General features: G+C 43.0%; 8 protein-coding genes and 1 long non-coding RNA gene across 12 annotated transcripts; 5 read left to right on the top strand and 4 right to left on the bottom strand.

Annotated features, from left to right (window-relative positions):
- Positions 1-9872: 9872 nt before the first annotated feature.
- On the top strand, positions 9873-18667 carry LOC311003408 (uncharacterized protein). The gene is made up of 17 exons (XM_083995164.1): positions 9873-10029; positions 11088-11194; positions 11349-11488; positions 11747-11895; positions 12057-12215; positions 12326-12779; positions 14035-14136; positions 14854-14944; positions 15274-15497; positions 15598-15840; positions 15938-16036; positions 16252-16445; positions 16552-16726; positions 16834-16990; positions 17393-17546; positions 18227-18338; positions 18459-18667. The coding sequence occupies exons 1-17, from the start codon at positions 10009-10011 to the stop codon at positions 18632-18634; spliced, it is 2757 nt and encodes a 918-aa protein (XP_083851290.1). The 5' UTR covers positions 9873-10008; the 3' UTR covers positions 18635-18667.
- A 1785-nt stretch (positions 18668-20452) lies between these two features.
- Positions 20453-26304, bottom strand: abcf2b (ATP-binding cassette, sub-family F (GCN20), member 2b). The gene is made up of 15 exons (XM_083995166.1): positions 26207-26304; positions 25245-25398; positions 24906-25118; positions 24451-24633; positions 24150-24321; positions 23821-23916; positions 23616-23718; positions 23315-23410; positions 22001-22120; positions 21792-21881; positions 21587-21697; positions 21432-21494; positions 21139-21267; positions 20844-21047; positions 20453-20733 (listed from the first exon to the last, which is right to left on the bottom strand). Exons 2-15 carry the CDS (start codon positions 25384-25386, stop codon positions 20614-20616), a joined length of 1842 nt encoding a protein of 613 aa, XP_083851292.1. The 5' UTR covers positions 25387-25398; positions 26207-26304; the 3' UTR covers positions 20453-20613.
- Positions 26305-28013: 1709 nt separating this feature from the next.
- chpf2 (chondroitin polymerizing factor 2) lies at positions 28014-33110 on the top strand. The gene is made up of 4 exons (XM_083995589.1): positions 28014-29350; positions 29930-30494; positions 30624-30806; positions 31249-33110. The coding sequence occupies exons 1-4, from the start codon at positions 29079-29081 to the stop codon at positions 32521-32523; spliced, it is 2295 nt and encodes a 764-aa protein (XP_083851715.1). The 5' UTR covers positions 28014-29078; the 3' UTR covers positions 32524-33110.
- Positions 33111-38039: 4929 nt separating this feature from the next.
- smarcd3b (SWI/SNF related BAF chromatin remodeling complex subunit D3b) lies at positions 38040-64927 on the bottom strand. Of its 4 annotated transcripts, none has more exons than XM_083995753.1 (14): positions 64609-64927; positions 56787-57004; positions 50749-50838; positions 48032-48074; positions 46037-46159; positions 45628-45750; positions 44773-44868; positions 42370-42471; positions 41901-42062; positions 41513-41610; positions 40257-40392; positions 38965-39087; positions 38307-38408; positions 38040-38209 (listed from the first exon to the last, which is right to left on the bottom strand). In XM_083995753.1, exons 1-14 carry the CDS (start codon positions 64684-64686, stop codon positions 38156-38158), a joined length of 1548 nt encoding a protein of 515 aa, XP_083851879.1. In that variant the 5' UTR covers positions 64687-64927; the 3' UTR covers positions 38040-38155. The 4 variants fall into 4 exon arrangements, with proteins under 4 accessions (XP_083851879.1, XP_083851878.1, XP_083851880.1 ...); XM_083995752.1 differs by having other exon boundaries at positions 38041-38209; positions 45628-45753; XM_083995754.1 differs by lacking the exon at positions 50749-50838 and having other exon boundaries at positions 38041-38209; positions 45628-45753.
- LOC311003858 lies at positions 53635-77840 on the top strand. Its single transcript, XR_014596285.1, has 2 exons — positions 53635-53903; positions 76558-77840. It is a non-coding gene; the product is annotated as an uncharacterized lncRNA (long non-coding RNA).
- Positions 77841-78470: 630 nt separating this feature from the next.
- Positions 78471-92452, bottom strand: nfx1 (nuclear transcription factor, X-box binding 1). Its single transcript, XM_083995055.1, has 23 exons — positions 92212-92452; positions 90102-91040; positions 88771-88932; positions 88414-88491; positions 88116-88221; positions 87868-87939; positions 87613-87752; positions 87188-87287; positions 86869-87086; positions 86215-86312; positions 85318-85348; positions 85152-85234; positions 84458-84566; positions 84107-84226; positions 83955-84034; positions 83358-83588; positions 82741-82814; positions 82547-82648; positions 82116-82253; positions 81900-81966; positions 79836-79981; positions 79629-79733; positions 78471-78827 (listed from the first exon to the last, which is right to left on the bottom strand). Exons 1-23 carry the CDS (start codon positions 92228-92230, stop codon positions 78752-78754), a joined length of 3294 nt encoding a protein of 1097 aa, XP_083851181.1. The 5' UTR covers positions 92231-92452; the 3' UTR covers positions 78471-78751.
- Positions 92453-98233: 5781 nt separating this feature from the next.
- On the top strand, positions 98234-158632 carry asap1b (ArfGAP with SH3 domain, ankyrin repeat and PH domain 1b). Its single transcript, XM_083995923.1, has 28 exons — positions 98234-98442; positions 117359-117431; positions 119476-119621; positions 123233-123307; positions 123791-123840; positions 124080-124209; positions 129635-129720; positions 131559-131634; positions 132486-132572; positions 134464-134564; positions 135229-135298; positions 138046-138133; positions 138378-138426; positions 140948-141114; positions 144273-144406; positions 144670-144761; positions 144851-145037; positions 147166-147251; positions 148150-148265; positions 148361-148428; positions 149091-149198; positions 150455-150683; positions 153580-153741; positions 155380-155458; positions 155595-155659; positions 155744-156294; positions 157026-157148; positions 157303-158632. The coding sequence occupies exons 1-28, from the start codon at positions 98317-98319 to the stop codon at positions 157375-157377; spliced, it is 3399 nt and encodes a 1132-aa protein (XP_083852049.1). The 5' UTR covers positions 98234-98316; the 3' UTR covers positions 157378-158632.
- A 739-nt stretch (positions 158633-159371) lies between these two features.
- eef1a1l3 (eukaryotic translation elongation factor 1 alpha 1, like 3) lies at positions 159372-161268 on the bottom strand (the record flags this gene model as incomplete). Its single annotated transcript, XM_083995007.1, has 7 exons — positions 159372-159481; positions 159575-159809; positions 159893-160149; positions 160255-160405; positions 160482-160778; positions 160867-161046; positions 161125-161268. 7 exons carry the CDS (start codon positions 161266-161268, stop codon positions 159372-159374), a joined length of 1374 nt encoding a protein of 457 aa, XP_083851133.1.
- Positions 161269-162632: 1364 nt separating this feature from the next.
- On the top strand, positions 162633-205167 carry fam49bb (family with sequence similarity 49 member Bb). Its single transcript, XM_083995090.1, has 12 exons — positions 162633-162743; positions 175246-175337; positions 188888-188970; positions 190106-190227; positions 191356-191461; positions 194997-195136; positions 197705-197782; positions 202692-202808; positions 202904-202983; positions 203072-203198; positions 203278-203348; positions 204636-205167. Exons 3-12 carry the CDS (start codon positions 188898-188900, stop codon positions 204697-204699), a joined length of 978 nt encoding a protein of 325 aa, XP_083851216.1. The 5' UTR covers positions 162633-162743; positions 175246-175337; positions 188888-188897; the 3' UTR covers positions 204700-205167.
- Positions 205168-247027: the final 41860 nt, after the last annotated feature.

The following is a 247027-nucleotide window of genomic DNA, read 5'->3' as shown; positions in this document are numbered from 1 at the left end:
TGATCAGTACCCATTAAAGACATTTAACCTGTCTGAAACTAGTGGTGGAGGTTTTTAACGTCTGCCATTCCTCATCACTGGTCAACAATTTCTATCAGCTGTCACCAGTGAGTTTTTCCACTTCATTAGCATGATTATCCACAAATATGCACACAAAAAAACCACAGAAAAAAATGTGAAGAAATATTTTTTCTGCTTTCCTCCTCAGTTAATCATAACCACTTGGATTTATCAGGTAACCCACCAGTGACGTAGTTAGACTATTTGTCAAGACAGTCTAGTAGGTGTGTGGCATGACTAATAGGCTGATACTCGGCAGGAATGTTTACCATGTTCACCATCCTGGTTTAATGTGTTACCATGACAACGTCCGCCGGTAATCAGCACAAAACACAAAGAACAATTGAGACGGATGGGAATGTTATTAGGTCTACATCGGTCATAGACCAAAGTAAAGTTGGTAGATTTGGATTTTGACCTGATGATGGCACTAGAGGGAAAATATAAACTAACAAAATGATTGAAATTCATCCAGGGCAGTCCATCAAATAGTTAGTGAGACTTTCCATATAAAAGCATAAATCTGAGCCTCGGGGCGATCTCCATGAGTCATCATAGGCACCATGAATGTCTGTACAACATTTTGAGGAATCAATCTGGTAGGGTGTTAAGGTATTGCAGCTTCACACAAAGTCATATGCATCTTTAAAGTGAGGTGTTTTGTTAAGTGGCTGACAGTAATGATGACCTAAAACATGTTGTATGGTTCACATGAAGATTACTCACTCCATTTCCCATGTGGAAACGCTGCATCTATTCTGAGAAGGTCTACTCTATTACAACCTACAACAGTGACTTTAATTCCTGTTGTGACACAGACCATGGGTGGCCACCTGTTTAAGAGAAGGATTTTAACATTTCTTAAAAAAAAAAAGGGCGACATGAAAGGGAGTGTTGCAAAAGACTGGTTTACCACCACATGCGAGCAGATGAATGACATGTCTCATTTTAAATAATACTGCAGGACAGGGGAGTGAGTCATTATGTACTTGCTGTTTTTAGACCACTGGGCATGTTGACTTCTCATGAAGGGCATTGAAACTCTGGCCGGGAGCTTCCGAGCATCTTGAGTACAGAGAGACTAATCAATATTCTAAAGATAAGCAATGCCAGTGGATACGAGGACCACGTACATCTCAGAGCACAATGACATTTGGATCTGCATGCTTTTAGACGTGTTTATACATCTGCACAGGATGTTTATTCATTTGTTAATACGTCTGCTCTGTTGAAGAAATCAGCAGGAAAGAAAAAGCATGTTGCCTAATATGTATTCAATTATTAACTTGTAATGACTTTTGATTTATTTGTGGATGCTGAAACGCCCACACAGCTTACCTAACTATTTCAGTCAGGTTGTTTAAATATGTTTGTTGCACTTCACCTGAATTATCTGCTCGCTCTGGTAAAATATCAGTTCTGGGGTAAATTTAGGATGAAATACACACGGGCATGCCACAGGTTCTTAGTGTATTTGGCAATGGAAAAAAAAAAAAAAACAACCTGTCATGTCATGGAGGAATCAACACTATTACACAATAAATCCCACCTAAAGTCATAAAAGCCGCCAGATTAATTGTGTTTTGCAGCGAACAAAGAACAGTCCTGTGATCTAAACAAGTTGCTTACCCGTTCGCCAAATAATCGAGCGCTGCATTCCACATCAGCTTACATGAGCCTTAGGCCTAAAGAAACACCCAGCCCCCGGAGGAGCCTGAATTGTGTGTGCATGTGTGTGAGATATAATTGTTTGTCCCCAGGGACGTGGGCTCACTGTGGAGTCACATGCGTGTCTTGCGGGGGGAAAAGAAACGCAGTCAAAAGCCACAAGCAGCTAAAATTGAAGTCCATGACTTCAAAGTCCTGGGGCTTTCCTCAATCCCAACAGTGCGCTGATAATAGCATTATCCTGTGGTCGGCTACAGAGGTGTGACTTCATGTGTGCAACTTTTCCTTAGCCATGACAAACAGATGATGTGCTTATTTCACAATCCTTCACCTGCACAGAACAGACACATTGTCCTCGTTCTTGCTGCTTTGTGATGTTCTGAACTAGTTGGAAGGTTTTGGCTCAATTTGTTTGGCTGACTGTGGTGAAATAAAACAATCTGTGCTTCATCCAAACCATCTTGTATACGTTTCAAAAACACGTCTCTCTCTGCAGAAAGAAATAGAAATAAAAATAACGTTTAACAAGATTCTTGCACAACAACAACCCGCCTTCACTTTTTCTAGCTTTTACCTAAAGTGTTACAACTTGGAAATAGTCCCTCCGGCTTCCTGTTATTCTTCTCTCCCTTCAAGTCTAAAACTAGGCCATATTCCTCGACATAAAGTAAAACTCACTCAAGTGCTGCAGCCCCGCACTGGCTGTCCCTCAAATAGAGGAAAATATCACGTGAACAGGTGACCATGAGGCGTCAAACCTGTGCAGCACAACTTCAACAACTTAAACTGAGAGGAAGGAACTCACCCAGCCAAGCCTCTTGTGCAGCCTGCCAATGCAAAGACTGATCTCAATGTAGCTGTAGCTGTATACCTCTGACAGCTGTCCTGTTTGTGGATCTCTATGGGGATTTGGCGGTGGTGTATGTTGATAGCTATGCCTCTGTTGCCTCTGAGTGTTTTAGCCTGAAATAGCTCAGCAGTTTAAAAGTCACCCTGCCACGTCCTGAGTCCTTTCAACATGCAGACATCTCTACCTCGCCTGCTCTGCTCTTCACAGCTCAGTGGCCACACCGACTTCACTCAGCCCAGCACTTCAGCATGACTGTGTTAAGTTATGTGCACACAGTCACTGGAACGGGTCCAGTCTCACACAGCCGACAGCTGCACTTGGTCAATGTATGGCCATCTTTATCTCACTCGTTGTTCTGTCACTGGGCTCGGGCAGCGGCAGCGGCAGCAGCAACAGCAACAGCGTGCTGCCCCGGGCTAAAGACAGCAGCACCTCCCAACTAAAAGACAGCACCTGTCTCTGGGGTGAAGAGGGATTGAAGAGGCAGCTAAATCCTGGATCTTACATAACGCCTGTGTGCATTTGTCCTGTCCTCCAGAAAAAGAAAAAGCACTCACCAGTCAAGCATTTTTATACCTTGCAAAGAGATGTGTTATGTAGAGTGGCAGGCCAGTAAAGAAGAGTTTATGGTAAACAGTGTGTACGAAGGACTGAGTATTAGTTTTGTTTTAATAAGTTTCATTCAGGGGGTGTGCAGGGATCAAATTCGTGACAAGAAGATGTGGGAGACAAAAAGGCAGGGCATCTTTTGGTGCAGCCTATTCATTATTCATCTATGAAATATCAAACTTCAGTACATCCCTGTGTCTTTTGAAGCCAAACTGATGTGGTTTCTACCAACATGTTTACTAATAAAGGAATATCTGTCAATATATCACATTTCCGTGTACTGTTTTTTTTTTTTTTTTTTAAATATACTTCCATTTAATAAAAAGAAAACCAAGATTTACCACTGAATCTGTGCTTTGTGATACTTCTATTCCTGCAATTCTAATAAATAGTAACATCTGCTGAGGGATTACAAGACCATGATGCATCACCCAAAGGAATTATATCATCTGTCCAAAAGAAACTGAGGCAGCTGTAATAAAAACACAATAATAAATAGCTGAATAATGGCTCTTGGCCTTTTGTATAATGTTAAACACAACAGTACACAGTGGACAGAGCAGGACATTTAGTGACTTATAATATCAGCTGATTGGACCCCCCCCCCTTTCAGGAGTGTTGTGGTGTGACACCTCTGGTCATAACTGCGTGAAGGACTGCTCAGGTTGCAGCGGCTGCACAAAAGATAAAACAGCACTCTCACAGAAAATGTGGTAATTGTGTGGCTCAGAGGCGGAGCACTTTCAATAACTGTATTTACTCTCGTGAGACTCAGACTGGGACAGGAATAAAATATCCCCTGGGCTCCCACAACCCAAACAAAGGACTCACAATCTCATACTACAGTCAAATACAAATCTGCCATTTATCCATTTCCTGGGAAAACTACATAATGTGATTACGTTTGTGTGGCGGACAACACAACCTCTGCTACAGTACAGGCATGAGAATTTAACCTTACTCTGCCATGGGAATGCATAACGGCACTGAAGGTGGGTGCCGGGGGAATAGAAAAGATGCCCGACTATAACTCATATAGATGGAGGTATAATTAGATGCTCCAAAGAGACTACAAACTGCAGACAGCTCAATGAGATTTAATGTGAGGGGAGTGCAGCCCAAACTATGCATGGTCCAAGGTGTACTGCCAAAGCGCTTAATGGTAATTAAATGCAACTTAGTAGGCTCGGGCAGAACAACAGCCAAGCAAGGAGTCTGAAATGTAGACAATGATGTGACTCCACAATCTCTAACTAATAATAAACAAGCCTAAAATGAGAGTGTTTAGGTTAAGATGGATTTTGGGGGGCTAATGTGTTTACTGACAAAATAATGAGTCTGTTTATCTGCAAAAGGGGAAGGTAAAACAAACACGACCAACCTTGAGGCCATGATTTAAAACAAACAACAATTTTTTTTTCTATCTACCTCTTTTCCTTCCTTCTCTTCTGCATGACCAAGCGATTCACGGCAGGAATGTGAGGACGCTCTGCTCGACTGTTTGTGCTTCGACACTTTTTTTTTCCCCCTCTCTCTGCAGCAAAACGCACCACAAATCAGTTAACAATAAGTCTGTTTGACAAATTCCACTGAGGCGAAGGAAAACAAATAAAAGCTAAGACTGTGATCACACAGATAAGACTGATCTATCTGATGTGTTCAAGTACCGCGCCGGATTGTGCGACAAAAGGACGCTGAAGAGCTCTGGAATTTCAAAGCCTGTTTCTTTTTCAAAGATTTAAAGAAGGTCAGATTCACTGGGACAAACATTACAGATTCTTCTTGAATGATTGGGCTGCTCAGGTTGGCTGAGATAAGCAGTTTGTTTTGCTTAGATTTAATATATTTCTTGGGAAAGATGATTCCTTTATCCTGTGTCGCAGCCTTACTCGGCAAAATATCTCCTCAGATAACCTGGAGTGCACACATGGAGATGATGTGAGTGGTGAGTCAGCAGAGGGGACACATCCTTCCTCTATCCTGCCTGAGGGCATGTCCTGACGTCTAGGCCTATTAGCCACATAAACAATTCTGAGCGACCATGGTTCCTAAACTGTGGGACTGCAGGGATCCCAGAGGAGGGTGGGACGGTTCAAATAGGCCCAAACGATCATCAGGTCAACTTTACAGTACAGGGATCCATTCATTCACAATAACACAGATGGTAACTAATGGTTCATCATGACATGTGAGTCAAAGTATAAAAGTGGTGTAAGACACAGTTTGAGGACTATTTCTGTCACACCACCCTTTTAAAGCTGAAAAGTAAATCCTACCATCAATCTACAAAGTGACACCGTTTGTATCAACAGGAAACAACATTTCACAACCAACTATCTCTCCATCAGCTATCATACTTTCCCCCTTTGTTCCTGTTGTGTAAATGAAATATGCAAGCTAGCCCAAGTTTTATCACAAGACAAGCTTCTTCAGAATTGGATCTAACTGACCCGAGTATCGCTGTGTTTTGGTAACGTCAAGTCTGCTGTCAGTCTTATACTTCACACATCTGCTGATTTGATGTTTGAATAATAACTCTTACTTGTGTAGTTTGACTTGTCAGAGCAGGAAACGCTCAGCTGAACCTAATAACATTAACGACGTCTACATAGTGTCATCAGTTGCACCTGTGTCAAAAGGTCTGCTGTGAAAAAGCTCCATCCAACTTAGTCACAACAATTTTCATCCCTGGTCATATGCGCGCCATGATGAATTAGATTATATCGTCATTAAATCGAGTTATCATTGGTGTCTCCTCTAACCCAATCTACAGTACAATAGTCCTACACAAATATTCCAAATGGTGTGATTGCTTAATATTGTCATTACTGGTTATTCTACTGATTGTCTTGTTATCAAGCCATAAAACAGAAAAAAAAAAACCCATCAAATTCCCAGTGGCCAAGGTGACACCTTCAAATGCAAAAAACATTACAGCTACTAAGGCATAGGCCTAATCATTTTTCTATCCAACAGCTGAAAGACAAATGAGACTGCATGAGTTTTTAACACAGCTTTCAGTTTCTGCTGAGTCTTTTACAGTTGTACAGATGAACCGGCCTCATTGTCACTGTCCCCCACTTCACAGATATGAATAATATTCTCTTTCGTATTCATATTCGTCAGTGGCAGCTCTTTACACTCATGTCAACCTATGACCCGAGCAACAAAAGGACACACAACAAGGCTGCTCATTCAGTGCGGTGAGCAATGAATGAATGATAAATGAACGAGTTAAGCTGCTGACCACACCCCCAGTCTCCACATTGCCTTGTTGAACGCCTCGTTTAGTTTCCGAGGAGAACATAAGATTAAAAACATGAAAACAAACACTGAGGTTAGTTTGTTTTTACACTGACTTAAATGAAACTCATCCGTGAGCATCACATGTTTGCGCCGCGGCTGCTGTCAGGAGGAGAGACCGTTAGCTTCAGGAGAAACTCCTCCAGCAGTAATTAGAGGATTAAAGGAGGCTGGGACTGGGCTGCACTTTACCCCAACAGCACCACCACGTTCCGGCTGCTCCCCTTCCTCTTTCTCTACATGAAACTATACAACATTACCTGGTCAACAAGCTGAGAAACAAAGCGAAGTCCACCCAGCAGCAGCAGCAGCAGCGGACACATTCATGCATGTGTGGCAGCAACAGCAGCGCTCACTGCCGCCGCTCCTCACAGGAGGATAAGTCGACAGCCCAGACCAGTTCACGACCTTCACAAAATCGCCGGTTCAAAGCGAAAACACGTTTTCATAAAGCGAAATCCTTATGTGGTTTACAACGACACATATCGTGGCTTATTTTTTACTCACCGGTGCCTGGTACTCACGTCAAACTCTCTCTGAATGACTTGGCTGACCGGTGTCAGTGCGCCGAGTTAAAGATGTTTTCACATCCGGTAGAACGATTTCACATTAAAATTCTCCATAGCAACCACGACTCACGGGGAGTGATGACACAGTAGGCTACCTATCTAAATTTTATTATCATTTCATCTGGGATGATTAATAGTCATTTGTGATGCATACATTTCTGCTTTTTTGCACTTTTCTCTGGCGCTTGCTATTGTTGAGAAATATTAGATTACAGGATTTCTGTAAAAGAACTGCAAACAATCAGTGTAAAAATGGCTGGCATCCACAGATTTTATTTTTATCACTGTGCGATAAATTACAAGGACATTATGTTTTAATCTGACATATTTTAAAACCTAAATATATATTAGGATGTTATGAAAATATCATAAATAGACACAGCTGTCAGATAGCCTAAATAGCCTAGTGGAGTAATGTATAAAATAAAACATAATGCAAACATTCAAGTGCAGTAGGCCTACTGGAGTAAATGTAAAAGTGGTGGCTGTGTGTATTGCCTGTAAAATGAAGAATATTGCATTCAAGGGTGATCCTATCATAAACAGAAATGCAAAGTAGCCTATCATGTTAATACAAAAAAAGAGGTTTCGGTGATTGTGGATGTTGTGCCTTTATTTTGAAGTAACAACAATCAAATTCCGGTGTGACTCTGATCATTTCTCTCACTTGTCGCCGTGTCTTGCTCCCCTGGTTGCTCCAGACAAATTGCTGCGCCTGCGTATATGATGATTCATATTTCTGATGAAGGGCTGGGGGATGGTGTTGTTTCCTAATGATGACCGTGACCTCATCACACCTCAAAAGGATGAATTTGATTATCAGTGCTGCTGACGCAACATTAGTCCATGAAACTTGATGATAAGTCAGTCAATCAGAAAAAAATGTAAAACTGTCCCTTGCTTTCTGCTTTGTTTAAAATTCTCATTACAGCTTGTTTTTGAAGATCACTCCAAGTATGCCAAGTAGCCTATTATAATTTTTATGTTAGCCAACAGCCTAAAACCACTGTGATATGACCATCTCTCCACTTTGACCCTTAACCAGCCCACTCTGCCTCAGGCCATGGGACCAATAGCCTACAGACTTATCAACAGGTTTTTCTGAGCAATATCAAACTTAGGCCTCAAGGCCTCCTGCTTTATAAAAGTATTTTGAAAATGTTAGGAAACCAATGTGGGAATAGTTTATGCTGCATATTCATAAATCAATAGCTCTATGTCATCATCACCCTGTCATAGATATTCACATGTACAGCATCCATGCTGTCTCTCAACCTGTCATTCCCTTCTTGACCAGCAGTCGTCCCAGAGCCTTCCACCTGCATGCACACCTGCACCTCATCTCCCATAATTAGTCACTTAGTATATAAAGCAGTCCATTAGCCACCACAGACTTGCTATTGTGCTTTATACCCTGATTGATTGATTTTTAACCTAACTGCTTCCTTAGTGAACTCCTTTGCCCTCTCTGACTGCCTGTGTGTTGCCAAGCTGGTATTTGAACAGACCTAACCCTTTTTTTGTTAACTCTGCATAATGCTCTACTTTTAGGCCCATACTACACCAATATTATACCATACCAATACACACACAAAGAGAGCACTTGGCTGTTGTAATGTAATGAGATGCAGTATTAATGTTACTAATTACACCTTTGCTTTTCCTGTTCTTAATGTCTTCTGGGAAAAATCTATTGTATATAACGCAAATTGTAGTTGGACGTACAAATAAAAAGAAATAAAACTTTTTCAACACCTACAGCAAATACCGGTAGTAATTGAGTCCTGATTAACAATGGTTTATTGGAGTAGGATGTTAGTCAAATATGTTGTGTGCTTAGTTGCTCAGTAACTTGTCCCCTTCTTTTGTAAACGTACGTGTGTCGCACATTGTTCAGTAGAAGGTTTATGTAGCCTTATCTCACTTAATGACTTCTTTTATTTCTCATGTTGTCACCTATTATGCTTGCGATTTCTATTTTTTTGCACAGCAGTGTTGTAAAACAATTTACTTTATGATTTAACAGGGGATTTCAGTGACTATTTAAAGTTACTTTAGTTGGATTTTCACACTCCCTTCCATGGAGTCAGTATGGGGTCACATGAAAGACATAAGACAATGAGACAGCCTAAAGCACATGACATCAAATATTGACATGTTTATACATCTATTTTTTGCATTTTGTATGATATTTAATGAATAAATAAAAAATATACCTATTTTAGTTATTTTGAAACCACTCTCCCTTGCCAACAACCTTTGCATGACATTGCAGAAGTTGTATATTTTACTAATGTAAATGGTCACAAGTATGCACCTGTCCTGCACAGAGTTAGAGGGACCCCTAGTGGTAGTGGTGATATACTGCTACTGCTACTGAAATCACCTGTTTTTTTGTTTGTTTGTTTTTTTACAGTCTATGGAAATCACAAGTTATTAAATTAGCTATTAAATATTATGATAATTACCACTCTTTCTTTCTTTCTAAAATATAAATTACAATCACACATTTTATCTGCCTGATGTGTAGGTCAGGTTGGCTTTCACTTCCCCCCCCTCCTCGGTTGGGACTGCACTGATAAACCATATCATGTCTATGTGATAAACTGCCACCGAACAGTTTCCACAGATTACATGGATATGTGCGGTCATAGCTGATTAATGCAGTGTGCGGCCGGTGGTTGGAGAGTGGACATGTCAGTCACGGAGCAGCAGCCTGGATTTGCGGGCGGCTGCCTCCGTGTGGAGAGGCCGGTCTCTCTCCGTGTTGATAGGCTGGTTTGTTGTTGATGTGCTGTCAATCTCCCAAGTCAGAGGGGGGAGAGGTCAGTGCGGCTAGCATAGCAGGATACAGCTGCACAACCACCCAGGAAGTCTACAAAGTTGCTTATTAGCATTAATTTCATTTTGTTTTGGTTTATTTTTCTACAGTAAAGTTGAAACAGCGGTATGAGTTCTGCTGTCCCTCCGGTAAGATGCATGTTACCAGCCTGACTTTGACAGCACAGCACACTATGCAGTTACATTAGCCTGCTAGCTGCTTTAGCTTTAGCCTGTCTCTGCTAACACCTAGCCCGTCCTGCTAACGCTGTTTGTTGACAACCCTCACTGTACCAAACATATGACAACATCACCGGGGTTAGCTGTAGGCTAGCTCGCTATCTCTTCTTTGGTTTAATAAATCCGCTGAGTTCACAGTGAATAAATGACGTTTACGCTGACACAAGCTAACCAACTACTGAAAACTTCATGAGTCGACATTAACGTGGAATAAGAGAGTTTAAAGCGAAACTGCAGGTCAGCTCCAGGCATAGTTACTGAGGGGCAGACAAAGAGAAATAAATGTGTCAGGCGCTATATCTGTATTAAAACACGGGCAAATATATCCTGATATTAATTTAATAATCAAGCCAATCCCGGATTAAAAACAATAATTAAATAATACATAAAATGCACTAGATAGCTAGAAAATGTCTATTACAGTCAATGTTGATTGGTAAATTGCCACACTGCAAAACCCCTAATAATATACACGCCTTAAAATTAAAAAAATGAGTGACTATGATATGAGAGGTGTTATTTCTTAAATGCATTACATTACAGGTGCATGCATACCAGTAGATAATATTATACGTTGTTAGTAGTGCAGGAATACTGCACACTGTCCTCAGATACTGATGTAGTTAAGTAATTGATTATTTAATTTGATGCTGGCATTGCATTCCTACAAACCTAAAATATAAATAAAACAGGTGCTAAATGAGACCACAGACCTTTAGCAAGGTTAAAAAGGCTTAAATGTAATATAGACTACTGTACAGTTATGATAATAGCCAGATTCCCTGAATGTTACTGAAGTTGTGAAGACACAGTCAACCATACAAACTGCACAGCAGCAGTTTATTTCTGTAGTCACTGATAAGGGGTAAACAAACCAGCACAAAGGTGGCTGGACAACCATTGTTTACAATGCGGTTTGGATTTGTCAGACAGCTGCCAAGTGATCTGTGTTTGATTTTGTTTTGCAGACTATTGGGGAATTATTCCTCATCCTCAGCGAGATGGGTTTCACAGAGGAACAGATCCAGGCGGCTATGCAGGCAGGGCATTTTTCTGTGCCAGAGGCAGCTGAATGGTGAGTTGACCCAGCGTTTTTTTTTTACTCGCGTCCATGTTGTTGTTACCATCCACTGATGTTATTTCTCTTCTTTCTATTTCTTTTTCTTTTTCTTTAAGAAAAAAAGGAAAAACATTTCAATAAACATCATACCTCTTTCATATGTTAATAGGCTCCTACAGGGTCAGTATCCACGGCACAAGTTGGTCAAGCAGTCATCGCAGCCAGCTGAAACAGCATTTTCTGCTTTCAACCCACCCAAAGAGGCAGCAAGCACCTCAGGGTCACGCACATCTCCCACTGACAGTAACGGTATGGCACCAAGCCATTTTGGCTCTACAGCATCAAAGTTGTTAGATTACTGTACTACAAATAGACCAGATGATTAAGCATTGCTTTGTTGTTATCTAGCTTTGTAAAGACTTCCCTTTAAGTGTAATTTCATATGTAAATGTATTCTATATTTATAATATCCTCTTAATAAGACATTGTTTTCATATCAGTTACCTTGAAAATGGTGTGAAGGAATGGACAGAATGATCTCATTAGACTGTCTCTGACTTTTAACAGCATCTCCTTCATTGGTGCTGAGACCATCACAGTCCCCAGAACCACTACCACTTGAGTCACGGATCAAACAAGACAAGAGTGACTTTGAAGAACAAGAGAGACAACGCGTGGCTCAGGAAGCCAGAGCAGAAAGAAGACAAAAGAAACAGGTCAGCAGTAGTGAAACAGAAGGACTCCTGGTACCAAAACAGTCTGAACTCAGTCGGACTGGCAGTTTGTTATCACACGGAGCACAAAATCTTTTAGGCCAAGGGTCTAATTTTTCAATCTGAGAAAGAACATCCTGTCTTGTGTGTTTTTGTGCTGCCAGGAGCGTGAACTGGTGTTAAAGCGGATCGCCGAGGATCGGAAGAGCTTGCAGGAAAAGATCCAGACCAGCGCTGGTGCAGACACGCCTTCTCCCAGTAGTCAAGCGCAGAAGCTTGGAGGAAAGATCCAGACTAATATTGATAACAACTGCATCCTAATGGTGTGGCTATAAAGAGCTTTTTATGTTTTACAGATGATGTGCGTTACAAATATAAGCAGTAAAATGACAGTATCGCAGTCTAAACTTCATGTACTTGTGTTTTGCCACAGATTCGGCTGCCCTCCGGTGAGTCAATGCGAGAACGCTTCCCAGCCGATGCCCCTCTGCGCAGCGTGGTGGAGCACATCACCGGACGGCACCCCTCCCTACCCTCCTTCTCTCTCCTCCAGGGTTACCCTCGGAAACGTTTCGGGGAGGCGGAGCTTGCTTGCTCGCTGCGCTCTCTTGGCCTCACGCCCAACGCCGCACTGTGTATTCAGACCACTCCTCCGGAAACACCTCAGGAACCCCCGAGTCCTGCAGAGTCGCCCTTAGCAGAGCTGAATAAGCCATCTCCGTGTGTTGTGCCTCCTCAGCCTCATATCCCTGTCCTGGAGGGGGCAGGAGAGCAGAACCCCCCTGATCTGCCCCCTCCGTTACCCAACCAGCTGTGGGAAGAGGCCGTGAATTATGCAGGGATCCCAGGAGCTGCTCATTCACTGGCTGAACCATCTCACTTTTGGGGTAAGAATTACATATCTATGCATTTTTAAAAAGTTGTCATGGTTGTATGTCTCCACCAACCAGTTAAAGGGATACTTCACCCAAAATTGATAATTCACCATCATGCCAAGGAAGGGTTTGGAGAACTTTCAGAGTTATCAAAACGCTTCTGGAGTTCCAGGGGGGTCTGGCTTGCAACGGATATCCATATAATGGCGGCGGATAGTGCTCACTTTTGAATCATCCAAAACACACACTATGAAACATCCAAATACCTCCATACTGCTCGTCCGTACTGACCCAAGTGTCCTGAAGCTGCAAGATGAAAAAGTTATTCGGAAAAAATTTATTTGATCTCTGTTTTTAGCCTTGTTGTAGTAGCTCCCAGTGGCTGCGCGAGATGCACGAGATTTGCTGCGAGATGTTCTTCCATGTTTACATCATACATCCAATGGTTTACAACGATGAACCAACATCTTGTTGTTAACTCCCAAAGTTCTCCAAACCCTTCCTGATGAGTAGCAAATTGGTAAATTATCGATTTTGGGTGAAGTATTCCTTTAAGGAGCAGGTCACAATCACTGTTTGAATATAAAAATGTCATCATTTCATCAATTTCACAGATATTTATGCTGTATTTTGTCATAATTAGTGCACATATGTAAAAACACATGATTTTAACGAAGGAGCAGATTTTTCCCTCCATCGTAGAGTTGTGAAGTGGAGGGAGCTGCTGGGTCTTGAAGGATTTCTCATGTGGTGTAAAATGTTTTGTTTGGCAAATTGTCTCAAATTAAACGCTTCAGTACCCATAAGCCTCTGCTCACCAGCTCTAGTGAGGTGATTTAATTAAAGCTGCAGACTGTGAGTTCAGTTTTCTCACAAGTATAAACCTTCTTCCTCTGCCTCTGCCTCTGCCTCTGCTCACCGTTAGTGACACACGTCACCAAGTGTGAAGCTTAGTGAACTGGTGGTTGTTGTCATGTTTATACAGACAAGCCTGTACCTTTTTATTTTCCTCGTCTGATGTACTGATGACTCAACAGGGGAATTTCTTAACCCTTCCGGCCATAGAAAGGCTCCAACTGTGAGTCACCTAACGTTAAGGACACAGTGACTTGCTGTTTTTCCTTCAGGAACATTACAGTTCCAGTCCGTCAAGATATCAGATACTGCATATGCTCAAATAGTTCAACAAACCAGAACACTGCATATTGTTTACACTTCATCCAAATAGCTGTTTAGTCTTTGGGTGACATGTGTTGATGCTCAACAGGACGAGGCCAGAGGATGGTTGTTGGTGATGTGGAGGACGCTGCTGGCATAGAGGTTGATGAGGAACAAGAAGCAGAGGAAGAACCACCTCACATGCTCAACGGTACTGCTCTCTTTGTCCTACAGACTCTTCATCACTCCCTTGACCTACATTTTGCTTTCTTTTCCCCATACCCCTCCCCTCCTCCCACTTTTTTTCTTCCATGAAGAACTTTTTGTTCTCTCCAGTCAGAAACAGAGTGCCGCGCACTGTCGCTCTCGTTGGACTGACTGTCACTCCCTTTCATACTGTACATTGCTTACGTGTACAGAACCTTCCACCCACTGACCTAGTCACTCATATGTAACAAAGATTAGGATTAGGAAATGCAGGTGAATGCCCCTTTCTGTCAAACATACAGTGCAGAGGGTCAGAGCTGCTGAGTCCCACCAGTGAGAAAGTATGAGTTCCCTAAGTGCTTATAACCGATCAGCAAATCAAGATCGGCCTTTCAGTCCACATGGTTGTGATATAGTTTTCTGAACGTGAGCCAGGCCACAAGAGTGAAAGCAGATCATTCACAGTTGAAGCCAGTCATAGGAGAATCAAAGATCTAGAGCAGAAGATGCTTATTGTCAGAGGTGTGGGCTTTAAAAGGACTTGTTGCTTCTTCTTTTTTCTCGCATAGACAGTGACAGTAAAAATGATTAGAAAAATGTATACCAATAGGCCTATGACCTTTTTTTTTATACTGAAGCAGTTGTTTTTTATGTCATTTTGACTTTCAGCTTGGTGATGTCCCTCATGGATTACAGTTTTCACTTGTGTGTGATTCCACAGGAATGCCAAGGCTGCCTTTCTTTCCAGAGAACAGGTTTAGAGGAGGATTTGAGCCCAGGCATCACTGGCCAGAGCAAGGCAACCGACTCAGGTATGTGTCTAGACGGATATATTGTTAAGTGCCTTGCAGCTGCTTGTGAGGACTCCTTGTGAAAGTGCTTCTGGATCAGGCTGATCTACGATAAAGTGATGTAATGTTATCCTGAAGAATCCTATGACGACACTTATGAGCTACAACCATGCTACTGGCTCTGTGAGGCTGCATCTCGGCTCAGTGGCGCTTTGAGCTGCTAATTAGCTGATGCTCAGGAAGTCTGTATCTTGTGCACCATCTTTCTCCATGGTGTTAAATAGTCGACCACGATGTCTAATAAAATGCAGTATGCATGTGAAAGACGGTTGTGTGTGTGTGTTTTTCAGGGAGGCTCCGGCAGAGGACCCTGCCGAGCATGAAGATGCAGAGGGTCGGGTGGCGCCCATGGCTGCAGGTCAGGCAGCGGTGGAGCGTCTTCAGAGAGCCGCGCAGCAAGAAGACCCCCGTGCCTCCCAGGGACAACCCTCCCCACCTAAAAGACCCTTCAGGACACCGAGCGTGCCATCCCTATGTGCCTTGGCTACCCGCGCAACTGTGCACCTCATGACTGGTGAGAAACCACATCAGTGAGAAGTCGCCTAAATTGATTTCACAAAAATATGACTCATTCATGTCTCTCTCTCTCTCTCTGTGTGTGCATCCTGCCTCAGCTCCCAGCATGCAGTACAGCAGCAGTCTGGCGTGCCTGACCCCGGAGCTCGCCGAGCTTCTTCTCAACCACATGTCCCGCGAAAGGCTCCTGCGCCCACGCACCCTGGAGCTCTTCTTCGGCTGCCCATTGCAGAAATTTGTACTCAACTGCTACCCTTACTCCACCAACGAGCTCCTGCGCCAGTTGAGGGCCTTTACGGCACTGAAGCACCTGAGTCTCGTCAACTCGCCTCTCATTACTGGTATGAAATGAATTTGGGTTCTTTTTTGCAACAAGTTTGGTTCAGTGTCTTGTCTGTGCTTCTTCTCATCAACCTCCTGAACATGTGTTCTGTCCAGACTCGGGTCTGTCAATCCTGTCCAGCCTGGTCAAACTCCAGCACCTCAACCTCGCCTCCTGCAGCAAACTGACTGACTCCTGTCTGCAGCACATCAGAGGTTGGCCCTTCCTCACTCTTACAAACAAGGCTCAGACTGTTGTTATTGTAGGAGGATAACACATTATGCAACACCACTTTTACCAGCATTTACAGTTACGTGCAAGAATGTCAGATCCCAACATAAGCTGCTCTAACCTAAGTACTAGTATTTAGCGTCAAATGGGGTTTTGCCTTTATGATTTTGTCACATATTTCTCCGTCTCCGTCCTTAAGGTTTGAAGAGTCTCTGTTTCCTGTCCCTGGACCAGACTAAAGTGAGCGACGCGGGGATGGTGCTTTACCTGCAGTCGGCTCCGTCCTGTCTCTCTCAGCTTAGCCTGAACCAGACGGCGGTGACGGAAGCCACGTTGGTAGTCCTCCCCAGCTGTGTGCCGCAGCTGCGACTTCTCAGCATCAAGCAGACTAAGGTGCGTCAGCTCTTCTAGCACGGTCCATGACACTGTTTTGTCTCAGTTAAGCAGCGTAGTTTCTCTCATGACATTTCCTCATCTCGCTGTGTCTTTATTTCCTCAGGTTGAGGACGTCTCAGCCCTGGCACAGCTGCTCAGCCTGCAGACTCTCAACCTGGACGGCACAGGCGTGACAGAGGCGTCGCTCAAATACCTCGCCACCCTGCCTGCCCTGTCGTCCCTCAGTCTGGCAGGAATTCCTGTCGCTGACGGCAATCACGCCCTGCAGATCATCTCAGGTCTGTAAAAAGGAAGAGACACTCAAACACTAGAGGACAAAATGGAATAAAATGGTACAAGTCTGTGTTGAATCGAAGTCTTAGTGACGTTTCTACTTCCCCTCCAGGTCTAAAGTTGACTCACCTCACCCTCCCTGGACGACACTCTGTGAATGACGGCGGGTTGTCGTTCCTGTCTGGTCTGTCTCTGCTCTCAGAGCTGGATTTGACAGACTACACACAAGTCACAGACCAAGGAGTCCAACAGCTCTCCAACATGACAAGGTCACTCACATAACTAAGTGTACAGGTGCATCTCAATAAATTGTAATATCATGGGAAAAGTCAATTTCCAGTAGTTTAAGTCAAACAGCCCCTCTTTTGTAATATTCACATTTTTTGAGATACTACATTTTAGGTCTACTTTAATTGTAAGCCATAAAAGAAATTAAATAAATGAAGACATTAAATGTTTCATAATGTGTGTAATGGATCTATGTAATGTATTAGTTGTGTTTTTTGAATTGAATTACTGACATAGATAAACTTTTCCATGATACAGTATTCTAATTTATCGAGAAGCACCTGTGCTGGACTGCACAATGCTGCTCTACCTTACGCACTAAACAGCTGTTTGAGTCTGATAACAACAGCCATGTTGACAGGAATATTGTTTCTCCTCTGCAGGTTGAAGAAGCTGTCACTTAGCAACACTCAGGTGACAGATGCAGGACTCCCCTCTCTGCGCCGTCTGCAGGAGCTGCAGGAGCTGTGTTTGGACCGGACAGCAGTCACCAGCCGAGGAGTGGCTGAGCTCATCGTGTGTCTGCCGCACCTGCAGGTGACGTCATTGCTGCTATCTGAGCTGAGCACGGGCGTCATTTTAACCCTTAAAGCGACACTATGTAGTTTTCGAACATGGAGAGCCTAAGTTGCAGCTGGCGCGACCCTGCGCAGACTGCACGATTCATCCTATTAACCGTTTTTCTACCACTTGAATGTGTTTAGAAACATTATTTTAAGGCTGAGAAACTACACAGTGTTGCTTTAAAGGGATAGTCCAACATTTTGGCAGATTGGCCCATTGCCATAATCTCTATAGTCATAGCAGTAGGTTCGTTGCTTTTATTTGTCAGTGCAATTGCAGAGACTGCTTGCAGAAAAACTGCCCCTGACAGGAACGCGCATCAGCGGTTTTACATGAATTTACCTCGAAAACAACTCTGTGTCTCATAACGTTATGTTATTATCTCATAGCGTGGTGAAAGTGCAATTAAAGGTAACAAACCTACTCCTAAAATTATAGGGATTATGGCATTATTATTATTATTGCCAAAATATTGAACTATCCCTTTAAGTGATGATATTTATGGGTTAAATGAAAAGATACGACATTCATCCCAGAGTTACTGTTATGTTGAAGGATTTTAATGGATCCAGGGGTCTGTTCATTTGATCATAACTGTGATCACAGATCTATATTGCATATGTATTGATGTCGTAATGGTCTGTGTTGTTTAGGTGTTGGGGCTTGCCAGCACTCAGATCGGAGACACGGTAGTGAGGAGGGGTCTGATCCGTTGCAATCAGCTTGTGAAGCTTAATCTCAGCCGCACACGGATCACAGACCACGGTAAGTTGGCACACTCGAACCCACTGGCCTTTTCTTTATCTGACTCCAGCTCAACATACACACGAAGTCTTTCGCCTGCTTGAACAAATGTCAACGTGTTTTTGTTTTTTTTCCCCTCAGGTCTGAAGTTTCTCAAACACATGCATCTGGGTCAGGTGAACCTGGACGGCACCGGTGTCAGCCTGATGGGCATCGCCAGCCTCCTCTCCCTCACCAACATCAGCAGCATTCGCGCCAGCAACACTCGCGTCGTACCCCCCGACGAGGTGTCGGACGAGGAGTGGGAAGCCCAGTGAGCATCGATCCCCTCAGGTGGTCCACGCGTTACCTGCACCTGAGCGCGCCTCCGACTGCTGCTGCCCTCTTCTGGCCCCTGGAACGTGCTGCCACTGGGATCCCCTGGGTACAGCATGACCGAAAACACTCCTTCAACTTGCACTGTTTTCAACTGCAGCTAGTGCCACTAATCCGTCAATCACGCACGCTAAGTTGAGACCTTAAACGAGAGCCTTGTGTTTAACAGTTTGGCCATTTAACGTTTACATATTTAGAGTCAATCAGTATTTACTCGCATACACTGCAGCCCTTTGTCCACCTGACAAACTCTGTAGCTTTAAAGCTTTATGTGCAGCCTTATAGGTTGGAGATAACTGTGTTTCTCCTGGTTGGCACTTTTTGAGTTGACTGGCAGAAATAAAACTTTATGTTGAAAATGTAACATTTAACACAGCATGTATTTTCAGTCTGTAAGAACTAATAGACTGATTTCTCTAGAGATGAAATGACAGCATAATTAACAAATTTGTCAGTTCAACCAAATATGGTTGCTGAAGTTTTGGGGGGATGTGTAGGCAGATAATGTCTTCCACTCATCATTTTGCCCATTAGTATTGGAACTAACTTTGAATTTTCAGCAGTAATAAGTTCATATTGGATTTAATAGAATTAATTGCCAGCTGGAAAAACCACTGGATGTTACTTTTGTTTTTCTTTGTTTGAATATTTGATCATGTTTGTACATGCAACCAACACTCTTGCAGGCATGATTGATTTTGAAACCTATACAGATGTTTGAGAGTTGCAAATCTTTAATGTTGGTATTGGGTGAAAATCATGTCTCTGTCAGCCGTGTGATAATAAAAATCTCAATATTCATACAAACACCATGACATAACCTCTGATGGAGAAAAGCAAAAGCTGTCAGCTCATGTTTGAGCTGCTTTACATTTACCCCAAAAGTTCTAGATGTGTTAGCCATTGAATGCATTAATGCCCAGTACATCTCTGTTCCAGTTTCACCTGAATGCAGCTTTTTTTTTTGAAGGACCTTTAAGGAGACTGGCAGATTTATGAGAATTGTTTTTTTGTTTGTTTTTTAAGTTTGGGAATCACACCTGTATGGATACTAGTTTTCAGAAAGCCACAAGTCACCTAAGAATTTAGTGTCTGTTAATTGCATCCTGGAGATGCATTGGCCTCAGTTAATATTTTGTAAATGGCTTTTGGATTACTTTGTTAGTTTGCCAAGAAATGCCAATATTTTTTTAGGACAGCCATTTTCAGTTACCTGGACAACTGGGAGAGGAGTGTAGAGTGACTGTAATGAGGTAGGAGCTATGCAGCCATGGGGCTCAAATCAGAATCCAAAGCAATTTATCACTTCAAGTTCTGTCCTCTTGTTTACAGAGATGTAAAATAGTTTATTTTCCCTAAAAGCTTTTGATTTGTGGATAAAAACACTGTATTCATTGAGTTTAAAATGAATAAAGTCTTCTCAGTCTAAATATGCTGTTTTTATGTTCTGTTTATTCATTGATACCTTTATTGCATTACATTGTTAAATAAGGCAGAACTGCTTTTACACAGACAAAAAAAGTCAACTTTTAAATATCATAAAATATGACCTAAAAGCTGCTGCATACATGTTGGGATAAAACAGAACATTTGGAAAAATAAAACTTTTCTATGAAGACAGCACAATGGAATGCTTTCCAAAATGCACTGAGATGCTTCAGGTGTATCAGCCAATCAGAGTGCAGCCTGAGGTGAAGGGAGAGGAGGGGGTTGGGTCGGGTTCAGCATGGTGCAGAACTGTCAAACCGAGATGGAAATACAGTACAACATGTACAAGAGACGTGTCCAATAAGATGCATAAGAGATCGTTTCAGTTCTTGTTGGGGACATTTCCTGCAACGCAAACCCTGCTCGTCCCTTCAGGTGCTTGCAGGACAAAATACATGATGCAAGTAAAGGAGTGGCTCAGAGTGATATTGGTTTAGATGTCATGCGCTTGTTGCTTTTCAATCCTTGTTTTCAAGTGCTCCTTGTATGCCAGGATGTCCCTATTCCACTTGGTGATGGTTTGATTCTCACACACCCAGATCTCCTGAGCCACCTGGAGGAGAGAAGAGTAGCATGGTGTTGTTAGCAACAGAGTTCACTGCAAACCTTTGGTTCACAGCTGGTTTTCCAATTAAAAAAATCAATCCTTCAAATGATGCCTACCTGCTGAATGAGCCTGAAGTCGTGGCTAACCAGCATCACACCGCCATCGAACTCGTTGATGGCTTCTGCTAATGCGTCAATGGTCTCGATATCCAAGTGATTGGTGGGCTCGTCAAGGAACAACATGTGAGGGTTCTGCGAGGCCAGCCAGGCAAAACACACCCGGCACTTCTGGCCATCCGACAGGTTCCTGATTGGACTGACCTGGAGGACATTAGGTGTCGGGTAAGAGACTGGTGCAGACAAAGACAAAAAAAGGAAAGACACGGCATCATCCGGAATTTCTTAATCCCACCTGCTGTTTTCCTGTCAGACCGTAGCGACCAATGATCTTTCTCATCTCCTCCTTTTCTTTGATCTCGGGGAAACACTTCATCATGTACTCCAGAGGAGACAGGTCCAGCTCCAGCTGCTCTGTCAGATGCTGTAACATAACACATACAGAGGAGACATTTCATTTTTCCATACAAAACTACTTCAGAAAAACAGTCTGACCAAGGTCTACTGTGCTTATGTTCATGTAATGTGTTTTAAAGATAAATGTTTGGCATGAAGGGTTGGGGAAAAAAATTAGAGACAGCATTTTACCTGATGATATCTGCCAATCTTGACGTGAGAATTTTTGCGGATCATGCCATCGGTGGGCAGGAGCTACAAAGAGAAAGAGTATTAAACTTTAATATTCTGGAGAGAGAAAAAAAAGCTGGTTCCTGCAGAACACCTGGAAGCTGCACTACACTCACCTCTCCCATCAGCAGCTTCAGCAGCGTGGACTTCCCTGCTCCATTGGGCCCCACCAGGGCAACTCGTGTATCCAAGTCAATACCAAACTCCAGGTCTGTATATATGTGTGGCTACAGGAAACATGAACACATCAGTGAGACTGAGAAATAAATCCATACATCAGTGTGTAGAGTCTGTCCATCCTGCATTATTAACTAGACTCACTGTGTTGTCGCTGTACTTGAAGCTCACGTTCTGAACCATGATAACCGGAGGAGGGATCTTCCCACAGGAAGGAAAATAAAATGACAGAGTCTGTGGGAGACAGATGGAAGAATTAGCATAATTACAGTAAATGCATGTGTACCCCGCCCAGTGGGTCAGTTTTGAAACCACTTTTAGAAGCCCATCAATAACCGACTGTGTTACAGTACCTTGTCATTCACAACTCGTTCAGTCAGGCCTGACGCCACCATCTTCTGCAGTGTCTTCTCTTTGCTCTGTGCCTGTCGTGCCAGTTTGGCAGAGCCATGACCAAATCTGGCAATGTAATTCTGGAGGAGAGCAACACGACAATGAGACTTGATTCTATGAATAGAATAAACGCATAAAGACTGTAGAAAAATTCAGTCCATGTTCATCTTAGAATGCAAAAGGAACCAGAGGGTTTTACCCTTTGTTAATTGGTTTTGTGGTAGTTTAGACCAAACATTAGCCACATTAAGAGAATGGCCTTTGCTGCATCTCTACTCTTTCTCTCTTGAATACATTTTTATTAAATTAATTTTCATTTTCATAATTCATTTACCGTATTGACCCGAATATAAGACGACCCTGAATATAAGACGACCCCCCTTTTTCAAGACCTGTCTTTGGAAAAATTCATTTTTCAGACAAAATCAAAGAAAAAATTAATCTTTTTAAAATCATGTTTTCAGTATCTGTGAAATAACGTTCTGGTAGATTGTAGCGCCCACTGATCTCTCTGAATGTGTGTAGGTGTGTGTCCATCTCTCTTGCGCTCTGTTTACACAAAAAGGCACACGCATCAATTGCGGTGTTTTATTTAGAAAATTATTTTGATTTTGAAAGTTGAGCGGATTCTCTCGTGTTTCTTTGTTTGACCTGCCCGGCTTGACGCAATCGCTCGCAGCTCGCGCACAAAATAGACCAGACACCGAAACGGTCACTGCAGGACGTCTGGTGTGAATGACACAATCGTTTTAACATGAGCCCCGAAAGGAAACTGGCTCAGCTTCTCGGCGCGTCGCAGCTATTCGGCGCCTCCGCGTCCGGTGTGTCCCTGTCCCCGGGGACAACGCGGCCATAGCCGCTGTGATATGACGACCCCGCCCCTGGAGGAACTGTGAAGGAGTCAGCTGTGATTAAAATGACCTAAACCGAGTCGAGTTGAGCTGTAACTGTGTGGCAGCGCTCTGCTGTGTGGCGAAGGGGCAACACACACTTGGCGCACACGCGCGATCATCCTCTCAGATGCAGCTGCATCTCTGCAGGTCACTGGTGTGTGTGAGTGTGAGAGGAAGAAAAGCCCTGACTTGCTTGGACAGACGTTGTTTGATGTCACCCGCTGATTTGCATATATAAATATCTAGACCCCGAATATAAGACGACCCGTCTTTTTCAGACTTTTGACGGAAAAAATATCGTCTTATATTCGGGTCAATACGGTATTTAGCTTCCCATTACTTGCAGTGAAAGTTTCCCACCACATGGTGTCCCCCATTTACCTTCATGTGTGCTATCTGGTCCTGTTCCCAGTTGAAGCGCTTCATCTGGTTCTCTTCCAGCTCCTCTCTGGTCTTCACATACTGGTCATAGTTACCCTTAAAATAAAAATAGAGTTGCACAGTCATCCAACAGGCAGCTCTGACACAATTAGTAACAGCCAACCCCCGACTTCCTTCTTTAGCGTGATGAGATCACAGGGGGGGCGGACAGAGTCCATTCATGATACTTTTTAAGACATCCCAGGGATGCTAAGGCAGTTTTCCTCTCTGGCTCTAAGGCTGTTTAATTAAGTGTTCTTACCGTGTAGTATTTCAGTTTTCTCTGATGTAGGTGGGTGATGTTGGTGCACACACCGTTCAGGAAGTCTTGGGAGTGTGAGATGAGCACAAGGATTCGCTTGAACCTGACAAAAGACCCATCAGGTTGATTAATACTCCTCTCCATCCATGCATACATAATACATGGACATGTTTGGACCATTTAAGACAAGAAAGTGTGAACTTACGACTTGAGCTCCTCTTCCAACCACACACAAGCATCCAGGTCTAAGTGGTTAGTGGGTTCATCCAGCAACAGCATGAAGGGCTTGATGAACAGAGCTCTGCAAAAAATAATCGTAATTAATTACAGATGAATTTACTGAAATCTTTTCAAAACATTCCCTGCGATTCCGTAAGCAAACATCTTAATTTGACAGAAAAACGTGAACACTGTGGCCTACATTAAGTTGGTGCAAGACAAAGCTCTGCTGTAAGCACATTTAGCTGCACTTGGCACAAAGAAGCTTATACACAATGTCACTGAATGGTGCAATACTAAGTCCTTTGTCTGTACCTGGCCAGAGCAACACGCATCCTCCATCCTCCACTGAAGTCCTTCATTTTCTTCGCCTGCATAGCAGCGGTGAAACCCAAACCGTGGAGGATTCGTGAGGCTCGCACCTCTGCCTTGTCTGCATCCAGCTCCTCCAGACGCTCATACAGCTCCATCAGCTTCTCACACTCAGCTATGCAGGGAAAGAGACAATGTTTACCAATAGTGTCAATAGTTATAGTGACATCATTTTTCTTTGTTGCATGTCTGTTTGCTTTGAGTTTTGCGTTTATTATTGCATGGTCTATCACATATAACTCACAGTCCTCATGGGCAAGTCTCTCTGCCTCCTTTTCCAGCATAATCCTCTGTTCATCAACCTCCATAACACACTGCAGAGCCGACTTCTCGCTGGGGGGCATTTCCCGGGTCAAGTGGTAAATATCTATGTGCTCTGGAATTGGAATCTCACGATGCCCAATGGCTGACAACAGCATGGATTTTCCTGGAGAAAGGTAAAAAATAATATTAATAACAATAATAATATTTGTTGTGTCTTTGCATACAAGAAATCTCACTCCCGCTTTGGGGATCTGATAAAATTAGCAAATCATAATATCATCAAGTGACAGTGAGGAATTAACAGTAAAGATAAGTGCTGTTTGTCATATTAAAAGTGCAAGGAAAGACTGAACCACCTTGTTAACATGTATAATGCAACTCTGAATTGTAGATATTACCGACTTTGAATGCCGTGTGCCAGGAGGAACCACTTACCTGTGCCATTAAGTCCAATGAGACCATAGCGTCTGCCTGAGTTGAGCTCCAGGCTGGTGTCTGCTAGCAGCTCCTGCCCATGGAAGGTGAGAGACAGACTGCTGATGTGGACATCAGTGCTGTTAGGGTGTGAAGCGAGGACACCTGTCACGGCCCGTGCCTCTGTCTTAGCAAGCTCAAACTCATCCAGCTCCTTGGTCAAACTGACAATATCTGTCAAACCAAAAACACATTTTTGTATATTTGTGAATTCAGATAGAGGTTAATTCAGTTCTTACAGTTCACCACAACCAAACCTAAAAGGGTAATATTTATTCAAAAGATCAGTACTCCTCTCACCATTGCTCTCTGCTCCATTACGCTGGGTCTCTGTCTGTGGTTGTTCATCGTCCCCATTTTCATCGGTTTTCTTGGTGCGCTGACGGGCTTTGGCAGCCTCCTTCTTCTTAGCTGCCTTCTTCTTGGCTAAATCGGATGGCATGGTTGTACAAAGCTACTCGAGTTGGAAAATAAAACGGGGAGAGAAGGCAAATATAGATCAGCTGTTATACTCTCTACGAATATACTAAATAACGTTTAGATTCTCAGTTACTAAGGCATTTCGCAATTCTGTAATCACTCATATTTCATCATTATTAAAAGAACGATTACATGACCAATGGCTTACATAAGGTAGCGTAACAGTTACGGGAAAACTAGCGGCGTCAAAATTGCCGGTGTAATCGATACACAGTTGTTTTTTTTCAAAGGATTAATGTTATTAGAAAAAGGCCTAACACGATCAACGGCACAGCCTGAAGGGATGTGATGATGATGGTGGTGGCAGTGCTAACCGAGACCGCATTTTAGTTCCTTTCAATCCCACCTGCTCTCACGTTGGGCTCTTCACATGATGGAGCCGGGTAGTAAAAACTGTTAGCAGCTAACGCTAACTAATGCCGCTGCCGGTAACGGTAAAATGTCACTTTTCAGAGATTGATCGATGACAATACTCAGATAATAAGGTCCGTGGATCGAGTGAGACTGTCACGTGTGAAAGGCCCAACCATACCATTTTTCTTTTTACAAAGTGCCCGTTGTCTGCGTTAGCCTCGTGGCTAAGCTAACAGCTAAGTACAATTAACAGGCCTGTGCCGCTAAAGCTAACGTGACGCAAGGCCCAACTCGCTACGCCAAGCTCAAAAGACGGCTAATTCGGAGGGTAATAAATATTTTCCGGCTCAATTTTTCTCCCCCACAGTGACCTGTCATTATTATCCATTTGAGTGGTAGTTGTCAGGCGACGTTAATGTCCCTCTTACCTGGTTTTAATGTGACTGGTCTCCGGAGCACACTGACGTCTCGTGTCCACTTTTCGCCGGGTGGATGTAGCCGTTCGACCGTTCGACAAACCGCCAGACGAACCATATATGGGCAAAGAGGGCGGCGAGAATTCCAGAGCCCTCCCCTTCTCGTGGGACTGCAGTAAAACACCGGCTTACTCCCATATTAGTAAAAGACTTAATTTATCAATGGTAAATCGGTGTAATTATGCATTATTGCTAGTTATCACGCCTGGCAATGAAATGAAAGATGGTTTTATAAGAAAGATGGACTGTTAAAACTCTGTGACAAGTTTACATGCACTTTTTTCCCCCACATAATCATAAACAGGATGGATGGGGCTTACTACAAATTTAGCTTTACAATTTTTTTTTAAATCAATCTCAAATGTATTTTCACATACAAACCCGAACACACAATCCATCTTCTGGAGTATTACTAATGGAAGATAAACATTTAAATAATGAGAGAAAACAAAATGTGCAGAGATAACCCAATTAAATAAAACAAATGAAATAGTGCTGCACTAGTTATCCATTAGGATTGCATAAGGACCTGTATTGTTCAATAAAACCCTAAAGTGGAAAATAATTGTATAAACATCTGAATGTCAAACAGATGCATAAGTTAAATAAATTAAATATGTTGCTCTTTTATGGCCAAAAATTAGATTGTTAAAGTTTTAGATCTTAATTGCTTTCATTTGTACTCATTTGCTATGAAGTGATAAACAAAATGCTTGTATTTTTTAATTTTTTACAGATAACAATTAGATTTTCGGATAGATAGATAGATAGATAGATAGATAGATAGATAGATAGATAGATAGATAGATAGATAGAGGGTTCCTTCGCCAGGTGTGCATATAAATTGTTGTAATTTCCTGCCTTGTATTTTAAACCTGATGAAGGAACCTAGTATAGCTTGTTCTAAAAATATTCTTTCTTTGATTATTCAAAAAATGATTCTATTTACCTTTGAGGACAATGAAAAAATTAGCAGTTTTAATTGTCGAAATGAGTCACTGGCTCATACCTCAGGCAGGCCAGGGTTGCCAGATAGTGCGAAAAATATCCCCCACTATCTTACATTTTTCCTTCTATGATTAGAAATTACCCACCGGGAGCTGACCCCCACACTCCCGTCCTAACCCCGGTTGAGAACAACTGTTCTAAAATAACAGGACAAAAAATGTTTATTTTATTTTTTACCAGTGCACAGAACACAAATATAAAAAAACACAAATATATAAAAAATATATATATATATATATATATATATATATATATATATATATATATTTTTTTTTTTTTTTTTTTTTTTTTTAAATATATATATATATATATATATATATATATATATATATATATATATATATATATATATATATATATATATATATTTTTTTTTTTTTTTTTTTTTTTTTTTTTTTAAAGCTCATAATGATAAACCAAATCTCCAGTTTTGGGGCGTTAGGGTAATAACGAAATATGTATATTGGGGCGTCAGGGGCCCAACAAAAACAATTTGCCTAAGGACCTTGTCTGAAGTTAATCCGGCCCTGGTCATAAAGATCCATATACGGTATTGATACCGGTTGATACAGGCCGCCTACACAGACATTATTATGATTATACATATACATTTAAAATGTAATTTTGCAGCTGTAGTCTTGGTTGTTGTGTATTTTGTGTGTTTTTTATATATAGCACTGACAGGTCCCGTAGTCAGTCAGAGGTGGTGATGCTGCTGCAGCTGCACACAGGCTCAGTCAGTGAAGATGATGAGGCTGCAAACGACGTGAGAGAGAGAGGGACGTTATTTCTACTCTGTGCATGTGGCACTCAATTTTTTTTTTTTGAGGAAGTAAAAGAAGCCGAAGAACATGGACGACGTTCATATGCCTCCGCTTGATGGCTTTTTTTCCTGCACCACGGAGGAAAAGGGGGATCTACGGCTTCAAGTCAGTGTTGGAGGAGATGAACCGAGAAGCGACAGATCTGCACTAAAACAACGGAGGCGATGCTAACGTGCTAACACGCTAGCTGCTTTGATGTCTGTTTCTCCGACACATACTGATGTACTGTTAGGGATATAATTGCTCATTAATCGACATGAAGCTTTAGACTCCTCTCGCTTTTGACTTTGTTCCCTTATTACTGGATAACTACACATTTACAACTCAAATGTTCAACCTTACCAGGTGACATTTCGTGTCTAGCTACATTAGTTAGCTCACTTTAGTGGAAGTAACTTAGCTATTAGCGTTTACGCTAACAGTTAGTCAAAATTAGTCCAGCTAATTAACTTAGCCTTCGCTCAAAAAGATAATGTATGCCCGGAGTATCTGTACACGGTTTACATAACAATGACGGGCACAGCCAGCTTGGCATGTTAAACACCAGCAAAGTCACATTAGACAACAATGGTGTGCGCTTATTTGCAATTAATTCATCTTTAAAACAGAAAAAACTAGCTCATAACGTTAACTTAGCATCAGGTCTCCCATTAGCTGTATCCAGAGATGAAGCTAAAGATAAAACTGTTGGTGTTTTAATCAAGTTATCTTGGTGGTAACGTTTATAGCCTACTCTTTTACTTGTTAAAAACGTAGTAACGACTGTCTCACCGGATGAGACTGAGGAAAGAAACACTATGTGATGTTAAAATAAGTTTTTGTTGTCAGTGACTACAAGTTAGTTTCTTCCAAACACAAGAGCATTGTTGACTAAAATGTGCTAAAAACATAGGGGCAGAAAAGTTCACACGTCTTCAAATGCTCTGTACAGTGTAGGTGGTGAATTTGTTTTCCAGCCCAGCTTCATAAAGTGGAGCTCATTAGTGCCAGACATGCGTCTTTCCTCGTTTTTGGCCCTGTTCAGGCCTGCTTTACCCCTTATCCTCGGGCTGTCTCTGGGATGCAGTCTGAGTCTTTTAATGGTGTCCTGGACGCAAGGGGACACCGACGACTCCTGCAGGGACGAGCTGGGCAATGGGGGGCTCTTCCTGGGCAGAGGAGATGCCCAGAGAGGATCAAGGGATGGAGCTGGAGATGAAGACTTCCAGCCACGTATAGTGCCCTATCACAAAGACCCCAACAAGCCTCACAAGAAAGTCCTCAGGTGAGTGTAGCAGTCATGTCTTTATCACATTTTCCAAACACCACCACCACTCTCCATAATCAAAATAGACCGAGGGGAAATTAAGAACACTGTTTTGTCAGACTAGTGGGACTAGTTAGACCGATATGTTGTGATATGTTGTGAACTGATGAAAAGTCTTCCCTAGACAAATACAAGTCCAGTTGCCTTCGATTCAGTTTGTTGCCCAGAGATAACGATGACCTGGATGAATAAGAATATCCATAGACAAAACTAGAGATGATTTAATTTTAAGAGATTTATATTTGATTATCAATCCTCTTTTTCAATAAAGTTAAACTGCCCTCTAAATTATAAGTTGTATTGGTGAAATTTGCTTTTGCAAATGTGGAGCAGCTCAGATGTGAAAGTGATTCACAAATTCACATTCATTCACAAATTCATAATTCAGTTTTCCACAGCTGTTTATTAACTGGAAAAGCTTATCTTTGAATATTTTTAGAAGCTCATGTTTGAGTCTGTTGCAATCTGTGTTTGTTGTGATAGAAACATCCTGTTGAAATTATTCTGTTTGTGCTTTTTTTCCCCCAACCTCTCCAGAACTCGATATATCCACACTGAACTGGGCATCAGAGAGCGACTCCTGGTGGGTGTACTGACCTCTCGGGCCACCCTGAACACGCTGGCCGTGGCAGTGAACCGCACAGTCGCACACCACTTCCACCGCACCTTTTTCTTCACAGGCCTGCGCTCCCCCAAGGTGCCCCACGGCATGACCGTGATCGCCCACGGCGACGACCGGCCGGTGTGGCTGATGTATGAGACGGTGCGTCACCTCCACCAGCACTACGGTTCAGACTACGACTGGTTCTTCTTAGCCCAGGACGACACTTACATGCAGGCGGATCGTCTGTCTGAGCTGGTGGGCCACCTGAGCGCGGGTCAGGACCTGTATATGGGCCGTGCGGAGGAGTTCATCGGCGGGGAGGAGAAGGCGCGATACTGCCACGGGGGTTACGGCTATCTGCTGTCTCGCAGCCTGCTGGCCCGTCTGCAGCCGCATCTTGACACCTGCCGTAATGACATCCTCAGCGTGAGGCCAGATGAGTGGCTGGGTCGCTGCATTATTGACTACCTGGGTCTCAGCTGTGTGGAGGTGCACCAGGTAAAAAAGAGACACAGACTAGTACATGAGTATCAATAGAAATATGCATGGAAATTATAAAAATTAAATTTTACGGTTTCATTGATAGAGCATCCTTTTTAACACTTAGTTTCCTTATCTATCTCACAGGAGATGACCTATCGCTACTTTGAACTGGGCAAAAACGCAGATCCAGAGCGTGAAGATAGCATGCAGTTCAAAAATGCCTTCACAGTCCATCCCATATCAGAACCAAATCTCATGTACCGCCTTCACAAACGCTTCAGCCAGATCGAACTGGAGTGGACTTATCAACAGATCCAACAGCTCCAGGTTTGTTACGCTCTGCAGCATTTTTTCACATCGAGTAACAGCTTATCTGATGGGATGACAACCAGTGAGCTGCCAAAGTGATTCATTTTGTGTACACTGTTTGTTCTCCTCTCCACCACACCCACATTTTGAACCAAAACCGAAATTCCTGACGGATACAATATTTAAACATGGGTGAAAGCCAATGAGAGTGGTTGGGTGTCTTGCTGAGACATGAAATGTTTCATTCCAGTGTCATCTTATCATGACTATGTTGTGCAGGAGAATCCTCATTATGTAGGTAAGGGAGCTGGTAATGATAGTTCATTAGAAAGTGCTGACATGCCTTAAAACATAGTTACACCACCAAGCACTCAAATGTGCCACATGTTTAGACCTTTCATTTCACTGGGTCTTTTTCAGCTTTTATAGCACATACGATAAATTCTTGTCCTCTCATCAGATGCAGATCAGTAACCTGAGCGACCGGACACCAGAGGGTAAGGCTGGAGTCACGTGGCCAATAGGAATCAACGCCCCCTTCAAACCCAAAACCCGTTTCGAGGTCATAAACTGGGAGTACTTCACAGAAGAGCACATTTACTCGTGCGTCGACAGCTCGCCGAAGTGTGAGATCAAAGGGGCGGACCGCGCCGACGTCAGCGCAGTCCTGGAGATCGCAGTGGAGCGCCTGAACGAACGTTACCAGCCCCAGCTCCGCTTTCGCAAACGCCGTCTACTCAACGGGTACCGGCGCTTTGACCCCACGCGGGGCATGGAGTACATGCTGGACCTCGCCCTCGAGGCCTACACCCAGAAAGGCCACAGTCAAGTCATTGTAAAACGGGTCAACCTGTTGCGGCCCCTCAGCGCGGTCGAGATCATCCCCATGCCGTACGTGACGGAGGCGACGCGGGTGCAGGTCATCCTCCCCGTCACCGCCCAGGACCAGGACTATGTCAGTAACTTCCTGGACATGTACGTGATGAACACTCTGGACACCCACGACAACGTCTTACTCACGTTCTTGTTCATATACGACCCGTTCGACGCGCAGCGAGTCAGCCAGACCGACGTGTTCGCCGGCATCAAGGCCATGATCGGCGAGGTGGAGAAACGCTACGGGGACGTGAAGATCCCCTGGATCAGCGTGAAGACGGAAGTGCCCTCGCAGGTCAAGCTGATGGACATCATCTCGAAGAAGCATCCGGTGGACACGCTCTTCTTCCTGTCCAGCGTGTGGACAGAAATCAACGCGGACTTCCTGAACCGCTGCAGAATGAACGCCATCAGCAACTGGCAGGTCTTCTTCCCCATCCACTTCCAGGAGTACAGCCCCGCCGTCATGTACCGCGACCAGCAGCCCTCCGCCGCCTCCTCCTCCTTCGCCTCGGAGTCGCTGCGTGACGGCCACTTCGACCGCCACGTCTTCGACGAGGCCTGCTTCTACAACGCCGACTACATGACGGCGCGGACCAAGATGGCCGCCGACATCCTGGACAACGAGGAGCTGCTGGAGAGCATGGACGTGTATGACATATTCGTCCGATACTCCGGCTTGCACGTGTTCAGAGCCGTGGAGCCGGCGCTGATCCAGAAGTACGTGCGGCGGGCGTGCAACCCGCGGTTCAGCGAGGACATCTACCACCGCTGCGTCCTCAGCAACCTGGAGGGCCTGGGCTCCCGCTCGCATCTAGCAATGGCTCTGTTTGAGCAGGAGCAGGCCAACAGCACCTAGAGGTCGTCGGGATCCAACCGGGATCTCACACACACACTGCCGGGACAAACGGATACTGACGCAGAATAATGTGAATTATAATATGGTACATTTACGATCCATACACTGAAATTCTTACACTCCTATTTGGCAGAACGATGACAATTGCTGACACATCAACAAGAGCCGGTGAAGCTCGGAAGTCGTACACCCCAGCTGAAAATCTCCTGTGACTCACGAGTCTGTGTCTTTGAATCTGTCATGTCTAGACCAATTATGAGTCATGAAAGTGTCGTCTCACTTAGCTCCCTGAACGTGGACTACAGACATTCACAGAATATAGATGAGCTGTTGTACTCCTGAGGGTGACGTATACTCACAGGAGCCCAGGAACAATATTTATACTCCCATTAAATATATGATCTTCCATCTTGAAATAATAAATGAACAAAAGCCTTCATTGTAAAGAAATGATTTAAGAAAAAGAAACTTGAGCCATAAGTCTTCTTTGTGAAGATGTTTAAAATGATACTGGAACAAGCTGGAGCCAGTGGCTGCCTTTCCTGTAAGATACATTCTGTTGTTGTTGTTGTTTTTTTAAAGATGTATTAAAGAGCGATATTTCTGCCGTGAGTCGTTCATTCGTTCATCCTGCCGAGTCTGAGTGTCATTAGACAGAAAGACAACTGTTTATAAGATCTGTGTGTGTGTGTGTGTGTGCAGCATGCTTGGACAGTTATTCCTGGAGGTATATGTTATCTGCTTGGCAGAGCTGAAAAAAGGCAATATGGCAGAAAAATCCAGCAGCCACTACTGATGGTGTGCTCATACTGAGAATAATGCGTCTTGTAAGTCTTTCCCAGTTTGCCTCAGAGCTGGACTGCAGAGCCCCGGAGGCAGTGAACAGTTTGTTCCGAAGCGGCCTGGCCCCGCCTCGTCTCCTCACATTAAAGTCAGTGATTCTCCACCCCTGCCTGGGCCTCCCTGGGCTTTTGGCGAGTATTCTGTACACACATGTCTTTGGGGAGAGAAGTGAACCCAGTGCCCAGTGGGAGGGGTCGCGTCTCTACCTTCGCCCAAGGTCCGCCGGTGGTGTGGGTGGTTAACCTTCACAGCGAGATGGTTGAACATGCTGAATGGCTCACTTCACACAGCCTCCTCCTCCTCCTCCTCCTCCTCCTCTAAAGGGGTGAGACAAGCCCCCTCCCCCCCACCTCCCAACAAAACTTCCCCATGTGAACAGTGGAGCAGCAGAGTGAAAGAGGCTCTTTCTGAGGTGGGAGCGGGACTGCAGGCAGGCAAGCACCACAGAAAGGCCTACACCTGCTTCCTTGTGGTGAGGTCAGTGAACAATAAAAAGCCTGTCTGCCACCTCTGACAAACGCTTCACTCAAGCACAAGGATTTAACCCACCAATGGGCCTGAGTGCAAAATCAGCACTGCTAATGCATGAGAGTGCTCTCTTGAAGGAGGCTAATGTGGCAGAGTGCACAATTATTAGCATAATTAGATGCAATTTTAAAAAGCGGCATTGCAACATCAGCTCATAAAGGAGCATCATTTGTGTTTTGTTTTATTTATTTATTTTTATCTCAGTTCAGGTCAAAGATGTGTTTCAACAGCAGAGGGGGAAACACATGAACTACATGACCTCAACCTCTGTCAAAGTTCAGACAGTCTGGCCTAAACACACTACAGACATTAGTTATAACAGTAGTAACAATACTATGACTAAATAAAATAAAACTTGACTTCATCCATGTGAGGCCAAAATCATGACAAGATAAAAACATGTGTACGTAATGTAACAGGGAAACACATCTGCATTACTTTATGGTTTTTTAAAATGTTTATCCATGAGTCATTTCCCTTCACAAGCAAAAGATAAAGAAGGGCTGTTTTGGAGTTGTGGTTTTAACATTTATGCAACTACACGTGATAAAGGGGAGTAACACATTTTGAAGGCCAAAAGTTAAACTAATAAAATTCAGATTAATCCTGAGGGACTTTATTTGGAAAATTACTCATCAGAGTGTTTACTGCAGCAGTACACACACACACACACACACACACACACACACACAGCATTATTTATAAAGTCACATTAGTTATGCAGTAAAAAACACACCTCCCCCCTTTGAGGTTTGTGACTTCATATATTGATGAATGCAGCTGGTTCCACTTTGAGATGACCTTTCCTTACACACCGTGACCTTTAAAAGTGGAGATAAAGGGCAATCAAACCGCCCTAATGCCTCACCTTAATCCCTGTGACATTTACTGTCTATGTATTTCCACAGAATCTTCACTTGAAAATAAAAAATTACAGCTGTCACCATCTCTCTGACTGTGGCAGATTTTTTTTTTTTTTTTACATCAGTGACAGTGACATTGAAGGACTCTTTTTCCTCCTCTGGACTATTTTAGAATGGAAACATTTATCACATATTCACATCTTATCTTTTAGTTCAGCTGCTAAATGAGAAGCATCCTGCTCTATGTAGCTGTAGAAGGTCAGTCCAATATGGTTACGTTAATATGCAAATTTTTGCAGCAAAAGCACAAGAATGTCTCATCGTGTTCCCCACAGAGGGAGTGAAGTTGGTAAAATGTGTTGCTGTGTGTGTGCACAGGAGGTGTCCAAACATAGTGAGTCATAGAAGTGAGAAAAAGACACGTTAGATATCATGGCATTTACAAACTTTGGCAAGCGCTTCTTTATTTACATCCAGGCTGTCTCGCAATGTCACAGCTGTTTTCCCTTTTTTTTTTTTTTTTAATTCCTCTTCTTGTAGAATTTAATCACCCAAACAAGTTTTTGCTCATTACAGATATACAGTATCATGTATATACTATAATCTTCTTGTCGGTGACCCTCTCACAACAGTGTAAACAGAGAGAAAGAGCGGTTCCTCGCTCTTCAGAAACACATGCAGGGAGTCAGGAGAAACATGTCGACTGTATGTCAAGGTTTTAGTAACAGCAGATCTGTCTGTCTGTCAGACATTTATGTCAGATCAGACATTCCTGGTACTGAGCTGCTTCTCGCAACTTCTCGTTTCCCCCACAAGAGGGCGATAGTGACTCAGTGACAACAATGTGAATGCCCTGGGCGATACAAAGAAAGAAATCACTCTGGGTCAAACACAGAACTAAGATAACTACCAATGACTAGTTTCTCCTCTAATGAGTGCAGTTAATATAACTTAGTCAGAGTAACAAAAAACACAGTTCAGAAAAAAACCACACCTACAGTTAGTTGCTGGTAGGGCATATCATTTTTGGCAAAAAGAGTTTCCAGAAGGCATTTCAACAAAGGTGATGAGTCCTCTGCTCTTCACACAGACTGCTATGCTAGCTTTTGTATATGTACAACACACACCGTCTCATCAGATGGATTAATTCATGTCCATGGAGCATGCATAGGTCATCGTGAAATCATCCAATCACTTCTTGTGTATGCTGGGATAACAAAGAGGGTCTCACCCAAAGACAAAAAGAGAGTCCCGACAAAAAGTTACAGCACAGTGCAAAGAAACCCCCCCACCCCTCAAAAAAAAAAAAAAAAAAAGCCTCCAGCTAGAAACTGACTGCTGGGAAACAACAAAAAAACAAAAACAAATCCTCCATCTGAGATTACAAGATATACATACAAGTCGAGTGTCGTTTAAAAAAAAAAAAGAGTGTAAAATGAGATTGGTGCAGATTATATCATGTGTTAACAGCTACTGAGATTGGAAGTGAGGGAGGTCGTTCTTTGTTGCAGCTTCTAGCTCCCACGATAGATACGAGATGGACCGAAAATAAACCAACCCCAACCCAAGATAGTACACAGAGGAACACTAACATTCCTGCTCTACTAATTCAAAACTCATGGAGCTCCCATACTGCACCATGTAACTCGCCCACCCTCATACCCATAATCCCCCTCACCCCCTCCCCAAAACAAACACACACAAATAGTCTGTTGTATACTGTACAGTTGGCCCTCTTAAGGGGAGAGAAAAAAAAACATATTTATTTACATTCACATCTCTAGAAAAGAGAGAAAAAAAAACTTTTTTCTTCATGTAACATAAAAAGTGTAGAAATGGACAAAGATCTCCAAACCTGGGCTCAAGTGTCTATTGCAAAAAAAAAAGGTTTTAGAGTTTGTTTTGGGAGAATTTGAGGCCCGGGTTACCGCCATAGGAAAACATTGGGAGTAAACTCTCCCTCAAACTACTTAAATAGTTTGGATGCGTTGAGCCCAAACTGCCAAAAATGACTTCTTTTTTTGCAATTTCATTCGAACCCAGATCAGGATTTTCTTTTGCCCCATTTCTGTTTCAGTGATCATGTTCTCTTCTTCTTGTTGCAACCTTTGGTAACACCTTCAAAACATTAACTGGCAAAAGATACTACACAAGGAAGAGGCAGTGAGCGACTCTGACGGAACAAATCGGTCAACAAGTCTCAACATTTATAGGCATATTTGCATTTTGCTATGATTAAGGGAAGAAAAGCTATCGTTACGACGCTCAACACTTGTTTTTGTCCTTCATTAAAACACTATACTCTTGCTAGAAACAGACAAGGAGCTGTTAATACGATAATACTTTAGTTCAGATAGTAACTTAGCTAATACTGTTGTAGGAATTTAAATCACTTCACTGGAGAATCAGACTAAAGTGAGACACATTGGTAGTCGTCCAATCAATCCACTCAAACCTGAAAATGAAGGAAGTCCACACCTCAGGTTTATAGATAGCATCGATTCCCTGCATGCACCCGATGTGTCGCACTCTAATCTCAATTTTGCTGGTGTAATTAATCAGTCTTTTAAAAAAAAAATCGAATTGTAACAAATGAAAACACATACACAGTCAATCACACCTCAAAAAAAACCAAAAAAACCCAAACATCTGTTTTAAAAAGAGCTGGGACAACATAAAGGATGAGGACTTGTCCAGAGAGCTGTGAGGATCGACTGTGGGTTAACGCCGTGTCCGTGTTTGTGGGAAACAGCAGCAGACTCTCTGAGATGAGGATCTAGAAACACAGCTGAGAGGAGAGGACGGGGGGTGGGATGCGGGATGGGGGGGTCGCTAGTGACGATATTTACAAAGCAGAGGGCGCTGATGAAGTGAGTCCGAGGATGGATGTGATCCAAGGGCCTCTGAGGGGTCGACCACGCATCTGAATGTATGCGATAAGCGATTGATGGGGGGATGGGGGGGGTCCTCACAGTCCTGCACAAAACGGAACGAATACGCAGTGGATGCATTTGTGCATTGAGATCTGGCTCCGTACGTGCACATCGCTGCTGTCTTGTGAAAACCTCCTCACTCCAATTTCTAATTTCCCTTACGAAACATTGGACAAACCTTCAGAATTTAATGTATTCGCCATCACAAAGACTGTTTCTTTTTTTTCTTTTTTTTAAGTTACCAACATTTTCAGAGGTATTTTGTTTCAGCAGACTACAGCGAAGGCCTCACACACACACACACACACACACACACACACACATCCAAACACACACACACACACACACACACACACACACACACACACACACACACACACACACACACACACACACACACACACACACACACACACACACACACACACACACGGCTCTGATGCAGAGATTCAGGAGAGCCTTGGTTTAGGTGTTGCGGACAGCTAAGGCCTGTTCCAGCTCCTGTCTCCTCTGCTGAATCTGTTGTATTGGGAGGAGAAAAACATGAATACATCAGCCGAGAGTCGAGACGCAGAACAACAGGATGTTTTTAGTCACTCAGGTGCCGTTTCCTCACCTTGCAGTAGAAATAGCGGCTCACGGCCTCCTGGGACCATGGCTCGTGGTAAAACGCCGCCCTCCTCTCTTCTTCAGGGTTTCCAACCACATCTGTCATTAACTACAGACAAAGGAGAGAAGGCACAAGCATTAAGACCCCAATCACAGCCATCAATAATGTTATAGCTGATTAAACTCACCATAATCTGGAGGTGTAAGTAAAAAACGTCATCACTCATCAAACAAACTTTCTATCAGTTGTATTTTGCATTTTATTTTGCACCCAAACATCTAGAAGATATTCTAAAATAACAGCAGCTTTAAAGGTACATTGTGTAGGAATTACTCCCATCTAGCGTTGCGGTTGTATGTTGCAAGCAACTCAATCGTATTTTTCATGCTGCATTCACGTGAAATTGGGCAGACGGCAGACGGACGACAGCCGCTGCACATAACGGCATAAACAAGCCTCTATGTAAACAAGTGTTCAGTCAGCACGAGGCAAAACAATACACGGAACACTTCAGTTTGTTGATGGGGGAGATTACTGATTAATGAAAAACGTACTTTTGAACGAAATAATCAATTTTCGTGAATAGATAACAGGAGAAGTTACACAATGTCCCTTTAAGGAGTCTAACACTGTGTGTGTGTAAATAGAAGCCGTAGCGTCCAACCTTAAGGTCTCGGCTCTGGGATTTGAGCCAGTCCTGAATGTAGCCCTTGGGATCTCTGGAGAAACTGAGCATGAAGTCCCTCTGGATCTTCAGCTGGTTGATGGACTCGATGGTCTCATGGATCTGAGAGAGGAAGAGCAACACGCTGTACATCAAGAAAAAAAAATACAACTCACATTGCTTCCTATATTCACATAGCTGCAACATCTAAACAACTAAAGCTATTCATGTTCATGTGCCATCTATATATGCTCAGGGCCGTTGCTAGGAATTCCGGGGCCCCTGAAAGAATACTGAAGTGGGCCCCTGCCCCCTGACTTTTCCCCTTCTTTCTTAGACTACGTATGTATTATCATTTTTTATTTACTTTGTTTTGATGCTAATGCAGCATTAATATGAGTATTAATCAGGGTCATATGCAGAATAATTCAGTCATACAAAGATTAGACTACTGGGTTTTTTTGTGGGCCCTACTGGGCTCTGGACCCCTAGAATTATCATCACCTTTCTCCCCTATACAACGGCCCTATGCTGAAGAAATAGAAACCTTACAAACACCAAATACACAACTCCTCAGGAAATGATGCTACAGAAGAAACAAACTGATAAACATATATATTTTTAACCTTTTAATACAGTTATTTCTTAAAATGTAATTCGCCAATAACTGGGGATATACAGTATTTTTTCGCAGGAGGGCATCAATCATTCATATATTCTGTCAATGCCTGAATCAATTTTCACCGAATTTCACAGTCAAATGACATTTACTATGCTGACCTCGTGACCTACAGCTTGGTTTTATCGAACACCAGCTTTTCTCCACATGTGACTTTTTTTTATCATGCACCTTCCTCTGTACTGTATGTTGCACCTCAGCACCGTGATGTTTCGGTGAAAAAGTGCAGGTAAATCCAATGAAAAAGTGTGTCACACAAACAGGTAAAATTAGCAAATGGGGTTGAATGTATTTCTGAACCACTTATTTGCCCCTCCCTTCCTTCCTGCTCACCCACAGCAACCTGCCGTCGACAGAAATGTCAGCTGCAGAGTTTAAAATGTGTCTGGGTCAAACATTAATACACTTAAAAACAGCAGGGTGCGAGATCCGCCGTCAGTAAAACAAACGCTTCCCGTGAAGTAATATATGCAATCAAAATGGCTGCTCCCACGAGGCAGCCTGCTTATCACCTCGGCGTGACATGCGGCATCAAAGTAAGAGAGAATCAATTCGCGAGTGTGTGTGTGAGGAGCGCGCGCGTGTGTGTGTTTTGCGACGCCGGTGATCTCACCTTGTTGTCGAGCGAGGCGATTTCCTGCTGGTTGGCGGTGGAGAGGAGGAAGCTGCTCATCTGGCCCTTCAGGGGGTCTTCCACCTCCACGTCGATGTCGTAGCAGGCCGTCTTCTTCTGGTCATTGGGGTCCACACTAGATGGGGAGGAAAAAAAGATGAAAGAGAGTGTAAAGAAAAGAAGAAAATGAGTAATGACTCCAAAGTGTAGGGATGGAATGTAAAAGACAAAAACCTTTTATGTATAAGTGGCAGTTGGGAAAATAATTACAGAACCTGAGAAGAAACTTTTTAATAAACACAATTACCCCCATGACATCCTTTCACCTTTTGTTCCCTGTAACCACATGGTGCATAACAACAGTTTTGTGTATTTCTGTAACAAAACTTGCAAAAACTTTAATTAGTTTTTGACAGTTCAGTCCTCTGCAGCCACAAACTGTTTACGGTGTCAGCTGGACCGTTGTGGTTTGTTTAACTTTATTTTAGTCTTTCGAGGTTCAATTATATCTTAAGTAATGAACATAATTAAAAAACATGAAAAGAAAAATATGATATTTTTGGTCTATTAAAAAGGCTTGAAGAGATATTTTCACAGAGCTGAGGTCGTTGTGAGAAAACAAACCTCTGCGGTTTGACATTTATAGCTCTGTAAATTAAAGTGCTCCTTTCTACAATGCAAGGATAAAAGGTCTCCTCAAAGACACAATATTCAACACCAGGGGGACGTGTTCAAAACATACAATTAAAAGAAACGCTTTATAAATGTTTCTTCATACTTCTGTCATCTGTCTGCGTCGTTTGTCTTAGCAAGGACTTTGCTGAAAAGGAGTTTTCCCTGCTTAGATGAGGTCCATGCACAGTCAGGGCCGTTGTATAGGGGAGAAAGGTGATGATAATTCTAGGGGCCCAGCGCCCAGTAGGGCCAGCAAAAAACCCCAGAAGTCTAATCTTTGCATGACTGAATTATTCAGCATAAGACCCTGACTAATACTCATAGTAATGCATTAGCATCAAAAAGTGGCTCATCAAAGTGGCTAAATAAAAAATGATAATAGTCTAAGAAAAAAAGTGGAAAAGTCAGGGGCCCACTTTTGTATTCTTTCAGGGGGCCCAGAATTCCTAGCAACGGCCACGGCAACACAAGAGTCTACCTTAATCTGTTTCCTTAACCCCCCCCTCCCCGCAAACCCCCACTCATGCTCATGTAAAGCGCCTTGAGTATTTTGCTTAAGTTAGTATTATTATTATTATTACCTGATAACATGGTTGATGACGATGGGGTCTGGGGGCAGGAGGAGGTTGGTGAGACGCTGAGGGATCTCAGAGAACTTCAGCCGTGGGCAATCAAATATCTATAGAGAAATTGGAGGGAAAAAAAACTGAGTTAAAATGCAAAAAAAAAAAAACGTACTTATCTGATTTATTAGATTTGATCAAAACCCTTATTGTATGTTTTCTCCCTGGTATTTGCTTTTTCACATGTCACTGGAAAGGCAGTGCTTGTGTCACATGTCATCTGTGAGCTCCCGTGGTTCAGACATTTTCCATATTGCTCATGTAAGTAAAATATTTCCAGCAACAGTGACATGAATATTTATGCATCTGCGGCGGCGTGATTCGTAGCACACCCTGAGCCCCGTACCTGTTGGAAGTACTTGTCACAGTTGATGTACTCCTTGTCATGGGAGTCCTGCAGCTTGTTGGTCTTGACATACTGCCAGAGGGCCTGGATGATGCAGGAGCGAGTCTGAGTGTGAATACCAAGCAGGCGTGCCAGGCGAGGGTCCAGCTTAAACTGGGGAGGCTGCGGAGAAGATATAATTGCATTTCAACACTTTTTACTACCGCCTACCTCCCAGCGTTTACATCAACTCCATCACATCTGACACCCTTATCATGTCCCCCCCCCCCGGCTTAGAAACGGTTGTCAGGCTTGGAAATGGAGTCTTAAATGCACTATAGTGTTTCTGCAGAGTTATCAGCGACACGAGGCCTGCAGGTTGTCACTACAACAGCTGATTTCATTGCACGGATTAGTCACACAGTCGTAACGGAGGAAGAGAGTCTATTTCTGGGCAGCGGCGTCTGTGGGACCGCCGTGGCGCCCTCACCTGGTAGTCCAGCATCAGCAGCAGAGTGCAGCGCACGCTCACGTCGCCCGGCCTCTTCACCTGGAAGCCGTCCGTCTCCTGGGTGGTGGGCGTGCGATGCCACTGGAAACACAAAAGCACACGACGCTGTTTTTAGTGACGAAGCAGCTCTAACCGAGCCGATCCGAGACTTGAATGGTCTGCATTTCATTTGTTTCACACTTCATTATCAGTTTGTTTCACACATTGCTCATCAGAGTTGTTTACTAATTCCTGCTTTAAAGGGCCTGTCTCACTACAAATGTTGGAGTCTGAAAGTAACACCCTTTTCTGACAAAAGTTGAGCAGTTTTGTGTATTTCATACGTGAGGTTTTTTTTTGTATTTGTGTTTTTGTCATGGCTTTTTAAAGATGAGTAGGTCTTAGTCAGTAAATGTCGTATAACAACAGTTTAGCCGAACCAAAAGGTGTAGACTGGATGCCACTAAGCGTAAGAACTTATTTTGTGAATTTTCTGCCTTTTTTCCAATTTCTGGCATTTTGTTTTGCAAATTTTGAAAATGCAAATAAGAATAGGTGGATGGAAACCCCAGTGACTAACAACAGATTAACATGTTAGCATGTTAACGTCAGTGGAAAAAAGGAAATGATAGAAATAGAAGCAAAACCAAAGGGTTGCTCTCCGCAGATTAAACAGTAAGTAATGCTAACGTTAGCTCCTTTAACCATTAGATGGTTTGCCAAGAAATTAACCACATTCATAGTCCAATACTTCCAAGACCCAAGGATGTTTTTCATTTTTTACGTTCATTTTGATTATTTCTTAATATTTAATATACTAGACGAATTCTGAGGCTGAATTGGGCTGGAGAACTGGTAATGTGCAAAAGAAAGTGGACATGAATGCACCTGTGCCTGCTTTGCCTTGATCTCGGCCTGCAGAGTAGAGTACGTGGTTTGGTGAGAGGCAGATTTCTGAAACTTGCTGTGCACATTGTACCGAGAAAACCCACGATAGCAAAAGGTTTACCATGTGGCCGTGAAGCTGAATGTTATCGCGCCCAAGATCACACAATCAGCGAGGACGTGAAATTACAGATAAAGCAAAATACCAGCCGAGCGAAACACAACTATTGCCATAAGATTCACAGTTTCAGCCTTTGTGTTTATATACAGGACCACAGGACCTCCTATGTATCTTGACCACACATCTAATTTATGTGTCCATTTTTCTGCTTAGGATCTGAAAAGAAAAGCACTTTAAACACTAACTTGGCATGCAATACAGTGTAATGCTTTCCTTCAACTCTTCAGCTGACTCAGAGCAGATTAAGTACTGATTGTACCTCTGCAGAGAAAAAAATGCTTTTGATGGAAAATCATTCAGAGCAAAGCACCTGAGTGCCTTGCTCAAATATGCTTTTAAAAGAAGGAACCTTGAGAAGTCATAATTTTCACTCTGAAACTGCTAAAGTGTTTTTTTAAGTCAATACATTTTGTGAAGATACAAAGTCAAGGGCAGAGTATGGTTGTTTTTAATAAGGAAGCACTTGTTTGCTCCAGCTCTCACACCTGCATGTTTAAACAACCTTGCAATGCTGAAAATAAAGAGAAATAGAAAAAAATCTCCTTTCTGTTGTTACAAAAAAAATAAAAAATCTATCTATTTTATTATTTTATTTAATCGAATGGGGACAAAAGAACAGGTTAGTTGGGGTGAGTGTTTCAACCAGACATGAGGTAAAAAAAAAAAAAATGTTAAGTGAAAGTCGCTCCTGTGCATGATGAGGAGGTCGTCACTGACCCTGACTGCATGGCTGAACAGGCTGATTCACCGATTTGCGCAGCATACAAACTCTTTATTACTAATGGATGCGATCTCAAATGAAAAGCGCTGACCTGCAACGTGACCAATGGGCAAGTTGTGAATGTTTTCTAAAAGGTACAAAGAGATAAAACTAACACTAAGGATTTAGTGTATCGATTTATCACAGCACGGTGAAATAATGCAAGCAGCAAATAGGCATTAAGACCAGGTTTCAGCTACTTGCTCTTACCTTATTGCAGTTTGCAGCTACTTTATATCATAGCTATAAAAATAGTACTTTTTCCTCTTCTACTTTTATTTGACAGATGTTACATTTCAGATTAACATTTTCAAAAATGTGCCAAATGGTGAATGTCAGCATTTAGTGTATAGTGTGTTTGTATTGATTACATTTACATGGAGTGTTAATCCATGTTCGATACAAAAACACTGGTTTTAATGACAGAAGCTGAGATGTCTGCAGTGCACTCATGTGGTACGAGCAGGTCAGAGGTTGAGTAGATGGTGTGTTTGTGTGTGTGTGTGTGTGTGTGTGTGGTTCTTAAACAGAGCCCCTTCCTGTGTGTGCAGGGGGCAGCGGCCATGTTAGGACTGACCTCGACCAGGTGGTTGTCAGGACCGTAAAGGTCTTTGTCCAGCTCGATCACCAGGCTCTTAAAAAACGAAGAGAACTTCTTCTTCTGTTTCCCCGGCTACACAACAGAGACACAGAGATAGTTGTGGTCAGTTAATGTCTAAAATTGAGACGCACACAAAAAGACAAACGCATCAAACAACGAAACAGAGCACAAACGCAAACCCTTGTATTCATGTCTTCACTTATAGCAACATTACTAATCAAAAAACCCACAAGAGGCCGAGAGAGATCTTAAAGAAAGTGAGACACTAGACATTTCTCAGGGTCCACTTCCTCAGAGCTCAACCAGAAATATTTGTGGTTTGTGAAACCTAAATGCTTCCTACCGCTGTGAAATGACGGCCTTGCCCCGGACTGCTGAGAACATCAGAGTTTTTTGAAGCAAAGCTTACAGCGCAGAAACATAAGTTTCACATAAGATCATTCTGCCTTCCTTGCTGTATTACACTCTCTATAAACACATTTCACACCAGCAATCAATCACTTTAAACTCCGACATGTTTTACTGTCCAACATTGTTTGAGCACTTCATTAGCGAACGTGACTGCAGGCCAAAAAACTGCCCAGCGCGGCTTTGCGATCAAACAACATCATACTTTCACACTAAATAGGAAGATTATGATGTCAGTAATTTAAATAAACAGCTATTTGCCTCACACTGGCTTCATCTGCCAGAGATGACATAACACTAAACTGTGCAGCAGATCAGTGTCCCAGAAAAAATCTTAAAGTAGTGCATGTACAAAAAGCCCATGTTTAACAGCTGGTAGGTACATTTAATAAAGATACATGTGCACTATGTATGAAAACTCACGTCATCCAGCAACTTCCCCTCCACTCGCAGCTCCCATGATGCAATGCTGCCGTCGGAGTCATCGGCGTCAGGTCTGGCGGGGTTGAAGGTGTTGGATATGTAAAGCCTCAGTTTACGCTTTTGCTGCTGACACAAGGGCATGTAACAATCCACAGTTTAAAGGGACACTCCACAAAGTCATGAGCTGAAACTGACGTGAAGTGTGAAGTCAAATCTTTTTTGTGTGTGTGTGTTTTTTAATAGGACAAACAAAAAAAGGTAAAAATTTAGATAATGCTCTGATGTAAGTGTTACAGTGTTACGACAGGGGGAAAAAATGCAAATACTTTTTTTTTTAAATCTAAGCCTTTTATAGTCACGCCTGGAGGTCAGCAGTAACCCATTGTGGGCCATGATGTCTTTTCCTAACCTTCATTGGTCTCTTCAGTGCTTCCTGGATATCCACGCGTTTTCGCATGATGGTCTGGTCCAGTTTGCGCTCAAACGCCAGCAGATCCATGTAGGCCTGAGACTCAGGGACCAGCTCACGGATCTGCTCAGAGAGGGAGAAGACGATCTGACGTTAAAATCTTTAGATGGACAACCGTAATATCACACTCACAGGATTAAAAAGTCATACATCATCTGAATATCACTTAGAGCTTAAGCAGATTAGCTGTCTGTCCAGCCTTGGTCCTGGTAGGGGGTCTGCTGCTGTCCTTTTTCAAGGACATTTTTACACTAATACATCCAGTTTCCTGTTATTTCCGCTCTTAATAGCTTTAACATCTGATCTTTAAGAATAGACCTTGATGGTAAAGATAAAGCAGGCTAACATCACCTCACAAAATGGCTAACTAGAAGAGAAAAAAGAAACATCTAGTTCATGTGGAGGAAATGCTAACATAAGGCACTACTAATGAGCTAAACGTAGGAACCTAATCAGATAAGTTCAGCTAAGTAGTTGATAGATAATTGGAAAAAAAAACCCACAGACTTTGTTACATTAGCTTATTAGTTTGTAGATCTTATCCACTAACTTGGTTAGCTTGTAAGCAGAGCTAATGGCTAATGGGTGAAACCCTACAGTCATGTTTTTATGGCCTCGCCATCCCATCTATGTGAAATATTCTCAAAGTCCAGGTGTCTTATTTATATTCATATATTTACTGCTTGTTTAAAGTGTGTGATCGTGTTTTGAATTTGAAATCAAGTTCAGCAGCTTTGAACAAAGTTGTAGCTGCACATCAGGTTGTGCTACAGCATCAACAGCAGGTCAGTGGGGAGGTCGATGTTAAACTCAAGGCAGCCTGGTGACTTAGAGATTCATACTTTACCATTACAACCCCCTCATCAGATTATTCAAATTACTAAAAAAAAAAAAAAACTGTGAGAAATTTAATGAGTAATATTAAAAAATCTGTATGAGACTTATTTATTTGCAAATGATTATTTCTCTTTCACTTATAGAAAGGTGATATAGGTAGAGAAATATCTCTTTACTGCTGCCCAGTCCATCATTAATAGGGTGGACCACAACATCCCGGGGACACTGGGGGATAAAAATGAGATGCAGTGTGTGCAGCCAAACAGCCAGGACTCAGACATTACCATGCTGATGAAAGTCCTCGGAGCTTCGAGGGCTGCTGCTTACCAAACTGCGCACACACACACACACACACACACACACACACACACACTACAGTTCGTTCCTTCTCCACCCTCCCTCTTCTGTCCTTTTTCATGTTTCTTTCTAAATGGCTGCTTTCATTGTTCCCTCTCATTCCTCCTCTATCTGAATCTCACCGCCTTTCCCCGGGCTGAGGTGCTGAGCAGACGCAAGAGTGTGGCAGACATTCCCTGTCCCTGACTCATTATTGTGGAGTGGCGCCCCATAGCCATGCCATAGTGCTATCTCCCTGTCTGGGTTATGTTAGGGGATAAGACCTGAGCCCAGACACTCACTGTCCAGACCTCCATAGTTTCAGAGTGAAAGCTTTCTGCGAGCCAGCCAGGACACGGTGAGGTTATGGCGTGGCACGGGGCCGAAAACTGAGAGTCCACGGGATGAAAATCAAACCTCAGTCGGCACAGACTCACCTGTGGCAACGTGGCGATTCTGCTGCCTCTTTTGGCTCTACTTGTGGTTTCATCCCGCTGACTATTCCAATTTAAATCAATAAGCCACCATTAAAATAACACAACGAAACCCTAAAAAAGGAACCCTAAAACCTCCCCGGATCGCTCCCCTCATCCTCGCTCTCCTCATTTGGAAATAGCACATAATCATCTGGCCCTCTGCACCTTCCAAGAACCCCTGACATCAAAAAAGCGGCCAGGATTTATCTGTTCCGCACACAAAAGATAATAACACGCACAAGGAATAAGCAGAGCAACAAAGGTAAAAAAAAATATGCAGCCTCACCCTTTGCGGAAGAATCTTGTCTGCCATTTTCCTTCTCTTAGCACTAGAGAGAGGGAGAGAAAGACAGAGAGAAAGAGGAAAAAGAGAGCATGTTACTATGGTGACTGATAGCGTAGCACCCAGGCCATCTGCTAAAATGCTGGGCCATATCCAGCACCCCAGCGTCCCAGCTGTGTGTGTGTGTATGCGTATGTGTGTGTGTGTGTGTGTGTGTGTGTGTGTGTGCCCGCTTATGTGCTCTCTGAAATGCAGCGGTCCACCTGGAGAGCGAGAGCCTCTATCAGCCAAAAAAGTGTCACATCACACATCTCCTGCCTGACATGTATTCACCGCACTTATGCACACACACACACACACACACACACACACACACACACACACACACACACACACACACACACACACACACACACACACACACACACACACACACACACACACACACACAAACACACACACATTCTGCAGATTCACTGGGGCCGCTGCAGCAGGACACGGATGGTGACAGGATGTGTGTTAAGGAGCTTTTAGGAATGCAGAGTTCCTCCACAGAGGAGAACGTATGTGTGTGTGTGAAGATATTTTCATTCACGAATCTCAGGCATTTCCTGCTGTGAGAGAGCAACATATGTTTACTGATATACCGTGGTTTTTTTTTGTTTTGTTTTATACTTACCGAGGAGGGACACAATATAAGACAACCTGTGCCAAGTTGGTGTCTTTGACTGAACTTTTTCTTTCTAGGTGAGTCTGATTTACAAAAGCAACACCACAGCAGCTCACTCCTCTATTCAAATGTCCTTAAATATTTCATCGACATCTGTGGACACCTGTGATATGTGGAGCATCCATGTAAATTCATGCAAGTGTGCTGATGTCGCTGCCTGCAGAATGACACTGTAAAATGAACAATTATAAGAATAAAAAAAGGGTCAGAATCACTTATTTTAAGATGATTTTGTCTTGTCTTTCTCATCATAGGGGGAAAAAAAATCTTGGCTTGTGAGTGATAGGCTACGTCCTCATGGTGGAGCGTTGAATGGTGTAAATAAGCAGAGGAATTTATATCTCAGGGTTTTTTAGATCCTTCTCTGTGCTCCTCTTTTGAAGTATTAACACCTTAATTGAGCTGAACTGTACGGTAATGTTAAGCACATTTTTAGTGAATTTCTCAAGGTTCACTGCTTTTATCGAGTCTTTAAAGAAAAAAAAACTGATTTAAAGCAAGAGTTTGACATTATAGAAAATATTGGATTCACTGTCACGCCAAGAGTTGAAGATGAGAAGATTGATACAACTGACATGTTTGTGCTAAATATAAGGTGTAGCAGCAGAAGGCTATCTTAACGGGAAGATGAAAACAGCTTGCCAGCTAAGGAAACAATTAACCTTGCACTGTCCAAATGTATACAATGAAATGTTTTAGTATTTGTCAAACACACACAATTGATGTTGTGCAGTTAAAATACAAGGTGTAATGTAAATCCATTAGCTTTGGAAGTGCTTGTTGGCAGATTCTGCAACAGTTCGACAGAGCTAGGCTAGCTCTTCCCCCTGTTTCCAGTCATTACGCTAAGCTAACTTGCTGGTAGCGATCTATAGCTTCATATTTAACATACTGTACATGAGAGATATTAATCTTCTGATCTAATTCTTGGTAAGAGAGCAAATAAACACATTCCTCAAAATGTCAGACTGATGATTTAAAGGCTGGGGAGTCTTTTGCTTTCACCTGATCTAGTTGTGTTTGCTTATTGATTTCTTGTTTGATACATTGTGGTGTGTGACAAGGATAACATCTACTGTGACAGGTCATTTTATTGAAATAATAATATATTGTATGTAGGCTATTGCAATACAGTGAAAGTGTCTCGATTTCTAATCTGAAGATGTATCTGAATAAAGTGACTGAGGTGATTCATATAAATGGGAAAGAACAATAATGCAATTTTTTTTATCAATATGAGATCTAATAGAAAAATATTAATTTTCAATAGTACTGTGGAAATTCCGACAGGACCAAACTTTTTTTTTCCCATCATGTAGGAGGTTATAATCCAAAAGGTTTTTTTGAAGGTGATTAACATTGATGACAATAAACTAATCAACAGCACTAGATAAAAAATGAAGAAGCCTCTGATGGCTGGCAACTGTTTTTTTCCCTTTATTTCTACAACAACTGCTCGTTTAATTTTTTTTATTTCTAGTGTCTCATTGTACAGTATATTTGCCATATCTCCCAATCCGATTCCTCTAAATTTCTGGATATTATGTTTGTTTGTAGAAGGGGGTCTTTTTTGCAGTGTGGGGATTTTTTTTGTATCACAGAGCTCTGCAACGATCTGTGAGGCAGTATGTTACATCAGCATGCCAAATACTGAAACAAGCCTGCTGCAAGGAGAACTGGAAGATCCAGGGGGGGGGGTGCAATGCAAAGGAAAACACAAACCTGCATCACAACAATCCGCCATTCTACACTAATTAAAAAGGGTTTCAGATTGGATTCTACTTTAGTCTTATACTATTGCTGCAAAACAACTGTTTCCATCATGCCATGCTCCAGTCCAAAGCATGCACCACTAGAAGTCAACCTCTAGGCCTGTACCTACGATCGGCCAAAACAACTCATTCAGGGAGTGCTGGACCCGAGGTGAAAGGCTAAATAGGCCAGAGTCATCAAACGTAAGAATAGGACATGCAGCAGAATAAACTCCTACTTTGATCCGAGCGTGGGATCTGATTGGGGCTCTCTCATGTCCATCTGCCTCGCCGGCATCTCATTGGCTCCGGGGAATCCGACCGGCTTCCTAAGAATTGGTGAGGATTCGAAGGTTGTCCGATTAGAGTTGTGACGAGACACACACTCAAGTGGCAGCAAGTAGAGGAGCAACACCTGGTAGTTCTGGCTGTTTGTATGTCTGTACGTGTTGGATGTGTGTTAAGTTCAAGGGTCTGTTAGTAGTAGGTGCAACTCAGACAAGGGCAGGCACTGGGATGGTTGTGTAACTGTGTCCATGCACGCACAAAGTGCAGCAGAGAAGGACCTGGGAGGCGTCCTGCTCGTCTGAGGGACACACTCATTCAACAAAGTTTCTCAGTGAACCAAAACAATCATGCTTCACACACATAGACAGACAATACACTGATAATGGACACACTGTGAGCTGGTGGATCACATGGAAAGGAGGGTAGACAAGAAGTGTGCGAGTTAAGCCCTTTGGTTCAGCTCTGAATTCTATAGACATGAGTTGAAATGGATTCTCAAGAGCAGATGAAGACAACATGAACGATACTCACATCTTTTTGAACTTCTCAAAACAATTCTCCATTCTCAAACCAAGTATTTCAACTTCCCAAAACCAGCTCTTGGTCAGAAATTCCAGCTGTGATCAGCACCTTCAACCTTCTGGTCGAGCACCAAGAAAACCAGTTATATTATTGGATAAAAACCTCACAATGTTCCTGGGAAACCTCAAGTGTCCTGGATAACAAATGGTCGTGAGCGGGGAGGAACAGTTTAAGGCTTGACTTCAAGGACTACGAGTGAACAGCAAAAAACCAAGATTCAGAGCTTCATATAATAGAAGATAAATTGAAGGAAAACAAAAGATAAAACTGAATATTTTATCCCTATTGTGCAAATGAAAATATATGAGGTGATGGAAGAAGCTGTGTTCTCAAGCGGAAAACAGAGTAACAGAGCTCCAGCTGGAAATCTTGAAGGCTGATAAGTGAAACAATGGGGTTCATTGTGTTGTTAAATTGCTGTTAAGAAACATTTTTTAGAGAAAACTAAAAGAACTAATCTGTCGGTGAAATGCATAACATCAAGAATGAGGTAAGTCTGAGCAAATGACATTAAGTTTGTTGTTTGATTGCACACACTGTCGGAATAACTTCCTCATATTACAAAACGGTGACCTTGCAGAACAGTTTTGTAGAAGGTGTTGGAGGAAATGTTCCAAATTATTAACAAATTCTAGCAGCTAAAGAAGTGTTTCACCCTCAGCCCACGGGAGTCTGACAAAGTTCACCAGTAAAAACAAATTGTTTGGCATAAAAACCATCCACATTTTAGGTGATATGGGAATACTGCAAAAAGACAGTTGGGCCCGAGGAGGCTGCTCTTATTCATTATTTTATTTACTGACCTATCTGCAGGTTATTCTCTCTAATTTTTTGGTTCATAATATGGCAAGAAAATGGCTAATTACATTGAGATTTCCAAAAGCTCAGTCTGACTAAAGCAAATATTTGGACATTCAATTTGCTATTATTGAAGACCAAGGATCCAAGAAACTTAGATTTACGAAGCCAGAACCAATACATTTTTTTTTTAAATTTTGCTTAAAAATTATTAATTTTAAAATGTACTTAAATGTAATATTCGTCATGTTATTTCTAATACTTTTTTTCACTTTAACTTTTGAGTGAACATTGTTATTCATGAGCTCAACCCACTGACTCTTTTTAATTAGCTTTTCAGAATGACTGGCTAAGAGAATCTAAACTTTGAGGTCAGTTGGCAACAGCAAATATCCATACATCCATGATACATCCATCCATCATCTACACCGCTAATCCCTGCAGGGCTGGACGGAGGCTGGAACGTATCCCAGCTGACACAGAGCGAGGCTGGTGTACACCCAGAACAGGTCATCAGTCTATCGCAGGGCCGCCAACACACTGAGATGAACAAGCTCACACACTCACATTCACATCTACACTGCAAAAACTCAAAATCTTACCAAGAATATTTGTCTTATTTCTAGTCAAAATGTCATTTCTAGTTAAAACAAATCAAATTATACTCAAAATAAGACTCGTAATATAAAAATTAGCTTGTTTTAGACACTTTTTACTTCTTTCAAGCATATTTTCACTTGAAATAAGTAGAAAAATTTGATAGTGGAGCAAGTTTTTCTTTCTCATTACAAGCACAAAAAACCTGCTGTCAAGTGAAAATTTGTTTGAAACAAGTGAAAATGATAAAAACAAGTACATTTTTAGGTGATGAGTCTTATTTTAAGTGGAAAGAGATTAGTTTTGACTAGAAAATATACATTTTGACAAGAAATAAGACAAATATTCTGGGAAAGATTTTGTGTTTTTGCAGTGTACGGACAATTTAGATTCGTCAATCGACCTAGTGTGTGTGATTTTTTGTTTTGTTTTACTGTGGGAGGAAGCTGGAGAGCCCAGAGGGAACCCACACAGGCACAGGGAGAAAATACAAACTCCACCCATCGAACCCAGAACCTTCTTGCTTAGACCACATTGATTATGTGTTCTATGAACATTAGACGTAATTATAAGTTATGTAACTTCACATAAGACTCTAGATATTAACCTTGTTCTCTGGTGTCCTGTGTATTAGTTATATGCTGTACATAAATATGAAGCTTCCTAAAGTACGAAGATAAATATGTTTCTCCAGAAAAAGGCACATGATAAAACAAATTATGTCTCAGATGCTAGATTAAGTGTTTATACTACTTTATGCAAAGCAAATGGGAATTAAACCCTATTTTTAGCTGCAGCTTTGCATAGGGCAGCGTGTAGCTGGGACCATAAGGTCTCAATGACACTGCAAGCACAGGTGGTTCGCCCTCAGCTGGCAGCAGTGTGAGCTCCGAGCTGGACGGAGGAGCTGGAGCATCAAACTTGTTTTTGCCAAAGGACGGACACACACACACACACGCGCGTGCTCACAAAGCAACAGAGAGCGAAAGAGACAGAGACACCTGGACGGTCGGGTCACCCTGGACCATTGATCAGAGGCTGCGCGGCCGGCCAGCCGGGCCGCTCTGGGGGTTGAGGCACCGTCGCAGGACAACATTTCCCATGACCTGTTCGACAAGCCTGCTTAATTGTAAGTGGATCAATTGCGCTGCAGATACTGAGAGGGTGAAACAGAGAGAGACAGAGGTCCACCGAGTATGCGTATTGATCGCCTTTCTAATGACCATACCTGCTACACACTCGTCTTCTTACAGACATCAATCTCCTTATAGACGTGTGTGTGTGTGTGTGCATGTGTGTGTGCGTGTGCCCAGTATACTGATGTTCAGATCTTTTGTTTGGTTGAATAGCTGACAATAAACAGCGTAACAATCCGCCAAAGCACGCGCCGGAGTCTGAATGTCTGCAGACAGCTGCGTGGACGGACGCCACGCCGATATGACAGATTAAGCAGCAGACTCTGAAGACACATAGAGACGGGACAGACAGGGAACACTCAGTCATGGCAGTGATTGGGATGGTCAGAGCGGATGCAGAGAGCTGAGCAGAAAGTGGAGCGATGGGAGAGAGGCGGGGTGCACGCTGGAAAGCTGCAAACAAAAACTGAAATGAAAGCTGAAAGGAGACACACAAAGGTCATGGTTTCACTTCTCATCAGACTAATTTTTTCGAGATCAGAATTTAAAAACCATTTTTTTTTTTTTAGCAAAGTATGAAACGGAGCATCGAATTGTTGCTCACAGGTAAATCTGCTGGGCAAGTGATAAACATTTTAATTATTGATTCATTTATTCTTTTGTTTTAAGAATTCATGATTGTTTCATCTACGCAGTGTCAAAAATAACTTGCGATGGCTCGTGGTGGTGTTTTTCAATGTCGTGTTTTTGTCTGTGCTACAGTCCAACTCTGAAAAATATGTTCCATTTACACAAAGAGAAGAGAAAAGCAGCAAATCCTCCAATTTGAGAGGCTGGAAACAACTGGATGGCAACAGCTGGGTGTTGGTTAGTTCACCACTTCAGACTGAAATATCTTAACAACTGCTCGATGAGTTGCCATGAAATTTCCCACGGACGTTTAATCGTCCCTTTAGGGTCGACTGCAATCACTGGATCCCTTCATGTTTCATCTAACACGGGTGTCAAACATGCGGCCCGCGGGCCAAAACCGGCCCGGCAGAGGGTCCAATCCGGCCTTCAGGATGATTTTATCAATTGTGAAGATTTGAAATTGCACATATTTTTATCAAGACATTTCAGATTGTTCATATATGTTTGTAAAAGGATAGTTCATTAACTGTAAACATATTAATAATGAATTAAAAAAGTAAAAAAAAAATCAAAGTTATTTTTATTTATAGGCTATTAAAGTAACATTGCAGAGTTTTTCGGCCTTAAAATAATGTTTCCAGACTCATTGCAATGGTAGAAAAATGGTTAATAGGATGAATGGTGCTGCCGCTGCAGCCTGAGCCGGGTCGCGTCGGCTGAAACTGCACTATGTAACTTCCCTGCACGGGTACGAAACACCGCCCCCCCCCCTCCTCCCCTCCTCCCCTCCTCCCCTCTGCGTCGAGGGAGAGACGTGGTGGGTAAAAGCGAAACTTACGGTTCCCCTCCGGTCGTCGTCGCCGTCGTAGCCGCCGCTGCTGCCGCTGCCGCCGCAAATTGTGCTGTTTGTGGCCCCTGAACTAAATATAGTTTGACACCCCTGATCTAACACCATCATCAGATCAAAATCTTGTCTTAACCAACTAACACTCCTATACAAGTGCCTTTTTACTTTGTCTTCACTTCTAATGAGCAAGTAGGCTATTACCTAACGTGCTATATTGAAACAGTGAATTTGCTAAAAAAACGCATGACCGTTAGCATTTAGCTATTAAGTCTGCAAGTGTAAACTCTCAGTCTTGCTGATTGATAAGTCACATTTTTGCTGCTGACAACTGACTGATCATTTATTGAAACTGTTGTCTTAATTATATTTCATAAGTGGGGCTGTATGTTGTGTTGTGTGCAAATATGTACAGTTGCTAAAAGCTGTTTCCGTGATTAACATTAAAGCAGATATCAGCTTCACGGCCGTTTCGGCTAATGCTGCGTTCAAGGCAGGCTTTTGAAACCGTAAGTTACAGCTTCAAGTCACAACTACGACTTGGTAGCGTTCCAGGTAACCCGTAGCTCGTGTTTTTACCATCCTGTTGTCTGTGAAAGTTCCCTATAACGGCCACTCGTAACTTCCGACCCGTGAACTCGTACCAGATCGAACTGGTATGACTTCACAGGAAGGAAAAACACAAAGTACGAGTTTCTTTGAACGCACCATGAGTTAGCAGCCCCCGCCCTTGTCAGGCATCAATTGGTCCTCGTGCTACGTCACCACATTCACGCGCATCCCTTGGCTGCACACACAGCCCTTCATGCCGTTCTCTCTCCTCATTGGATAACACTTGTATCCCACAAGGAAAATTTTCTCCTCGGGTTACAGCAGAGCAGAGTGACGGAGAGACTCGTGTTTAGGCTGAAATACTTCATGTAAGTGATTGCTGACGGAAAATAGGACTATTTAGGACTTATATTAACAAAAACATTCCACTGATATCTGCTTTAAGACAAACTTTTAAAATGCAGAGTCGTCAATAGCATCTTAACGCAAGCAAATGAAAAATGATCAATACGGAGCCTTCAGTCAGGATGTGTGTCATCAAAGATGGCATAAAAATTTTGACACATTGCTGCTGTTATCAAAACAAACTGCTAAGATTTCATGCCAGAGCTATTCATAGCGCTCACACATGATTCAAGGCCAATTCCATATTTCTATAAAATGTGACCAGAGTCAGATTTTGCTGTTGATCCAGACTGGTTAAGATGAGAGTGTAACCACAGCTGTTGGTGTCTACGTCATCTCAACGATCACAGACAGACAGGGACACGCCAGGAGCTGATTTGATGCAAGCCATGCAGTATTTAGTTGCCAGTGGGTGGAGGGTCAGCGCTGGATTCACACTCACTTTCTGGCCCGGTTCTGGACGGCCTGCTGCTGCTGCTGCTGCTGTTGCTGCTGCTGCTGCTGGACCTGCTGGGAGGGGGCCGGCCTCTTGCGGCTGGGCTCCATCACCGGGGAGGGCAGGCCGGGCCGCACCGCCGGGCTGCCTCCGTACGGCGGGCCGGGGGGGCCCATGGGAGCTCCCTGGTGGGGCATCCTCGCTCCAGACGGCATGCCAGGACGCTGGGAGGAAAACCAGAAAGAGACAAGGGATGGGGAGGGAGAGGAGAGGGGGGGGTCACATGTATGTTGACAACATCCTCTGCTCAGTGTTCTGATTATTTATAATCACAAATTAGAGTCTAAAAATACAACAAAGGAAACATTAGATCAGACGTTAACTCTTTTTCATTTCACTCTGGTGGATTCGAGGGAGACTGGGGAGGTTTTTTTTTTTGGTAAACACACCCATCTTGTCAATAAAAAAATCATGAAGTGGAGCTGCAACAAAGAATGTCTCACCATCTCCTAAATCCAGACCCTCACAGATATTTCTCATTCAAAATGAAATCCTGCTCTGATTTTACAAAGTCATCCTGAAAAACATCTGCTTCGAATGCAAACAGGAAACTCTCCACGTTACACGTCCCACCTTCCCCCCCCCTACCTTTTGTAACCCGTCCAGCAATCACACAACAGCTGGGCTGGTAAACAAGATTACACTTTTGCGCAATGCCGTGACGTCAATTTACACGATTTCTGTTTTCAAATGTTTTTCTGATGTTTCGGACGTCCTGCGAAAGCCTTAAATGGAGCGAGGTCCGGCGTGTGATTTGTCATGTTCGACAGTGACATTAGAGAGGAACAAGAAATATGCAGCTCGTATTTTAGGCCACTTTTCAGTCTGGGAGAGATAGTGTTTGATGCAGGCATCTGATATGGGCAGGACCCCAAATCATTTGAAGAATCAACTGATACCGTCTTATTTTGTCATGTTTAAAAGATACAAACAGTAATTTCCGGAAAATAAAATAAACCAGAGCAGCTGTGCCCAGAACAAGCAGAAATGCTGAGTTTCTGGCTTCTTCCCTCATCGCCTTTAAACAAGAATCAGCTTTCTGAAAAACAGACTCAATGAAGATTTTTCACAGCATGCAAACTCCATCTCACTCACACACACACACACTCACACACACACCCCTAAACAATGCAAACAGTGTCAGAAGCCACGGTCCCACACTCCCATCTTGACGCCTGGGAACAACTGGTGGGCTCTCACCTGTGCTTGTCACTCCCATGGCAACAGCTGCCTCCCGCCTCAGTTTATTGTCTGAAAACCAGGGGAGGGGTTTGTGTGTGATAGAAAGAAATCCTTTCACGTTATCCACAGCACAGACCTCCCACCAGAAAGCTACACACCTCATCAGAGGGGGTTACCACCACTATAGCCCTCAAATTCAAATGCAATGACTTGAAATGGTGGAAGAAGGAAACAGATCCTTTTACATAAAGTAGAAATGCACTATTAAAAAAAAAAAAGTATTAAGTATTTTAACAGGGTTACAGGGTTAACTCAAACAATGCGAAAACATAACACAATTTAAAAATATATTAAAACATAGTATGATAGAAACATAAACAGGATTGAATAACTGGGTGTTGATTGCAACTGTAATGCTGTTAAATTATTTATTTATTTTATTTTTTTGGCTACACTTGTTAATTATTGGATAATTATTTCTTTCTATGACTCTGATTGCAAGTGTAATACTGTTTAATTATCTATTTATTTTATTTTTTGGCAACATTTGTTAATTATTGGATACTTGTTTCTTTCTATGACTGAAATCAAGAAGAGCTCTAATGGATATAATGGAAAATTGAATTAAAGTAGGCATCTATAAGCTAGATAGCTACACGGTCTACACCTTTTCGATCTATTTATGAACTAGTTGAACGAATGATGGTATCATGGAAGGTTGACTGACTGTGATTGATGCTCAACTGTAAATAATTTTGTGTTAAAGAATAAACTACTACTACTAAAAAAAAAACTGGCACAAGCAGGAAAATGTACTTGCTGAGGGTAAATGTACTACAGCGGTTCGGCTCCTGATAGCGTTACTGTTATGATCTAAGGCAGTATATTATTGGATTTTTAGTACATTACCATGTTAAGATAGCTACATGGCTAGCTACAAAGTGCTTCTGCTTCCCTGTACTCCTGTCTCCTCAACAACAGCAGATACAGGAGCTCGTCCTCATATCAGCTGCAAACACAAACCTACAGCCAAACGTCTCTACGCCCCTCCGTTCTCCTGCATGTCACATGAATGTCATGGCTCCAGACATCACTTATAACATCTATCATCAACCAATGTTGATTTTTGATTGTAATACCTCAAAATGAACTGAATTAACTCCATACATTACGCAGCTCTTTTTTTTCCTTCTTTTTTTGATATTATGCTTATGTGCTGCATATTCTTGCATAATTTTGCATGTAATCAAATTATAGCCAAATTAAGTTGGGGAACCTGAGGGATAAGAGTGAGTGGGGGGAATCTGATTAGGGGCAAATGACTTGCTCTTGACCTGGGGCTCACTTCTGAGTAAATCCGCCCCTGACTGTTGGTGGTTTATATGAATGCAGTGCACCATATTTCATAAGCTAGATCACAGGTTTTCTGTATAAAAAGATCTGTCAGAAATAAATGTAGGAAAGTAAAAAGAATCTGCTTCCTCTGAAATGCAGAATAGTGCTTGGATAGATGTATTGAAATTACTCCAGTGAAAATTATTTTACAAAATCAAATTTATGTGGTTGTTAAAAATCTTTTTTATTAAGCATCACCATGCAAAGAGGACTTAGTCTCAGTCCAAACTGGCACAGAAACTGCCAACATTTGGTAACAGAATGGGTAAATGTTGGAGTGAGAGAACAGCTGAAAGATACAAATTTAGGAGTTTCAGCGTTCTCCCAGCATTTCACGCTGTTTGTCACCTATAAGTGTGGAATACACAGCGCACACACACACACATACACACACACACATATCGAATGTGATCTTTAGACCCTCCACAAACACACAAAAAAAGCAGAGATCGAACAAACAAAGACCGAGGTAACAAACAACACTGAAGGCACACTTAAAAGAAAAAAATAAAGATATTAAATCGCATCCAAAAGTAAATGTGTGTATTCATGTGGAGAGAAATAATTATAAGAGCATGCAACAGGCTCAGAGTGATATTATGTGCCCTTTGAAATGGTGACCAAGCACAGATCCTGTGATAAGGAGGCCGAGCAGGCGCTGCTGTCACTCTAGCTGGGAGATTATTTGTGGGGGGAGGGGGCACCGGGGGTCAAAGCAACTGAGAAGGGTCTCCAAATGGGATAGGATAAAACAACATATGGTCAGGGGCCTCCAGCCTGGATGTGGTCACCTTATGGAGTCTTAAGAGAAGAGACCCCCGGCCCCTTCTTTTTCTGCCTGTGTCCCACCGCAGCTGGGCGACAAGCACCCAAACAGACCTCAGATCAGACCGCGACCCACCCAGACAGACATCGTTCCTGTTACAGCCGGCTGTCTGGAGAATTTAAGCTTCCCTGATAACAGATACAGAGAGCCATAGCTGGATAATGTGTAAGATGAATTTCCCCTAAATCCACACTCACAATGAGCGGTACTCTATAATCTGACCTGCTGAACCGACTCCAACGCTCTGCCCGGAGCTCTGCCAGCCAGCCAGCCAGCCAGCCAGCCAGCAATCGAATCTGCCATGTGGATGGATATCTGAGAAGTGTGTTGGCATCTCGGGGAAGGCTGGAGGGATTTGAAGAGGCCAAACTTACCCACACTGTACTAAACATATGAATCTGTGGGTTGTAACATGGATGGTTCCTTCTATGGCTTCGATTGGCACCCTGAAATCTATTAAAAACTGGATGAGGTTCCTCATGCGGGACATGACTCATTCTTTCAGGGCCTCAGACGGAAGATCACTTTCATTATCGATTATGTTGTGTATTCTATCAAGTGTCGGGAAAAGGAGACACATGTCAATCATTTTAAAAAGATATTCAGACCAAGTCGTTTTGATAATCAACCGTGTATATATCTAATTAAAGATACATTTATCAAGATTTAGTTTTAGTATTCCCTCCTGACATCATAATTAACAATTTATTTTAAGTAATTCATCAATCTTAATATGAATTTGCTTCTTTTCCCTTTTATATCAATTCAAATTGGACATTTTGAGTTTTGGACAGTAGGTGGAACAAATCAAGACATTTGAAAAAACCACTATGGATTCTGGGACCCTGGGAGGAGCGTTGTCTTCCAGTGGTTTATAAGAATTTATAGGATAAAATAATGATTTGATGAATTGAGAAAAATAATTGGCAGGTTGTGCTGAGGTGGAGCCAGAAATCCGCCTGGCCGGACGCCATGCATCAGAGAAAAGAGAGGGGATGTTTTGTTTTCGGGGTAATTTGGGTGAAGTGAACCCTCTAAGAAAGAAACAGTCCCAGACAAACCCAGATGTGATTGAGCTTGTGGGTGAGGTTTAGGTTCAAAGGTTCTATCTATCGCACACTTACACAAACACACTCAGAAGTACAGATGATGAAAAAGCTACAGTGCGTCGTCGTTGTATTATGTTTTTTGGCTTATCGGGGTTTCCCATGCGGAGTGCTGGAAGGCTTTTCTCATCACCGTGGCCGTCTCTGACCTCCAAACACACACACATGCACACACACATACACGACAGAGAAGTAACACAGGAGGAGGGGGGATAATGCAGATAATGAGAGAGAAAGAGGAAGAGACCTGAGCCAGGCCTTCAGCCCACCCATCAGCCCCAAACTCTCCCCCCACAACACACACTCACTGCCGCTTTGAAGCTGCAACGGCCCGACCTCCGGTAGCCGCATCAATGTGCATGCATTTACTGTATTTATGTTGTGTATGAGTGTGTGTGTCTGTGTGGTAATGCATCTGCACGTGTGTCTAGAAAGTTGCTCTGCTTCAGTCAGCCACGAGGGGAAAGGAAACGTCATCCCTCGCCACAAGCTAACAAACTGCGCCAAATCATCCCCATATCCCATACTATAAATATTTCTCAATTCTGCAGTATACACAACCGGGAACCTGCCGCAACTATTCTAACAAGACTTTTCCATCTTAAAAATGTGGGGGAGAGACGCTGGAAGGAGGAGAGGCACGCATGAGAGAAAATAAGCAGAGGGAAATATTTGGCTTGGAGCAGCCAGAGCCTCATCAAGGTTAATTGGTCTGTTGAGAGGACACACTCATCTGGCTCATCAATCACCTGCTCCATTGTATCCCAAACTCTGTGTGTGTGTGTGTGTGTACGGGTGTGTGTGTAGGACCTCTCCTGTCATAGAGACAATACCTCATCTTGTTTCAGTGTATAAATCTACCTGGTGCCACTACGTCCGACATCAGCGCTGATTAAAATGGACTTATGTCAAAAACCCAGAGCTCCCACAAGAAAAAAGAAAAGAAGGAAGCTGAAAAAAACAAAAAAAGAACAAATACCACAAAATATTTTTCGACCTTCACAAACGTACTGGAGGATCAAGAAGTTTCAGCATCAGAGAAAAGGTGAAATTCAGCGGTTGATTGGTTCATTATAGAAAAGTGACCATCAGATCCTAAAAAACCCCAAGCTCACTTATCTAACCAGCTTGTTTCATCCAAACAACCAGATTGAAAGCCAAAAATATTCAGCAAGGGACCGAACAAAACTGAGAAAACCAACAAATCATCACATCTGAGAGGACACAACCACTAACGGCTCAAACAAGGAGTTCAGCATTTAATGAATTATTGAAATAGTTTGAATGCGCAATTAATCAGCAAACTGTTTCAGCTCTGGAAGAACTTTCCAGATCCGCACCAGCAGCGTCCAGCGAGTTTGTCTCAGTTCTTCTCAGTTTTAGTTCTCCAGTTCCTCTACAGATCATTTAGATTGTGAAGGACCCCGGTGTCCTTGGGATTCTAGGTGCAGATGTGGACCGCGAGCCAAAAACCAATAATTCTTTATCACTGGTTCAATTTAAAAAAAATAAATGCTCCCCGAATATACAGTTATTCAAATGAAACTGTCTGAGAGGAAATGATTCTTCAGCTGAGCAAATAAATAAACAGCACAAAGTCTGTCTGACCTTCTCGGCGAGCTGGAGGATTAGGAAGCGATGCCAGGTTTTAGTAGAGGTGTAAAAGGCAGAGGTAGAATTCACACGTCATCTTCAGAGTCAGATAGATGTGAAATAAGAAACAACAATCTCTGTGCTGTATGATTATATTACATGCTTGTAATTACTACTTAATGCTCCAGTATTTTTTTGTTTTCATCCAGTGTTTGACTTCTTTTTGGCCAAAAGGGTTTAAAGACCTGAACTGTATCGTCCTGGGTTCAAGTCTGGCCTTGACTTTTGTTGTTGCAAGTTGTTCCCCATCTCTGTTTCCCCTCATTTCCTGCCACCGCTCCACTGCCAGCTAGCTCTCTGATAAAAAATGCCCCACAGTGTACTTGAGAATCACTGAATCATTGAATCAGATGATTTGGATTGTTCAAGCAAAACCTGATTAAAACACATTTTTCTTATCCAGTTTCTCCAGTGACTATTTGTCTTTTGTGCTTCATTTTAAATTGAACGTCTTTGGTGTTTTTATGTTTTACACAAAACGAGGTGTTTGAAGATGTCCAGCTCTTTTTTTCCACAGTTTTCTGACATCACAGTGAACAACATCTTGATGCAGAATTTAAAAAACATTCAATGTGAGAAGGGATAGTTGAACTTCAGGGGTCACAGGGAGATGTGTCTCTTTGATTTAAGGTTTTTGAAACACTGGAACTTGTGTCAATGTCAAAGTCACATCTGCTAAAAACTTTCAAGTGTCACTTGTTCAGACTTTTAATTCATTCGGCTCAGCGACCAAAACAAACCACTACTGTGCTCCGTGTCCTGTCATTAATGTGCAGCGTGGGGCTTATGGTAACAGTTGCCTAACCTCTAACCGTGGGCAACACTTGACTTGACATTTCATGCTAGCTCCACATGAATGGGCCGATTGTTCTGCCTTGATTTCCAGGATTACTCGACTCGTCTTGCCTCGGCTCCGTCCGTCCGTCTAGAGATATACTACTACGTCCGTTTTGTCTTGTGACCTTACAGGTTCAAATCCTTCCACCCGAGCTACAACACGCCGCCCCTGGAAGGCTTTTACTCCGGCTGTGTTGTTATGAGTGGACTCGTCATCCGCCCCCCCCCACCCCCTAACCCTCCCCACACACACTCCTCTGTCTGTGACTCCCAGGGAAGCATGCTCAGTGTGCTCTGCTGTTAGCCAAAGGGGGAGCTGGCTGCTTTCTGCTGCTGCTGCTGCTGCCGCTTAGCTCCTATTTCTACAATTATCCTTTTTTTTTCTTTATCTGTGTATGTGTGTGTGTCTCTCTCTCTCTCTCTCTGTGTGTGTGTGTGTTAGAAATCCTCCCCATCCTTCTCCTGCCTCAGCTCCATCCATCCATGCTGCTCTACTTCTTGTTCTTGCTCAAGCCGTCTCCTAACAGGCTGGGATCCAGGGGGCTGGAAATAACCTTCACATGGCCAAGCTTTACCCAGCTATCTCTCACACACAGACCGCTGCTGCTGCTGCTGCTGCTGCTGCTGCTGCGCCGACTCATGCACACACACACATATACACACACACACACACACACACACACACACACACACACGGGGACGCACACACACACAGATGCATGCCAGAGCCCCAGCTCCTTTCACGGGAATGACGGACAGCGCCACTCACCACTCCATGGACCAGGAACTCAAACAGTTTGCTCTTGGTGGCTTTCCTGGCTCCCCCCGCCGTCTCCTCCGTAGCCATTTGCTCAGTCCCCTCCGTTCACCCCGCTATGTCTCCCCTTCTCCTTCTTTTGTCTTTCCCTCTCCCTTCACCCAGCCTCCTGTTCCCCTCCCCTGCTCCACTTTCCTTCTCTTTGTGCTCTCCTTTTCAGCACTGCCTGTCCCTGACTCTCCTTCTCTCTCTCTCTCTCTCTCTCTCTCTCTCTCTCGCTCTCTCTCTCTTCCCTCCCTCTCCCTCTGTTTTGAACGTGCAGCAGCCCTGCCGAGTCGCTCACTGTGTCTAGCTCACTTTTTTTTAGTTGAGCTGCCTTTCAGGAGCCCGGCACGTCCCTTGGAGGTGGTGGTGGTGGTGGTGGTGTTGTGGGGAGGGGAGGGGAGAGGAGAGGAGAGGAGAGGAGGAGGGGAGGGTAAGGGGGGTGGGGTTGGGGGGTGGTTGAGCCGAGCCGAGCCGTGCGGGGGTCTGGCAGGGGGGTTTCAGCCAGCCCACCCTTGCTGCTCCCCCGCACAGCTGTTGCATTCCATTGGTAGATAAGGGCATGCGGCGGCGCGGAGAGGAGAGGAGAGGAGAGGAGAGGCTGCCGTTTGGTCTGACTGGCTGGACGGACGGGGGGCTGGGGGGGGGGGTTAGACTCAGTTAGCCATTCCTCTAGTGCAGCTTCCCCCTGCTGACCAACCCAGAGGCCACGGTCAGCACACACACACACACACACACACATACACACACACAGAGCTCAGAGTTTGGACTCATTCTCCAAAAATGACATTGGGCTCTTAAAGGGACCACGCTGCATATCATTAACAGCATGTGTACCCGGCTGTGTATGATGGGAGTTATGACGTGGTGGATGAGGATGATGATGATGATGATGATGATGATGAGAAGGAAAGAGGAGGACGATGAGTTTTTATCTGTTTGACTCTGTCTCACAGTAACAGGCGGGTTCATTTGCTCTAAGGCCACTTGACAAAAGCAGAGGGGCCACGTCAAGAGCACCTTCACTTCCTATGTTCCTCCGCCGGCCTTTGTCAGAGTGCATTCGTAGGTTAGGACTATTTCCTCCACTCGCCTCATTAGCTTTACCTTTCACCTACTAGTCGGGCCCAGAGGCTGCACTCGGGTCTGTGGCTACAGTGTAGCGGCAAACAAACAGGCCGGTCGGCACAGCAAGGTGACTGTGTCACTTGACACGTGTAATTAGTTCTCTGTTGTGTTTTCTTCGCAGGGCTGCAGCTTTCTTAAAGGCTTTCTCCATGAAATGCATGAAACTGAAAGCCAAGTAGAAGAAGGTGGAAAAAACACACACACACACACACACACACATACACACACGCCATCCCTTCAAGGACAGAAGAATGCGATGTGAGGAATAAAGAAAAGACTTAGTGATGCACAGCTGAATTATACACCCTGACTCTGCCTCTCTCTGTGTGTGTGTGTGTGTGTGTGTGTGTGTGCTGTGACTTTTGGGTTGTGATGTGACACGCCATCTCACGCTCCCAATTACACACAAGCCCGAGCTTTGCCCGCCGCCACACAGGTCGTTACTCTGAATAAAAGCATGCCACGTTTAAGATTATGACTCTTTCAGGTCCCCTTCTTCTCCAGCCCCTCTCTCTCTCTCTCTCTCTCTCTCTCTCTCTCTCTCTCTCTCTCTCTCTCTCTCTCTCTCTCTCTCTCTCCCTCTCCCTCTCTCTCTCTCTCTTTCTCTCTCCCTCTCTCTCTCCCCCTCTCCTCTTCCAGGCGTCAGATCAGGGGAGTGAAATATTCATGAGGTTATTTGAATGACAAAGGAGCTCGAGTGGGGCAGATTCAAAAGGGGGCCTCGGGTTGTGACACATGACGGCAAAATTTCAATGTTACTTCTTCAGCCTTTGAGTGGTTTACTGTAAACAAGCGGCGCCGGCACAACCAGGGGGTCTTTCTTAATGGAAACATACAGTATAACGGGAACGCTTCCTGTTCCTCTGCTCTTCTGGTGTGAAAACGGCAGAAAAGTGTCAAATGAGGTGCTGAAGTCGGGGAGGAAATTAGTACCTCCGCTGTTCTGACACAACATGTCACCCTTTAATGGAGAAGACACACAATCTGTCTTTCAGTTTTCACCACATCCTGATGAACTTTGTGTTCAATGCTGCTCCACTTCTCCTAAACTAAACTGTGCAGTTATTGTGTTGACAGCTGCTTAGCTGGTCTGTGACCTCTAGGTCCAGAGGTCGTGACCTTCCAGAGGATCCAGCGTCCCCTCGGAGGAGTCTAAACGTCTTTTCTTATGCGTGGTGTGTTACCTATTACACACTATGTAAAAAAGACGCCACCACAGAGGGGGAAGACTCAGCAGCAATGCAGAGATCCCAACGTGCGCCCTTCAAACTTCCTTCACACCCCCCTGATTATTGGAATCGACTTATTGATAGACAAACGCCGGCCCTCCCCATGTGCTGCTGCTGCTGCTGGCGGCGCTCAGCCTTTAGTCTGCTTGGTGGTGCCACCTGCTGTCCAGAGGAGTGTACTGCAGCTGTCAGAGGCTTGGTGGAACAACCCGACACTGTAAAATTTGAACACAATTTATTTTTGTCCTCTCTGCAGCCACAAAATAAAACTGCTGCTTCAATATCAACCCCCCCCCTCCACTCCGACTTTACACATCGGATTATCCCCCAGTTACATAATATACGACCAACTGAGGCTTTAAGCAACATGAATCACACAGGCAGGCACACACAAGGTGTCCGCCTCAATTTCCCGCAAGGTCGAAAGCTCAACTCCCTGAGCTTATCCGTGCAGATTCAGAGATTGTGCCAACCCCCCCTCAACACACACAGTACACACACTCACGCACACACACACACCTCCTCCTCCTCCTCTTCCTCCTCCACCACCACTGTTCCTCCAAGAACGGCACGTGGGCATTCAACGATAACAAAGAGATCCGGCAGCTCCGGCGATGCAAAAGAGAGCCTTGAGCGCAGGAGTACCCCCCTGACGGAGCCCCACCGTCTCCTCACCAAAGCCAGTCAGTCTCACCAAATGGTAATGTCCCAGTGTGCAGCAGACAGGGGGGTGGTGGGGGGGCTAACAGGGGGTAAGGGAGCAGCAGCACTGATATTAATGACCAACAGAGGGAGCAAACATTCAGGCAGGGTGGGGATGGGGGGGAGGGGGTCTGAGAGTCTGAATGGAGGACGAGATGATGACTACACTGAGAATAAACATACAAGAATGGGAACCGAAGCCCACGAGGCAGCTGAGAATAATGATTCAAGATTTAACGGCTGAGTAGTTTTTTCTTGGAGTCAAATTCTTACTCACTGCTGGATTTTTTTTTTAAGCATCTCGTGTTTTTATTTTCTTCACTTCCTCATTTGGCCACGAGAGGGAGACACAGAGCTCAGACTGAGACTCATGCTCCACACACCTCAGTATGAAAACTGTCTGCTTGGTTTACTGTGCTGTAATATCAGCTGCATCATCAGTTTACAGCTTCTAGCAAAGAAAAAATAATGTACAGGGTCAAATATTGAACGCTGCCACCTCCTTAAACCTTTGTACAACCAAGATACAATGAGCGAGGCAGGGCTGCATTTAACGGTGGTTTTCATTATTGATTCGTCTTCTGATTATTTTCTTGATTCTATAAAGTGTTGGAGACTTTAAGCTGTTTATCTGACTAACATCTGTCCGTCTGTCTGTCTGTCTATCTTTAATCTAGCTCCACTATGAACATAAAATCACCTGTGGACTGATAGGACAGTTCACTGTTTATCCTTTCATGTTATTTATAAAGAATCAAACACTTGAAAGCTCAGATAATCTGCTTTACCAAATCTGTGTGGCCACAGTTTGATCAGATTTGACAGTAAGTGCTGGCAACTGTCATCAGAGCTCGACTTAAAGGTTACTACTGTAGATTTTTCTGTGTTGATCATAGTAACACTGTGAAAACTGGCTTTTTCTGGATTTTTTAAAGGTGCTGCACACACTGTGTATAATTCAAGATTCAGAAGAAGAAAAAATGGTTTCAAACAAAGGCGCAATTTCAAAATAAATCAGGCGTTGTCTCTGTATTCAAAATCTCAGATTGTGAAGAAGTAGCGAGACAAGCTTGGATTATTGTCAATTGTTTAGTATCGTCGCTCTCATCTACTGTAGGATCCATGATGCTGCAACAGCAACAACAGGCTGAGAGAGAGAGAGGAATGAAAACAAGGAAAAGAAATCCACACTCTTTGTGTGCTTCTCAGCTCAGGGGCAAGAGAGAGAGAGAAAAAAACGAGCGGGAGAAGATGTACAAGGTGTAAAAATGTACAGCAGCGCTGATGTATGACGTGCAGTTCCCTGTGGCAACGTTTACATTCCAGAAACCACGAACCTGCCCTCGTCTAAGTTATTGTCGCAGGCAGACGGGGCACACTAGGGGGAATACGGACTGTACCGGGGGCATGGAGAAAGTCTGGTTCCCTCCCACCGCTGGGCCCCCCTCTCACCGCTTTCTTCAGTTTAAGAGCTGCACACAAAACCCGGCTCAAGCTGCTTAAAGGCCAGGAAAGCTACTCAATGGCCATCAGCGGCCATCAAAGGGACTGTACAAAAGCACGCGGAGCTGCACCTTCACAGAGAGAGGGGGGGGATTAAGGAGAGGAGAGGTACGTTTCAGGGCCGATCCGGAGCAGCCAGGCATTTGTAATGAAGAGAAACCTGCAGAGAAAGGGAGAAAAGTCTCCCATGACGGCTGAAAATAATAGGACATCTGCTGATATGCTGTGATCAAAGTGATTCGGTACAATATATTGTGGAGGAACAGTTAGGCTGCACAAAGCAACGGTGCTCCTGTGGATCTTGTTTTTTTGTTCCAGAGGTATGTTAAGCACCTAACCTAAGAAGATGCAGATAAGGAGTTTAGGCCCCGACCTTGGATTTCAGGGCTTGTTTGGGACAAAGCATCTTTATCCAGACAGCGTTTATGGTTCAGCTCCTTGGCTACTCCCATCGCCCTGACAAAAAAAAAAAAGAAAAAAAAAAAAAAGGGGAGACATTGTGGGAGCAGATGGAAAGACGGAGCAACAGTAATGAGCCGAGTTTCCCCGCAAGCGGTGAACAACACACCGGAGCGAGCCTGAAGCATTACCTGCTTCGGGGCATTTCCTGTTTGCTGTAGCCATGACAACGGGATAATCTGCCCTGCGTCCAAAGCTAACACCCAATCGGGTGAGAGCAAACTGCAGACTGCAGTGACTTCAAAAACTGGAGCAGCAGCTGGTGAACGGAGGAGCGAGGAGGAACTCTACCCAAAACTGTGCGGCTCAGGAGAAAACCATGGTTTTGGAGCGAGAGACGAGGCTGCAGCTCGCTGTGAGTCAGAGCCCAGGTCACATATATATATATATATACAGTGAAAAAACAGTTGCTCGCTATAAATAAACCCAAATACTGTGAAAAAAAAAACTGGCAGGATACTCAGAATAACTCCAATCTCCCCCCCCAACCCCCTCCACCCCTCCCTCTTTCCTACTCTGTATCCAAGCTAAGTATTAGCCCTGATCTTTCAGCACCACTCTGCCCGTGCAGGATGGGAGAGAGAGCCGACAGAACGAGGGCAGGTTTGGTTATGTGCACACTTCACGTTTGGGGAGTGAAGGAAACAAACATTTTCATGACACAGACTTGACCTCCAGCATCCAAGTAGCGATTAGAGAATCTAATCTATATCACATCCTGTACACAGAGCATCTCATGTGTTACATTTATACATTCAGGTCACAGAGCTAAGAATCATCGGATTTTTCTGAGATATAAAATACGCAGCCATCTTTGTAGCCTACAACCTGGACGAAAAATAAGAAAGATAATGTAACACTGTTTTTGAGTGTATTTCCAGAATATTCAAAGCCTTTTCTAATCATCCTGATGGAAATATTTCATCTGTTACAGAAACAAAACATTTATTGAAACCCATTTCTGATTATTTGAGTGTTTCCTTTTCCAGAAAACATACACATCCTTTGTATTGATGTAAAAAACTAAACAAGCAAAAGTACTTAAGTTCATGTTATACGAGCTGAGCAAGGAGATATAGAATTTTCAGCTACTATCGTTGTCTGAACTAGGAAAAAGAAGCACATTAACATAGGCATATTGTCTCTTCTTTTAATTAGAATCCGATGTCAAACAGAAACATGTTGTGCAGGTTAAATAATTAAATGGAAAGGTCTTGTTAGTTCTGCTTGCATGCTCTGCTGCTAATTATATGATAATTCAAAGGCAACACTTTTTAGTAAAGTGCCCTTCATCTCTAATGACTACTCCTGGTTTGAATATTACATAAAGGCTGGAGTACTTTTCGTTAAGTTTGCCTTTTAACTTTTGTGGCCGATTTTATCTGCAGAGCCTGAGAGGGGAGAGGAATGATTTTCTTCCCACGTGAGGTTATTTGTCCGATTGTTTCACCAAGGCCACATGGACGGATGCTTGTATGCAGGGCCGTTGTATAGGGGAGAAAGGTGATGATAATTCTAGGGGCCCAGTGCCCAGAAAAAAATCCAGTAGTCTAATCTTTGTATGACTGAATTATTCTGCATAAGACCCTGACTAATACTCATAGTAATGCTGCATTAGCATAAAAACAAAGTAGGCTAAATAAAAAATGTAATACATACGTAGTCTAAGAAAAAAAGTGGAAAAGTCAGGGGCCCACTTTGGTATTCTTTCAGGGGGCCCAGAATTCCTAGCAACGGCCCTGCTTGTACGTGCACAACAACAATCTACAACCACTACATACAGTATGTGACCTCATTCTATTGAACTAAACTAATTGTACTTGACTAAATTATTAAACTAAAAACAAAAGACAAAATCAAGCAGGTCGGTCAACTATTAACCAATAAACTATTTTTTTTAAAAAGCCAAAATGCCAGGACAAAATATGAGTATTTTTCATCTCTTGCAGTATACAACATTAAATCTGCTCCATCAATTTCCTTTAATAACCACGCTGCTACTATTGACATTAGTGGTTAAAGCTGGTTAATTGTAAAAATGACAAATGTGAAGGCAAAAGCTTCTAAAATATGATGAACGACCCAGGCCAGAGGACAAGACAATGTCATGATGAGTGTCTCAAAATAATTTCCCATTTGGCATCTTTTTCTGAATAATTAGCAGCTTTAGCAGCTGGGGAGACGGCGATATTTATTTGTGAATGTGCGCACCACGCTCACACCACCACACATCAGAGTATATGGCGCAGTATTGAGCTTTCACATCTAAATGGGTCAACCAGCCGCTCAGTGAACTGTAGCACCATTAGGACCCAGACAGTTTGTCTCTGAATCGAGTGCACAATCTCATTAGACAACCAACTCTACATTATAAATGGAAGTAATATGCAACTTGGAGAAAAAAAAAGAGAAAAACACACAGCTAGGGCTTTAGGTAAGATAGCAGTGATTAAAAAACACTGCTATAATCTTTTTCTAAGCAGGGAGGGCACTATGTGTAATTAGGTTACAAAGCGCTCTACTTAAAATCATAAAAATCTATAATCTAGCAATGACAGAGTGGAGGTCCAGAGGGCTGCGTGAAACTGTGGCTCACAGTATCCTATCCATCCTCAGTATTACACAGTAAATACACCATGTATGCTATCTACATTCATTGTTTTCTTGACTGGCTGATCGCATCGGCTCCTAATATTTAGTGAAATCAATACTTTTTTTTCTTTTTTAACTGTTCCTATAAGCTCATTTGTTTCCGGGGTAACAAACAGCCATTGAGCCAGCACATTCCTCACCGGCCAAAAACGGAAGTTCTCCATTGTCCATTTATCCCTGCAAATAACACAAAACACAAAGCCTGGGAATGTTTAATTGGGTGGCCTGCTATTGAAGAAACATGGCCAGTGTGTAGGGCCTCTGTCTGTCCGTCCGTCCGTCCGTCTGTCTGTCCAGTCAGTCTCACGTATGAAATATAAAGTTTGACACACTTATGAGAAACTCTGCAGCTGAAATTGTACACTCAGTGAAACATTGATTGCCCTTGATAAGTCTTCTAAAGTACATTTCAAACATGACTGAACACAGTGACTAGAGTGTGTGTGTGTGTGTGTGTGTGTGTGTGTGTGTGTGTGTGTGTGTGTGTGTGTGTGTGTGTGTGTGTGTGTGTGTGTGTGTGTGTGTGTGTGTGTGTGTGTGTGTGTGTGTGTGTGTGTGTGTGTGCGTGTGTGTGAAGGGGAGGGGATCCTGTATGGCTTTCCTTAAAAAGCCAGGTCAAGCATTCAGCAGACTGTAAAAGGAGCTGATCCTCTGATCCTCTATCAGACCTCAGGAGCTGTGACGGCACCTTGCATACTAATGGGACTGTGCTCCTTTTGTGCCAGCAGCTGGGTCAGGGAAGACTGGTGTTTGAAATTTAGCTATTTTAGTCCTATTTTTTCCATAGAGAGAAGCGAGCGAGCCCCTATCACTGACAGGAATCAACCACTTACAAAGCAAAACCTAAGGTGAAAAAGCACTTGAATTTAAAGGAAATGAACATAAGTGCTCAGAGCAGCTCACAAGCTTCCTATTCATGCAAAGCAAGACCGAACAGAGAGGAAAATGCAAAAGTGGTGGGGCTTCATTGCGCCATTGTGTGGGAATTTAATGTATATCCTATAGGAAAAGTCTTTGCATGTGGAAAAATGGACGGAAACACTCCGGAGAGACCAAACCCATGGAAAAACAACACACAAGTAGCAATTTTTCTGCAATACGCCAGTCTATGCAATCTTCTTTGTTGACTAATTGAGCCTAAATGCCTATGTATGGGTTTTTCGTTCCATATAAATCATTAAACTGAAGTTCATCATGGAGTTCTTTGAAAATCAGCAAGCAGCTGAGTCACCTGGTCTACCATAACTCAACAGTTTTGTGCATTAAACCAAAACAGGAAAGAGCTAGACCTGATCTGAGAAGCCTGTAAAATGTGCAGTGAATTCAGTGGTGGCACATTTACAGTGAGGCTATTATATGAAGATGAAATGCTTTATCCCCCCCAAAAAACTATAAGTTTCAAGGCTTTGGTTCAACAGTTCTGCTCTGTCTTCAATACACAGAAGCAAGAATGTGAAAATGAGATCAGCAAAAAGATAATAAGATGTACTTTTCTTTATGTACCATAATAAAAACATAAAGATATGAAGAGCAACTTGCAGGACTGCAAGACCTTGAAAGGCAGAATAATATTCAGACTTAACAATGTAAAATAATAAAATAAGTGCAGACACCCTACATAATTCATGAACACAAGGTCAACAACAAACTCTTAATGGCTATTTTTCAAGGAATAGTTTGATATCATAACAAATCTGCTTTTTGCACACAATATGTTCATACCAACCTCTCTGAAGCTGATGTCGTATCATGTTTTGTTTTTTTAATTCCAAATTCATCACATTGGTTTTATGAGGTAGTTATGAACTGGTCTTTCTTGGTCACCAGTGAGACCAGCTTCTCCCCCTTTAATGCTAAACTATGGTAAACATTAGCAGAGCAGTAAGCATACAGAAATGAGAATGACTTGCTACTCTATTAAAATATTTTTAAAATATATTTTTATAGAGCCTTAAAGCACCACTATTACCACTACAACTCTGAATAAAAACAGGTAGACATTTGGGGAAACACACTTCTTGCTCTCTTGCTGCAGGTCAGCAAGAGGGGGGAAGCCCAGCTAGTATAATTAACGTAGGTAAGGTTAGTATTTAAAGAAATAGAGTAAAAAGCACCCGTCTGCTGGCTGTCGCTACACATTTAGCACATGGAAAGGACATAGTTTTGTTTTTGTTCTGTTTTTGTTTTTTTTAGAAATTGAAAAACTCTAAGTACCATGGCATGAACTGGTCGGGTGCTACTCCCACAATGGACCAACACATCAACCCTTCATCAATGAGTTATGGTCAGATTAACAAACCCTTCCATCTCTCTTCTAAACTAAATTCACTGGCTGCTGACTAGTTTAAGGATGGGAACAAATTATCTCAACAGTTATCATAGCACTTATAGCGTATAGTCACAAGAATGACCTGCTTTTAAAATACATTCTTCTAGAGCCATAATGCACTACTATTGCCAGCACAACACAGAAACAAAACAGTAATAGCTACAATTTGGAAACAACACATGGTCCCTTCATCACATAACGAGTTGTTTTTACATTTTAAAGGGGAACTATGCAGGACTTTCACCTTTAACCTATGCTACATTTTTACCTTAATTAAACATCTTTGGAATAACTCTGATGGTTAAATGACATGTAACTTGTTACAGGGAGAATTGAGGCCTTACTGAGCATCTCTTGGCCAAAAACCAAGATCAGCGCTGCCGACCCGGTTTCCCAGCTCTCGTCTCTACAGCGCCGTATCAAACGCGCCCAGTAAGCCATAATGTTTTGTTTATGACAGATAAAACTACACAAATATACACATTGTTACATCACATATAATGATATAAAAGGTTATCCATTGCTCCACTGTCTCGCCGGGTTCATTAAAAACAAATGCACATCGCTGGGAGGAGGATTAGCAAAACAGCGGTAAAGCGACCGGACTTGGATAGTTCACCTTTAAATTTTGTCCTGATAAACCTAAAAAGTGGGATAACTTTAAGCGTATAACCAGACTATAAATCCCTTCCAGTCTTTATGCTAAGCTAAGCTATCTGGCAGCATGTAGGCTACTGTAACAAAACGTTAACCTGGCAGACTGTAGCCTATCTATAACACACTCTATAGGGGCTTTTATATCCTCTATAAAGGGTCAAATGGCACGTATAGCTCAGACTGAAGTGAATATGTTGCAGGCTACAACTGGAATATACAAATTAGATTTTCCTCTGGATCAGCAAAAGTAGATCTGGCTTCAAGTGTGTGTATACACCCCCCAAAAAATTCCTGTCCTGCTGCTCGGAGCACCCACGGCCTGCCAGCAGATTAACACAGTGAAACTGAAACTTTTCCTGCAAGATCCAAAACACACTTCACAAAACACACATGGGGGCAGGAGGGGCCCCTACAAAACATGAAGCACCGGTACATTATTGTGTGTGTGTGTGTGTGTGTGTGTGTGCCCTGAATCAAAGCCAGGAGGGAGGGAGAGGAGGGGAGGGGAGGAGAGGGGAGGGGGTGAGGAGAAATAAATTAAAGGCATGCGTAAAGAGAAGCAAAGAGGATGGTCCGCACTCTCGACAGGGCTTCACCACCGTGCATCCCCCCCTCCACCACCACCTCTCCTCCTCCTCTTGTGTCGCTCCTCAAGTGTCTGTTTCCCACACCAGTCAAGGTTAACAAGCCGCGCTGGTGTCTGCGTCGGCTGGAAAACGGGGAGGGGTGGGAGGTGGAGGTGGCGGGGTGAGGTGCTGCAACTATACTGTGTGTGCTGTGTGATGATGCAGACAGACTGAGAGAGAGAGGGAGAGAGGGAGAGGGAAAGGGAGAGAGAGAGGGAGCTACAGTAGCCTACAGTCCCCTTAAATATTCCCAACCACATCCCCTCTCTCCCTCAATATGCTCCAATACGTTGTGCACCATGCCACTGTGCCTCAGCCTAAATACAACACGAGGTGGAAATGAATCATAGCTGATCCTTTTTTTTTTTTTTTTTACACAGATGCACAATAAATTTCAGCTGGATGATAAATAATAGAGAAAAAAAAAAAAACTCCGGCGCGCACTAATCCGGCTGGCTACGCGCCTACAGGATGAAGAAAATATATAAAGAATAGTTTTAATGGTGGATGCGGATACTGAGCGGCGCAGACTCAGCGAGGCAAAGTGGTGTGGAATAAAACAAATGTGCTAATGTATCACAAGGTAGCATAAGCATCCATACCTTTCTCTCCATCACTATGCGCTTTTTTTTAGGCTCTACTCAACAACAGCAACTGTAGGATGTGTCTCTCTCTGGAGCTGTCCGGTCCGGCGCGGCGCGGAGCTTCCCTTCACTCCTCAACTTCCTCACGGCTTTTCAGACAAGCAGCGTCTCCCTATCACTTCCCCATTACTGGACAGCTAGGCGACTTATTAGCGCTGGCCTGTGGGACGCCGAGCCGGGGATGGAGCCAGAGCCAGGATTGGTGAAGCCTTGTTCGGAAGGGAGCAGGAGCGCAGGCGCGGTCTCTGCTGGAGAGTCGATATAATGAAAAATTACCAGAGGCAGGGAGTGTCATCAAATTATCCTCATGAGCGGATTTTTTTGGGGGGGAGGAAAGGGGGTGGGGGGTTGCTGTCCGATGTTAGATTTGAAATGTTAAATACAGGCTTATGTGCCTCCAGCAAAGACTGTTTATTATGAGCAGATCTTTTTTTTTGGAGGACATTATACCACAATGGTGCAGAGAATAAAGCCTGTCTACTGTGAGCTGCCTCACAAAGAATAGTCTACCATGTTTTCATAGTGCACTCTTCAAAAAGGGATTTAAGTTTGGACTGTAAATCTGTTTATTAATCATTTACTGATGCTTCCGTGGAGAAGTTATATGCCATTAAATAAGGCTGATGTAAGGTTGCCAGACTGTAAAAATGTATGTTGGCTGTGGCCCATATAAAAGGGCTTGCATTAAAACCCATTAAACAAATTAGCCTACTTTACATTTATAATTATATCATATCGATGTGTAGTTTGTCCTTCACCCAGCTTTTTATTTAAATTTGCTTAAATAGGTTGATCTAAGGCTTTCACTACCAGCCATTTTCATTTGTGAGCAGTCTGCCTATTAGTTTCTGGCTAGTCAGTCTGATAATAGTGTTAAAAGGCCTGTTTAACTTTCAGCATTAACTACTTTTTTTTTACAAAAATGTTTAGTTTATATTTTGTATAAATTGTACAAATTTCTATTTGGATTAAAGAATTAGTAAATGTATAAAGACTTAATCAAAAGTTGCTCATTTATTATTATTTTTTTTATCACTGCAGCTCTTAATGTGTGTATTTCTGTAAAGATGCCCTCATCTTTCTTCACATAAAGGTATTAAAATTCCATCTTATTCAAAATTCTTATGAATGATGCATAAAAAGTGAATAAAAGTAAAAAGGAACAGACTCTGCTGCTGCAATATATTCATGACTGTTGCTAATGACTTTGTAAAAAAGTGAAATAAAAGAGGAAAACTGTGTTATGTGAATAAAATATGCTGTTTCTATGCTGCACAGTTTGGTGACTCAACTCACAGTTTGCATCTAAACTCCACCAACCTGTCTTTAAGGCTCCATCAGCTCGAGACAAACTGTCAGACGTGTCAAGCTGCCCAACGTCCTCCGTTCTCCAAGTGTCCTTGAGTAAGACATGAACCTATCTATCTGCTGAGCCTGACCTCAAAACTCCTTGTTTGAGTAAAGGAAGAATTTTCAGAAAAATGCAGCACCACATCTGGGTCATCGCTGCGTTTCAAACAAAGCTTTCTTTCCGCAGTGCAGCCCACTCCTACCTACCCACAAACTCTATCAGCAGAGGTTTACTACTGAAGTCTTGGCTCAACACCAACCGAGAAAGAATGAAAAAAAAAATACCCCCATGACTGAAAAATGACTTGGCCGACTGTTGGAGAATCTCAAACAAGGGAGCTGAAATGGCATCGAGCCTCCATTGTTGAGATATGATCTATTTTTATGAGGAGTGATTTGATTCTGAGGCTGACGCATTAAATGGATATCAACAACTGTGTCCTTTAAAGAAGGAACAATTCACTTTTTATTAAATTGGCTTCAGTGAGTGAACGTAGCGGCTGCAGCCAGGGGAGGAAAAGAAAACACAAATGTTCCATCTTCAGAAATGGAGCAACTTTAAACTGACTTTAATATCTCAATTCAGGAAGAAGATCACTCAGCACCCATTCAATCACTTCTCCCTCATTTAACCAAGTGCGGGGTTTCCTGGGAGGCAACGACTTCTGAGGGATACTCGCCAACAAAACTTTATTTGATGATGAAGCCAGAGGAATTCTTTGATTGATTGTTGATGAAAACAAAATGAGAAAAGGTCATGGGAGGCTTTTTTTGGCAGATGGACAGTGATGATGCTTTCGGAGCAAATCCTGAGGTTTCCTCTTTTATGTCATATCAGTCCTGGACATCAAAATAATCTATCACAGGTTCTTCTTTAACCATCTTGGACCAGGTGCTCCCAGTGGCAGCCCTAGTGGAGAATCAAGAAGAAAAGAATATTAATAACCAGTCAAGACGTAAAAGAATGAAGATGTAATGACTGACTGCTGCATGAGTTATTCATTCATCTTACTCCAGAGCAGAGTCTTAAAGGGATAGTTCAACATTTTGGCCCATTGCCATAATCCCTATAGTTTTAGGAGTAGGTTTGTTACCTTTAATTGTCGGTGCAAGCTATTTTTAGAACGGCGGAGCAGAGCCGCGAGCTGCTCAGAGCTACGCTACGGAGGCTCATGGGATTTCTTGGTTTCCCTCATCAAACTCATCAAATACACAATCCAACAACTCCAAAATGCTCTCGTGGACAAGTTGTGACCTGCACATTCACCACGCTATGAGATAACAGAACGTTACCAGACAGAGTTGTTTTCGAGGTAAATTCATGCAAAACCGCTGATGCGCGTTCCCATCAGGGGAAATTCTTCGGCAAGCGGTCTCTGCATTTGCCTCGAAAACAACTCTGTCTAATAATGTTCTGTTATTATCTCATAGCGTGGTGAATGTGCAGGTCACAACTTGTCCACAGAGTGTTTTGGAGTTGTTGGATTGTGTATTTGATTAATTTGATGAGGGAAACCAAGAAATCCCATTAGCCTCCATAGCGTAGCTCTGAGCAGCTCTCGGCTCTGCTCTGCCGTTCTAAAAATAGCTTGCACCGACAATTAAAGGTAACGAACCTACTCCTAAAACTATAGGGATTATGGCAATGGGCCAATTTGCCAATCTGCCAAGGACACTACTCTGCTGTGTCCAACCACAGAGGAAGACTCACTTGCTACTGTGCTGTTTGATATGGGCGATGGGAGGCGGGGCTCTGGCGGCTGTCTCCCTCTCTATCAGTGATGTCAGGGTTGAGTTTGGACAAGCCGACTTCCCCCTGGACGTTATCAAGAGACACACAGACACATCCTCAAATCCACATTCAACACTTTTCTGCCACGGTGCAGATATTGCCCGTATTTGGTTTAACGGCTCTCACTTGTAGGCCGTGATGACCACGTTGCGTTTGGGCTCGCTGTCGTAGCTCACGCTCTCCACGGCGTAGACCTCGGCCAGCTCGTGGATGATCTTCCTGTGTTCTCGGTTCATGGGCGGGAAACAGTGGCTTCTCTTTGGCTGCTTTCCCTGCAGGCATCAGGAACACATGTCCGTTAGTCATTGAAACATTTAGCGGAGGAGTTTCGACATGTGTGCAATTCCAATGGCAAACGTCAGCTTTCATGGTGCCAGAAACTGACCTACTAAACTGTCAGATGTCATAAATTGCTTATAATTTGATATTTTACTATCACTGAACTACAAAAACTTGATTTATTTTAGTAGACTTTCATTGACTCTTGTCTTTTCTTGGGAATTAAATTATTTTCTTTTTTTGTCCTCTAAAAAGCATTCAAACGAATAAATACATGTTTGAAGACATGAAAACAGTAACTAGACGTTAGATCCACTGGTCTAATCTGCTGTTTACTGTGCAGCTTCCCTCCAGGTTACATATCAGCAAACATACAGTACACATAATGTTAATGTCACTACAGGCTGTTTCATTGATGTTTTGCTTCTTCCCTGTGCACACACCACTGTGCATTAAAGTCTGGTTTAAGCTGAAAGCCTCAGCTCCTACTAGGGGAAATCTTAATCCAACGCACTGGGACATTGCAGACTACAGCATGCTTCCATTTTTGTGGCAGCAACAGTTTGGAGAAAGCCCCTTCTACACAAAACCTCCTTGTGCACAAAGCCAAGTCCATAAAGAAATGTTGTTTTTTGAAGAGGCTTCCTGCCCTGTGACCTCAACCCCATCCTACAGCTTCAGGATGAAGCCGAGCAGAGGGCCGTGTGCTGCTGGGTCTCACTCTCATCCCCCAACATCAGTCTCCAACCTCAGTAATGTTCCTGTGGTTGAACGGGAGCCGATTTCTTCATCCAAGTTCCAAAATCTTGCGGACAGCCTTTCCATGAGTGTGGATGCCTGCGGAGTGTTTTTGGGGTATGTAGTGTATGTGTGGCCTAATTTCTGTAGAAAGGGTCACTGAGCATGTTTGACCTGAGTTTTTTTATAGTAGCATGCTAACAAAAGGAAAAAGTTGGAAAACTACAACTGGCATGAAAAACGGTCCGTGGTCTGTGCCAGAAGCTTGTTAGTATTACAGCAACATTTCGATGGAGATTTAATAACCTCATTTTTGGAGAATGTAACAACCCTCACACACAAAAAAAGAAAAGAAAATGAAATCGGTAAAGGCAGCAGAGTTTGCAGCAAATTCAAGTTGTGAGAAAATAAGATAAGACCTTTCAGAGGCAGGAGCCAAGGCGCTAAAGCTTTGCACCCATGATTCAATGCTGCACACAGAGATCCAGGTGGTGATAAACAATCTTTTATATTTGGCAAAAGAAGCCAAAGCTACAGTGACCTTGGCAGCCTCGCTCCTGATTGCCTCCATGCATCGAACAAAGCTGAATAAAGAACACGCAGACTATTTTTCTAGCTGCCCCATGAGGTACCTACTAATTTAGCCTGGCTTAGAAACGGTTACTAAACAGGCTTCACTGGACCGTCAGAAATCTGCAGGCGACCACAGCCGCTTCCATGTCGGAGGTCCGCCGGAGAATTGACCGAGCTCAGAAATAGCTAAATATACAACAACCGGGTCAGAAAATAATATGATGCTGAGGTAAGTCGTGGGTTTAAAAACATGTATTAATGTCAGTAGTAAGAAAGGAAGCGATCCATTCAAGTAAAATGAGAGCTCAGACGGGCTTAAGCATCTTTCAACTGATTGGGCTTACAAATCTTCAAAGCCATTTAGTGCTGGTGAAGTTTACTGCAACATCTCTGTGAAAGCTGCTGTGTTACAACTTCAGTGTTACACTTCTGTTTTATCGTATGTGACCTTGGCCTTAACCGAATATATATGATGTAAACATGTATTGTAAAGAAGTTTTTCCTCAGTTGCCCAATGGGAGTGGAGTCTCAACGCAGCCACCAGAGGGAGCATCACATCACACCGCACCGCACCAGACAGGATTCGCTCCATCATCTCACCTTATTAACCAGCTCCACAAGATTCTTGATCTCCTCTTCTACCTCTGTGACAAACTTCAGATCTTTTCTGAAAGAGTAAAAGGAAAAAAAAAAGGAGCAGAGAGGAGAGTTTGAATCAAGATGGGCTTCATCTGCATTTGCTGGTTGTGACAAAGAAGATAAGTCGACAACAACAACCACCCCTTTTCTGAGTTCATGAAGTTGTCACACACAGACCTGGCGTCGTCTTTGAGGCTGTCGCTGTACACCGAGGTGGAGCGGACGTTGAAGGGGTCGGAGGACGAGTCTATCTGCAGCGCCTCGGCCAGGCGCCTGTTTCTCTCCAAAGTAGCGCACTCTTGGTCACATTCAAGCCTGAGAAATATTCAAACAAACACATACTCAGAGTCTGCGCTGTAACAATAGGACATAGGCTAACACCTGATTTGTTAGAATAAATAACTAGAATAAAACCAGATCGTCCTGACTGGATGAGTCAAGCCTGGAGCTGATGTAATCCATTTACTGCAAACCTCTGATCAATCGATTTAAATATTAATGTGGAAATAACAGGTCTTTGGTCAGGAAATCCATTTCTATGGATGGCCTGTAATGACATGTTGCACGGCTCATTTGAGTGTAGCTCTTGAAATTCACACACACATTACCTGGTTTGTTTCAGCTCCTTCTTCGTGAGGAACGGGCCGATGTCCATGGAGTCGCCGAGCTGCATGTCCGACAGTTTGCTGGCCATGGCGATGGCTGCATACCTGCAGCACAGACAGCGACAGGACGTCTCAGCTCGCTACGTATTCAAACATTCAAATTCAAAACAGCCCAATAGAGAAACAGTGGAGCTGACCTCTGGTACGAGCTGGCTGCCTCTGTGCAGATGACCGTTTCCTTCCTACGACCACAGTCACACTGCAGAGCTACCTGCAAAGAGAATGAACAATTAGACTGGACCGGAAGTATCAACGACACGAGGGGATTCGGCTTCAGTCTGGTGCAAATGGTTTTTCTAAGCAGACGCACATGTTGTTGTTTTTTTTTAAGTTTGACATTGCTCATGTGAAGAGCTGCTGCAGCTGTGAAAGGTCTCATTGTTTGTTGAGCTCTTGAATCTGGAGGACTGCCACCGACATGTTTTTATTTCATCCAAGTTAAATGTTTATGGCAGTTACACACTATTACAGCGGCTGTCATCATCTGCTAGTAGCCTCCATGTAGCTCAAAAGGAACGGAGTGAATCCACAGCTGGACTGTTGAACATAACCTTCAAATCATTAAGGAGATGTGACACGTTTATAAAAGTGGATTTATTCACTAAAAAAAAAAGGTTATGTTATTATACTGAGGAGAAACGTTTGATGGTGGGAAAATATGCCTCAGCTCCTGGCCTGGACGTAACAAAGACCATCTGCGCAAACTTTGCGGCCCAGTGGAAGTCCAGCTGTTCTCTGTGGCGGCGTTTTGTACCTTGGCAGTGCAGGTGGTGCGTGGGCAGCTGCTGCCTTTATGACAGGGGACCAGGCACGGGTGGCCGCAGTCTGGCCGCGGCAGGGCGCAGGGCTGCTGGCAGCTGCCTTCTGCCAAGCAGTCGGTCCGGTGGCAGATCCGTTTGCAGCGGTGCATCTCGCACGGCAGCAATTTGTTACACGCCAGGCCGCAAGAAATGTCTTGCAGATGACATGGGATGTTGCTGCGTTGCTGTGGGTCGAAGGAGACGAAGAGTGGATAAGAAACAGAAAACATGTATGGAACCATGGGATGTAGAATTGTGTTGAGAGGCTAGAAATCGCCTTTCCCATGTATGTATCTGGTAAGGCATGTAAGGCACATGTAATTTTTTTATTTAATTTATTAATTTTATCTAATTTTATTCTTTTTTTTGTCCTTGTCTTATGTTTTTTTTTTTTTGGTCTATGTTTGTTCTTGTTTTGTCTTTCTTTGTGTATGTATAGTATATAAAAAGGACATAATGATGCAGAGTGATGTGATGATGTCCTGCTAAAATACTAATGAAAAAAAAGAAAAAAGACAAACAGAAAACAAGGAATATAAATTGTCAGTTACCTCGTGCTTCCCCATGCACCACTTCTGAGTCAGGTAGGTGCAGGGCGGACACTTCTCCTCACTGTGGCAGTTGTGAAACACTAAACCAGAGGCAAATGTTAAGATCTGATCTCAGCGTGCGACAGCGCTGAGCGAGAGTTGTTACATCTTACCTGGGTGGTCGCACTCGTGTCGTCTCGTACACAGGCTTTTGCACTCCGGGGGCTTAGTGCCGCAGGGGATGGGCGGGTACAGCACGGTGAGCCCGCAGTGACACGTCAGCTCATCAAAACCTACAAACAGAGGGGATCATGGGACGCTGGATGTCAGCTGCGGCCGCTACATCATGAAGTATTAATCCCAAACATAAAACCCACAGAGGAGGAAAAGAAAAACCAAACAAAGGATGATGTAAAAACCCCAAACGAGGTTGTTTTCGAATGACAGAATAAACTCTGTGGTACTTCTGAGACTGGGCTCATAAATGGATGTGGTTAGAAAATGGCTGGACTGCATGGACTCACTGGACTGCCAGCAGGGTTCACAGTTTCCACGGTGACAGGGATCCTGGCAGCGGTGGAGGCCACAGTTGAGCTTGTAGCCGCAGATCAGGGAGCACTTGTGCTCCACAACCTGGACGGACACAGACACAAAACAAGTGACAACAGCTCATATGGTTTTGTGCTGTCCTAAAAATAATCAAATGATTTGCACAGACTGTAAAATCCTGAACACACTGCATGAGAACGTTCAACTCCATCATTACATGTGTACATCAAGCTGAAATCTAATTTCGCTGTCACCTACAGTTGGAACAAACTTGTGTAAAATGAAACAAACTGGAGTTTTTAAACTCCAGCTCTTCAGACAGAGAAAACAGGAAAAGACTGCTGTATTCATAAGGAAGAAAATCCTACAACAACCAGAATGTATTCCATAAAACTTTCACATAAAAATTATGGAGCTCTGGATACTCCTACTAAAAATGACAGAACTAGTTTCACTCATGTCAAATTAACGAGGCTACGGTGCTTTTAGCAGAAATACAGCACAGATGTTGCTTCGGGACAGTTTTTCTCTGCTGCATATTCAATCAGCAGTAAAGAAAGCCTGAGTTAATCGTCATTAAACCACTCATGAGTTCTTTACTTTTATCAGTTTCATATCCAGTTTAATCAGCACTCATGAGCTGTGCCTGAGTACAAACTATATACTCACCACACAGCAGAGCTCGCCACATTTGTGTCGGCCGCAGGAGCGTTTCTTGCTGCAGCGCCTCTCGCAGGTGAAAATGAGCTCCTCTGGAACAGAGAACGTTAAAACCAAATGAAAACATGTTGGGCCAATCTAAATTTGATTTCATTTTAATATGTTTACAGCTCACCCTCTCTCTGGATTGTTACACATGGGACCTCCTAAAAAGACAAAGACAAAAGAATGGGCATCAGTGAGGTAAACAACTTATCTGCATCTTATGCTTTTCTCAGCTTCCATCTCTTTAGCTGTGTTTATCCAGTGTGTCAGTGTATGAGTGTTCATTTTGGCAGCTATTTTTTATATTTAGTCTTAGTCCTGTGTCAAATAACCTTCTTAGTTTTTATCATATTTAGTCTACCTCATCCTGTTTTTATTTAATCAAGTTTTAGTTGACTAAAAGTCTTATCTTAGTCAAAGAGAACATTAACTATTTTAGTCAATGAAAACATCTGATATAACACCCAGACATGGAAAATGTTGATTTGCAAATTTATTTTTTCAACCACTGCACTGACTGATTAAAATACACATCTCAACATGGCGTGCTGTTCACAACAACACAGGATACTGTCGTGTACACACACACCAATTGCAATGTGCTTGCATTTAAAAAAAATTCTCAGATTACGAAAATGGGCCCAAATATGGCCTCATTTTTTTTAAATTTTTGATAACTGTTAGTTACTGTTGATGACGTCTGTGTCATTTCGTCATCATCTTATCTTAGTAAAAGGTTGCTGACAAATATATTTCATCATAGTTTCACTAACAAAATTAACACTACAGTATTGTGGTCCTCTTCATAAGATTTCCTTATAATTGCCTCCTTGGTCACTGGCTGCTAATAGATATCCATCCTCGTGTTGTATATTCTTGCATTACATCACTTATATATAGCGCCACACACGTCCTGGGAAATTTATAGTTGAACATCTCTCATCATCATCTTTCCATACCACATGAAGAGTCGCACACAAAGCAAAACAAGTGTCGGTTACAACAACACGGCGAACCTCAGTCCCACCTTAGTCTTGGAGCCACATCTGCATCTGATAGTCGAGGTCAGCGAGCAGGGACCACAGCTGCCCTCGTGGCACATTTTCTCACACAGATGGATGGCGTCTGGAAAAACACAAGTTCATTAACTCACAAAAAAACTGTAAGAGCACGACCCGTCAGCTCCAGATAATTCATGACCTGTTTGCACTTGAAGAACACTTGCAGGAAACGATGGAGAATAAAAGGGGTTGTTAAATGTGGAAATAAAACCTCGGTGAGGTTTGATGGTTTCTCTTTGAATTCTCTGTCTTTCATCATCATTTCAAATGCTCAAAGGATTTTTTTTTTTTTTGAGACAAACTATCAAACCGTCAACGCCCTATTTACAATTACATAGTGACTTAGAAGTGAGGCAGCTTGGGGTTCAGTGTCTCGGCATGTGGACAGGGGGAGCCAGGGATCCAATCACCAACCATGTAATAAGTGGACAGCCTGCCCACCTGAGCCACAGCCACACAAGGCCGCTCTGAAATGTAGAGTTGAATTCTGAATATGTTGCAGGGAACTTTTCTCTTTTCATATGCAGAGCTTTTATTCTGACTTGACTGTACCAGACAGTAGCCATCTGTTCAACAATAGAAAACTTTGTATTTGGACACATTTTGTCCCTTTGTCTTACCACTGGAGCCACAGGCCAGGGGTTTGTTGCACGTCTTTCCACAGGAAGGGATGGGATCAGAGCAGCTTTGTCTTTCGGAGTAGCCCAGTTCCAGGAGTTTGGCGAGTGGCGTCTGACCACAGGGACAGGTCTTCACCAGGGAGGGGGAGCGTGGGCACGGCTGGCAGGGGCCGCGATGGCACACCTCCTGGCACCGGTGGGCTTCACAGCCCAACATCCTGGACAGAGGAAGAGTAACACAAGTCCACTGTGACGAGCTGTGAATGTAACTGACAAATAAAAGAAATGAGAGATTTGGTGTCATAAGACGAGCGCTCACTTTCCACATGTTTTCTGACAGGAGAAATGTCCCGAACCGTCAAATCCTTCTTTATCAGTTCCACACAGAACTTGACGAGTTGTTACTCCACAGTAGCAAACTGCAGGAAAAAATCGCGAAAATGAAGTTGATTTCAACCCTGAGTTGTAGCTGTGTATTTTGACAACACTTGTAAGTTGCTAAGACAGAGAGGGTGCCGCGCCGAATAGAAAATAATAGAATAAAATTAACTTCATTCATCTTCGAAGGGAAATTCAATTGTCAAATAGCTCATAATAAAAAACAGAAAACAACAACCAAACTTCCATTCATCCACAACGGCACAAATCCAACACAAAATAAAAGTAGAGCTTAAAACGAATATTAAAATCTCCACAGTCTATTTCCATTCTCACACAAGGTGGTTCTGACAAAGTGAGACTCACCCTGCTGAAGCTGCAGCTGGCAGGGCTGGCACGACCCACTGTGGCACACCTGTGTGCAGGTGTGTTCAGCACAGTTGAGAACAGCACCGCACACTTTATCACACTGGAGCACTGCAGCCTGGCCGCAGCGCATCGGCTGGCTGGAAAAACATGGATAAATGAATATTAAGGTGTCAACTAAGGATTAAACTCCAGGTGCAACTTTATAAAAACAGAGTATGAAGATATAAAAGGTGGTTTAAAACAGATAAGTACCTCGTCTTCTTACATATGCAGGATTTTGTGACAAAGGCGGGACATTGGGGACAAGGTCCAGGGTGACACAAGCTGAAGAATAATAAAGAAAGAATTGATTAAAAACAAATATTATTCTCCTGTAAACCCATGTTTTGGTTGATGGCACATAAAGTTACAGTGACTTCTACTCCTTTATGGAGCAGTAGATGAACATAAAGCCAAGACATTGTCTGAAAAACTATATTCTTGTGGTTTTTCAGACTCACATGTTACACGGGTGGTTGCAATCCACTCCACTTCTTTTCTTGCCACACATGTCGCCACAGCTGTGAGGAATCTCCGTGCGCTGCCACTCCGGGTTTGTCACTTTACCTGTCAATCAAATGTGGAACAAAATGAAGCGCGACCTCGTTTCACCTGGAGACGGCGACGGGAATCTTACAGGAAAGATTCAGTGCAACAGACACTACGTGGTTACATTTTGACTTGAGTGATCGATCTTGACAAAGAGTTTTCTATTTCAAGTAAGATGTAATTAACTGCATGAATGAAACTGTCACTCACCACAGAAGCAGGTGTAGGAAGTGGGCTGTTTCTGTACGACATGCTGGCAGGCCGGACATCGCCAGCCTTCAGATGATTCTGGAAAACAGCAGCACTTTAAATATAATGTTTATATAAAACTTCAAATTGAGTGTAATGTTATGCAGCACAAATACGCTGTTTAGGCAGCAGGAATGCTGATGCAATGTTTTGATAACAGAGCCGCAACAGCCGCCTTTGTACAATGTTGTCTACAAAGCGTTACAGTGCATGATGCAATGCAGACCCATTGTTTCGCAGCCCTCCAGAGAGGTCAGCACTGACCACGCTCTGGGTCGGTGCTGCGTAAAGCCATGAGTTGCTGTTTGAAGGCCGTACCGTCCGCCTGAGACGCCGGAGATCGAGCCCACTTCTTGATGCAGTTCAGGTGGAAGACGTGGAAGCAGCTCTGGCAGCTCCACACCGGGGCCATGAGCCGGATCACGTCGCAGCACACCATGCACTCGTACTTCTCCTCAGACAGCTGCTCGATCAGACACCCTGCGGACACCCAATTAATTAAGTTAACCTTAAGGACCGTTTCTGGCAGCTCCATCAGAGAAGATCATGTTCTGATTAAGCCTGTTCATGCCCATCGACCTTTATCTGGTGTTTCTAAAAATACCAAATATATTATGTCATGTTACAGGGGGGTGTATGGAGTGATGCACGAGCCGCGTGCAGATTTATTATAATGAAGCTACACGTTTTACCTGAGGAAACAGAGCTGGAAAAACTATATACATAGTGTGTGTCCAAACAAATTTCCGTCAGTACAATAAATAATAATGTTGTGACAGTTTTTATAAATTAAATTCAACCTTTATTCCCACACTGTACAGCCTATTCATGAGTCATGACACGATACACAAGTTTAGTTAATTAATTTCTTCCATATGTAATTATTTTCAATGAAATATTATGTATTCTTCTATGTTAATACATCATGAAATTCTACCGACAGAAATTAGCTTGGACAGATTTTAAAGGGATAGCTAGTTGAACATTTTGGCAAATTCGCTCATTGCCATAATCCCTATAGTCATAGCAGTAGGTTCGTTACCTTTAATTGTCATTGCAAGTTATTTTTTAGAACGGTGGAGCAGAGCCGCGGGCTGCTCAGAGCTACGCTATGGAGGCTCATGGGATTTCTTGGTTTCCCTCATCAAACTCATCAAATACAGGAATTATGGAATTATTTTCGGGGTAAATTGATGGAAAACCGCTGATGCGATTGATGCGTCCCTGTCGGAGGCAGTTTTTTGGCAAGCAGTCTCTGCATTTGCCTCGAAAACAACTCAGTTTCGTAACGTTCTGTTATTATCTCATAGCGTGGTGAATGTACAGGTCAAAACTTGTCCACGAGAGCGTTTTGGAGTTGTTGGATTGTGTATTTGATGCTCCGCTCCGCCGTTCTAAAAATAGCTTTCACCGACAATTAAAGGTAACGAACCCACTGCTACGACTATAGGGATTTTGGCAATAGGCCAATTTGCCAAAATGTTGAACTATCCCTTTAAATGAACAGATAATTATGTCAGCACTGATTTATGTTAAAGTGAAGCTATTCAATGAGAACATTAAGGCTGGAGGTTCGAGTGATGAGATAGATGGGTACATATAATACATTACCATGACATCCTGTGTTCATACAGAGGGAGGGGTCTGACCTGTCTGTGTCTCCTTGTTCTCTGGCATCTTGTCCCAGTTCCTTGGACCAGGTCTGTGGTTTTGATAGTGTGGTCTTCTCCCCCCTCTGCCTTGACCCTGTGTCCGTCCTGAACCCCCTCCAGCTCTACTGGGTGGATCCTGAGTCGGCCTGCTGTGGTTGGAGTGATCTTGGCCACTGGCCCCTCTCTCTGAGCCCGGCTCCTCCGCGGATGGAGGTCTGGCCGGTTTTATTGGTCCTTGTCGTCGCTTCACGTCAGCGTGTTGTTTCCTCTGATGGTTATCACGCTGGGAGTCTGGACCTGCCCTGCTCCTCTGGCTTCTCTCTCTGTTTTCTGAAGAGTGGTTTTCTCCTTTGGTTTCATCCGACCTCTGATGCTCCGCTGACGTGTTGTCCTCCTTTACGTGACTTTCCTTCTTGTTGTGTTCTCTTCTCCTGTGCTCCTGACTAAACTTCCTGGGTTTTTTCGCCCGGGCGTCCTGGTCTTCACTGCCTTGTTCAAAATTTCTACTCAAATCATCTCTTCGCCAGTTTGGCCTCTCAGGTCCATCCATGGGATGTGCACCTGAGTGGTAACCGCCCATACCCCTGTTGCTGCCACTGTGCGGCCCATATTCACTTCCAGGTCTCTGCCACCGGGAGTTGGAGCCTCCAAAACTCCCATTTACACCTCTGTTCCCGTCTCTCCTTCCTCTACCTCGGCCTCCCCTCCTGGCTCCATCCTCTCCTTGATATGAAGGATGTTGATGCTCTACATAATTTGAATTATTGTGGCTGAATGGTGGGTTAGAGCCCTGATTAAAGTGTCCGTATTGTTGAGAAGGATCATAACTGTTACTACTCAGGTTTCTGTCATTGTTGTGTCTGGACCGACCTCGTCTGGATTTGTGCTGATGTGGTTTTTCATGGGACGTCCCATTAGGATTGAGGTCAGGTGGGTCTGCAAACAGAAATAGTGACAGTGTTAAAAAGCCTGAAGCAGAGAAACAGAATAAAGATTTTCATATCACTGTGACCAAGCCTGAAAAATAATTGTTAGAGTTATTTGGAGGGTGATGTCAAAATTGGTGTCTAAATTGATTTCATTTACAAAATATCATCAATTTATTTCCTTGGTACAGCATTAATGTAAATAACATTTTTTATTAAGGTTTCCCTGAATATTTTCCCTCTTTTCCAGACATAACACTACTGAAAAATAAACGTCAAACAATCACTTATCTCTGGCAGACAAACCTAAGTGTAAAGATTACCTATTTATCTGTTGTTTTCAGATCATATAGGTTCTTAATGTATCACAAGGGAAGAATGTGTGTGGTAGACAAAAAATAAGTATATAGCCTATATACAAAAGAAAACTCAAGCTAAATAGATTAGTTCATAACACAAAAGCACAGATTTGCAAAATTGTCATAGTGTATTGGCTGGTATGGGGAAAACAGTATGAATAAACACTGGCTTACTAGAATGATTGAAATTATTGATTTAATGCAAAATATAAGTCTACCAGGTAAAAGACAACAACAAACTTAAGTAACCAGAGCTGAGAGGAATATCTGGACTAATCTAGAATGACCACCATAAAAAATATAATACTGTAATATGAATAATGATTGACTATAGAAAGGTGTGGCAGACATGAGCAGAAAACCCAACTGTTCACAGTGCTTATAATTTCAACAAAATGTACAATGCAGCAGCTGTTGAGGAATAAAAATCAATACACACATATACACACAAAATATAATGAAACAAATCCTGGTTCTACTGTGGCTGAACTGCCTGGTTACTGGTTACACAACTCCTGGCTTTCTAAGTTCACTGTCACATGTCATCACATCAGCTCCGGATAGCATGATCACGCTGCGACGCTGCGCTAACGTCGTTAGCCACCGAGAGCTAAACGTGAGTCGCAGTTCAAGTTAGCCGGGGTTAGCTCACTAGTTCATGGATGCTAACCTTAGCTGTGAACTTACCACAGAAACTAAATGTATAAAATGTTGGTCAACGAGCTGAAGTGGGCTTTCAAACTAATTCACTTCAGTCTTAATATCTTTAAGACACGTCGGTTGTTAAAGTGTTCACACATATCTACAGAGCATGTTGTTTACCTGAGGAGCCCTCAGCCATTCAGTTTGAGCTGCGTTGTTGCTTCTTTCACGCCACAAGTTGGAGGACAACAGGCTGATTTCTGAGAAATGACACGAGTGTCCAGGTACTCAGAAACGATGTCCACCTGTTCACCCGGGTCCTGGGTGTTAGAAATGAGACGGACTCTTATAAAAGCAGCAACAATCCCCAACTATCTCTTCAGCTCAGCTCAGCTGTAGCAGCAGCTAGCGAAAGGCTAGCCTAACGGTACCTAGCGCGAACCCAAACCGGAACTTCCCGTCATGATTTTCAAAATAAACCACGTACCGTCTGTCACATTATATCTCTCCCCTTCGTTAACCCTTATCTGACCATTCATTTTAGACGGTTTTATTGAAGACAGACAAAAAAATTAGAGTAGGGCTTATAGTTAAATCTTTCATTACGTTATGGGTTGAAAAAAGATACCTAAATAAAAATAAAAAACCTCTTGATAAAATAAAATACAATTCCAATGGCCACAAGGTGGCGCTTCATGCTTGAGTTTGTACAACAGAAAATACAGAGGGGGAAAAACAATGATAATGTAATGTTTTTGTAATACCTTTACATCCCTGTGTTTAGTGTGCACATTAAATTAATGATTTAAAGCGCATTATAACTTAGTTGAACATTTGTAAGTTACTGATATCAGTACAGTATTACTCAGTAATATCATATAGCTAATGTGTGTTATTACAGCTTTGTTTTATTGCCATTATCTTTTGGCACAGTGGACTCACAACTTGCTTACAAGCAACAGCTGTATTTGGTATTTTATCTGATGATTTATGACCTCTGCTTTGAGAATAAAGCTCTTATCTTTAAGAGTTTTGTAAAAGAAAAAAAAAATCCTGATTTATCTAATTTGATTTTATTCCAATTTGTTCTAAATGGCAGTTCCTATGTAGCTGTATCAGATTTTATGGTTAAGTGTCTGACATTGAGGGAGGGGAGAGCACGGTTCATTCCCCCTACAGATCTTTCTTCCAGGGAGCTTTGTGCTGAAAGGTGAAACATCACCCAGGTCTCATGTTGCATACGCTCCAGAGCAGCTTTTCTTCAAGGACCTGACTGTATTGGCTCACTTTAACCTTCCTTCAGCTCTCCCTGCATGTCCTCCCACTCAGGCACCTCCCTGCTGACTCGGTTTGGTTGGATGTCCAACTCCAGGATGCATCCTGGTGGTTCCAACCTTTTTATATTTCTCAGTTATGGAGGCCGCTGAGCTCCACACAAAGCATTAGAAATGGTTTTATACCCTTGTCTTGGTCCAGCCCTCATCACAGCATCACCACAGAGGTCTATTTGAGTTCCTTGGACTTCAGGTCTTGGTTTTGTGACGACATACAGTATGAAATGTAAGACCTTGTATACACAGGTGTGTGCCTTACTAACTATGTGTCCAATCAGTTTAATTTGACACAGGTGGACCCCATCTAGTCTGGCTGTAGCTATAGAAACAACGCCAGGTGTGAAAACATTTGATTAATGACGAGGAGAAAAGAAATGTAACAAAGCTGAGATTAAAAAGTACTGCATAGAAAGAACATCAGGTGTAGGCTACTTTACATCATACACACATATGAAGTAGTCTAATGCATCACATATTATATTAAACCGGTTTCCCTATAGGAGGGGAATAAGTAAAAACTAAAAAAGACTTTTCAGATGTAAAATAGCTTTAACATAGCCTATATACTGTAATTATAATATAAAGTAATATAATATAAATACCCGGTATATAAAAGTAATAAAGCAAAAACAATACAGTGAAACAAAAAACAATATGATAAACTATGGTAAAAGCAAAGAGTCAAAACATTTATATTGTTTTCACATTATTCTTTAGTCATATATTTGTGTATTTATTGTCTGATTCTTTTACTGTCTTTTTATGGCTCTCCTATGACTCCATGTTTCAGAGTCCCAAAACCTCAATTATTTTCAGTCTGTTGACAAAGCCAGACTTTGTTTCTTTGGACGACTGTATGACATCAATATGTTACCACACCCTCAACATCAATGACAACACATGTATTCAGAGGGTCAGCGACAATCACTGCTCTTCTGATATGATTATATGGTCTAAATGCAGTTTGTAGCATGGCCAATGTGATTATATGACCATGGAGACCAAATGTGAATAGGTCCAGATCTTGCCACACCAAGAAACCGTATGGGGGAATTATTGGAAATAAAATGAAAGACTGATTAATGAGTGTTTTCCCCTGTGTTCATTCTGCTTCACTGCTCTGTTTGTGATTTGGCTTAGAGCGCGATAAAAGGAGCAAAATATTACAATGATTTGTTCCAAATGTTTGTGGATGCTGCTTATTTTGAAAAATAAAGTGAACACAAGAAAGTCAGCTTCACTTTCCCATCAGAACATGTGGGCCAAAACTTATTTATTTCAATTTTGTAAGGACTCCTTTTTCTAGCCTTCTCCAGTTCATAATATTGCTCGGTGTCATGGTTAGGGCTGAATATATGACTGTAATGAGATCACATTCATCCAAAGACGACCCCACTATGACAACATCAGTGGGGCCGGGGAGGAGGTGAGGAGAAATCGGCTCAGTTGAAACTCTTCTTACCCAAGACCAAAACTGCCAGCTAAATGTTTGACACTGGTGGTATCCCTTATCCCAAATGAGGCAGTGAGGTGAAGTAACATCCATTCTTCTTTACTGAACCTCCTGAAACAGGAATCTCGATTTGCTCCTGAGCTGGAGAACGAGGACACCAGCTATACTTTGATAGTATGGGTGCCAACAAAGACACATTACAAACCAGAGATGTGTCTGATAGAACGAAGCATAGGACACTTTCTACTTTTATAACAGGCTATCGTCTTCCATTATACAAATATTATTTGATATTTAAATATGCAGTTAGACCAGTGATGATCACATATTGCTCATAGAATGACATGAGTGGGAAATTCAGTCAGAATAAATACACTGTCCACATTTTTCAATGACAGTTGTTGATGTGTCCTCTACAGTCCAGTCAGACCGGTCCTCTGAATGCAGCTCCAGCACATCCAGATACACAGCTGATGAATCCAGGGACCATGAAAGATCCAGTGATTACCATGAGCTGCCTGCAGAGGTGCTGCACTTCTGTTACACTGACTTCCACTTGAGAGAGAGAGGCTACAGTTTTTAGCAGCTTCTATAGAACTGAATCTAGTTATCACATTGAATATAAAAAGTCACAACAGCTGACTGATGACGACACTGAAGTGAATTCCTATAGGAAAAACACTCAGGTCCTTGATGATCATTAAGATTCAGTCCATGCACATTGCAATAGTTGTGTAGATCTTTACTCAGGTAACAACAACCATGTCACATGAGACCTGCACCTATTGTCTTTTTACCTACAGGTGTATGGCAGCTCAGAGTCCCTGTCCCCCAACACACTGCAGGAAGACGAGATCAGAGATGAGGACAAAGTCCCCAAGGACCCAAAGGAACCTGAACACCCAGAGTAAGGAAGGTACCCAGAGTAGGAAAGAATTCAGAGGACTGTAGGAACCAGAAGACTCAGAGGACAGTAACCACCCAGAATACTCCAAAGGGCCAAAAACGACCCAGAGGACTGTAGGGACCATAAGGCCCCAATATAGGTGATTTGTAATTGCACCATCATTTAGATGTAGCTTTATACACCTAATATTGTGTATTATTACATAATTTAATAGAAAGTAGGCCTAGTTTGTTATATCTTATTTGTATATTGTAAAATAAAAAGGTACTGTGTCTTAATGAATGGACAACGGGTCATAGGTGTTGATAACAGGCAGGGTAAAAACACAATAAATGACTTTAATGTGAAACAATAAATCCCCAAACTTTGCTAACATATGATAGCCCTTAGCTGCCACCTCCAGTTAACTGTGTTGTTGGTTAAACAAAGTTTCGTTCTCTTGAGATCAAGAGACAATTAACTCATTAACTTGGGAAATTGAATTTTTTTTTAGTGAGGTGAGCAATTTGGTAGTGACTGGTTGTTCTACTTCATGCCATGAATTGTCATTATATGTAACTCGGGGGACGAAGGAGAGACTTATTTGGTTCTTTAGTGTGCTTACTTACATCCTAATGCTAAACTAAGAACATGAATGTGGTTAACACAGCCTACCACAAACAATGCACCATGACTCATAGCTGTTGGTGTTAGGTTAAGTGTTATAACTTATAAGTGCATGGAATTGAGAAATTCTTGGCTAAATTGTTTGTTAACAGTGATGATCAAAGCTTGACAAGGTCAATGGACAACTTTCAGCTGTAAGTAGTGATGTTCTGTCTAATGCAGTAGCTTTTCAGGACATATGACTGCTCCAAACACAAAGTGTTTGTGTGGGTGTGCAGTCTCCAAATGATACTCCAAACTTTAAATATCCCACAAAATGTAGCTTAAAGTGAAACAAATGACACACTAGCGTTGTGTTTTCCTCTAAATCGTTGTTTCTGTATCAGGCCCACATTTAAGTCCCTCTCTCTGCAGTCACAGATACCACATCACGCGTGCGCAGAGGGGCTCCTCGTTCCCGTCACCCAGGCGAGGTGGGTGGGAGAAGCTGCATCAAGTTACCATCAACAAATATGAAGTAGCGGAAGATGGCTAATATTATTTTCAAAATAAAATTGTGTAACTCTATTGTGACAAAGAGTTCTGTTGTTTTTGTTGCAAAAAAGATGTCCCTACATATTGATGATAATCTGATACAAAATAACCAAATCCTTTATTCAGCCTTCTTATTTTTAAATCATTCATAAAATCTTATAATAAACAATGACTTTTTGCTATACAATATAATGATAACAATTAATTTATGAATTATAAATGTAATCAGCTATTCCTAGTAATAGAAATGGGCCCTTGCATCTTCCAACATACACAGGTAGCATAAAATGGTATCTAATCTCTGGTGCCGATGGTAAGGAGACATGTTACACATGCTGGAGCTACTACATTCATTTAGCTGTAGCTACCCAACCCATGATTTTATGCTACTTTACACATCCACTTCACAAATGTTACATTCATCTTTGTCACTGTGCAGAATATAACCTAAGCGCAATAAAAAAAATACAATTAATAAATTATGAATGTGTATCAGCTTTTTTTTACCTATATAATGTGATTTTAAAATACTTTTGTTAGAGTAAGGATCTGTGTGTAATAGCCTATGTGTTTTGTTTTTTTCATTTTCTTGCATTACATTGTGGGGCACCATTTGTACATTAATACACACATAGACATGGAAATGTTAAAACCACCTTTCCACATTTGCAACTTCTTCATAAAACACAATCAATAAGAGGATTTTGCGTGCAGTCATAGTTTGGGATTTTATGTTGAAAATCTTTCCCGGAAGTTGCGTCTCGACCAGCAGTCAGCTTGACGGTGCCTCGGAGGAGCCTGAGCGCGGCCGAGCAGGAGAGAGTGGCAGTGAATGTGTCTGCGGCAGCGTTTAGCGTTAAAAAACATCAACTACGGCTGAAGAAGAGAGGACCAAACCCCGCTGCAGTTCGAGACGACCTCGGCACCCCGCGGACTATGATAAATTTCACCCAGAGGCTGGTAACGGCGGGCTGTTTTGACGACAAGCGGTTTATTGAACATCTGTAGAGCATAATGAGGGCATCCGCTATTCTTTACGGTGGTTTTTCCTCCGAGGTTTAGTTAGACGCAGAGTGACAGTATTTATAAATGCGTCGCTTTTAGACGTCCTCTCACGGAGTAGACACACCGAGGGGACACAGCCTGCAGATATTTAGTTAATTCCCTCCTCCCATGGCCCCTGGGGAACATTGAAGTCATTTGAGAAGTCACCGGAGAAGAAGACACGTCTTAATCATCTCGATAGTTTTTTTTTTTTTTTTTTTTTTTTACACAGTTTTTGCGAGGAAAAAAAAAATCGACTCTGCTCTGTCCTCCACCAGGCTCCCCCCATCTGCTTTCTTTTTTTTTCCTCCTATTTTTTTTTAAATCTTACATGGTTTTGTCTTTCTGAGCTTTCATCGCCAATAACCCTCCAGTGGGCATTTCCACCCCCCTCCTCCCGTTAAAGGATGCCGGATCAAATATCGGTGTCCGAGTTTCTCTCGGAGACAACAGAGGATTACAATTCCCCGACAACATCCAGCTTCACCACCCGACTGCAGAGCTGCAGGAACACAGTGAATGTGCTGGAGGAGGTAAGGCCACGGTGTCAGCCTGCCTGTGATGGATGGATGGATGGATGGATGGATGGATGGATGACTAATGGATGGATGAATGATTGAAGGCTAAACAACAAAAACTAAATCCACCATGTCAATTGAGCAGTATATTTAAATGATGATAAAACCGTGTTTAATGGAGGGGTGACGTTTAAACACATTCAAGGTTACATGCAGTCAGCCCCTTCATTCAGCTGCTGATGTTTGACAGCACATAGGCCCGGATGCTTTAGAACTATTAGTATTATTCTGCTGCATATCCATCTCCTAACTGCACCTGTTGAGCTGCCTTTTCTATTTCTGTGCATTTCTGATGTTGTACACCTATTCTAGTTCTCCATCAGATGCAATAATGGACATTTCCCCCCACCCCAGGGGAAGGGAGAGGAGGGGAGGGGGGGGGGGGCCGGCTATGCAGAGCACACAGTGTGTGGTAGAGGGTGAACTAACTCTCATCTCGTGTGTTTGCTGCTGCTCTTTCTTGTCAGATATGTAGAGTAATATAATAGAAGTGGGGGGGTTGGATGGTTTTCTTTAGTGCAGGGAATAGGGAGATGTGCACTCAGGCCTGCAGCTCTCTGTGTTCACTATTACATAACTCACAGCTTCAGAACATGCTGCCAGGCTGTAGCAGTGTGCGTGCGTGTGTGCGTGTATGTGTGACACACACAGAGAAAAACCTCTTCTGGTCCCTGGCAGTCAGATCTGGATTGAACTGTTTGCAGATTATAGAGATTCCCTCCTCACACATACACACACACACACACAGGCATAAAAACATATCGGTTTCTCCTCAAAGCAGTGAAATATTGCGAATGAACACACCCAGAGTCGCACTCCGTGATGATGCTGTGTCACCTTTGATTATGTAGGAGGCTACTAATCAGGTCAGGCAGGTGGGCTGTGATGTGTGTGTGTGTGTGATTCCCACTTCCCCTCACCCTCCCTTGGCATCCTTCCTGCCGTGATTGGATAGAGCATCAAACTGGGTGAGCACACACCTTCGCTGTGTGTGTGTGTGTGTGTGTGTCAGTGCCGAAGCATGACCTCATTTCCTGCTTTAAAACACATTTAGCTGCAGACTCGTAGTATTAGGAGGAGTAATGTGTCATTTGAAGCAGAAGCATTGTCCAACTTTTCATTAATGCTCCTTCTAAAGAGATTAATGGAGTTTATTTGTAGCCAAATAACAGAGCAGCTTCCATGCAAATATTATCACAAGCAGGACAGTAACTGCTGAGGGTTTGTTTAAAGGGAGAAAAACATATGTTTAATCCTTTTCTTCAGTGCACCAACAGCCACCAGTCTCGCTCTATCCATCACTACTAACTTCGGTTTCTTTTTTTTTTTTTTTTGCAAGTTTATTATATTGTAGCGATAGAAAATCTCCCCAAAAACAGAGCCAGGGCCGTGTTTACTGTGAACTCGGGGCACACTTTGCGTCTGCTGACTGTAACAAGGAAAAAGGGCTCACATCGTGAATCACCTCTCTGGCTCCGTGCCTCCGAGCCCAGAGAGAGGGAGAGAGAGAGAGAGGGAGAGGGAGAGAGGGAGACTGCAGCAGCACAAACGAAAAACATCTGTTAGAGAAGGGCCGCCATGTGCGCTGAGGGCTTCAGTAGCCGCTCTGGAATTTTTGCACAGAGATCACATGACAAGGAAGACCATTATACTGGCACCGGAGAGCGAGCATCATGCTCTTCGGTGTTTAGACAAAAAGCCAAGATGCCCCCCACCCACACACACACACACACACACACACACACACACACACATAGAAACATCTCATCAGTTAGAGCAGCTCACAGTTGGGATACACCCATCAGACGCCGCCTGAAATCATGAATGCTGTTAGATTAGAGCGTGTTGTATAAAATTCACCTCCCTGTTTGATCCCTGAGTAGAGACCCAGAGAGCCTCTTCTGAGATGCAAAACTGCCTTTGGCATCACTTTGCCTGGAGAGGAGTTTGTTTAAAATGCCCCCGATTTCTGCTGAGCTGCCGAGTTCCTGTCCTCAAACTCGGAGCATTCACCCCCCCTTCACCCTCCTCCCTCCCTTTTTTTTTTCTCCAAGTCATTTCCTTGGTATGTTGACAAGGTAAATTATGCAAAAGTACGGCAGTGAATATTTAATGCTGTAACCTGAGGGGGAGAGTTGACTCCGCAGGAGAGTTGTCATTCTCTGCGTGCTTCCACTGACTCATCTAAGAGTTGCAAAGAAAGGAGGAAAAAAAAAAAGAAGAAGTCCTTGCAGCATCATGTTGTCTTAATTCAGCGCCACACATCAAATACTGATCAATGCATAATGACACAAAACTATTCATGACTCACCACCAGCCTCCATCCTTGGAGCTCTTCTCCCCCCGGAGCAGCAGCAGCAGCAGCAGCAGCAGCAGCAGCAGCAGCAGCGAAGGAGCTCTCAAAGATGTTTACTGTTTATACTTGTATCAGCGCAGAAATATGGAAAACAGCGAGATGAGGAGATAAAGCCCTAAAAATAACCTCTTCTCTTTCTCTGGCCCCGCTGTCTTGATTGCTTGAGACACAGGAGACGGGGGCATTGTGTGTTCTTTGCGTGGGGGTGGCAGACTGGAAGCTGGTTGACGTGTCTGGGTTTTATTTTGGTGACATCTTTGGTGTAAGTCAGTCATTGTTGTGATGTTCTTGTCGTTTTTCCACTGCATTTCCCAGAACAACTATGTTGGATTTTCTGTGGAAGTGTTATAGGCGATTTGGTTCATCCAGCTGCAGGAAAGTATTGCTGCAACTCACTAAACATCAGAGTTATTGATTAATTTTAAAGATGTAGCAGCTAGCAACGGTAAATGCCCTCCTCCTCGTTACAGGAACACACAAAGTCTTAGAATTGGTCGCTCACAGTTTTCATTTACGCTGATATGGAGCAGAGAAAAGCCATAAAATCGACTCAGTAACCCCAGAAATATTTGCTGTTTTTTTAATCTGCACCATATTGAACACATTTTAATTTGTTAATTCGTTCTCTTAGTATTGGATTTCTCAGAACCTTTTGGACAGATTGCCATGAAATTTGCCAACCAGATTCATACCACCGAGGGGTTTTTGATTTTTATGCTCCGTGACCTTCAAGTCAGGTTCACATTTTTTTTGCCTCGACTTCAGGTAAAACATCTAAAATAGGACTTTTTCAGAGAATAATGAACATTTGCTGTCAGGAAATGCAATTGACAGCTTAAACAGCGTTTAACAGTTAAGTGATTAAATTATAATTGATAATTTTCCAGCACTTCCAATTACATCTATTACGCTCTGAACATACATCGGTGTTTGTATTACCTTCTGTGAACCTAAGAAGCACCACAGGCTATGTAATGTAGTAATCAACCCTGAGTTGCCAGTTTATTCCTTACAAGCAGCCAAAGCTAAAGCAGTCTAATGCAACAGTCACGATGGTTATAATGCTCAGTCTTAAGGAGCTAATGACTTTTGTGATATTATTTTCATCAGAGCTGCACTGGTAACCTGATATTTAATCAATTCATTGATTCATTGCAACTATCAAGTTATTATTCAAGGAAAACCACAAACCATTGTCGACTTACATGAGGATTTGCTGGTTATCTTTGTTTTAATCATTGTAAACTGAATATATTTGAGTAATGGGTTATGTGTTGGGGAAAAGAAGACATTTGAAGACTGTTCTTTGTAAACTGAGAGGAAGAAAACTAATCAGAACATTTGGTATTTGCATCTTCAGAATAGTAATACTCTGTGGCAACACTGCAATATTAAGGTACAAAAATATCAGTGCATCTTTAATTTCTTCCATCCATCACAAAGAAGAGCAAACACTACCTGTAAAAAACAAAAAAAACAAAAACCGACCTTGCGGGTTATGTGTGTTGTTCAGCAGCAGGAGTCTGACATTTGCTTATAGGAAAATGTCACAGGTTATTTACTGTAATCCTGCTTTCTCCCATTTTCTCCAATGCGAGTTATAATTAGCAGCAGGCACTTGTTATTCCCCTGTGGGGCATGTATTGTCGCTCGCTCCCTACCCCACAGATGGCACTTTGCGTCACTGGGTTTGCTTTCCTAAACCACACAGAGCCACAGCAGCGATACAAGGGAAACCCTCACTGCATTGGCATTCCTTTGAGCATGCCTCTCACACCACATCACATGGGCCGGACCAGAAAAATGTTGACTTTTCACAGTCATTCTATTCAAGCATGGCTGGGCTTGACCTAATAGGCAGAGGTCTTTTATATGTTTTACTTTTATATAACAAGCCCTTTCAGACCCCGGCTTTTTTAGCTGGAGACGCTGCAGAAGGTTTGATGTTATCCCGCCATTTGAAGAAAGAAAACAGCTGAGTGAGGAGTTTTATTCCAAACCACTGCGTTTTTATATTGGAATGAAAATCATCGCCTTAAGTCTTCATTCTTCGTCTAGTTTGTAGGTTCAAGGAGTGGACTTAACATTCCTGTCATTCTTTTTAAAAGCTCTGCTGTTTATTTACTGTATGTTGCTCCGACTCCTATCAAACGTTGGATCTCTCGCTGTTGAACACACGCTCCTCTGTAATCAGCTCTGTGAAGATTTTAACCACTTGTGATGGTGCAAAGCAAAGGCATTTGTGTTGATTGATGCTGGGTTATGCATATTAAAGCTGCTGGTGTCGATGATGGTGCAATAGGAAGTGAAACAGAAACGTGGCGTTTGAGCGTTCGGTGTTAGCTTTGGTGGTCAAATCAGCAGTCAGTGTCATATTAAATTTTTCTTTGCAATTCTGGTCATTAACTCTTTCATTCACTCTCTATGACTCCTTACATTTAATTCTCACAACTTGACACAATAAAAGGTCAGAGTAGTGGATTTCCCATTTACCACAGGGATCTTACAGTAAGTTGCCTCCACTGTGATCACATAGCCTACTCATAATACTGCCGATTAAGACAAAGTATGGAAGGGAACATTCAGATATGAGAAGCTAGGAACAGGAAATAAATCTAGTCATTGAAGCTCTTAAAGACCACATTTAGGAGCTATGTATTGAATAATGGGCATTTGGTTTCCACAATGTAATCCTCGATGGAATCAATCTGCATCAAAGCAGCAAACGCCATTATTCAATCACTGAAAGGTTAGATGATGTCTAAATATGTCTGCCAAAAATAAAACTGTTTTGAACATTAATGAGAACAAATGAGAAACATAAAGTACTAAAGAGAAGAATATCACTGAAGAGAAGGCTGTATCCAGGCCACAGCTCCTCCAACAGACATTAAAACTAGTAGCTAGATAAGAAAACTGTATGCTGTGTTTTTTTCTCTATCATAAACAGCCATTCTGGTATTTTTACAAGCTATCCGCTCCACATTTGTGTTGATTCACAGAAGCGTTGTTGTTTGACCTTGAGTTGAGATTCAGAGCAGAGAGTAAAACATACACTATTTGTTAATTATCATAGCTGCAAGTTGTTTTTCTGAAAAAGTGCCTGAGGCTTTAACCTTCATGACATGTCATGTGACCCTGTCTCATGTCATGTCCACCAGTAAGGACTGGAGAGAAAACAGATAACCCTTCTTCTATAATCTCAGAGGACTGTTGCACTGGAAAATACCTGAATCTCCAATGAAAAAAAACAACCTGACTATCCAGTGAAATGAGTGATATTCATGTAAAGGAAGTTTCATTTTCACTTTTTTTGTCACAGCTGTCACAGCTGCATGGAGCCTGTATTCTGTCACATACTTAATTAACACTGAATACATTTGTGTGCCATGTGGCAAATGTTGCGTAATGTTGAAAATAATGAATATCATTCATCATTCATTATTTTGTCTGTGAAACAAGCAGTCTTTGCTTGATAAGTTTGATATTTTGGATCACCTTTAGTAGGCCTATCTCCATCACCACAACTGAGGCAAAAACAATGAATAATTCACAAGGATGAGATGGTTTTTAAAAAAAAAATCATACGTGACTTTACATAACAAAACTGAGTGGTGGCTATTTAAGGCTTCATTCTGCAACATTTGCGACTGAGGAGCACAGCTGCATGTGTCAAGATTAAATTATTAATGAAGTTATGGCCTTTTATTCATCATTTGTCCCTCATGTCACCAAACCCAGTGAATCATACTGTGTGAGTGAATGGGAGCATTTTTTGTCCCCTGGCACCACGGCACATGACGTCTTGCTCCAGTTAAAACAGCACTGTAAAAAGAAAGCAGCTTAAATGGTCATTTCCAAGATTCTTGGTCTCAGTGTTGATATTTTAGGTGCCAAGTAAGCAGGTGTCAACATTGTGTAACCAATCTGTCATAGACCTGCTTTTCCAATTTAGTACTTAACCAGCTGTAATTACACTGACGCACAGTATTGGTTTTATAATGCTGAGTTGGGCTGAAAAAATAAGAGACAGGAAGTTGAAGTGGCAGAAATTATAAAAGTTTTGGGAGACTTTAATTTTGATAATGCCCCCACTGCTCCTACCTACTTTAGCTATTTCTCTGTGCTAACAAGTGCAGCTAGTTCAGTGTAGGATATAGAGCTTTATTTAGCTGTGGGACAACCTGCTAGCTTAGCTGCTACTAGCTTTATGCACTACATAGCTTTATGCTGCTATAGCTTAGCTGCTACATATCGTCATACTGCTACATAGCTTAGCTGCTACATAGCTTTACTTCTACCAGAGAATTTAATATTGTCGTAGACTGGCTCTGCTTCTACATAGTTTAGCTGCTACATAGCGTCATACTGCTACCTAGCTTAGCTGCTACATAGCTTTATACTTCTACATAGTTTAGCTACATAGCTTTATACGTCTACATAGCTTTATGCTGCTGTTTTTTGATGTGATGATTGACTCTCTCTGTGAAAACTGTTGGCACAATATGTTGTTGTTGCAACACCGTATACCGACTTTCTGTCTTGTCGCCTATTTAGGCTATTATGGACTTGCACTAATATAGTGCTTTTATTTGCATTTACTAGGCCCCTACTGGTTGAATTTTGCTAACAGGTGTTTCTGCTATGGGTGGAAAAATAATGCTATAATTTAGTAGTTTTAGTAGCTTAAGCAGCTAACTACATCCCCCAAAGTGATTTTAGATTTGAATAGATTTTAGATTTATTTGTAAGACTGTTGTGCTAAGCTTCATTGGTTTTAGCTTGGTGTTACAAAACGGCAAATGGATGTAGCTGAAAAGAATGAAACTCTTGAGTTATTATGGAAAGTATGTGGAGCACAGTTACAACAGATCATCACAGAAATCACTCCAGGAATGCAACGATTATTACAGAATGATGATAGCTACATCAAATAAAAGAGCAGCCAAAGGATGGGAATCTAGCTCTTAAATCCACCACCACCACTAGGCCTACCACCCCGAAAAAATACTAACAAACCTTGGAGCCATTTTCTAATTTGTCCTCTGCCTCCCACAGCAGGAGGTGAGACTGTGTTGTGTTGCTTGTTTGTCGGCTTGTTTGCCGTCTGTGGCTGAAATCTGATAATCGGTCTGTGGGCCACAGCTGTTGGCCTACCTTCCTGCCACAGCTGCACTGCGTATATCATCAAGGGCTATTAGCCGGCAGCGGATTAGCCCCGGACCCAGACTCTGCTCCGGCACTCTGATCCCCCCTGCTCTTCGCCCAGAATTAGGTGAGGAAGAGTGGGTCAGTGTTCACATCTGTCTGCTGCCGTTCTCACACGGATGGATGGCGTTAAAGTCTCCCCTCCTCATCGACAGCCATTTTAATCTGGGATGGGGCGCAGCATGCTGTCAGTGACGTTAGGATGCATTACATGAGGAATTTAGTTGCAAATAATATCAGCTTTCAAGTGATGTTTTCGAACTATTCATTCTGTATTTTTATTTCCAATATTACTAGGCTACAATTCCTATTTTTGTTTCAGGGTTGAGCCTATTTATTGTTGGGCCTAGACTAGAAATATCCCAACAACAATAGAAAGGACTGGATTTGACACAGTGTTAAATGACTGTAGTTCAGCCATAACAAGCAGCCACAGATCGTCTTCATCCTCCTTCATTCGCCTTTTGTGTTTGTTTGTCTTTTGTGATTATATCAGCGCAGTGGTAACACTGTTGTTCTCAAGGATGGCCCTGCAGAGCCAGGAGACAGCGTTGTCCTGTGACGGCTGGCTGTCTTGTAGTGTCCTAAGGGGTAAACAGTGCATCTCTGTCTGTGCTTGCTTTCTCTGTGTTAGCCCCTGGACTGTCTCTATGTGTGTGTGTGTGTGTGCGAGTGTGCGTATACCAAAGCCGAACAACATGGTGCAGCCTTTCAATGTCGAATCTGAATGCTACCTTTCTCAGAACAGCCCAGGGCCTGCTGAGATCATTCAAGCTTGCATGAAAGGCCTTGATGGTCCTTCAAGACGAGTTGTTTACACCTTGTCCCAGTGCCATTTAATGTCATTGAAAAGTGTTAGCTCACCTTTTCTACACCATGACAGTAGCTGTCAGAGCAGCTATCACGCTGAAAACGGGTAAATCCAAGTGTAAATGGGCAGTTCCATGAGTGGTAAAAAGCTTTTGTTACAGTAGTTGTTGCAGTAAAGGCTGTGTTTGTGTTCCTCTCTATGTCCAGTTGCTCAAATGTCTGGACATCCAAATGGCCTGTGGGAGTGGATACACCTGTGGTTTTGGAATAGCTGCTCTCTCACCCAGCACAGTCCCATAAAGTGTGAAATCTGAGACTCCTCTGCAGAAAAACTTCAAGGAATGCCATAAAGCGCTCTGCAGAGTCCTCGCCTGTGACTTTGGCTGAGGACTCATGGCTGGTTCAGGAACGTTACTCAGCCTAGAAAAAAAGAAAAATAATGTTACTTCTCCTTGTACATGTGTATCAAGGGAGCACATTCCTTGGCGGCGTGCCCTAAAGATTTACAATGCGGGCGGCCTGTTGGTAGGAAGTGTAGCTGGCAGACTTATCAACTGATCAATGATAAGCGAAAGATTAGTGATAAAAGCTTGAAGTAGTTTATTTTAGTTTTGCCTTGATCGACCTACACAACGCTGCTCTGTTACAAAAAAGACAAGTCTTGCTCTTTTGCCAAGTCATCTGGTGTAGCAATTCTCCTCTATTATGTAATGACTGATCAAACACCAGCACTCGACATGCTCGGTTTTGATATAATGAGTTTATCATTGTTTGACCTCTACTGTAGTGGTTTCAACTTCAAAAACAATGAGAGAAGATAAGTCAGTCATACTGTAGTTCGGGGCCATAAATAACATTACTGCTGTCATTGATGAATCATTACAATTTTTTCTAAGTTTAAATTAATTGTCTGCTGCTAGCTATTAGTAAATCGTGCCTTTTATCCCAGCGTTGACAAGTAATCATTGAGTAAGTCAAAAAGAGGAAATTTAAATGCCAACAGTTCCATGATGAAGAAGGAAGGAAGGAAGATCGTGTTACTGTATGTGACCAAAAGCTCCTGAACATCTACTTCTGTTTTTTGCTTTTTTAATCCAACGTGAAGAATCCATCACTATCTCAGTCTCACCAGTTTGTCATGTCTTGATTCTGTATCAGATAATGACACAAACTTCCACATGTCGTCATATTTGATGGTTTCCCTCAGGTGGTTTCACATGTTTGAGGTTTGTGGGTTATGAAAACTCACTTAACTTCTTTTTGAACCGGTAGTTCAAAAGATGCCTCTGAGTGATCAAATCAATGTAACTGTGTTTCCAAAGAAACTGCTTGCTTGTCTGAAGTTTTTTTTTTTTTTAGTATAAATGAATGTTTTTGTTTGTTGGTTGTTGTTAGTTGATTAATTGTGTTTTTTTTATGATGGAGGAACATTAGTTTGCAGCTGTTCTTATACATTTCGTGCTTCAGTTTGCCATGTGACTATGTTGTAGTAAACTGAATATTTGGGGAGTTTGGCCTATTCACCGGGCAAAACAATTGAGTTTCAGATGCCACCATTGACATTTTTCACTATTTTCTGTCTTTTTTATTGATCAAACAGATTAGGAAAACGAGAGAAAGAAAAGAGAAAGTGGTTATGGCAGTTTTTGTGGTTCAGATTTCAAACAGACAGTTTTTTTCACCGAGGAGGATGCTCGCTGTCGTTTATTAATCATCAGCGCAGTGAGTTCCTCCCACTACTCTCCTGTTGACGGTTGTTAATAATCAGAATAATCCAGCAGCTGCTGCATGTGAATAATTGCTTCCTGAAGGGTAAACATAATACACATAAAGGTATGCTGCTTGTTTGATGTTCGGGGAGTATATAGTCCGTTGCAGCTCGTGTGTGGGCGTAATGGTGAAAACATGCACGATGCATCACAACAAGTGGTGGGCTGAGCGAGAGCAAAGCGTCGCAGAGGAAAGCTGTCAAGTCATGTGTGAACGCACGGTTTGACTCTTCACCCCGGCGGCTCACGTGCACCTCAGTTGCTGCTGCTGCTGCACAGTCTCTCCAGAGATGAGCTGCAAAGATTGGGGATCCTCGCAGCTCAGAGAGTTGGCTCCATCCACAGTGTGGCCTCTGCAAACCCACCGCAGACGAGCACACAGCTGAGCAGCTCATTTTTCTCTCTGGGAGGCCAGAGCTGGAAGCTAATGGCCTCAATATATAATGGAGTAATCTCTGACTTGTATTGACTTCTCTTTGTGGTCAATGACATTAGCAGGTCAAGATTTGCCTAACAGATACAGGCCTGTATCGGACTCTATGTCAGAGGAGCATACCAGGGATTTTGAATGTTTTACAAACCCATAAACAGCTTATTCTTGCATTTAACAAAACATTGCACAGGATTTTTTAGCAGCCACTCCTCTGAGTTCATCTCAGCTGAAATTAAACTCACACTTTTATTTTTGCAAAACTAACATTATCACCACATGACCGTGCAGTCGAGAGAAGTGAAGGCTGAATGTCTCTGTGGTCTGAACTTCCTTGTGGGGCATTCGAAAGCTAATGGGCGGGTTGCCACAAATGGGAATTGAGAGTCGGCTGCACAAAGGTAACACGCTGCGAGGAAATCTTATCTGGGGAGATTAGAGGGGTCTGTGCATCGCCGGCAAAAGAATCATATCATGGTGTTTGTGTTAATTTTCAAGCTGAAATGATGTTTGGACCTGGACGTTTAGTTCAGTTCTCTGTAGGTCAGGGGTAATGATGATGACACATGTGGGCAACCACTGGGAAAAGCTGTGGAGACTGGTGAGTGTGAAAGAAAGACATTGACTGCATTGAGGTGGTTTAATATGTGATTATCATAGAAATATTGTTGCATATTATAATTGTGTGTCGTTATTATTTGTTATTGTGACATGTTCTTGCAGAGAGTTAGATATGCTAGCTAATTTAGATTAACTTTAAGACGGGGAGTGGGGGAAACAACTAACCTGGCTCCGTCCATCAGTTACAAAATCTGCCTACCAGCACATTTGAACCTCATTAAAACCCATCATACTCATTTGTTTAAGCCATATTATAGCAAAAGTGTTAGGATGATTATACAACAGATTTGTAAAATGTCAAAGGTATTTAGAAATTGATTTTGAGCCCCTATCACTTAACCTCGCTAGCTAAATTAGCAAGCTATAACGTAGCAAGTCTACTAGCTAACAGTTAGCTACGTTAGCTATACACACTCGCACACACACACACATACACATACCGAGCTCAGTCCTGCCCCAAACATTGAGTATCCCGCCCGCTTGATAACGACCAATCAAATTCGTTTTCCTCTTTCCTCTTCCTCAGCATGCAGTATTATGACTATCAAACTTTTGAGTTATCATCAACATACCTCACATCGCAATGTCGAGGCCCGGCCTAAAACAACAGACAGATGTGAGTGGTGTGAAGAGGAAAATGTCAGCTAAGAAAAACGCTTGAAATCCGACTGCACTACTGATCCACGTTCATTTAGATCACCTACAGTATATCGAGCAAGTTACAGGTCTCACTTTTCAGACAAACTAGGCTACAGCCTGGAAAGTGCAGTGTTAACTACACACACAGTGGCGTATGGTCAGCAGCAGTAATGCACAGTATGGATTATTTAAAAAGAAAAAGGAGGATGTAGTACAGTAGGTGGATGGACACAATGTACAGACTTAAGTGAACTATCAGCATGTTTCTGTGGATCAATAACTCTCTGCAACATCGCGTTTGAGTCTGAGGAGCTAAAAAGCTTGGGTGGTTGAGTCCATTCAGAAAAACAGTGCGTCATGTTGATCGATGTTCTGGATCTTATTAACTCCAACACTCTGAAAAAAAGACGTCTCCTCACTTAATCCTTGTTATTTCAGTTGCCATGTTAGATACAGTACAACAGTCATGTGGTCGTCCTGATACACCTCCTAACCAAAACCAAAACCACTGGCAGTCGATCACTCTCTTTCAGTACTGTTTGTGAGTGAGAGAAAGAGAGGGAGAGAGACAAATAGGCCATCTGACCTCAGCTGCTTTTGGAAATGTTACATCCTCTCATTTTTCCCATTCCGCAGGCCCAGAGAAAGGGATGTGCATTTGTTTCCTGCCAATGAAAACGGCTCCCCACCCTTCCTGCTTGAATCATGCCACATAGACTTGACAGAAAAAAAAAACTCTTGACAGACAGACTTATCTTTTTTTTGTCATGTTTTAATCTGACTTGCTGTATTACACTTTTAGAAACGATTGTGTATAGTAGTTATTGTGTAATTGTGAGTCAGAGAGGAAATGAGATTGTGATATGTGCACGCTGGCTGGTCAGTGCTTCCAAAAATGCCACTGCAGATGGTTTTGAGCCCAGTGTTTTGGCTCTAGGGAAGCCCTTTGATAACTGAACCCCTTCCTGTTTTCTTCTTCTAGGAAGTCATTTGCATATTAGCAATTCTGGGAGCTTTAGTGGCCGTCTTTGTTGCGTTAGGGAGTAAAATTTGCCACAGTGGCACAGCTGAGTCCCAGAGAGCCGCTGACAAACAGGGAGCTGGCCGGTTAGTCAGAGCAGCTTCCCGCAATCTCCACGGTGAAGAATGTTGAGCCGACGCGTGAGATGGCCAGATCACATCTCCTTGGTAACCGCAGCAGTCGCCGGGGCCGGTGTGTATATGTGTGTGTGTGATGCCAATTTGCCGGGCGGCGGGCGGAGACAGGAGGAGCAGAGCGGAGCTGGGAAAGATGAGTCGAGGTGGAGGAAATGAGAAAGACGACTCGACTCGACGTGCCATGGAAGTGACAGAGCAGGAATCTGGAGAGAGTGGATCAAGACAAACACCTCGCAGACAGCCAGAAGAGACAGCGTGTTGTTGTTATTCCTCAGCTGTCAGCGGAGAGCAGTTGGTGTCATTAGACGGGAGCGCTGCCGACCCAGGACGGGACACTGTCAAGCCTGGCCGCTTCCTGCTTCCTGTCAAAGGACGGCTGCAGGGGAAACGGCAGGGCTGCTGCGGGAGGATAAGGCCTCGGGCAGGAAGCGTGAAGCTGAGACGACCTCCAGTCAGTCATGCCCACTCGCTGCAGCCACCAGCTTCCTCCCCCCGATGGGTCGCGCTTGTTTGAGGAGCCAGAACATCAGCTTCATTATCTTCACGGGTCACATGAGTCCCACATGACTCCTTCATATGTTTTAAATAATCTCTTAGTCAGAATAGTGAGTGAATAATATCTTCATCTTTGTGGCGTCACAAAAATAGATGTAGACATATGAAGGTGTCATCTTGGGTTTGACCTATTTATAACACAAAATACTAAAGAAAACAGTTCATTCATCTATCAAAAATATATTCGGCAGATTAATTGATAATTAAAATTATCTTTAGTCTGTAGCATATTGTTGTCTTTTATTCTTACATTATAGTAAATTTAATGTTTTTAACTGTTAGGGAAAAGCAAGAGGTTATAAGTAAAGACAACGTTCACAAAGAGGAGCGTTCATGTGCCCAGAACATGATCAACATGATCAAATGACACAGATCCATGGTTTTTCATTGATTGATTGTAATATTGATACTCAAAACAAGTATCAGAATCTGTTGCATCCGGTATAAATGCACCCTACCATTAGAAAGTCTCTCAAATATCTCATCTTTGGCCAGGACTGGTGTGTGTGACGTGTTCTCTGCCTCCTCATATTTAATACGAGACGTTTCAAGGACAAGTTGCTCGTCTTGACAAAACCTCTTCATAATGAGGCGCCGTGCACGGCTGCCACCCTTCAACTCCCTTAACTTGACCTTTCACCTCTTTTGGCTCCGTCACTGACAGACTTGGACTTAAAAGCATTCTGACACTGCTGTGCGGACTTTCACAGCACAAATGGCTCCTCGGGGTAGATGTCTCTCAGCGGAATAGCACACGGCCACGAAAACCTACTTCATCCTTTTGCTTCATTTTCTCAGCAGCACTAAATAAATTATCCGTATGCATCACTTGCCGTCGGGGCGGAGAGACGAGCGACCGCAGATGTTTTGGCATTGTCACTCTCGCTAATCCCCCTGGGTTGAGTGGGAGCTTGCAATTGGTTGCTGGCAGATAAAAACAATCCTTTGACTATATTCAATAGTTGTCAGCCTTTTGGAAAGCAGAGTTTGGATGCATTCTTGCCTGTTGCCAAGGGCTTGCAAAGACTCCGTGCCAAGACGGCGCGATTTCATTAATTTTTTTTTTTTTTTTTCACCCTGAAAAGCTGAGAGAAAACAGCTTTAACAAAACATCTCTCCAAGTTACTTATCCCCGGCCAACAAGAAGTATATTCATCATGTATCTTCTGTAATGGTTTAAGTGAATGAGCTCAGTCTTTGTATCTGGCCCACAGCAGTCATTAAATCAGATTTAAATGTATGGATGTGTGACATCACGGCTGAATATTTAATTAAGAGCACAGAAAGGGTGAATTATGGGTGACCCTTGGGTGACGGCGTCAGCTGCTCTCAGCATGAGCACAACAGAGGTCAATCTGCCTGCTCAGCCTGTGTGTCGTGTGCTCTTCATCCCTGATCGGCACACAAGACCGCAACCTCCAAATAACCACTGATTTATTTGGGAGGCATTTCTCTGCAGACTGACTGGTGCTGAGTGACGAGGGCGGGCGGTTTTGAGGCGACTTGAAAGAAAACACAGCTTGTCTGGTGAATGTGCTGTTTATTAAGAAGATCTAATGTGTGACTGTTGCGGTGTAACACAACATGTCTGTTCGTTAAGCTCGGAGGCACTCAGAAGAAAGAATATCTTAATTCTCTCTCTCTCAGTTTGTAAGAGACGATCAGAGTTAACAGATATCTCCATTATCAATTAATTTGCCGATTGTTTTCTTGATAAGCTTTTATTTATGTCATTAAAGTGATAAAAAATATCTTCAATATCTTGTGTCGACCTAAACCGAAAGATGTTTAGTTTATAATGTTAAAGAAAAACAGCAAATCGTGACATTTAAAGGGGAACTGTGCAATTTTTTTTTAACCTTAATTAAACAGCTTCGGATTAATTGTGATGGCTAAATGATTGTTACGACCATTTTTAACAACTGTGAAAATATGCACTCCGAAACTGTAGGGGGAGCTCCATAGAGAAAAAAAAGTGACCAAAACAGCAACAGACTTGCATAGTTCCCCTTTAAGTGGCTGAAAACCTAAGATGGCTCTATGAAAATAGAGTAAAACAATCATTATGTATTATCAAATTATCATATTATTGGCAGTTAATTTTCTTTTGATCTTGTTCCTCCGCTACATTTCTGAAAAACCTGATTCTAACCACATTATGCTTACGTCAAAGACAAAGTACTGGAAAATAATACAGATGTACAGACACAGATATGATACTAAGTGACGAACAAGAAAGGAGATGAGATAGTTTTGAAGTTTCATGAGACAGAAATTAGTAAAACTTCTAAATATAGACAGATTGTGGGTGGTTTTCTCAAACTGCCCGAGTCTTAGCACCGACTAAATGTATAGTTAGAGCCAACACACACTCTCAAATCCTGCCGAGCCTCCAGTAAAACTTGTATCTTCAGTAGCAACAGTCTTGAAGCTGCTCCCCTGACACTGCTAAGTAATGCTAATGTGTTGTGAATATGGTTTGTTGTGACACATTGTACATTTACAGCTGCAGAAAGTTGCCTATATTGCACTCGCCCATATTGCAATTTCAATCAATTGTTGGCGTCATCAGTCAGGGGAGAGGCAAAAGGTATTCGAGAGGAGCGGGAACTCGGGAAGAGGAAATTGCATTGTGTCAACTGGTGCACTGGAATGATGATATGATAATGATATAGAGACTTGTGAGGATAATAGTGAAGGAGCGTTCCCATAGGGAGACATTAAGTCATGATAACAGAGAAGAGGAGCTGCAAGTAACCTCAGGTTTCAAGTGGAGCTGTTTGATCCTCTATAGAAAGTTTACATACACATTTTCATTATAGTCATTATGAAAATAATGTGTATATATAGACAAGAGGTAATATTGGGTCTGATGATGGTGCTATGAAATGTTCATTTTGGGCAATTATTTTTGGTAAATGGACACAGGGTGAAGCGGCGAGGCATGTGTAGGAGGATCAAAGGGCCCGGCCTGGCAGAGAGGGCCCTGCGGGGACAAACTGCTGCTGCCATAATTGGGGAAGAGCCATGTAAAAGTGTCCAGGGGAGGCCAAGGACAGCTTAATTATGTTGTGAAATTTAATTAGCTCACTGTTGTGTGTGTGTGTGTACTGTGTGTGTGTGTGTGTGTGTCTCTGCTCTTAACCGGCTGACCTTGGTGTAATGGTGTTTCTGCTGGTGTTTATCATCTATTATGAGCAAACACGGCAGAGTTATGGTTCCATTCCCTGTGGCTGAACCAGGCCGGATCTGAAATGTCAGAATAAATTTGTATTGTGAATTCAGCAGCAGCAGCAGCAGCAGCAGCAGCAGAGGCTCGGATTTGAAATCATTTAGCCGACACAGGTAACGCCGGCGCTGCTCGGGTTCATTATTCCTGAACGCATCACGGTCTCAGTCTTCCCTGCAGTAAATGAAATGATAATAGATGTCGCACAGACAGATGGTTCATAGTGTGACAGCTTAGAAACATGCCCGGTATCACAAACCAGATCAGAGTCCCGCAGCACTGAGCTCAGGTGAACAAATAAACATCCTCCTTTCATTTCATCTCTCAGTCGATGCCGATAACAATCATGGAAATACAGCTCGAAACATAATTACTTCATTAATCGCTGTTGTAATACTCAAGGGTTGTTTCCCTGGATCATGTATATTTTGGATAGATAGCAATGATGGTCAAACTAAAAGGGGTTTTATATTGATAGTAGCATGATATGCATGCGAGTAAGAATTCATTGATCAGTATTCGTTGTATTTATTGGCTGTGGGGTCAGTGTGGGGCATGGACACGGTTATTTCTGGTTAGCTCCATGATCATTTCCAGTAAGTGTTGCAGCCAGGACAAAATCTTCTCTTGCCTCTGATTGCTGCTGTAGTGGAAAAAAAGACACCAGAAACATTAGAAGAAGACATTTTAGCCAATTTAGCTTTTGCATAATTTGGATATTTTCTTTAATCCAAGGAAAAACCAGCATCATGTAAACAACCACCGCCTCTTAGAGGCTTTTAAAGCACTGTTTAGAGAAGGTTTATATCTGCAGATAGCAAAGTTCTTCTCTTGTTATTCCCATGTGCTCTTATAAAAGAATCAACATCATTATTTACTGCGAATTGTACTGACTAAGAAAAACTTTAAAAGGATAAAACAACAAAGAATGGAAAAGAAAAGTGGCACAAGCAGCGCTCAGAGGCTGTGACATTGATGTACTCTGTTAAAAGAGCCATCATGAGATATTTAAAAGGAATGATATTTAAAAGTAATGAGGAGAAAACAGTGCTGGGATGAAAGTGAAAACTAACAAAACAAGATGATAACAAGAAAAGTTTTTAAAGAGAAAAAAAAAGGCCATAAAATCTGAAGGAATGTCATTTTTTTTTTTTTTTTAATTTAGAGATCATTAAAATAAGACATTTCACTTAATTTAGTGTATCAGCAAAATCTCCCAGATGTATTTCACTCGTGTTTAGACTCAGCAAGGCCACAAATCATCCACAGGCCCCAGTTCCACTCACCACGCTCAGAGGTGAGGGGACTGAAGTGTCGGCCAGCGCTGTGATCTGTATCTGATGTGGATGTGAATGATGAGGTGAGCCTGAATGAGCTGTAACTTGAGATGTTGATGTTCTGTGGCAGGGGGTGAGCTGAGCTCCTCTTGTATTTTGGATGATGCCTGTGAAGATGACGGTGGAGGGGGGGGGGTTAGGGTCAGGGTCACACTCTAAATTCTCTAAATATAGAAATGCATTGTCGTTAAATGAGCCGCTACTACGACCGGTGCCATGATCTATAGCGTCTGTGAGGTCTCGTTCTATTTCATGCGGGCCATTATTTAGCCACTTTGGCGTCTAAACTCCGAGTATTAATCTCTGAAAGCGCAAAGGAAGTGAGACAGATAACTCACTCCAACAATAGGTCAGTAGCTGTGTTTATTTTTCTGGCATTTAAATGTTTCATTGTGAATAATTGTCATAATAAATAGCCTAAGCAGGATAAAATTGGATACACTGCCTATTTATTTTGCCTATTAGGGAGCACAAAGGGTTTTCTTCAGCAGCCAGCAGTGTTGAAATAATGATTTATGCCACATTCAGGTCAAGCACTGCATTGTGAGCGCTCTGTCTACATTAGCTTTATGGAATATGCTTTGAATCACTGAGCAAACACGAGCTCTTGTTTTGCGATGCCGTTGAAACAAAGGGCTTGAACCTCGAGAAAACTATCTTTGATGTCTTTCGATGTGATTGTTCTGAAAGGAGAAAGCACTTTAAAGGTCTTAAAAGCATCCTCTCCTCTCCTCTCCTCTCCTCCTCCTCTTTTCTCAGGCGTTGGACCAGGATCGAACCTCCCTGCAGAAGGTGAAGAAATCAGTGAAGGCCATCTACAATTCAGGACAAGGTGAGACACTCTGTTTCTAAATTAATCAAGCCTGGGTGTGCTTTAGCTGACAGTTGGGTGCTTGTTCGCAGCTCTGTCCAAAAGAAATCCCCAGAGGAAAGCCCGGCATTTCTTAAATATCTTCAATAAAAATGAGCCTTGCTTTTTTTTTCCTTTTTTTTCTTTTTCTTGTCTGGACCGTTGCCTTTTTGTGGGACAGATGGTGTTTTTGTGTGTGTGTATCCAGGCCGTCCCAGAAACCAACACCTGAGTTTGTTTTGCTCGTTGCTGTGACATGGATCCTCAGTAATTTTCCACTGAATACTTTAGAGAGCGGCCTCCTCCCTGTAAATTGACAGTTTCAGATTCTTGTGCCGCAAAAACAAAAAAAAAAGTTTGTTTGTTAACAGAAAAGACGCTTCACTTTGCTTTTATTGTGATCTGTAGGATGAGGAACTGCAACAGCTCAAAACAACTAGAACAACTCTTCCCCGAAATGGTGAAAATCGCAAAAAAAAAGACTTAGCTTCCGTTGTATGTTTGTGACAAGTGGTCAAGGTCGGTACAAACCCCGGTGACAAATTCTTTAGTTCTTAGTGGGACAGCTTCACAATAAAAGCCACACCATAAGAGGTCAGCATCAGGCTTTTCATGTGATAACAACAGCAGCAGCAGCAGCAGCAGCAGGAAGAAATGTTAAGTTTCCATTACAGTAACTTGATACAGCTCTGATAATCTTGAGGAGAGTGGGCAGTGGATGTCAGTGAGATAATATTAAAAACAGGAGAACTGGATTACATGCACTTTACCTGTGAATCCCTCATGTATTGGTAGATGATTTAAATCCAGTGTGGGAAAGGCCCCACCACTACTGACGAAAATAATATCCAGAGAGGTAACTAACAACTGAACATAAATACATTGAATGCCTATGTAAATGTCATTCAAATGATTAAATGAATCAACATTCAAAGGATTATAATAATAATGCAGCCTGTGTTCAGGAAAGTTTTTTTGTTGACACATAAAATAAACTTCAAATTCTGAGAAAGACAGAATTCAAAGAGGAATAAATAAATAAATAAATAATCAGAGGACGTGACCCTGTTTGCACTGTAGTTGAGTTTCCAGAGTGGCAGAAATCCAAAATGGCCGCCACAGGAAGATGTTCTATGGTGCTGGTCACCTGACCTCCCTCTCTGGACTCTTCTCCACATTTGGCAGCATCTAAACTCATCTCCCTCTCCATCTCTGACTTAACGACCAGGACAGACGGATTCTGCTGTTGGAGTCTCACCCACATGGGTTGTTATGCTGACATTTACTGTAACTAATCACGACTTACCGCTTCAAGTTTTATTTTATTCAATCTTCAAAAAAAAAGAAAAAAAAAGTCTCTCAGGAATACAAAAATCATGGGTTAAGGTTGTGTGTGTGTGTGTGTGGTGTCGTGTTGCCTCTGTTGCTGCACTTTGTTGAGAACTTCTACCACATCTGTATTGTTGTGTGAACATCCTGAGGATTTAAAGTTGTTTGGTTCCAGGTGTTTGACTCTGTGCTGCTGTTGGGAACAAAAGAGTCTCACTGCTGTGTTTCCTTCCCTCATTTATTCACAGCAGGCTGCTGAGCTCATGTTGTTGTGTCACCAAATGAAAAAGACACACAATAATAATTAAACGACTTTATTCACAGAAATGAAATCACTTGAAAACAATAATCAACCTAATCTTCGAGGAGATCAGATTGTGTGATTGAAAACGATACTTTGTTGTTAATTTGAGGATTTTTATGAATGGATAAAGTTGTAAAATCAGTTTTATGGGGCTAATGTTTTATTTTTTTCACTTAACATCAGAAACTAAAGCTAAAATAATCTAAAAATGGTCAATTATTATTTGAAACAGGAAGTGTGAGATTAATAGTGTGTAACTTTTGACATTTAACAGTTCTGTTCAGTGTCAAATGTGTCATATTATCTATGATATGTATTGATCACTGCAGTGAGAGTTCAGTTGAGCTCAGATATATTGATCCCTGGTTGACCTCCTCTTTCTTTCCCACTCAGACCACGTTCAGAATGAAGAAAACTACGCCCAGGCTCTGGACAAATTTGGCAGTAACTTCATCAGCCGGGACAACCCCGACCTGGGGACGGCCTTTGTCAAGTTCTCCTCCCTCACCAAGGAGCTGTCCGCCCTGCTGAAGAACCTGGTGAGTCCAACATGTCCACACTCACTTTGTCATTGAAATGAACGTCTTAGAGAGAGCACTGTCCCGCCGAGCGCTCCCGTCTCCGTGGGTGTTCCTGTCCTCACCTCACGTGGGATAGAAAGAGGAAAAGTCTCCATATAGAGAGTTTATTTTTCCTGTCTTCCCTCGGATAAGTAGTTTAGGATTCTGGCTTAAGGTTAAGATTAGGATTAGGTTAACACGAGGCGAAGAGTGTAAGGGATCAGCTGAGAGTCGAGACAACTCCACTACTAATAGTAGAGTTGGATCAGTTTGCCTGCAGGTCCAGTGTTGATGAGTCTCTACAACTGTCTGAAAGTCACACACACACGGCCCAAAAGTGTCATCACAGCCGGTCAGTATAGCTGACTGTGGCTAAATCTACCTCCGAGCCTTGTATTTCTTTTTCCAGTGGAGGCTCTTATCTGCCTGCTGTGGATTTCCCCTGACGTTTCCTTTGAATATTGTGTCCTGTTTGAATCCTCTGTGAGTGATTGTTGTTGGAAGAAGAGCCAGTCTCCGTTCTCACCCTCTCTTCCTGTGTGGCTGACAGCGAGATTAGGCTCCATAAATACACTTGGCAGCACCAGGAACAACTGTGTGTGCGTCCTGCGTCTGTGTGTGTGTGTGTGTCTGTGTCCATTTGGAAACCTTCTTAAATCACCCAACTGTCGGGGCTACCTGCATAATGCAGGAAAGTGAAACTATCTCCGTGCATTCCTCTCCTCTTTTATCTCTCCCCTTCCTATTTTGAGTATTTTATCGAGTGAGTTTTGAGACTTCGATAACTTTTTGCCCCGAGGCTGCTGCTGAGTGCATGCACAACAAATGAGTATTGATGAATGGTGCTTGTCCCAGATTGTCCTACATGTGTTATCGGCATAAGTGTAAGAGACTTTATTAACAAATCTGGGCAGGTTGTTGCCAGATAATATATACTATATATTCATGCTGCTTTCTCTGTAGCTATTTCCTCTCTGAATACCTGTAGTAAGAGAAAGCAGAAGAGACAGTGAGGGTTTCCAGGACGGGCTGTTAGAGCACACCGGCAGTCGGCCAGTGGAAGATTGATTCTGACATCGGCCATATGCAAGACAGGCACTTAAGAAGCACATTAGCAGCCATTAAGCGTTGTTTACTTCCTTGACCGCTGCTGCTGTGTGTCTGTGTGCACTTGGATAACGGCAACAGGGACTTAAATGCTTAGTACTGTTGTGAATGACCTTGCTGATCCTTATGGTTAGAGCTGCTGAGCGTAGCTGTGGCAACGTCCAGCTTTTGCTAATTCGTCAATAGGCGAACTCGCACTGTCTTGCGCCGTTTCTGGCGCGGGGGTTTTCCGCCATTATGTTTGCTGATGATTGTTTCCGTCAGCAGCCGGAGTGTGTTAATGCATCACTGTGTAGGGTTTGAATGATTGAGCCCACATCCAACATGGCGCTCATCCTGCTTCTTGTTCTTGGCCCCGCTCAAGATGTAAATGTTTAAAGCTGCACCAATCAATATTTTGAATAGATCAATAGGTCAAATGGCTACATGCAGGATGGAAGGAGTGGCTCAGTCAGATAAACCCACAAGAGAATCATCACATAGCTTTTGTGTCTTTCAGCCGTTTGTTTTGGTTTTGCTCTGCAACTTTACTTTTACCTTTCCACCACCAGCGTTATTAGCCTCATTCACAGCGTCACCATCTTTGCTTAGTATTTTGCACAGTATTTAAAGCAGATATCAGTGGAATGTTTTTGTTAATATAAGTCCTAAATAGTCCTATTTTCCGTCAGCAATCACTTACATGAAGTATTTCAGCCTAAACACGAGTCTCTCCGTCACTCTGCTCTGCTGTAACCCGAGGAGAAAATTTTCCTTGTGGGATACAAGTGTTATCCAATGAGGAGAGAGAACGGCATGAAGGGCTGTGTGTGCAGCCAAGGGATGCGCGTGAATGTGGTGACGTAGCACGAGGACCAATTGATGCCTGACAAGGGCGGGGGCTGCTAACTCATGGTGCGTTCAAAGAAACTCGTACTTTGTGTTTTTCCTTCCTGTGAAGTCATACCAGTTCGATCTGGTACGAGTTCACGGGTCGGAAGTTACGAGTGGCCGTTATAGGGAACTTTCACAGACAACAGGATGGTAAAAACACGAGCTACGGGTTACCTGGAACGCTACCAAGTCGTAGTTGTGACTTGAAGCTGTAACTTACGGTTTCAAAAGCCTGCCTTGAACGCAGCATTAGCCGAAACGGCCGTGAAGCTGATATCTGCTTTAACTTATGTCTAGGTGAAATACTTGTAGCGTATATTCTATTGTTTTAGACATTGTAGGATACATTTGATCACATTTTATCACATACTTCCCCTTTGTATCCTATTTATCTCCATTGCACATTCCCCCTTTGGAGCATCCTGGCAGAAGAATTTCCTTCGGGATGAATAAAGATCTATCTATCTATCTATCTATCTATCTATCTATCTATCTATCTATCTATCTATCTATCTATCTATCTATCTATCTATCTATCTATCTATCTATCTATCTATCTATCTATCTATCTATCTATCTATCTATCTATCTATCTATCTATCTATCTATCTATCTATCTATCTATCTATCTATCTATCTATCTATCTATCTATCTATCTCATTCAATGCCGTCACATAACGTTAACGTTAGCAGTTGCAGCTAATGCCGGCTAACTTAATTCAAATCAGTTTAACCCAAATGTCGTTTTACTTTGAAATACGGCCCAATGTCCCTTCTGACGTTAACAACCCATGCCTTCTATCCGTATCAACTGGAAAGCGATGACAGGAAAGCAGTTTATCAGACTCCTGACGATTGTACGGCTTGCAGCCAGGGACGCAGCAGTTGTAATGTTAGGGTTTGTTGTGAATTGACTCTTGCGAACAGAGCGGAGCAAATCACGGAGCTAAGAAGGAGAGTGAATATCACATTTACATTCAGAGTGGTCAGAAATAAGGCTCCCATTATTGCTAATGGCGCTCTCTGCCCACTGGATGTGCAAATACGCCTGTTTACACATCCAGTACTGTTTGCTAACGTGTTTGCCATAACAGTTTTACAAGGTGATAATGTCACATTTTGTGTTTACAGCTTGTTCCGCTGGCCCCAAAAGGCTAAAAGTATTCAGCTAATGCATCTTTAAAAAGGGGTCGTGAATACACATTGTCATCTCATTTTGCAGCCCAACATTTGTAGTGGGTTTAAAATACTGTTTATCAAACAGGGACTATTTCCAGCTGTGGATTAATACATTGGTTGCTGTAGGTGGTGCCCTGAGGAAACATGTCACCCGGTGCTGCTGGAATTTCATTTTCTTTTGTTTCTCTTTGCTGTAGAAGAGTGAGTTATTTCAGTGTTTGGCTACACAGAGCTTTTTGTCTGTCCGTGGCTTTTTTTATTTTTTATTGTTGACGATAACAATCATATCCCAGAAATGTTTGCCTCACTCACACCCACTCGGTGTTGGTACTGTAATATGTTACCTATGTTTGCTTGTGACAAGAGCCACATTTTAACGGCCTGTGTTCACCCTCCTCCTCCTCCTCCTCCTCTCTGTGTCCTCTTTCAGCTCCAGAGCCTCAGCCACAATGTGATCTTCACCCTGGACTCTCTGCTGAAGGGCGACCTGAAGGGCGTGAAAGGGGTAAGATTTACTGTACAACTCTTTCCCTTCCTCTCTCAATGCACTCTCCCACCGCCAACGCCCAGCAGCCCGCCCTCCCTCCCTCCACGATATGTCTCGGCAAGCGAAACAGGGGAAACAGACATATCGTCAGCACATCTCTGTATTCATCTCTACATTTCTGTGCATGTGAGTTAGAGTAGATGGGGCGGTGGGGGTATAGTTCTTTTGTTTTAAAGACCACGCTGTAAATCTCTCAGAAGTAAACACTGCCTCTGTGTTGTGTTTGAGGGGAAAGGACAGTAACCAGGTCATGAACCTTTCATATTTGGGGTGTAAGAAGAAAGGGCGTGGCCACTCGCTGGGCGTCCGGGACGTAAATCGTGAGCGGAGCGAGGCATTTGCTGCGTCTCTGGTGGCGATCCAACTCCGCAAATAACTCCCCACGTCCCCACGGTGACCTCTTTGTAAGTTTGCTGATGCTTGTCCTCCTTGTTCCTGCAGGACATAAAGAAGCCCTTTGACAAAGCATGGAAAGACTACGAGGCCAAGTTGTAAGTGGATAATTCAAGTGTGCTTGTTGTAATACTGCATGTTTGCATCATCTCGCTCATTATAGTGCACTGAATAATGGATCAAAACTGCTGCTGGTAACTGTTTGGCTCCTCCAGCAGCGTTTGTAGAAGTTACCGCGCACAGAGCATGTTGTAAAACACAAAACCAAAGTCAAAAAAACAGGTGAAAAAGAGAAGTGCATCCGTGTTGTGACTCTGCCCTCTCCCCTCTGTATCAGTACAAAGATAGAGAAGGAGAAGCGAGAGCACGCCAAGCAGCATGGGATGATCCGCACCGAGATCACCGGGGCGGAAATTGCAGAGGAGATGGAGAAGGAGCGGCGTCTCTTTCAGCTCCAGATGTGTGAGGTGGGTCGTAAAACCGGTCTGTTCACTCATTTACAGCTGCCATTAACACAACACTGTTTATCTGGATATCCGATCTGGATATGGACAAATGGCCAGACCACACAGAGGGACATAGTAATGAACTCCTCCTCTCTACCGATGCCGGTCTCGCAGCAGTTGAAACAAAGTTATCTGGAGGTGGACTGGTCTTGTATTGTGATCAGATCACAGATGTAAATTCAGTCTGTAAGAAAAAAAACAGCCACCCAGCTTGTTGAAAGCTCTGTTTGTCAGATTTTAAAGGTATCAGTAGAGGGTGAGCCTACTTGAGCAATAACAGGCCGTGCAGTAGTTGACTTGCAATGCTCCACGTATGTTGTCTTATTTGCATACTAACATCTGATCACAATACAAGCAGAATCGGGATAATGAGGAAGATTATTAATACCAATAAGGAAAGGCCCGTGCACCAGATGGCCGGCAGTGTTATCAGTGTTTAATATAAAATGTAAATGAAGCCCAGAGGACGACTTGTACGGCGGTCGGACGGTAATTAGCCAGAGCCTGGGAATGTGACGCAGCTTTTCTGTGCACGGTGCAGGTTTTCCATCCATGAGTCACCGAAGCTGCCGTCTCATTGTGAATCACCGCGATATCAGTAATACTTTCACGTCGTTGTTGTGTTAGGTCATGCTCAGACCAGCGCTGCATCTAAAATTGCAGCCCCCTCATTTATTTAGTAGCTCCGGAACAAAAAAAGACTCAGCAGTCTGGATCAACTTTTGCTGCAGCCTAAAACAACATCATCTGCTACTGCGCTACCACACAGGCAAAATATACATTCCTGGTAGATTAATTGTTATTGCTTGATCCCTGAAGCAGATAATAAAATAATTTTGCCGCAGTAACTTTTTTTCCTGAATTGTAAAATCCGTCCTCTCAATCTTAAAGACTATCTGCTCCCTCATAAAACCATCACACTCTTGGATCTATCATTCAAACCAACCCTCTTGGATCATGTTTCATCTTTTTATTGGTACCTATGGCAACAAGCCCCCGCCAACGCAGTGCTACTTTTGGCCTGAACGCCCACTCATTAAAATCCTATGGTGTATATAAAAGATTTTAAGCTTGAGTTTTTCACTCAGATGATTTGAATAATTTAAAGGTTATCTGTTTCACTCCTGTTGGGATTAAAGCTTCTTCAAAAGATACGGCTGTACCTAAATTTAACCATGAGGATGGTATGTGCTTTACTAGTCGCTCGCTATCATCCTAAAGACTGGACCAAAGCTGGTTGTTGGATTTAGAAAATCCAACACTAGAAGTCTCATGACACGTGATGAGTGTAAGTCGGATATTTGATCTCCAACTCGCTAATAAACACTCAATCTGTTCCTCCTTTAAGTATTTTCAGATGTTCCATTGTTTCTGCGAACTTGTCTGCCTTTGAGCATGTGGCAAAGCAGTTTGAATCACGTTATAGTTTTAATTCTCAACGACTGTGCTTTGAGTAAAGTGACAGCTAGAAATAAGTGCAAAACAAATGTGAGCTCTTTATGTGCCCAAGAGAATCAGAACAAACTGTTAGAGCTCACTCTGCTCTGCCAAAAACCTCTCTGGTGGTGGGTGGTGACGCCTACGCCTCGTTCACTCTTTTATCCTGTTAGGATTTTTTACTCAAATTACATAATGGACCAATGGCTGTTCTACTGCTGTCGGTGGTGTGAATTATTCACTACAGGACTCCTCGCTGCAGTCCTTATGTGCCCTGCCATGCTGCTCCTCTCCCCCTCTCAGGGTGACTCAGAGGTGTTTCCTTATATCCACGTCTCCCACCTGTGTTCAAACGTCCTCCTGTTACAGGTCGGGCACATATTCAAGTCAGGTTTACTTACCAGTCACGTTCTGCAGGACGCACAAACGTGGAAACAAGTGGAACAGATCAGGACAGAGCAGATGTAAACAGGACTGCAGCCACGCTAGGCTACATGCTAATATCAGTATGCTAACATGCTCACATTTACAGTTTTAACTGCGCAGGTATCCGCGGGGTCTTGAAAAGTATTAAAAGGTGATAAATCAATTTTGTGAAAATTAAGACCCTTAAAAAGTATTAAAAAGTCTTTTCACAACTTTATAAAGTCTTACATTTAAAATAAAATAAATAATAAAAGTTATTTTTTCTGAATTAGCTGTCCAAGAGTTTGAGTCCTAAAAACATTGTAAAAGTGTTAATTTATTCATTTCATTAAAAAACAAAGATGAACCGGTACATAAAAAAGAAAAGAAGATTTTTTTTGCCTTTGATTTATTATCCTAGCCTATTTTGAATTCTGTTGTATCATGGTCGAGTCTTTATCACAAACTAAAACTTGCGTTAAAAGTGTCACTGATGTAAATGGGTACAGGCTAACCCCTTGCCTTTACATCACTGGCATGGATAAAAAGCAAATTCTTCAACGTTAACAAGAGTTGTGGGAGTATTAATCTGCCCCAAACTGAAGCAGATGCCCTCGTTTGAAGTTTTTAGCCCTCCCAGTGATAGTTCTTCAGCAGTAATGGATGTTTCTGTTTCTCACTTACGTTTTTCTCTGAGTTTGGTCTCTATCCACCAACTCTTAAGGGAATAATCTGGCCCATTAGCTGATCCACTTTGTCCCCCAGCTAGTTGCTAACTTTTTCTGAGCTATGGTCGGTAGCAATGGGAGTAAGATGAAGTAAAGCTGGGCAAACGTTAAGCCTAAATGCATTATGAAGACAACCAGGTGATAATTCATCACTATAAATGACCACATTGTCACATTGTTTTCACATTTGTAATTTCATACACATTTCTGATAAAATATGGACTGTTGCTGTTTTAGGTTTGAACCTGAATGTGAAACAGAGGGCCTACACCAGTCACTGTAGCTTTCCTCCAATTACCACAGGATGCCAGAAAAGAGTTGTAGCTCCCACATTACATTAGCAATGGCTTCCCTTTGTCGGCTGCCTCAAGCCCAGATTTGATTTAAAATGTCTAATCATCTGCAGAGCTTTGCTTCATGTTCATGCTCTGCCCTGCAGTATGATACTGATTTGTTGTATCCTCGTAGCACTGTGGGAATCCTCTGAGCAGGGCCTGTTGGCTGTTTCTGGGTAGGAACTTGAAACAAAAGGCCTCTGTGGTTTTGGCCACTTGTTACTGAACCAGCCTCACTGTAAATGATAGTTAGACGACCATGTGGTTTGAAGAATTTTCCCAAAAAAGCATGAAGAGGGCTGCATTATGAGAGCATAATTCACTTGTTTCTGTGCATATTTTGTGCAGTATGATGTGCTGGCTCCAGGTCAAATGCAGTTCAGTGTACAGGCCAAAAATAATGACTTTTGAAGGCTAGATATCTCACCAGCTACTGGTTCATACAGAGATTTACACTGTGAAACGGTACAAATGAGTATTCCAGGGTAGTCGCCCATTTATATCTCTGGCAGTATGAAGCTGCTGTAATCATCAATGAGAAGGTCTGCTTTATGGAAATGCTGTATTTTTAGCTCTCAACATCCATGTTATTGGGCAGATTTCAGCAGGTTTTTACATTCTTGGTTCCCAGTAAATAAATCATTCTGATCTGGTGATTTCTGGACTTTTCTTCTATTAGACTAAATTATTAGTTAAGTGTAGGCCTATACTTTGGTTTTGGACTTAATTCTTTCAAAACTAGTGTCACTTCCATTAGAGTTGTTGGGACATGTTTTCAGTGTTCAGCCTGGGTTAGCAAATGTGATCTTAGCATTATCATACAAGCTGCTAGCATGGCTCTCAGTAGTTTTGTTGTAATATTTTTGCATTAATGTGACAATGTGACCTGATTGGTCAGATATTTGACCATCTGGATTTACCCAAGTCAGACATTTTTCAGCCTCTCGTTGGCAGGTGAAATTAAGTGCAATACATATTTTCACTATTCTCCCATAGACAGAATTATTACTCAATTATTCAATAAAGTAATGTTAGTGGCAAGCAGCACTGATACTGTGATATAAAATTACATAGACTATAGGAATACTCCTAAATCTCTGTTGTATCTATTGTACCTTCAGTATCAACCTTTTATCTGATACATTTATTTAAACTGACCGCTGTTTTATGTATTAAACATGTTTTTGTGGTTCATTTATATTTCTGAAGCATGTTGTGTATGTGTAGAAGGCGCTCTAGCAATAAATAGAGGAGACGAATAATCACAAACATGAGAGATTTCCTAAATCAACAATCATCCTGGCTGGAAATACCAGTGGGGCTGTTGTTGTGTGTGTGGGGGACAGTTGCTGCAGTCAGTGATACAATCTGTTCATCCCACTTAACCTCATTTTTCTCCGTTGCGTGCGCTTTCTCGCTCTCACGCTCACTCCCCCTCTCCCTCTCTCTCTCTCCCTCTCGCTCTCTGGCGCTCTCTCCCTCCATGTTACTCAATCACCAGATTACAGGATGCTCTCACTCTCTCACCCCGCTCATCCTACGCTGTCAGCGAAGGAGTGTGGAAAGGCAGGGATCAGCGGGCTGCATTATATTCTGCCCAGACGCGGCAGCAGTTGGAGCGTCGCTGCTCATTCACACAAAAGAGTTCAAACACGCACATGCGGCAGCGCTCTCCAAAACACTGAACCCACACAAGGCTCAGACAAAATGTGGATAATCTCCCATCCAGCGAGCACTGTCGGGCAGACAAAGGGGGCGAGGCATGCATGCGTACACACACATAGATGCACACCCCCCCCCCACCCCCTCCGGTGCATCCACACACATGACATTAGGAGCAAATTGAAACTGTATGTTGCCATCCGAAGCTCCACAAAGCTTCTGTGTAATAGATTAAATGTTACTGTGGAGCTGAAAGTGGTCTTTAGCTGTGACTCTTTGTAAATCTCCGCAGATTGGCACCCCGCGGGATTAGCTCAGATTAAAGATTATCTTTTATTCGTTTGTTTGGCGGGAGCGCCGGCCGTCTGAAGACATTTGTTTTGAATCCTCAGACACCCAGACTGAGCACACGGCCTACAAAGCACTTTCCCTCTGGAGGCTCTTCTCTCTTTTTTTATGATGCTAATGTAAAGTATTTTTCATCACCCCTTTTGAAACTTTATTTAGATCAAGGGAGAGGGATGAGATTCTCTTGTACTACAAGGCATTTTCTTCTGTGTTTACCAGTCTAGTCCCCCACTCCCACAGTGTCAAGGCAGTCTTGGCTCGTACATCAAAGGCTTCGTAAGGCATATGTGCACTCAGATGCGATTATCATAATGCAGTGTTCATACTCTGAGTGTCTGCCGCAAAGCATGAGTCTTTTCTCTCCGTGTAGCGCTGCGGCCTCATTCTACCTCATTAAACCGCCCGAAAAAACATTCAAACACCCTGAATATCAACTCCTGGCTGAACTCTGCACCTCTCTTTGCTTTGCAGTACCTGATCAAAGTAAATGAGATCAAGACCAAGAAAGGAGTGGACCTCCTCCAGAACCTGATTAAGTATTACCACGCACAGTGCAAGTAAGTACCACATTAATCCCCCTAACCTGAAAGTGTGAGGCTCCCCATGTTGTCTGTATCACACCCTCACACACATGTATGTATGTATGTATGGCTCCTCTATGATTCACAGCTCTTGAGGGTGCAAGATTGTGTATGTATGTGTGTGTGTGTGTCTGTGTGTATATTTGGCTCTCATAAATATGCACAGATCATCATATAGATACGTTCTGACAGCTGCGGGGTTCGGTGGGTAAATAAGTGGACGCTTTCCGTGCCAGAACCGCAGCTCACAACGGCCTGTCACAGAATGACAAATTTTCTCTCCGCGTTGCTAGGTCCTGTCATAACACTGGGACAAAACAATATACTTCGCCGTTTAATCTGTTCAACCTGGGCCCTTGATGGATAGAAAGGCTGCACTAGTGATTGATCAGACGCATAAAAGCGCTGGAAGGAGAGTGACGGGAAGTGTGTGATTGTTTAAAGCCCAGAAAAGACAGAAACAATGAAAAAGTTTGTCCATTTTTTACCATTTTGGCTCTTGGTTATGATAATATTGTACTTGCCTCCTCTGTTATAGAGATTTGGGAAAGGCAGACTGCATCAGGGCATAACACAAAAATCCATGGAACTGTTGTAGTGAAATACTCAACAATTGTTGAACAATTAGCCACTTGATTAGAGCCAATCCCAGATTAGAGTAGTAGATACAGTAAAAACTGCACAATTTGGACTTTAATTTCTTGAAATTCATTCATTTTCCCTGAGGCCTTAAACTCCATTAATAAAGCGACTAGTGACTGAGTGAGTTAACCGACATAAACATGGTGGTACAAACTTATAGGATAACCCAACAATACACACATACACAATTGTGAAGCAAAAATTCTCACATTTTTGTGAACTAAAATCATATGAATTAAAAAATCTGGCTTTCATTTTGGAGGCCATGTCCAGAATTTATAGCATTTACTTTCTTAACAGTCACAAAGTTTGGAAACCGTTTTCTGTCAGTGGAGCAAAGTTCTTGCTCTTCTCAAACTTTCAGACACGACCTGTCTTTTCGTATTTGTTATTACTTCTCAGACGGAAGCTAAATCAAAGTGAACCACACAGTCTCCCTCTGAGATGAAAGGGCAGCGCTGAGGCAGGTAAATCAGCTGCAGGGACTCTCAGGGGACCACTTCCTGTCTTTGCTTTCAGGCTCCCACTAATGGCGGCTCCAGCTCCTCGCCCTGAAATGACACCGCTCTAGTCCAAACTGATGAATCTGCATTTCCCAAATCTCTGTAACATAGTCTGGAAGTGCGATCATGACCAAAAGTCAAAATAAAACTCAAGTGCGAAGGCCAACAGTACTCGACATGTCGAGGTGGAGGAGAGATGTGGGACCGTCGATACGCAGTGAAAGGAAACAAGCAGGAAAGGTGTGAAAGTAATGAAAAGAGGAGGGGAGATGTGCTCCAAGAATAAGAGAGTGGTAGAGAGAAAGAGAGAAAGAGAGAGAGAGAGAGGTCATTAGTGGTGATTTGCGGCCGTGGCGCTGCATCGAGGTCTGTACCGCTGACAGGTCTGTAATGGATTTCAGGATGTGCTAAGCACCTCTGCAAATCAGCTACGGACTCGGCCAGAGGCGATTTCTGTGCCAAGAGGTGAAAGGCGCCAGAATGCGCCGGGCCATACATTAAACATAAACTGCACCAATTTCTCCCTGCGTGACCTTCAGAGCGGCCAGAAGGAGCGTTTTCATGGCACCACTTGAAAAGCAGTTCCCCATAAATGACTGATCCGTGTCTCATATTTATTCCAGTGGATGTTAATGTCAGTGACACGTTTTTTTTTTTTACCCCCTCCAGTTTCTTTCAAGATGGCTTGAAGACGGCAGATAAGCTGAAGCAGTACATCGAGAAGCTGGCAGCTGATCTCTACAATGTAAATACCCGCATCTTCACCTTTTCACCTCCTTCCTTCATCGTTGCTCAATTTTTCCTGCCTCCAACATCAGCGGATGAGGTTTGCTCTGACTAATGTGGTTAAAAAGCTCTGGAAAAAAAGGGACCTTGAATGATGATCCCTCTGGTATTTGCATGAACCCCCCACTGAGATGACCAGATAATGTGTCGTGCTTACATGCATCATAATAAGTTATAGGTCCTGTCATAGCTCAGTAAAGCAAACGTAGCCGTACAGTGAGTCTCATTTGTGGTGCTTTCTCCTGAAGCAGCACTTTTATCAGAATATGATGCTCCTGTCTTCGTTCTGTGAGGGAAGTGGCTCTTTTACAGCGACTGTCATTATTCAGGATTTACTGGAAACAAGCGAAGCCTCATTTTTGTGAAGACCGTAACGCCTGGGACATTAGAAGTCAGACCAAAGCCCCTTGCGCTGCACTGATTGCCCCCAATGAATCTAATTTAATGGCACAACTTTTTGATCTAACGTTCCCTGAAGCTCTGTTTAATAAAATTTATTGGGAGCTATCAGTGAAGTTAACATCTTTTTTTTTTTGAATTTTGTGCTCGTCCACTTTGCCTCTGGAGCATAGACTGTAAAAAGCTCTGGAGGTGACACAGCTCAGTATGTGGACAGCGGAGTGAGGGATGGCTCGTAAACAGAGTAATGAGAGGGGGGCATTTGTGAAGTGACTGAAATTAACTTTTGGAGTGCATGTCTTTATTTCAGTGCAGGTATTTATACGGGGCGTTTTTTATTAGTGCAATAAACGGCTCTCTGTAAACACAGCTCTCAGTTCTCGTGGTGCACCTCTCTTTTCTTCTCCGCAGATCAAACAAACTCAGGATGAGGAGAAGAAGCAGCTGACCGCCCTGCGAGATCTGATCAAGTCCTCCCTCCAGCTGGACCAGAAGGAGGTAGGCAGGACACACACACACACACACACACACACACACACACACACACACACACACACACACACACACACACACACACACACCAGACCAACCTGCAGACAGGTGAAACGCTTAAAGGGATACGCCAACTTTTTTTTTTTCGTGTCTTGCCTCACTCCGAGTCCATGACAAGCAGATAGACACCATCCTTTTGACTGTGCGTGCAGTAACAAGGGAGATAGAGCCGTATCGCCTGTAATTAGCTTAGCTCAAACGCTGGAAGTGTATCGGTAGTGTTAGCCTGCCTCCTACCCGAGCCGAAATCAGCAGTCAGAAGCTGATTTCATTTTAGCTCTAAACTCTGTAAATATATCACTTTACCGACATTTAAAACATTTTTAGGCAAGAAAGTAGCCGTTTAGATCAGCAGTGTGTCGTTAATTTGTCTAAATACCAGCTGTTTACAATTTTGTTCAGACAAATTCGGCGCTACTCAAGCTAGCCGTTGTGACCAACGCACTTCCGGTTACTTTCACAAAATAAAACACCCGTTGCCCTTTACATACAGAAAACCATGACGATAGAATTTGTGCTTTTACTTTGAAATAGGAAGCTAACCTACCCTTGATGTAGCTCGCTTGAACCAAAATAAACCGTCTTTGCTTGAACCCTCCGTTTTGACCGATCTCGTCCCGTTACCAGCATTTGACCGCTCAAGATGCCTTACCGGAGAGTTTTGTCAGCTCTGAGACGAAGATCGGCCCGCCGGTTTCCGTTTACAGTTGCTGAAGAGTTTCTCTGATGACTTTAGGTGGAGGCAGGCTAACACTACCTATGCACTTCCAGCATTTGAGCTAAGCTAATTAGCGCTGCGCCAGCTCTGCCCGTATCTCCCTTGTTACTGCACGCACAGTCGAAAGGATGGTGTCTATCTGCTTGTCATGGACTCGGGAGTAAGGCAAGACACGAAAAAAAAAGGTTGGCGTATCCCTTTAACGCAACCAGCCTCAAATAGAAACATACAGGGATGAACAGAGGCCGGGGGTTAACCCTGAGTTAGTCACACTGAAGCCCCGCCCCCTGTCTTTATTTTAACACACACTAACACACACACACACACACCCTCTCACTCTGGCCACTACCAGGTTTGGAGCTTGTCTCCTGCAGCACAGAGCGAGTGCCCAGTGCTGTACCATGCTGGTAGCCAGTGTGTGGTAGGCTTTGCTGGTGACCAGTGTTGTGCCTCACTGGCTGCTCAGTGGAGAGCCAACCACTGCCTGACTTGACACCACACACACACACACACACACATTTAAGACATCTACACAGGCTGACGTACCTGTGTGGCGATTTTCACACCATCACGGTTCCCACGTTCACACACTCAGTCCACTTTTCTGCATGAAAGACTCACACACAGTCATTCACATTTCTGTAGCATCTCTTGTTATTAGCACCAATGTTAATCACTTACTTTTAGAAAGTGAACACTTGGGCAGAAAAGACACACACACTCTTTCACACCCACCGCTTGCACTTGAGCTGGATCTTTCACACCTCTCCCCTCTATCTCCCCTCCCCCCTTCTGCCTTCTGCTTGTCTGGAATCAAGTCTAGAAGAGTAAGTGCTGGTGCATGTTTAGCATGCTGGCATCCGTCTATTATGCTTGACAGTAGAGGTGTTTGGCCCCTTTAGAGGTGTTTGGAGAGCATGCCCTGTAGATGTGATTCCTCTCAACGTCGGTTTTTTGGAAACAGAGCCCCCCTGCACTATGACGACAGAGATTCAGTTTGTTTGTGTGTCTGTCTGTGTTGTGTGTTGTGTGTTGTGTCGTGCATGTGTTCATACAGCGGCACTGTGCGTTCTATGTGTTTAACTTTGTGTGTTTGTGTTATGGTGTGGGCTTGCACAGGACTCCCAGAGTAAGCAGGGTGGATACAGTATGCACCAGCTGCAGGGGAACAAGGAGTTTGGCAGTGAGAAGAAAGGCTACCTGCTGAAGAAGAGTGACGGGTGAGTTGTTGTCATTAGAAAACCCCCCCCGCTGTGGTGCACCATTCGTGTTGTGTCAAGAATTAAAGGGATAGTTCAACATTTTGGCAAATTGGCCCATTGCCATAATCGCTATAGTCATAGCAGTAGGTTCGTTACCTTTATTTGTCAGTGCAAGCTATTTTTAGAACAGCGGAGCAGAGCCGCGAGCTGCTCAGAGATACGCTACGGAGGCTAATGGGATTTCTTGGTTTCCCTCATCAAACTCATCAAATACACAATCCAACAACTCCAAAACGCTGCTCTGTTTCGTCAGTTCCGTTATTATCTCATAGCGTGGTGAATGTGCAGGTCACAACTTGTCCACCAGAGCGTTTTGGAGTTGTTGGATTGTGTATTTGATGAGTTTGATGATGGAAACCAAGAAATCCCATTAGCCTCCGTAGCGTAGCTCTGAGCAGCTCGCGGCTTTGCTCCGTCGTTCTACAAAAAGCTTGCACCGACAATTAAAGGTAACGAACCTACTGCTATGACTATAGCGATTATGGCAATGGGCCAATTTGCCAAAATGTTGAACTATCCCTTTAAGGAGGAAAGACACGACAACCCCTTCAACTCATGTCTGCACCTCCCCACCACCCAACCTCACCCCAACCCTCTCCTCTCCTCTCCTCTCCTCTCACAGGCTGAGGAAGGTGTGGCAGAGGAGGCAGTGCTCAGTGAAGGGGGGCATGCTCACCATCTCTCATGCCACAGTGAGTACAAGATGCACAAACACACACACACACACACACACACACACACACACACACACACACGCACACACACACACGTGAACTCCCTGACCCCTCACAAGTAACTGCGCAAATCAAAGGGAGGCGCATCACGCGGCAGGAGGTTGTGTTGGGCTCTCTCAATCTGGGAAGCTGGGAGAGCAGAGCTGACATAGATGGGTTGTCATGGCAACAGTGCCACCCCAACACCCCCTTCCCCCCTCGCCACAACCGCCGAGCCCCCACCACCACCACCACCACCCCTCCCCCCTCCTCTTGCACTGCTGCTGCTGCTGCGCCTCGGTGAGTCATCTCAGAGCGAGTGCGAGCGTACTGTATATGCTGGCACGTCTGCGGCGTCGTCTCCTCCCTTGTGCGGCAGCGGCAGCTGCAGCTCACAGCGATGTTTTCTTTCCCTTGCAGACTGCAGGAATCCAAAGCTGGATTCAGATCTGAGTTCATTCTGTGACACCTCGTCGCTCGATGGCTTCCCACCGAGCTTCAAACAATTAGAGGCTTAGGCACAATCAGAGCATTTAGCTAATTGTGGCAGAGCCGTGGCAGGTGTCTCATCGCACTCACACCATCAGAAAAATCCACACTGATGGAAAAACAGGAAACGTCGCATTCAGCTGGAAGAATCAACAAGGGTTTTTCAAAATAAGATACCATGCATTTTAGCTGTGTTCCACTGCTCTAATGATCATCAAATTATATCTATCCTGTTGTTTTGAGAGTGATGTCCTCCCAAGATGCCCCTCTGCTATCTTGTGTACATTTTGGGGGGAAACCCACATTGGAAACAAGCCGTCATAGAATAAATAATTAAGGAGGAAATCCCACATTGTCAGAAGCTTGGAAAATAAAGTCTTTATTTATCAAACAGATTAAGTTTCAATCTGGAAAGGAAGCTTCCTCAGACCTACAAACCAACATAACATAACACCGTATCATCACCATCAGACGAAGATGACTTGTCCATATCATATTAGAAATAAGAGAATAAAAAGCAAACAGAGAATTTGTCATATGTACATAATTCCTTTTTTTCTTTTTTTTTTATTCCTTTTAATAATCAGCAGACCAAGTCTCTTATGTGAATGAACAGGCCGCCAAACAATACATTTGGATTAATGCAGAACATTGCAGATTTAAAACAACCCATGTATATATATTTTTAACAATTATGTGAATTCTCTGCAGTTTCATGTCATTTCTTTACATCGAATACAATGAGACACAACCTAAGAAGATTATACATCAAACCCGTCAATCTCCCAGGGATTTATTTGCCTGTACTGGTTATCAATCACATGACCTTCTCTATAAAAGGTATTAACTATTTGATTTTTGCGGCTTTGAGAAAGAAAATGTCATCTGCTTAATACAATAAAAAAAAATGCCCTGGTTTGTGGCTTCATGCTGTATGCAGGAGCTTCTCTGAGATATTTGTACTGTGAGTGAAATGAAAAAAGTGCCTGCAACATAGATTAGAAGAACCCACAGTGCAAACACATGAATAATTCAGCAGGAGTTTGAGTTACAGATGGAAAAAACAGCATTTTGTGTACATCTCAAACGATCGTCATTTAAAATATTTCTATACTTTGGTATCTCATGTAAACATAACAGATTAGGACACTTAGTATTCAGCCACACCAATAGTATTGTTCTGAGGAAACAAGTGTCAGGCCACAGCTGAGCTAGCATGGTGAGCATGGGAAACAATGGACTGCAGCTTTTTGCATTAATATTTTATCTCATATTCACAGATATATATACAGTATATTTGAATTTGAGCTCGGTAGGACGTTGCTAACTTTCACTGCTGCTCCTCAGCAGTGACTCAGCTTGTTGGTTTAGCCGCCGAGCTCGTCCTTCTGGAGGCTTGTTTACCAACACACACAGTTGTTCCAGCTGAAAAGCAGCAGGGAGGATCAGCGCTGGCGGTGCGTAATGATCATGACCGACGACGAGATCGCGGGGCGTGTGCATTTTTATTGTCCTCATTTGCTGTTTTTATAGCGTTGGGATGTGAGCGCGATACGAGCCTCCACACTGCGGCCGGCTCAAACACGATACGGTCACTGTGCGCCAGAGAAGGGGAAGTGGTTGCCTCAGATATGATATGAAAGGTTTCCCCCCTCCAGTCTGCTCTATTGAAGGACTTAATCTTTCCCCTTTCTGTGTGATCTGGCCTGCGTGGTTAGACCTTATAATCACATCTCTCTGAATGGGGGCAGTTTACCACCCTGCAAGTGTGTTTTTTTTCCCCCCAGCCCTTGTAGCAGCTGAACTCTAGGTGACTCTCGTTGACATGGCGGGACGCCAGCGGGCCGGCCAAGCTCTGAGGCTCATCATCGCCTGTTAGCATTTCATTAGCACGTGCACCGGCCCCGCCTCTGCCCGGCCCCACTGGCAGGAGACAATGCTCAGTGTGCATGTGCCAACTGGGTCCATTATTACAGTACACAGCCCAGCCAGCACTGTCTCGTTCCTCAGTGGGAACTAGAGAAGCCTTGTTCGTCTTTGTTGTCGGACTGGGTGACTTTTCACAGGAGAAGTGTCGAATAACAAATACATATCTTGTTTAAAAAAAACGATACATGACACTTTGCATTGTACATATAATCATACAGAGACTTTGGTGTGTTATATTGTGTGTGTAACCTGAAGAGCTCACTCCTTTTTTGTTTTTTTAATGAAGCTGAATGTGTTTCTGTTTCCAGTCCAACAGGCAGCCGGTCAAACTCAACCTGCTCACCTGCCAGGTCAAACCCAGCTCAGAGGACAGGAAGTGCTTTGATCTCATTTCTCGTAAGTCCAGCACACACATGCTGTACATTTCACTACTATAACTGTCAGAGCGGGTCAGTTTTATAGATGTAAGCCTGCTTAAAAGAGGGAGAATTCCTGCTTAATCAAGAAAACATGAAGGGAAAAGAACTTGTACAACAGCTATAACATGACCATGATATATTTGAATAGTTTACTGTATGCCGGCTGCTTCTTGTTAAAATGCAAGATCATTTGCTTATTCAACATCCTGGTTTTCCCACAGATAACCGGACATATCATTTCCAAGCTGAGGATGAACAAGAGTTTGTTATGTGAGTACTTCAGAGTCACTGTGCCCAGAAAAATGCATACTGATGTTCTGCTCGTCAAAGTTTTATCCTGATTTCCTAACATTTTGCTACATAAAGAGACATTTTCTTAATCTCTTTCACTTTCTTTCTGACATTTCACCTAAATCTAATTATTTCACCGTCATCCTTACAAACAGGATGTGTTTTGGTTTGTGGCAGTTGAGTGTGGGTGGCAGTGGGGAGTCTGTTCTCCACTCATTCAGGTCATTGCTCCCTCAAACGGTCGGTTCCCATGCAGTCCCACACATGGACCTTTTAATGAGCAGAAACACACACAGTCACACTGGGATAGTAGTAATTAATCTAATGCTTTATAATGTTATCACACAGTCAGTTAGTTTTGTGGATTTCTTCAGTAGTTGTGCTAGTGCTAATTGTTAAGGGAAATTTTTTCCACATTTGTCACACGTTTATTCAGTTTTTCAGTAAAGTATAAGTAGTATTGTCTCTTTGTGACTGCTGCAGATTAATAAGTAGTTAGTGGGTCAGCTAGTTTAGTTAGCTCCAATTAGGAGGTCCTTGGTTTTTGCAGTCAGCTAAAAGAGCTAATTGATGGGGCTAATATCTGTGTTTACTGTTGCAAGAAATAAGTGAAACATGTGTTTGAGATGGTTTATGCAAATGACATCCCCTAAAGGACAAGATAATGACTTCAGTGTGATTATTTTGTCAAATTAAACCAAAAAAAAAAAATTCACAGAAATGAAGAAAATCCTCAGAATCCTTTTTAACAATTGTAATGAATCATTATCATCATAATAGTTTGTGATAAATCTTCGCTCAATTGATTCATGATCCATACTAATTACATTCTCAGGCTTCATGAATGTAGATGGATGATCTTTCTTATGAGGGATTTATTTGCCAAAAAATTTGGGGAATATCCTGACAGGTCAACTTTGTGGGAAACACCTGATTCATTAAAAGGGAAATGAATTCAGTCTTACCGAGTCGTCGCGAGTCGTCTAGACTAAAAAAACTCTCTTGAAACACTCTTTGATTTCTGACACTTTTGTTCTGGGCTGCCGTGTTCTTCCTCTGATGCCGGGAGCTTTCTTCTCTTCCTTGCTGCGGTTTTTTGCGCGGCTCGTTTCAGTGCTGCTTGAACACTCTGTGCCTCCATGCACACGCAGTCCTCTGGGATGCAGCTCGGTGCTGCTCCTCTCTGCCGGTTCTGTCACGCACCTCCAACTGCTGCGGCAGCGTCTTCACGGGATTTTCCATGAAATATTTAGTATTCCATAGGGCTCCTGTGCCGCTCCGTGCAATCACGCTCCCCCCCCCTCAATTAAGCTGGGAGCATATTATAATGCATATTATAAGTAAACACAGAAGTGCTTTGGCTCGGCAGCTGCACACCTACGCATCTCTGGATTAAAATATCTTGTTTTTTTCACACAAGCGGATAAACAGACAATCTAACGCATCGCGGTTTGCGTGCCCACTCCCTGTCTTGTCTGCCCTGCGTCTCAACAGGCAGCTTTGATTGACACTGACATAGGAAGTGCTGACGTCAGCCTCATAAAGCCCACTTTGTGTGTCTGTGTAGGTGTGAGTGTGAGTGTGGGCCAGTTGAGTGGGCAGAGCGTGGGAGCGGATTGTGTTTGATAGTCAGCTGCAGTATTTCCTGTGTGCACAACTCACACACAACGACCACAGACTTGGTTAAAGATCTATTGATAAATGCGTATAATGAAAAATGTCACATTCATGAGAACGGATTTACAAGTACAACGAACTTTTCTGAGATTTCTTTTTTATTTTATTTTGCAAATATTTATAAATCAAAAAGATGCTGAAAAACTAATACATGCCTTCATCTAAAGCAGACTCGACTACTGCAATGTTGCCTTTTACTGGCCGCCCTAAAAGCACCACAGAAAGACTTCAGCTCATTCAAAACTCTGCCACTCGGTTGGTAACCAGAACCAGGAAGAGAGAGTACACTGCATTGGCTTCCTGTAGCATCTAGAATTGACTTCATGATCCTGCTCCTTGTATACAGGGCACTTCATGGGCTAAATTACATCACCAGCTCCCTTATTAACTACAGTATCAGCCTCTAACAACACTTGGATCATCTACTGGTGGTGATAGCTTTTGTTACCTACGCCCCTAAACTCTGGAACACACTCCCTTTAGATATCAGGGAAGCCAACTCAATACATATCTTTAAAAGTTAGCTAAAACGTATCTGTTCACCCTAGCCTTTGACTAGCCTCTAATTAGCCAGGGACAAAAAATCCTAGCCGAAATCTCAGAGAGTACACTGGAAGGTCATGTTTTTTTTTAATGTTCTTATGTTCTTTTAATGTTCCTTCTTTTATTGTGAAGTACTTTGTGCTGCAATAATTGTATGAAATGTGCTATACAAATAAATTATTATTATTATAACACCATTTGAAATATTACTATGATAACACTATTATATTTTATATTATCATATTATTATAACACCATTTGAACCGTGTTCCCTCCACAGCTGGATCTCGGTGCTGACCAACAGCAAGGAGGAGGCGCTGAACATGGCGTTCCGCGGCGAGCAGAGCAGCGGAGGCGAGGACGGTTTAGAGGACCTCACCAAAGCCATCATAGAAGACGTGCTGCGCATGCCGGGCAACGAAATCTGCTGCGACTGCGGAGCCACAGGTGTGTACCTCTGCTCTGCTCTTTGTGTGTGTGTGTGTGTGTGTGTCCGTGTCCGGAGAGGCCTCCTTGTGCAGTACACACATCCTCTTCCTGTTTTATGCTTAGTCAACCCTCACCTTGTTCCAGGAAAAGACGAAACAGCTCCACTTCAGCATTTTTCAGATTCACCCGTTAGCAAATGTTTTATTTACATCCAAGCAGCAGTCTTGATTTCATTGCGGTGTCACGGCTACCTTGAACTCCCCGTCCTTGAGTTAGACGGCATCTGAACAAACTGCACTGCAAAATCCCCCAGCAGTCTTCAGTGAACAAGTGTGTGTGTGTGTGTGTGTGTGTGTGTGTGTGTGTGTGTGTGTGTGTGTGTGTGTGTGTGTGTGTGTGTGTGTGTGTGTGTGTGTGTGTGTGTGTGTGTGTGTGTGTGTGTGTGTGTGTGCTTGACACAACCCGATCCCGGTCCTCCCCCACAGTAGGAAGCAAAGACTCAGCACTCAGGAGTGGTGGTGTAGACATTCAGGCCCTCTGACACTTAACACACACACACACACACACACACACTCATGCACACACACACACACACGCGCGCGCACGTTCTCCTCTGTCAACACAAACACACGCAGCAGCTCGGACCGACGGGAGGACTTTATGCTCCGAGGGGGGAAAAAAAACACATTTCTTCGCTTTGAGAAACAACATCATTACATCACGTTGTTACATAAGTCACACACGCTCCGACGACCCCTGAAATCTGCAGAGGAGGGGAGGTCGTTTGTCACGTCCAGACTCTGGCTGCTGCAGCGCACACGCTCGCCGTAGTAACACCACCACATGTGAGCTCCTCTTTTCACTCGGGCGAAATCACAATCGATTTTTTCAGCAGCCGACACCCGGCCGGCGCTGATGTGCGTCACTTTACCTCCGCGCCTAAAATTAACTTCACGGTTTGAAAGGTCGTTACGGTGACTTTGAAAAGGTCGTCTCCTTGTTCCCTCTGAGGACGACTCCATCTTCTTTGACTTCCTCCCACGGTCCCTCTCTCTCTCTCTCTCTCCCTCTCTGTAACGTACAGCTTTGCAGCATTAGTGTTCAACAGCTATAGAGGTCACCGCGCATCCACTCATCATGCTTAACATGCACATGGTGACCTATCACCAGCTTGCATCTGTTCATTGTGCTGCGTAAATATGTACGTGTGTGTGTGCAAGTGCCTGCTTGTGTTCTGTGTGTGACTCACTAGTTTTTTGGGGACTGCCTCCGACTGTTGGAGCTTCATAAAAAAGACGATCACTACTGTGTATCATTCAGACCGATTATAATTATTGATTAAAATATGTAAATGCTGAACAGTTACAAGGAAGATTAAGGTAACATAAAAAGACGAGGAGGAAAGGCAAAGATCCATTACAGAGCAACCAGAAGGTTCTAGCAAATCTCGAATTCAAAAATAAAAGCACAATATTTTATTGTATTACTTTAACCTTTGCATCAAAGAAATATTTACAACACTGACCCAACAGTGGGAACATGTCAGCAGGGTTCCTATGCAAGTATGGAAAGTATGGAATTTGATTTTATACATTTCCAGGTCTGGAAAAGTATGGAAAATGGAAACTATTGTATGGAAATATATTTATTTTAATACTTATCTGGGTTTGGTCTCATCTGAAGTTATTTGGGTTAATTAATCTGCATGCACTATTGTATCTACAATCTCCTGGAAATTACTTGGGGACATTAATGGCATGCAAATTCAGAATAATGAAAATCAATAAATGAAATAAAATAAATTGCATAATTTATTTACATGATACACATCTAATTACTCAAATGTCACAGATTATTAGAATTTTTTTACCGAGAAGTCTGGAAAATAGGGTCTGAAGAAATGTATGAAATTTTGAAATTTCAAATGTGTAGGAACCCTGTGTCAGGCTGAGACAGGTCGACTTCCCTCCCTCTCCTCACCACGCCGTCACCGAGTTCACAGCCGACATGGCCGAGCTTTATGTTTAAGCTTAAATCTCCCAGATTGCATCACAGCATCAGGCGGCGACGCCGGTCATCCACAGCGCTGCCGAGGGCGCCGCGTGAAGTCCCCGCTGGTACATCTCAAGCACAGCGCTTGTGCCTTTTTAGATTGATCTGTCGGTTATGCAACGGACTTTATCTGCCTCCTGCTGTGTGACGAGACCGCAGTCACCGCCGTGCCGCCCACAGCTCTCTGCTTGAAATGTGTGTTGCTGATTTGCATATAAAAATAAATGTTATCATGTTATCAATAAATTAGCTTTGTTTGAAGCATCACATGTGAGCACAAACACAGATTTATCAAATATTTGACGTGATGCAATGTCACAGGATTAATAAATGGAGTTGCATTAAAGAAACCACTTAGATCTTTCTTGTTAAAATTAAATTCTCGTGGGATTTATGAAGTTCTCTGTCTGCAGGAAGTGGCAAATATAATCTTTTTAATTTAAAAAAAAAGCACAAAATGACCTGTCAAATAAAAACGGCTACCGATTATCTTTTTCGTTTCTGTTCTAAATGTGTTTCTCTTGTTCACACAGAAAAGCACCAGAATGTACACAATGTTAAGTCACATAAGAGACTCCCTGTGCAGTTATAAAGGGGTTTTGAAGCAAAAAAAAAAAAGAGCTTCATCTGCTGTTAAACATTGATGTCTGTGGTTTTGATGTGGGTCCCTCGCACTTCAAACGTAATAGCTTCTGTCAAGGCTAACTATTTTTCTCCCAGGTTCAACAATCACACAGGAATGAATCAATTGTAGAGACACAGAGAAACCATTTTCTCTACCAGGCGGCCTTAAAGAGCCAGAATACAATGTAGCCACACAAAATCTATTTTCACTGAGGGTCATGACACGTCGGTTTTATTGCTGAACAATCTCTTTTATTCTGTTAATATGATTTTTATTACATTTGTTGCCGTAAAGATTTTAATTCACACAGTTTCTGGTGGCACTAGAGGAGCAGCATCTTGATTTACCAGCTTTCAGTGCTCATTGAGTCATGTGGTTTTTAGGCTTAAATCTGAGACGTTTCCAAATAGTTTTTACAGGGCCTGCATTAGGCCTGTTGCAGAAACTGTATACGATTAAATGACTAACATGTGTTTTTTTATGTTGTCTGTGATTTTAGACCCTAAGTGGCTTTCCACCAACCTGGGGATTCTCACCTGCATCGAGTGCTCTGGCATCCACCGAGAGATGGGGGTCCACATCTCCCGCATCCAGTCCATGGAGCTCGACAAGCTGGGAACCTCAGAACTCTTGGTGAGTCAGAGAAATGTTCTGCAGAGAGAATAAATAGTCGTTTTTTTTTTGGGAGAAGCAGCAGTCCACACCCTCTACTATTTTCATCTCTAGTGAAATATTAGAAATAATGAAAGAGTAGTGGAAACAGAGGATAGTGCAGACTCTGATCCCTAAAGCAGCAGGGTTTCGTACTCACTGTGTCTCTGAACACAAGCAAACGCTGCTCTGGTTTTTCACATTGCTGCGATTCGATGACTGACTTTTCCCTCTTTCTCCCCCAGCTGGCCAAGAATGTAGGGAACAGTAGTTTCAATGAGATCATGGAGGGAAACCTCACTTCCCCTTCACCAAAGCCCACTCCCTCCAGTGACATGTAAGTCCTCTCTGAGTTTTATAACCAGCTGAATTCCTTTTCATTCAAAACCTCTCTTTTTTTTTTAATGTGTGATGTTTTGCCCACAGGACGGTGAGGAAGGAGTTCATCAACGCTAAGTATGTGGACCACAAGTATGCTAGGAAGACGTGCTCGTCTGCGGCAGCTAAAATGATCGAGCTGTTTGAGGCGGTCCAGTCCAGGGACCTGCTGTCCCTCATCCAGGTCTATGCAGAGGGGGTGGAGCTTATGGAGCCACTCCCAGAGGCGGGGCCGGTGAGTCTGACCTCTAAAGGCGCCGGACGAAACCTATTGACCCTCTGCATATTTTTTTCATCACTTCACCACATCCTGTTGAGGCTCATGCTCACAGCTAATTTTTATATTAGATCATTAGTAGTGAACCAGTCAGCTTCTTCATTTGATTGTGCTGTGATCCCATGCAGTTTCTGAGCACTTCAGATTCACATTGTAATATCTAAATGTTTCACTTAAAAGGGATAGTTTAACATTTTGGCAAATTGGCCCATTGCCATAATCTCTATAGTCATAGCAGTAGGTTCGTTACCTTTAATTGTCAGTGCAAGATATTTTTAGAACGGCGGAGCAGAGCCGCCAGCTACTCAGAGCTACTCTACGGAGGCTAATGGGATTTCTTGGTTTCCCTCATCAAACTCATCAAATACACAATCCAACAACTCCAAAACGCTCTGGTGGACAAGTTGTGACCTTCACATTCACCACGCTATGAGATAATAACAGAACGTTACGAGACAGAGTTGTTTTCGAGGCAGAGACTGCTTGCCAGGAACGCATATCAGCGGTTTTGCATGAATTTACCTCGAAAACAACTCCATGATCCCCTGCAGTGAGGTATAAGATTTTGGGATTCAACTTAATAGTTTCTCAAATCAAAACTGTTGCAGTTTTCATTGGAATTACTTTCTACCAAAGAAATGAATGAAACTGACAGGCAGAGATCTGTGGATTATACAGGTTATTCACATTCTTTTTGTAAATACACATTAGCAATAGCACTTCAGCAAAAAGAACCCAAAGTATCTGTGTGCTGTGGAGGTACAGTATGTGTTTTTTGGTTTTGTTATCTGGGTGAACCGGCCCTTGAAGATTTCTCAGAAGACCATGACCAAGATACAACATTACATATCATGTAACATTGACGATCTTGGTCACTATGTCGCCAGGAACCTCGGCTTCATGTCAGCCTCTTTCCATAACCTCCATCGTATATTTCTGTGACACTCAGTGACCCCATACTAAACTACAAAGCCAGGAAACCACCACCTCCTCCTCCTCCTCCTCCTCCTCCTCCTCCTCCTCCTCCTCTTACACATGCTGCTGCAGTGGTTCATCCTCATGTGAGGTTTGTTCCCATCCACCAACGCTGACACATCTCTGCCAGTCGGTGAATTATTTGGTGGGCAGAAATGGGGCGTAACCGCTGGAAAATTTTGAGTCATCCGGATAGCTTCGCCAGCAGGTGGTGACATGCAGTAACCTCCACCACGTTTGTAGGACACCATCTCTGCTGAGTCCATATTTACTTAAATGACGGCATCTGGGGTGGCTCAATTCATGTGTCTGTTTTTTATTTTTTTTATTCTGCGGTTCAGCCTGTTTTCTCTTTGTTTCCTCGTAGCTGTTGCACCGCTGCTTCAGGCATAAATGGAAGTTAAATAACAGGCAGTAGATGGTGAAGATACCGTAGCGTAAACAACCTGGGTGGTCAGAGTTAATCTGACATAAATGGGTCGATGGTTTTATAACGCAGACATGGTTCTTCTCTAATGAAAAATTAAGAGTACAATGCTGCAGCAGAATAAAAGAGGATGTCGTTTGGTGACAGAGGGAGCTGCTGCTGCTGCTGCTGCTGCTGCTTCTGCTCCTGTCTGCGCTATGAAGTCTGACTCACCGATATCTAATCTGCTGCTGTCAGTACATCTGAATGGCTGCAGACAGCACAGTGACATCCCACATCCCCCCCCCCCCCCCCCTCTGCTAAACCTAGACACAGATAGCCTGACAGGAATGCACGACTAAATGCAGCTCATGCTTTTACTCTACAGTCGCCACCAGATCCACAACGCATGCACGCAACCGCTGCTTCCTCCATAAATGTAATCTTTCATCTCCATCTCAAATGTCGCATCCAAAAGGAATAAAAATCTACATCCGGTTTTAAAACATCAAAATCACATGAACATAACCCCAAAAATGGGCAAATCTGAGTTTTGTGCATGTAGAAATGTTATTTTTAGGAGCCATTTTGTTTACTGCAGCTTGTTTAAATGCTGAAAGAGACACAGAGAGGGAGAGAATACAGAATGGATGCTGCCCAAGATTGTCTCACCGTGTCTTTGCTGTGTTTGATGGCCCCCTGCAGGAAGTCGGAGAGACAGCACTGCACTACTCTGTACGGACTGCTGACCAGACCTCCCTGCACTTGGTGGACTTCCTTGTGCAGAACAGGTACTTTTTTTTTTAAGAGCCTTTTGCATGAGTAAGTCAGGATAGTATTGTGTAATTACATAAGCACGTGGACCGGCTTCGGCTTTTCCTGCGAGTTAAACAGCTGTCAGAATGTCTTTAAACGCATCAGTGGTTTACGGCTGAATTATGTAGTAAACAACACTTTAACAGAAGAAAAAAAAAAAAAAAACGTCGCTCTAAATACGTTCTGTCTGTCTGCAGTGAGTTCCTTCTTGTTCTGCACCCCAGTCTGTGATAAAGCAGTGGAAGTGCAGGGGGAAGCTTAGTGCTGCACAGCTCAGCTCAGATTCCCACAAGGCAAACAGAAATGGGTCAAGCACTTGTTCTCTGCCTTAATTTATTCCTCTCTTTTCAATTGTTTACCCACCACTGCTCCTGCTGCACCCACCCTCCACACGGAGGAGGAAGAAGAAGAAGAAGAAGAAGAAGCGGGACCCTCTCATTAATTAATAGCTGTGCTTATATGATGTCATGCTTTGCCCTCATTATTTAAAACATTTCTCTGGGAGATGCAGGAGACCTAAAAGGGAATATTTACCCGCTGTAACTGAGTAGCATGAAGTTGAGTTTTGCACAGCTAATGCAAGGTCGGCTTGTCTGTCTGTCGTTATTTTTTAATATAGTTATTATTATTTATTTTTTTAAATCTCATTACCTACAGTAGATCCAAATTTACTGCTTTAAAGACTTATTTTGTTTTTTATTCTGGAGATTTTTAAAGGAAAAGAAAGATCTGTGTTGTTTCCAGCCATTTTACCTCATGCTAAAACACAGAATCCTGGGTAATAACACATTAACCTGAAGCCTGGAAAACACCCTCAGGCTTGTGACCTGTGTCCTGACCGTGTGTGTGTTTGTGTGTGTGTGTCTCTCTCAGCGGTAACCTGGATAAGCAGACGGAATGGGGGAACACCGCCCTCCATTACTGCTGCATGTACGAGAAGCCCGAGTGCCTCAAGTTACTCCTGAGGGGCAAACCGGCCACTGACATCAGTGAGTCACATGTCGGCGTTCATCCTCTCTTTAATGTCCTCTCTGTGCGCACGCATCAGACCCCTAACTGTTGATTATCCCTCTGCTCCCTCCAGCCAATCAGAATGGAGAGACGGCGCTGGATGTTGCCAGGCGACTGAGGAACAGTCAGTGTGAGGAGGCAGTAAGTACAGCACCGCTTCAGGACATCACAGCACAGAATTGAATGGTCTTTTTTTTTATACATATACATATATATATGAATATGTAGAAAACAGTGAAGATCAAATTCACATTAAACAGAAAGCTTTGGTCGAGTAGACATTTGTTGACTGGTTATTGTACAGATCATTCACAACACTAGATGGCAGTCAAAGGTCTGTGTCCTGCCTCAGGCAACAGTGACAGCAGAGTGGAAATAATTGTTGATGTATGTCGGTTATTAACGCTATTATGAACGTGCAGACAAAAAAAGCAGCTTCAAATGCAGCGTCGGATCTCTTATAAATAATGTACTGGCAAATGTATTTTGCAATTTACCTCTGTATTCATTTCTACTGAAGAATACCTAGAGGTGAAGGTCCATGTCAGGTTTTATATTGTGTTATTTAATTTTCTTGTTTTTGCTGTGTCTCCTGTCACTTGTTTATAGTGTTTTGTGGCGTTAATTTTTTTGTAAAAATTGTTAGAAATATCCAGCATCGATAGATGTTAGTAAACTGAATATGTTTTAAACATGACTTTTAAAGACATGACCTTGGACACTGTCTCATTTGCATGAGTTTAACCGATGAATGTTTTGTGTCCCTCTGTGTGCGTGTGTGTGTGTGTGTGTGTGTGTATCAGCTTGTGCAGGCTGCAGAAGGGAAGTTCAACCCTCACATCCATGTAGAGTACGAGTGGAGCCTCAGACTGGAGGAGATGGACGAGAGTGATGATGACCTTGATGATAAGGTTCGAATAACTGTGCACTGACACTACTGTGGATGTGAACGAGTTGGAGATTCTGTATGTTTTTCAGGTCCCTTTTGTGTTTTTGTGGCACATTTTCCTTTATTTTTATGGATCATCCTCCAAATTCATTTGATAGAGTAAGATGTCTGCAGCAAATATAACACAGCACGGGAATACAGATACATTTACAATAATTTACAGCATCAACAAGTCGGGATTTGATGTAATATCTTGCATTAGAACAAAGGCTTCTTTCTATATTGATCAGTTTGCACTTGATTGACTTAATGTATGTAGAGGCAGAGATCAATAACGAAGGCAGTCCGATATTTCTCTTTCTCAGAGTAGCTTCAATTAAGCATAGCGTAACACAGCCAGGACACATAGTGCTTAAAGAATCAGATGGAGCAGATACTGTAGGGGGGAAATAATGGAAAAAAGTCAAAAGACATCTGCATTATACAAAACGCTTGAACAGCACACTGACACACAGGGAAAGAGCATCCTAGGATGTATTTCCCAAGGTTGCGGAGGTTGGATTTCAATTGATTCAGCTGCAAATGGATTTCCATCACTTTAAAGCATCATCGTGTCACGTTCCTCTGTCAGTTCTGCAGAGTCAAAGATCAAGGGCCTCTCTCTCGATTCCCAGCTTTGCACTGCCAGAACTTAATTTACTGTATGTAGAAGCAGAAGTCCATGGTTAAAGTGAATGTGCCAATTTCATATAGCTGAGAACATCATAGTGCAGTGCAGCCAGTGATGTGGTACAAAGTGAGCCAAATGTATTTGATTTCAGTGGTTATATCTCAGAAGACCCTGATTCTAACTGCATATTGAATAACCCATTGGAATTATGGTGAAACCATGGTTACATGTGACCCAGATGTCTAACAACTGTCCAATTTCAGGCAAATTCAACCAAATTTGAATCTAAATGCATTTCAACCTGAAATCCATCAAATCCACAGGTGATTGGTTTGTGACACACAAAGTGCAGGAACATTAGTGGGTAGATTTTCCTTTAGCACTAGCAACGCAATAAGAAGAAGCAGGTCCCATCTGCAGATTCACAATCACTGAAATGCTGTAGGAAACTGTGGGTGTACTACGTGGAGGTTAGATAAGCGCTATTGATTTCATTGCCGATAGATTTTTTTTTCATCAACCTGTCAGCTCTGTAGAATTACAGCAAGTGAATCTTCACAAACTGATTTCGGCTCAGTCTCATCTGTCTGTGTTGTCTCCCTCTCCAGCCCAGTCCCATCAAGAAGGACCGCTCCCCGAGGCCTCAGAGCTTCTGCCACTCCTCCAGCCTCTCCCCCCACGACAAGCTCTCCCTGCCGGGCTTCATCAGCCAAAGGGACAAGCAGCAGCGTTTGTCCTACAGCGCCTTCACCAACCAGATGTACAGCGCATCCACAGACCTCACCTCCTCCCCCGTGGCCGATGGGCCGCCGCTGCCGCCGCGGAACCAGGGCAAAGGTCAGAACTGCCTGCTCCGAGCGCCTCCAAACCCGCACCCACGTTCAGACAGCACCCGGTTTTATCAGCCTATAAACTTGACAGTCAGTTAATCCAGGAGATCGTGTTCTACTATCTCTTTTGCAAATGTCAGCCTGTAATGCAAATGGTCTAAAGGTTGTGTGTGTATACTGCACTGTGTCTGATGACTGTAGAGAGAAGACAGCCTGTGAAATTGACTTCATTATGTCTGTTAATGTTTGATTATATCCAGGGCAGGATTAGCTACAGAGGAATGCTTCGTAATCACTTTTCTGGAAAGTTTCTTTGTGCTGTCAGTCAGTCAACACACACACACACACACACACACACACACACACACACACACACACACACACACACACACACACCCAACAGTGGTATGCAATTTGTCAACACACAGATCAGAGGGCGGGAAGCAGGTGTCATTAAGATTGCTTACACAGTAAACCTTCAGGAAAACATGGCTGCAGGAGAGGGCAGGGTGGCAACGGGTAGTCAGGCGTGTGAAAAGGAAGCTGGATACGCACCTCATGATTAGCCTCAACACAATATATACACACACACATGATTGTATATACTGTGGGCGTGCTGTCTCTGCAGTATTAGAATTAAAAATAACACTCCTCCCCTGTTGGGAGGGAATTAAAACACTGACAGTCACCGCTTTAGTCAGTGGTTTTAAACATCGCAAGAGCTTAAACTGCCCAACCTTCATCCTAACAAGTCATTTAATCCGGTATTCTGCATTCAAATCTTATTTTTCTTAAAACAAAAGGAGTGAACTCTCACTTGTTTCCAATGCAAATGAATGCGTTTCATTTGATCCTTCGTGAAGGAGTTTCTGCCAGTGTCAGGATTTCCCTTCCTAGCACAGTACATACGCTGTTTCCAGTGACAGTGGCAGATTTACCACGGGAAACTTAATGGTAGTTTTAAAAGCAATTGTTTTTCAATTTCACACGTAAGTAAACACAAGTAGCCTTTGAAGAGAACTCGTCAGCAATTTTTGGTAGCTGTTGCTAACCAGTTAATTATCGCCGACTCATTCTCCGAATTACTTTTAATGTTTCTAGCTTATTTGCTTTAAAGGGCCTGTAACAAGTAAAGCTCTGACATAATAACCCCTCCCTGGAGTCTCATTATTGAAAAACTGAACAAACTGCAGTTGGTATAAATGTCCCTAAGCCAAATGACGTCCTGAGCACAGCTGCTAACCTAACTCTAATAGCCTGAACTCTGATGTGATGCTAATAGCATGTTCCTATGCATAATTGGTTTTTATTTTATTTTTTTAAATGTAACCTGCTAGTCCACAAAATACGCCTTGGTCAAATAACAGCAGGCTAACACTGCAGGTAGAACGCTAGTTAGCCAACATGCTAACTATAGCAGCTTTAAGTGCAGACAAACACACCTCTATTTATTTACAGTTTTGTTGTGTTTTTAGCTCTGGTAAAGCTAAAAAAGACACCACCCCTACACAATCTACTGATACAGCTGATACTGAGGCTACGTCCACACCGCTGTGGTTTGTGGAGAAATGCAAAGTTTCATTGACCTGACACTTGGTTTTTCCACTGCAGCAACCCTTGTAGGAGCTCTAAGTTGAGTCACTGTTTTTATTTCCACGAGCATCTTTGATCCTTGGTCTTGAAAAGAAGCTACTAATGATTATGGAAAGCCCCGGGAAGGTTCAAAGTTGTATGTTGCTTTGCTTCAGGTGTAGGTGAAGATTGAAATAGCATTGGAAACAAGTGAAGTTTTTCAGTTTGATTTCTGCAAAAATAAGATGAAAAGCCTGAATAAGAGGCTAAATGGCATACATACATGTAGATGAACATGCTAACTCCTCAGATGCCCATGGTTAGCAGCCCAGCACTCTCTCTCTCTCTCTCTCTTTCTTTCTTTCTCTCTCTCTCTCTCTCTCTCTCTCTCTCTCTCTCAGTAGGTGCTGAAGAGCTCGCCCCCGGGGCCAGCTTCGCGCCGTTTCTCCTCTTTTTTGCTTTGCTTGCCACTGATAAGATTTCATCTTGTTATTTTATAGTGTGTGGGAGCAGTTCTTTTTAAGACTGACATACTGTAGATTCTCTCCCACACTCCTCATCTCGCTCTCCTTTCTTTCTCTTTTTTGTTTCTCTATTCTTTCAGCTCCACACTTGGCATTCCTTGGCTCTCATTCGCACTACGCCACTCTGGCTGGCACTCGACCATACATCAGTGAATATCCTGTTTTTACGTTCTCCCCCTTACTCGGCTGTGTGCCCCATATACAGTTATCACTAAGATGTCTCTTCCTTTACAGCTCATATTTTAAGGGTGGTGGCGGTTTTTGTTAAGCAAACAAAGGGACCATGTAGGCAAGCTGTTAAGTGTTTGACGCCTACATGATTTTGTTTATCTCTCTACAATCACGTCCCTCCATCCTTGAGCTGTAAACTCTTTACCACAGCTGATTCCTCTCTGGCTGAGCTCTCTATTAGCTGCTCTCACTTTCTCACTCGCACCCTCTCTATATATAGTGACCAGTGAGCGCTTTGGTGTCCCAATAGAGACAGAAATACATCTTCATAGACACACCAAAGAACACGCCCATACTCTAAATCAACCATCCCTTTTTATTATTTTGCATTCCCATCCAGACATTTATGTTGTTTTTTCCGACAGTACTTGGTTCGTTTGTTTTGCGTTATTATCGTACATCCTCATTTTGTCCCGACAGCGAACACAACCTCTTCCAGTTTACAGCTCCTCCTCTCCTGTCCACGTTTCGTCATCCTCTTCCTCTCCTTTACCTTCTCTGGGTTTTGGGGGTTAAACAGGCTGATTTTTTTGGGGGGCCTCATCACCTCATGTGTTTTGTGTATCGCTCCTCCAGCTCCTCCCCCATCTGGCCCTCCCTCTACACTCACACCAGGAGGCAGCTCCACCCTGTCCAAGAAGAGGCCTCCGCCCCCACCTCCTGGACACAAACGCACCCTGTCTGACCCACCCAGCCCGCTCTCTCACAGTCCACACAGTAAAGGGGGCTTGACTGGGGGTGAGACGCCACCACTCGTAACAGTAGGGCTGGCTCCAGCCTGAGGCCAGAGTATCATCATTCTTCAGAGCTGCAGCAGGATTTTAATAGTCCTGCTCTGAAAAATAAACATGCTCAGAGAGTTTGATGAAATAATCTTCACTCAAGGTCCACATGCTAGGTTTTTTCCAGAGCTTTCAGCTATTTATCACCTGGTGTACAACCGGTCATCATGTGATCACAATTAACCAACTCCATTACAGCTGAACCAAGCGAAGGAAACTTGAGATACTCTTGAAAACTCCAGAAAAAGCCAAATGTTGGGTGGACTTTGAGTCATATGCTAAAGCTGGTGTTATTCTATATTTTCACACTGCCAACAAATCCCACAAAAAGACCAAAACGAGCAATATGTTTTCTTTAATGCCTCACAAATAGTGTTCCTAAGAAAAACCCAGTGTCCTTAATAAACATGTTTTTAACTTTGCACAAATAGGAATAAATAGTGCACTTGTAAGCGGCTATTAGCAGGCACATATTAATGCACCATGGGCACGTTAATGAGTATTAATGAGGACTGTTTATGTAAACTCCAGTACCAGTGTTCATGGTAATGAAGGAACATGTCATCGAGTGCAGCGATCTGGCTCCACTGTGTATTTTTAATGGATGAGACAGCATGGCAACATGAGAAATATAACATCGAGCCTTGCCTACACATTTAATTCACATAAAATGAATTTTTATTTCTGGTTTTAGTCTTTGGTCTCTGGGTTTGTTGACAGTAGCTAACTGCAGAATTTCACCAACCTTGTTCTTAAAGATTATTTTGTCAAAGATTAAACTCTCAATGAATTTGAATGCTCTAGTGTTTACAGATGTTTAGATTCTTATTGGTTAAGTGGGGGTTTACCCTGATCTGCACAGATCATGAATGTTTTTATACAGTTTGAAGGGTTGTTCAATGGTGATGTGAGCCTTGCTTAAAAGTAAAAAACAACAAAAAAAACACACAAAAAAACAGCCCCTCCCAAATAACAACATATTTTATTCTGTATATAAAGTTTCACAGCCACAGCTGTTGGGTGGCAAGTTTAGAAATATCTCAGTTAGATATAACAGGGAGGGGTTAGTATTTCCTTTGTATCGTGTTATTGTTTTTTTATTGCAATTAGTTTCATGCATAAATTAAACAAATCCTGCCATTTAACAGACCTTGAACTGTTCGTAGAGACATTCATGAGTTGTCTTACTCAGGGTTCATTAGGAAAACATTGAGATCCCCCCAAAAAGTGAAGCATCAGGGAACAAAATCAAATGCACCTCAGTCAGTAAACCTTTATCTCATATGTGTACAATGGGGAGATTTTAACTGTTGTTCCACTTGTAATTGTTTGTCCTCTGTGGTGTTTGTGTCACACATACTGTAACACCAAACCCACTAGTTAAGCAATGACACTTGGCATTGCAAAACCTCAGTTTCCAAACACCACGGGCTCATGGAAAGCTCAGCCAGATGACGCCTCCCTCATTGATTTTTTTTTTAACCATCACAGCATGTTAATTTATTCCCACATTTATATCAATTTAATCCCTTCTGTTAATGCTCCATTACGGTGTTGAGTAATCTGTTTGTCGTCATTAATATTGATATTTCAGGAAGCGACTCCACTCCGCCTCCAGTCAGCAAGATGTCTCCTGTGTCTAACAAGTTTGAAGGCATTCCTCAACAGCAAAGGTACCAAAAACACCGAGCACATTGAGATCTAAAGCTTAAATCAGCCACTATAATAAAATGTATTCCATCCGATGAGGTTCGAGCTACTTGTTAGGTTTTTTTTCCCCTTTAACATCATCTGAAAATATCTTCCCAGCACTACGTCAAGCAACACAAAGTCTACACTTGGTCCAAGGGTTCTTCCCAAACTACCTCAAAAAGGTACCGTCCTCGTCCAGTTTACGTCTTCTCATACGCTGTTCAAATGAAGCTGTGGTTGAGTGATGGTTCTGCTGTTCTCTTCAGTGGCATTGCGGAAGATTGACACCATACACCACCCGTCTATGGATAAGCCCAGCCTTCCTCCAGAGGTCTTCCAGAAGTCCCCGCCGGCCAGCGACACCCCGCAGAAGGCTCCTCTGGCGGAAAGACCTCAACTGTCGGACCTGCCCCCGAAACCACAGCCGTCTGAACTCCCCCCGAAACCCGGAGAACTTCCTCCGAAGCCGCAGCTCTCCGACCTCCCTCCTAAACCTCAGCTGGGAGACCTACCGCCCAAACCCCAGCTCAAAGACCTCCCTCCCAAGCCTCATCTCGCAGACATCCCCCCCAAACCTGGAACGGTGGAGTCTGCTCCCAGGCCGCCTCCCGGAGAGACGACGAGGCCTCAAACGCAACCTCCGCCTCCACCTCAAACTCAACCTCAGCCTCAGCCTCAGCCGCAGCCTCAAGATTCACCATCACCTAATCAGCAGGCGAACATAGCGACCCCCTCCCACCAAGCTGCTGAAGACACCAACGGGACTCCAGCAGGAACTGCAGAGACACCTGTGCCGCTGCCGAGGAAGATCAACACGGTACGACGACCGCCATCTCTAAAACCTGAGTGTTATTTACTGCAGAGCTTGAGTCTTACTTCTGTCTGTCAGTTCTGACATGACTAATGAGATCAGAGTGTGTGGCCACATTATGTAAACACATCCTTCAGCAGATCACACACATCAGACTGTCAGCCCAGGGGACAACCTAATAAAACTATAAATGTAACGCATCCAATCGCATTCGCTATCAGCTGTTTAACATTGTGCTACTGGCGCCAAGGTTTGTTTAGACGTCTCTTGTGGATGACTCAAGTCCTCAACTGCTCTATATTTCATCTCTCTGCTATGCATGTGCCAAAATGTACTATCCCCTCAGGCTGTGTAGTCGTATATATACAAGATACTGCTGTACACCAGAAGCAGTTACCTGGTTAGAGATTCCTGGAAATCACCTAAGAGGAACTCTATGAACATGAGATCTGCCCCTTAATTTAGATTTTACAGGTATTTCCTGAGCTTTCAAGGGGATTTCTTGTCCTGACTTTTGTTCATTTCTGCCGCTTCAGCTGGTGCTCACACAGGGAGCAGAAAACTTCCACCTCGGTTTAAGAGGATTATGTTGCTTGTTTTGTTGCCCACAGTGTTATCGCATTTGAAAAAGAAATATTTCTGGTCACAGTGAGTTTACACAGCAAATCAAAGTGAAGCCAAAACAGAAGAAGTCTTTGTTTGCAACTCTTAACAGTTGTTCTTATCTCCATATCCAGGGGAAGAGCAAGGCGCGCCGCGTGAAGACGATTTATGACTGCCAGGCTGACAACGATGACGAACTGACTTTTGTGGAAGGAGAGGTGATCATAGTTACAGGAGAGGAGGACCAGGAGTGGTGGGTGAGTACAGCCTCTCTGTTTACACTCTATACTTCCACATTTTGACCTGCAGCACTCTTCAGCACTCCCAGAAAAAAAAACTGCCACATTATATACACTTTTCATTATATACACTTTTCCTTACATGCTCTCTTTACCGTTTTCCCCCCTCCAGATTGGGCACATTGAAGGAGATCCGGAAAGAAAAGGGGTGTTCCCCATGTCTTTTGTGCACATCCTGAGTGACTGACAGCCAGAAAGACTTGCACTACGCCTCTCCTGAAACTGGGAGCTCCTGTAAATAGCTATTGTAACACCTCTTGTCACACGACAAGTGTCCTAAAGAAAAAAAAAAGAAGAAACCCAAGAAGGATCATCTAGCCATGGATGCCTCATCCATGCTGTACAAAGAATGTGTGTATTCTTCCTCTACCAGTATTATCTTAACCCTATAGCACGGCTGTGACGAAGCCACTCTCAGAACCCTAGCACTTACCTAAAAGTCTATGTTTATGCTGTTACTGTGTATATATGTATGTAAATATATATATTTGTGTGTGAGTGTATATACATGTTTTATTGTACAAAACATGTACCATTACTCTCTACCTGTCAGATTAAGCATCAGGGCGGTAGAGTTTGAATTTTATCTGTATTAATTTTACTGGCCCTCAAGTAATTATCAGCTTATATTTCTGGAAAAAGGACAAATAAGAAAAAGGAATGTGAAATAGGTCATGTCACTATTTGTGTCTTGCATCCCTGTTTACCACCATATTTGACTGAAGAGGCAGGAGTCTCCCACTGATCTTCCCGAGATGAAAACAGTTTCATTAAATGTACTCCTTGTTCTTGCTTGCTTTGTGTGTACACGTATTATGGTTGTTTTACAGTATAGAAAACCTGCTGCTACTGTGTGGTGGAATATCAAAGCCTGTGGTTCACTGTAGGTCACTAATTTACTCCTTGTTACACTGTTCACTGTGTGTATGCTCTGTGTGTGAACTCGACGCCATCTCCACAGTCCTTTGACCTTCTCTGTGCATGGTGTAACAATGACTGGAATTGAGTGGAGTGCTGCGTTCAACGACGCTCACCTCAGGGTTTGAAGAGCCACTATTAATTAAGCAGGACTACACAAATGGTATCCTGTTGTTGAAGCCACTATAAATGACAAGTACGGGAAACTCAAGAGGACATCTTAGCAATAACTTGATTTTCTGACAGGCTATAAGTTTCACAACAACCTGTGTTCACAATTCAGTGTCTTGTAAAACCTCATGAGCTTGAATTTTTTTTTTTTTTTTTTAGTTTGAGTCATGTAATATCATTCCATGTTACTGGATTCAGTACATTTCCAGGTTTGCCTGTGAAGTAGAGATGTCTTTTAGATGAAGGGTGGACTTTGTAAAAGGCTGGAGAGCCGATGTATTTTCACCCACCTCACTGACTTGCAGTTCTTCCCATGTTAAGGAACAAACCCATCAACCCATTGTATCATTAAAAGTGCTGTACTTCAACCCCCAGCCTGCTCTTTTTCTTAGTTGCCATTGTACCATGTGATTTCAAGATCTGTTTGTGCCTCCCCTTGGAATTTCAAAAACTCTTGGCATTAGCAGGAAAAGATTTTTCCTTCTAAGCAGCTTAAAGTAGTTGGACTCAAGATAAACAACCAGGGAAACTGATCTACACTGAAGTTGTATCAAGTAAAAGCAAAACCAGGCAGTGGATTGTAACTTGTGAAGTAGGTAGTTCTTGATAACCAGGATTTTACATTAAAGTGCAAAGCTTAGACAGAGTTTGATCATCAAATTATGAGGGTTAGGGTTAGAAGACTTTTAACAGAGCTGAATCACTCCTGCCAAGTTAGATTATATAAAATAGGGTTTGAATACTACCACCACTGACATTTAACCCAAACTGTTGTATAGGCAACCATTAAACAAGTTTTACACCAAGTTCAACATAACTTGCAGCAGTATTTCTAACCATGTGTTGCATTAACCAAAGTCAACATGAAAGACAAAAGTCTGAAAAGTTCCTCTTCAAATAATTCTTTATTTTGTTAAATCAAACCAAAACACATCATCCAACTCTCCTTTTGGATTTGATATTAACACAGGAGTGCTATACACTTCAAATACAAAATAAATACTTTGTGTCAAAACACACAAATACCATCTTATGAAATAAAAAGGTTCACATAAAGCAATATTACCAGAATTCTGGTAAACAAAAACAGACTTATTTACACACTTGGGCTTTGTGTGAAGGTTTTGGCCCCTGGTCCTTCACCACTGCCTTGATGACGCCCACAGCCACCGTCTGTTTCAGGTCTCTGGCTGCAAAGCGACCTGTGGAGCACAACAAAGACCACTTAACTTAAAAACTCAAATCAACATGGAGATTCCCCTTTACATTCAGGTTCGAATGGTATGTCACTGTACCTAGTGGAGGGTATGTGAAGAAGCTCTCCACACACATTGGCTTGATGGGAACCAGTTTGACTGTGGCAGCATCTCCAGAAACCAGCACCTGCGGCTTGTCCTCGATTTTCTTGCCGCTGCGACGGTCGAGCTTCTCCTTCAGCTCAGCAAAGCGACAGGTCACGTGGGTGGTGTGGCAGTCCAGGACAGGGGAGTAGCCGGCTTTGACCTTCCCTGGATGGTTCAGGATGATCACCTAAGAGACAGGAAATGACGGTTCAGTGGACAAGCAGAAATTTGAGCTAAAAAAACAATACAGTATATCTGCATTGAACTAACCTGAGCTTCAAAGCTGCTGACATCTGATGGAGGATCCTGCTGGGCATTGCCTGCTACGTCCCCACGCCGCAGATTCTTGACGGCCACGTTCTTGATGTTGAAGCCGACGTTGTGACCCGGCAGGGCGGTCTGCAGCCCCTTGTGGTGCATCTCAATCGATTTGACCTCTGCAGTGAGCTTGGCAGGGGAGAACATCAGGGTCATACCAGGTTTGAGGACGCCAGTTTCAATCTTGCCCACTGGTACAGTCCCAACTCCTGAAAGCATCAACAATGAGTAAATCAATTGAGTTTGAAAGGCTGGAAATCAGGGAATAGAACTTGAATTAAGACACAGATTACGTAAATTTGACCTTCCCTGACCTCCAATTTTGTAGACGTCCTGCAAAGGTAATCGTAGTGGCTTGTTGATGGTGCGCACAGGAGGGTGGATGGAGTCCAGAACTTCAAGCAGAGTTCTTCCACTTGAGCTCCCTTCCCGTCGTCTGACTTTCCAGCCTTGGAACCAGGGCATCTGCAACAGAGATGTTACCATTAACACATTTCCTCTCAGTTCTGGGAGATTTTAAGCCTTTAAAAAGTCTCCTTACCTTCTGAGTTGCAGTGATCATGTTCTCCCCGGTCCAGCCAGAGATGGGAACAAAAGGCACAGTCACAGGGTCATAGCCAATCTTCTTGAGGAAGCCGCTCACACCTCGCACCACCTCGTCAAAACGTTTCTGGCTGTACGGGGGCTCAGTCAGATCCATTTTGTTCACACAGACGATGATTTGCTTGACACCCAGAGTGTAGGCCAGCAAGGCGTGCTCTCTGGTCTGGCCACTTCTTGATACACCAGACTCGTACTCTCCTTTGGCTGCAGAGACCACCAGGAGGGCGACATCAGCCTGAAATCACATTTGGTAGGCTACAGTTAAACAAAAGTTAATGCAAACAGAAAATTGTGAGTTTGTGCCTTTTTTTTTTTTTTTTTACCTGTGATGTCCCTGTTATCATGTTTTTGATGAAGTCACGGTGACCTGGGGCATCAATAATAGTCATGGTGTACTTCTGTGTGCTAAACTTCAGCAGTGAAATATCAATGGTGATTCCACGCTCCCTCTCGGCTTTCAGCCTGTCCAACACCCAGGCAAATTTGAAAGAACTCTTCCCCATCTGTAAAAAAAAAAAAAAAAGTTAGTTAATACTACATTTTGATTTTCAGGTTTGTAACCAAAGAGTTTTCATCCTCACCTGTGCAGCAGCTTTCTCAAACTTCTCCAGTCTTCTCTGTTCAACGCCACCACATTTGTAGACGAGGTGTCCGGTAGTGGTGGACTTGCCACTGTCAACGTGGCCAATAATCACTACGTTAACATGAGTCTTCTCTTTTACCATGTTTGAAGGCAGAGTTTCTTTCTTTTCTAAGCAAACAAATTAACTGCTGGCTTGCTCCAAGATGAAACAACTCTCTTGACGGTTCCTAATGCTTCTATGAAATGGATCTGAAATGCTGCTTTGCACCAACTTTATAGGCTCCCAGGGGCCTCGCTGCTCAGTTGATTGAAGACAGGTGTGCTGCTTATTGAAGTTTAATTAGCCCCACTCTGATGAAAGTGGGCTCTGCTCAACAGCAGAGGAGTTTGGGAAGGAGGATAAAATGCAGAAAAGCTTCAGGAATTCTTCATTTTTGCAACCTCTGATTGAAAACAACAATGAGCGGAAAGACATGTTTCAGCTTTTTGCTTTCATCAGTGCACTTACAGAAAGATTGTCCTTTAAAGTCTACCACCATGGATCACCTCATCATCTCAAATTACAGCCAGGTGTGTCCTCTCGGGTTGCACTCTTTGAAGAGGCCTCAACAAGTAGCCTCTGTCAATATATCAAGCACAACAAAGCCTTACAAGAAAAACAGCTGACATGCAATAAACATGTGTTTATATAAATATTTAAAAAAAATACACCTTGAAATTTATTTGCAGTTAAAACAATTCTGTTGGTTCCTGTTTTAAGAAGACAAAGCAAGTGTTACAATATTATGACATTTACAAGGTTGGTTAACTTTTCCACTCTGTATCTGTGCACTGAAATTCATTTACTGTGATGATCATAAGTGAAATTTCGTTCTCCTATCACCATTTTGCCCATTAATATCACCTGCTACTGAAATGCTAACCTGCTTACAGGCTGCACATAACATGTGATTACATTTTCTGACATCACAAACCTAAATCTATTAGTGTTTCTACCCTAAACCCTCTGGTAAATGTCTCTTTTAGTCTCTTCTGACAACCAAAAATTATAAACATTTGGTCAGCAGGCGTGCACAAGTGTTTATTGATGACAATGCATATTTAGCATATTTTACTGATGACATAAGGATGCTGAGGTCACTGAGGAGGGTCGGTAACACAGCAGCGCCCCCTGCAGCTGTAACCGGATTAGCTTCTTGCTCAAGGACACTTCGGTAGAGAGACTGAACTGTGAGGGGGCATTTGGCTCGAGAACGGTGTTTTTTAACCGGTTTCTAACGGTCACGAGACCTAATTAAAGCAGCGGTGAGACATATTAATAGGCCGGGTCAGTAGTAATCCGGTTCAAGCTGCCGTTGGAGCACCTCACCGGGGCTTCGCTGGGCGGGCGGGGCTAGAACGAGCTGCCAACGGAAGGTGTGACGTCTCCCCACCCTCGCGCACAACCGTTACACAAATCGAACTCCCCTCCCGTTTTGACGGCCACAATGACGCTGGATAACTAACCCGGAAACAGCGACCGCAAATCGCTTTTCTTCTCCTCTCTGAGCCCGTACCGCTGGCTCCTAGCGTGGTTTCCAGCTCCGTCGACTCCCCTGTTTCTCCACGAGCATCAAGGTAAAAAAAAAGAGAGAAAAATAACCACTTTATTTATCCTCTTTCTTCCTCCTCAACATGCCGCCTTTACTGTCCACCGGTTGCCATTCACCGAAGCTTGTTTTATTGAGTTTTTTCTTTTTTTACATTTTGGTCCTCGGGAGGCAGTGAAAAAAAATGAATGATGAATCATAAACGTGTCTGCCGAAATCAAACCCTGTAACTTGTCGTGAAGTTACAGTAAAAATTCAAACAATGAGAAGTATCTGAATTGTTTTGGTCTCATCATCGATGCACCGTTAACTTCCTCTTTTCAGATCAGTGGTAGGTTTCTCAGGGCAGATTTTTTTTCTTCCTCCTTTATTTGGCCACGGGCATTGAATGTTACATGCTTGACCCATATATGACCAAAAGCCACGTTATCAGCTGTGTTTTGCCTCGTGCCGTGCCGTGCTATGAAGTGTGCGAGATTATCTCCCCAGTTTTAAACTAAACCTTATGGCTCGGATCATGACTGCTCGCTTACAGGCAGTATGTGATGCATCATTAAAGATGCATTAAAGGAAATGCACACGCTGACAGGCAGCTGCTGGGACGTGGTTAGAGCCTGTTGTTGCCTCTCATGATTTTTCATTCTCATCAATGCATGATAAAAGAATTGTCCTGAGGTTTCCACACTGTGATCCTGGGACTAATTGAGATCATCTATGCACTTTATGCTAAAGTAAAAGTGAAGTTTTCACAGTTGAGTAGCTGCAAACAACAGGACAATCTCAAAAAGTCTTATTCATTCATCAAAATAGATGCAAGCTAATATTCTGCTGAATGATAACTAGACTAAAGTGCAATATATCCTCCTACAATAGTTTAAAGTACCATAATATTGAAATAAACATGGGCATTTACCTTAAAATTGCACTATAGTGCAATACCAGAGTAAATGCACCTACAGTAGTTATATTTAACCACTGGGCCCTGCACATTAGAGTCCACTAATATACCTGTCTTTAGCTCAGACAGCAGATGGCTAGTATTGACTGGAGTTGATTGTTGCATGTTTTGTGTTTTGCATGTAACGCTATATCCTGTCTGTCTACCAAGTCCCTGCACAGGCTCTTGAAGTGGAAGTGAAAACGCCTAGAAAGCAGGATTTGATGCTATGTTGGCCGAGTGCGACTCGGTTGTGGCTGTGATGTAATATCTCCATGTAATTTGTCTCAAACTTGTCACGGATTCTGCCTATGCAAATTAGGCCAGTTCTGCTACACACACGCACTGTGGCTGATCGGACATGTTATGAAGAGCGGCGAGGCTGTGGAATAATCCCCTGACAGAGGAATGTTCAGGTGTAAGTGAGGCTTAAACCTTGACACATTGCGACTCCAGTACTCCCTTAAAGGTAGCAGTAACTTCAGTGCTGTTGGGACAGAGCCTGTAGTATGCATGTAGCGTTTAAAAGTCATGTTTGAGTTATTTGAGTTTACTCCTCATAACTACTGTACATTTGGAAAGGTGGAGATATCCCCTTCCTCTCCACGTTGAGCATTTTCTTTATCATATGACACAGATATCTGCTCCTGAAGCACCATTCAGTGCAACCTGAAACAACATGACAAGTACCTGACTTTTCCCACAGTTGTTGCAGAAAGAGACATGGCACAACTTGTTGTGCCATGTCTCATACCCTTTCTGCAGCGGTGTGAACAGATGGGACAATAGATGGAGCTACTTCTGAAATGAGTTCAAGCTCAGTCAGCCTCCAGGTAGCTAACTCTTCCTTCAGCTCTGTTCAGTGAAGTAATTATGAAGGCAACAAAAGCGAGAGGAAAGACTACTGGTGACTAGAAAGTGAAATCGGTGTTGGGAGCATTTTTGTGGCTACAGGAAGTCGCCTGCAGGAGCTTCTCTTCCCAGCATTGGTTTGTGAAACAAGCATGAAATGAGAGTGTGGCTCATTTGGCGCAACGTATTCCCTCATAAATCACAGGCCACTGCAGGTAGAGGCACGGTTTGTTAGGCACGACCTTTCTAAGAAATTAAACATTGATCGGATGTTGTGTGGCGACCTTGCCAAACCAAACAAAATGCCAGGAACCTCCACACCAGGGAATGGTTATTTTTAATCTTGTTCTTAATTATAATCTGCCTGTGCTTTCTCATAGACTCATACTCTGACCCCAGTCTTTTTTCTTGGCACTTGATAAGACTCTCATCAGTGCTTTTACATGAGTGTTTACATTATGGGTGCTTAAATGACAACAGGAACTGAGAGTTGTTAAATCCGCTCAGACTATTCTGTCACTGTCTGTCACAGCCTGTTGCAGATAAAACACGACAAGACGCTCTGCTTTGGACCCACAGCGAGGACCAAACCAGTAAACTCCAGAGGAATCCCATGAGGGCAGATTTTCCACATACTTTCTCCAGCAAATGTGTTTTCTAGTCACACAACTGTAGATACTGTAGCCGGGGCGATAACATGAGAGTTGAGTAGAGTGTAATGGTAGTTCATTTTAATTATTAATCACTTTTCCAGGAGTCTTTCTCAAGGAACTTTAAGTCGGAGCCGCTGCGGTGTTTTCACGGTCACAGACTTTGCAAAGTCGCCTGTATTCATCATTTTTAGAAGGGGGAAGGAAGTGTACATAGACTGATTAGGAAACAGCTGTCAGAATAAAACATGCGATTACAGCAACACATTTTGGATTTGGATATTAGCTCATTTACAAGAGAATAAATCATCAACTTGACAGGAATGTCCCAGGCCGCTGAGGGCGTGGACCCCTCTGTGCAGCCCCACTCCCTTGAACACACCCCGTGCCACTGAGCGGCTTGAGTTACTCTTGGTATGAGGCTCATGGAGGTGTCCTGCTGCTGACAGTCAGTCAGACTGCTTTATTATATTTCCGGTGGCAAAGTGGATCCACACATGCACACGTCGCCCACACACCCACCTCATGCCTCGGCGGGTTGAGTCATTCCTGTAAGACAGTCGGTTGAGGCACCGTTGTGTGGGCTTTTTTTTTTTTTTTTACTGCAGTGTTGTGACAGTTCATGCAGCCGACATGTGTTCCACCACTGTAACACTTCTCCCTCCTCCTGAGAGTCCTGTTTTATAGCTTTTTTTATTCAGTATGTATCTGAGGTTTTCATCCCACTGAGGATGACAACATGATCTGTGGTGTAATATAAAGCAGTTCTCTGACACAGAGCTGTATTTCAAATTTCACACACACTTCTGGGTCTGTTTGCGTCGGACAGGCAACATGCTGGGGTCAGGTGCTGCTGTCTTAGCTTTATGCAGAACAGAGCTGTATTGATCCCTCTGTATAGCATAATGCTTGTTTGTGCAGTTATTTGGATTAACTTCCTCTAACTGATTTGGCCTGTTCAGCATTTTTGCTCTAACACCGCGATCAGGACACGACTTAATCCAGAGAGAGTTAGGGACTTCAGCATCATGGAGCTCCTGCAGGGCTTTTTTTTTCTCCTTTTACATGTTGTTATAAAGCGTATATACTTTATTCACCACATAGCCAAGTGATGCACTGTGATTGGTGTTGTAGAAATGGTGTCGTCTGACAATTAGAAAACCGATCCCAGACTTCTCTCCTGTAATCTCATTTGCCCCTCGAGTACACATACTGTAATTCTGCCTCTTCCATCACCCGCTGCATGCCTGCTCTTGTCCGCGAGCAGATCGTAGTTGAAATGATGACATACTTGAGTTAGTCAGTAGGAAAGGCTGACTGTGCCCCCCCCCTCTCCCGCTCCCTCTGCCCTCCCACTCTCCAGAGCAGGCCCGCACAGAACCGAATTATTAGAGGGCAGAATTTCGATCTGTCGCATAATCTGGCTCTGCATTCCTTTAACATTCCCCCTCCTGATCATATCTATAGGACATTGTAGTGTGCTGTATGTTTGTGCAGCCTCCATGTGCTGCCGTTGTCTCGGCCAGGTCAGAGAGATGTAATCTGAGCCCGGCTCTTCCCCATTGAAGTCCAATATTACAAATGATTTCTTGATTGCATTTGCTATTTAGATTCTCCAAAGCTGCAATGTGATTGAAAACGGATGAGCACGTATATGATGACGCATCAGCCGCTCCTATACAACACCCTTCCTGCTAATCAATTCATTTAATGTGGCTGATTGCTGTTAAATGAGCAGAGAGTGATGATGTGGGGCTGAGGAAGTGTTAGCCGTGGCCGTGGCCGTGGCGGAGGAGGTGGTGGTGGAGGTGGTGCGTGTGTAGCCTTCAGCGTCGGCGAGTAATATACTTTTGATGTGGGTCTCTGATGTGTGTGTGTGTGTGTGTGTGAGTCAGTGTGCCTGTGCCAGTTTCTGATCCGTGGCGGCGCTGCTGGTAGACTCGAAGCATTCCTCTCAACTTTCTCACTTCCGTCCTGTGATGCCGGCTTTATCTGAAGCCCGGAGCAGAGCGCAATAATGAGAGGAGAGGTCCTGCAGGCGGTCGACGGGACGGGATGCTTTCATTGGCTGCTCCCTGTGTGCAGCAGCAGCAGCAGCAGCAGCAGCAGCAGCAGCAGCAGCAGCAGCAGCATCCTTACAGTAAATGTGGGGAAAGAAAAGCCAAATGTACTTTGCATTGACTCCCTCAACATAAGGCTATAAATAACATGGCCCACTCACAGGAGAAAAAAAAAGATGTGACTTTGTGTGCCCCCACCCCCCCACCACACCTTTCACACATGCAAAGAAAAGTGCTCCAGGCTCAGATCAGAGAAAAGAGACATCAGGGAACCACATCTCCTCTTGATCGGCCTCCTGCGTGACATCAACATTAAGTTAAACGCGTAAAAGGAAAAAAACTGATTTATTGTTGCAACCAGGAGTTAAAAAATCTGTGATGCTTTTATTGTAGCATGTTGCAGCAGGCGGGCATGAGATCCTCACGTGGGCCGCCTACATGTCAGTGGACACATAGCGGAGGGGTGTTGCCACAGATGGCAGACCAGCAGGAAATTCAGTTTTTTTTTCTTTTTTTTGCATCAAACTGTTGCCGTGCAGCCCCCGCACCAAACCTTGTGTTAAACAGTCACATAAACCTGAGGTGGAATTGTGTCCTGTTTTTTTTTATTTTGTTTTTAAACTGCGACCGTCCGTACATTCATATTGAACTATGTCTAGACTCTGTGAGAATTTCACATCCTGATACATGTGAGTCAAATAGGTGTGTATCATTGTGGTATTTATTGTGATAAATGATTAATTCCTCCGTTGTACAAAGCTGTAGTAGAGTAAATGGGGCTTGTTATTTATGGTTTCAAATACTGTAAGTCAGTTGCTGCAGTGGTTAGTTTATAGACTGTTTATAATCAATCAGCAACATTTTGTACGCTTGATTTTTAAGCATGTAATTGATTTTTTTTTCTGTGAATATCACTTTTTTTCTTTTGTATGATTGTAAACGAACGGTTTAAGCAGTTTATAGCAAAACAAGTGAGCTGAAAAAGTCACCTTGGACTCCAGGAAACTCATTTTCTTATTCTGATGTTTTATTGACAAGCAAAAACATAATCATCCAAACAATCGATACTAATTACAGCCATATTTGATTTCCAAATGCATAATGAGTGGCTCATTGTGTTTTTTCCTCCATGTGAAAATAATTTCAGTCCCTTCAACTGCACTTTGTAATATTGCTGTTGGAGGACTGTACGTTACTTCAGCTGCTCCTACAAACGCGCAGTGACTATATAATAATAAAAATGGCACTAACAATAATAACGGATCTCTATGCCACTGTCTGTTTGGCTGTAATTGTGTGACATGATGTGCAGTACGTCTGAATCCAGCTGAGAGGAACGAGCCCCTCCACAAGTCATTTGTCGTTACTAGGGGTGTAACGATACACAAAAGTCACGGTTCGGTACGTACCTCGGTTTTGAGGTCTCGGTTCGGTTCATTTTCGGTACAGTAAGAGAACCAAATGCAAAACATAAATTCGCTTGTTGTTTATTAGGAATTTTTCTAAACCAAATTTACATGTTTTAGTCAAATGTAATTATTTTACTCACCTACTAATGTTATGTTATAGGTACATTCTGTCCCTGATACAAATAAACTTATTAAGCTAAACTAAACCATTATACAAAATATGAAAAAAAATATAATACTGTTGTAAAGTGCTGCCTAATAAGTTCAACAAATTATTCTCAAATTAACAAAACGTATAAAATAAGCCTTACAATGAATAAAATATTCACAAATAAACAAAACATAAAATATGATTAAAAAAAAAAAATTCTCAACACAACTTTTTTTTTTTTACATGCAAGTGACGGACTGCTCATAGGGCAATGTGGGCAAATGCCACAACGGCTGCCTGACGATGCAACCGCTCGGCCGCAAATAAATAAATGAATGAATAACGCGGATCATCACGATCGGCAGATTCGGCACAGTGCGTAGTGTCAACACAGCAGCGACATGCGCCTGCTCTTGGCGCATCTGCAGCAGATCCACAGCTGCTGGAGCTAGTGCACAACACAGACACACACAGAGAAGAGAGAGCGAGACAGACGGACAGAGGGACAGGCAGACAGACAGAGAGGAGATAGGAGCCACAGCCCCCACCTCCACTCCTCCTACAAGCAGGAGGGTCACCGTCTTCAAGCCTCTGTTTTCTCGCTAGCGGTAGTATTAGCGGTAGCATTAGCGATAGCCACGACGTAAACGGGCTGCACGTGTAGCTGCAGGCGGACTGTAAACACACACAACTCCTGTACCGAAACGCACTCGTTCTCAGCGCTGTACTGAACCGAACACCCCGTACCGAATCGGTTCAATACGAATACATGTACCGTTACACCCCTAGTCGTTACATTTGGTTTGGAGCGTCTCCAGTTCCATGTAACTGAGCTGTGGGAGTTTTCTTAATGAAATGATTTTCCACAGAGGCTCCACTGTGCTCTGTCGGCTCGCAGCACCTTCAGTCGATATCCCTCCTCAGCTCTCGCTCACCAATAGAGAGAGAAGGGGGAGAAGGAAATACAAGTCGTCATGGCAACTTGAGTTTTAATGGAAGTTTTTATTCAGTGACGTTGAAAACCGACACCACAAAGCACTGATTTGCATCCGAGTGTCACATGTTTCAATTGTGCACCGACCCGCGATCCTCCATCACAGTTATACAGTTACATACAGCTACAGTAACGGCATGTAGAGTCACATCGGATTCATTAGTGTTTGAAATGGACTCATCACCAGTGTCACCACACGGTTTGATCAGCAGCAGCTCCCAGGCTTCAGATTGTATCACAGGCTGTGTTCGAAACCGCATACTTCTCCTACTACTCGTACTACTCATACTAACGATTTGAGTATGCAGTATGTTCACACTGCGCAGTATGCGATTTGCAGTAGGCGAGAAGTTCCCGGATGCATACTAGATTCGGCCGAAATGTTGAGTATACATCATGAGGTCACTACTCATACTCAAACTACCCAAGATGCAACGCAACGTGACGTCAAGGACCGCCTCTTCCTTGCTTTTTTTTTTTTTTTTTTTTTTTCTTTATTTAAGTGTTCAAAGTGTACAAAAAGTGTCAAACACTGACACATAACACAACACGAGAGCTGTTTCATATTCAGAAAGACAATGGATAAAATAAATAAATACAGCAAGGATCTCATTCAAATAAGTAGAAAATGAAGAAAATTAGACAAACAGAAACAAAACAAAAATATATAAATATTGTCATGTCAATACATAGGTGTGTAATAATCACTGTTAACAAATTCCATTAAATGTCAGGAAGTACAATAAATACCTTTTCATAGTTTTCTAAAAAAGTTGTGTTCTTCTTATTTTTAACTAAGGCTAGGGATTTATAGAGAGAATTGAATTCAATTAAAAAATGAGAAAAGGTTGGTTTGGAGGTTGCAAACTTTTGCTTATGAATAAAGTATTTACCAAATAAAATGAAAAAATTAACTAAATACTGAAGACTCCTGTTCTTCTTATTTTCATAATAACATATAACATCTTTAATGTTTACATGGGAGAAAATATAAGAACACAAGTCTGACCAAAATTTCATTGTTACATTACATTCAAAAAACAGATGATTTAAAGTTTCTTCAGTATGGCCACAGAAAACACAGGAGCTGTCCAAATCTATAAATTTTGAAATAATCCCCAGTCCAGAGCAAGTATGATGTAGCGAAGACGGCGGGCGGATCTTCGTCTCAGAGCAGGCAAAACTCTCCGGTAAGGCATTTTGATCGGGCAAATTCCGTTAACGGCACGAAGTCGGTCCAAACGGCGTTTCCAAGCTAGCCACAGTGGGGACAGGTTCACTTCCTGTTTATAAAGTAAGAGCACCGACGTCATTGTAACGGCTTTCTTTATGGTCAATTGCAACGGGTGCTTTATTTTGACACAGAAACCGGAAGTACAGTGCTCACTACGGCTGGTTTTACTAACGCCAGAGAAGTCCGACTTCGTCCGACTAAAATTGTAAATAGGTGTTATTTTGTCATTTTTTCAACACCATGGGGATACGAAGTAGTACTTTCTCGCCTGAAAATGTTTCAAATGTTGCTGAAGTTATATATTTACACAGTTTAGAGCTTAAGTGAAATCAGCTTCAGGGCGGCTGATTTCGGCTCGGGCAGGAGCGAAATGCATTGTGGGTTATCATAGTACGCAGCAGTGTGAACGCTCTGCATACTGTATGATCGATTAGTATGTAGTATGGAGTATGGAAGTATGCAGTATGGAAGTATGTAGTATGGAGTATGTGGTTTCGAACACAGCCACAGTCTGCTGCTTAGTCACTCAACTAAAGATGTAAAAATGGCCATGTCACTTCAAGGACCTCTCATCCAGATGTCCTAAAATGTTAAAGGGATAGTTAAACATTTTTGCAAATTGGCCCATTGACATAAAACCTTTGGTCATAGCAGTAGGTTCGTTAACTTTAATTGTGGGTGCAAGCTATTTTTAGAACGACGGCGGAAATACACAATCCAACAACTCCAAAATGCTCTGGTGGACAAGTTGTGACCTGCACATTCACGACGCTATAGGGTAATAATGGAACATTATGAGACGGTCGTTTTCGAGGTAAATTCATGCAAAACCGCTGATGTACGTTCCTGTCGGGGGCAGTTTTTTGGCAAGCAGTCTCTGCATTTGCATCGAAAACAACTCTGTCTCGTAACGTTCCGTTGAATGTGCAGGTCACAAATTGTCCACAAGAGCGTTTTGGAGTTGTTGCATTGTGTATTTCCGCCGTCGTTCTAAAAAAAAAAAAAAGAGTTTGATGAGGGGAAACCAAAAAATCCCATTAGCCTCCGTAGCGTAGCTCTGAGCAGCTCGCGGCTCTGCTCCGCCATTCTAAAAATAGCTTGTACCGACAATTAAAGGTTACGAATACGAACCAACTCCTAAAACTATAGGGATTATGGCAATGGGCCAATTTGCCAAAGTGTTGAACTATCCCTTTAACCACACGATCCACAGAGTACCCCCAGATGCTCCAACATCATCTGCTGCAGAAGACAGTGTGACATGATAGAAAGCTCCTACCACTACTTAATGGACTGCTGTGTGCAGTATGAAGACCTGTCTCTCTCTGTATGTTGCTCTGTCAGACTTACTACTGTATCAGGCCTTGTGTTGTCCGTGTGCGTGACCAATACACAGGCTCCACTTATAGATCCTATTGATCAGCTCAGTGCTCTGATCTATAGACAGATCCAGCTCTCGTGTTGCAGTCTGCAGCAGGCCCACACACACACACACACACACACACACACACACACACACACACACACACACACACACACACACACACACACACACACACACACAGTTATTGACTCCTTTTTGTGGTGCAAGGCAAGAAACCCCAACAAACATATGTTGACTTTATATTGTTGTTACTGCTTCTCATGAACTGGAGCTGTCGTGATGGTTCAGCCTCATAACACAGTCCCTTGACCGCAAACATTTTCAGATCCAGTTTTTGGTATGTGGCCACTGTCCCCTTCTGGAAGTGTCGAATCAAAACAAGGAAATAAGTATTTGAATCGGCAGGAAGTGAGCATTTAGTTCAGAGCAGATACAGTTTTATTGCCTCTGGTCCTCTGGGAATGAAGCAATACCAGACCAGAGCTGTGGAGTTTACTGAAGCTTTGGTTTGTGATTTAAAGCCCATTTAAATCCAACATCCTGCTACCATTCAACTTCTGCTCCTTGGTCTTTTTTTTCTTCTTTTTTTAAGACTGCTTTTAAAGTTTTTCTGACAAAGAACGTGTCATGTGACGGGTAGATGCCTCAGAGGAAACTCCAACCAGTGAGCACTTACACTGGTTTTTACTGTGCTGCAGTTTTTTCCCCCCGGTAGCCTGGATTTAATTGTTCCTCAGAGCGATGAGCAAAGTTGAATCACTACACATACACACACATGTGCACACACTTGGATGAGCTCATCATGTGGGTCCTTTCCCACATCACCGCTGCAGTGAATGACAGTGGTCCGATATTATTTATACAGCATGAGCCATAAACCTCAAAAGCACGATAACAGTATGAGTTGTGATCCAGTTGCCACCGTCTGGTTAACAGTTTGATTAAACACTTGGTGGGAGAAAAGGCGTCGCAGACAAGATGGAGGTTCAGGTAAACTCTGATTCATCATGTTAACTGTCATAAGCAGAGGAGGAAACTCTGTAGGGAAAAAAACAACCACGTTTATTGTTGGGGCCTTTTTGAAATGCTGATGGCTTGGCTAGAAGGACGATGGTCGAATACAAACAACTATTAAGTGAAAAAAAAAAAGCCAGCCTCGCATTCATTGTCCCCTGAGGATGAATGTTGATAATTGTGGTGATCCCATGACTTCTCCTCCAGCCCCGTCATGAGGCCAGCGTTTGTGGTTTTTCTCTTTAACAGCTTTGTGTTGACTGTCATGATGCTCATCTCTCTGTCTGTCAGGATGATTAATAATAACATTGATGATCACTCAGCTTTTTTTTAATCTTGTGTCTGCATCATCTCAGTTTTATTTTTGCATCGAATTACAGAAGTGAAACCGGTTTCCATTTTTCTAATCATCCTGACCTGTGCCCTTTTTTAAAAATAAAAATATGAATCATTACTGTGATGAAACAGGAGAATAGATTAGAGATGCTAATGCCCTGCTCTAAATACTGTAGGTCTAACATTAACCTCTATAAACTCATGTGGTTATTTGGAGGAGGGGGTGGTAGTGGGTTGGGGGGGGCATTTGGCCGTATGTCGTGCCCTCCAGCCGTAGGCGTGATGCAGAGCTGACTCCCATGATGCCTTGCCACAGATGTCACCCAGAATGTCCCCTGTGACACCACTGGCCCTGGCTGGATTAAGAAGAGCAGGTCGCGGTCAGTTTGCGGTGAAGGAAAAAAACCACTGACACACTGAGGGAGAGGAGAAGAGGCCCTCACTGTAACTTTTCAGGGTCAGAGGCTTTTTTTTTTTTTTTTTAGTATCAAGTCCAGTCCTTTCTATCTTTTTACTTTTGTGGTTTGCCCTTTTCACCGTGTCGTATTCGATCATGTCTGCTTCCCCTCGGCCGTCTCTCTCCCCTCGGCTCTCGCCGTTCTCATGGGTTTGAAGTTTCAGGGTTTGAAGTCTGATCACATTCATGCATGACCAACAGCGCCGCTACTGCCGTGCATTTGTATGCAGGCTGGTGAGCAGAGGAGTGCCGTGGCCCTAATGGTCTCACAGTCTACTGAGCTTGTATTCTCAATTAGGGCTGCACAACTTGTGAAGTGAGCTTTGTATCTTACAGAGGTTGAGCCCTGAGGTGACTGTTTTGGACAGACTCATGGTGCTGGCATTTGAAAGGTGTGTTAGGTATAATATTTAGATCACAAATGGAAAAACTTTACATTGTCTATTTAGCTGGCACTTTGAATCGGTTGTCTTTTTATTGAAAGGACATGTACGTGAGCTGAATAGAGTGAAATAAGTCGCTGGGCTCATACAGGAGGAAGCAGGGAGGCTTGTAGAAAACTTGAAGTGAATCAGAGGAAGTGTTGCACAATAGGAAGTGGTGTTGTGTTTTTTTTTTTCTTTTTTTGTGCGTCTATTTGTTCCATGTTTTTTTAAAAGCTCTTGTTGGCTGTTAGCCCACATCTCACAAGGACAGTACAGTAAGGTATAGGAGCAACCCTGTTATTGCATCCTCAACACAGCGACTGTTTTATCTCTGGTAATGTTATATTTCCCTTTTTGTTTGACTTGAGTGAGTTATTACAGAGAATAAAAGGGAACCAAATTGACATGTAGCCTTTTGCAATGGGTGTAACCACAGTAAGTGAATTGTGCACCAGTAGATTGTCCAACAAAGAGTTGTTTGCTCGACAGAAACTGCTGTAAAGATGCTCAGGTAGGAAGGAAAACCACAGAGCTTGTGATTTTTAAGATTTTTGTCTTCAGTTGGATTTCTGAAATCTTGTTGAGAGTTTGATTCTGCTGTTGTGTGACTGTTGACTTGTGTTTCAGAGGCTGACCTCTGCTGGAGGACTGTGACCCGGGGCCACCTACCAGGACGGGCCTCGCTGCTCCTGACTGACAGTCACACTGCTCCACTGCTGGTAAGCCTGAGTCAACTTTAAAGGACCTATATGTAAAAAAAAAATGTATGGCAAGTCACATGACCCCCCTCCAGTTTCGGGGGTGTGGTCATGTGACTCTTGGATGAGGGGGGTGAAACGTCTTCAAGCAAGAAAAGAAGTCCAGTTGCTTTTTACTACAACTCCAGAAGAGTATGGCAAGTAATCATAAAATCACCAGAGACAAAGAAATCATCTTAATTTGAAACACTGATTGAACTGACAGCAATAGTACAGCCGTAACATCAGTATTTCCCACACATTCATTTATTCGTAGCAGCCCGCCATTAATAGATTTTTCGGCTTTTTTTTTTTTCGGCAACGCAATATCGTTCCAACCACCCGCCACAGTCTCCTTGCAAACCTGTGGGAAACACTGAACATTATTCACATTTGAAAATTGAATTATGATTTTGTGTTTTGGTCTGTTGCGCCACCCACCGCTATCTATCAATCACAAAGTCAGTGGCATTTGAGCAACCAGGTTGCCAGTTACCACTGAGCTGCATCTACAAGCATTGTGGATTATGACGTTACTAACATTAAAAAAACCTTGCTATAACTCTCAAAAACGTATTGACAAAAGCAGAAACAAAACCAGGATCTGCATAGGAGATGTGTTTGAAAGATAGAGACAGCTGAACGTGGAGAGGCCAGATGCCGGAGTGGCTAATTTTCACTCACCTCGCTTTTTGTACAATAATTCGTTTTCCCAGTGCATGTTCGATTTATCCGGTTCATTTTGTTCTATTACCACATCGTCGCGGCTCCGATGGCGTAGAGACAGTGTGAGTGAGTCTCGGGGTACCATAACCACAAAGCTGGAGCAGGACAGAGGTTAGCATGTGGCTATCTGACAATCTGAGTGGAAACCATGTGCTGCAGGATTTTGAATTTGACTGCAGCAACAGTTTTGGCCATAGTCTTACCTACAGTACAGCTCCTTAAGTTGATTAGTATAACTGACTTATGTGCACATTATTGCTTCCATTTATCTGTTTGTGTTTGTATTTAGTGTCCAAAACCTGAATATATTGAAAAGACTCACACTGGACAAAGTAATGCAGTAAACAGAACAACAGAGAAGCTACACCTCGGTTATACTGAAACAAAATTTCCAATTAATTTCCTGTTGACGAGCTAATTGATTAGATGGCTAATCGTTTTAACTCAAGATCGGTTCATGATTGTCTTAAAGCCACGCTGAGCTCTTTGTATACTTTATATACTGACCTGCACTCTGGCAGTGAAGTCTGGCCTGCTTAATGCAGGTCCAGTGTAAGTGATGGGGGACAGCCTCCAGCTCTTGCTCTGTGCAACGGTGCATTTCACTGTTCGGCAAAAGCCAATTTGAGGCTCCAGCAGCTGCAGTTTTCAGAGCAAATGTGTTGATTTTTATACAATAAGAAGGATAAAAAGACTCCGTCTTTGGACGATACACATATAATCTGCTGAAGCATCATATCAGATTTACCACAACTTGGATTTTTATTCACATCCATGCATTAGAGATGTGGGTTTTGTCACTTGTGTCAGGAATACATCTTCACACGCAGTCTGGTAGCCCAATGTGATCTTATAATTTAATTCCTCTTTCCAAGTCCACAACTGACACGTCTGCATTATACTCACCAATGCAAATACCCGACCCTTCTCCTGTTTTCTTTTTTAAATACTGTAAGCTTTTATCCTGCTTTCCAGATTACCATCTGCAGTTATTTGTTGAGACGTCTATTTATATCTATTCAAAGACATAACTCATATCTGATTCTAATTTGAATCGACTGCCATGCTTGAAAAGCAGGTTATTTAGATTAACAGGCAACATACTGTACGTCACTCATGTTTGTGCGCCTGCATTTCTCCCATTGTTTCTACAGTAATTGAGGTCATGGTGCACACTGACGGACTTTGAATGAATGGAGGCAGTTTCTCAAAATGGCTGTTGAGTTGGTTACTTTGTTTTCTTTCCACTGGTGGTGTTTTCCATACTGATGTGGGCTCAGTATGGGCGAGAGGGAAACATGTTTAATCTTTGTCTCACTTACTTTGCTGTTAACACAGATGAAAGAATAATATCCAAACACAGGTTGAATAATGTATGTGGTCCAACTTTTCACCTCATGTACAGTACATTTAGTCCTGAGCTCAGGAAACAGAGACACTCTGTTTTCACACTGACAAGAAAAATGGATCCACGTCATATTAGGGGAAAATGTAACTATGGACATTGACTCGCTTAATCTTACATTGCTCTCTGTGGATGCTATTCACCAGCCTGTACAGAATCTAATCCTGCCCCTCCTCCATTTTTTCACCCCTCTATAGTCTTATTTTAACAAAAAGACTCAAAAAAAAAAAAAACTCAAAGGGAACAGATCATAGAAATGCAGTTTGAGAACAGACATTTTCTTTAGATTAAAATTATGATGCTAAATTTATCCTCTATCTTGCGGCGTCTTCTCATCTAATGGCCTGGATTAATACAATTACAAATACCTCCTCTCTTGACAATCCCTGCCTTTTTTTTTTGTCGGCAACGTTGAAACATTTTCAGCCACAGCCTCATTTTTAGCTCTGGCACGGTGCACCAATACAGACATGTCATTATGTAAGACCATGTGTGGTGCACCTATGCCTATTATTATAGTCTTAATGTGCCGTGCTGTGGGAGCATGTGTAATGCTGGCTCAGGAAATGAAGTGCATTGTGGGCCATAAAAAGGAGCAGAGTAATGTAGGTGCTTCCAACTTCCTGTTCCCACCCCCCCACCCCCCACCCTCCTCCTCCTCCTCCTCCTCCTCCTCCAAGGCCGGTGTGCTTTTGTAACAACAGGTCGCAGGGTCACCGCTCACATGACAACCTGGCAGCTCTGACATGAGAGTCACTATGTCACGCAGGATCGCGTTACGTGTTTTTAATCTTGTTTAATGCCTCTGTTGTTGACATAAAGAGTGTAATGTTTCAGATGTGTTTAGATAGAAGCGTGTTTTTTTTTGTTTTTCCAAAGCAAGTGATTCATTCATGCTTCCCGTTCATGTTTCCCTTCACAGCAAAAGGAACTGTTTGTCTTGATCTCACCTCACCCTCTCACACCTCCATCATCCCCTCCCCCGATCTGCCCATCCCTGTTGTATTGGAGATTGTTGCTATGGCACAGCAGCTATCACTCAGTCGGCATGCTGCATCCTTTTGGCAGCTTAGCCTCAGGTGCTTCACATATAGGATCACTAAGTCAGTGTATCTGCACGAGAGCTCCTGTGCGTGAGCGTGCGTGTGTGTGTTGAGTGTGTGGCGCCCTAATAGGACTCGAATCCATTCACTGAAATAGCCCTGAATGGGAAGCTATTTAAGTTAGCATGCAGTACACAACCCTGTGGCGGTACAGGGGGGGGGAGCGGTGTGGACGTGTTGCATTATGAATGGAGAATGGAGACGGGTTAATGCAGCAGGCTGAGTTTTGTGTGAATATATACAGGATGGATTAGCTGCTAAGCCAGGGGGAGGTGTGGTGGAACAGCCTGAGGTGATGCTTTTCTTAGCTCCTCTGTTGCTAGGATCATTATTGGGTCAATACTGCCCTCCGCTGGTGGAGTCTGGTAATGTTACACCTATATACAGAAAATATACAGTGCATTCAGAAAGTATCTGTACCCCTTCTTTTTTTTGGTGTATGTTATATTGCAGCCTTGTGCTAAAATCATATAAAAACTGTTTTCCTTTATTGATCTACACTCAGCTGTCATAATGACAGCGAAAAACAGCATTCTAGGAGTTTGAAATGATACTTTATTGACAAAATGAATCAAACCTTGTGTGGTGACGGTGGAAGTTTAGCTCAGCTGTGGTTCTGTTGATCATATTTAGATTTTTTTCACACCTGTGGTAAATGCAGCTGACTGGATATGACTCAGGAACTCACGTACATGTCTATATAAAGACTCACAGCTGACGATGCATATCGGAGGAAGGAAACCGAACTGCCTGCGGAGCTCAGAGACAGGATTGTGTCTCTGAGACTTCTTCTGCACAGTGGCCTCCATGTTTCGTAAAGGCAAGATGTTTTGGACAACCAGGACTTTGTAGAAATGGCTTGAACAAAATTTGGGATATAGCCTATTTTTTCTTTAATTATTTTTCAAAATTATTTATTCAGCTTTTGCATACAGTACAGAATCAGCTTCACATTACATCAGAGAATCTGCATTACTTGAGAACTGTAGCAGGAATGAAGCACTTTGAGAGGTTTTGTTCATTCACTAGAACTTGTAGAAAACAGACCCGGCTTCTACTGTAATTGAGACCGGCTTTTATTTGCTCAAACCTGGAGACAGACCCGACCCAGTGCAACCGGCATCTCAAGACTTGCCTTTTTTTGAGAATTTACAGTAGGCAACATATGACGGTCTGGGAGACGCTGTGCGCTACTGTAGGGGGGATGAGAAGGCTGGCGGTTCAAATGATGTAGACTTGATCTAAAGTAGGCTATTATTGTCTGACCAGAGGGGGGGACAACACGTATCCCCACCAGGGATAATAATAAATGACCAGAGGGGGGCATCGAAAACATTTATTATTATTATTATTATTATTATTATTATTATTATTATTATTATTATATTATGGCCCCCCCTTGTCCAGATGCGTTCCGCGGTCCATGGGCCATAGTAAACAACTAAATTGTTACATGGCAACATATGATAAAAAAAAATGGGCTATTGTTCAACAAAACCTTGTCCTGAGCACTCAGGATCCCAGACTGTGCCGGGGGGAGGGGTGGGGGTTGGGGGGGTTCACCTTCCAACAAGACACCAACCCCATAAGCACATAGACGACTCTGGAGTGGCTCGGGGGAAGGAGCCGATGTCCTTGCGCGGCCCTGCTGGAGTCCTGACTTGAACCCAACTGAGCATCTCTGGGGCGACCTGAAAATGTCTGTTCACCACCGGTCTCCATCCGACCTGACAGAGCCTGAGAGGAGAGGTGGAGGAGGAAATCGGCAGAAAATCCCCAAATCCACATGTGCAAAAAGCTCGTCACATTAAACCCAAGAAGACTTGAGGCTGTATCTGCTGCCACGAGAGCTTCAAATAAGCACAGAGGAAACGGGTCAATGTCATATTTCAGTTTCTCCTTCTCAATAGATCTGCACAGAATTTCACTGTGGCTACACTGTAAAATGAAAGTATAGTCTTTATGGTCTGTTTGAGCCGTTATCCACCTATGAGGAGGACAAGTCTGTTATTAAATGGAAACATCCTTTTGCTCCACCCTTGAGTCAGCATATGGAAGACGCTCCCGTCCCGTCCCGACCCCCCCCCCCCCCCCCCCCCCTCCAGCCTCGCCCCGCCACGTATGTAATTTGAGATGATACGTCTGAGTGGGCGTAATATATGGAGTGGCTTGTTATGTCAGCTAAAAGCTCCCAGCTTCTCCTCAGCTATCTATTATTTATGCCACTTGAGGGCTGACACTGTAACTTCCTGTCAAGAGCGTCGGCCCGGCTGCTGTCATTCCTCCGCAGACATACATGTCGGAGGGACTTGATGCGCGGCTGATGACATGTGACATGGAATTTACATTTAGGTTTTGAGAAATGTTATTCAAACTCCTCTATGAAATGAAATTCCTCTTTTCCCATCTCCTGAAGTGTCTTGAAGTGAACACTAGATGTCAGTCACGTTGCTTCTCCTCATGCCAGTGGATTGACACTTTTATTGGGTCAGAAATATATCATCTTTGCAATCATCTGCTACAAATATTTTACATAGCATTAGCAAACTCACTCTAAGTTGTGTCATCTGTGTTTTTTTTTATGTTTAAGCACAAACATCTCCAAAGCTGCTAAGTGATGCTGTGAGGTTTGGGAGTGGTCTTCCTCCTCGCCGTCCGTGCACGACTGTTTTCATCCTCCAGGTGGCACTCATCTCTTACTGAATGAACCCTCCTGCTTCTCCTCAGTCTTTGACAGCCACCATCCCTCCAAAATCTCCACCGTGCCCCACCCAAAATCCTGTTGGGGGTAACATCATGCAGGAAGAAAGAAATAGTTCAACTGATGCTCAAATGCATTTGTTTTAAATTAAAAATGTTTAATCTTGTCTTAATGCAGAATTGTTAAGTAAGTCTGGCCTCTGCATGTTGAGCCAGACTTTAGGACGCAGCGATGTTCGGTGAGTCACAGTCAGAAGGTCAGTCCAGTAATGATGGTTTCGGGGCTGTTTTCAGCAGAAGAATGGGGAGATCTGTGTGTGTGTGAATGGCTTTTGGAGGCAGTTTGCCCCCGAGGTGGGTGAGGTGCCGCTTGAACCGATGACTTTGAGTCAATATGCCTCCTTCCCCTCCGCTCCCTCGCCCCTTAATGATTCCCTAACACACTCTATGAAGAAGTCGGAGGACTCTCAAGGGCAGGGTGGGGAGAGCCTCCCTCTGAAGCAGATGTTCAGCGGATGCAGAGGCGCAGAATCAAAGTGCAGAATTTTGTTGCAGAGTTCACGTAAACATGATGCGTTTTCATGTGTGATCTTTCTGTCACAGAATATGAAGCCATCCTTTAAGATGTTGCCGCCTGCTTTTTTTTTTTTTTATCAGTCAAACCCATTGATCTGAAATCATCACCACCCAGGCTGCCGGTGGTGTCGCTCCGTATGTTTTGATGGTGCAAAGTGTTTTATTGGTGTGACTGAAGAGTGGCACTAAGAGCCTCTTCATAGAGCTCCGTTTCAATGGAGCCGGCGTTTTAGCTGACTCTTGTGTACGTGCCTGTTGCCATGGTTTCCAACTTTCATCAGGTGCTGTCCAAAGAGAGAGGGGGGCTTAGCCGAGGATGAGGCGCTCCCACTTTCATCCTGCTTTTCTGATCTGCTTCTGTGGACGGACTGACACTTTCATTCGCTCATTTCCATTGATGCTGATTGGGTTTATTCTGACTGTGGTGCTGATGCAGGAGGCTTTTGTAGGAGTTTTTTATATATTTTTTTTAAATGGGGAGGGGGGTTGGGGGTAGTTTTAGTCGCTCATGTGGTTGCAGGAGTAAGATGAAAGCTCTGATAGTGGATGTCAGTCGAAGTATCGCAGTCGTAATGATTCCGTCGTCCTGTCGGTTTGTTTTGATCTGACAGAATCTGGGTGAGGGGGGCATTAGCTGATGTTTACCCCGGGTGTAACAATACAGAGGCGTGGCCACGAGGTAATCGAGTTCACCCCCATAAACAAACAAATGGCAGACACCCCCGCCCCTACCCTCTGCAAAATCTATCTCCGCCCACTTCTCCTCATCGCCGTGTGCCCCCGAAGCCATTTTTAGTCAGCTGGGTTGAATTGGCATGAGATGGTTGAGGGGGAGGGAGGAGCGGAGGGGGCTGGTGAAGATGAGGAGAAGCTGAGAGAGGGGGAGAGATGATGGGGAGAGGGGTGAAAGTGGGAATGGATGGGGGGGGGGGGGGGCACGCATGCCAGTCCCCATTTGGGAAGTGCTCCCCCATTTTCTGCCTGTCGAAACAGGCCAGTGTCAGCGAGCTCCAGCGGGTCCAGGTCTGGCCGAGTGGGCTAATGCGATGTGGCATGTCACCCGGGGAATCTAGGTCAAGTTTAAAGCTGCCGAGCTCTGCCCGCCTCTGCCGCAGTGTGACGCTCCAGACCCCTCCCCTTCCACGCACACACGCAATAACAGTCAGCACACATCCTCACCTCAGATTACCTCTATTTATTTCATTTATTTGGTTTTTAATCTAAATACCAAAAAAAAAAATAAAAAATGAGCCGTGCATTTCACTCTCCAGACCCACACATTTTATCTCAGACATAAACACACACTCTCTGCTGCTTCTCCCCCATCCCCCCCCCCCCCCCTCCCCTTCATCCTCCTCCTCCTCCTCCTCCACACCCCGGGCAAGCTCGCAGCCTCTCCACGACGGAGCCCACGTGACGCTCTGTGCTGTGTCTGCGCGCGGCCGGGCAGGGGAGGGGAGGGGAGGGGAGGGGAGGGCGTTGTTTTTCTTCCATAGTAAAGCAGCGGGGGCACGTGGATCCTCATGCTGCAGCCCGAGTAGTGGAATGTCAGCACTATCCCTCCCTCGCGTTAGCCGGCCATCACCCCCACGAGCCGTATTTGTAGGACGCTGCCGCAGTGCCGGGTTTCAGCTGTGTTGCCCCCTGCTTCTCGGTGTCTCTGTGTGTGTGTGTATGTGTGTGTGTGTCTATTAAAGGGGAGAGGCACCGGGGCAGGGAGACGTTAAAAGGCAGTGCCATCCAGAGGTCAGGCTGCTGCATGGGCGTGGCACTGTTTTGGTGTCTTTACCAAAAATATGCTTCAACCTTTTTTCTGCACCATCTGCAATCTGCAAATAGTTGTGGTGTGGGGTTTGCACTGTTATTTTTGCAGCATTTCAACATTTAATTCATGTTTTCCTGTTACAGTGAAGTGACGGCATATATCACTATATTCAGCATTTATTCATATTCCTCACTGTACTGATGTTGCTTTATTTTTTCATTTAAAAAGTGGCTATAATAATGTGAATTTGCTGAGCTGCACATAAATCAAATCACATTAAATCACAAAGTGCTCAGTAGTGGAATTAAATATTGCTCCTCACTACTAATCCGCTGTTTTTGGCGCATTACCTCATCTGTATTAATATATTCATGTGCTTTCAAGTCCTACTACTACTGTACTCGCTCCTCAGCCGGTGCTCGCCTCCCATTGGCTGCTGCAATGTTTTCAATGGCACCAAATTTTTTTTGACTCCATGGATACAGTGAGCTGTTGGGTAGATCGGCTCAGCCAATAGGAGCGCGGTGCGGGCTCCTGCTTGTCAGATTCTGCCCCTGGCCTTAGAAGCAGCCCTCCCTCCCTCGCTGCGAGCACGCGATGGCTCAGTGGGGGGGTTCAAAACAACAACAAGGCTGTCGTCGCGCTCTCCGTGGTGCCCAGGTCATGCCAGCACTATTGGGTATTACTACAGCCACTGAGGAAGGGGAGGTGGCTGGGTGGGGGCTTCAATTCCTCAATCACTCCCTGATACTCTGCATGTGCATGTATGTGTATGTGTTTTCTTTTTTCTTTCAGCCAGCGCTTCTCCTCTCCTCCACCATCATTAAGCCACCAGTTTGCACACACAAACTCATACCGGCTAAAATGTGTCTCTAATGGGAAAGCAGAGTCATAAATGTCATAAATAAGAATAAGCTGCAAAGTCAGTGTTGGTCCGTGTTTATGTAATAAATGATTCTCACGCTGCAGTTTTGAGGTGAGCAGTGAGATATAAAAAGCTGCGGGTACTTCAGACTTTTAAAAAAGCAGCCGTGCAAATCCCTGTCCTTAAAATGACCTCATTTCAAAAACCGCACAAGGGGGTAGCACGGGGGGCCCGCCAGGCTGCCAGCGCCTGCTGAAGCCCCCCTGTGAGCCCTGGCAGCTCCGCCGGCCGGCCGGTCGGTCAGTCGGCTCAGCCCTCCAGTCTGAGCTCCGGCTGAAAGGTGGCAGTAGAGGACCGGCTCAGCGCAGGCCCTGGCTGGGCCCGGGGTTTGGGCAGTGGCCGGCGTCATCCAGCAGGGCGAGGACAGTGACAGCTCTCATCCCTCCTGACGCCGGAGCGGGTGCTGCTTTCCGACAGCCAGTGAGGTGCCAGCGCTGGCACCGTCAGACATTCAGGTCACATTAGTGGAGGGTTAGAAGACGGAGGAGGTGGGGGGGGGGACGGGACGGGACAAGGCAGGTGGGTTTTTGCAGGTGGTCACCGGGGTCGAATCGTGACGGATGAATGTTGAGGCAGATTTTGAGGGAAGAAATAATAGTATTTGTGCACAGGTAAACAAAAACTGTGGTGCAGAAGAAAAACCACTGGTGTGTCGGGTGTAGACGGAAAAACAAAGTTTACACCATTCATCAGAAAACCTCAGTAAAGTGAAAAATAACTGCAACTAATGTTTATTTTTTAGTATCAATAAATGAAATTATATACATTTATATATTTTTTTTTAACTTATTTTTGATTAAGATTTTCTTTGAACAATTACACTGTCAAGCTGCAACATGAATACGTCCTGAGACAATTATCATGTTCTCTAAGTCCTTATTGTCCAGTGGTAATGGAGGTGTCCTCTTCCTGGCTTCTAACTAATTCACACTTCAATGAAGCAATTAGTCATTTAATCAGTCAAAACTCCCAGATCACCTAATTATTTCACCTCCAGTCAAAATATATTTTGGTTCTTTCAGCTTCTCTCCCCGTTTTATGTTTTTGTTTTTAATGTTCTTTTTTTAAGTATATTTTGGGGGCTTTTTTGCCTTTTTTAATGGAAAGCATAGTCGAGAAAGAGAGAGAGAGACAGGAAAGAGGGGGGGGATGACATGCAGGAAAGGGCCACTCGATGTGGGATTCGAACCGGGCCCGCCTGCAGTGAGTGACTGCAGCCTCAACACATGGGGCGGCGGCTCCGCCAACTGAGCCAAACACCGCCCCTCTCTCCCCTCTCTCCCCGCTGTGATCCAGAGTGAACTCATCTGCTGCATCCGACCTTGGCTTGGTTTAACTGTCGGTCGATAAAACAGTTTGTCCTCAGATTTGTGTAAAACTTGATGCATTGCTGATGTTTTCTCAGTGTAAAGAATAAAACGAGGCGTGTCCCTGATCCGCTGCGCGGTTTTCAGGATGCACAAACCAAGTCCCCCCCCCCTCCCTCCTCCCTCATGCACCTGCACCTCATGCATTTTAAAACTCCCCTCCTCCATTTAACCCTCCCCTCCTGACTGCTGAGTGCGTACTATGCTGTGCGTCGCAGCACCTCCCTGTCTCCCATCATTACCTGCACCACCAGGCCTTCACTCAGTCACTTTGGCTCTTCACCTGTCACTCATCTCCGCTGACATCTGCCTGTCCAAGTTTAACTTTGTCACTGTCCCGCGTCGACCCCGCCTTCCGCCCTCCCGGAGCGCATCCCGTCCGTCTCCGCTCTGTCACCGAGGGTTAAACCTGTCTCCGCTGACGGGAGCCCGCCACTCTTACAAACTGCCACACGTCTTTGACTTGTCATACGTCTGTTGACCTCTGGTGAGATCGGCTCCGTGCTTTCCAAGGAGTCAGAGACCTGCCAGAGGCTGTCACTCCTGATTGCACAACGCTCAGCTGATGTAGTACGTTGTGTATAGCTATATGGTATACATATACGTGTCGTGTGTGTGTGTGTGTATGGCTCAGCAGGGAAGGTATGAAGTCTGCGTGAATGCCGAAGCTCGGATACACCCGGCTCCCTCTCCTCCTCAGGTGTCCTCCTGCTTTTAAAGAAAAGTATCTCAGGAAATAGAAACGGGAAAGACAAAACTAGTATTGAATCAGCAAACGGGTGAGATTAAGCCATCCAAACCAATTTAAACTCCAGCCTTACCTTGCCAGAAGTGCTGTTAATATCCCTCGACTGTGCTCTTTTTGTTACAAAACAAATGGCACTCGGTGTTAGCGCAGCACCGACAGGGAGTTCAGCAGTAGTTATTAGCTTCCATCAGAAGAGATGAGGGGGCAAAATCACTGAAACGAAATGAAACAAAAATGGTTTTCTTCTTCCTGCACGTCCTTTTGAAGACAGTTTGATTTAGAGGAACAGTGTTACGTGATGAGTGCAGAGTGTGGAGTGATGTGGCCAGTTGCACAGGAGCAGTGTGAATCAGTGTGAAACTTGTTGAGCAGAAATGAAAATCTAGAAAAGTCTGAAGTGTGAACGTTGAAGAAGAAGGAGAGGATGCTGTTAATAGAGATGTGGTGCAACGGTCATTTGTGGTTGAATTCGTCCCCTTGCTCAAACACAACTCTGATGTAACTCCTGCTTTATACTTCATTTCACATACATATTGTTTTTGCAACTCAAAGTTTTGTATCATATTTTCATTATTGCATTAAAACAACAGATTTGAGGGGAAAAAATGATTCTGAAACAGATGAAACTAAAATAAATGACAACGTACATCAGTATATGAAGGGCAGCCATTATTCAAGGCCTTGCTGCAATACACTACAAGTCATATCAAGAATATCTTTACTAGGGGTGGGCAAAAATATCGATATGGCAATATATCGCGATACGTTATACCGCGATACGATATCGATATTCAATATTTAAATATCGATTTTTTTTTTTTTCAATTTTTTTTTCAAATAATAAATCATGTTTCAGACCTAAATCCAATTGAAATATGTTGTTGTAACTTGCACTTGTATAAAATGGGGGCGGCGCTGTCTTATAATGTTACAGAAAATGATTTTTAAATACCATGAATGGAAAATTACATAAAACAAGTTGCTACTGACTTTTCAGTATCATAAAGCACTGTCTTGGTTTACATAAGACATGTTATTAATGTTCATGCACTTTAATGTCTCCAGCTGTACAGTGTTTATTCATTTGTACTTTGTACAAAGTTTTGGAATAAATGCATGAGACTTTTTCCTTTTTATGTTTTTTTTTTCATTCACATATATAGTGATATATCGTTGATGAAATTTCTTGCAATATATCGAATATCGCAGATATCGTGTATCGTGATATTATCATTATCGTGGGCCAAATATCGCCACAGTATCGAATCGTGAGTTACCCATATCGTCCCACCCCTAATCTTTACATAGTCTGGCTGTTTTACAAACATAATATTTCTTTTCTCATGTATTGTTACTTAAAAAAATGACTTAATTAATCATTAAAACAATTTGTCTGTTCAGCCTTATGATTAGTAATTGGTCGCAGTCAAATTTCCTAGGATGACATATGCAGGGCTCATGTTTTGTTAGGGTGTATGATATAGGATGATGTGTGTTGTCAGCACGCCGTGTGCTCCTGTGGCACAGATAAGGCTTTGTGTCCATATCACATGTGCCGCTTTGCTCAGGTATTTTAAAATATTGATGTAATGTTTCAGCTCCCATGACCACACTTCCTGCAGACACTTGTGCCTCGGCTGAGAAGATGGAGTGAATTTCAGAGCGCAGCAGCAGCAGACGTATACAACCAACAAAACTTCACAACCAGCCCAGGCCGCTCTTTTGTTTCTACATGACGACACCCTTTATAAAAGTTTAATGGGCTGCGCCTGCGTCCCATTATGTGCAGGAAACATCTTCATGTGTAGAACATATAGATTATTTGATTTCCCCAGCGGAGCCTTGTAAAGCGGATTACTAGTTTGCATACGAGCGCCTGTAGATGCTGCTGGTTTCAGGAGGGGGGAGAAACTTAACAAAGCAGAAAATAAAAGTCGGTATTTTTGGGACTTGTTGGTTTTGACATCTGGCTGGTGAGAGCTCGGGCACAGGAAACACACAGCGGGGAGGGGTCCGAGGGGACCGCTGGTGTCTGCGAGCGGCGGGCACATCTGGGGCACCGCCGAATTCATACAGGCGCCAGAGCGGTGAAGCAGAGCAGGAGCCGAGTGGATACAGTAGTGTATCAGCACCTGCTCACTTTCCTGCTGAACTTGTCCTTTTTTTTTTTATTGATTTTTTTTTTCTCCTTCTGTCTCTGCTCTTTTCTCTCAACAGGTATCGTAACATGGGGAACCTACTGAAAGTTTTGACATGCACAGATCTGGAACAGGAGCCCAATTTTTTCCTCGATTTTGAAAGTGAGTTCTTCTGAAGTAATTGCTCCCTCTCCTCTGATATTGATCACATGAATATCTTACCATAACATTATCAACTCTAAAACTCTTAAGTCTTTTCACCCTCACTTATCTTTTACACTGTGTTCCTCCCAGCGGCAAAAAAGGAATCAAATCCACCACCAGAGCTTCTGCTCTTCTCCATCAACCTGCCTCTTCCACACTGGGGTGTGTGTGCAGAATATCAATCAGGGCAGAGTTGCAGCAGAGCCCCCTTCTCAAATATAAAGCGCTTAAGTTCAGCTGCCGTGTTGCCTTAGGCCCCTCAACACAGCTTGATCCTGTACTGTAGTATTCTCCTCACACTTGGCAAACCCAGAGACTCAGTCATACCTTTAGAGAAAACAATACCACATGCTGCTTCCACTGTTTCTAGGTAAAATCTTGATAATATCACAATTATATATCTGAATAGTTTAGACAGAATAATCTTTAAAAAATTCCCCAAATGAGCCTTTTTCAGGATTGTTTTTGTTATTTTTTTTAGAAAGCTGCTTTTTGCTGAAACCTTAAAAAATCTAAAACAAAAATAAATTCAAATGCAAAATTTAAAAAAAAATATAGCACACAGTTAAAAAAGACTGGCTCTGTAGCTGCCAATACGAGCCGAGGTTTGGGTATTTCTTGAGCACAGGAGCAGGAGTCTACAGTCATCACACTTGGCAAGGTGTTCTTGCTTCAGGTGGTGGAAGAGGGTTCACAGAGTCTCGGCTCTTCATCGCCGTTTCTCTCCAGGCAAAAATAAAAACTCGGAGACAAAACAGCCTCTACACCCAGAGCTGCTCCAAAGCTAGCAGAGTATACGCATAACCCTTCTCATTTATCTTCTCTTATCTCTCTCCATTTTGCTCCCTATCAACCAGGAAAGTGGGTGGTGTTCAAACCAAATGGGAAGCTTTTGGGAAGATGAGATTATTTCAGTGAAGTTTCATTTACATAATTGAAAGTTGCATGTTAAACTTTGTATGATATCAGAGGATTTGATGGGTTTTCCTAGAGCTGGTGTTTACCGTACGTTCAGCCGGCGTGAATATGGATTACAGACCAATCAGCTTTTGCCCCATTGACCTTGTCGTTGTTGTGGTTTCTGTCGTGGCAGACGCCCAGCCCACAGACGCAGAGCGGGAGGTGTGGGACCAGGTGGACGTGGTGCTGAAGGATGCAAAGGGGATCCTGGATGAGCTGCAGGCGTACAAGGGAGCGGGGAAGGAGATCAGAGAGGTACACCTTAAAACAAACATCCCCCTCTGACTGACAGCACACAGCTGCTGCTGCAGAGAGAGGAGAGCCTGCTGCGTCCCACAGCCAGGAAATACTGCAGTGGTTCATACAGGGATCTTATTATTAGGAGCTCATGGCTCATCAGTAGTCTACGTGTTTCCTGCATTGTTGTTGTATTTACTAATTGACTGCACCCTCTTGGCCAAGCGCTTCTATCCAAGGTAGTGTAGCGATGGATCTTTTCCTTGATTAAGAAAAGTCAGAAGAATAACCTTCCTGAGGGACGGCTGCTGGGAATCCTTCCACAGGATTGTAATAAATTATTAAGTCAGTTCTGGTTCCTCACCTCAGTCTGTTTACAAGCTCTGACCCACAAATGAAGCTGACACTGGAGATGTTTTTATTGCATTTCCAACAGAAGTATTAGCAGCCTATTGTTGGCTTCATTTGAACTCTGAATAATAATAATAATAATAAGACTGAATAACAGTGGTTTTGTGAACAGAAGAGTCCAGACAAATACCTCCTGTAGCCTCAGAAGACACACACATTACAACATTTTTGAATGTTTTACGGCAACCTGAGGAGTTCAGAGTGAAAACATGTTTTTGTGTGGAAGGAAATCAATTTTGCCTTGTTAAAAAAATAACTCTATAACATTGTTAGAGCCACGAAGGTCGGTTAGATCGAAGAATTAAAAAAAAGAAGGATGAATTCCTTATCAAAAATTGCTGCCTACGTTACCCACAACGCAGCTCAACCACTGAAACCACTGGTTGGAAATCCAGGTGTGGTGAACAACACAGCCTGGAGCCACTACTCTCAAGCAGTGGGAGTAGTGGCTCACATCTTTCTGAGGACTTCAAGTTCTTCTCTCCAACTCTGTCGTCTTCAGCTCAGACTGATGCTGAAGAGGACGTCTGTCAGATTTCATGCAGCGACCAAAAAAATATGTTTTCAGATATGCAGCAGTACTCCCCAACAACTTTTCTAATAAATCAGTACAGAATTATTTAGAATTTGATTTGACTGAACTTCTACACCTACAAAATAATATATCGTGGCTTTAAAACATTTCATCAATTGTCACACTTTGACTAATTGTCTTTTTTCTTTTGGGGTTTCCAGGCAATCCAGAATCCGAGTGATGAGGCGTTACAGGAGCAGGCGTGGGCGGCCGTGGTCCCCTTAGTGGGGAGACTGAAGAAGTTCTACGAGTTCTCCCAGAGATTGGGTACGTGTGTGTGTGTTTGTGTTTGTTATGTGGACAAAATCCCACATTATGTTGGTTTAAGATTCTGAGCATCACCGAAGTGTCCAACCTGAGGACACGAAGGTGATGTGTGGATGTCCTTGATGTTAAAAAAAAAAGAAAAGAGGAGTCTTCTATAGACACAACCTTCATATGTGACCTTAATTGTTTGCATGTGCATCTGCGGTATTGACTGCTGAACTGCAAACGTCAACAGACATGCGACACATACACATAACATGCATCCAACCTTATATAAACACTCTTTGAACCCCCCCTCAACCCCAACCCCCCCCCCCCCCTCAGCTGTGCATTTCTCAACATGCTGCTTGCGTAGCACTGTTACCGACCTCTGTGGAGCTATAGGTTGTTTAATTAGCATAGATACAAGGAGGGGGAGGGGGAAGTAGGCTTACTGCTCCCTGATCTTCTTATGACCCCGGGGGTGTGGGGGTGTGTTATGGGGGTGTGTGGGGGGGGGGGGGGGGTTGAGCCCGCCATGCCTCAACGCCCTTAACCCCGTAATCCCAGTGGCGGTGCAGAAGGTAGTCAATGGAGGCGGTGGGCGGCAACAGCCCGGCGATGGCTGTTATGTAACGAAGTAGGTCACCTCCCAGCCTCGACTGCTGCTCTATTTCACTGCCTTGACTTCTAGGCTTCAGGGGCCAATGACGGCCTCCGCAGCCCCCCGCCCTGCCACCGCCGCCGTCTCCAGCCTGATACGCATGGAGCTGAGAGCGAGTCCCTTTTTACTACAGGCAGGTGGATTGATCCGCAGAGCACCGCTGCCAAGGATGGAAGATGTTACGGTCGGGGGGGAAGGAAATATTGCGATTCGCTCCGCATCTGAAATGTAGAGACATATTGTACCGCTCCCTCCCGCTCCGACAACTACTTCTCTCACCGACGCCCACGTTTGACTCGTACACAACACTGGTGACAAAAAAAATCAACATTTTCTGAATACAAACAGAAAACAAAGGTCTCATCATGTTGCTTGTTTGGTTTCACCAACAGTGGAAATCTTCACTTCACTTCACAGCCTCATGAGACACAGAGGCTCAGATCAGTTATGTAACTGATGTAAGTGACATTTCCCTTGACCTACTGCGTGATCGCTCAAGTATCTATTAAATTCATTATAACTGAATAAGCGGCATACGTCTTCTAGTTACAGTCCAAACCCAGAATCCTTTTTTTTAATAATGACCATTTTTTTTACTGTTATTAAAAGAAACCAGTTCTTGATTTTGAGTCAGTCTGATTCATCGGAGGCTGCAGCGTCTAGACCGTCAGACCCTCCCCTCTCTCTGCGAGTAAAGCGCCTACACGCCCGCATTCTACTTGCCTGCTCTGCCGTGACCTGATGAGATCAGACGTGTCCCCGCGCCCCCGCCCCGCCCTTCCCCGACTTCCCGACATACTAGAGTGGCTCATTTCTGAGGCGGCCTGAAAGCAGCTCCATCTTAACTTCTGTTTTGACTGGGACGAAGACGAGAGAGAAAAAGAAGCACCACTACGGCTCGCTTCGCTGCAAACGCTGGCCCAAGCAGATGGGAGTCATTACCGAATGGCAAACGTGCTCAATTTACTGCAACTGCAACTGCACTGCACTGCCAGCGCCCTGTCTGTCTTTTAAAGTCCCCTTCACGATTATCTTAAGAAGCCGGCTCTCTGAATCCCACCCCTCCCCTCCTCCCTCTGGGTTCATGTTGACATGCTCATCGTCATATGTAATCAACAAGAATTGTAAAATACGCTCAGACCTCATCAATCCAAAGTGCTCATTCGGTACCACACAGACTTATTGCATCAGATGCTGTGCCTGTCTGCGTTATGTCACTATTGAAACGTCTCTACAGCGTCTAGACCGAGTTCTGAGCTGCGTCGGCATCTAAAAATAACAATTCCCTCTGGGCTTGAAAGGTTTGCTATTTATCTATTTTTTTAAACTAGGTGTGTGTGTTTTAATAACGTTGCTTGCTTGCAAGTTGTTCGCTACATTTCACTTAATCTTTTCCTCATTTCCCTGCCGGGGCTCCTCATGCATCCTTGATTATTGGTCTATGGGTATGCTATGTCAAGGCATGGCACAGGCTTTGTATTTACTTACTGTCAAAACAATGAGTGTAATTCTGCTTGAATGAAATCCTGTTCCCCTGCCCCCCCCACTTCATGCCAATGAGATAATTAGTCCCATGTCTCATCTGCATCTGAGCAGGAAAGCCTCTTCCCCCCCCTCTGACTCAACCCCCTCGAACTCCCCCCTCCTACACCCCCACCCCTCCCTCCCCCCCAGCCCCAGACTGGCACTGGGCCCTGGGCAGTTTGGGCACCACCGCTTCCCCATTATCTGTCTGTGTCCTAATCAGGATGCTTCAGCTGCCTGACACACTAACTGTGGTTATGATCCACTTTAAGGACTAATCTTTACAATACACACACAGACGCACACAAACACACTGCCATGTTTAATGTACCTGGATGTTCTGCTAATGACTCTTTTCATTATTGATTATTCTGTGATTATTTTACCAAATAACCAATTATTATTTAACACATACGGGGCCAAAAAGACAAAACAAGAAGAAAAGGCTGCTTTAGTTTCCCAGAGGCCCACGAGGCGTCTTCAGCTCAACTTGTTTTGTTCCACCAGCAGTCTGATACTTCAACATATTCATCTCCCAATAATATTTACAATAGGGAAGCAGCAATATCTCAATTATAGACTGGTTTGGGTTTTATAAAACTGTGGAAAACACAATTTCACACAGCCAAAAACAACATCTGCAGTCAAAAACCTAAAAATATTACATTTGCCGCTATATAAAACAGACGAGATATTAAGTGGAGCTCTAATGGTTTGTTGATGGACAGAAAATTAACTATTTTGATAAGCGAATAATTGTTTCAGTCAATTTCCCACCAGACATCTGGCAACAGCTTCCCGACCGTGAGGATTTGCTTTTTGTCTTTGTTATATATGATAATAAACGGAACAGATTTTGGACCAATGAGCTCTTGTTCAATTTTTTTTTTTTTTTTTTACTTTTCCAAAACTAAAGAAAAAATAATTGAGAAAATAATGGGGAGTTTAATAAATAATGGAGATAATTGTTAGTTGCAGCCCTATGATTTTCTCACTTGGTTTGTTAACTAATTGTTGCTGCAGCGTTTTACATTTTACACTTGACTATCCGTCACTCCGCTGCGGCGCACGCTGTATTTCTTCTTCCTCTCGACCTTTGCGTCTCTCGTTCCTGGAACAGAGTGCTGACACCTCAGCTGTTAACTGGGTGCTCGAGTGACAAAAACCTGAGTGTGAAAGATTATTTAGCAACACTGACTGATGACCTTGGAGACTACACGCACATATCATCCAGCGTGTCCCGGTGCGAGGCCTTCCATCAGAGCCCCGTACAGACTTGAATAAAAGTACAGAAACATGTTTTTCACGAAACAGCTGACGTCTCCGCGCCCCGTCCTCTGACAGAAATCGTATTTTTCTCTCCCACAGAGGCGGCGCTGCACAGCCTCCTGGGAGCTCTGACCAGCGAGACTTACGACGACCCCACTCAGCACCTGGAGCGGGAGCAGGCGCTGGCCAAGCAGTTCGCCGAGATCCTGCACTTCACACTGCGCTTTGATGAGCTCAAAGTAAGACGCCGGCTCCTCCGACAATATCCCAAAGTGTTCCTTTCTGCTTTTAAACCCTTAAACTCTTCTTTTAAAGCTGTTGATAGACACTCTGCACTTTTCCTCTGTGATACAGACCAGACCTTAGTCGCTGTACAAGCTGCTGATGCCCTTGAATTGATTTTTTACTCTGTGCAATTTTAAACTGCAGCCAGTGAGCGCATAATTAGCATTTAATTAGAATCCTGATACTGCTCTGCTGTTTATAATAAAGTGGATGTCGGTGGAATGGCTAATAAGGGTTATTGCGGGTAAAGAGGTCTGCAAATTGTTGTCGTCCAGAGTCGAGTTCTGTATAATGTGGCAGGTTTTTTCTATTAATGACGGAGCGAGGGAAGTTGAGAGAATGATTGCGCCTGCGTTTGGACTGAAATTGTCCATGTGCAACCCAGAAAACAACAGGAATCAAACGTGGGTGTCGGTTGAATGCCCACTGTCAAAAACATAATTGTGCGAGCACTCAATGATCAGACAGTGGGTGAACTGGTTCCCCGTACACCCCTCGCTCCTTGGATACAAAAACTTAAAAAAAAAAAAAGCAAAAAAAACCAACCCCCCTGACACCCAGAGGCGATTTTGCTGCGATGTCCCAATTAGTGCCCACTCTCCAGGCTGGCAAGATAAAAACACGAAGGTAGGGGGGGGGGTGTAAGGTGGCATGCCAAGCCTAGTCATCAATCTTTCACACCCATGCATGGGCTTCTGACCTAGTTAAAGTGTCTGAGCGGCGGGCAGCCCCTCCCTGGTGGAGCAGCCTGTCTCTCCTGGTGGACACAGTGGACACAGACTGAGTACCAGTCTATTGTAGAAGGATTAGCGCGCTGCTGCCAGTACAGCTTTGAATGTGACGGGCTCGTACAGGAATGACGATAATTAGCCGCACGACGAGCTCTCACTAAGCGGTGACATTTGAAAGCAGCTCTCTGGTTGGCTGCTTCCTATTTTAAGGGGTTCACTTCGGCTTCATGTCGAAAACCACATGATTCGACGGACAGCGGCGATCACACAGCAACGACACAGATACCTCCTCCCCCGGTTCCTCTGGTGCCGAACCGGCCGACCAACTAACCAACCAACCTCATACACCTTGTCCTCAACAAATGAGCAAAGTCACTGTTACGTGGTTTAGTTCTTAGATCGTGTCAGAGATAAGGCGACATTTACATTTGAAATATCACTCGTCCGTCACTGAGTTTGTAACTGGTGACACTCTGTGATCTGCTGCTCAAGTCTACATCATCAGACTCTGGTAGTCACTGGATGATTCTACCCAACCCAGTTTGTTTTTAACCCCCTCAGGTCAGTGTAATGAGTTAAACTGTTGGAGGCCAGAGAGGCGCAGCCATGCACAGAAACACAACAGAGGGACTTGAATCTGTTTATGGATGGGTATATGCGGTATAACATACAGTATGTATATCCCTCATCAGTTTTAGGGTCGGACAGAAGCAGCACCTAACGCCGGAGGTATTGGGACAAACAGCGCTACATCTAACAGTGCAACGGTCATGGATGTCATGCACTTGTTTATTTTCCTGTGTTAATTTATTGACCTGTTTCACTGTTTTCTCGCCTGTTTTGAGTGCAGCGAATGAAACTGATGGAGGGATTTGCATTTCTCATGTATTTTCTTGTATTTAGTATAATGGAAGCTGTTTTCATGGTGTATCTTTTCTGACTGTCTGCTTTTGTTTTTAATTTTCTGGTTTTCCAAATAGAGCTTGGCCCCTCATCCTATATTTGGATGTAGTTAGAGGCAGTATAAAGCAACAGATTGTGCAATTAACACTCAGTGCACCTCTCCAACCTTAAAAATGATAAAAGGGTCTCTTCTCCTTCTCATTCTTTCCTTTTTCCAGCATTTACAACGAAGAACATTATGATCTGGCACAGCCGTATGTGTGTTACTGAATGAACTGAAAGCTAGTTTTAAAAAAAAAGGAAAATAAAATGGTTTCACTGTAAAAACCTGTACTACATGACCCCCCATCCCCCCCAAAAAACTAAAAACCAAAAAAAACCCACATGGTTTATATTTAGAGGAGCCGGTGTTAAAGGGGTTAACTGACTTCTGTGGCTTATATCTGAGGTTTTCTCTTGAACCCCGGCTCTCCCTAATGAGACCCTTTTTATACCTTTCTGACAGCTACATAATTGTTGACCCTCTTGTCACATACTATACAGATGCACAGCCAGAGTTTAATGGGAAAATAGCCAAACATTTCCTGACAGCATGAGCAGGGATGTGGATTTAAGAGGGGGGGATGAGTGTCAGAGGATTCAAATCCAGTTCAGCAAATAAAATTATAATTGTATCAGTGTTCTTTTTATGTCATTTCCCCCCCAAAGCTACATTTCTGCCTTGTTGGCTAAAACATCCTGTCATGACGATGGCGTGTTTGATCCCAAGCTGAATGTCCTGCTGCAGGCTGTGCCACCTACAGACATGCAGAGAAACGCTCTCTGTCTCCAGCTCTGTATTAAAATGCATTTCTTTTCTTTTTTCTTTTCCTTTTTCTTTTTTTGAAGATGACGAATCCTGCCATCCAGAACGACTTCAGCTACTACAGGAGAACACTGAGCCGCATGCGGATCAACAATGTACCGGTGAGCACAGTACATCCGTCTCTGTTGTGTTGGTGGTCAGGATGCTGCAATATAAAAAGGAAAAAAAACCTTGGTGACCAAAAACAGAACCAAGATGGAGTAAAGATTTGTCCTGTGTGTGTGAAAACACTGAAGTTTCACATATGTGTTCACAAGTAGACATGATGTTACTGAGCTTCCCTTTTAGCCACGTAGGTGCAGTGCAGAAACAAGTCACTGACATGTCGTCACCTTTAACGTGTTGGTGAAAGTGTTACTGAGTTACACACCCAGCAGTAACTGAGCAACATCACCATTCATTTGGTGTCACACACTCCTTTTTTTTTAAACAGCTGCAGCCAAAAGTGAAACTAAAAACTAGGTGAGAGGTGAACGGAGAGCTGCTTGACACTGAGCTGAAACTCACAGCAGGGTCTGGTCATCATTTGAACCCACCTCAAATTGTTACACTCTGCTCACTTTGTCAATGTATGTGTTCTTATTGTAAAAAAAAATATATACTGTAGATTTCAACAGTTTTTATATGGTTTTAAAGGGATAGTTCAACATTTTGGCAAATTGGCCCATGCATTCCCGTTGGGGGAAGTTTTTCAGCAAGCAGTCTCTGCATTTGCCTCGAAAACAACTCTGTCTCGTAAAGTTCCGTTATTATCTCATAGCGTGGTGAATGTGCAGGTCACAACTTGTTGAGTTGTTGGATTGTGTATTTGATCAGTTTGATGAGGGAAACCAATAAATCCCATTAGCCTCTGTAGCGTAGCTCTGAACAGCTCGCGGCTCTGCTCCACTGATCTAAAAACAGCTTGCACCGACAAATAAAGGTAATGAATCTACTGATATGACTATAGGGATTATGGCAATGGGCCAGTTTGCCAAAATGTTGAACTATCCCTTTAAGATGAAAAGGGTGGGCAAAAAATTGTATCGCCGCTGACAGCCATGAGATTTTATAGGACACAATACACACATGCCGCATATTTATGTCCATATTGTGTGGCTGCTGAAGAGTTTGTGCATTTGCATATTATATTGGCCAATTACTTCATCTTTAGATCGTCATTAGATAAAGTGGAGTAATTGGAGTAAACTATATTTCTGATGCCAGACAATGTTGTCATGATGGAAACGCCACATAAGGTTTAACCAGTGGTGTTGTTGTTGTTGGCTGTGGCCTTAGCACAGTTTCAGGTAATCACCACAAACCAATAAATCATTTCACTGTCTTACTGTAGTTGATTAACGTGCAGTTCATTCAACAGTCGTGTGCACATTTAGCTTTGCACCTATTGCAGACATGGTAGCATTTACATCAGCCAGCACCAGGTTCAGCAGAGATGAATAATGAATGTATTTTAGGATAAAATGTTCACGTTGTGTTCAGACAGTCTATAATTTTGTGTTCCTTTAATGTCTCCATGGTGCTGGCCCTGAATGTGCGTCATCGTGATTCAGACCTGAGCCCTCAGTTCTCGTTATTACAATCTCAGCACAGTTCAGACTGCATCGGGAGAAAGGCAGGATGTAATGGATTTAAGTTTTCTGATTGTTCAGAGGCTCCTGGGAGTCCAGAGGAGTGCGGAAGGACACGTATTGCAAAGTGAGACCCACAGGTGGTGTCAGAGCGTTGAATCACAAAGTGGAAGGAAAATCAGATCCTAAACCCTCGAGAGAAAAAACACTGAATCCCGTTCATTTAGATCGGATTTTGTATGATTTTCTTTTTTTATAGAACGATTTTGAAAAGTTTAACCACTTGGTATCTACTCTCTGTAATTTAAACATTACCATAATAAAGCTGCTATTATCAATGTTTTATATCGACACATGATGACAAGACAAACGGCATCACTCATAGCAACGATGTCTTTGCTGCTCCTCTCAGGTCTGCAGAGCTTTTCAGCCTCTTTCAGCTCATTTTTTTGGTTCAGTCAGTGTCTCTGCTCGCACTGTCTTCACTGTCAGCTCTAAAAGCCCACTACTACAATCCGTGTTCAGCACCAAACAACAGACAGAGACTGACTGTTGGCGACTTCCGGGGGAGACGGTGGAGAAAAAGAGTTCATGACGGACGTATTCATCATATGAACAGATACGAGACTCAACAAAAGTCCTAAGGAGGAAGGAGGGTTCTTCTTGCCGGCTCCAAGTGGCCAACAAAAACAGCTGTTGTAGATTTAAAAAGTGAGTGAAAGGAAGGGATGCCTCAATTGATCAGCCGCCGATCATGATCATCTGATGTTCATTAGAGATACGTGATCAGTTGATTTGCATAAATGTACTTTAAACTGATCACCTGTGGTCAATACTCCGTTGTCTGTGGCTGAGACACTCTGTTGTCTATGACAGGCCACAAAACTGATGTAACTGATGACTGATAAAACATGGACCACCTGCAACGCTCGACAGTGATCAGTATGTAGTAGGTGATCGGTATCGATGGCACAAGCATGATTACAGTATCCCTAGTGAAAACCTTTACTGGCTGCTCTATGTCCTGCTCACCACTATTAAATAAAGCTCATCATCTGCCAGTTAAACTTAGAGTAGTTTTCTTACCGGACAAACCAAACCACAAGTCAAAGATGGTGCCAGTGTAGCTTAAAACAAATCAACAGTTTTCCTCAGGGGTCATAGAAAGGAGCAGCTCAATCGATACTGGCTAAGTGTTGTAGGATGTTTCCTGTATTGATTGTAAACAGTAGTTCTTGAGATATAAAATGTAGGGACTCACTCTCTCTCCGGTATCATAGATGCTTTTCCTCCACACACGTGCATCTTTATTCAGGGGCTTCAAGGACATCGAAAAGAGAGGCTTTGCTGGGAATAGTGAGCTTTCAGTGCTTCTGTGTGTGCGTGTGCGTGCGCAGAACGAACTGTGTGACAGGAGGTTCTTTCTGTACTACAAACCAGAATGTGCCATTAGGCAAATGGGCCCAGACAAGTTGTCGTTAGGACCTGTCAGGCTGCCGTCCTTCCTCGCAGCTCAGCCTCTCACAGCAGCAGCGGCGGCGTTTTAGTCACCGCTCAACTGAGTCATTCAGACATCTGAAGATGAAATGCATCCGTCCCCATGGTAAACAGTCTTTGAGCTCATATGTCATCGTTTTGTTAAAAAAACGCGAATTAGTTTGAAATTTTGGGGGAGATTATTCATATTCTGTCAGTGTTCCCATAAAAAACAATAAAGGCATGAAATGTTCTTATCATTTAAATATGCAGACAAATTTAGAACAGGCTGTTCAAAAGACGCCTCGCTCTTTGTTATCCACCAGGTGTTTTCAGTGTTCAGTCGGAAATTGTAAAGCAGCAGGATGTTAGTCAGCGAGGAAACCAGGAGGAGCATTCGGGGTCGGGATATGATTCTTATCAGTGTTTTTATTCTGTCAGGATTTTTTATTTTGTTTTAATTTAACGGCTTTCATATGCACAATCACGACCTGGTGGAGCTGCATGGTGATGAGCCCGACTCCAAACAACAAAAATCTGTTTCCAGAAAACATTTCACGCCTTGTGCCTGTTTTTTTTGTCAAGAGAGTTTGAACAAAATTGGCCTATTATACATTTTAATAACAGAATTATCACAGTAAAGTGCAAACCACAGCAGCAGCTTTCAGAAGTGTTTCTACAATTGTATTTCTGCAATTTTATCAATGCACTCCGACTCTGAGAGACACGCATTGTGTGTTTTTACTGCCCAGCACCTGATGAAGTGGCTTCTATCAATGAAAGTTAATTTGTTGTATAACATCAGCAATATATCATATATATGACTGCATGTATATGAGAGGGAACACACAGAGCTGTAGCACCAGACTTTTTTTTTCCTTTCAGAAGCTTTTAGCATCTGTCAGCTCCTTGTTTTGGTTTTTCTGACCCACAATTTCCCAGTGTTGGTTCACGCTCGCTGCTCCCATCAGTGTTCTTAGTGAAAAAGCTCTAAAACCTCCCTTCACGCGAGCAGCCCCGCAGCAAAATAGCAGGTTGGTGACTAATATAAACAGAGGTTTCACGCAAACCATGAGAACAACATGTGGAGAAAGTGTTTCTACATCACTGAGTGGTGGACACGGCTCATCGTCCTGTCCCGTGATTGGACAAGCCACTCACACGCCAACTACATACACACACACAGGCTGCAACCTGAAGAGAAAGTATCCCACAGAAAGAAAGAGATGGGAACAAAAATAGGACAGATTTCTTCCTGTTGTGTCCGTTTTGAATGGATGAGGATGTTTATTGGTGGACATGGAGTTGTTATTTTTAATAGTATTTCAAAGGAGGTTAAATCGAAAGCAACTGGACTTAGTTATTTGTCTAGGAAGACGTTTCACCTCTCATCCAAGGATGAGAGGTGAAACGTCTTCCTAGACAAATAACTAAGTCCAGTTGCTTTCGATTTAACCTCCTTTGAAATACTATGACCTGGACAAATGAGAATATGCACCGGCTTATTTTTAATAGGTTAATCCATGCATGTCCTGATTCTTATTAGTGGCCAAGTCACGTTAATTTGGTTAATATTATAAGCAATTATGTTTTTATGAAGCTGGAAAGTAAGACAAAGTTGAGTTACTGTGAGTGTCAGTTAATTAAGTTAATCAATTCCGTGTCTCATGTTCCCCACTGGTTTCTCTGTCGGCCTGTGACTGGTGTGATAGTGAAAAGTGTAGAGACAAGTTTAGAGAAAAGTGTAGAGACAAGTTTAGAGAAGTCTTCAAAATTATGACAGTGACTTGGGTAATGAAGGTGAGAATCTGTTTAAATTGAGTAAACAGACATGAATTTGGGATAGTCTTCAGCTGAAAAATAAACTTTCTTAGAAACTCCATGGTCTGAGTCTGACTTTGGACCTGAAAGGACACAAGAAACAAGAGAATGGATGAAATAAAATATTTTTTTTATTTTTCAGGCAGAGGGTGAAAACGAAGTCAACAACGAACTGGCCAATCGGATATCTCTATTCTACGCCGATGCCACGCCCATGCTGAAGACATTAAGTGATGGCACAACGAAGTTTGTATCGGAGGTAAGACAGACAGGATTTACAGGTAACTTTTTAAAAATCTTCTCTAATCCGTCAGATCACACTCTCATTGCTTTTATCCGACTTTCTTTATCCAGAACAAGAACCTGCCCATCGAGAACACGACAGTCTGCCTAAGCACAATGGCCACAGTGTGTAAAGTCATGTTGGAAACACCGTGAGTGACTTTTTGTGCAGCCGTAGCTGTTTGACTCTCACTCCGCTGCCTTCATGTGTGTATAATCCCCTCGCTCATGTGCCACCAGGGAGTACCGCAGCCGATTCACAAGCGAGGAGACGGTGTCTTTCTGTCTGCGGGTCATGGTCGGAGTCATCATCCTGTACGACTACGTCCACCCTGTGGGAGCTTTCGCCAAGTCGTCCAAAATCGATGTGAGTAGAGCCACGCTCGGCTCCACGGCCACGTTTCACGGCTCGCTCTGACACTAACGCTCTGTTTCCGGTCCCTCAGATGAAAGGCTGCATCAAAGTCCTCAGAGATCAGCCTCCGAACAGCGTAGAAGGCCTTCTCAACGCTCTCAGGTGAGCGCACGTCCGAATCGTATTGCGTTTCCCTGACAGCTCAGCATGTAATGTGATTGTCACACGCCAGTTGTGGTTTTCCTTGAAAAGGAGGAGGCTGCTCACGCTGCGAGTTGGATGATATTTTGGTTCATGAGAGGCAGACAGACTTCTGAGGTTATTTCAGCCTCCCCTCCCTCCTCCCTCCTCCCTCCCTCCCTCCCTCCCTCCCTCCCTCCAGCGCAGCGACTCACTCTCTGTCCACAGTCCAAAGCAGATCTGGTCAGCTGCGAGCCCTCCGTGCTGGATTTGGGTTGGGTGTCGAAGCGTCTCCGGAGAGGCCGATTACTTCTGACACCTCGTCCCCTTGTCGTCTCCCAAATTTTACCCGCCTCGTCTCACGCTCCCAGCTGCTCGAGCTGACAGGGCCGTTTCTGTTTCAATCCCACATCTGTATGTGTGTGTGTGTGCAGCGCGGGGGCCCGAGGCGGGGCGGAGCTACCCGGTCGCATTAGGTCATTTTCCTGCTAAAGCTGCCAGATCTTCTTGTAGTGATTACATCTCTGATCTGGCAGAGGATGACAAAATATTTGAGTTGGTCACAGTGGTGGAACGAAACAAAGTACATTAACTCAAACAGCAACAGACTTGTGCTTGACTATTTACTTCTATTCTAGTTTATAATTCAACTTCACCATGGAAATATTTTACTTTTTACTGAACTACATTTACCAGACAGATACAGTTAACCGGTTAGTTACCTGTGTTTTGAAAGGTGCTATACAAATAAAGTTTATTATAGTTTTTAGGTCAAGATTCAACATTTCACATAAAAAAAAAACCCTGATACATAAACAAAACATAGTCTTCTATTTAAAAAAAAAAGTGTCTAGTTGATGTCTTGACTCGTTAACAGCTATTGATTATTTCCCTTATTGATTGATATATGAATTATTATTTGTCCTACCCATATAAAAGAAAACAGGCAATATAACAATCTAAGTAGAGTTTTGTTCCAAAACAACTTGAAAAAAATTGAAATTAAAAAGTAGTTTTTGCTGAAGCTTTGATGTTTGATTGTTGCAGCTCAATACGTACATCAAAGAATAAAATCCAGAAATGAATACAGATGAGTTAACAAGTAAATAATGTCATATCTATCATATCTAATTATTATTTGGTACTTTAAGTAGATTGGGTCATTGTTGTTTGCTTTTACTTGAGCTGAGGAAAGGAACACTCCCTCGCCTCCGGTGAGAGATCCAGTCACTGACGCTGTGTCTGTTGTCCTTTTGTCCTTTGCTGCAGGTACACAACCAAGCATCTGAATGATGAAACAACCAACAAGACTATCAAGAGCATGCTGCAGTAGGACTGAGCTGCTACAACTGCTTTGCCTCACACCCTGCTGGGGGGGCGGGGAGCGACTCTCCTGACTGATGTCGGAGCTCAGAATGTTTTTTTTCCTGGCTTTTTTTTTTTTTTTTTACGGAAAAAGAGCTACAGCTCCGCCCTCTTTTATATTGCAAAATGCTACTGCCATTATGAACGTCTTTTTCTGTGCCAAAAAGATGTTGCTATAATGTTTTCGATAAAAGGCCATGCATCAATGGCAGCTAATGAAAGCATTGTGGATCCTCTGGTGTTTTTAAAAAATATCTTGTTTTTCCCTATATAAGGGACGGGAGTGCTTTGACTTGAAAATTTAAAAGAGAGAGATATATAGAGAAGTATATATTATTTTTGTTTGATTCGTTATTTAATATTACATCTTCTGCATGATGAAAATGATGTCTTTTCCTTCTATTTAAAAAAAAAACTAATGGTTCAGTTTCATTTGTCTGCTCGGTTGTGCATTATTACTTGTTTTGTTATTGAAATGGTACTTGTCAAAATGAGATTTAAGAGTACTGTTTTTATATTTTTTATAGGTTTTAATTTGTGCATATGTCTTTTTTTCATAGTTGTGTTGTATATTTCATTTGAAAACTTTAAACTGTGATTTGTGCAAAATCAAATTAAAATTGGGATTCTGTACTGTAAATGGACAGTATGTTGTGGCTGGAGAGATTAAAAGGAGAAGTCTTGTTTTCTACAACCGCCTCGTCAGGTTTGATGTTATCTCATTGTCGTTGCTGGATGACTGAGAAGAAGTTTCATTGTTTCTCGTGTGAAAAGTAGAGAGACGCACATTCTCACGCTCAATCACAAAACAGGCAGTGAGGAAGAATGTCTCAGATCTGCAGGCTTGATTAAATCACCACAAAGACGCACAGAGCCACCTCACTGAGGGAGCTGTGAACACTGACACTGCTAATATATAGACATCTCCTCTCCTAGAAATAAAAGGAAAGATTGGATATACCAGGATTTTAAGTGGCTAAATGTAGCAGCCAAGTGAATTATTTTAAATGGAGCTGACACAATTATGTTGATTTAGTTAATCTGTCTAAATGTTCCACACACACACAGTTAAAGTTTGAGGAACTATGACACACAACTTCACACCAAAACCAAACTGGCGTCGTCTTAAATGAACAAAGAACTGACAGCTGTTGTAGTTTATTTGCTTTTTAATTTCACTTTTATTTAACATCTGCTTAGCGCTGTTAGCAGCTTAGCTAACGATCAGCTAATGACTTTGCCAACTGGCCATGAGATCTGAAGTGGAGAGGTATTTAATTATTTTCCAACAGGGAAACTCGGTGACCACTTGGGAGCAAATGTCTGGCTTTTGAAGAAACTTTCGATTTATGGTGCAAAGTTCTGCTGGGATCAACCCTACAGTATGTTCCCTGGGACCCTATGTTCCCTAATTTGTATGGGACCGGGGAACATAGGACCCTTTTTCTAAAAAAAGGTCCTATGTTCCCTGCTTTTCCCCAAAAGGGTCCTATGTTCCCCGCTGTGTATGTGACCGGGGAACATACAGTAGGACCCTTTTTTAGAAAAAGGATCCTATGTTCAGCAACAGCGGGGTAGCCTACTGTATGTATTGCGACCGGGGAACATAGGACCTTTTTTGTGAAAAAACGGGGAACATAGGACCCTTTTTCAAAAAGAGAACATATAGGTACACTCCCGTTCTTCCTAGCTATACTTTTTGTTCGATTCGAAATTATATTAGATTGTAACCTCTATCTCCTGTTGTAGTTATTACTTAAAGCAGAAGTAAGCGATCCGGTCGTTTTGGCTAACTTCTTGTCAGCCGATGGAGTTAGCAGTCCCCGCCCTCGTCATCGATCTATTGGTCCTCGTCCGTACGTCACCACATTCACGCGCATCCCTTGGCTGCACAAACAGAGAGGACTGCCCCTTTATGCCGTTCTCTCTCCTCATTGGATAAAGGTTGTAGGATACAAGGAAAATTTTCTCCTCGGCTTACAGCAGAGCAGAGTGACTGACAGACCCGTGTTTCGGACCAAACACTCTATATAAGTGATTGCTGTCGGAAGATATAAATATTTAAGACTTATATTACTTCTGCTTTAATAGTAACAATGCTCTCAATGTGTCGTTTTAATGCTATGAGCAATAAGAAGCATCTGTAGTTTCCATGTTGATCCACATTCTGCGTTAAACGTATGTGAACACAACAGTTGAAAGAAGAAGCTTTCCAACTTGGGAGAATGGGATCTTCCAAGGAACGTGTGAATGCAGCATCACTCAAGGTAAGAATGTGAATTTCCCCAGATATCAGACTTTTCCTTTAAGCAGTAATAAATCTTTATTCATCACTTGGGACGGATAAGTTTGATCCAGATGCAATTGGATAAGAAAATATAAAAATAAAATGGGTAATGTAACAAGTTACATGTTACTTTCACTAATGGATGTGCTTTTTCATTTGGACCATGTTCCTTTGGTCTTTTATCACTCCATGTTCAGTATATGCTTCTTTAAAGGCTCATTTAAAAACATAATTGCCTGATTACATGATGTCAATGACAAGTGGTCATCTCTCTTTCATAATAACAAGCTTTTCTGAACCCATTATTCTTTCCCTGCACATTCAAGGCTCTTTTTCTTTTCAACACATCTTTCAGTAGGAGAGAGCAATTGAAATATGCTTTCAATTCATTTTCTCTCCTCTTAACCCTTCAGTTTTTCCTCCCTCATTACAGCAATGCTTCAGAGTGGGAAGGGGCTACTCATGGGTGGGCACTGCAGCACTATCGGCAGTGCGTTTGAGAACTTCTCAGGGTCAAGGAGAGAGAGACGGGAGAGGCAGCAAAGTGTGGATGGGTGTGTCCGCTGCAGCATCACTGCACTAACAGACAACGGGAAAGGAAGGAAATGGGAGGGAGTGAAGGAGTGAGACGGAGGAGGGGGGGAAAGTGGTTCAATCTTGGGTGTGGGCAAAGTCCTTGAGGGAGTGAGGGGTAAAAAAGAAAAAAAGGCATGTGCTTCTTGTAGCTTTTGTTGCAGTTTTTTTTTTTTAAGTGGAAGAATGCAGCTGAAACGTTGATGCAGAGCATGCAGCACTGAGAGAAAAGCTGCCTGTTTGTCTCGGTGACATCTTCTCAGTGGGCAGAGGCAACCTTGTTCTGCACCGGCTGATCTCCCACTGTGACCCTCGATGCAGAAGCTCTCACTCATCCCGCATCATCAGCCACTGCAGGCGCTGCAGGGTCTGCATGTTTTGATCAAGGCGTTATTGAATCTCCAAACTGCACTTCTTTGTGTCAAGGTGGTGTTAAAGAATTATCCTTAGTGATTATCCTCCAGCATGCTTCACACTTAACACCGTTTGAAAAAGGTCAAGTTTCGTCTCTGAGTCACGGAGAAAGAAGTTAAGACAGATCAAAGCCGCACATGGATCAGTCTATTCATACTGAGTGTGAACTAGCGCATAGATGTTGGTTTTTGTTATGGATGGATTGTGTTTGTGTACATTTGTATTCACTCTATGTGAGGCTGTGAGTGTGTATTTAATTGATTTCTATTGTTGACATCATATGGGAAATATACATCACATCCACCTCCATCTGAGGTGTGGGTGGAGGACAGAGAAGAGCGTCCTGCAGCGATTTCAAGCTTTCAAAAATTTTAATGAGGCAACATTTTGACCTTCAGGTTTTTCATGCAGGCAAATATTACATCAGGTCTGTTCTATGGGTTTGACAGAGACCTTGACCTTGAATGTGTCGACTCAGTCTTTTGTCCTTTGAATGTGTGTTCACGAGCCAGCTTTGAATGCTGTGACATGCTGGTTGTATCACATTTTGGATCTGCTCTAAATTTTATTTTTGTTAGGACAATAATATTTTCTGTATGAGCCAGACTATAAAAACAGAAATTAGTATTTACTACGGACAACTTATGACAAGGAGATGATCCAAGCCTGACACTTTATTCTACTTAAGTTAAATAAACAGATTTTGTTCAAACATATTTATTTAATTGGGAATATTCTCCAGATGTCCTTTAATTTAGGTAGTTATTCTCATACTGATAAATGAAAAGTCTTTGTCAACAAGGTGTGCCTCTCCTCCTACTTTTCCCTGAACCTCTTTTTAGACTTAAACAAAAATATAGAAATGTATCATGATTATTATTATTATTTGATCTCATTGCAGGTATACAGTTGCAACTTCCTGTGAGTTGATGTGCCCTTCAGAGAGAAAAGTCACTGCTCTTACACATCAGGAGTTCTGTCTTTCTCCTTGACTCTGTTTTTGAGAAACATGACGTCTTGGTGATGTGTTGGGTCACCACAGGTCACGTGTCCGTATCTCTGCAGTGAAGATCAATATCACCATTGCTTGGTTATATTCATCCATTCTCATGAAGGTGGTGAGAGGCGCTGTTGATCCAGGTGTTTCAGCTTGAGAGACTAAACTTTGTATATGATTTATATTGTTGTCAGAATTTGTTCAACTCAGTTTTATACATATTGGGCCAAATGCATCCCCCCACTAATTTAGTTTTTTTCACCTGCCTGAATGTGTTTTCTATTTTTTGTAACACTATACGCAGATGGTCCCCATGAAGGGTTTTTCATTATTAAGTGTTGCAAGTTTGTGTTACATTGCCACTTTGTCACTAGGTTGATTCTTTAGCTTTAAAATTTTGCTTCAGATGAAACAATTGAGACATTTTAATGAATTCTTATGGGAAAAATGATAAAGCAGCACTTAAGGCCAGATCTCATGTCTTCTGAGGGGAACTGGACACCGGGGGATAAATAACAAAAACACATCTGATCAAACCCTTCAAAAGTCTCTGAACTTTGTGTTCCTCATGCAAACGGTACACTGTGACCTCCACAACGTGAGTTTATCGCGTGGTGCAGAGACGTCCAGAGGAAGTGGATAGTGCGATGTCGGTCACACCTTGCAGAAAACGTCTCTTTCTCAGAGCGCCTCAGGACAGTTGTCAACACGTGATTTATGATATCATAGCTTGGGCAGAAAGGAACTGATGTGGCTGTTGTGGAATAAATTGTCTGATTGTCTTGAAATTAAGAAAGAGTGAAAGTGTGTGAAGAGGACAAAGGGAGCTCTGGATACAGAAACATTCTCCTTTTTGAGTTTCTGGAGGACAAATCAACCTCTTTCTCATCATAATGAGGTCTTTTCTGAGGACACACTCCGTCTGAGAGATGTGCCTCTCCCGTTGCTTGACAGTTTGACATTTGGACTATTATGTGCCACAGTGAACTGGCACAACTGTCAGTTATTTCTGAGTAAAGAGTTTCTTCTTTTATTCCGGTAAAAACTCAGGCAGCCTGAGAACTGAGTTCTGTCCATAAACCACAAGGCCCTAACACATTGCTCATCTGTCTCTTGGGTGAGACAAGTTCACTTTTCTGAGAAAGACAACGGCTATCCTCTGAGACCACCCCGCCACCCTCTCAACCACCCCCTTCACACACAAACACACACTGTCACAGATGCAGACCCCCACCCCCCCCCCAGAAAAAATCCCACTTCCTTCTGTACGTTGCTTTAATCGGGGGAGTCTTAGTTAATCAGTCGTGTCAAAACATTAACGGCTCATTGAGGATCACATTTCATGCCAGCAAAACTGAACCAAGGGTGCTGTAATCTCGGTCCGTTGGGCAGATAGGACTATTTGCTTGGGCAAAGCATCAGTGCTTTATCAGGAACTAAGAGTCAGTGAAAGTATTGCTACACATCAGTGAGAGGGCAACAGGCCCGTGCCAAGTTCCTCTAAAACACTGTCAAAGAAAATGGACGTTTTACACCAAGACATAGGTCCTTGTTTTGTTTTTAGTGAACTTCTGCACACAAATAACCCTAAATACATTGGAAACATTTGAGGATTCAATAATCACAGAGATAAAGTTTAGAATTTCAGCTACTAAATATTTCAATTGTTCATGTTTTTATTAGGACAAATTGTTGATAAAAGCAAAAACTGATTAGTGTACTTTGAAAAAACTATTATTGCATATTTTTTTCTGTTATGTTTTATAATGGAGAACACAGTATTCTTGCATAAATGTCCACTGGTAAGGATTCTTGAGATGAATTGTGTCACAAAGTCTTCCTCACAAGATGCAGTCGCCCAATTGTCTTCAAAACGTAGATTTAGTGCGGCCATTTGCTCAATTGAGGAACTACTTTTTATAGATGATAACATTTGTTAAAGTAAGGTAAAATGTGTGTGTAATTTGTAATTTTATTTATTAAAAGGAAAAAAAAAAAAAAAAAAGTAAGGTAAAATAATTTCACTATGAGGTCCATTCATAGGCTTGTCATGTTTTATCTTCACAGTCACTATGAGACTTTGACGTTCATGGTGCCCAGAGGATACATTCTAATGACTTTGGTTTTCTCACCAGTTTCCCTCCAGCGCCACCGGCAGGTCAAACATGGGCCACCCATCGGTCTCAGCTGTGCTTTGTAAACTGTGGCAGCGAACATGGTAAACATTACACCTCACCAGCTCAACATCAACTTGTTAGCATTGCCATTGTGAGTTATGCTGTTGTTACACAATGTTAACATGACTGTAGACTTAGTCTTGGTAATGATGGGAGAAGGTTGTCGTATTCGATTTCTAACCAGTTTTATTGAGCTAACAATTGATCTGACGGTATCACAGAGGAACACACAGGATGATGACACCTTGCGAGTTATTTTATCTTTCATACATGTTTGCACTTCACACCTTTGTGAGGAGAGTGTGAAATACACCTACCACCAGTAGTTGTCATTTCCTTGTTGACAGTAGAAATCATGTTGTGCATGTTGAACTCCTGCTGCAGTTCACCACACCAGCCATTCACACATGGCAAAGCTGCAAACAACAACTAGTCAAGATGTCAGGACCTGCTGTGTAGATGAAAGACCAGTGGATTTTTTCCATTGAAATCAGAGGTGAATTCTACTTTACTTATATAAGAACAGCATGAGTGCATTTTACTGACTTTGACAGTCACTATAGAGGAAAAGCTTACTTCACCTTCATGGTATGGCCTTTGTCAGGTTAGATCACGATAATGTAAGGTTAGATCGAGATAATCTGTACTTCATTGACGGATGTAGTTTGCTTAGTTTGCTCAATATCAAATGAACTAATATTATCATTCTATTTAAAGCAGATATCAGTGGAATGTTTTTGTTAATATAAGTCCTAAATAGTCCTATTTTCCGTCAGCAATCACTTACATGAAGTATTTCAGCCTAAACACGAGTCTCTCCGTCACTCTGCTCTGCTGTAACCCGAGGAGAAAATTTTCCTTGTGGGATACAAGTGTTATCCAATGAGGAGAGAGAACGGCATGAAGGGCTGTGTGTGCAGCCAAGGGATGCGCGTGAATGTGGTGACGTAGCACGAGGACCAATTGATGCCTGACAAGGGCGGGGGCTGCTAACTCATGGTGCGTTCAAAGAAACTCGTACTTTGTGTTTTTCCTTCCTGTGAAGTCATACCAGTTCGATCTGGTACGAGTTCACGGGTCGGAAGTTACGAGTGGCCGTTATAGGGAACTTTCACAGACAACAGGATGGTAAAAACACGAGCTACGGGTTACCTGGAACGCTACCAAGTCGTAGTTGTGACTTGAAGCTGTAACTTACGGTTTCAAAAGCCTGCCTTGAACGCAGCATTAGCCGAAACGGCCGTGAAGCTGATATCTGCTTTAAGCCTTTAATCAGAGGTGGACACACACCATACGTTTTCCTCACAATGGCAGCGCAAAAGTTATCCAGCCTTAATTACCAGTCCATAAAGAATAACTGAATACCATATTGTAATTAAACCTGATATAGCCACTAATTCTATTGCTTTAAAGTGTTGAGCATTATAAAACACCACAAAAATAGCATAAAACGCATTAATACATGTGTATTACCCTTTAATAAAGACATGATTTGCAATTTTCAACCCATTTATAAAGTAAAAATGTATTTTATAAGTTGATTTATTAGAACCTAAACTAGAATATTAATGTTGATATTTCCCAGTCCTATTTCCGATGTAGTTAATGATTTAATAAGCATTAATAAAGCCATTAGTTACAATATTGCAAAGTATTGCTTCTTAGAAAGTTGTACTGAAATAACATCTGGCCTTTCATGAACTTTTGACAGATGTTCATTCTGACAGGCCACTCATACAAATATGCTCTGATTCTAAACTAAGAATAACCTCAAAGCTTGGTTGAGATTAATGCCGGGCTCGGGCATCCAGATGTTTTTGTACGTGTATACAAAACTGTCATGCTCACATTCACCTCCACTTGCATTTTTGATACACCCTGTCTATTGCAATTTCCTCAGACGGAGGTCCTGACGATGGGAGTCGACCGTTTTCTGTCTTTCTGTAGGACCATAAATCATTGCTCTGACTCCTGATGACTGTGCAACTGTGGTTACAGTCTCCACAATCGAGGTTTGTCTCCAGCCATCCTGTCACTGAGTAATATCCGACTGAACGGCACAACAATCAAATGAGAGGCCCGGCCGTGTGTGTGTGTGTGTGTGTGTGTGTGCTGGTGTGGTCTCTCTGAGTTGTTGTGTTTCAGTGGTTGTCCTGTTCAGGAGAAAATGGTGAAACAGTTTCAGTTTTTTATTCTTGGTAACAGGAAGTCTTGGGTATGACAGTTTGGAAATATCGGAGACCCTTGTGACACCTAAGCTGGAGACAGCAGCCACTTAGCTTAGCTTAGCATCAGGACAGGAAAGGGGGGGGGGGGGGGGGGGGGGCGCATGGATACATGCATGGAGCCTGTATCTACACATCAGCACCAATAAACTTCACTAATTTGTTGATGATCTTCAGTTTTTCTCTCTCTGCAGAGTTTTTTCCAAACTGATGGTTCAGGGATGAAGTGGCCAATTAGCATTTGTGATATTGGGCCATATAGATCAAATTGACCAGGATCACTTTCCGTGCTTATGTTGACCTCATTAAGAGGATCAGATATCAACCAGATGGGACTAATCCACATTAAATACAGTTTTAACATTCGGCGCTTATCAGTCACGTTCATTAAATCGCTGCAGGTCGCTGACTCCATTTTTACTGTCACTGCTATGAAATATATAAAAGTTAAATATGGAAAAACACAAGAGACGGCTGATGCTGGTGTACATGTAGCTACTGTACACCACACATCACTATAGTGGTGCTTATTAATCTGAGCATCACATCTCAACAAAGCCACATTAAAGGCATTTAGTGTCCAAAGGCTGGTGAAGTGTATTTATATTGAATTATAAACCAGGCATTGTGTGTTTGTGTGTGTGTGCATGTGTGTGAATGTGTTGAGGAAAGGGAGGGGCGTGTCAGCCGGTGCAGTGCACTGCTGACTTTAGCCTGAGCCGAGAAGCTCCAGCTGCTACTGAGCGTTCACATTACTGTAATCAAGCCGTGTTGGCACCAGTTTCACTGTTCCTCTCCACCTCCTTCGTGCTCCAGAGTCATGTTACATTACTAGAAAGGGCGCTGCTAAAGATGCCCAGCTTAAATAAGAACTCTGGGTGAGCACATTCTGTCACGTGAGGTTTGATAGATGCACTTGTCCAGTTTATTTCAAGAGATATACGTCAGCAAGACCCAGTTTTTGGAATAGAAATAAAATTAGAGGAAAGACCAGCTGAAGTAAAATGATCTGGCTTATGAATCAGTAAGACAAGTATTTTATTATCAGTTCACATTTTCCAGATAAAATAGTGGAAATAACATCATCATCGGATTCCAATCCATCCAGATTTGCTGCTTCTCTTTGTCATCTAAAACCTTTGGATTTTGCTTTTACTCAGACAAAGCGAGATATTTGAAGATGTCACCTTGGGCTTTGCAAAGTCTTTAACGGCATTTCTCATCATTTTCTTTTGCTGTAAACAAAATGATTCATCAGTAAGAAGACAAATCCTCAGTTGCAGCTCTACGTGCTTTGTGAAGTCTGAGTATGACTTACTAAGATGCTTTTTTTTTTCAGTGCAGAGCCTTCAGCAGCAGCAGCACTCTCATCACTGACCTATTACTCCGCAGGGCGTGTCACATGAGGAATGAATGGACACCAGCAACTACAGTATAGCTGCAGTCTTGCCTGCAATATTTTTTTTATCCAACAACCAGCACGCATCTCCTCCTTCTTCTTGGTATTCTTCTTCTAAATTAAGAGTTAACATCATAGCCTCATAATTTACATCTCCTGCAACAGATAATCAAGGTCACACAACAAGACTCTGACAGTGATGTGTCCCTTCATTTCTCTTTGTCATATCAGTTTCAGTAAAGATGCACATGAGCAGGGAAGTTCCCGATTTCATGATAACTTTGACTTATTCACACCCACTGCGTAACACACACACAGAGAGAGATAGACACAGACGCAGACACAGACACAGACAAGCACATACACATACACACTGTCTGGTCGTGAGCCTGCAGGTGGTGCAGTAGCATCAGCTTTGGCTCACAGCTCTGTGTCGGGCCTCTCCCTGACTGGAAGAAGAGCTGCTGACTGGAACACATTTCCTCAGCTCCGCTCTGCGCTGCGGAGGGAAAACACTGATTCAGCTCTTATGGGAGAGCCCGGTCTCTGGGGTTAGTGGGGTTGGGATAACACCAGCACCGCTAAAGACACCCACATCCCATCACCCATCGCTCTCCGACACAGTAGAGCACACGCATGAAGATTTTTTTTTTTTTTTTTAATGACACAGGTATTGATTTGCTGTTAAACTTGGCTAAATCTATTAATCAGCTGAACACAATCAAAGTTTGCCTCTGATCATTTTTCTGCTCACGTCTCTTTAAATGCTTTTTTTTTTCTTTTTCACTTCCTTGTATTGATCTTGAGGCTCCACTAATGTGTCAAAACCATAAATTGGTGTTCATAGTAACTGCTGGAGTTGACAGTGCAGAGGATGGTTGTGAGTGTGTGAGAGTGGCCTCAGGGTGATGATAACTGACTGATCCCGCCTGCTGGGTGGACGACCTTCTCTGGTCTTTACAGCCTGGCAACACCCTTACACCTTCTCGTGCCCCTGCAGAGCGTATCGGCCCCCTCCTCCTCCTCCTCCTCGCCCACCCTTCTCCCCCCCTCCTTCTCCTCCTCTTCCTCTTTTGCAACACTCCTCCTCAGCAACCCCTCCACCCCCCCTCCCCTCTCCTCCCCTCCACAACCAACCAACCAACCCCTCATCCTCGTCTGCTGCTCCGCATGAATAATGCAGGGGGCCTCCTCGATCGTCGCTACCAACATGGCATGTTTTATTCACACCAGAGTCAGACAGATCTCCCCCCTCACCACTGCCCGGATCCGTGAGCCGCCCCACCAACCTCAAAGACATCAGCGCCTGCTCGCCGTGTCTCCTTGACCCGCACATCCCTGCAGAGGACGGCCACGCCGCAGTTTTAAATGGAACTGCGGAGCTGGAAGTAAATATTTGGATTTAATTCAGGACACCCTGTCACATCCCACTGAAAATAAATGCTCCTGAATCCTCATCATCCATTTTCCATCCAATTTGCCTCCTGTCCTCTGCTGTTGTTGTTGTTGTTGCTTGTTTGTGTCTGTTCAAGGTGGCATCGTTTTCTTTAGTTTTAGATTAGAAACGCTCCTTCCTGCTGAGGCCGTCCTCCTGCAATAAACAAGCCCACAGGTTGTCTGAGCAAGCAGCCTTTTTTTATGGCCCATGGTTATGGGAGCAAGGGAGGAGGAAAGGCGACGTAGTATGAAGTGTGACAAAGTCCACACTGGGAGGAGGAGGAGGAGGAGGAGGAGGAGGAGGAGGAGGAGGAGGAGGAGGAGGGCTGAGGTGGATGGACACAGGAGACTGCAGTTCATTTGAAACCATAACAAAGTAGTTTCTGTGTCTGGACTCTGGGCCCGACCAGACCCTGATGCTCCCACCACAACCTCTACCATGTTGTTACTGTTACCATGACGTCAAAGGGCCGGTATACGCCTACGCCTGCCGCCATAGTGGTGCTATTTTAGGAGATGCTGCTACAGGTCTTACTAGAGGAGATGGTCAAACGCTGGAGAACGTTGCTAGAGCGCTTTTCTGACACTGAAATGCATTTGATGACTTATTGTTGGGCTTTTATGAATGAACTACTCTCCTTTACAAAGGGTGCCTATCTGTGATCACCAACTGTCTCATCCTGAGTTTATAAACCTTCAGTGAATAACTGATAACCCATAAATACAGACACATTAACTTCTAAGCCTTTATGAACAAGTTCTTTCTACCAATGTACCCTACTTTATTTGGGATCAGCTGTACTTTCACGACTATTTCATTGTGTCCTTATAGTTCACAAAGCGGCGAACAAAGCTAATGTTTACCTGGACCACGTCCTGAAGGTGAGTCATCCCCAAACCCAACTGTTTTGTGTATCATTTGAACATACATGCACCCACGAGTAACCACCTGTGTTCCTGTTTTGAAAACAACACGCTTCCCTTGCTCTAACTGACAGTGTTGCCACATCAGAGTTTTTCACCCTTATCTGTCAGTCCGATCACCTCCGCTCATTGTCTTATGGTATGGTCTGAGAGCTGCTTTGGTCATGCATTGCCGACCCTCCATGGCCAAGCCAGTGCTGGTGACAGGACTATGATGAACCATTTGTTACCCTTCAGCACTCAGTTTGCTACACCTCTCTGAACTACTTGATTTATGTAACATTTGTGCTACCTATGGCCTTGAACGGTCACCAGTTCAATTCCAAGGATTTGACTCCATTTCCTCCCATAAGCCAAACATATTCAGCTCAGATGGACTTCAGGGTATTTCTGGTGGAAACAGGTCAAACGGCGAGGTCTCAGACAATGCTTTGTGTCTGCTTTCACCAACAACCATCTCTTGCATCATCCCGCTTCTCTTTAGTATGCATCCCCAAAAAATGATCCCTCACCTCTGAGTGGTGAAACGTCCAGTGTCCAGATGGTCCGCCATGGCAGCCTCTTCATCCTTGGAAGCATTATTATGTGCTGCTAAGATTGACTGTTACCACACACCAAATACTGCTCCGAGATTTTCTCTTACCTAAGAACGCGAGCACTTTTATCATCAAAAAATAATGAAAATTTAATTTGATTATTGTATTTTCACTTTCATGTGAATTAATTATCAAAGTAAATTGATTTTTTCTCTTATTCTCCTCATTTGAACCTGAAATACAGCCTCAATGACCCATATACAGATAATACTCTGTTTTGTTTTACAACAAAGATTTTCATCACAATATACAGATACGAGTTGTTCCTGACGACATGTATGATAAAGACATGACGTAGGCCTATGACCATCCAGGAAATGGGTCAAAGACTAAATGTCCTATTTATGCTGAAATTACTAATTATTCTGATGTAAGTAGATAAATCATCAGGAGAAAAAAAATTGGTTTATTTTATGGTTTATTAACTGTTTTTCATTCAACATGATAAAGTAACATTGGTGAAAAAAAAGGATCCAAACCAGTGCTAACACTTTTTGGCTAATGTGCAGTCATAGCTTAGTGTTCGCTTGATGTTATAAAAAGATATTGATTGATATTAATAGGGCTAATAAACATGATTAATATGGCCTACAACAGACTAACAAATCTCATAGACTGAATTTATTTATTTGAAGAATGATTTTCACATCAATTCATCAACAATTTGGCCAACTGGACTGCTAGCTTTCCTTACAGCTAACACCACCTGCACTTAGCTAACATCAGCTACGTTTTTTTTTTTTTATCAACATCAGGATTTTCCCCCACATCTGGTAAAAATGTTCAGTTGGAATCAAAGATGAATTGACCAAAATTTGTTGGTTGGCTCAAGTCAGGTCAATGTCACAGTGGCATCACAAACATGTTTTTGTGAATGCACCACATGCACAAATTGAATGAGATGAAATGATAAAATGATGACATCTAATTTCCAAACTGTCAAAGGTCAAAGGTCAGCCTCACTGTGACGTCATAATGTTCTCCTAAAACACCTCTGGCCATTCAACACTTTTACTTAGGAACAGAAGGAGAGATTGTGACCATAGTAGTCCTAAAAAAGAAAAAGAAAAGAAGAAGCTCACAGATCTATTGTTTTACTTTTTGGCATCAACATAAGGTTACCTTGATAGTGTGTTATTATGTATCTTTCTTCAGTGTGTGTAGGATGATGAGATAAGATGGTAAAAGGAGGTGTCGCTAATATTTACTTCAGTTTCCTAACTTTGCACCAAACATATGACGACCTCATTTAAAGACCCTTACACTGCTCATTTATGTGTAACATGCATCATTTTATGGATTGTGGATGCTGAACTGCCCTTAAGACCCAAGGAAGACTCTCCTGGGAATCAGTGTTGTGCTAGTTACTGAAAAATAGTAACTAGTTACAGTTACTAGTTACTTCATAAAAAAGTAACTCAGTTAGTAACTCAGTTACTTAAACCAAAAAGTAATGCGTTACTGAGAAAGTAACTTTTTCGTTACTTTAAAAGGTTTTTTTTTCCAATGCTCCCATTAAATAAAGGTTGATTGAATTCCCCTCTAACCTCATTTCAGTTCTGTAGCCTACTGATGCTGATGAAGAAACACGTGTTTTTATCTGTAAAATTTTTACCATCATCATCATGCTGCATGATGTCAGCAGCAGCTTGACCTAACTGCAAAAAAATCTCGAGTTACGTTTAAGACTGTTTTCAGTGACGGAAGTAAATTCACTCCAGCGGTATTTTTTTTATCGATCGATCAGCTGTGTTTACCCAGAGCGATCAGCTGTGTTTACCGTTTCAGGCGTCATAATTCGAGTCCGTCTGTCGGACTCCAACCGCTGCTGCTCGGGTGGAGTGGGTGCTTGTGTGTGCTGTGCTCGCTGTGCTCGAGCTGTGTCCCAGTTCAGGGGCTGCAGCCTGAACTGGGACACAGCTTCGGTCTTGGATGCTGCGTTAGCAAAGTTACCTTAGCTCGCCGTCATGCCCTGCCCTGACCGGTCCAGACCTCTTCATGGAGCGTGTTTGATTACGTGTGGGACGCTAGAGGGCGGCCACCAACTAGTGCAGAGCCAGTCTATCTGTGCTCTGTCTTTCTTTCAATTCAATGAAACTTTATTGATCGCTGAAATGTTATAGGAATTTTGTGTGCCGCTGTAAAATCTCACCAAAAGGAACGGAAAGGAACGGAGTAACGCAGCGTTTGGTAACGGGAACGGAGTTACTGATTTTAAAAAAACAACGCGTTACGTTATTAGTTACTGAAAAAAGTAACGGCGTTACGTAACGGCGTTACTAATAACGCGTTACTACCCAACACTGCTGGGAATCTATACGAATGTGCTCCTGTCCCAGTTTAGTAAATACAGCCTAAAAACAGATGTCGCTGCTCAGATAGCTATCAGGAGGAAGGAGAGTGGGCCCAGTGGAGCAATCCTGGCTGGCAGAGGTCATGTTCTGCAGTGGGAGAGTAACTGAGCACATCATTGAGCGTTCAACTTGACCCTTGGTGAGTTATCGTGTTGAGGTGATAGGAGGCCCTACTCAGATCACTTACATCCCACGCTACCTGTGGAGCCGGAGACCATCCTGAGAGGGTCGTTTGTGTTTGTGGGTGAAACAGCGATAGGTGAGTTGATATGACTTTCAAGGGAGAGCTTCAAAGAGAAAACAGTTTTTGCTTCAGCGGAGGTCAACGTTATGTTTTTCTCATGTTAAATTCATAAAATGTAGAGCTGCTGAGCCTCGATCTCTCCCCTTGCCTCCCCGTACGAAGTGTTCCCATCATTCACTCAGAGCTTACTTCGCCAGCAGAGTGGAGATGAAAGGTTGAGCATTCGAGTGCCCCCAAGATCCTTTGATGCCCAACCATGAAGTATGACTTAGAGCTTTTAGCATTCCTGACTCTGGAAATCAGTCAGAAAGCTGTTTTTTTTTTGTCTCCGGGAGCAGGAGGTCCTCACGGTGCACGGTTCTCCTGACCTGACTGTAGAGTATGTTGTTAGACTGTTCAACCGAAATGCACTGAGTCAAGTGCGGCACGGCCACAGTCTGTCTAATCTTACCATGCTTGTTGCTGCAGATAGCATGAGCCGTTGTGGAGCGTTACGGGTGAAATAGATGCTGAACCGCTTCGTGTGATAATGTGCAACAGTTGTACATTGTTTTCTCCAGATACAGTACAGAACCTCCTATCATTTCTTTTTCTATTTTGAGCACAGCTGTCTATTAGCTGCGAGTGCCTGTAACACTTTTCCTTTTCTCTTTCTCTGCCCTCAGCATTTTATCAATTCTGTGGAGATTCGGGTAATGGCTTCCGCTCAGCTTAAGGAACAGCTCAGAGTGTGCAGACAGATTTCATCTCCCCTCCTCATCAGGCTTTCCTCATCAAAAAGCAGGAGTCCCAGAGGCCGCTCCGCTCTGCTCTGCGCTGCCTGCCCGGGCCCTCGTGGTCTCAGCTGTTCGGGCTCTGGAGAGCGTCGGCCCCACTCAGCTGTCTGTTCCTGTTCTGACCCCCCGACGCAGTGTATAGCCCCCGCCAGGATTGACAGCATCTGTCAGTGTCACTCACTCAGCAGCGTTTTGATGTTTGACCTTTTAAGATGAGAATGTGCTAAGACTGTGAACACTTTGTCTTATTGTTATTTTCCACTGCTCAGGTGCTATGAGGGATTATTACTGCTCGACACGGCTGTAAATATCCTTTAAAACCCTGTAGTGAGACATGTTTATTTTAGTGTAAAAGCAGATAAATTACCTGCAGCGTCGCTTTTCTTTGACCTTTCAGAAAACAGAAACAAAGAGAAGAAGCCAGAAGCTTCACCATGTTGGCAAGATCACGCCTTCGCCCCCTTTTTAAATTTTTTTTTTATTAAAGGCACTCACTGATCCATGGGCTCCGCTCCCCTCACGGGGGAAGTCGTTTGTCAAAGACAGATCCCCTCAGGAGCTCTGCTGGATTTAGGGGTTTCCTCCACTGTTCACGGGGGCACATTTCCCAGAATTACGCTCATTCATGATGAGTGAAAGCATCCAGAGGAAAAAAAAAAGGATCTGCCTCTCGCCTCCATTCAGCAGCCCAGGCCCCTAATCTCTGCTGGGACGGCCCACTATAAGAAAGGGAGCCTACCACTCTCATCAAGCCCCGGCCTCTGTAATAAAGGCACAACAACAATGGATAACATTTCATGGTATAACATGGGCTGCTTCATCTGTGAGCGCTGCCAGAACCTTTTTAAACACTTCACATGCCTCAGAACCACATTCCTCCGACACTCAACGGCTGTGTGTTGTTGTCACGTTCACGGCCTCACGTGTCGTTTCTGACAGATGATAATATGAGTAGTTCTGAATGGTGCACATTTGTGTTACTTTCCAACACAAACTATACGAATGACTATATACAGTAGCGTATGTTTTGCCAGTAAGTGATTCTGTTTACATAACACTGCAGCGCAGACATATCTGTGTGCCTCAGCCTCCATTAACAACCTATATTATCCCCCAACTATTTACATTTTCAACTCTTTAAACTCAATTTCCCTTGGCCATTTCCTCATACACAACTAATTTACACATGTTCAAACCCAAGACTCCATGTTTTGTGTGGCTATATCATTCATTAATAGGAAAATATTTAAAATAAAGTTCTGTGCAGCCATAAAAGTGGATAATAATTTATTTAAGTTTACTAAATCTATATAATTTGTTGAATATTGTTGTGAAAATAATGCTTTTCCTTTGACTCTATTTAAAACTTAATTCTTCATATATGGTGAATTCAGTGCACACCTGCAGAGAAATGTCAAATTTATGCAGGTTCAGTTGGCATCGTGTGCACTACGACAGCATGTAAACGAAATAATCATCTGAAAAAACAGTTCTCTCCATTTCTTATGAGAAAATCTGAGAAACTAATCGATAATTTCAGACATATAAAATAAAGTGCTGCTGTATTTAATTGGTATGCCCTCTGAAACCATTAGATCTACTTCTCCCACTGCACAATAACAATATGCTAATGTCACTGATGGCGTTGGATGGTTTTTCCATTAAAAAGCAGATCTCACATACTATACTACAGAAACAACATGACATCAATTAAACACCTGTATAAATCTGTAGAATGAATATTCATAATGAGACGCTTGCTCCTGTTACTAGGACTCAAGCAAACTCTGTTGTGCATATCATGATCATGTTTTGCTTTAATATAGATATATGACTTGCATTAGCAATGAAAACCCGGGAAAAGTAAATACTGTGACGATGTTACAGCAGAGTGTGTATGTGCATGTGCATGTGTGTGTGTTGCCTAATGAGGTGCACTAACAGACTGGCTGGCAGCAGCCTGGAGGATATCTGCCCTGGAGAAACTTCCATGACCCAAACATCAACATTAAAGAAAACACCAACAGTCACGTTTAACACATTTATACTTCACACATGCTGCACAACACAACCCAGTCCATGTTTACTGGTGTTATACAGCGTGTCCTCTGTCTCTTAACCAGTTCAGTGCAGTGCACCGGAGCCCGTGGCCTAGTTTTCTTTTAACCAAAACAGCCAAACAAAGCCAGAGGATGTTTCGGTAAATAGCACTAGCCCTTGGAGCCGGTGGCGCTCTTCTCTTCTGGTGTTGTTGCTAGGAGACAGTGGGTCTAAAATCTGGCTTCGAAGAGGTGCACCTGCTTCACTGGGTCTGGCACATTCAATGTCTGCACATTCAACACATGGGAGCAAAAAAAAAGAAAACTGATCTGAGCTGCATGGATCTGGAGGGAGTTCCCTTGTCTTCTGCCCTGCTTCTAGTGATTAGATAATTGAGCTGAGTTGAGTTGAGTTGAGTAAAAAAAAAAATCTTCTGGGACAGATGTGCATGTGCAGGTGTTTTCTGCTTTTGTGCCCATATGCAGTTAAACAAGCTCTGCCCAAACAACAAAATGTCCTTCCTCTGTTTTCTTTTTGCGAGCGACTAAACACAGCAAGAGCTCGAGAGTCAATAAAGGACAAAAGGATTTAAAATCATGCAGCTTCTGTGACTTTGAAGCCAAGCGGAGCATCCTTTCTCTCTCTCTCTCTCTCTCTCTCTCTCTCTCTCTCTCTCTCTCTCTATCCCTCTCTGTCTTTCTCTCTCACTATCTCTGAAAGCCGTCCCACACAGTGAAGAGCTGATCTCCATTAGGCCTGTAAGGATGCAAAAGACCCCACTTTACTGTGTGAAAAGTGGGTCAGTTGCATTATAATTCACAGACATCTCATGCTGGATGTGAGCTGAGGTGATAAAAGCACAGAATGTGTGATTATATAACTGGAGGTTCGGCTTTAGGGTAATCTGCAGTTGCTTTACCGTTGACCAGTCGGCTGGGACCCGCCAGCTGCCTGCTGAGCTGCACTGTAGCTACACGCCATCACGCAGGAAAACTTTATCAGCTTACATGATTTAAATACCTTCACACCATCACTTTTTCCTCAGCAGGTTAAAAAAAAAACAGACTTGACTGAGGAGAGTGGAACAAAGCTCTTCACTGTACATGAGGATGAAAATAGCTCCTGAGCATCACTTCTCCGGAGTCTCATTGGTCCCTCTGTGCTGCTATGTGTGTCAGCCTCCTTCTGTGAGGCTGCTGGGCTCCGCCGTCCTGTGCATGTGTCAGACTGGAGCGCCTCCAGCTCCAGTCTGGAAGATGATCAGCTGGGTGTGACAGAGTCCGCCAGGGAACCCAAGCCAACAGCCAATAAACACCTCCGTATCCGCGTGCTGACCTGCTGAGCTGCAGAGTGTTAATTGTGCTGTGGGTCATTAGGCTGAACACTAGGCGTATTTCGGACCTGGCTTCTTCGCAGGGTTCGACCTTCTGCCGGGCACCATGGGTAATACTGTACATGGGCACCGGCATCAAACTGACTGGTGAGAGTCTCCAAGCTCGAATTATCACTTTTTTTTTCATAAATAGTGATGAAGGAAACCGACCTAGTGGCCCTGTTTCCATATGCGTACAAATTTAGTTTTCTTTCCTGGCAGCTTAGTGCATAAAAATAAGATTATAGTAGCTCATAGCATCGACAGCTGAAAAAACACATCTACAACAGCTATGAAAAAATCAAAAGGTGAGGTATTCTTTTCAATAAACTTCAAGGGAATAACTAAAACATGCTTGACATTTATTTTGGAAACCAAAAAGACCACCATATGTAAAATATAGAAAACAGAACAATAGAAAACCACAAAATCCTTCTCGGAGAATCCAGCAGTCAGCAGCTTTGGCCATAATTGCTCGACAATCATACATAAGTTTAGAGAGACAAAATCCTGGACCTCCGTAAGAGGCAGCTGACAGGAAACCACGTGACCTCAGCAGCACCAGTTCCTTCATTTTTGTGTGAAGTGTCATGCATGTGCGTAGTCCACTTGTGGCAGAAAAAGGTGAGAAGGCAAAAAGAGGATGTTTTTTTTTTCAGTGTCATTTATTAAACTTGAATATATAAAGTGTGGAGGGGGCCTCTTACCATTTGGTCTGCAGACACAGCTACTCCTGTCACTGTTTGAAAACTTTACAGTCACGGTAATCCCAGAAATCCAGAGTAACCAGTTCAAATCTTGAGCTTTTAACAGAAAAGTTAACAGAAAAACACGTGAAATTAATCTTTGTCTCAACTGAAGTTTATTATCAATCCATCTAGGTATGGATGGAGGTACTGTATCTGTTTAGCTCAAACTAACTTAGTGGGACTAAATGGTGAGTGGAAATTCTCTTTCCAAATTTAACCACATGGGTATTTAAAATAATATAAATAGCTCCTCTTGCGGTTGGCAGGCTCACTGTCATAGAAAAAAAACAAAACAACAACAGTAAAACACGTTTGAGTGAATATTTCAGCACCTTTGTGACAAGGCTCCGACTCACCTACGCATGTGCAAAAACTCAACACTGGGATCTGAGCTCCGAAAAAACCAGCAGCACACACACACAAAGTGCAAAACTGTATCCTGATCCACACACACACACACACACACACACCCACAGACACACACACACGTCAACACAACAGTTCAACAGTCAGGAATAGCTCCCACTGTTAACCATCACAACATACTAATTTGTGGTTTTCACACATTTTCTCTGCAGTCACGACTCTTCACAGTATACTACAACTACTTCCCCCTTTTCTTGTTTTTAAATGTGGTTTTTAAAAGTAAAAAAGAAGTGAAAACTCGTATGACCTTTTTACCTTGCAGAGATCCCACCTCTGAAAGCCATCACAGTGATGTATGGGCCTACCCAGGTCAGTGGGCAGCTCCATTTAAGATGCTCAGTGAGGCAGATGGAGGGAGAGTACAGTAGGGCTTCAGGGAGGGCAGGAATCGTCTGCTCGGCTCGTTTGATATGTCTGTCTGGGTCGGGGCAGATGATACTTAACAGTGTGTTTGATGGGTGCTGGTGCCCACTGGCTATTTACTTTTCCCAGTTTTTGGGAACAACAACCTGGTGCCCCATCAGAGCCTTCTTTTTTTTCGTGTTAATGTTTATTTGCTCAGTGGGGCTAAAGGGGTGCAGGGGAAAAGTAAAGTAAAGACAGACAGAGGCCTGAAGCTTTCAACCTATTTCATCCCATATCTCCATCTCTTGAGGGCCTTTCACTGGAATGGGCTCCCGGTGCCGAGCGTGGTGCGGGGACACAAATGGATTCTCTTGTTAAATGCAATGATATCACCACAGATTTGCTTTCTTCTGTTCTTCACTGCTTTTATTAGAGTTTTCAACCATTTACGTACAAGCATGCCCATGTAACAGCGACCTCAACACACAAAAGCACTTGCAAGCAGAAAGAGAGAAAAAAATGACATAGCCTACTTACAATATTGTCCGATGTCAGATTTTCATCCAAATGTTGCACAAAATTAACAGAATTTTGAGAAAATGTCCAAGAGAAATGCAAATGAACGTATTTCTATCCACTACCGTCCTGGGAATATTCAGAATTGCTTCTTTATTTCTTTAAGTTGCCAGTATTTACACTTTGACTTAATGCATAAATTAGAGCTGTGCGTGTGCATGTTTATAGCTCTGCAGCAAAGCTTTCATTACACCATGGAACTTATTAGCTGAGTGCAGGCTTTTCCCACTTGACGTGAACCCTCACCTCCTCCACCCAGCGGTTATGCAGAGTAAAGTTTGCAGTAACAGCCTGAGACCCTCACAGCAAATTCATCCTCCTGTCTTAATTTACAGCGGTCCACGGAGAGGAACGGCAAACAGAGAGGGAAGGTTGCGGCTCGGTAGAATTGATGTGTTATTTTCTTTGCTGTTTTCAAATTGAAGATACCTGACAAATGAGATAGTGGGATGTGGAGCTCTGTTGGGAACTGGGGTGAAGAAGAATATGACGGTGAAAAAGCGCAATATTGCAACAGCTGGAATACTCTGATATCTTAGATGTTGGTAGGACTATTTTTTCCTGCCTTATGTCCAGATATTTAAAGAGCTACAACATGTCCAGCATCTTTCATGGTGACAGGTTGTGCAACAGCAGAAAAGTGGCAGCGTGAGTCCTCCTGAAGGAAAATCACTGATCCGAACGCCTAGCAGCTCATCATCACCATCATCTCACTGATACGTTTTAAATTCTTTTGTGTCATCCATTGAATAATATCAGGAGAATGAATTGTGCACCAAAAGCAGCCGTGACAGGTTTATTGTGTTGAAATTCAGTTTATGTCCAAGCTGAAATTACACATGGCATTTACATTCATGGTTCGAACCTCTTGGGCGATTCTCGGTAAATGACAGATCAGCAATGTCAAAAGACAGCGTTTGTGCCTCTTTGTTGTCTGAGAGACACTGAGGAGGCTTGTTGTCTAGTGCCACTCCCACATCCTCCGCTCCCACTGTGGCACGAGCCTTTTAACCTTGAATTTTTTCCACACTAAACAGTATTTCCATCAGACGGCGCGCAGCACCCCGGTGGTTTGCACTGATGTCGCTCTCAATCTCCTTCTGCCAGCCAACAGGGACCTTTCACATAGCACAGAGAAATCAAACAGCGAGCAGCTACCTTGAATCCCATCGTGCTGAGGGGCTCATTCGGTTTGAACATCACATTTGGTATTCATGATTGACACAAAAAAGTTTTATGTTTTATCCCAAATGGGACATGGAGAAAACATATAGGAGTACCAGGAAGTTTAGAAAAGCAATGGGTACATGTTTGTTGTGCTCTTTTGGAAATGCATCATGATGATACTTCATGTTTTTGCACATTGTTGGGGAATAAGATGCTTTTTGTGAAACATTGTGAAGCCAAAAAGCATAATCACATGTAGTAGTAGTAGTAAACCTTTATTTTACCAGGCAAGAATTGCTAAGAATACATTCTTATTAAGGCAATGGCCTGGTAGGAGGTGAAAGACCACCTCCTACCAGGCCATTGCCTTAATAAGAATGTATTCTCACATACTATAATGGTTGAGCTCAAATCAGAAATGGAAATTTATTAGAGTCTATTTTTACCTAATGTCTTTAAATGTAGCTTCTGCAGTTTACATGGGCTACTTCATATACTACAAAAGAGATGAAGGAAAACCCCAAAAGAAAATCAAAAACATTTTGAAATGAGAGCTGAAAATATAACTTAAAGGGATAGTTAAACATTTTGGCAAATTGGCCCATTGCCATAATCCCTTTAGTCATAGCAGTAGGTTCGTTACCTTTAATTGTCGGTGCAAGCTATTTTTAGAATGGCGGAACAGAGCCGCGAGCTGCTCAGAGCTACGCTACGGAGGCTCATGGGATTTCTTGGTTTCCCTCATCAAACTCATCAAATACACAATCCAACAACTCCAAAACGCTCTGGTGGACAAGTTGTGACCTTCACATTCACCACGCTATGAGATAATAACAGAACATTACTAGACAGAGTTGTTTTCAAGGTAAATTCATGTAAAACCGCTGATGCCGCAGTTTTTTGGCAAGCAGTCTCTGCATTTACCTCGAAAACAACTCTGCCTCGTAACGTTCCGTTATTATCTCATAGCGTGGTGAATGTGCAGGTCACAATTTGTCCACAAGACCATTTTGGAGTTGTTGGATTGTGTATTTGATGAGTTTGATGAGGGAAACCAAGAAATCCCACGAGCCTCCGTAGCGTAGCTCTGATCAGCTCACGGCTCTGCTCCGCCGTTCTGAAAATAGCTTGCACCAACAATTAAAGGTAATGAGCCTATACTCCTAAAACTATGGGGATTATGGCAATGGGCCAATTTGCCAAAATGTTGAACTATCCCTTTAAGTGGAGCCCTTGTTTCTGTCCATGTGTGGAGGCATACTCAACATTAAATTATCAGCTTTTTCTGGTGCTTTTGACTGAATCTCATGACCTTCTTCCACAAAGAGGACTTGCTCAGTTACTGTAGCCTCATGTGACCATGATAAGTGAGGAACCTTGGTGTTACTGTATGATGTCATTAACTGGACAACCATGATAAAACTGGACAGCTCTATTGTTCTGCGTGGTGGAAGTATTGAACGTATTTGGTTTATTAAAAGCCACCCAGTGACTCTTGGTTGCATCATACGCACCCCATTCTTCATAGTGAACCATATGAAATGAATGGAGATGATAGTTCCTAGATTTACAGTTCAGTGATAAACATGTTTTCTTTCAGGTCTGCACTGACTTGAGGCTTGTGCTCTAAGAATCACACACCTCTTCACACCCATTTCCAGGATAAATCAATTCTTGGTTACGGTGGTCTATAAGGAGAGCGTTTCAGATTACTGATCCCTTGCAGGGTATGTTATGGTTGCACATTCCCCTTTGAGATTTGGGCTCAATGCCTGAGAGGACTGAGTTCAACCACCAGGATCCACGTGTCCCTCCCCGGCCCATCTCCTCACCTGCCAACCAGCTCCTCATTCCTCAGGTTCCACGGAGGTCAGGCCCGGGATCCGATGGAGTTCTTCCTTCGCTGATAAGAGCGTCCTCCGGCTGAAAGGAATGTGGAGCGGGAGCGTACATTTTCTTCAGGTTCGAATCTGGCTCATGACCTTTTTGTTCCATGTCGTTGCCTCACCCACAGTTTTACATGGCCATGTTTGACTCTTACCTTTGATCAAGCCAAATTTCTGTCCAAATCTGCTGAACAAGTGCCACAATGCTATTGCCCTTATTGACCCGCCCTCTTCTTCGTTGATGCTATTTTTGGTTTCGTTGCTATTGCACAGCTGCTGGAAATACAAATATAAGCTGTGTTCTTGATTGATTTACACAGCCTACTATATATCACTGAAAGTTAGAAACAACAATCCACATTTTTGAGGAAGTTGTATGTATAGACAACACCACAACCGCCACATATAACTGAAAATTACATTCTGCATTAATGGTGAAACCAGAACTTCCTTGTTGAGACAAAGAAGCAGAAAACCTCATTCAAAATTATTTATAACTATGCTAATAACCAATAATGCAGAAAAGGGGGAAAAAAAGACCTAATTTTCTGCTATTGCTATTCTCATATCATAGACAAGGTTTCAGTTTCTTGTATAAGCCCTTCACTGGGTATTTCCCAGGAGTAGCCGTCTGGACCACACTGACAGAAACTGAAACTGAAAGCAATTTAAAAGTGTAACTATAAATATATGTATGTGAAGTTTCCTCAGGCAGTGCACAAGTACAAAAAACAAACAAAAAAAACCCCATTAAGAAATCAAAGAAATGTTTGAAGCCTGTATCAATGAAAGGAGTGGGGCTATAGATTCATTAGCTAAAGCTATTAGTCAGCTAATTAAAAACCTAATTAAGGAAATTAACCAATGTAAAGGCATTAATCTTTGCGTCCTCTAAATACACAGAGAGCGTTTTAAGTGTTTACATTGAGACAGTGTCCGATGGCTGCTGGATGTGAGTACCAGTGCAGACATGATCAAGTTCCCTGACATTAACCAAATCTTCAATTTTGACACAATCAAGTGTCATTTAGATTTGAAAACAATTACCAGACTGCCTGGGGGAGTGTTTTGTCATCAGGTCATTATGTATTCCTGCCTTAAAGGTTCTGCAGTGGTGCACACAGATGCAAATAAGTGTTTTAGTTTGGTCTGTGATGCTGCTGCTGCACTGTTTAACCTGTATATCACTGTTTTCCAGCTTCTCCAGCCAAATTCAAATACCAAAGAGGGAAAAAAGCAACTTAAAGAGTGGGGCGTGTTGTGGGCATTTCAACTGTTTGCTGCACCTCTATCATTATCAGCATTTGTCTGATCATAGCAAAGCAATCGCACAGTTTGGGATTTCTACATCAAAGTAACAGCCTGATCATCCAGAAATCTTACACTATTCTCAAGGTTAATTTTTGCCACTCAAATCACACCTAATTTTTTTTATTTTCTGAGGAATTAAAGTTGTGAATTTGATCTATTCGGTTCTGTTTTGTGCACTGTATTTTGTGCTGATCACTGTAGTTTGAGTTTTGTCAATATATCGCTGCTTCATGCTTTGGAAAGTGAAATTTTATAGTAAATGTTTTGTTTTTAATTTTTTTTTAAGGGTTAAAGAACCTGAGTCAGACACAGCTGGATCCATACATCCTACACTTCCTGTCTTATTCTTACAGTTTCCCCTTAATTGCAATGAGGAACAGAAAGAAACTGAACTCTGGCAGTCGGCCAGATGTTAGGATGTTTGGACCACCGTGGCTCAGGCCGGTGACACCAGGAGGAGGTGCACCACTTATCCCAGCAGGAAATGAAGGGCTCCTGTTATTAGTGTAATGTAGCCGAATTCACACAGAGAGCCTAAGAACGTTATTTTCTGCTTAACTTGATTGTCATGTATCTAAATTAAAGCTGAGAGCAGACATGGTTGAGAAACGTATGACTCATTTGAACAAGTGTTTCCAGACTTCCTGTTCACAGCACCATGATAACATTTTCTGAAATAACACAAAGTTATGTTCTGTTAGTTTGAGAGATTTTTACTTTCTTGACATGGACTCAATCTATAGATACAGGGTGTCAGATGAGGATCAGTTACTCATGTGGTCTTCTGTGGAGCTAAAGGAGTTTGAAAGATGCCGTTTAGCAGGGTGCCTAATGAAAGATGCTAACAGATTGCATTATGTGAAATGCAGGAACCAGTGTTTTTAGAACTTGACTCGACACCAGAGACTAATAAACATCTAGATATCTCAGCCACTGCTCCATTACTTTTTTTTTTTTTTTTTTTACAGGTTTTGCTTTAATCTGTTTTCAAGTAATCCACCATCATGAAACTGCAAAACTAAATCTCTGGATTAACCTTTTAAAACAGTAAAAGATACAAAAGTTTCATTAACTTTCTATTATTCTCTGAATCTTTTTACTACCATCTCAAGTCTTCACATTATTTAACTCTTCAGTTGCTGACTTTCACATTTATTACCAGTGTTCTTGAATGTCTCCATCACAAATGTATTACCATAGCAACAATAATGTAACCTTCAAAAACAATAAAAATGACAGTGAGCACCATGTGTCGAGTCAGTTGATTTCCAAATCATGCATAAGTAAATGAAAACTGATTAATGTGTAAACCTACAATGTTCATATAAACATGTTTTTACACAATCAATTGTAGATTCATCCGTGTCCGTGCGGAGACAAGACACCAGCACATTTGCAGCCATCTGCAGACGCAGCCCCGTACCACCAGCCGCATGTAGACATCTCAGGGTTCCTCTGATAATAGGAGTTAATAAGCACAACAACCTAATTACACTTCATAATGGAGATGACTAGCATGTCTCAATAACACAGAGGGGGGTCTTCCATGAACAATGGGGTCCATCGCCAGCAGGGTGGAGACCTCCTGACTGTGACCCTGACACATTCACCCACATCAAATAACTGCAGACAAACACACGGCCGTTGCTATACAGAGGGAAGCTTTTAGTGTTTTTTTTTTTTTTCCAACCAGCGACAGGCCAGTCCACGTGACTGTTGGTCTGTATTGACAATGAGAAAAGACTGGACGCCACAGTATTTTTTAATAAACTGGGCAGGTCAAACAAAGGATCTGCACTGTACTTCTTGCTCTCACTAAAAATAACCAGCAAAGTATTGATCGAACAGGGATCAACAGTTATTGCTACTGAACGCACAAGTAATAACGTATACCCACCACTCACATGGTTGTGCTAAACATTACAACACCGAATGACAGTCAGACAGTACACAGAGAAATATATAGAATGATGAATTATGCCTTTGTAAATAGAAGCACAGAAACATCCCAGAATTACCACAGAGGAAAAAGCAGACAAGAAAGTAAAGAAAATGTGAACATCACTTGAAAACCAGTAGCCTAGTGAAAGAAATAATACATCTTATTAATATGTGCACAAAAAGATTGACATCAAGTCATATAGCAGAAAAAGTGTTTCCAGATTAAAACATTGTAAACATATTTGTTGTGATCTGTGTGTTCAAAGATGAGCTAATTCATTCTACTCATCCAGACTTTTGGTTCAGTCTTTTGGATGTGCTCGTGCCACACTGTTTTATAGCAACCAGACTGGATTATGAGGAACTCTGTCATTGTAAAGGCCTTTCTGGCAGTTATTGTGAAGTTTGACACAGGTTTTTGCAAAGCTCCAGTGGTCCACAGAGAGTAGGCCTATGTGATGTTAGTCTGGATGAGATGCTGCTTCTCAGTCTTGGTAACACATGGCAGTTTGTACGTTTGTGAGAAAAAAAGCATGAAACACAAAATATAAAGTTTCCAGATGGAGCTGTGCAGAGTCTGATAAACTGTGTTGACATGAGTGAGACTGTGAGACTTGGGGCCGGCAGCTCAAAGCTCACCCTCATCTCTGACCAAACGCTCAGCTAGCTGCACTAAACCCTGTTGATCTAGGTTGCATTGTGGGTAATGTTGGTTGGTCCCAGGAGAAGAAGGAACGGTCATTGTCCAGTTTCCTCCTAAAGCTTCATATATGCTGATAATTAGCAGCATACCACAAACTAATTGCCCACTATTTTTCCAGTAGTATGCTGGGAAAACAATGACTTGTTGAAATCGTCAGCACAAACGGTAGCTGGTGATTTTAACCTGTTGTCGTTGCACTCTGACCACTGAGCCTTCGGGCTGTGGTTAACAATGTGCTGTTTCATGGTTAACAATGTGCTGTTTCATGTCAGGAACAAAAGGACCAAACTAAATCCTCCTTATATGTTCAGGTTGTGGGAATTCCAAGCCCTTACCCTGGTCATTAAAGCTGTCTTGTAATGAAACTCAAGCCTCACCTTGACTCAGGGATAGTCCCTGTAAAAAAAGAAAAGAAAAACCAGAGAGAAACAGAGGAAGAAGAAAAAGGGAGCCAAGCAGGACGAGCCCAGAGAGTGTTGGAGTGTGTGTGTGCATGCGCATGGATTCACACACTATTTTTATCTCAGGTGGAAATGTTTCAGGTTCGGGTTCTCATTCTTAGAGTGCAACATGTTTACTAAGGAGAGCGGTGACGTTAATGCGTCCATCAGTCATGTGTGCTTCGGCAGCCACATCTTGGCTACCTGGCTTTCATGCTGCTTTTTTCTCAGCTACTGTGTGTGTACAGAAAATTTCCTAACTAGCTGATTTATTGGGCTACAAAAGGCATCATACAAACCCAAACCTCATGTGGGCTAACCCCCTTTTTTTTCCTTGGGGCTACTCTTTTCCGGCCTCTCATGCCCCTTATAGAAAAATGCAGAAGGTTGTGAGGTCAGCAAATTCATTGCAATGAAGGTGCTACAAGCGAGAGCGACTCTTTTGATCTCAGTATGGTGCCTTTCTCCAATAAATTAACCAGCAATCGAGGCTATTTAGTTTGGTTGGGGGCCATTTGTGCAGGCATCATTAACTGGCCAAATTCAGGTATTTATGGGAAAACGTGTGCTTTGTCCTTATTGAAGCTCTTTGTAGAGGCTAAATGCGCAGTGCAGGGGTCCTGCTTAAAATTGCTGTGACTCAGTACCCGAATGATGAACTTTCAGGGTAAAAGTATAATAACTTTTTTAATGAACACATTGCAGAGGTGGTGTTTTTTCCACTTCAAAAGCCCCTCATTTCTCATATAAATGAAAGGAACTTATTGCAAACAGAGGCCTCTGTATTATGGTTGTCTCAATACATCAGTCACTTTGCAGTCAATAAAGGCCTTGAGCTATGCTATGTCATCATTCAGTCCAGATGCCTCCAGTGATCTTTGTGTCTTTTTTTCATATACTGTAACTTGCCTTTCCTCATAGGAAACTGTTTTATAGCAGAGTACACTACACCACCAGACTGAACCTGGTGCTCTGTGCAAACACCCACCACAGACCCACCACTTCCCTGCAATGCTAAACCTGAGACGATGCTTCCTCTCTTCCGCTGCTTCAGTAATGATCAGAATGGTAGACTTTGACACCCTCCTCTTCTCTTCTTCTCTTGCTTCTTAGTTTCAGGACGGCGAGCCAGGCCGTGCCTTTTTCTGCCGTCAATGGATTTCACATGGCTTCCTCCGCGAGCTGCCGTGAAGTCATCCGCCAACACTCCATTACAGGTGGTCAAAGCGTCTGTCTGTTCGCCCACGTCACAGCAGCTGTGTGCAGGCTTTGAGTTTTCTGTGAGCTCAGGCAGAGGAGGGTTTCCATGAGGAGGTTATGCTCAGAACTATCATCATCTGGCCAGACTTCCTTCCTGCAACCATGTGTTTAAACGGAGAATATGAGAAAAAACTGATGTCATGTGGGCAGATTTATTCGTTTGATGTTCTTTTTTTCTTTTCTTTTCTTTTTGGCTTGAAAATGTGTGTTATTTCTTTACTTCTTTACTGGATTGAATGCTTGGACAAGTTCTCTTCTAGGTGAAAGGGTATAATCAATCCTTCATTTTTCTGCCTTACACACATTTTCAAAGGACCTGTTTTGTTGTTTTGTCAGATAGCCGGTCTCACCTAAGATGTCTCTGCTATCTCCGTTTTTAAAATCCTTTATCAGGTTTGACTTAGATGTCATATTATTTAATTTTATACCTTGCATAGTAACTACTGTTTCCTTGTGCTTTTGTTTTGAAAAGTCACACACGGCTGCTGCTAATGTGTGCTAACACAAGCCTACTGGGAACATGCTAACACTAACCCATTTGGTTCTTTATTGTCGTTAATTGTTCTCAATATTTTACATTATATCCTCCATTTAGTAACTAAAGAGTGCAAACCTGCTGTCTGCAGGACAAATGAGCTCGCTTACAAAGCGAGATATAAAGCCTACAGCAGCTTGGTTGCTAAAGGGACATAATAAACAGTTTTTTCAAAAGATGTAGTTGTACCAAGTCTCATACTTTTCTGCAGCCTTTTTTATTGGGCGGTTTATACTTCGACAGAGCACGGTTAGATAAATAACTCTCTGTTCCCTCAAAGGTCAGCACCATGAAGACGGCTTGCTATTTTGGTCGGTGATGTGAATGTGTGTGTCAAAACAAAAAAACCATTAGAGCTGAAAATTGCACGGCTCTACCTCAACCTTGTGAGCGATTTCACAAATTGCAGAGGTTCCCCCGAAATGAATTATATCCATTCATATTTCACTGTTTTAAATGCCGGTGTTATGGGCCTTTAAAGTGATGATGTATGATAAAGATGAATGGTACATTGAACAGTCTAAGTGCTTATTAGTGCAATAACTTGTAGTACTTAGTGAAATGAACACGAGATTATGACACTCGGTTATCAGAGCGCATTATATCATATAAGCTCAACACACACAGTCTGCACAGTGAGTTAAAGGTCCTCCATGCCCTCATGATCTGCATAGGAAGAGGCTGCTTGTTTAGCATACCAGGGTCATTCACAACTGAAACCCGGTGGCCCCCAAGGGATGTCTGTCTTTCATCCATCGAAGGCCATATTTTCACAGCACCGGTTACGGCTGTTTGTCCTTTGCTGCTTTCCCTCCGCTCAGTGGGATCGGCTGATGTTGTAGCGGCAGCGCGAATGATTTACAGCGGTGAGGAAAGACTCAGACTTAAACGGGACACCACGGGGGCTGACACGTTTTGAGAGGAAATAGTATGTGTAGCTACTAGCTGGTTGGTGTATGAGAACCCTGATGGGATGAACTGATGAACATACATGACTCCATGACTCCATAAATACCCACAAACACTTGGATGTGTGTGCTACCGTATATCTGAAACCAGGTGTAAGATGTCCGCTTGTATAGGCGACACAAGCTTATCCCTGTATATTTGTCACTGTGTGTGTGTGTGAGAGTGTGTGTGATATGTACTGTAACATAAGCCAGCAGAGCGTCTCCAGATACGCTCTCTAAAAATGGGGAGAAGTCAGCGACATACAGTTTCTTGGAAACAGAGTTACTGTGCAGTGTACTTTGCTAAGTTAGGACACATCTGTCTGTGTTCACACACACACACACACACACACACACATACACACACATATACACGCACACATACACATAGACACAGCTGAGATTTATGAAGCTGTTTTCGTGGAATGTGGAGCTGGCTCAACAATTCTTCGCACAACTCACATTGCAAGTTAAAAAAGACACAAAAGTGCCAAGGGGCCAAAACTCAATTTGTGTCATATGTTGGGCTTAGGTTAAGGGGAGTCGAAGGTCATTAGGGCAAAGCAGTAGTACATGTGTGTTTGAACAACATGAGGAAATATCCATAACTTGTAATTATACCCATAAACATCCATTACAACATGATGCCTGGAAGACTTAAATTACAGTGAATAAAGAGCTAAATGTGTGAGTAAAGCCAGAGCTGTATTGTATTATTATTATTAAATACTTACAGTTTTGCTACTGTATGAACAGAAACCCAAATATGGAGAACTGTTTGGTTACTGTAGTATGTTTATGTGTGTCTAACCAGGCGGGACACACACACAATTGGTCATCCATGTGCTGATGTAGGTACTATTACACAACACAAGTTTCCCGTAGCATGTGTCACATGTGGATGAACAGTCAGTTGTGTGTGGACAAGACACTGCCCTGATAAATATAGGCGTTCACGGAACATATCCAAACGGGCAGCTGCACTTTTCATGGCACTGATGGTAATTGAATACGACTGGAAGTTTGCTGGAGTGACACATATCATAAGAAACATGACATATATGCAGCGTTTGTAGGGATTTGAGTTGCTGTGAGTAGATTTAGGCCGTTTGGGGTCAGAAATATTTTGAATTCATGCCTGTCCAACTCAGGTTTCGGTCTTGAACTTCACACCAGGGGTTAGTACATTGGTTCAGAGGGGGTCAGGATGAGGTGCTGGGGCCATGGTGGATAGTGGAGGATGGTGGCGGGGGAGTGATGGTCACAGTATGTCCTGTCCTGGCCCCTCTCCTGCAGCGAGGGCCTGCTTGCTGACAGGGGAATGACATCACCAGGGGGGCCCTTTGTCCCTCTTTTTGGGAGCGTTGAAATTTTGCACACAAAGGCTGTGTGGCGCTCCTATCTCCAGATCTGAGTGGACGCAGCACTTTTGAAAATCCCTAACAAGATTAAACCATAGTGCAATCAGCTGTCAGTCCACACAAACTAGCTGCTTCTCAGAACTCACATAGGATCTAAGCCGTGCTGTTCAAACTGAACACGCAAGGGCCACATCCAAAACTATAGTGGGAAGGACGGACAACGATCAAAGGTAGAGAGCAGTAACTGGTTTTACATTTTCAGGCTGGCCAGCAAACTGTGTTTTATGCCTGGCTGAACAAGAACATGTTTCTATAAGACCTAAAAATGCATATTGCACAAAGCCTTCGGGTAATGTTTAGGAGGAGCAGAACAATAAACAGCATGTGTCTTTTCATCTTTGTCTATTCAAAGTATTTCTTTTCAATTTGTGGTTGATAGCCTATACTTTAAGGATTATAGCCAACATATCACTTTTGCTAGTGTCTTTAACAAGGGTATATACAATACTTTCACATCATTAATCACTAAATCTACACTTTCAGTTATGTGGTTTAAGGATAGGTTAATGACACCAGATCCACCTGTTAAAAGCGGAAGTTACTGCCACGGCTAAGCTAGCCAACTTCAGCTTGGTTTTGCTTGGTTTAGTGACTGTGTCATTTAAAATGCGGGTTCATAAACAGATTCACCATGACAGGAACCATCAATAGCAGATTAATTAATCTGAAGTGACTGAACCACTTGTGGAGTCAAACGCTGAGGTAGCTGTTACTACAGGTCAGCTAAGGTAGCTACTGTAAGCAATCTCTAATCAATCTCTTCTGACTGACAAACCAAAATCAACAGACTTTAGAACAATTAAAGGGGAACTATGGAAGGCTTTTTTTGCTGTATTGGTGACTTTTTTCCTCAACGGAGGTCCCCCTACAGTCTCTGAGTGCATATTTTCACTGTTGTAAAAAACAGCACCCTCCGTCCTGGCCATGTGCATTTGTTTTCAACAAAGCCAGCGAGAAGGAAATTCGTGGAACGATGTCTACCAAGATGGGTAACGTTAACAAGACATTACGGATTACTGGGCGTGTTTGTGTCATAGTGCTATAAATCAGTCCATGTTTCTCACGAGACAAGATCTGGGACACTGGGTCGGAGGCGCTGACCTTGCAAGGTTGGTTTTTGGCCAAGAGGTGCTAGGTAGAAGTCAGAGAGCCTCCATTCTCCCTGAAACAAGTCATTTAACCATCACAATTACTCAGAAGCTGTTAAATTAAGTTAAGAAATCTTGCATAGTTCCCCTTTAATATAACAGCTTACTCTACATTATTTATAAATCACATTAAACAGTGGGATACAAGAAACAAATGACATGACTTTAACAGCTGCTTGTTTTTTCACCATTATGTTTGTATAGCCATTATCTCGCTTACTTTTGTAAACCAAACATGTTGACATAATGTAGAAGCTCTGGTTGTAGTAATGAACTGCTTGATCTCAAATAGTCCAACTGTCTGTGTTTGTGTTGGCTGTTTGCTCCCATGGCCTGCAGGACCTCAAGGTGCATATCTAACCTGCTACGTCACTGCACCTCCGAGAGCTGCTGACTACACGTAAATCAAGGCCATACAAGCGGGATCCTTCATCCTCTTTAATTTCAAAGAAATGCCTTTCCTCTGCTGGTGCGCTTAGCCCTTGTGCTGCTAATCTTCAGACACAGACTAGCTGTTGTTGCTGCTGCTGTCCAGATGTGGGCCCCCAGTATCTGAACATCCTTTCTCAGAATAAAACATAACTCAAAAAAAAAGAAAAAAGAAAAGAAAAACAAAAGACACACATGATGTGAATAAATTCCTGCATTGAGAAGGGTTTGTTCTTTGTGTAACACCATATGTCAGGATTTCACAGCTTGTGTGTCAGAGATGTTTCTTGTGCAGTTGTTGTGCGGCCTCTCCCTGGAACAACACGTCATTTTGTCGAGACACAAACAGATAATAAGTGTGACGATGGTTCCTCCATGACACGGGCCGGCTCATGTTATCATGTCACGTGAATTTCAAATTTTACAGCCTTTGGCCTCTCAGTACTGTAAGCCTTGTGTTGAGAGTCTGTGTGGTGCAACTTTCAACAACAGACCTAAATACAGAAACAGGACAATGTAAACCTCTTGGAGTCTGGCCAGGGACAATGCAAACTATGAGGAGCTGACCTAGTTGCCTTGACAACCCATCACTATCAGTTACCTATACTGTGTTTACTGGTGTATGTCAGGTGTTCAAGACCAGCTTATATGAAAACACAAACCATTACATATGTAAGAATTTTAACTTTATGTTTCAGATCAAATTAAGATCCATCTCTCACAGCCCCAAATCTCCTCAGGCTGGTGTGTCTTCCTAATTTTTTTTTTTTAATGAGTGCTTACATCAATCTGCATCAAGGCTGAGATGATGTTATGATGTTTCGGGTTATGTACTATGAAACACAATCTAATAAGCATATTAGAATGTGATATAATTGTGTATAAACACAGAGTTAAAATTCAACATCTTATCTAAACAATCAAATTAACGAGTTAAAAAGTAGACAATAACTTTAAAGCAGCCGTCTCTTCTTTAACTATGGACCTGAGACATTTAAGAGGAGACGAGTTGACATGAAGTCCTTAATGAGGCTGGCATGACAATGGGAATACAAATAGGTCAGGTTTCCTTAATGAAGACAAAGGGCTGCCTTTATTAGTGAGCGCATTTTCATTGCTTACAAAAAGGGTGTCACTGGGCATTTGACTTAACTTGTACAACATTCATGTCACGAGCCACATGAGGCATTTTGAATCTGAACACCAGTCTTTTAGTTAATTGCTGCACATTAGCGATTGTGGAATCAACACCCAAATGAAATAAACACTAATTTGCTCGCCGCTAGCTTGTGCAAAGCTGAGGAGAAGTCACTGCTGTGTTAGGAGAAGCCTCAGCCTCCAGAGTCTCTGATCTAGGGTTTAACCTCTATCGTCTGGAGGTTAACACCACAGACAACTGCAGGATCTAATCTGGGTCTTTGCATAATTAAAAAAGAAAGAGTGTGGAACAGTTTAGGAATAATGTGCAGGTATAAGTTCTTCTTTTATTTAGGCTTTCTGGTGCGATAACAAACTGCATGTGCTAAGCCTCTAAACACACTGACATAATAAAAGAATCTTTACTGCTTTGAATCTTCCTTTTGAAATCCCCCTTCTTTTAAAGTGCAGATTAAAAGTTTACTAGTGAAGTCTAAGTTGCGTTAAGTAACTTCACCCGTGTCAATTGATGCTACATTAAACATTCAAGTGACAACAAAACCAGTGAATGCACATCTGTCAAACCACGGCAAACAAATCTTTGAGGAATCAAAGGCCTATCAAAGTAGGGATGACCCCCCCCTCCACCCCCGTTGACCCCGACACAGCCGTCTATAGATTCAGCCTGGAGGGTCTGACTGGTGTCAAGCCCCGTGGTTCAAAGGTGAGAATAAGACCAGTGCCATCCTGGAAATTAGACCGCACTAATTGTCCATCAGTCCACTTCAATTACAGCTGAATCAAAAGAAAGTCTAGTATGCCCGTTCCAGGGGCATGACACCAGCCATGAGCGGGGGGTTGGAGGCTGGGGGGTTATTACAGATAGAAAATTGAATTATGCATGCTGCAGTGCACCGGACACAAAAGCAAATTCCCAATTTAATTAACAAACAAAGACCCTTAAATACGAAACATGTACTGTAGTTGGGTTATAACAAATACAGAACGGTCTCTAAAAAAATAGATATTTGTGTGGCTATTTTCACTCATTTACATTGAAATAAGAGAAATATCTCAGTTCTATTAACTATTAAAAATCTGTTCCACATTTTGCAAAACAGTCTTAAGGGTTTATTTGTTGCTGAGATTTAGATGATGCTGATTGGTACCTCTAAAGTTTTCTCCCCCAAAAAATTATAATTATATTTTATGCAAGTCACCATTACATTATATACAAGACCTCATCATTTGCGTCAGTTGCAGTGGCTTTAACTTCAGCCATGTTTATCATTCACGGCGGTCTCGGAGGTGAAATCTGACCCTTGTTAAATTGCTCCTTGGCCGGGCTAAATCCCTGCGCCTATGTGGGAATTCTGATGAGCATATTAACATTAGCATATTAGCATGCTTACTGCTAGTTAACAGTCCTGGCAATCCCCTCGGTTATTCCCACTGCAGCCTGTTTAACTCGGTCAGCAGCAGGGATCTCCATCTGCAGACAGTGAGCGCTCCCTTGGTGAAAGGTTTAGTGCATTTGCTTTGATCAGATAAATCCTCATGCCAGTGGATTCACCGTGCTTTCCTCTGTGTCTGCTGCTCTCTGAACCCATTCTGGAAGAAAGAAACATTGAATATTCTCTCTCTAACACAATGCTTTCTGCAGAAACGATCCGGCATCAGAGCATCTCCTTATTTTCGTGCAGGTGGGGCAACAACATGTGAAGCACTTAAACCTTAAAGATGTCGTTCACTTCAGTGCACTTCAGTCTGTAGTGCCTTTTTCTCTTGAAAGTGCCATCAGTTGGAGGACCAGAGGAGCATGCAGAAGTGGTCCTGACATGTATGGACCTCGTGCTTGGTTGTTTTGTTGACCTGATCTATGCATAAGTCCAAGTATGCTTTAAATGTGTTGTGCATTCCTTATCTCTGCTCAAAGTTTGCCGCCCTAGGATTCGAGCCACGTGCAGCTCTGGAGAACTGCTATAGAATATCATGCTGCAAGCAATTCCTCACAGAGAGGAATGCCTATTTTTGGCTGGACCGGTGCATTTTTCTGCATGGAAAAAAGGAAAAAAAAGGGAAAAAAAGAAAGTCAAACCCTCCTGACAGCACTGTTGAGCAGTCCCAGCCAGCTGTGAAGTGTTGCCTTTAAGGACTCTTACTGTAAAACATGTGGCTGGCTTCCTTAAATCAAGCTATTTGTGGCTACATAATTACAGTCTAGACATGCTTCTGCTTCGTAACATGAATCTGGAGCTACACGTGAATCTACAGATAATATACACAGACTTTGTGCAGCAAAAATATTGAGTCTGGTTCCTTGTCACAAAGCACAGCGGCTGTAAAAGTGAAATGTTTGTCAGTGTTATGACTGATATTGGATGGACTAGTTCAGTTCGGGAAATACATTATTAGCTGTCTTTTGGAGTTGGATGAGAAGATCAATATCACTCCCACATCTGTCTGTTAATATGAAGCAACAGCCAGGGGATGTTAGCAAACCACATCCTGAGTGATATTGATCTTCTCATCTAACTCTTGGCAAGAAAGCAAATTATCATATTTCACATTTCATGTTTTATCTTCATCTTTCAGTGAAAAAACGTTATTTTACCTGCATAGCGATTGAAAACCACATATATGTTTGAATGAACAGTATTGATCCTTGGATCAAACATATGTCAGTATCTTGATACTTGGGTCGTGAATCATTTTGAGATATTTATGACCCTGTTTTCCAGTAGTCTTGTGTCCCAGAGTTTTCATGTAAAACAGTCAAGAATATGGGTGTGGAAAAAAGAGACTAGGACGAAGAGATCCAGGCAGGAAAAGTTTTATTTTTGACATCACAGCTGCAGAATCGGGTCCAAGTACAGTACGAGGGAGGGTGGGAGAGGGTGAGATGTGAAGTGTTTCGCGAGGAAAATGAGTTTTCAATTCATTGCGGAGGAGTAGTGGGTGAGGGTGCGGGTGGAGGCGGGCGGGGGGGGGGGGTTCGGAAAAAACATGTCCATTGCATAATGAGATTTCAATAACCTGAACCTTTATTCATACATACAAAAGGACAGTTATCCTACACTTGTGCAAAAGATCACAACATGTCATCACTCAAGCTAAGGTCCTGATTTAAGAAACTTCACTACTGATATTACCTCTATTAAAAACATATGGCTGTAGTTAATGGCCAGCAATTACAGCTTAGAAATAATAAATCTGTCCATATAAGAGGGATTGTACTGCACATACACCCTTGAGAGAGCTGGTGAACGGTAAGTACACTTAACGCAGAGGATTTGGAGCAACATATGTTTCTGATATAATCTTAATGCAGACACCTAAATAAATCTGCTACAATGGGGATTAAGTAAGTTATAGAGGAATAACTGTATGTCCAAGGTTCTGTGAGGAAGATACTCACTTGTCTCATCCTGTACTGTACATGCTGTTCGATGTGCAGTTTGTCCTTCATATGAGCGTTGACAGGGAGCAATGAATTAATCATCGTTAACATCACTGATCCCTTTTAGCCTTTAGAAAATTTAGACAAAGTTGAATTGCTAATACTAATCAGAAGCATATCCATTATCTTGCACACTTTGAAGCCATGAACTGCATGACCACATCCTCCTGTACACTCAATGTAAAAGGGAAAGTCCATCAATCAAAGTGTTCTTTAAGGGAAGTATGAAAGGATTGACGTTACGCAAACAGTAATTTGACTCGTCCTACCTCTCAAGGGGCCCTGGTGGTGTCACGTTGTCCCAGGTTCTCAGCGGGGGTCCATATAGGCGCAACCAGGATTCCTACATCAATCTGGAATTGTCTCCTCGTTCGGAGAAGAGAGGCCTAATGGGAAAAAATGTACCACCTCATCACCACCTCCCAGGGCTGCCATAATGGAGCATCCATGGTCATTAATGGAGCGTACCTCCCACCTCAAGAGTCTCTATTCAGTCTCTGTCATCATTCACGGCCATCACTTCCTCAGAATTTAATGGCTTTGGAGGTCCCTTTTATCCCATTGTCTCTATGCCTCTGTGTCCCTTCCCCATTTAGGAGCCCAAACTAGAAGACGGGCCTGTTAGTTGGGCGTTGGGGCTGACCTCTGTACCCCTTCACCGGAGAATCCTTCAGCTTTGTTTTGGGCCTCTGTCCCCCTTGCCAAGGCAAATCAGACCCCAGGCGGGTCATGGAGAGAGAGAGCCACTGGGGGTCTCATTGTCTTCCCATTCACATCATAGACAAGTGGCCCGGAGTGGACATCAGACGCTCCCTATAGCCACACACACTGAAGGGACAATGTCCACACAAAGTGACAGCTCCTATTGGGAGAGGAATGCATGTGAATCGAGAAGGTTCAAAGAAGCACGCCAGCAAACCAACGACATGGGAATATTTGATTGCCAAGTGCTATTTCTCCCTCTTCTATATTCTGATGACATTCATGCAACAGGGAGGAAGATTACAGTCAGAACAATTTATTATAAAGCGAGATTCATCATATAGCATAGATAATGCATTAGGAAAGTATCCATATGAAGCTGTAAATTGCATTTTCCACGTGTGTTACTCAAATGTGCCTGAGGAGATCAGTCAGTGATCCATCAGGACTGACCATTACAGGCTGATTCTACTTTCTGTGCTTTAGGGGGCAGGAGAGAACCAGAGGAAAAGATTGGCTGGACCTCACAGGCAGGGCCGAGGGGTCGGAGCAAGTCTGTGGCTGGGGGTAAGATTAGGAGGCAGCTGAGAGAGGGCAAGCGGCCATCCTCCAGTGCACATTCCCGCCATGGCCCGAGGCCAGGAGCTGGGGATTAATAGAGACTAAAGAGAAGGGCTGGCGTTGGCAAGTCACCGGCAATCATTTCCACGCATTTTCTACTCTTCTTTCTGATGACAATGTGCATTTGAATGCATGCAAATCAGGGTGCAAGGATTAATTTAGAGGACTGTGATGGAACTCATGCCTTGCTCATTTAATCACAGATTCATTCAATTACCCTCTCGGACACTTGGCAGGCTTTGCACAATTTCAGATCCATATAAAATATAGCGTATGTTGCCATTGTGTGCGCTCTAATTTATTGAATTTTCTCAGCTGGCCCTCTTCACAGCAGCATATTCTCCCCGCTGATACTGTACTTTTTTTTATTGTCACTCATTTTCTCATCTATTCTCAAGTGGTAATGCGGTGAGATTAGATCACCAAAGCCTCCTGTAGATCTATTGACCACCGATTCATTGGCTCATCACAGGACATATTGGTGTTTTGTTAGGCCTGTGAAAAGCAGCTTAAGAGGTTCATCTTTAGCGATTCCAGCTGAGAGTCAGAGCTGGACCTGAATAGCAGTCTCTAATAGTCTTTCCAGTGACTGGAAGAGGTGCTTTCAACTAAGTGTAATCACATCCACAGACCAGGAAACTTCAAATCCATGTTTGAAGCCAAATAAGTGGAAACTGAACCTTTTTCAGGCTGCTTCCTATTACCTACTGTTTACAGCTAAACAAGATGGAGACAGGTGATAAAGCAGTGGCTGAGGGGGTCAAGGGGATTAAAGTAGTCCTGCATGAATCATCCTAGATTTGTTTTTTCTTGACATTTCATATCATAACAAACTAATTCATATTCAAACATGCCCATGTAGAAAATGATCTTCATTTACCAGCTGGAAATCTACTGGTATTACCGTACATGAAGCGGATGTGTTGAGCTCAATAACTTGACAGAAATAGTCACAGTAATGATCAGACTGCTGATTGGAGCAAAACAGTAAAGTGAAAAACCCCAAACCTTAAAACAATCAATTCATGTGGGAGTCACACACTTCCTGTGAATCATAGTTCACAACAGTAATCACAGAACTTGACCTCAGATTAAGAGGAAAAAAAAGAGATGAATCACATGCAGGTAAAATAACACATTTTTGGTAAAAGGTTAACAAGGAGGAAGGTGCTACATCTCATTTACTCATTCACTTTCTGTACCTTGATGTGTGCGTGTGTGTGTGTGTGTGTGTGTGTGTGTGTGTGTGTGTGTGTGTGTGTGTGTGTGTGTGT

Source organism: Trachurus trachurus (assembly GCF_905171665.1).
Source record: "Trachurus trachurus genome assembly, chromosome: 20".
Classification (NCBI taxonomy): domain Eukaryota; kingdom Metazoa; phylum Chordata; class Actinopteri; order Carangiformes; family Carangidae; genus Trachurus; species Trachurus trachurus.
This window is presented reverse-complemented; position numbering and strand designations above follow the sequence as displayed.

What these genes read in the sequence shown, in the direction of transcription:
- LOC311003408 (XM_083995164.1), top strand. Translation starts at nt 10,009, where the DNA reads ATGAGTTCTGCTGTCCCTCCG. An exon ending in ATCTCCCACTGACAGTAACG is followed by an intron (nt 11,489 to 11,746) that starts GTATGGCACCAA and finishes GACTTTTAACAG; the next exon opens with CATCTCCTTCATTGGTGCTG. An exon ending in TGAACCATCTCACTTTTGGG is followed by an intron (nt 12,780 to 14,034) that starts GTAAGAATTACA and finishes GATGCTCAACAG; the next exon opens with GACGAGGCCAGAGGATGGTT.
- abcf2b (XM_083995166.1), bottom strand. Translation starts at nt 25,386, where the DNA reads ATGCCATCCGATTTAGCCAAGAAGAAGGCAGCTAAGAAGAAGGAGGCT. An exon ending in TAATGGAGCAGAGAGCAATG is followed by an intron (nt 25,119 to 25,244) that starts GTGAGAGGAGTA and finishes TTGGTTTGACAG; the next exon opens with ATATTGTCAGTTTGACCAAG. An exon ending in AGATTGGCAGATATCATCAG is followed by an intron (nt 21,268 to 21,431) that starts GTAAAATGCTGT and finishes GTTATGTTACAG; the next exon opens with CATCTGACAGAGCAGCTGGA.
- chpf2 (XM_083995589.1), top strand. Translation starts at nt 29,079, where the DNA reads ATGCGTCTTTCCTCGTTTTTGGCCCTGTTCAGGCCTGCTTTACCCCTT. An exon ending in CCTCACAAGAAAGTCCTCAG is followed by an intron (nt 29,351 to 29,929) that starts GTGAGTGTAGCA and finishes CAACCTCTCCAG; the next exon opens with AACTCGATATATCCACACTG. An exon ending in AACAGATCCAACAGCTCCAG is followed by an intron (nt 30,807 to 31,248) that starts GTTTGTTACGCT and finishes TCCTCTCATCAG; the next exon opens with ATGCAGATCAGTAACCTGAG.
- smarcd3b (XM_083995752.1), bottom strand. Translation starts at nt 64,686, where the DNA reads ATGGCTACGGAGGAGACGGCGGGGGGAGCCAGGAAAGCCACCAAGAGC. An exon ending in ACAAGATTCTTCCGCAAAGG is followed by an intron (nt 46,160 to 48,031) that starts GTGAGGCTGCAT and finishes CTCTCTGAGCAG; the next exon opens with ATCCGTGAGCTGGTCCCTGA. An exon ending in TCGCCTCGCTCGACAACAAG is followed by an intron (nt 39,088 to 40,256) that starts GTGAGATCACCG and finishes TTCCTCTCTCAG; the next exon opens with ATCCATGAGACCATCGAGTC.
- nfx1 (XM_083995055.1), bottom strand. An exon ending in TGTCAGAAAACATGTGGAAA is followed by an intron (nt 87,087 to 87,187) that starts GTGAGCGCTCGT and finishes TCCTCTGTCCAG; the next exon opens with GATGTTGGGCTGTGAAGCCC. An exon ending in ACACGAGTGCGACCACCCAG is followed by an intron (nt 84,035 to 84,106) that starts GTAAGATGTAAC and finishes CCTCTGGTTTAG; the next exon opens with TGTTTCACAACTGCCACAGT.
- asap1b (XM_083995923.1), top strand. Translation starts at nt 98,317, where the DNA reads ATGCCGGATCAAATATCGGTGTCCGAGTTTCTCTCGGAGACAACAGAG. An exon ending in TTCAGCTCCAGATGTGTGAG is followed by an intron (nt 124,210 to 129,634) that starts GTGGGTCGTAAA and finishes TTTGCTTTGCAG; the next exon opens with TACCTGATCAAAGTAAATGA. An exon ending in ATGATGACCTTGATGATAAG is followed by an intron (nt 149,199 to 150,454) that starts GTTCGAATAACT and finishes CTCCCTCTCCAG; the next exon opens with CCCAGTCCCATCAAGAAGGA.
- fam49bb (XM_083995090.1), top strand. Translation starts at nt 188,898, where the DNA reads ATGGGGAACCTACTGAAAGTTTTGACATGCACAGATCTGGAACAGGAG. An exon ending in CGAGTTCTCCCAGAGATTGG is followed by an intron (nt 191,462 to 194,996) that starts GTACGTGTGTGT and finishes TCTCTCCCACAG; the next exon opens with AGGCGGCGCTGCACAGCCTC. An exon ending in GGCCTTCTCAACGCTCTCAG is followed by an intron (nt 203,349 to 204,635) that starts GTGAGCGCACGT and finishes CCTTTGCTGCAG; the next exon opens with GTACACAACCAAGCATCTGA.